The sequence below is a fragment of the Acipenser ruthenus genome, chromosome 4 (assembly GCF_902713425.1).
Source record: "Acipenser ruthenus chromosome 4, fAciRut3.2 maternal haplotype, whole genome shotgun sequence".
Taxonomy (NCBI): domain Eukaryota; kingdom Metazoa; phylum Chordata; class Actinopteri; order Acipenseriformes; family Acipenseridae; genus Acipenser; species Acipenser ruthenus.
In genome coordinates this window covers 77224243-77512600 of record NC_081192.1, presented here as the reverse complement: position 1 = coordinate 77512600, position 288358 = coordinate 77224243, and the positions used below count along the sequence as shown (strand labels likewise).

The 288358-nt window shown below is 37.8% G+C and overlaps 1 protein-coding gene across 7 annotated transcripts; it reads left to right on the top strand.

The window, feature by feature from the left end:
* The first annotated feature begins 108613 nt into the window (after positions 1-108613).
* On the top strand, positions 108614-232699 carry LOC117399235 (cAMP-regulated phosphoprotein 21-like). Of its 7 annotated transcripts, none has more exons than XM_033998287.3 (22): positions 108614-108677; positions 112293-112338; positions 179662-179835; positions 181623-181851; positions 182969-183010; positions 184190-184279; positions 185919-186069; positions 188188-188266; positions 189170-189229; positions 191859-191999; positions 194179-194287; positions 196268-196369; positions 199577-199614; positions 200386-200439; positions 201602-201825; positions 202443-202676; positions 206640-206824; positions 210162-210266; positions 210891-211142; positions 213111-213237; positions 231113-231261; positions 232059-232699. In XM_033998287.3, the coding sequence occupies exons 4-22, from the start codon at positions 181663-181665 to the stop codon at positions 232314-232316; spliced, it is 2589 nt and encodes an 862-aa protein (XP_033854178.3). In that variant the 5' UTR covers positions 108614-108677; positions 112293-112338; positions 179662-179835; positions 181623-181662; the 3' UTR covers positions 232317-232699. The 7 variants fall into 7 exon arrangements, with proteins under 7 accessions (XP_033854178.3, XP_033854177.3, XP_033854179.3 ...); XM_033998286.3 differs by lacking the exon at positions 108614-108677 and adding an exon at positions 108761-108887; XM_059022841.1 differs by lacking the exons at positions 108614-108677; positions 112293-112338 and adding exons at positions 158617-158892; positions 161456-161532.
* Positions 232700-288358: the final 55659 nt, after the last annotated feature.

Sequence of the window (288358 nt, the reverse complement as noted above, 5' to 3'; positions counted from 1 at the left end):
TTCCCCTGCCTCTGCCTACCTGAACCCAGCTGTTTTGACCCTCTTCTATCTCCCTATTGAATCATCAGGGAGTGATGACTCAGGTCACTTTGTTTATATCTTGATAAGGATTAATTATGTTAAAATGGCTTTGGTTTCAGTTTATGCTCCCAAGACTATGATGTCGAGTTCTTGCCCACAATAGTTAAAACTCTGTTAGAATTTCATTATTACTCTTTTATTGTAGGAGGAGCCTTTAATGCAGCGCCTAACCCTGTTTTGCCACTCGCATCCTATCTTCTCTAGCACTAGACAGCTTTATTTTTTATTTAAACCTAGTTGATCTGTGGCACCTTAAGAATAATAACACCGTGTAACAATTTTTTTTTTTTTTTGTTCCTGGGTAGTAAGTGTTATTTCCTAATTGCTTATGCCTCAAAAGTATAGAAAATGGCTATTATTCCCCACAAACTTTGCTTTTGTGACCAGGACAGTGATATTTTGAAATTTACCTATTTTCCAGAACATTCCAGATAGATTCAGTGCTGGGGTACTTGGAGTAACTTCTAGAACTTTCTAGGACTTTCCAGTAATATAAATAGTAGTATAAATACAGGGGCCTTAAGCCCACCAGTTCAGTTTAGTTCCAGCTGCCTAAGTGGATACATATCTGCATTTTTCTGAGATGGCATCAAGGTCATAGGAGACTTCAAAATGGTGGCATTCCTGATGGGTCTCCAAGGCGGTTTTACCAAGTTTCCCTGCTATCTTTGCCTTTGGGACAGCAGGGACACCAAGGCGCACTACCACAGGTGGGACTGGCCACAGCGGACCGAGTTCTCTGTGGGGAGGAACAACGTCAAGTGGGAGCCATTGGTGGACCCCCGGAAGTTGCTGATGCCACCACTGCGCATTATAAAACAATTTGTCAGAGCTCTAGATAAGGAGTCGGCAGCCTTCAAGTACCTTCAAGACTTCTTCCCTAAGCTGTCTGAGGCAAAGGTCAAAGCCGGTGTCTTCGTCGGACCACAGATAAAGAAGATCCTGGAGTGCAATGAATTCCCCAAGAAGCTCACTAGTAAGGAGAAAGTGGCTTGGAACAGCTTTGTCGCAGTGGTTCAGGGCTTCCTGGGCAATCACAAGGCCGAAAACTATGTGGAGCTGGTTGAGACTCTGGTGAAGAACTACGGCACAATGGGCTGTAGGATGTCCCTCAAAGTCCATATCCTTGATGCTCATCTTGATAAATTCAAGGAGAACATGGGAGCGTACTCGGAGGAGCAAGGTGAGCGCTTCCACCAGGATATACTGGACTTTGAACGCCGCTACCAAGGACAGTATAACAAGAACATGATGGGAGACTACATTTGGGGGCTGATTCGTGAAAGTGATTTACAGTATAATCATAAATCTCGAAAAACTACTCGCTTCTAAATCTTTTGTAGTCATTTTTGTATTACTTTAGTATAAATACATGTTAATTTGGATTCATATGTTGTTTTTTTCTGACTTTATGTGAACGAAAAGACACAAATTCGCCCGTTTTCTCATTGGAAATAGGTACATTTCAAAATATCACTGTCCTGGTCACAAAAGCAAAGTTTGTGGGGAATAATAGCCATTTTCTATACTTCTGAGGCATAAGCAATTAGGAAATAACACTTACTACCCAGGAACAAAAATTGTGTTACATAGTGTAATGTTAAAGACTATACCTTTTACTCTGTTAAACATAGGTCTTATTCTAGAATCTATTATATATTTATATCTCCTGCTCTTATTAACTCAATGTTAAGAATTGATATACTGCCCATTCTAATTTTGGACCATTCCCCAGTCTTTTGTAACTTCAGTGCTATCACTGTTCATTCTTGAGCCACTAGGTGGCGCTTCAATGACTCCCTTCTGTCAAATTCTGAGTTTCTTACTCTATTAAATAATGAGCTAGAAGAGCTTTTGCAGTTTAATACTGATAATTGTGATAGTCTGAATACCTTATGGGAAGTTACAAAATGTTTTTTGCGAGGAAACTGTATTGCCTTTTCATCAAATTTAAATTCCAATCGGAACAAACAGGTTACATATCTTGAAAATGAGATACAGATGCTAGAGAGAGAACTAAAGTTACAATTTTCAGATGAAAGAGCAAAGAAGCTGAATGTTCTCAAGGGAGAAGTTAATGCATTGTCTATGACTAGAGCTGAATTTATTATGCACCGTACTAAACAAAAATACTACTCTCAGAGTGAAAAACCAAGCCAGTTACTGGCTCTAAAACTGAAGCACAATGAATCTAGGGCAGCCATTAATACAATTAGGACTGGGGACGGGTCTGTAGTCTCAGATCCAGAGGAAATTAACAACACATTCTGAACATTTTATTCCAACCTTTAAACTTCTGAAACATTAACCGATACACAAGATTGTAAAGCATTTCTTAATAGTTTGGATCAACCTAAAATTACAACAGAAGACAGTCAACTGTTGGATGCCCCTATTACATTGAAAGAGTTGAGAGATTCATTACAGTCCTTACAAAAGGGGAAAGCCAGGTCTTGACGGCCTTCCCCTAGAGTTACTATTGGTAATTTGGGACATGGCTGGGCCATTGATTTTAAAATCCATTAATCATGCTATTCAGTCTGGTACATTTCACAGAGACCAGAAAACAACATTGATTTGTCTCATTAAAAAAGGGAAAGATCCACTTGATTGTTCTAGTTATCATCCTGTTTCCCTCATTAATAGTGAATTAAAACTGTATGCAAGGTTACTAGTCACTAGAATGGAACCTTTTATAGGGATTTTAATCAATTTTGATCAAAAATGATTCATTAAAGGGCGGTTAGCGTCAAACAATTTGTGCAGATTAATACATATAACTCATACCGCAGACATTCTTCCTGAAGCCTATGCAATATTCTCACTTGACGCCGAAAAGGCTTTTGATCAGTTAGTGGGATTATTTATGGCTAGTAGTTAAACACTTTGATTTTAGGTCCAAATTCATTTCTATGGTACAAACCTTATATAATGCTCCTCTGGCTTCTGTCACAACTGGCATCTCCAGCTGGAGAGGGGTTCCCGACAGGGATGCTCACTTTCACCCCTGTTATTTTCTCTGTCTCTGGAACCTCTTGCACAGGCCATTAGGCAAAGTACAGTTATTGTTCCAATTTAAATAAATAGTTCCAAACATCACATATCCTTATGTGCGGATGATATTCTCCTGTACATCTATAATATGTCTGTTTCTATTCCCTACATGCTCAAATTGTTTGGTGATTTTAGAAAACTAGCAGATTATAAAATTAACTGGACTAAATCAACATTGATGCCCTTAAATGAGGCAGCAAAAATCACTAGGTTACCTTCCATTATTTCAATTGATAACTACTGACATACCTGGGCATTAGGATTCACCTCTCAGGTCAGAAGATTGTTAAGGATAACTTTGGCAAAATCATACAAAACATTAGTTGATTTGCATGGGGCAGTTTACAGTTTTCTTTATATGGTAGAACAGCAACAGCAAAAATGAATGTTTTAACTCGTTTTAATTATTTATTCTTTATGCTACTGTGACAGGGTCTAGCTCGTGTCACGTGTTTGGGTAGCCGCTGTTCAAGCAATACAGAGAGACAACTGGGGTGGAGTTAATACACCGGCACAGGCGCGCAGGATTTATTAACAAACAAAAATGAAAGTAAATAAAGGTGGTCATGTGACGTTACCAGCACGGTAACAGAGGACACATACAGCAAGCTATACAAAAATACAAAATAAAACACAGTACAAAAACTGCAAATAAAAGTTGCCACAGAGAGCGAGCGCTAGCCTTATAAAAATGAGGCGTCCCGCACTAGGAACCGGCTACACTACGTAACCCTTGCTATACATCACAGCCGGTATTCATACAACGACTCCTGCTGCTTCATACGGCCTTGGCTGGGCATTGCCTTCACAAGCATCGCTTGCAGTTTCAGGGTTGCGTAGCTGTCGTTCCTGCAGAGCTGACCCTCTCCTCCCGAGTATAAGCCGCTCCCCTCTGGCATGGCATTGCAATCGCCCCGAGCCATCTCCTTTTTGAACTGACGGACACTCGGTCAAAACCCGCCCACCTGCTGATTGAGGACCAGCACAGCCAATCACTTCCCCTCAACCAAGCCTAGCAGGCAGCAAGTATCAATCGAGCGCCCGTCCGTAAACAATAATTCAATCATACAAATCAACTCCAAAAAGACACACAAAAAACAATTTCCACACACCTACCCATGTCTCTTCCTCCAAAGTACTTTCAAAAAGCGCATTCCATGATTTCTAAATTTATCTGGAGAGGTAAACGCTCTAGAATACAACTGACCACACTGCAACGTACCAGATCATCTGGAGGACTAGCTCTCCCTAATTTGAAATTCTATTATTGGACATTCCAGCTCAGGGCAATGAGGACCTGGACCAGGATTCAAGAGTTCCCAGGTGTTCCATAGAAGCAGCTCTAGTTCAATCTCATAGACTTCAAGACCTTCCTTTTACTGGGATTGGTCGTAAAAATCTCAGTCTTAGATTTGGCCCTATTGTAATAATATTGAAAAAAAATAATGCGTGACCCCTTTCAATTTAGTCAATCCTCTCCAATCTGACATAACCACCACTTACTACCTGGTGGCCAACTCTTTGTTTATCCTATCTGGTCGCCAACTCTTTGTTTATCCTATCTGGTCATACAGGGGCATTTACACATTGAAAGATATTTTTGATGAAAATGGCATTTGTACCAGGTCATTAGGGATAAGTACTCTCTCCTGGGTTCTTCCTTCTTATGTATCTAAAGTTTAGATCAGCTATGCTATGCGGGTCTATGGTGTGCCTTGGAATTCACTTTTACTGTGTCATCCTATGGCGGATTGGATCAAACACTCACAAAGTTCTCGGGGCATAGTTTCTCGTATATATAATTCATTATTGAACCAAACATGCCACTCTCTGCCAATTACAAACATTTGGGACTCAGGTGGATGGGACTTACCCCTGTCTGGGAAAGAATATGGTCAAACATATTTTTTGCATCTAAAAATCCAGCTCACCAACTTATACATTTCAAACTCATCCACCGAGCCTATGCAACACCTTACAGACGTTTTAAGATGAAAATTATTCCAAACCCTACTTGTAACATCTGCCAGCTTAACACACCAGGCTCCTTCATGCACATGTTCTGGGATTACCCTGCGATTGCAAACTACTGATCACAAAAAAAACTATTTAAAGTGTTTGATGAAAAATGTTAACAAAGAATACACACTTTGTGTAATTGGGCTGTCCCTCGCTCGACTGATTCATGACATGTACATTATGCTGAATTGTATAAAAGCTGGGAACAGTGTGGTAACATCCCAAACACCTATGATAATGTTGACAAATAATTACATAAAATAGGTTTGTTCAATACAGGTTTAACCCTTTAAACCCTGTGATTTTATTGAATATATACAGTTACTGAATTTATAGTATTCCTGAATAAGTCCAATTTGAAATGAAGCAATACAATTAATATTAAGGCATACAATAGTGACACTACATTGTTGACTACTTTGTGACTACAATTTGGATGTTTAGTTTCTGTGCAACAGATGACAGGTGTTAGAGTGCATATTTGAAAATGCTTTAGAAAACTGAATTTATATTTTGACTAAGATTTAGAACTAACTAACTCTGTTCGGCTATAATGTAAAAAAAAAAAAAAAATCAAAACATTATCCATAAATAAATGTAAAAATAACAACAGACACGTGGAATGTCCCCTTCCTGTACTGGACAGAGCGATCTTTAGCAGAAATTGTTCCGATCTTTGATGCAGCTGGTGTCTTTTTCTGTTGAAGACATTTTAACTACCCCTGGTTGTCTTCAAAATATAGAAAGTCCAATTGGGTTCCATAATCACAGCAATCACCGCAGCATCTTGGGAAAACTGAACGCTAGTGAGCATCCTGACCATGCCATGCCATGAACCATTGGCAGAATTATTATTATTATTTGTTTATTTAGCAGACGCCTTTATCCAAGGCGACTTACAGAGACTAGGGTGTGTGAGCTATGCATCAGCTGCAGAGTCACTTACAATTACGTCTCACCCGAAAGACGGAGCACACGGAGGTTAAGTGACTTGCTCAGGGTCACACAATGAGTCAGTGGCTGAGGTGGGATTTGAACCGGGGACCGTCTGGTTACAAGCCCTTTTCTTTAACCACTGGACCACACAGAATGGTACCAATAGCACAATTTTTACATTCCAATAATGCAATATGGTACAGCATGGTGCACCTTTTGCAATATTTGTTCCATTGGGTTATCTTTGCTACACGATCTTTGCTACACGTATTTCTAAACAGATGTTACAATGGCATCCAAAAGGTTGTTTTTTATTATTATTTTTTTTACATTAATATGTTAGTCCAGGGTTTCTTTTCTCCACCTCCATTTTACAACAGTATTTAGTAAAACTGAAATAAATATAATATTGGGCTATATGCACTGGTCTTGTTTTTCTTACCAAATGAAATAAGTAATTGTAAAAAATGATAACACTCATCCAGTTATTATTGCTGTAAGGCCTAATGTACTTAGTCCTTGTAGTTTTAAAGAAATCACATTTAAACACAGACTGCGTTAGTGTCAGTCTTTTTGGTGCATGGTTAATTTCCCATACAGGCAATTGCATCAAGTCATACAGACTTTGCAAAATACTGCTTACTTAACTTCATTCATGATCTGTATTTTATTCCGCAAATAAAAAGTGCAAATGCGGTCAGGCTGTATAAAACACAGTTTGAAGAGGGTTTTAAGTCACCTTTTAGTTTGAAAGTGTTTAAAAAGAAATGACACTATCAGTGCTTTGCAATCAGTAACAATGTTATGGGCACAACTGAACCTCAATTTTATCATTAAATCACTTGTTGTGGGAGGTATGACTGACAGTATCTCTTAACACTGTGCTGAATGCTGCCTCTGCTTCAGAGGAAATACCAACATTCATATCTCTGACACAACTGTTACTAAATGCTTGTTGCAAGTGATTATTCTTTTTTTCCACTTTATAAGGGCTTTCTTTAATGGGACTTGGTTACCCAGCTGCATTTACTATACAGTGAAACCTGAATTACACCATTACCGAAGGGGCTGAACATTGTGGCTGCTTATCTGTTGCCTCTTTCACTTGCATTGTGGGTACAAACGGAACATTTATTTAAAAAATAAATAATACTGAGAACACCTACAGTATATTATATAAACTGAATCACTGTCAGAAAAGTCTGATTCACCAGAATCAGACGACAGTATTTCTGCCAACATCTAATCGTCTTGCCATCTTGAAATTAATTCTGTAGAGTGGAAATGTTTATATTATTGTGCGCATGTCAATTCCTGTACATAAGCAGTAAGCATATATTATCCTATTATCAAAGATGTATTTTACAAACAGCAAGAACAACAGAATAAATAGTGCTAACTACAAAACGCTAACTATAAGCAAACATATAGGAGGCTGTGTGGTCCAGTGGTTAAAGAAAAGGGCTTGTAACCAGGAGGTCCCCGGTTCACATCCCACCTCAGCCACTGACTCATTGTGTGATCCTCAGCATGTCACTTAACCTCCTTGTGCTCCGTCTTTCAGGTGAGACGTAGTTGTAAGTGACTCTGCAGCTGATGCATTGTTCACACACCCTAGTCTCTGTAAGTTGCCTTGGATAAAGGAGTCTGCTAAATAAACAAACAATAAACAAACATACAATTGCAATGCCATAATAAATGTTTATTCTCAGGATCTTTATAAGCAATAATGTACCCTACTCTCGATTGTTTTTCCACGGAAACCACTCCTGTTAACTCAAGCATATGCTAAGCTGCTCATTCACACCTTTGTCAGTTCAAGATTGAATTACTGTAATGCTCTGTTTGTCTTTTTACATCCTCTTAGAATGCACACCAGGAAACACCAGTGTGATTACCAGAGAGTTACATAACAGTATTTTTGAAAAACGAGCATGTCACTTTTGAGTACTATCTTGCTAATACATGTACATTTAAATAACACCCCTGGACACTGCATTAAAACACTATACTGCTTAAGGTTTGTGATGTATATTTATAATTGTACTTGTAACCCAGAGGAATGTGCTGATCTATTCCACTTTATATTCCAACAGTCTCAAAAATCTGCTATTTACCAACTTTGTTTTAAATTATTACGTGGAACACTTCATGCATAATTCATATGCACCACAAACTTCACAGATTATAAATTATTCATACAAAATACATATTTCATGAAATAGACAATAACATAGTTTTTGTGCTATGCCTCTAGTTTCATATTGCCCTGCCATAGAAATGTGTAGGGTTTGTATTCCAGCAACACATCTAGTTGAAAGTACCCTAATGCAGGTAGTCTTTTCATGTTTTCATAAAAAAACAAAAATCAAATACCAGTTAACATCATGTTCCTAAGGGTTCATATCTATTGCATAGTCTCAGACTCACACATGCATATGTACAAAGCTTAGAAACACCTGCAATAACACTGTTAATAGTTGTGAGATTTAATGAGTCTGCAAAGTGTTTAAATTCCTCTGAAGGAAGCGCCAGTAATTACTGCCTCTCTAGTAATTCCTTCAGGGAAATCAGGGGTAGAAATCTGCAGTTAAGGCTGTTCTACTAATTGGAAAATAATAGAATGCTCAAGTTTCAAACTGCTCCATGCCAAATATCAGTAAACTGTGTGTGGAGGGTCATCCTGGCACTGAGATTTGTAAATGGCACCCTAGCACTGAAGGATGCAATATCATCCTCTTATAATACTGTCTGGCTTTTCTTTTCCAACTTAATGAAACCTGTACAGACTGTACAAATCCTTAACACCATGTTACTTAACTGTGGCACATACCTCAACAAAAAGGTTTCCTTCTAAACTTGAAATATTATGCACACATTGTACTGTTAGGGCTACTGTTCTGCAATTAAGTTACCAGGACTCTGCAATCCCCAGATACCTCAACACAGCAGAAAGGTCAAGGCAACCCAACTGCATTTTTCTAATGTTTAAAGAAAAGTTTTCTTAGCCTGAAAAAAAAGGTTTGTTCTATTCCAGCAGACAACAGTCTTGCAAGCAAGACGTTTGAACCTGCTTTCCCCCCAGGATCTCGTTAAAGTCTGGTGAGAAAGTGGAGTGTGTGGTAACCGATCTGCTCCCTTCATGCCAGTTCAGTATTTATTGATTGCAGCAATTATAGAAAAGAGCCCATTTCAACTGTACGCAGGCAAGACATTCCTTTACAAATGCTTTCATTCCTTCCTCATTTTTTAAAAAGACACAAGCATATGAGCAATACACGGTGTCCCAAAACAGGCATCCTGGGCAATATCACATATTATAATGCTTAGGATATTGTAATGATTAGGATTTTGTGTTGACTATCGACAGCACACATCAAACTTATCCGAATTTGTTCCTCTTTGTCTAAAGACATGTCACACCTGAAACTGCTTTCTGTACGAGTCAAGCCATCAGGCAATAATTACAAGACATGATGGGTGGCGCAGAAGGTTAATTCACTAGCCTCTTGTGCCTTTCATCTCTAGGCCATGGGTTGGAAATCACCCCCGATAACTGTGAAATGAACTTGGTGATTCCAACCTGTGGAAATAAATTCACAACATTATCTTCTTATCAACATTATCTTGTAACAATTGTAAGTCGCCCTAGATAAGGGTAAGAAATAAATAATAATAAATAATAACATCACAAAACCACCACGCTGTTAGGCACAGTTCTGTCAAAGTGTTTTTTTATGTATAAAATACAGTTTGATATTCATAAAACTGTATTTGTTGATGGTAATGTAGAAAATATTTAAGTTGCCACGCTGGGAGCCTCAGTTGCCACTTGCCAGTAGCCGACAGTGGTACTACTATAACGTACCATTGTGTACTTGACAGAGAAGGATGTGTGGTTCAGCTTGATATACAGTGGCTGCATAAGATGTAGAAAATCCCCACTAAAATTCTTTCAGCCATCAAAGTGATATGCAGCTGTAACATATTTTCATATTTTGACACAGCAGTGTATCAAGACAATGCAAACTAATAATCTATTGCAGTACTAGTATTTTGAGTAGCTCTGTGTTACTGTATCAGGACCACTGTTCAATATTTCATCTAAAATAAATTAATTAACTTGCTGGGAGTACTGTGGTTTGCTAGTGGTTCTGCAAGTGTTTCTTCCTAGTAATACACTGGTATTAGGATGGGGGTATGCCATTATTTGTCATAATTTTTAGAAAGGGGAGCTTCAAACTAGTAGAGGATTTCTTTATGTACTTTATAAGATGGGCCACCATGCTTGCAGATAATGATGTCCTGTTGATTTTTCGGTACCCTAGCTAATTAATCCTGGGATTAGAAAGTTTAAAAAAACTACCCCTTTAGATTCCAAGAAGAAGAAGAAGAATGCACATTAATTCTACAAATAGACAGAAATTGCTAAAACCGCAAGCTACAGTGCCTTTTTTTGCTTGCTTAGTACAAGTCAGCATTTAGGAACTAATATCACTGCCAAACTTTTTTTTTCCTTGAACTAAAGAAATGAAGCAACATGTTTTGATTTGGTGTGGCATTGCATTACAGCAGATAACATAGAGTCATGTATGACAGAGAAAGCTGTGAGTTCTATTCAGCAACATGTCATTACCAGTTCTTCTGCAGTCATTTTTGGCCATAAGAAGCATTGTCAAAATAACCTCTGTGTATGTATTGTTGAAAGTCAATGAGATTAATGCGAAAGCCTTGCCACAAAGGAGAACTACTTCAGTTGAACTACATCAACACCCTGACATGGCACCGTCATTGCTTTTCTCATGAAACATCAGTAGTTTATATAGTATTAAATATGGAAGCACCTGCCAGCCAAGGGCTTACTATTAAGGTTCTGATCGCAAATGTGATTCAGACTTGATTTCATACAAGCACCACAACAGATGCTTTTATTTGTCAATCCTAGCATGGACAAGACTGGCGCTCTCCCCCACCGCAAATGATTGATGAAATGTCAACTCTGAGTCAATCATTTTAGTGAAAATGGGCAAACTCACACATCTGGTCTTGAAACAGGGAGAAACAGCTATTGTACATTACAGAATGCATGTCAGAGATGCCATTTGCATGATAAATTAATCATATTGCACATATTTCTCATTTGTTATTCAAAACCTTGCCAACAGAGATATTGGGGCTGATGTAAGGATACGTGCAAAGTGATTTGCGGCTGCAAAACACAGATATTGCTGCCAAAAAACTTGTTTAGCTGCCGTAAAGTGGGACTTTAGCGGTCATTAAAAATGCGGCGTATGTAAAGAATGGTTTTCACCTGGCGTTCTGCACCCGCTATCAAATTTGCACTTTGCGAGCTCCCGAGTGGCGCATCCAGTAAAGGCGCTCCACATGGAGTGCAGGATGCGCTCTATAGCCTGGACGTCGCGAGTTCGAGTTCAGGCTATTACTTTGCCGACGGAGGACGGGAGCTTCCAGGGGGCGGCGCTCGGCCAATTGAGGGAGGAGGGAGGGAGGGCTAGGTCGGTCAGGGTGTCCTCGGCTCACCGCGCACCAGCGACCCCTGTAGTCTGGCCGGGCACCTGCGGGCCTGCCTGTAAGCTGCCCGAGAGCTGCGTTGTCCTCCGACGCTGTAGCTCTTGGGTGGGTGCATGGTGAGTCCGCAGTGTGAAAAAAAGCGGTCGGCCTACGGCACACGCTTCAGGGGACAGCGTATGTTCGTCTTCGATTCAGCGCAGGGGTGGTAGCGGTGAGCTGAGCTAAAAAATAATTGGCAATTCCAAATTGGGAGAAAATAATAAAAATAATTGGCAATGACTAAATTTATAAAACAAAATAATAATAAAAAAATGTGCACTTTGCCATCATTAATCCATTTAAATGGTATTAAAATGTATTCAATGGAAGAAAAGAGCATGGAATTGGGCAGAGATCTGGAATACTAAGCGGGCACAAACATTTTGGACCTCCTCTTACGAGGTTTACCTTATTGAGTAAAGTTTGGTTACTAAAACAAATTCTGTATTTCAGTATTTAATTTGCATTTAATCAAAGCGTATCTTAAGGAAACAGTTTTAAAAATGCACCAAACATTCAAAATTGTTTTATAAAACAAAATAAAAAAACTGTATATACAGAATTTATACAGGAAAATGTTTATGCATTATTTAATATAAGTTTTTAGCAATGGACTCCCTAAAATGTAATTTTCGCATTGTCCCTAATTATAACATAATGGGACACACTTTTCTATGTTTGGAAATAGTGGCTATGGCCTGCGACCCTGGGTGATGACACTATTGAGCAATGCAGAAACCGAAGCTCAAGTTTGCTACAACCATGCCCATGTAGCAACGTGACGTGTCATCAAGAGAACTTTTGGCATCCTGAAGCGTCGGTTTCGCTGCCTGGACCATAGTGGGGGTGCCCTCATGTATGTACCTTAAAAGATCTGTGAAATGTCATACAGCGCCTACTGCTCTCCTTACTCCTAACTCACCTCGCCTCTGGGCTGTAAGTACAGCCGCTATTGCGACCCTCATTATCATGATTGTGGCTCATTTGTGTGTGTTGAGTAATTTGCATTGCTCTTAAGCTTACATTGCATGGCCGCTAGGCAATTTGGATTTTGCAGGCGCAATTGTTTACACTGTGCCTATCCTTACATCAGTCCCATTATCACAGGTTTCAGTGGAAATAGCTGTTTGCCGCAATCAGAAACCTGAACCTAACATCCATTTTGGACTCATGAAGCTATTAAACATATGAAACAAACCTAATTTTATAGTAACTGTTTTCAACATATTTCCTCCAAAACAAATCATTGTAAATATAATTTACCCATTCGTAGAAAATAGTGTTTATGCGATACCCCTCTGGCAATAACACTCTAATGTGCTTCCTTCAAACTTTCAAGGAATTAACTTGATTCTGTTAAAGATCATAGTAAAATAAGAGATCAGAATACCTTCTTGTCAGGTCCATTAAAAATGTTATACTTTCGTAAACTGACTTCCATTTATACTCATGTGTATTTCTGTGTGTGCTGGCAATGTGGGTGTTGCAGTATTGAACCACTGAAAAGAAGATCACTATTGCAGAATGATTTTTTGTGTTCTTTACCTTCTGGGCTTACACTCTGTGAAGACAACTTAGTCCATATGGAGTAATTGGCTCACACACACCTTCTGAACTCAGCATTTTAACCAAGGGTTCTTTGGCAGCTTTCCCAACACTCCATCAATGTACTTAACAATGCACCTGCTGTTTAATGAACCTCTTATCTGTAAACAAACCTCTTTACTTTCATCGCTTCATTTTTGGTTGTGTTTTAACCCTTTTACTATCTTTTACCCCAATTAATGAAAAACACTTAGAAAGCATCTTCAGAGGCAATACCACAACTGCGTTCCCATGCAGCCTTCAGCCACATACATTACTCATGGTCTGACTCACAGCAATACAACATGGAGAGAGGGGACATCATCACTGATCTTGGTTAGACAGCTGCTGTGATCTAATGACTAGACCTTAACACCTACAATTTTATCCTTCGCTGAAATCTGTCAGTTTTTCTTGCTGAGGAATCTTTGGTCTCTAGCTAGAATACACTGACTGTCTCTAAACATTATTGTAAGTTAAATGAACGTATCGTGATAAGACATGCAACAGTGGCCCACATCACAGAAGCTTTCCATACTGGATAACACACACTTGTTTCCACCCTTGACAATGTGGCTAAAGCTGTGTGTTGTAGCTTTGGCACTAACTTTTAGGTCAGTCTGTGTAGGAGTGAAACAGACAAGCAGATAGTTCAGAAACCTATCGTCTCTTTAGTATACATTATGAGCTATACACTATTGCACAATCCCTTAAATTAAATGTCTGAGTTGCTCATTTCTGGTTTCTGGAAACTTTATATTGGGAGGGGCACTTTAGCAGTTTTTCTGGTCCTTTGTTTGGTATGCTTGGAACTGCATTTTGTCCATTATAATTGTAACCCCCCTACCCCCCCAGTACCAAGTACAGTCTTTTTTTAAGCGAGTCCCCACACAGCACAGGCGTTCTGAGGGCGTGTGAGCGTCCTCTGATCTCACAAGCCTAAAGCCAGAATCACTTTTACACCGAGAAATCCAGAGCAGAGGTGGGTAGGCTACCGATCCCGGAGACCAGAGATCAGCCCTGTTTTTATCCATTCTGAATGTGCTCGGTGTCCGGCCAGTAGGGTTCGCTGTTGCATGATAAGGAGAAAGGATCCCGCCGGTTTCTCATCCCCCACCCCGGAAGCGTCAGAACCAATGTGACGCCCCCTTCAGAGTCCCCAGCAAAGTTCTGCCTCTTTGCACAACCCGGACGCGAACAAGCTGTGTGACTCATCCTGCACTCCCAGTGCTTTAACTGGATGAGCCACTCGGGGACCCCTACAATCAGTATTAATAATGTGGCACAGCAGATATTTGATATCTTTCCATATTCTTTATAAATATAAACTGCACGTACAATAATAATGAACACTTCATAAACAGTTAGTACATGTGGCTATTACTGGCTTACTGCTAAGCTTACTTAACACAACTGAAACCATCACTGCACATATTTGCCCTACTTACACTGTCTGGCAGCAATGCAGCAGCTACAATTGCCAAACTGCTTACTGGCGTTCTTGAAAATAACATATGAACCGTCAAATTTCAAACTAGATGTATACAATATTTGCAAGTGTGTTATTACATAATAATAATAATGACATTGTAGTTACCATGTTAGAACAGAAACCATCAGTAATTATTATTATTATTATTATTATTTATTTCTTAGCAGACGCCCTTATCCAGGGCGACTTACAATTGTTACAAGATATCACATTATTTTTACATACAATTACATTTTTTTTTACACATTATTTTTACATACAATTACCCATTTATACAGTTGGGTTTTTTTACTGGAGCAATCTAGGTAAAGTACCTTGCTCAAGGGTACAGCCGCAGTGTACCCCACCGGGGATTGAACCCACGACCCTCCGGTCAAGAGTCCAGAGCCCTAACCACTACTCCACACTGCTGCCCGTAATTACCCAGTAAAGTCTATTCATGTCATATTACGAGCTACTGAACATATATTTTACTCACAAAAGCTTAGAGGAGTTGTACTAACAACAAACCTATCAAACTGTATTTCACTGATAACCATCACCACATTTTCACACTCTCGTTAACTCCATTTCTTCTGCCTGCCTGGTGTTATTTTTATTTATTTTTTTGAACCACCTGCTAGATAGTGATCTCAATATTCACTGGGCTCCGTCAGGGCCTTTGCACTCAAGGTTGCTCAAATAGTGAGTCCTCCTTGGATTGTAGAGCAGACCGTGTGACTACATCTTTAACTACAGAAAGAGAAGTGCAACTAGAGGCACAAGAAGGAGAAACACAGGGGAGACACAGGTCCAGGAATAACATAAGCATGTGTTGAAAATCTGACTTCAAGGCAAAATATACATAGGTGGTGTATAAATCACTAGGTTTCTAGCTCTGTATTGTACTACTGAGTGAATTAGTGCAGTTTTTATTTTATACAAAGTTACTGCAGCAACCAGACCTGGAAATTTGACAAACATTGTCTTCATCAACAGAAAACTATAATGCTTGGTCATATGCATGCTGCAATTTATAATAAAGGACTGATGTACAAAGCTTAATTCTCGATTTTTATGTTTAGTATTTAGTTTGGTATTCATTAAACAGTTGTAGGCTAATGTTGTTTCTTTAATAACAGTATTGAATGTATACAAAAACTTTATTGAATCCTTCTAAACAGAATTTAAATTACTCAATGTGAGCTAAGATTTTATGACTATGTCCCTACTGCAAAGCTATTTTAAGATATAAATGAATCACACCAGAGAGGATATTTAAAATAACATCTGTATGTATATGCAAATATGTAGATTTTATTTTTTTGAAATAGTTTGTGCTTTCCCCTGAGATCAGGCGTTGCTCTTCAGTTATAGTTGTCATAGATATAAGTAACACATGCTAGATTAGATCAAATATTAAGGGAACTGTAAACAAACTATAATTTGAGGCGGCTTACTCTTTAATAAACATAAAAAATCACATTTCTTAAAAATGTTCTCGTTGAAGAAGCAAAACATAACCTAGTATATGGATTTCTCTTCAGCATACTGAAGGTGATTGATATAAACTATGAACTCCCTTACAGTTATATCAATGTATGCTAAATGTCCTGTTAAACCTGTCCATTTTTATATCCAATCTTTATAGTTTTGACACAATTGGAAAGTTTTTTTTTCTCAGATTGATTAGAGTGAACATCCCAATTTTTTTATTTTTGCTCTGTCCATCATAAGTTTTTTTTTTTTTAATAAGAAACATGAAAACCACACATGCACAGTAATGGCATAGTAAGTAATTTTCATTTGTAGAGTGCTGCTACTCAATTTCCTCTTGGACATGCTTTCATTTGCCGAAGGTCCTGATTTATATTGCTGCCTGGCTATTTTTGTTAGTTTGTGACTACATTTTTTTTGACCCACTTCAACAGCAGGGGCTCTGAAACAGAGATCATATCGACTTGTTTCCCTCTCTACATTTCAGCCACTGGTTAGTCCAGGTATGGGGTGCTGATTGTAGTATGCATATATTTAGAGGTGAACTCTACACTAAAACAGAATTTTCCACTAGGATTCTGGGAAGGAGAAGCAGGCTGCTCTTACTCATTGGGCAAGGGCTCATTTGTGGCTGTAAATATGATAGTCAGGGTTCCCTATACTATATACTGTTCATTCCAGGCAAGTATACGTTTTATAATTATCTTTATAACCCTTTGCCCACGGGTTGTTTTGGATTTCGAACTGACCACCTGGTCCTTCCCAATGAGTGTACAGGAACCACACAAACATGTAAGTAAAATTATTTCTTTATTACAGGAAATGTAGGCAATCCAATAAAACTTATTTTATGAGACAATTTACAACCCCCCCTCCCCCCCCCCCCTTTCAACCACCTTGTACATTGTACATGGTGCTTTCAACCACCTTGTACATAGGGCAGCAGTGTGGAGTAGTGGTTAGGGCTCTAGACTCTTGACTGGAGGGTTCAATCCCAGGTGGGGGATACTGCTGCTGTACCCTTGAGCAAGGTACTTTACCTAGAATGCTCCAGTAAAAACCCAACTGTATAAATGAGTAGTTGTATGTAAAATAATAATGTGATATCTGTATAATGTGAAATAATGTATAATGTGATACCTTGTAACAATTGTAAGTCTGGATAAGGGTGTCTGCTAAGAAATAAATAATAATAATAAATACATTATCTCCATACAAAACCTATTCTAAAAACACCTCAAACTGTGCACTAAGTAAAACCACTAAAACCTTCCATAAAATATTTTAACAGGGTACTGTGACTGACTAATGAGGTACAATAATCTGCCATGTATTTGACTGAGATGGGACCAGAGTACGGGCGGATATGTAAAAAGGCGGGTAAATTAATCCTGTTTTAAATACCATTATACACAGCTGTAACAATTACTGTACTATATTTTCATCTTTTATGAGGGAGCTCCCCTAAATCCCTTGTTTAGAAAGATACAGGGTATTAATGCTTGTGACAGCATTAATGCATTCACTGCTGAGTGACAGGCAGGAGATCTAGACGGAGATTCAAATTGATACGCCCCACAGGCAAACAGGATTTATTTACATATTGTAGCGCTGAGCTGCTGGGTTTCTAGGATATAATGAGACAGACAACAGTTGTGGTTCAAAGCAGGAAACTGCTGTATTTGTTATTTTTTTAGCTTTTAGTGTACAATGGCTCTCATTCCTCTCCTGTCACTCGCAAACTCAACCTCTCTTAACTCTCTCTCTCAATTCTTCCACCGCCAGATCCCGCTTCTCTCTTTCAAACTGTCATCTCCACACACACACCCAAGTCCCTTCCTCTTCCTCACTCATTGGTCCAATGCTCCCTATCTCTGATTGCTCGTGTCAGACCTGCTACCACCCCCCTCAGTGACACACTCACACACAGGCAGTCTTTCAGCTCTCAGTCACACAAGCACCAAAACACACAGAGAATGCTAACAGATTTGAACAAGAATAACACAGTTTGCAAACACACATTATTTACAGAGTATTCCCATCCCCTTTCCCAGTTCATAATCAAGTCCATTCCCACATTGTCTTGCAAATCAGCTGCCTCCATGCTACAATATCAACACACTGAACAGCTCACGTGACACTACCAGCAATGGTTGCGCACTGGGCACATACAACACAGTGTACAGAAACTTTGGTAAGATCTACAATCTCTGAACTAACCTTCTCTGATCAATAATAAACTAAGGTTGCTGAAGAGATTGATCATGACGGGTAAACGGGTAGGGCGGATATGTGATAGGCTGATATGTGACAGGCGGATACGCGACGGATTACTGTATATGGTAGTAAATATGGAGCCCTCCATTAAGTAGGCCTTTGGCCTTTTTTTTTTGCTGACACTTCAGTAGGAGCTTCATTAATTAGGAGTTCAAAAACACCTGCATTATTATAGCATGCCATTGATTTTCCGGAAGTGTTTTTGAAGATACAATTTGAAATTCATTTTGAAAATTAGTTTTTTTTTTATCAATTTCACATCAATAAGGTTTACAAGGATTTTATAAATATTACTGTCCCTGGCCATGTGATGTTCTATTATGGGTTTGTCTTTTTCTAATATTTCTGAGTACGAGCCATAACATAGCTTTTACAGAGGTCAGTGTTATTTTCATATTTATTTGTCTCATAGAACCTATGTAGATTACTGAAAATAACATTAAAGTATTATCTGTAGGCGTGCAAAGTGGGTTATAGTGCGCAGGTGTAGAGGTGATGCAGTGCTCCAAATAATGACAAACACAGTATTGGTGATATGATGGTTTCTTTTATTTATAATCCACAGGTCGAAACTGACCAACAGAAAAACAATAATGAAACACAGGCAGTACCAAATGCTGGGTACTGCTCTGTATAAATAATACATAGGGAAGTCCCGAATGAATGAACAAATCCAGAGTCAATAAACACACACAGACAAAACATACACGGTCACCAGACCTTTAGTGAGTGCAGTAGTGCGAGTGGTGAATTATAACAATGGTGCTCTAGTGCAGTGATGTTCCGGGTGGGTGCTGGTCTCTGGCGACAGCTCCGGAACTTTGTGTTTTAGCCTTCTGACAATACAACAAGCAACAGTTAGACAAACAAAGACAAAAACACTCACAGTACACGAGTCCTTCCAGTATCCACAAACATTTACCCAAGCGAAGGAACCGATTACAATTTTCCGTCCCCTTTTTATGTTGTCACACATGACCCCTTAGTAAATGAGTGCAACCACGTCTCCAATCTGTGGCTGCCACATCGTTTACCTTCCGGGTCAATGCGTTCTTGCAACGGAGTCTCGCCTTCATCCAGACTGGCCGACTTCCCGACCCTGGGAAAGAACTGTTAGACCAGCCTGTCAAAAGAACTCGGTTCTCATTACTTAGCGCCCTCACAGGTCGGGAGGGAGATTTACATCCAAGCATCATTGTATTTCTGTCACAGTAGGCTACATACAAAAACAATCCTTTTCGTGTAGTTTAATTAAATAGACAAAAACAATGTAATGCTGCCTACAGTACAAAACATTTCCGTCTAGTAGGTATATGATATTCACAGTACTGTTTGCATACACTAGCCAGTGTCAGGAGTTCAACCCTTACACGCAGGGCAATTCTTTGAGCAGTACTACAGCACCACCTATTGTATGTGTTCATTGATATTGATTGGATAACTTTTAACAGTTCCCTACAGTGGTCCAGTCCCATCAGCAGGGCTCAGGATCAGTTCGAGGAAACAAACACGTGTAGTTTGAGAGATCTATTTACTGGCTTTTTTCTGATTGCCAGCATAAGACAAGTAACACTTAATGTTGTTCCCCAAATATTATAGATATAGAAAGGCTGTCATAACGCATAGTACTTATTGGGCAGGATTTTCAAAAGGTCGTAAATGATAACTCCAGTGTTAATCAAGAAATCGGTATGTAGCATTGATTTTGGCATTTTCAAGCGGTCGTTATGCCTATTTCGTTATTAAATAATCGTTCCTAATGTGATTTACGAAATTATTTTGATTTACGAAATAATGTTAATATCTTAACCAGCAGTGCTTCTTGCGACTATTTCTTTTGTTTGTGTGGGAATTTAAAAGCAGAAGTATTCCTCTCACTGATAACACAATGTCTCGGCGAATATGTGATATTGCAGAGCATTTGGAAGCCCAGCTTATTACTTGGTTACAGTCAACTGGGGATTTTGCAATCCAATTGAACAAAAGTACTGATATTTCAAATTGTGTAAAGCTGTTAGTTTATGTAAGGTATGTATGGCAAGATGACTTTATGGAAGATTTGCTGTGTTGTCAGACTTCACCAACAAATACAACAGGAGTTCAGATATTTAAAGCACTGCATGACTGCGTAGTTGGAAAATACAAATTGGACTGGGCTAACTGCAAAGGAATTACAAGTGATGGTGCAGCGAATATGACAGGTAAAAATAGCAGAGTTGTGAAAAAAATATCAGAGGCAGCTGGTAATGATGTTGTTTGGAATCTCTGTTTTATGCACCACGAAGCTTTGGCGTCCAAGGGTATTTCCCCTGATCTTATAGCAGCACTGAAGGAAGTAGTAAAAATTGTTACTTTCATTAAAGGAAGCTCACTGAACTGCAGGCTTTTTGAAGCATTATGCTCAGAAATGGGAGTATACTCATTTAATGTTTCACACTGAAATACAGTGACTATCACAGGGTAGGGTGCTTACAAGAGTGAACAAACTCAGGAATGAGATTTACATTGTTCTGGTAGAGAAACAGTCTAACTTGGAAAATTTGTTTAACAATGACAGTTGGTTAATAATGTTGTCATATCTAGCTGACATTTTCTCAATTTTAAACAAACTGAAGTTACAAGGAAGAGGCAATGATTTGTTTCGAAACTATGAACAGATACAAGCATTCCAAAAGTCATTAGTACTGTGACAAGCACGACTGCAAAGTAATCGTCCAAGCTACTACATGTTCCCAACACTGTTACAACACACCAAGGAGAACAGCATCAGTAAAGAAAAACTGAATGAAATGAAAGCGACATACAGTTACACCATGTTGCTTTGTCTGACAATTAGTCGCTACTTCCCTGTAGAGGGATTCAAAAATTTTAAGGAAAAGCGCTGGGTTAAAAGATCCTTTTGCTTTCGAAAATCCTGAATCAATAATTGAGCTAAACTTGATGCCTGATCAAGAAAACGAGCTTCTACCTGTGATAGCACACTGAAAACACGACACAAGTAATTAAATTTGTTATCGTTTTGGATCAGTGTTTCAAAGAATGTCCACTGCTAAGTAAAATTAGTGTTCTGTTGTTGCTACCATTCACAACAGCCTACATGGGCGAACTGGGATTTTCGACTTTGACAAGGTTAAAAACCAAAGAAAGAAACCGACTCAACAGCGTACCTGATATGCGGGTAGCACTTTCATCTTGTGATCCAGATTGGAACGAGAATTTTTTTTTTTTTTACTGTATTTTGTATTTAAAATGTTTTACAGGTAACATCAATGTCTAACATCAATGTCTAATTTTAGTTATTACTTTAAGTGAAGTGGTTAAAGCCAGCATGTATTGCTGGCTTTAACCACTTCATATATCTGATGGGATTAAACTGCTTTTCATTTTTCATATATATAACAGAATGCATCGTACAGATGACGTTTACATTTAACAAAAACAATGTTATTTTGATTCTTGCACCCTTGCATTATCCTTTGGACACTGCTGCAGCAAACCACAACTCAACTCCCGCTATTTATTTGAACAATTTTGCACGACTCTCGCTAAGAAGAAGAAAGAAATGTTTAAATGTGTATATTATTATTATTATTATTATTTATTTCTTAGCAGACGCCCTTATCCAGGGCGACTTACAATCGTAAGTAAATACATTTCAAGTGTTACAATACAAGTAATACAATAAGAGCAAGAAATACAGTAACTTTTGTTCAAGCAAAGTACAAGTGTGACAAACCACAATTCAATAATACAGCAGATAATAGTGATAGTTACATCAGGATATGATTAAATAGTGATAGTTACATCAGGATATGATTAGATACAAAGTACTACAGGTTAAACACTTGGCAGATTACAGTATTCTGAAGTACAGGATTAAATGCAGTAAAATAGGGGGCAGATAATAGCAAAATAAAGCACATTTAAATGAAGGGTGATAGTGTCCCAGGATACAAACAGAGGAGTTCTACAGGTGCTGTTTGAAGAGGTGAGTCTTAAGGAGGCGCCGGAATGTGGTCAGGGACTGGGCAGTCCTGACATCTGTAGGAAGGTCATTCCACCACTGTGGAGCAAGGGTGGAGAAGGAGCGGGCTCTGGAGGCAGGGGAGCGTAGCGGAGGTAGAGCTAGTCTTCTAGTGCAGGCGGAGCGGAGAGGTCGAGTGGGGGTGTAGGGAGAGATGAGGGTCTGGAGGTAGCTGGGTGCAGTCTGGTCAAGGCATCTGTAGGCTAGTACAAGAGTCTTGAACTGGATGCGAGCGGTGATCGGGAGCCAGTGGAGCGAGCGGAGTAGTGGAGTAGCGTGGGCGAAGCGAGGCAGAGAGAACACCAGGCGGACAGCAGAGTTCTGGATGAGCTGGAGCGGACGGGTGGCGGATGCAGGGAGGCCAGCCAGGAGGGAGTTGCAGTAGTCTAGGTGGGAGAGTACCAGGGCCTGGACCAGGAGCTAGGTAGCATAGTTGGTGAGGAAGGGTCGGATTCTTCGGATGTTGCTCAGGAAGAATCGGCAAGTGCGTGCCAGAGTGGAGATGTGCTGGGAATAAGAGAGGCAGGGGTCCAGGGTGACTCCAAGGTTCTTAGCTGAGGAAGAGGGAGAGAGTGTGGTAGATTCCAGAGGAACAGAGATAGAGAGATCAGAGGAGGGGGAGGAGGAGGGAAAGAAAAGGAGGTCAGATTTAGAGAGGTTGAGTTTGAGGTGATGCGAGTGCATCCAGGAGGAAATAGCAGACAGACAGGTAGAGATACGGGAGGAGATGGTGGAGTCAGAGGTGGGGAAGGAGAGGAAAATCTGAGCATCATCAGCATAGAAATGGTATGAGAAACCATAGGATGCGATGAGGGGGCCCAGGGAGTGGGTGTAGAGAGAGAACAGGAGAGGACCCAAGACTGACCCTTGGGGGACTCCAGTTAAGAGAGGGTGAGGTGTGGAGGTTGCTCCACGCCAGGTTATCTGGTAAGTGCGGTTGGAGAGGTAGGAGGAGAACCAGGCCAGAGCAGTGCCAGAGATCCCCAGGTCAGCAAGAGATGATAGTAGAATAGAGTGATCAACAGTGTCAAAGGCAGCAGAGAGGTCGAGGAGAATTAGGACAGAGGAGAGAGAGGCAGCTCGGGCACACTTAAGTGAGTTGGTGACAGACAGGAGGGCGGTTTCAGTGGAGTGAGCAGAGCGGAAGCCAGATTGGAGAGGGTCAAGCAGAGAAAAAAGTATCATAAGCATTTTATTGTTAATTAGTTGGGAACACTACAAGCAAAAAATAAGTTCCACTTTAATCAGTCCAAAACTAACTAGTAACATTTAGTAGGGAGTTTGGTTCTGGGCTGCATCCAAGACAGACCACAGGTTTCTCTGCTTGGGAATGTAATAACATGCTATTTTGGTTTATTCACAGCTGACTATGAAAATCCTAACTTTAGCATCGATGATCCTCTATTTCCTAAAAAGAAACTTGCATTTGTGCTCAGCCACTGTCCTACGAATGTGATGTCATTTTTTTCTGAGACCAGAACCAGTCGAGAGTTGGATATTGATCTGAAAAGAAGTAGGCTATATGGGTGCAGACCTCATAATGCTCTCAAGATGCAATACGCAGGATTTTCAAAAAGCAGTGTTATTGTATCAAACTCGTGGTATAGTAACGAGAGCTTTAGTAGCACGTGATTTTCAAGTGGAATGTGTTAATTAAATCAATCTGTTAATGCTTTGAATTTGAGTCGATGAAGTCATTAACGAACGCATTTCTTGTTAAAAAGCTTAATTGTTGCAGGTCACCTACATCACTTCCTGTCTCAACAACTAGATAAGAACTTGTTAATCAAAATGCATGTCAACGAGATCAAGAAAAATGAATGGAAGCATAATTTGCTGTTGTGGAAACTACTAGCGTAGAGGGAGGCGGCTCTCCCACCAGCGAGTAACAGCCAAATGGAAATACAAAATAATGGGAATATATATGTTGTGTATAATTTGTAAACTTAAAAATTGTGCATTTTGTCATGCAGAATGTACATTTATTTAGAACACTTCACATAAGCTGATTTACGATTATCTGGCGTGTGGCTAGAAATCAGACGGCTCGGATTAAAAAAATAATAAATAAATAAAAACCTTCTTTCGGGGGGGGATATTTTGCCACAGGTTACTATATGCAACTCTTTTAATGTGCATTTTGCAATCTTTTTTTGGTTAAAAAGAAAAAAATACCATAAGCCAGCTATATTGGTTGGAATTTATTTTCTTACTTTGATATCTACTTGTGTCTGTATTTTAGTATGTACGATTGCAGGCTATAAATAAATACGGTTGAAGTGCCATTTGTGTTTGTAGTTCTTAGCTATATTATGTATGTATAGCATGTAAAATTATGATAGAACTCCCTACCCAATACACAATTTGTTTATAATTAATTGTTTGGTGAATCGTCTAATCATGCATTTTCTCTGGTACTCTTTGCTCGCCTCTGTGATAAATAAACTGAACATGATTAGAAGTATCCACCGAACACTTACAGTATTATAAGAACATTTTATAACCATACAAACGTGTGAAGGTGAAAGTGTACTTTGTACATAAAGTGTGGGGGGAGACTGACAACATTAAATACGTTTAGGCAAATTCCATCTCGATCACATTCCTCGTGGATCTGTGTGCCCTTCTATGCCTGTTCTTAGTTCTTGTGTGGATTAGACACAGCTGTGGTTCTTTTCATTAACATATTTTCTCTTAGTACATACGACAAAATGTATACTTTGCAAATTGTCGCAATGAAAATGCAAACTGCGGTATGTTTGCGGTGCGACTGGCCCATCTTAGTACATCTACAGGGCAGCAGTGTGGAGTAGTGGTTAGGGCTCTGGACTCTTGACCTGAGGGTCGTGGGTTCAATCCCTGGTAGGTGACACTGCTGCTGTACCCTTGAGCAAGGTACTTTACCTAGATTGCTCCAGTAAAAACCCAACTGTATAAATGGGTAATTGTATGTAAAAAATAAATTGTAAGTCGCCCTGGATAAGGGCGTCTGCTAAGAAATAAATAATAATAATAATAATAATACCCCTAAGTGTTTACACAACGAACTCCTTTCCAATATGTGTAAATCGTTAACAGTACTTCTACCCCATTATTGTTTTGGGTCCTGGGGATAAGTGTTTCTCTTCCACTTGGTCGCAAGAAAAAAAGTTTTAAAAACACTGACCTAGATAATTCAATATTTGTAGTTATGAAAATATTTTAGACTTTTCTATACTTGTGGTTATGAAGATTTATTCACTTGTTTTAACCATTTGTAACCTTACAGAACGTTTGAGAATGAGGTGTTATATACATGCTATACATACATAATATAGCTAAGAACTACAAACACAAATGGCACTTCAACCGTATTTATTTATAGCCTGCAATCGTACATACTAAAATACAGACACAAGTAGATATCAAAGTAAGAAAATAAATTCCAACCAATATAGATGGCTGATTTCTAGCCACACGCCAGATAATCGTAAATCAGCATATGTGAAGTGTTCTAAATAAATGTACATTCTGCATGTCAAAATGCACAATTTTTAAGTTTACAAATTATACACAACAAATATATTCCCATTATTTTTTATTTCCATTTGGCTGCTGCTCGCTGGTGGGAGAGCTGTCTCCCTCTACGCTAGTAGTTTCCATAACAGCGAATTATGCTTCCATTCATTTTTCTTGATCTCGTTAACATGCATTTTGATTAATGAGTTCTTATCTAGTTGTTGAGACAGGAAGTGATGTAGGTGACCTGCGACAATTAAGCTTTTTAACAAGAAATGCGACTCAAATTCAAAGCATTAACGGATTGATTTAATTAACACATTCCGCTTGAAAATCACGTGCTACTAAAGCTCTCGTTACTATACCACGAGTCTGATACAATAACACTGCTTTTTGAAAATCCTGCCCATTGTATCTTGAGAGCATTATGAGGTCTGCACCCATATAGCCTACTTCTTTTCAGATCAATATCCAACTCTCGACTGGTTCTGGTCTCAGAAAAAAATGACATCACGTTCGTAGGACAGTGGCTGAGCACAAATGCAAGTTTCTTTTTAGGAAATAGAGGATCATCGATGCTAAAGTTAGGATTTTCATAGTCAGCTGTGAATAAACCAAAATAGCATGTTATTACATTCCCAAGCAGAGAGACCTGTGGTCTGTCTTGGATGCAGCCCAGAACCAAACTCCCTACTATATGTTACTAGTTAGTTTTGGACTGATTAAAGTGGAACTTATTTTTTGCTTGTAGTGTTCCCAACTAATTAACAATAAAATGCTTATGATACTTTTTTTTTTAAATGTAATTTCTCCCTTCTGAATAGATGTCTACCTTCATGGGTAACCAATACTTCCCTCACTCCAGGAAATCCAAAAAGACCCTGTATTGTATTTTGTGCATTTTAGGTTTGATAAGTATTTTCATATTTTTGTTTCTACTAGTCATATGGAGTGGGTGCTGTGTAGGGAAGTTCAGATTGACACTTTAATGGTAAAATACTGGCCAGAGAGTTAGGTTCAACCCCAGAGCTTGGGTATCTCAAAGCTATGCTCACGTGGTTTCTCTAACTAAGAGAAAGGTCTAATAAAATGGCTTCAAGCTTGACAGGACCCAGCACATGGGTTACAAAAATATAAGCTTCCTGTAACATATAGTGAAACTCAGATTCTGAGAATGAAAGCATATAGCACAGGAATCCAGGTGCTGGGTTAAGAACACTGACACTTTAGAAGCAGTGATACATTCTGCTTCTAGGATGCATTGAGGTGAAACCAAATTAATCTGGAGTAGTTTGGGCTCTTGCTTGCCTAGAAAAGGAAAAGGTCCTGGAAAAAAAGAAAGATATTACAAAAACACAACCGGTCTTATTTTGCAGCTAAGATTAATAAAACAATTGTAGCATTATAAAGCTAGCAAAAAATCAACTTGCAAGCAGGAAGGAGTGGTAGCCTAGTTACAGTTTCACTCTAAGTAGGCTAGTGTCCCTACTGAAAAATGCTGGTAGGTCAAGGAAAATGCTTAAATGAATGGTGGGAATGTCAGACAGCTGTTGTCTGCGGTGCTTTGATCTTTACAAGGTGACGCTCCCATTAGTCCTTGGGATAGCAGATATTTTGAGGTTTATGAACAGCTTTAGCGTTAAACCGGCAATGTTGCCATGTACCAGTAAGGTACAATTAACATTTGCTAAAATGTACAGCCGGTAGAACAAACAAATCAATTCCATGTGGTTGTGGTCTGGAGAGGTCCATGTGTTGTTCAGGAGACAATATAGGCAGGGTTTAACACTGTGGACTTAGAGAGAGTAGAGGTCAGGTTGTCAGTTTGGGTCCAGTTTGAGTTACTTTTTCCCCATCTACAAACAGAAGTGTATTATGAATGCTTTAAAATGTGCTTTGTATAAACCCATCCACGTGTGTCATTCTAGTAATTTGAATCTGGAAGTATTAGGTGTCATGTGTAATAAACAGTCACAGCATCCTTGCACCTGCTTGCCAACTGTAATGGAATATTTTTAATAATTTGTATAAGCACCCTTTTCCTAATATTTATAGTACTGAATAAACACTGAAACATGAACCTGTCCAAACATAAAATATTACATTTATCTACATTTGCTTAGTTTCAGATGTGCCTCATTTCAGGGTGAGTGCATCTTAATCACTTCTTCAGAACATCACCAATGATGCCAACTGTTCCTCAGAATGTAAAATAGTTATGCTCTGCAAAGAATATACAGTTATAAAAGTGCCCTCAATCATTTTTGAATACACTGCGTTTGACCTGCAGTTAATTCAGTTTCGGAATATAAATGACGTAGTTTTTTTTTTTTTTATGACCATTTTTTTGTCATGCGTCTGTTTTTTTCATAGCTGTATTATTCAGTATTTAAACAGGCTGATATTCTCTCAGCACTGCTCTTGGGATTGTTTTAAGTATGCATCATCTACTCTGTTTGAAGCGCTGTGTGTTAGAAAAAAAGCAATACAAAGATAAACTAAATAGACTTGTTATAGATAACCTTGACAGACTACACAACAATTCCTTCATTTAATCAATAAATCAATCTTTATTTTATATAACGCCTTTCATAGTGGACCACCATCACAAAGCACTTTACAAGATAGTGACAAGCAATGCATAATATATTAAATACAGTGAAATACAGGGCATAGTACATTGAATACAAAGCTAGGATGTGAATTCTAAACATTGTGGATGTGTGTGTCATACAAATCATACGAATAAGATGGAGTGAAAATGAATAGAATTGCATTGGTATTTTGGTATGGGCATGGTAAAAGTTAAATGCTGGTTGACATTATTGCGAAAATGTAACAAGTTTCAGAAACTCTGTGTGTTTTTGGGTGTACCATCATTTTCATGGAATAGCACAGAGCCAACGTGATGGTCCCTGTTGTAATGAATTGTCATCTCAGCCCATTGAATTGAATGAAGCTCTGTCGTCGAGAGGTAAGTACAGGTCGCTAGGAGGAGATTCATTATCCTAGCGAAGACTGGAAATTTTACACAGCCAGGACGCAAAACTGCACTCCCTTGTCTGTATTACTCACCAGACGCATCAAATGCAGGACTTGTGAAAAGTACAGTTTAATAACATGAAATAATCTAACTGGAAGTTAGATTACCTCATGTTATTTGCATTAAGTGCTTTTAAATAAACTTTATTTCTATACATATATTTAGATAAATTAGATTGAAGGTTTGATACTATTGATTATCTTTGATCCATAGTACAGTACATTTAAGATGTATTTAGTTATTTCACATTTCTGTATTCAATAAACTGCTGTTATTAATTTAACTTTACTTGTGTCTAGTGTAGGTATTCTTATTAAGTCTTCAATTTCCTCCCAAACTTAAACAACATTTAAGATTGGAAACTACTCACTTGTTCCAACGACATTAATCTCCATTGTTCTCTTAATTGTTATTATTCTGCATGATTGATAACACTTGGTCAGAGGTGTAGAAATAGCTAAAGCTTAACTTTGATGCTAAAATGAATCAAGAAATGACAAAAATAACCCATTACACATGATGCAAAACCAGTATTTATACCGGTGGTTGTTTTTTTTTGTTTGTTTTTTATAATCCCTTTTAATTTATGGGATTTTACCTGTTTCTGGTTATTCCTTTAAGTTGTATGCAGTGAATTATATAACTTACAGAGCCAATGTGATTGCTCCACTTATCTGCACTATAGGCATCTTCATATTGTGCAAATCTCAATGGCAGCAATGACAAAGACACAAGGATGCTGTCAAGTGACCAGTTAATTCCTCTTCTTAATCTAATTGCAGACAAGGGATTTGGTGTGCATTGGTCTGCTGTATCTGTAGTTGGACTTGCATTGGACTCCAGCTGGCATTCTGTTTCTCATCAGGGGTGCAGCCCCCCCAACCCTCCCAACCCCCAACCCAGCCTGTCCTGGCAACCAAGATATGTTGTCATGGTGGAAATCAATTGCTTGTTATTCAGCCCCTGCTCATGAGAAAATTCAATTTGAATAATCATAATTACTTTTTGTGTTGGGTTGAAGAGTTATACACTGCTGTAGGCCTACTTAAAGGAAATCAAAGCCTTTTAAGTGTGTTAGGCTTAGCTTATTTGTAAAAAAAATATGCAGATCAAGTCAGTACAGCAGAACTAAGTGTCCCATGATGGAGCATGTTTGCTGTTGTCAAAAGGAAAGATCCCTGGGTACTGTGTTAGGTTACTGTTGCATTGTGCCTGGGGAATTATTAACCCAATTAATTTTTATATACAGTGCAGAAATAAGCTCTGAAACTGAATACGGTACTTTTTTGGGACAAGAACGCAGATCAAACTGCCGTGTACTGGCTCAAGCCACAATGCTGCATGAAATGTTACAATAAAAAATAAAAGTGAATGCATCCCCCAAGAACTCAGCCACTTGTTTGGTAGGTATTTAAACATAGAGGTACAAGCTTCATGTCCCTTGTGGTGTGGGATTATGGTCCCTTGGTATAGCAGCGATATATATGAGTCAGTTTCAAAAGGTTTAAAATGCTTTGGAGATAGTTATTGTTTCCCATGTACGCACCTGCCTCAAATATTGAATTGTGCTCCTGTTCCCCAGTGAACTGGTTAGGAAGATTGAATTATGTAGTATTCGCTCTCCATGCTTAGAGCTGTCACAAACTATCTCTCTATTGAATTGACATGCCATGATTAGTTTGTGTGGTCTGTTTTGTTTCAGAAAGAATGACAATGGGTGCAACAGGACAGTGGAAGTTAATTATTATCCATGTCTGTTTAATCACATTAGTTACGAGCAATACTTTTCAATTTTCCTTTACATAGGGCAAGAATTTCTGCAAATATTAGTAAGCACAAGATCATAAAAACAGGAGTCCCTTAACAGCAAGTTAATACAATGCTTGATTGAGTATATGTGTGGTTATGTTGCTATATCTACTGTAAAGGGTTTTACTCCCTCAGCCATTCATTAAGACAACGACAATGAAGATAAATGTACCAAAACTTGTCCTATGATAATCTTGCTGTTAATACCTGTCAATGAAGCGTTGAACATCTTAATAAGTATCTAGTCATTATAAGAAGCTGTAAAACATGTCAGATATTTCAGAGTGAAACTCATTTATTGATAAACTCATTTATCCTCAATTCAGAGGAGTCTGTTGAGAAGTAACCACAGTGGTTCAACAATTACATTTTAGCTAGAATAGTTCATAAGCATAACAAAATAATTCTAAGCAGAAACGGTAATAGAAACAGAACACACATTTTGAGGTATTAAACAGGCAAGAAATTAAATATTAGGAAATTAAGATGATATCCCTTTCACTAACTGAAATATGTCAGCTGCTACTGTCATTTACCAGGTTCACTTGTGCAAGGAAAAGCACTCTCTCTCTCTCTCTCTCTCTATATGTATATCAATAGAGAGGCTATATATATATATATGACGCATATAACATCTAAATGCTTTAATGGATAGACCTCAAAATTTGTATACAGCCTGATAATAATGGGGGAACAAAACATGCACAAATGTTTTCATAATAATCCGAACCTCGGACACACTAAAAACCACCCTATGGCTCTGGTTTATTATGGAAAGATGGCCTTTTTAATTGTTAACATATTTTGTCCCATGATTCCCCAATTGAGAATCTTTGTCCTGCATTATGTAGATGATGGGAATAAAACACTCAGCTTTATGCCTGGTCTAACTTGAAAAAGTACAGATTATTATTATTAGAAGTGTTTACCGTACGCAAAACATGATTACCGTGTGCCGTTCTGTTCCCGTCCTATTTAATATTCCCATTTCCGCAGACAAAAATGACCCAAAAATTCCGCCGACTGAATGCTGCCGCAAAGTGGAGAGCATAGGCGTTGGAAGCTGTGTACGATTATTATTATTATTATTATTATTATTATTATTATTATTATTATTAGGCTTCCAAGCCAGAATGGCTGGAAGCCTATTGTTCTTGTAAAGATTATCATTATTATTATTTTCTTTTCTTCCGCCACCAAAATGGACCAAAATCAAAAGTCTCATTTTGAAGCCACTAAACGAGAACCATTACAGCTATTGCCTTCAAACTTCACACCTATGTTGATGACGGTATGTAATTACACATATCACTTTTTGGGGGTGACCGCACGTGACGCGTAGCCGGCATTTTGGATTTTACCCTGCCCTACCTTACATCAATTTAAATGATTTTTAATAGCCTCTCTATTGATATACAGTATATACATAAAAAAATACTTTTTTTGGATGCTTCTCGTGCCCCCCCCCCCCATCCTGTTTCTCTCCCCCCCAAGGGGACACGCCCCCCCTGTTGAGAACCACTGAGTAAATGTGATGGACTAGCCACCACAACACCTCACACCAGCTGTCCATGCACAGTTCACCCTGAGTTGCCATGATCACAAGTTCTTGAAGACCCTGATCAACACGAACCAAAGACTGCTAAACGACAAGCCTGGCCTCCCCCCACCCAAACCAAGCTGCATCATCAACAGTCAAAGCTGCACAACAGCAGAAAACACCAGCGGAGGCCCGGAGTAAACCGCTGATACTCACAACATCGATATACATTGCAACTCCTGAATGTGTCTAAGACTTTTGCACAGCAGTGTGAATGTATATATATATAACACAGAACTTTTCGTTTCATATATATTTTACTATCATCAGTAAAATATATATATTTGTCATTCTACTCACTGAGTGAAGAAACAAAGGAGATAAAAGCATGTGAGTAACAATTAAAAAGAAAGTGCACACACAGTTTATATAATCAATCCGAGATAACTTTGTTAGTTTGGGAAACTGAAACTGAAACTAACAGATAACCCAGGAAAGGAAATTAACATATTTGAGTACTCCATCAAAACAAAAAGAACGTTTTCTAAGGACTTGATATATGGACTGTTTAAATAAAGGCCTTTATTATATTAGTAAAACTGCTCATTAGGTATTAGTAAACTGAGTGAGTGTACAATCTACTTGCAAGGCTCTTTTTATGTTTGGGGTTAGAATTGTACATTTCTTAATTTAAATATCTTGTAATTTTTTATTTATTTATTTATTTTTTCCTTGCTAGCATTTACTAGTATAATTAATACTACAGCAAATCTTTAGTTGCTAAATAAACTTGTTAATTGTTTGAAAGGTACCTATGCATATACAGGGTTTTCAAAATAAGCTGGCGACCGGCGAGATCCACCATCTTAAAGGATATTTGCGCTGGCTACTTTTATTAAAAAATATTACGATTATGTTCAGGTATTGTGCCAAAAAAAAACCTGTTCCTTTTGTTATGAGATATTGGGTGGGTAATGTTATGTATGGAGGCTGTACTTTAAGAAGAAAGGCATGCTGGTCACAAAGGGATAACAGCAAGTCTTTAGTAGTGTTACAAAAGTAATTTATTGTGCAAATCTTGAAGGATAACTATACAGTACAAGTAGGTATAGTGCCAAGTGGTTTCAGAGGGGTACCCAACATACACATCAAAAGTCCAGTAAAGATAAATCCAAATCCAAATACATTAGAGTACACTGTACTGTCCCTGAAGTACCAAGTCCTTAGAGAATGGTTCTGAAACTAGAAAGAACGTCTGAGTGACAGTGACAGTCCCGTGACATTTGTTCTAACTTGCCTGAAAAACACAAGTCAAGCTAGCAGAAACAATTGGGGCAACCTTGACCCCCACCGCTTTTACAGTTGTGCCTATTTGCTTGGTGCTGGCCAAGGTTGCCCCAATTGTTTCTTCAAACTTGGCTTGTGTTTTTGATATCTTCACTTTAAATGGCTTGTCTCTTTTTATAACTTAGTATTCTTTCACATTGAAAATGTGTTTTTGTTTCGGATATCACTTCTTTTTTCACATAATAGATATGTACATATGTGTGTGTATGTGTGTGTGTATGTGTATAAGTAAGTAATGCAAAGTTATAATATTGGACACATTTCCCAGCATTCAAAGTTTGAAGAATGTTTTATTTTTATTTTTATAGGTTTCAAACTTCCATATGCATATTGGTAGTAAAGAAGCATCTACATTTCCAAGATTTTATTGCTAGTTACTAATTTTGACTTCAAAAGTATAAAAGCATAGCAATGGTAAAAAAGAATATACATTTCAGTAAGTGTGTTATTTGCATGCACCCACTGTGTAGTGCCAGGCACTGAGAGGACACACACGTAGTGTCCTGAAGAGAATTCCCGTCCTTTGTGTATGATAATGGAAGATATTTTGTAATTGCGGTTGTGCACATTAATTGCACTCTTGTGACATTGTAAAGAGGCGTTTGAATAGCAGGAGGTGAGATTAGTGTTGCTCAAGCCTCTGATTGAATGTGTGACTGCAAGTGTTCCCTCAGAACATGGTAGCTTTTGCTGTTCCTGAATGTTGGTGATGGCTTGGCTTGACGTACGAAATACAAACAGTCTTTCACCATGGATCCCTTGTGCGTGTTAGTCTGCTTCAAGCTTTTCAACTGAGGGTAGTAAAGACCTGTGAGCCTGCTGTTACAGGGGACGTTTTTTTTTCCTTTAATTTACTGACGCCGTAGCAACTCGGAAGCCAAAAATAACATTATCTAAAATAACACAATAATAGTTTAAAAATTAAATATTGGGTTGAATTTATTATTATTTATCCATTATTTTATTTATATGTTGTCATCTCATCAAACATGTTAAATGTACAAAAAGCCAGATTTAAAAAATAGATCAGCTATTACCATTTAAACATGTGGTATACACATAATCAGAATGATTAAACAAATAATCCATATAATTGTTTATTTTATTTTTGAATGGCGCTAACACACAACCTAACATTACTCTGCTATTAACTTGCTGGGATACAATTTTGTACTTATTATTGGCCCAGTTAAAATTGTATCCGGGCCAGTAAAAACACTACCTCAGTGGCCCAAGGGGCCAGTAGTAAAAAATCTAAATGTAGAGCCCTGCATCATATTTAAAAATCTTGACAAACAGTGCATGTGTCATGAAAAAAAAGCTATTTGTGATGTGTACCTTAAATTAAGCAACTCCTTTGTTATTTACGTTTTCAGTGTGTTATTTTACTGAAAATGAAATATGCGGTTGGTGTTATGTTTCTTTCATTTATTATTATTATTATTATTATTATTATTATTATTATTATTATTATTATTATTGATTTCTTAGCAGACGCCCTTATCCAGGGCGACTTACAGTTGTTACAAAGTATCACATTACACAATATCACATTACAGATAAGAGCATGCAGATAGCACAATGACATTGGGCCAACACTGGTCCAACGTTACAAGTAAGGTTGGACCAATTATATATAATTATTTGTATTTTGCCCTTTATCACCCAGACAGTCCTCAATGCTTGGTAATGCTTTCTGTGTTTGAGTCTTAATCGCTTAAATATGTCATTTTGTTTTTAGATTTTTCATTTATGTTCCTTTATTTTTTAAGTATGTAATATTGCAACATTTGAACTAGTATGATAAAATAACCAAAATAACAAAATCTTCAAATTAATAAATATTGATACTGCCAACGCTATGTAGGAAGTAACTGAGATGAGTGTAAAGACAAAACAATACCCAATTACTCCCCTGTAAATAATGTTAGCAGTGCATGTACTGTACCTTCACACTGCATGGCATTTGCTGCACTGTGTAGTTTGTGTCTCACTTAATGTTGCACTGTAGAAAACTTAGAATTTGGTTAGAATGCTGTGTTTGCTGTATTAAGTTATCTGCCCCACAAGATAAGAGTAGTTGGTACAATACAGTAAATTGTAGAGTATACCATGGCTAGAACTAATTATATGTCAAACGAGTAATTAACTATACAACTATGCATGTAAATGAACAAAAAAGTTGCGTACATCTTTTAAATAATACATTGAATTTATTTGTTTATATATAACAAAGTTAACAAACAAAATAACATTTTGACAGAATAGCACAATATTGTGACCTAATAACCCAAAAACAGAAAAAAACACAATATATCTGAGTAATTTCTTTCAGTGATTCCAACCTGCAAATATATACAAAAAAGATTATATATATATATATATATATATATATATATATATATATATATATATATATATATATATATATATATATATATATATTTATATATATGCAGGGACATATTCATTCCTCATTGTTATTGTTCATATAAAAAAATGCTATATTGAAAAGTTAATTCCCTGCTAGTGTTAATTTGGGTCAGATTGTTTCGTTGTACTACATCAAAATGCAATCTATTCTAGATTGGTTTTGTTACAAAGTAGTGGCAAGCAACATAACTGAATATTCATTTCACATAAAAGGTTATACATAAAGGGTTAACAAGAAGTAGAATACAAATCAGAAAAGGTGAATGCTGTGTCATGTGATTAGACCTGTCTTGTCTTGTCTACAGTGCTGTGGATAAGAATTTCAATATGGCATGGTTTCATTGTATTATATTCATATATAACTAATAGAAGTTTGGCAATAGCAGTCCATTTTTCTGGTATATTTATAAACCCGTTAGTCCATGATATTTTGATATTGATTATTGCTTAAAATATTGCATATAAGCTAAGTTTAAAACACAGCACAATTATTAGCTTTCTAAGTATTCTGGGGTAAATGGCAACGTAACAAATTTAGATCCCCCGCAATCAGAAGACATTACTTATTTATTTTACCCCGTTTTTCTCCCAATTTGAAATAACCAATTGTATTTTAGGCTCAGCTCACTGCTACCACCCCTGGGCTGACACGGGAGCGGTGAAGACAAACACACGCTGTCCTCCGAAATGTGTGCTGTTAGTCGACCGCTTCTTTTCACTCTTTAGGCCGGCCATGCAGCCAACACAGAGCTACTGCATCGGAGGACATCGCAGCTCTGGGCAGCTTACAGGTAAGCCCGCAGGCGCCCGGCCAGTCTGCAGGGGTCTCTGGTGAGTGGTGAGCTGAGGACACCCTGATGGACCTAAGCCCCCCCTTTCTATTGAAGTCTTCCTTTATGGGTGTGTTATATTTATATAACAATCCAATTATTGGATAAAATACTTTAATGCAATACTCACAAGTTGTTTTTTTCAGTCTGTTGTTATTTTGTAGTCTTTTGTCCAAGGCCTTCAAAGAAGGGATGTCCATAATATGCAGTGTCACCTCTTCTGGCATTTCATCCACATCCACTCTGTTCTGCATCTGAGTGGGATTTAGTATTTGATTTAATAACCTGGTGTTATGGTCAAGCTTTACCTCTATGCCCACCCGCATCTTAATGATATGCCTTTCTACAGCTGCAAAAAGCTGCAGAATTTTGAATTTTGTAGAAAAAGCTGCATATTTTGCAGTTATGTAAAACATGAAAAAAAAACACTGTATCATTTTAAATCACTCATACAAAGCACTGTACAGCTAAATTATATAAAGAGAGTGATGTGTTTTAGCCAAGTAGTACAATTGATGACAGATAGCATTTCTTGTCTAAATAAGATCACTGCTCTATCAAACTGTCTACCAAAATAAAGCCTGTCCTTCCTCACCTCTCATAACCATATCATTAAATTAATTGGGCCCTGAGTGTTATTAATTAATTATAACTGACGTGTTCCAGGCAGATCTGTTGTTGAGGTCCTCATAGGAGTGTATAATGGAGGCCTTATCTCTGTGGTGCTCCACGCCTGGGGAGAGTCATTGATAAAACCCTCCTCACTGGAGCTACAGGAGGAAGCAGGACAGGTGGAGGTGGAGGTTGAGTTGGTGGCACTGCAATGGGCTCATCCTCAGATTCAGGGCTTGACCAATATTTTCTGTTTGGTCTGGATATAATAAATGACATTAATAATATACATTTAAATTATGATGTAATGATATGGAACATACAGACCTGACATAAGTAAACAGACATCCAAGTTTGAAAGAACAACCATTTATTCTGGGACCACTGGCAAAATATGAGTGGGGTTAATACTTTGTGGAGCATCCCTTTGCCTTATGCAAGGCAGCAACGTGCTTACACATTGTGTGAATGAGATCAGCAATCCTGGTCTGTGGGTTTGCAGCCCATTCCTGGCACAGAATCTGTATTAGGGAGTCCCAGGAAGTGGGTACAGTGCTGTCAGTGCTCCCAGGAAGTGCTACAGTGCTACAGTCTTTACAGTGCAGATAATACATTTTGACACTCTATCATTAAAATCAATGGCCTTTTTCCATTCATTACTGGGCCAACAACCATAGTATTTTTTCAGTAGTCTATATATAAACATAGAAGTGGGATATGTGTATATTTCCTCCACTATATAGTATTCAAATAAATGAAAGAAGTTATTTACAAGCCGCTAACCAAGATCATGCAAACGTCTCTTAACACAGGGGTTGTACCGACAGACTGGAAAATAGCAAACGTAATACCGATCCACAAAAAGGGAGACAAAACCAAACCAGATAACTACAGACCAATAAGCCTGACTTCTATTATATGTAAACTTATGAAAACTATAATAAGATCCAAAATGGAAAATTACCTATATGGTAACAGTATCCTGGGAGACAGTCAGCATGGTTTTAGGAAAGGGAGATCATGTTTAACTAACCTGCTTGATTTTTTTGAGGATACAACATCGACAATGGATAATTACAGAGCATATGACATGGTTTATTTAGATTTCCAGAAAGCTTTTGATAAAGTCCTGCATAAAAGATACATTTTCAAACTGAATGCAGTATTCAAGGAAATGCATGCACATGGATTAGGGAGTGGTTAACATGTAGAAAACAGAAAGTAATGATTAGAGGAGATTAGAGGAGAAACCTCAAAATGGATCAGTATTAGGTCCTCTTTCTAATCTACATTAATGACTTAGAGTGTCAAACACTGTTGCAGCAGCAAAGGTCATTCAAAATGATCTAGACAGCATTCTGAATTGGGAAGACAAATGGCAAATACCATTTAATAGAGAAAAGTGTAAGGTACTGCATGCAGGCAATAAAAATGTGCATTATAAATACCATATGGGAGAAACTGAAATTGAAGAAGGAATCTATGAAGAATACCTAGTTTATGTTGACTCAGAAATGTCTTCATCTAGACAATGTGGGGAAGCTATAAAATAGGCCAACAAAATGCTTGGATATATAGTGAAAAGTGTTGAATTTAAATCAAGGGAAGTATTTTAAAACTTTACAATGCATTAGTAAGATCTCATATAGAATATTGTGTTCAGTTCTGGACAATTCAGAACAGAAAATAGGAAGCACTTTTTTACACAGAGAATTGTGGTAGTCTGGAACCACAGTTCTCTGTGTAATGTTGTTGAAGCTGACACCCTGGGACCCTTCGAGAAGCTGCTTGATGAGATTCTGGGAACAATAACCTACTAACAACCAAACAAGCAAGATGGGCCTAATGGCCTCCTCTCATTTGTAAACTTTCTTATGTTCTTATGGACTTATATTGAAAACTATAATTACATTACTTACATTCTCTTACCTTTGTGTAGTGGTTCATCATTTTCACCATCTGTAGGTAGATCAGATTGTTGTTCTGCACAAAGTAGTTTTTTTAAAGCTCTACTGTTGGACTCTGGGACAATAAAATACTAACATTCAGATAGTTGTAACTTGTACCAAAGAATGTTCTTAAGTTTTATGACAATTGTGGAGGTAATAAATACTTTACCTGATTCATACAAAATTTGAATTTTGTGTTCCTGCCAGGAATTTGCAGGAGGCACCTTGTTTTGAACTACCTTATTAATCATGTTTCCTGTTTTGTAAGGAGGCCACTTGCACATATCCATCCCCCTGCACCAAAATGCTTGGGACAACTGCCACTTCTTGGTCATTCACAAATTCGAATATTAAAAACATGATTTAAAGTTAAAACAAAACAAAAAAACCCCCACAAAACATGTATGTTTTAGTGATTTAGATGACAAATACATGAAACATTTTTTTGTTAAAAAAAACAGACTAGTGAATGTTCTAACTTTGTGATTCATGCAGTGTAATGCCCATTTATATTTACTGTTTGAAATAACATTAATTGTGTGATGATTCACTGTGAAAAAATAAATAATAATAATAATAATAATAATAATAATAATAATAATAAATAATAAAAAAGAATTGCAAGAACCCAGTAAAAACGAGAGCAATGAAGGACCCTGGAGGAGATTGGGAAGTCTGGATAACTGACTGCGTGCACAAAAGAGACTCTCAAAACCTAAATCCATGTGCTGTTAATAAAACTGTTGAATGTTTTAAAAGAAAACCAGATCAAGTCTTCTTTCATGCAGCTCTATAGCAGCTAATAATACATCCAGTGTGTCTGGAGTTATTAGGTAAGTGTTTATTTATCTTTACTAGAATATGAATGTTATGAGTTAACTACAGGCACTCGCAGCAAACTATTAAACTCCTGAAAACCTGCCCAACTTTGTATTTCCAACGCATTTTCATTGTACACAGAGTTGTTCAGTTTCGGTACATTTTAATTTTCTTTTGTTCCGTAGTTCAATTTCAGTTTGGTTTATTATTATTATTATTATTATTATTATTATTATTATTATTACATTTCTTAGCAGACGCCCTTATCCAGGGCAACTTACAATTTTTACAAGATATCACATTATTTTTACATACAATTACCCATTTATACAGTTAGGTTTTTACTGGAGCAATCTAGGTAAAGTTCCTTGCTCAAGGGTACAGCAGCAGTGTCCCCACCTGGGATTGAACCCACAACCCTCTGGTCAGGAGTCCAGAGCCCTAACCACTACTCCACACTGCTGCCAACAGGTTTGTTTAATTATTTTGGTTTTGGTTTATAACTAAAGTTATTAATATTAATTAGTATTGATTTTATTTCTATTTTGATTGTTAGATTTAACAATTTTAAAATCATATATATGGCTGCTTCCTAATTAGAATCTAGGGTTATTTGATTAATCCAAGAAGGACCCAGCGGTGAATAAATAACCAACATCCAGGTGGTAATATGTAATTACTTCTGAATTATAATTAATAAAATAATTAATTAATTAATAACACTTTGCATTGCAGCATTTTTTTAAATATATATCTTTGTAGCCTACATGGGAAGGGATACAGATTATGAAAACTAAAAAAATGTAATACATTTTATGAAAATGAAATGTTTATAAATATCAGGGGTGGGGGCTAAAACAACTTACCGCAACTGTCTGCTGGTAGAATTTAAGAAAGTTAAAGTGTTTCCTATATGGGGAAATAATACATATTATTTAAACCTATAACTTAATACATTTTATAACATTAAAACCATTATAAATATTGTGGAAAAAAAATACTTACAGTGTAACAAGTTACCACAACTGCCAATCTGAATAAGAAAGAATGTGTGTCCTACACGAGAAAATGTAAACCTTTCTAAATATTTTGCGGGAGTAAAAAAACTTACCCAACGCGTAGTCTGAGAAAGATATTATTTGAGAGAGACAGGTGTCACGCTGAATTTGGTCCCCCATGGAAATTGGTCTCCCCAGACTAATTTTTATACAATAAAAATAAGAATATAGGAGGATTAGTTTTTTTTAGTTTCCAAAAAATAATATGTAACAAAACAAGCCTTGTTGTGGCGAAATATATGTGAGCTTGTGCAGGTGATGAATGTTGGGCTAATTTGTGGGTCCTTTAAAGAGTACAGTAAAATCAGTAGAAAATAAGATCAAATTCAAATAAGAGCAAAATAAAGATTACAGTAAATAATTACATTTAAGAGCGAATTCAACTATGAGCAGTTAAACGTCTAGTAAAGATATTTGCTTATAAGATTAAATTCCATTAAGAGCACGTGGTAAGATAAATGGATAAGAACGATTTCAAATAAGAGCAATTTCAAAAAGAGCAATTTCTTGCTTGTTGGAGCTACAGATCATCAAAATGCAGGTTTTGCACGTCACATGGTATCAATAATTACATTTAAAAAAATCGCAATTTACTCAAAATGCAGTGCTTATTTTAATTATTTTATAAAATGTGTATTGTTGTTAATAATATTTTTGAAGTCTATTGTCTTCGTTAAATTCACAAATTGTTATAAATATTGCTTTTGATTTATTATTACGAAAGACAAGATACCTTTGTAGATTTATTTTGTTCAGAAGCAGCTTCAGCTACTTGCTGCCTATACATTATAAATCTTGTTTTGTTTTTTTCATTCTGTTCATATTCAAATAGCCTAAGCCTTAATTCTGTGTGTTGTAGAAATCCAACATTACAAATGTTATCGGCTATGTATTTAAATATTTTGAGTTATTTGAGACTGAATCAAAATAAATAAATACTAATCAATAATTAATAACTAGAGGGGATGCCTTGGATAAAGGCATCAGCAAAATAAATAATAACAATACAGTAATATGTCATCAAGTTACCCATTACAGTATACAACAAAAGTAATAATATGCAACTAAATTGAGGAACACTGACTTATTTATGAATAGCTTTGGTATCAAAAGATAATAAATGAAATAGAAAGGATAATCTCTGAAAGACAATATTTAAACTATTGTTGATTATGTATGGATGCTTACTGCATTCTTCCATAAATAAATAATTTATTTCTTAGCAGACGCCCTTATCCAGGGCGACTTACAAGATATCACATTATTTTTGCATACAATTACCCATTTATACAGTTGGGTTTTTTACTGGAGCAATCTAGGTAAAGTACCTTGCTCAAGGGTACAGCAGCAGTGTCCCCACCGGGGATTGAACCCATGACCCTCCGGTCAAGAGTCCAGAGCCCTAACCACTACTCCACACTGCTGTATAGTCCAGCTATCTGTGCACTCAACTTTTTTAGAATGCAGACTGCTTACATTCCAGTTTGTTTATAGCCCCCAAAGGCAATTTTTAGTGGGGTGGTCCCAAGGTTTTGCACACTACTCTGTGTAATGTGTGTGATTTAAAGCAGTAGGGGTATATTTCAGATGAGTGAAAGAGAATATTTTGCATCAGAGTATTCATTGATTTTCTTAGCAAATACCAGTTCTTTTTCCAGCCAGTCTTGTATTGCAGGGACCTTGATGATCCTAAAGTACATTTTTCTTCTTGTTGATCTTGCCTTGCTGTGAGCAGGGCTGGAATAAAACTCCTTCATGGCACTAATGGAGTACTTTGTCAGAAACTACAAGCAGACCACTACTAGTTTAACACATGCTTAAACCATGCAAAAGTGTGCCAATGCGCCTCGATGACATTGGTGCCCCCTTGTAAGTGCCACATACTTCAAAACTAATTGAAAACCCTGCATATATGTGTATTATTATTATTATAAATGTAATAATAGGGGAATAGAAAAAGTGAAAAAGAAGGCTCATATAGAAATACAGCACATAACAGCGAATGGGAGATATATAATTAAGAGGCACACACACAAATATAATATTGAAAGCAGTTTATTTTAAATTAACCTCTTACATTTAAATTAAGAGTAAAGGTGGGGAACCTTAATCCCCTGGAGGCACTGATCAGATTAACACCAGATACAATTAAACGCGGCTGCTGAAACCTCCTACTGCATGCAGGGAGAACACCAGGTAAGGGGCTCCTGTTTGCCACACAGGTACGCGCACTCACTCACCGTTTACCATCAGACAGTAAGACCATAAGAAAAAACCCTACATACATTTTTGATTCACTGGTCACTTAATATTTTATGAAAATTTGACAAGACACTTTTTTTTCAGAATTATTTTTATTTTCTCCAGTATTTTTTTTATTTTCTGGTTCAGTTGCTATAATATATACTGAAGTTCACATTTTTTAAAGCACTTTTAGGCATTGTGTGGTAAGACTATATAAAATTAATTTGTAATCATTCTGGCTGAAGACATTTTGCTGGAACGATACAAGCAACTGCTCGTACAGACCACCCAAGTGACCTGCACAGTGACAAAACCCGCAGACCCGTGACAATCATTGTACAACCTGCAAAATAAAACTGATATGGAAGATCACTGTTTGGGCATTATAAAAAACTGAAGTTTGCTATTATCAACATATGATTGTATGTACACTCTATTCATTGATGGGTTCTTAATTCAAGTTGCAAATTATTTAATTTTAAATTAACCAATGTTGTTATTTATTCGAAATGTAATTTGAATAATTTAGGTCAGATTAGTCATTGTTCAACCCCCCCCACGCTCATCCGCAGTTGATTAAACTTGGAACATGTGTCATATGGGACAGAATGCATCACACCGTGAAATGTCAAGACCATCATCCAATAGACAATTATACAGAACACAATAGGATATTAAGCAAGAAAATAAATATTAAGAAAATGTAGATGTTGCAAAGAATGATTTGAACTACAATACATAATTATAACTATGACAGCTGCTTCTGTAATTTTATGTTATTCACTTGAGCACCAATGGAAAAAGGAAGCCAGAAAGATAACTTCTGATGAATTGGGTCTGAGCTAGCTACTCCAAATCAGCTAAAAGCACCTTACTGAGGCTGCAGGAAAATACCAATAAAACTAAGTACTTAAGAAACACTCTAACCTAATCAGAGGCATTCAAAACATCATAAACAGATCAGAGGCAGTAAAAAAAAAAAAAAACCAAACATGTTAATGTCATTTCAAATGACTAGCTTTTTAAACAGTCAGGGGCCATCTATTTTCACAGCAGTCAAACCTGTATTAGAGACCACTCAAGGTACAGTCTAATAGTGGTCTCTTAACACAGGTGGTCTCTTAAAAGAGGGCCCATAACTTATGAATGTTCTATTTGTCTCTGACATACTTTCCTGTAATTATGTATGTCTTACATAAACTGTAAAAGACAGAGGAAGTATGTAATTTAATAACATTAATTTAGATAATGCATTTACAAAACAAATTATTTTGTGAAGGTCACACAAAATGTGTTAAATCCTTTGCAAATTTCAATGCTTGTGTCTGCCTTTCTGGTACACGTTGATGCATTGTATCCTGAAACCAACGCTAGCATAAGCATAAGATCTTTTTCGATTACCGCACACATTGTTTTCATAGTGTTTATTTTGCTTTTAATGGTGTGCCTTTAAGTCTTAAGCCACTACATCCTAATTATGAGAACATTCTGTTAAATTAGCGGGAATGAACAACACAACACAAAGCTGACACATTGGAAGCTACCTAGGTCCCAGGCAAATGCGAGAACGAAAAACAAGTTAAAGTAGCACCTGGGGGAAGTGATTAATGTCATTGCTTGCTCTTATGTTCGAATAATGAAGAAGGTAAAACAGAATCAGCAAGTCAATCAGGACATCAAGGTAAAAAGAAGCGACACTGTTTAGTAATTAACAGCGTTTTCCAAGTTTAATTAAAACATTGAATCGGCTCAAAATACGGTCACGTGAACAAAAATAAAAACCTCAAACTTCAAGCCCTAGTTATTTGTTTCAAAATGCTGTATCTGCGTCTTTCTAGTGCTGAATTTTTCAGCAGTTTTTCTGGCACTTACTGTCTTTACAAGTTTAATAACTTTCATTCTGTCATCTAGGGAGGACCTTTTGTTTCTCCACATTTTCTCTCTTTCTTTACAAGACAGCGCTGTTGTTTTACTGACTACAGGTAAAAGGGTTACCGTACTCCTTTGAATTTAGGACGTATAAAACCATATTTTTCTTATAACAATAACCCTGTGTAAGGGTGCTTAATACAGGTTTGAGTCCATTGCTGGATATGAGAATTGTGGTCGCTGGTTGCATTAGACAGGTGATCGCTAAATAAAGGTGCTCGCATGAGCAGGTTTGAGATTATATATATATATATATATATATATATATATATATATATATATATATATATATATATATATATATAATGTAACAAGACAGGGAAGGGGTTAAAATCCTCCCTGCCAAACACATGTGCAAGTGCCTGTGCTAATTGTGTAATTGTACTGTTAAAATTATCACCTGCACCTGGCAGTTATTGTAAATTAAAGCCAGGTGCAGAGTTTAAAAGAGACAGCCAGTCTGTTCTGGACTGTTGAGTAGAAGGAAGCAGGAAGGTGTACCCTGCTGACAAGCAGTCAAACAAAAGGTACTGTGTGTTACTGTGCTACAGTATGTAAAACATTGTGTTTGTTTGTTAATGGGTAAACAGCTTAGCTGTCCTGTTTATAGTTAGTGTGTTCCTGTATGTTTAGTTAGTGCTGGAGTAGAGCTAGGTGTATATATATATATGTGTGTGTGTGTGTGTGTGTACACACACACACACACACACATATATATATATTGTTACTGAACATATATATATATATATATATATATATATATATATTGTTACTGAACACCCTGTAGTAACACATTACTTTCCTGCTTTGTTGTAGGTATTCTTGCAATGTGTATTTTTTTTTTTTTTAACAAAACTGAGATTGTTTTGATAATTAAAGGTTGGGTGCAATGACATAAGAGAAAAAAAAAATGTGAGTTCAGCTAAACTTTCTATACATGTCCTGAAAGTTTAATTCACATTTGTTACTTAAAGTCACTGTTAACAAATGCAGTAGATGGAGGACAGAAGTGAAAGTGATGTTAACGGTTCACATGTTTTAGCATCTTAAATCTAACAGTTCAGAAATGTTGGTCTTGTGCTTCATTTATATTGGCTTCACAATGTAAAAAAAAAATTGCACTTCTCTCTCTTCCATGGTTTGTTGTAGTCTGTTTTTGGTAGAGTAGCACATGACTTTTTTTGTGTCAGTAGTTAATTAAACAAGAGGTTAAATGATCAATTGTATGTTTTGACTATGCCACCCTCAATAGAGGTGAGGCACCTCTAATCTCCCGCACAGGTATTTAACTGGGCAGAACATCATTGACTGATAGGAAGTATACAAAACAACAAGGAGGCAGATTGCAAAAAAATTGATTGTTTTATTGTTCAGGTTCACAGTAAAAACCAGACAGACCCTGAAGTATGCTGTAAGTTTTTTAGTTATGGTTATTTTTTTTTATACAACAGTGAAAGGATTTACTTGAGGTAACACCACACTTTACATAATAGTACAGTCAATCACACAGTGACACACACAACCTGATAACCTTCACTGTCTATGTAGGCTAGGCCTCGCTGCAAAGGTTCTTAAGTCACTCAGTCGGCTGACACAATTTTAAACATAAACAAAAAACAATACAGACTCTACCATCTTTGTTTCAAGACACAAAGAACAAAAAAAAGGTGCGTTCTCCCAGCTCAGGAACTCCGTACAAAATAGCCAGTCTCTCGTTTCTTCACTGTAGGGTTTTTAAAAGCCGAGCAACAGACACAGAGTGTGTCGGATCTCCGTGGCAACAGATCAGCCGCAGTTTAACATGCAAAACAAGTACAGTAATACCTGTCATATTATGAAAACAAGAACCAGAGGTCTCCTTTTTCAGACTTACTGCACAACTTTCTCCAAACAAATCAATATAATAATTCTTACATATACAGTAAATAATACTTTATTCTTAACTTGTAGCCTACATCAACATCGAAAACATTTTCTCAGGTCGGATGGGGAAAATAATAATAAATAAATAAAGTTGAAGTTTGTTAAGATTGGTAATCTAAATAACACGGAGGCAGAAGATCTTGTGCAGGAATGTCCCGACGAAATCGAGAGACTTCACAGGAATGCATACGAGAACGTGACATAACGTGATCATTTTATCACATTGTTTATTAATAATGTACATGAGAGGTTGTTGGCTATATAATCACGTCACTATACATATTTTCATCAAACAGTAAGAGATAATTATAATGAAATGATGGGATCATGCCCCTTACCTCTGCACCTCTCTCTTCCTGGCAGCCGCTCGAATCCTTGCGATTTTTACTTTTTTTTTTACTAGAAGATGTTGCTGTTCTGCAGGTACCATCCTTATAAATTGATGGTGCTGCATCCTTTATTTAATTTAACTTTTTTAACAGCACCAATAAACATCATTAAATTAAAAAAGCTGACTTCGGTAAAGTGGGTGCTGCAGCTGCTGTTGGGCTTAGCATCCCAATCCCTGGTTCTCCTCACGAACTTCACCCATTGCCGGCATCGTACCGGCTCTTTAGGAAACTCGTGGAGAGATACCAATGGCCCTGCTGTGTTGGATCAGCCATATATTACACACCTATTTACCATGGTATCTCTCCCCTGGGTGTGTTGTGTTTTGGCGAACGGTAATGCAGGAAAGCAGTGGGCGGGATGGCGAGCTTGTCCTGGTGTGACATCACGCATAAATTAGCCGCAGCTTCACGTGAGCTGGACTTTTCATAGAGGTGTCAACTTTTTTGTTTTTTTTTACACTTAGCGTTAAAACCTATACATTAAAACTACACAGATACTTTCATTGACCTACCAACAGTACTATACAAGTGAATTCTGAAAAAAAAACATTGCACCCCACCGTTAATTGGCAGCTGAGACACAGCCATGCACAGTAGCATTTAGAGGTAGTTTTTTTTATATATATATACACTTACAAGTGTGTATTACTATTACCTGTAGAAGCAGGATAGTTAGTGAGAATGTTTTTATAAAAATGTTATGTAAATGCAGTGTTTGAAATGATCGCTAGCTAGTTGTATATGGCGGGTAGGAAAATTAAGCCATTCATAAAAATATCTTCACTTTTAAAACACATATCCATTTTTTTTCCCAATTACATAGAACCTCATTTACACCCCATTCATCTGCGACTTCAATTATTCACGGCTCCCTGACGAGTTTTATCTCTGAAATACAGTACATTATTGCTAATGTAGATTTAATGCCCGTGGTGCACACACACATAATGATGTATGCGTCAGTCTACAACATATCGCATTTAGTGCCAAATTGGACAAGAGTAACCGTGATGATGACAGTGGCAGTAAGAAAAGAGACCCCAAAAACATGTGGAGCAGTCGCCAAGACAGCAGCACTACAGATTAGAGAATGCTTTTCTTGGTATCAACAGCAGAAGTATGCTGATTCTCTAAAATTAGTTATCCTTAGGCAGTTACTTAGTGAAGCCCAGCAAACATATTTTGCCTCACTGAAACAAAAGACTATGACGGACTGTGAGGGCTGCAGTGGTGATGTCAGACCAGTAAATGAAAACCAAAAACACAGGACGTACGGGTGAAACTGAAACGCTACGATGCTCAGCATTTTATTAATAAACAAACAGTTCATACAAAACATACTGGCCAAAGTCAAAATAAACACTATCAAATAACTCTTACTATAAAAAATGAGTACCTTGTTCTCTGGTTGGTAGCATTCGCTCTTACTTCGTTAACTCTCTCTTACACTCTTCCTTAACAAGCCCGGAGTGGGTCTTTATATTCTGTGGCTGGAGCCTTAATTACCCATTAAACAATAATTACCTCAAGGCTCCAGCCATTTTCCCACAAGATTTCTTGGGATTGGGATTTAACCCCATCCACGCCAACTACACGGTATGAGACCGGCTTTTTTGCTGGTCTCAAATAATAATAAGGACGGATGGCTTTGTCCGCCTGCATACAAATATAACAATAATAATACACAAATATAAATAACATACATAAATATGCACAAGGGGTGGGCACCCCATCACACAGACTTTCTCAAGGTTCAAAAGAATGACGACGTGTTAAGCTGCACTATGCCCCCGATACCATGTGCAGCATTGATTAAGTTCAGGCTCAAAAGAGATACTGGGCCTGAATTAATCAATGCTGCACCGTGCTGTTGATAAATGACACTCAACATTCAACAGCTCCTGTTTTCATTTGGAACATAAGTTAGCCTTTTCAGTCCAGGGTCTTTTCTAAACACGTTTTAAATTGTTTAATTTGATCCATTTACACCTCAACCAATTAGGTAGTTGTCCATGATATGAAGCACTCACATAACATAAATAAGAAAGTAACTCTCCCCTCCTTGCGTTCCCTTCATAGGTTAAGGGAACTGAATCTTTACACCTCTTCCCGCAGAGAGTGGGAAGGGTATGACATGGTGTGACAGAAATATGAGTTCTGGTTGTAAATCTCCCTCCTAACCTATGAGGGCACTAAGCAGCGAGGACAGAGTTCTTTTGATGGGCTGGACTGACAGTTCTTTCCCGGGTCGGGGAGTTAGCCAGTCTGGAAGAAGGCGAGTCTCTGTTGCAAGAACGTATTGACCCGGAAGGTAAACAATGTAGCAGCCGCAATTGTAAAGGCAGCTGCATTCGTTTACCAAGGGGTCATGCGTGACAGCATAAAAAGGGGACAGAGACTCGTAATCAGTTCCTTCGCTTGGGTTCAGAGACGCACGGAACTGGAAGGACCGGGAGAGTTCCCAAAAAGAAACAAGGAATATTCGTGAGTTTTGTTTGTAGCACTGTTAGTAATTGTCTTTTGTTTGTAAATTCACTAGATGGCTAACACGTCTCCGGAGCTGTCACCTTGGGCCAGCACTACCCAGAACAACAACACCACAGTCACTGTTATTTGTTATCACCCACCTTGAGCACTACTGCACGCACCCGGACTGGTGATTTGTGTATGTAGTATTGTGGGAGCGGATAACGTGTTATTTGTTTTGTTTACAAATCATTATTATTATTTTCCTGCCGAGCTTTACACCAGGGGTGTATTGCCGGAGGATTATTGTTTGGTCGCCAGACCAGGATTTGTGTAAAAATAAAAAGAACATTTCCAAATTGGATTACAGTTTTCACTTGTGATTGTTTCTGCACTGCATCACCACTGCATCTGGTCTTAATCAGCAGCCACTTTGCCACACATGAGCTAAGTATTCATGTTGATGCTGAATATCTGGGATCCTTTAAGACCCAACTTGACTTGAGTTTTGAGATCAATCAGCTACTAGGTGGGCTGAATGATCTCTCGTTCATACATTTTCTATCTTCTTATGTTCTCCCTCCGCCTCCTCTCTTATAACTATACTTTGTTCTATCTAATCTGTTACAAGGGTCTACTGCCTCATCATGTTTGCCAGGTGGTAGGCTCTCAAACCAAGTGTTTCCATGCTTCCATGTCATATTATCAATACAAATTCATTCTATTTCAAATTCTGTTGTGAGGGTTTGTCCTGAACTACTGACACATTAAGTCTAGAATTTATTCAAATTTTGACCAGAACAGCCTTGCCTATCTTCTGAGAGCTGAGGAGATGATACTCTAACATGGTTTAACTGCAGGCAAGATCCATTATGTAATTTCTCTAACAGCCCACGCTATCCTTATAACGTCAATGTGTGTTGCAATAGGAAAAGATTTTAAGTTCTTGGAGAAATTAAGTTATTTCTGGTTGATACCAATAAGCGTTTTTTCATTGAAATTCTGGTTTATTGCACCTTGGACTAACTTTGAGTTGAAGGGGTTGTAACTTTGAGTTGAAGAGGTTGTAACTTTGAGTTGAAGAGGTTGTAACTTTGAGTTGAAGAGGTTGTAACTTTGAGTTGAAGAGGTTGTAACTTTGAGTTGAAGAGGTTGTAACTTTGAGTTGAAGAGGTTGTAACTTTGAGTTGAAGAGGTTGTAACTTTGAGTTGAAGAGGTTGTAACTTTGAGTTGAAGAGGTTGTAACTTTGAGTTGAAGAGGTTGGTGAAATGAATGTTGAATGTAAAAAGATATCTCCCAGACTTGCTTGCTATGAAAAGTTGTCTAGAAGCTGTAATAACAAATTGGGGTGTGGCAGGGTGGAAGCCTTGCCGGTGTAATGTGTGTGGGGGGAATATTGGGCCTGCAGGGAATATTCCTCCCTGCCAGAATACATGTGAGAATGTAGCTGGAGCTTTAATTGAATGATTGATGGTTAATTAGGCTCCAGCCACATGGTATATAGGAAAGGAGAAATCCTTAGTGTGGGGTTGGGAGTTTTGGTGATTGGATACACTGTGTGTTTTTGTAAATGTGTGCAGACTGTATTAGTGAGGGCTAAATGCCCAGCCTAAGCACTACTGGTGTTTGAATGGTTTGGTTTATTTTGGCCCTCGCTTGCATTTTTGTTGTGACAATTCGCAAAGTATACATTTTGTCGTATGTGCTAAGAGAACATCTGTTAATGAAGGGAGCCGCAATATACTAATTTTAAATATTTGTTGTGTCATTTTAGTGAGACCTCTAACATTGCAAGAGTCATGCAACATTTTTTCGAATAAATAATCTAAGGCAGTTTATCCCATCAGATTCTATAGTGGGGCTCCCACCTTCAGCCCCAAATAAAAATTGTTTCCATCAAAAAGCTTTTCATAATCGTACAGTAGCCCCTCACTAAACCAGACATGTTGGTCCGACATAAGGAGGTGTCGTGTTTAAAAAAAAAAAAAAAAATGTATATAAAATCGCACACACATACATTTATAGTGCTCGGTGTATTTTAAATGTATAAATCATTGCTCTGAAATAACACTAATGTGTTTTGGGTAGGCTACTGTCACAAAGACGGCCGGAGTGGGTGGCGTCAGACCAGTGCCAGGAAATAAAACAACAAGAGAGAGGTGGAGTTTGGTGGAGCTGAGCGAATGGTCTCGCTCAGCATTTAATAAATAAACAGAACAGCAAAATAAAAAGGTTGTAACACAAAACAGGACACGGCACATGAAGCCAAAATAAACAGACAAACAAAACGGACTAACAGACAAACAAGGTGAGTGAAAACAACGGTCATATAAATTACTTTGTTAAGTTTTCTCGTTCTTAATTCTCTCCTCTCCACACCCGTTCTCCACTCACCGAACACACAACCCCGAGTGAGTCAAACGTGCATCTATATATACTGTTGTGCTGGGATTCAATTACTAATTAATTATTCACTTGAATCCCAGCACGTGAATTAATTACGTGCAACCTCGTGCTCGCATATTAAATACTTTAAATGCACGTGAAGTGATGTGCAATCCCATACCTAAATACAATTACACATTTTAAATAACTCGTGCTGCACACACCCATTTATATCCCGTGCAGCCATCTCTATACACCAACATTAACACACCACAAGCAACATACAACACAGAAATGCACACAGGGGCGGAGCACATTGCCACAGCTACACATTACATTATGTCCAAATATTAATCTGTACAATAGGCCTATATACTATGCAGTACATTAGTAAAATCAAATGAATAACTAGTGCACTTTCTTTTTACTTTAGCCTGCAGGCTACTGGTAACACTAAATAAATCATACTGCTGCACTGTACACATTGCTGTACAATGGGAATAAAAACATGTTTTAAATTGAAACTAAATAATTTTAGCATTTTTATTATTTTTAACTTGGCCTACTTCGTAGCCTAGACAATTAACACAAATACATCATGGTGCGACATTGACAAGTTGTGATACTTACAGGAGAACAATCAATTCTCGTTAATATGAATTTTAAGGGACCAGCAAAAATATATGCATTATACCACTAATTCGTATTATCAAGAGTAGCCTATAAGCCAAATGTATACGGTTAGTTTTTATTTAATTTAATCACTGGTGCAGAGCTAAATTATGCACAATTACAAACCACCTACACATTAATAGAATAGGTGTGTTTCCCATTCCTATATGCTCAGAATGAGCTGGAGAGGTTGGCAGCACATGTGTGCAGTCTATTGCTCCCAACATATTGGGGAAAACAGAAATGTCATAGAAATTAGTTTTCAGGGCTTGTAAGTACACCCTGCATTTAGGGAAGTTAGGTATTTGGGTGTTTGCCACAAAATGCATTGAGAGCACAACTGGCAACGCACAGTAAAAAAGCGGACTGGGAAATGCCAGCAACAGCTGCCACAGTCCCCTGAAAGGCCCCAGAGGCAAAATAATGCAGGGTGGATATTAGTTTGACCACTGCGGAGATAGCATGGCTTCTCTGGGTGACAGACTCCAGATCATCTTTTAAATTAGACAGCAGCTCAAGAATATGTGGCTGCCGAGCCTCTACCTATGCTAATTTGGTTTTCATTTAAATCGGAGGATAATGCGGTTACGAAATATCCTTTCTCTTCTCATTCTACAAATCACTCGTTCTAGCTGAAGACAATGTCTCCTTGCTGCAATCACAGCGGCCGTGGTTAGAGGATAGCGTTTTTCATACTGCCTTTATAAGGTTTGCTAATTGCGACTGTTTAAAACATGCTTTCTTAAATTGATGCAATTGTAAATGTTGCAATTGCCGGCAGCTTTAGTACATTTCATTATAATATTTGAGAACCCCCATTTGAATTATCTCCACCCCATTTTTGTGAATTTATGCAAGAACGCCCATAATTACACATTCATCTAAGGCTGAACCGTAAAAAAAGCTGCCGCCGCAAAGCATTCCCTAAAAAGTCGCTGACAGCACTACACTTGTTTAGTACATTTCACCCTAGACTTCCGACACTTTTGCGACTATTGTGACAGATGCAACACATCTAACTCTGAGTCTCTCTCGCTATCCTGTCACATGGGGGCAGTACATCTTTGTTACCAAACATGCTATTGTTAATTTTGGAACAAAAAAGAAAATTGTCATTGAAAGTAATTTAAGTAATTAATTGACTAGCAACAGTATATTTAATCAATGGAGCTGGTTCAACACCCTGGAGAGCGAAGAACACTTAAAATGTTTGTACAGTTGTCCTGCGTTATACCGCCCCCCTTTATAACGCCACCTCGCATACCGCCAGCTATTCTCTCTGAACAAATGTCACCAATATAAAAACAGTGCTATTTTTACCCATTATATCGCCACTCCGCTGTCCACCATACACCAACATCCCAAGCCAAGCAAACGTAAATATAAGCATTGTAGTTTCCCTCATTGTAGCGCCAGCGAAATTATCGTGGCCAGTCAAAACAGTTATGCAGTTCACTTTCTGACTCGCTTTCCTAATTCGTTGTTCACAGAACGCTCATACCAATGACATCAAAACAAAGTAGAAAATGGCGAGTCGACCCTACATTTAACACCAGAGCAAAAGAAAAATATCTGCATGTATGCATCTGAAAATAAGAAAGCAAGACATCACAAATGTTTTCTCGCCTAAGTGAGGCATCCTGTTAATCGAAGGACAGTTGGAGACGTCGTAATGGATAAAAACAAATGGCTTAACTTGATGGAACGGGTCGATTTGTTTAACCTGAAAAAGGCTTGATGCTGTCTAAAATAAGCGACTTAAACCACAGTAAAAAAAAAAAAAAAGTACGGGAAGGTTTGTTTGTTTGTTTACGCTCAAGTTTTGCACACATGAAGGCTGACTAAAGCATCAGTTTTGTAAACAGCAGAATTTGCTTAAAGTGTGTTTGCCTGTACATATTCAACATTTTTTTAACTGCTTAAAGAATGCTGTTGAGCTTAAATTGCTTTGTGAAATAAATAGATGGCATCGTTCAATGGGGGATAATATTCAGCAGGATTACAGTCGTGCCGCAAACATTCAAATGACCAACAGTTTAAAAAATAAATAAATAAATCATATGCTTTGTTTTTATGGAATTGTTGTTTGGGTGATTTGACACTAAATTAGTGTTTTATTTTTTATTTTTAAGTATAAACTGTTCCTCAAAAGTAGCCATGTATGTTTCATACAGATGGGAAAGATGATAAAACATCACTAGTATACCTACTGTTGTGTTAAGAACTAGTACAGTATTTTTCTTTACCCTCACTATAACGCCACCCTTGCTTCTTGCCTGTTTTTGCCCATGTCCCTTACCAGGCGGGATAGAGAGGGTTGACTCTACTTGCAATGTTTCAGCACCACTCACTGAATGTCTGAGTTGTATAGTGCTACAGTTATAAAGGTGGCCTTGATCAGTCTACATACTTGCAACTAGCTGCAAGGACCTCTCCATTAAATGTAGTGCACATAACCAAAAAAGAGACAATTTTCTTACCTCCTTATTGCAATATCAAAATTTCACCCACTACCCCTCTCCATTTTCTTGTGTTGAAATCATTTGGTTATTTTTTATAGTTTTAGGATATATAGATTTTTTTTTTTTTTTTTTTTTTTTTTTTTTTACAGGTTTAACGGTATCTAACTACTTCCTGTGTTTAGTTGTCACAGACCTGCTTGCAGTTGGACCGCTGCAGGGAATCTGAGCTACTTGTACAGGAAGTGATTTTGTATTCGGAAACAGCAGATATTTTTACTTCAATTGCATGCCTTTGAAATCTTTTAAATATTCCAAATTGAATTATATATCCCAAACTCAGAACCAACAGAAGAAAAGGGGGAACAGTGATTATGTTGCTAATGGTAAAAAGATGCATGTAAGGATATGCTTCCAACAATAAGGAACTGTATTTACTTATTAATAGCATCACGCTTCACAATTAATAATAAAAGCTTAATCTGGATAACCTTATGCTGTATCTTATATAACTTATTTCTTGAATTGGAGAAAGACAGGTAATAAATGATTAGCTTTTCTCAATGGATATGTATCTGAACAAGAATTCTTCCAAAAGGGTAAAGAATAGACTTTTAAAGACAGGATGTTACCATGCCTTAACTCGTTTAGAGTTGCTGCATGTTGTTGAGCTCATTCTTAAAGATAATCCCAAATCTAGGCCACTATTATGGCAGCTTGCTACCTGCTCTGCTAAATGATCCACTAGATTTGCCCTCCAGACAGCAAGGCTTATCCCGCTGGAGCTGGGCTGTTTTTCGAGACTTCTTGACCTTTTGGCAAAATGGTTACTTGGAAACTATTTCTTTCCCTGCCAGTATGCTAAAGGCAAAGGATAAAGCATTTACAGCCGCCTTAAATTGCAGAGTAAAATAAAAAAACAGCATATGATTAGGCATAGAAAAATAGCTTCTTTTGAGAGCCTGGTGCAGTGTCTATCTATCTGTGTTGACTGTGCCATCTATGGTTATCCGACCAAACTGTTGTAAGCCTATTTTATTTAATGGACATGGAACTTTGCAGGCTAACTTTCTGTTTGTCTGTTAGTAGCTACAATAACCCACCACAGGGTGTACGGTATAACACATACATTTTGTGTCGTATGTTTTTTTGTTTTTTTTTTGTAGCCCTTTCTGTTGATACTACATTATGTTATCTACACATATATGATTAATCCTGTTCCCTAACTTCTCTCAAAACTGTATTTATCTGGAAGCGACAGCGTGGGAGAAGTACAGAGCAGTAAGGAGAAATTACATCTTTGATTGCTTTAATCAGAAAACACTGCAGCTTAAAGTCTAATAGCTACGTGTCTTTTTCTGATAACAAGCTGAAGCTCAGAGCAGCTGATTCAAATTCGCCGCCATTCTGAGACACAGGGGAAGGGCGGAGCCAGAGGCACAACAGATAAAACAAAAGCCAGGCAGTCTTCCCAGCGACAGCGTGAGAGAAGTACAGTCGTGGAAAAGTACAGAGCAGTCAGAAGCAGTTTGAAAGCAGGTTGACAGCTGCAGAAGCTAAACTAAACTTCCAAAAAAGGAAACAAAAAAAAAACACATGGTCTTCAAGCCAGTAATCTGTGACACCTGCATGATGTGGGAAATCCGAGAAAACCCAGCAGAGCTAAACCAAGTGTGTGTAAAGTGCTGCACGATCCAGGACTTGCTTAAACTAGTAAGTATGCTAGAAATGGAGCTGCAGGAAAAGAGACAGCAACAGGAGCTTGAGGAGCTGGCACACCCACAATTCATTCAATTCATGTAAGTCAGCACCCCTAACAGACTGAAAGCCACCAGGGAGATAGAAAAGGGTCAAAACAGCTGGGTTCAGGTAGGCAGAAGCAGGGAAAAAAAGAAACTTTGTCAAACACAACCACCAGAAATCAACATCCAACAAATTTGAGCCACTTCAAAATGTAGATGATCAAAACCAACATCAAGAGAACGAAAGGAACAACATCCGTGACCCTATAAACAGTGCTGGCCAGGCAGCAAAAAGAAGGGAGGTCATGATTGTTGGGGACTCCATATTGAGAAACACAGCAAGTTCAGTTCGCAGTTTGGACCCCCTTACTATAACAGTGTGCTGCCTTCCAGGAGCCCCGGTCACGCATATCACTGAGAACATGGACAGGCTCCTAGAATGAACAGGAGATGACCCGGTAGTAGTCGTCCACATCGGTACAAACAACATTGGAAGAGACAGGCCAAAATCCCTGCAAAACAAATTCAGAGAGCTAGGAAGGAAATTAAAAGGCAAGACCAAAACTGTGGTATTTTCTGGGACACTGTCGGCACCTTGCAAAGGACAGCTGGAAATACATAATCAAAAAGCATGGCTGAAATAGTGGTGCACACAGGAAGGCTTCACCTTTCTTGAACATTGGAGCACATTCTAAAACAAGAACTATCTATATAGGCCAGATGGACTGCACTTAAACAAAAAGGGAACCAATCTACTCCGAGAAAGGATCCTTGTGGAGGTTCAAAAGCATTTAAACTAGAAAGGAAGGGGGGAGAAAAGTAAAAAAACAGAAGGGAGACCACATCAAAACAAGGGCAACAACTTAGGTAAGACTGCCATTAAATGTATTTATCTAAATATTAGAAGTCTCACAAACAAAATGTTAGAACTTGAAGCTACTGCACTAACAAGTAACTACGATGTGGTAGGTGTTACAGAAACTTGGTTGTCTGAGAGTGATGGAGACGAATATAATATTAGTGGGTATACACTGTATAGGAAAGACAGGCAGGACAGAAGAGGCGGAGGGGCAGCGCTATACATAAGAAATAGTCTTGAAGCCCATGTGTTAAATCTGGATGAAGAAAACAACGCAGAATCAATACGGTTAAGAAAAATGGACAAAAGTTCAAAGGGCATAATAATAGGAGCATGCTATAGACCGCCAAATTCAGACGCCGAGCAAAATAATCTGTTATACAATGACATTAGAAATGTGTGTAGCAAAGGAGAAGCCATACTAATGGTGGATTTCAACTTCCCCCATATAAAATGGGAAAACCCGGTGGGGACCATGACGGACGTAATTGAAATGGTGGAAATGACAAATGACTGCTTCCTAACGCAATTTGTCAAGGCACCGACTAAAGAGGAGGCATGCCTTGATTTAGTCTTTTCAAATAACGAAGACAGAATAACTAAAACAGAGGTCAGAGAACCATTGGCTAACTCAGACCACAACATGGTCTCATTTTAAGTGATTTTTAGTAATGACTAAAGCTAAGGTTTACAGTTTTAGAAAAGCAAACTATGAAGGTATGAAACAGACTAACAGAAGTAGATTGGAGTAAAATAGAGAAAACATCCACAGAAAAAGGATGGCTGTTTTTTAAAAATGTAGTACTAGAGGTGCAAAACAATTACATCCCAAAAGTAGACAAATCTAAATCTAAAACAAAATGGCCAAAATGCTTTATAGATAAATAAAAAATATTCAGCGAAAAAAGGCACTTTACAAAGCGTTTAAAAGGGACCAAAAACAAAGTACACAGAAAGAGTACTTGGAACTGCAAACACAAGTCAAAAAGGAAGTTAGAAAGGCCAAGAGAGAGATAGAAATGACAGGGCTAAAACCAATTCCAAAATGTGTTTCCAATATTATTGGAAAAACATTTACTTTGAGTTTGGGACTGTAACCTTATTTCTTTTTAGTTGCCCGATTATTTTGACTTATTTTAAAAATGACTACTCCAGAGAAGTGACCAAAGCGGTGGCTGAAATGAAGGATATGCTGTCGAATATGGAACCAGATACTCCCTCCCCATCCTCTAAACAACAGGGGGGTGAAATCAAAAAAAGAACTTACCTTCTTGGATATTGTCTTGGCGAAGAAGGAACAACCTTGATTTTCTGATGTCCAGCGTCAGGAGCTGAAAGCCTTCTTGCCAAAGCGGTGGCTGAAATGAAGGATACGCTGGCAGCAGTCTTCGCTAATATTAAAGTTTTGCAGGACAAACTAGCCCAGACAAAGCTGCATTGTGCAGAGATTGACACCAAAATTGCAGCTATATCGGCAGAGATCCCTACGCTGGTTAATACTCCTGTGACGGAGAGCGAATTAATCCGAATCAACAATCTCCCTCTCGACATGTGAGGGCACTGTACAACAGGAACTGCATGCCTCGTACTGAATAGTTGGGCAGTTCATTCCAGGGACAGTTGGAAGCTGACCATTCAGGTACTGTATTGACAAACATATTAAATGCTATTTTAATTGACATGTTTCAGTTTAAATTGCATTTAGACCATGAATTATACTTATTTTGATGCCATTGTTTTGTCCTGAAATAAACAGTACATGGTGACTAGACAGATTTCTGTTTTTATTTCTAATGATTTTGCTTTTTTTAATTTTAATTTTTAAAAAGATTCTGATTGTATTTAGAATCAAAATTTATGACAAAAGCAGAAGAGACTATTGAAATTATGGAAGAAGACAAAAATTGAAACATTTGTTGACCTTAATATTATTATTTATTTCTTAGCAGACACCCTTATCCAGGGTGACTTACAATTATTACAAGATATCACATTATTTGTACATACAATTACATTATTTTTTTACATATTATTTTTACATACAATTACACATTCATATAGTTGGGTTTTTACTGGAGCAATCTAGGTCAAGTACCTTGCTCAAGGGTACAACAGCAGTGTCCCCACCTGGGATCGAACTCACGACCCTCTGGTCAAGAGTCCAGAGCCCTGACCACTACTCCACACTGCTGCCCCAATAAAGTTTGTAATTGTACCTCAACTGAACTTTTGTATTGTATTTGGCATTTTGGAAGATTTACTATATTTGTTGCATGAATTATTTACAGTAATTATGAAAACCACCAAAACATATCGTCTCTACTTACTGTAATTATGCAGAATCCACCAACTTGTCAAAAACAATTGGTAGATCAGCAGTTCAACATTTAAACTAAAACCCTTAATCTACAGTTCAAAGATCAAAGCTCAGTATTGGAAGATGTAAAGTGTAGTGTGGGATGATTGACTGTTTGGCCCAGGATCTTGCCTTCTGGATGTCGGTCAGAGGTCACCAAGGCCGGGTGATGGACCACCGACCCCCAAAAGTGGACCCTGGGCAGAACGCTTCCACCTCTAGGAAAATACGCCACCAGTGCAATTAAATCTAAGAAAATAACCAAATAAATAGAGAAGATATGGTTAAACTGTTTGTCCCAGGATCTCACCTTATGGTCTGGATGGAGCCGCCCTCAGTAGAGGTTAATCGAGGCTGGGTGACGGAGCACCATCGACCCCCCCCCCCCCCCCTCCTCCCCCCCAAAGAGGATCCTTACTATAATTCCCCCAAGAACTGAAATAAACATTAGATAGATACATTTTTTTTACATCTCAGGAGCTCATGTTCTGGTCCGGAAGAGGGGGGTGACCTCTGACATCAGTCAGTAGTCAAGCAAGGCCAGGTGATGGAGGATCAACCCTCTCCAAAAGTGGATCCTTATAAAAAAATACTTTATATAATGGACATCTGGATCTGATCATTTTTAAGGTCTGAAACTGGAGTCCTGATCTACTGCAGACGATGTCCATATTCCAAGCTTTTTGATCAGATGTTGGTTAATGCCAGCTTTTGGTGCGGTTGTAGCTGCTCCGATTCTGAGGGGCCGAGTATTGAGAAGCTGGTAAGTGAGCTCTTGACAGTATGTTCGACAGATGGGCAGAAAACCATTGACGAGTGACTGGTGCTTGGTTATACAAGATGAATAGAGGCACTGAAGAAAGAGATGGATGTCGTGGTGCCAGGTATTTAGTGATCGCAGAATATGGACTTAAGGAAGATGTTTGTTTGTTTGGTAGAAATGAATATGGTTACCCTCTCGCTTGGAGTCTGGTTTTGAAGATCGCAGGTGAAAGGCAAAGCCTTTTGGGAAGATGATTGATGGAGAATTCACCTGCAACTCCACATCGCATGAATCCAAAAAAAGAACATGATAGCATGCTGTAGCGGGGTACCTTGTGTGTATTTTGTATTATTGTGTTGTATTATTGTTTAAATGTACTGTTTTGTGTTTGTTTTTGTTATTGTTGTTTTACAGCATGTATCGAGTTAAAATCCCCCATCCAGCTAAACACATGCGTAAAGTGGCCATCTCCCAAATTAATTAAGTAATTACCAATTGAGGAGGTGGCCACATATATAAAAAGTGAAGCAGCCACTGCAGAGAGGTTGATGAGGGTGGAGAGTAAGAATGAGACGTAAGTGAGTTTAAAATGAAATATACTACAATTGCTAGTTGTGCTAGATTTTGACCAGCACGGTATTTGTGTGCCTTAGTGTTCAAATGTACTGTCTGTTTTGTTTAGGCCAACTTGCCTTTTGTTATGAAAAATTGTTTTGTTTTTGTTTAATTATTTTATTTAATAAATCAGTGCACCAGCATTTACCTCGCAATTCTGCGTGTGTCCTCTTCCTGGTCTACCGTTACGCACAAGCCGTCCGGGTGACACATGCACTCCGATAAAATGTCCTTATATGGTGTGAAGCAACCCTTCCATAGAATCAATATTAATTTAAGATTGTCTGATGTAATGGCCAGGCATTTCCATGTTGGTGGAGGTTCCATTTTCTGAATACCTCAGAGAAGAAGTTTTATACATGGTTGAGACTGGAAAGGTGGGCATGGAGATCTGGCTAGACAGATGTGGAATTGTATCCCTGAAAGAAAGAGCGTCAGCTACAGGATTGAGAAGACCAGGCACATGAACTGCTTTAAAGAGAAAGTTACAAGTTAGGTGGCAGAGCAAGCTATTTATGAGTGGTGGTTTGGACTGTCCTTTATTGATAATGGCTACAGTAGATGGGTTGTCACAGTGGAAGATGAAAGCAGCTGAGACTATAAGATAGAGCTCATGTAGAGTAGAGGAACGTTGTTAAGGAGGGAGATCCCGGAGCTGGAGGGAGATTGGAGCTGGCCAGGCTACTGAAAACCAGGACAAGTTGAACACACCTCCAAATCCTACTGATCATGAGTCTGTGTACAGATGGAACTCAACTGATGAGATGATTTTGTCGAAAAAAAAAGAAATGCTGCTCCAATTCTTTAAAAAAGAGACCCACAGCTTCAAGTCTGCACGACTAGAGCTGGATAGGTTAACAGATTTAGCAATATCCAGCAATCGAGAATGCTTGGCCTGGGGGAATTATTCTGATGGCGTAATTTAAATGACCAAGTAAAGATAGCAAATCCCTTTTGAAGCTAGTTGAACAAATTCGAAATTCGAAAATGTGAATTCTGAGGCGAGCCAGTTTCTCTTGGGGTAAGCGAGCTTCCATGTGCAGCAAAGTTATTGTATTTCTTGCTCTTATTGTATTACTTGTATTGTAACACTTGAAATGTATTTGCTTACGGTTGTAAGTCGCCCTGGATAAGGGCGTCTGCTAAGAAATAAATAATAATAATAATAATAATAAACTATACAATTCAACAAATAAAATTCAGGGGCTTTTTCACAAATGTAGTTGACTCATGATTTAAAAAAAACAAAAAAAAACCAAGTGCCCTGTAACGGGACGGGCTTCTGTGGTCTGGAGCGACACTTCAGTGGCATCCTGGCAAGTAAAAAATCACATCTCTACTCACAGTGCTGATATCTTTATTCCTCACCTCTTTCAGGATGGTCTTTGAGCAGGCGATCAACATCACATCTTAACCATTACACTTTGGAGACTAACTTGTGAATTCTGACAGTACACTCCTGGCTCCTGCTCAGCTTTTGTAAAGTGTAAGCTATTAACAGCAGTAAGCATTGGTAGCGTGGTAAACCTGGCTCTGTACAACTATGGCCAAAAGTTTTGCATCACCTAGAATTTTAGGATTGAGATATAATGAAAAAAACGATATTTAGATATTTTATTTCACATCATGTAATCAAAAAGTACAAAATGAGTCTACCAGAAGCCATAATAGTAGCACATTGTTTTGTTAGATTCATAGAAAATGTCACATTTTTCAGTTTTTGTCAGTTTTTCGTTAAGTATATGGAAAACTACAAAGCACTATTTAATTCAATATGTTAGCGTAACATTATTCAGCAGGTTTCATTCGACTTTATGAAGCAAAATGTGTTAATTCTATAGGGTGATGCCATAAGTGTAGAGTTGGAATGTGAAGGTAGACTAAACTTGGTTAAAGTGTAGACAGGTGTAGACTTGTAGTATTGTGCAGGCACACCCGCACTAACATGCAACCTTGAGCGCATCTTCCAAGGTGGTGGCTCCAAACTCATTCATTTGTGCTTGAAGTGCAGCATCTAGTCGGCAACAAAGCGGTGGAAAGTTTCCCCTTCAGGTGCAGTAATGTCATAGTCTGGAAAAGTACTGCAGCATAAACCTCAAGTTTCTCTTGCGGTTGACAGGGCCAAACATTTAGATAGGTTTGAAGGTCGTAATAAATTGGTTTTAGTCCAAAAATACATTTTGGGGTACAAACGTGACGTTTTGTCCTTGGTAGCTACCCATAATAGGTGTTACTTTTTATTATGTATTGGTAATACATACCGTGACTACTAACTCAGCACATAGACCATGTTTGGCACACAGAAGAGTGTTTCTACATGGAGGTCATATAGCTTACGCTTCATTGGGAATGCACCGGTACATCTGACAGTACATGTAGAAGTCAACTTTTTTGGCTCAGAAGAGGTGCTCGGGAAGAGTGATTTTGGACATTTGCAGTGTGGCATATGCAGCTGTTTGGGCGCATACAGATTATTATACAATGACCAAATACATTCGGAACTGCAAGGTGGGATAGTTTCTGTTTTATTTTTAATGTACTGCTGATGTACCCTTTAACCTTACCATAGAGGACCCAAAACCAGATCCCTGGTTACCAATTAAAAGCCAATTAACTATGAACAGATTTATCACCCAGATACGACAACAGTGACAGCTGTTTTATTGGATAAAGGCAGTAAAAAGTCTCTTTACCATAGTAAGAGCAAAGCAAAGTGTAATAAAGCACAGTGAAATCGCAGTAAAGCATGGGTAAGCATTGTACAGCACAGGGAGGTGAAGTATATATATATATATATATATATAAAAAAACTTAGTTTACCAACTGTATAATTACAGTTCAATGCTAACTGAATGACTGTGAAAACCCAATTACTATTACCCAAATAGGGCTTGGTCAACATAATTTTTATTTGTAATAAATAAAGATTTGATAAGATTTGTAGAATACCTATTCCTAACATTTCTTCTGAGGTAAGAAATGCATATCTCTGTTTTGCATTGGTATCCATCACCCACACACTCCCTTCCCATGAGATGAAATGCAAAATGATCTGCCTAGTTCAGCGTACAAACAGTAATTCATTTAACCCCCCCCCCCCCCCCCCCCCCGACACCTACAGCTACCAAGACTTTTTTCTTAACTCTTTCTATCTAGAATACCACTTATTTAACTGCATTCATTCCAGAACTAATCAACAATAAACTGGCTTCCAAAATACTAATCAGCCACACTAAATTGTCTGGAAACCAATTTTGGCAAAAAGTAGGAAGACACAGTACAGTAGGAAAACACAAGTACAAATTATTTTGTGCTCTATTATTGTTGTCTGGTCTCTTTCTGAGTCCCCAAAATGCATTTTTAAGCACATGGGTTTAGCCCCAACCACTTCCAAGTACAAAGATCTGTACAAATATAACCTCTCTGAGCGCGAGTAAAACCTTTTTTTAGACACATTGCTGAACTTTTCCCAGATAAAAAAAAAGTAAAATTAACAGTGGTTCAAGACAAAACTGGACAAAGGATCAAGCCTCTCTGGCTTAATAAAGAGTAAAGTTGAGAGAGGGTTGTTTCCAACTGTCCCCTTAAAGGCACTCATTTACACAGTGCCATTGTCCTACAGCTTACAGTACCTCTCAGGGGCACTCTGGCTCGACCTTTTATATCTGTGGTAAGTCTAATGAGTGTCAACTGATGGCTGGTAATTTATCAATGTTATCATTTGAGACACCAGGTGGACACACCACAGACGCAATTAGAGGGAGGCTGGAGACTACCTGTCAATCAAGTAGCCCTTCTTCTAGACAGGGAAACAATGGCGCACAAACAAACTGAGGATACACTATACCAATCATGTGCAACACACAAACAAAGCTCTTAAAGGTGGCTTTGGTTTTGAAAGGCACAATATAAGTTCAAAACTGTCATTATTTACAGTGAGTATTTTTACCTACGGCTGAGCCGACAGATGTGTAGGAATGCAAACCCTGTCACACACTCCAAGGCTCCTCTTTATAAGATTATTTCATCATTGCAACATGAGCTGATATCATAAGAAACAACTCAGAAGGTTGTTTCTTAATAGTTTTGTAACAACAACAAAATTGAATCAATATAGCTCATTATTTTTATTAGTGGTAGATTATGAAGGATTTTATAGGAAATTGTCAAGATCCAGGGCAGTCACATTATCGTTATTGTGATAGCGATGCAGGACAAACGGACAGGTGTGGCAAGTACTGTATAACCCACCTGGGGTTGCCTCTCAAACTTTTTGACTGCGGTGTCAGGGGACGGTGCCTAAGTTTCCCGCAGACGCTTCAAATCCAGGCCAGTAATTCGGGGGGTGGTGTCTGGCCTTGTCTTTACCTGCTTTTCTAAAAGTTTTCATGACTGACAGGAATACGTTCTTGTTGGTTTTAAACTCGCTGTCAGCAGAGATGTTAAAATGTCTACTGTTAAAATATCTATTTAGTCCAGTTCAACGTTATAAAACTGAATACTGAGAATGAATACTGAACAGCCCATGCTGTATTTTTTTGTGTGTTTTTTCAATCTTTGTTTTCTTCTATTTCATTTAGTTGTTCCTCATCTACTGTTATGTGTCTACTCTTGACAGTTGCTGGTGCGCTTATTTTTTTTTTCAGGTGGACTGCTGTCTTCACTCAAAAAGTTGGTGTTGTACCAGTTATCTGGAGTTTCATCCCCAAATATATTAAAGGAAATAGGTGGAATGTCACACATTTTTGGCAGTGGTTTTGTAACTAATAACAAATAAAATGGCAGTTTGTCATGGAATTTAGAATGCAGTGGTGCATAGTGAAGCGGCACATTAGTATGCAAGCCATGGTATACGCTATATATACGCACGGCCATGTGATGCTGTTTAACCAATCAGAGGTTGTTATTTTTCCAAGCCATGTTATTCTCATATATATATACAGTGTATATATATATATATATATATATATATATATATATATATATATATATATATATATATATATATAATTAGTGCTGGGACGAACACAGGATTTTCATGTTCATATATTTGCTCATAATTTAAATACTCGTTTGGATATTCATTCGTTTTCAAAAAGTAATGAAAGCCATCATATTGTTATTGCTCAGAACGCAGGCAGAGACAGCATCAGAGAAACTATCAGATGTGAATTATAAAGTGTTTCAGCCTGGAAAAAGAAAAATGTACTAGATATACCACATAAATCTACTAAAACTCTGGCAGGAACGAGAGGCGTTAGTAACTTTAGAGGATGACTGCGTAGATCTCGATCCTAAAATTGTGAAGGAGAAAAGTGAGACAAAGAAAGATTGAAGGACAGTTATCAAGCGAACAGAGAGAGCTGGTGATTCATTTACTGGAGAAACATACAGATGTGTTCTCAGACAGATCCGGTAAAACACATGAAAGAACATAAAATTATCACTCCTCTAGAAAAAAAAAATTATCACTCCTCTAGGAGTCCAACAGTGATTGGTGTAGCCCGGTACTTATGGTTCTGAAACCCTATGGCACTGTCAAGTTCTGCATGGACTTTCAAAAAGTCAACACAATTTCGAAATTCGATATATATCCCATGCCACGGGTGGATGAACTAATTGAAAAATTGGGTAAGGCGCAGTTCATAACCACCCTGCATTTAACCATGGGATATTGGCAGGTCCCTTTGTTGGCTTCTTCCAAAGAAAAGATGCCATTTGTAACACCAGGAGGCTTATACCAGTTTACTGTTCTCCTCCCTAAGCCAAAGATTTGCAACTGGTGACCAGAATTCAAACCAGCAATCTCTCAATCGCATGACTCACCCTAACTTACTGGTAAAGCATCTTAACAAGATTTTAAAATCTGAAAATCAGGACCCCTATTTATAGCTCTATCCTGTAATATGTTTTTTTTTAAAACATTTGTTAATGTGTGAGTAATCAGTTTACTCACCCAGAAGCATGTCATTACAAAAAAGCATGGCCAGGTTCAAAACAGAATTTAAACCATTCTGTTCTTCATTAGACTATCATAACGCTTCATCCTTAGTCCAATGAATCATGTAGTGGGAGGTTGGGTAGAACAACTTGAACCTGAAAATTGATTTAATTGCGCATAGACTGATTTAATGTCTGGAGGAAATGCATTACAGAAAGAAGTTTTTTTTTTTGTTGTTCATTGGAATGATTGGCAGTAATTTCTTAAAACGGCCAGATAGCCTGTTAAATTTCTTTGATATTAATTTAAGCATTACATTGTCTTTAAGTTTTCTGAAAAACCTGAAGGCTATTTACAAGGGATTTTGAAATGATTGCCCATAATGTCAGTTTAAGATCATTTTGGTTGTATTATCTTTAATGCATGAACAGCAGGCCAAAGCAGGGTTGACTGGGATTAGAACAAGTAAGGTGACTTTTGTGTAAGAGTATGTGGTTCTCTGGTATCTTTAACATGTTCCCTTGTCAATTAAGTTTAATTATTTAACCTTTCTTTAACCAGCTCTAGTCAACCGGCGTTGATTTGTCTGGGGTAGTCGTGAGTTGTTTAGGAACGTTTAGAATACACTGTGGAAGCAAAATACACTATCCCCTGCACTATTCAAATGTACAAGAAGTGACATGTGTAGCTGCTTGTAGAGTTTTGATGTTTCCATAATTTCACTGGACAATATTTGCACCTGCTCTGTCAATGGCTCTGCATTATAATTCCCAATTGTACTGAGAAATAACAGCAGACCCATCTTACGCTCTGTATTTAAAATAAACGTATTCAAGTTTTAAATACAAAATTATAGAAATCTGAAACATCACTGTGTAATTATCACAGTGTTTAATGTCTCATTAAAGTTGAATAAATATTATCAAAGATGTATTTAATGTTAAAATGCACATGAACGGGAGTTCCCAGGGGGCGGTGCACAATTGGCTTAGGTTGGCCAGTGTGCCCTCAGCTCACCGCACACCAGCGACCACTGTAGACTGGCCAGGCGCCTACGGGCTTGCCTGTAAGCTGCCCAGAGCTGTGTTGTCCTCCGACGTTGTAGCTCTGGGTTGGCTGCATGGCTTGCCTGCAGAGTGAAAAAGAAGCGGTCGGCTGACGGCACACGTTTTGGAGGACGGCATGTGTTTGTCTTCGCTGTTCCTGAGTCAGTGCTGGGGTGCTAGCGGTGAGCTGAGCCTAAATACAACTGGCCATTTTCAAAAACAAAGTAAAATGTAGAATAAATAAATAAATAAATAAATAAATAAAATGCACATGCACGACCGTCTCTCAATTAAGACTGTATTTTGCATTCTGATAGTTTTTCCTCTGAATCTCACTGCCAGTATTAAACTGTTCGTTTCATCTTTGCACTCTGTTCATTTGGATCTATGGAAAAAACAAACAAATTGTTCACAGTTCTAGAGCATGGTTGATCGAATTTGATATATCAGAGAGAAATATCAATATGTCATCCGCATATAGAGAGATGTGATGTTTGGAGTTTTTTACCTCTATGGAGGTAATATTATTGCTCTGTCTAAATGTCTGTTCAAGGGTGAACTGAGAAGACATAATCAAACCGGTTTGAATGCGAGCAGTAGGGCTGCTATACAGTGTGCGGATCATATCGATAAACGGCTGACCAAATCCAAAGTGCTCAAGAACAGCCCATAGATAATTGCACTCAACTCAATCAAAGGCTTTCTCTGCATCCAGGGAGAAAACCGCACACAACACAGGCTGATCAGAAGCCAAGTCAGTGATATGCAGGAGACGACGCAGGTTATCAGAAGCCAGTCTGACCTTCATAAAGCCTGTTTGGTCATGGTGTATCAAATCCCCAACACAAGATTCTAAGTGTTTAGCTAACACTTCAGCATATAATTTTATGTCAGAATTCAGAAGCGATAGAGGTCTATATGGTGCATTCCAGAGTGCCTTTCCCTTTTTTGAGGAGAAGTGAAATACGAGCGGATTTCTGATCTCTATGAAATGTGTCAATCTTTAGCGAATAGTTAACAGAGTTCAGAAGTAGAGAGCCAACCATATCCCAGACAGCTAGTAACAATTCAGGGGAGATGCCATCTAGACCGGGGGATTTGCGCTTCTGCATGGAGTAAGCAGCCGTTTTCAGCTCTTCTAGTGAAATAGGGGCATTCAAAAGTTCAACCTGCTGCAGAGAGACCCGAGGCAGCTCCAATTTATCTAAAAATTCTGAAATATTATTTGCACTGCCAGTAACCTCCGATTTATACAGACTAGAATAGAATGTTTTCAGGACTTCATTAACCTGCTTTGACTGTGAAATAATAGTACCATTACCAGTACAATCTTTAATCATATTAATGGAGGCCAGATGTTCAGATTGTTTTAATCTCAATGCCAGCAATCTACTAGGCCTTTCTGCATGCTGATAATATAACTGTCTGGACTTCTGAATTTAAAAATGTGCTTTAGTTCTGGTCAAACTTCTAAATTCCTCCTTTGTGCAGCAAAGCTTTGTTTTTAGAAAAACATATTTTTAGTTCTGTTTCTAATTTCAATATTTCCATCTCTAATTGAGAAATGTGTTTATTTCTTGATCTACTAAGATTGGACGCAAAAGAAGTGCAGCTGCTTCTAATAAAACAGCTATCTCCCACATTGAATGAGGGTTAATATCAGGGCTAGAATTTATTTCCATAAATCTTTTAGGCCATCAGACAAATGTTTGACAAAAAATTTCATTTTGCAGAAGGAAAGAGTTAAATCTCCATCTCTTGGCACAGGGTAAACCGGGATAATATTCCATTGAATATAAAACCAGGACGTGATCTGATAATAGAATTGGGAGAATATCACTTAAGTCAATATATTGTGAAATAACAGGAGAAATAAATATGTAATCAATCCTAGAGAATGTTTTGTGTCTGTGAGAAAAGAATGTGAAGTCTTTAACATTTGAATTAATCAAGCACCGAATATCTATTATATTTAAATCATGTGTGAACATCTGAAAGTCTTTAGAGGTCTGAGGTAAAAAATTAGCAGTATTGTAAGTCTATCTCAGGGTCAAAAGGCATATTAAAATCCACACCCCATGATAACTGGAACGTTCAATAAAGTGCTAAGAGTAAATTTAACTTTTTCGAAAAAAAACTGGGGTCAAAAACATGAGGTGCATAGACATTTGCTAAACACAATCTATGGCCATTTAGAAATATTACAACATAGCAAAACCGTCCTTCCTTATCATTGCCTTTAGACTGTACAGTTATATTTGACTTTCTTTTTGTCTACAATTATAACCCCTTTTGATTTCGTTATGAAACAGGAATGACCAATAACAGTATAATGCTTATCTTGAAACTTATTTACAGCACACAGTTTTAGATGTGACTCTTGCAATAGCGCAATATCCCTCCCTTTTCTATTTAAAAAGATGAGACGCAGCGCTTAACTGGGCAGTTCAGTCCGTGGACATTCTAAGACATTATATTATAATTACTCATAATAAGGTAGGTGACATAGACACTGCAGTGAATTCAGTACTAACTCTATCCCACCGTCACCACCACCACCACAACCTGCACCTGCAGTAACAGCAAATATAAATGTTATAGATAAAATGTCAACATGTGCCACAAATCCACCACACATATTACCTTTACACAGTGCATCGCCATCACACAGCAAACGGCACCAAGCAGTAGCAGAAAAGACTCAAACCTGCACCAGAAACAACGAGGAAAAAAACAAACAAATAAATACATAACATGTTGACTGGCATGCTAATAAAGATTTGTTCTTATATGACCCGTTTTAAAAGTTAATACAATTCAACAAAACATGGCTCTTCTTACTCCAATGCACACACCGAATGGAAACAATATATAAGCCTGTAGATTTACGGTTTTGGGTGGTTCGCTGCACCTGCGGTGTATATAAGTTTGTGGAGGAAAATTATGGAATTCTGACAAAATATATTTAACTGAATATGAAGTGCCTTTCAGTCTAAAACAGACAGTGATTACATCAGCTGAAGCCTAACAGTTGAACCCCCAGGCTTCTGGACAATATTACCCCCACCCAAGGCCCTCTAATAAGATCTTGCTCTGTTTTGATCTTATCTTGTACCACTCCCTATCCCCCTGTCCTACTGGACTTTCTGATAAACACCGGCTCTGTTTTGATCTTATCTTGTACCACTCCCTATCCCCCTGTCCTACTGGACTTTCTGATAAACACCGGCTCTGTTTTGATCTTATCTTGTACCACTCCTTATCCCCCTGTCCTACTGGACTTTCTGATAAACACCGGCTCTGTTTTGATCTTATCTTGTACCAGTCCCTATCCCCCTGTCCTACTGGACTTTCTGATAAACACCGGCTCTGTTTTGATCTTATCTTGTACCACTCCTTATCCCCCTGTCCTACTGGACTTTCTGATAAACACCGGCTCTGTTTTGATCTTATCTTGTGCTACTGGCCATCCCATTGTTCTACTGAACTTTCTGGTAACACAGACACCAGTCACACCCTACTTTCCAGCTTGTACAAACTGTATAAATATCAACTGTAAACCCACTTGCGTTTAGACTCTTCCTTTGTATACATTGATTAAAATATCCGGAGCTGACATTAAACCTGAATCCTGAGTCTCTTTGGATAGCGGAGAATAAATCCACTACAAGTTCAATTAAATCAACCTAATTCCATTTTTTAAAACAGCAAAAACTCTAATCAGAAAATAATAAAACGAATTTCATAGGGCCCTAACTGTTAATGTTAATTTGTGATTTTAAAGCTGAAAATCATGATAGAAAGCATGTTAAAAATCTCCATTTTTGTAATGCTAACTGTAAAGTATTGGCAGTGTTACCGCTTTAAGCAATAACCTAGGCAGGTCAAAGGACAGAAGGCTTAGTAAGGTTGTGGGGGGCGGGGGTGGGAGCGGAAGTGAGGGGCGTTTTGGTAACAGAGACATGTTCATGGGTGGTGTAATAAAAACTAAGAGTTCAGTTATTAAACACGTCTGGTGTGAATACTTTACACTAACAATACCGAATACAAATGTTATCCCTTTACAAGAGATTGCTGATGGTCTTAGAAAAAAATGATACATTATACATTGCACCAGTTGGTGCTGTATCTGTTTAGGAATGCAGAATGTATCTGACCTTTTTTGGAAAAATTATTTCCAATTTAAGATTTGTATGTTTTACTGGTAAAATAATTATATAGCAATTTGTTACAAGTTTTAACAGTTCTTTCAAAAGACCTAAATACATTCCTAATTAAAATGATTTTGTTTATTTTTTTTGCCAGGTTCATTAATGTGAGTAAGACCTTCATGGGGTGCCTGGAGTCTTCACTTTAGCATACAGGTTACACAACTGATTAAAGATACCCCGGTGTTAATTGCTTTTTGTGCATTATTTGTTAGATCAAAACTGTATTGATGACTCATATGCTGCGAAGTAATGTAAAAGTAGCCTTTACTTCAGAATAGGGCCTGCAAAAGTCTTTATTAATGACCTATGTGCTTCTAATAAGCTCTTAATTAATGAAAATGAAACCTTCACGTCAGAATAGGGGCTGCAAACCCTTTTATTAATGACCTATATGCTTCTAATAAGCTCTTAATTAATGAATATGAAACCTTCACGTCAGAATAGGGGCTGCAAAACCCTTTATTAATGACCTATATGCTTCTAATAAGCTCTTAATTAATGAAAATGAAACCTTCACATCAGAATAGGGGCTGCAAAACTCTACTGGTGACCAGTCTCCTAATAAGGCCTTTATATATACAATACCTATGTAAAAGGATAGAGCATGTGAGTCACAGACACCCAACTGAGAAATGCAAAACTGTTATGAAACCTCCAGTCACTGAGCCCAGTGTCTGCAGATCACAAGCCCTTATCCCAGCCCCCCTCCCCATATACGTAATATTTCAAACGTACAATGAGAAAACCTCACAAGAACATATTTGTCTTTGCACAGTGCACTAGAATAGCAATCGTATAACGTTACACTAACAATACAACCCACACAAAGGCCAGATGCCTAATCAATAACATTGCAGACACAGCGTACTTGTAACATGACAACACACCCAAATAGGGTAAGGAGTCTTTTGATACTTTCCTCAGTGCTGACTTCTTGTAGTCAGGGCAGCACCATATAGTAAATGTAAAGGGGAAGTATTTATTGATTGTTTATATTTTGCTTGCTTAAAGCACTATTTATTTGATGCACATGCATGTTTGTTGTTGGTTTGTTTTATGATGTTTATGTATTGTGATTCATTGAGTATTTTGTAGTCATTTATTTATTATAAATATTTCATAGTTTTAATAGCAGCACCCACTCACTTGGTTTAGTCAGGGGGAGGGGTATACATGTTCAAGTTTATATATGCTGGCAGTTTTTATCTGTGGTGACCCACAGAGGCTCAGGGATAGCCGGAAGCCCTACTAAGCCTAATGTTTGCTGCTTATATGATCAAGTTAGGTTGTATTTTCTGTTCATCTTACTTTATATGTAAGTTCTTAGTTGTGCATATAGTTGCTTTTTGTTTCTCCTCGTTCTTAATAAAAAAAATCTTGGTTTGCACCAACTCTTCTGTTCTTGCCTGTTTCCCTGTAGAACATCACAAGGCACTGGCTGCAACTTCCACATCTATGCTTTCACTATGCTTTATTACACTGTGCTATTCTTTTACAATGGTAAACTACAGTAGGTATTCTGAACCTGTAGGGTATGTGATCGACTCTTATTAAGTGCTTGCTGCAGGTCCTCCATCTTTTTGATGAAGTACCTGTTGTAGTCTTAAGTGTTAATCAAGTACTCAGTGTTTTTTCACTTTTAAGTTTACACTTTATACTCAGAAGGCTGACATCGTGCTGAGCTTTTGCTAAAATCTATAATTGTAACCAGGCAGGGATATAGACATAAAAAAGTGTGCCACAACACTGAGCCCTCCAATGTTCTTTTTAACATTTACTGAACCATAATATTTAATGCTGCTAGAATACTTTGACACGAAACAGCCTGCCAACTGGGTGAGATAATCATTTATTGGGAAGAAAAGCGTATTCAATTGCCTTTACAATACACCTCAATACAACAGCTGAACTGGCAATTACAGTGGAGATATTTTTAATCACACACTTCTACATCACAGTTGAAATAGCAGTGTCAGTAAAGAATAATAGTCTTGACAAACTTGTGTGCAGCAGGTAAAATAACAGTGACAGTTGGCATTTTTTAAAATGGCCCCAATATCCTGTTTTATCATGATTATGTTTTAGTTTATAGCAGCAGTATTGTCAATTCTTTAATGGCATTTCTCCCTTCAATGTAATATGTAACACTCACTTTACCCTAGCAGTACTTCGAGTCACTTTAATCATCCCATTTTCTATCTATGAAATTCCTGGGCAGATTTAATTGCCTTTTTTTGTAATGTCTTCTGAGGTTTTCTGATTGAAAGCAATGGAGCTGTAACAGCAGCTGTATTTGACTAACACATTAGTATTTTTTACAATGTCGAATCAAAATACAAAGTACATTATGCTGTGCTAGGGTTAAGAAATCATAATAACTGTACCATAGAGTATTAGTCATAGTCCTTTCTGCTTCTGGTCTTAAGAATATAGACTAGAATATTTTCTAGGGGCAATTTGTGCTGATGTTTTTGTTTTGTAATCAATGGGGTATCATTTTAAATAGTAGTCTTAATTGGCTATTTGTTTACAAGCTGCTTTTAAGAGTGCTGGTTTTAGTAATGAAGCATCTACAGATTAGCCTGGAATGATTAATCACAATGCAGTTCTAGAAAGTAGAGCTCACTAAAAAAAGGTATGGAATATTTTAAGGACAATGACCATGCAGGGCCCTGTTTAGCTAGCAAAGCATCCAGTAGAATATTTTTGCAATAAAAAAGGTCAGCAGCTGTTATGCTTTATATACAGTCAAAGACAAAAGTATTTGGGAAGTTAAATAAAATTTGAAAAACCACAAAGAAAGTGATTTCTAATTGTTCTATTGAAAGATATAAATTAGAGATTCAGCTTTATAATAAAACATACAGCTTTGAGTTCTGCAAATGACTTTGGTTTCCTTTAATCCACAACATCTCAAAGGAACTCAAGTCTGGGGACTGAGATGGCCAATCCATAACTGTTCTCTTCCTTTTTTCAGAAATTCCTTTGTAGACTTGCTTAGGATCATTATCCTGCTGGAATACACACTTCCGTCCAATAAGTCTTATAGCACTGGGTAACAAAAGAGAGCGCAAAATGTATTGATATTTTGCAGCATTCATTGATCGTTCTGCAATACAAAGGTCGCCAGTGCCTGAAGAAGAAAAACAAGCCCATACCATCACTCAACCTCCACCATGTTTAACACTGGGCATGATGAACTTTTCTTTAAATTCTTCTCTCTTTCTCCAAACATATTGTTGCTTTCTTGGTGAAAATAGTTATATTTTGAATTTGTCTGGCCATATAATTTGTTTGAAGAAATCATCAGGCTTCTTCAAGTATTCAATATAAAACTCCAATCGCTTTCTTTTGTGTATTGTTTTTTTAACAAAGGTTTCCATCTTGTTTTTCACCCATGGACATTCATCTTGTTAAGGTATCGTTGAAATGTTCGCTTGTGAATTTCTTGACCATCTTCTCTCAATTCTTGTGTCAAATCTTTTGCAGTAATCTGAGGATTTTGCCAGGCTGCTCGAATGATTCTTCCAGATTTTGCAGAATTTTTTCTTGGTCTTCCACACCTGGAGCTAGTTGCAGTACTTCCTTTTCTCATGTGTTTGTCGATAATAGCCCACACAGTGTTTTTCGGTAAACCTTTTTGCTATTTTTCTGGTAGTTTCTCCTTTTTCATTTAGGTGTATCGCTGCCATTTTTAGATTGTTGCTGTACTCTTTAGTGTCAACTATTTTTGTTGCTTTTTTGAAATTTCCAATTTATTTTTCAGCACTTAATGATTCAGCATTAACAACAGGATTAGGTAACCCATTCAAGGTAACCCATTGCAATAATAAGCACTCAGAATAATTGAGAAAAGGGAAACAGTATATATACAGTGCCTTGCATAAGTATTCACCCCCCTTGGACTTTTCCACATTTTGTAGTGTTACAACCTGGAATTAAAATGGATTTAATTGGGATTTTTACCATTTGATTTACACAACATACTTAACACTTTGAAGGTGCAAAATATGTTTTATTGTGACACAAAAGATAATTAAACAAAAAAAGGCGGCAATTACAGCTGTGAGTCTTTTTGGGTAAGTCTCTACCAGCTTTGCACATCTGGATCCTGCAATTTTTGCCCATTCTTCTTGGCAAAATTGCTCAAGCTCTGTCAAGTTGGATGGGGACCGTTGGTGAACAGCAAGGCTTGCCACAGATTCTCAATCGGATTGAGGTCTGGGCTTTGACTGGGCCATTCTAAGACATTCAGGTTCATGTTTTTAAACCACTCCAGTGTAGCTTTGGCTGTGTGTTTAGGGTCATTGTCCTGCTGGAAGGTGAACCTCCGCCCAAGTCCCAGGTCTCTTGCAGACTGAAACAGGTTTTCCTCTAGAATTTCCCTGTATTTGGCTCCATCCATTTTGCCCTCAATCCTGACCAGTTTCCCAGTCCCTGCCGATGAAAAGCATCCCCATAACATGATGCTGCTGCCACCACCATGCGTCACCGTGGGGATGGTGTTCTCAGGGTGATGAGCAGTGTTGGCTTTGCGCCACACATAGCGTTTTGCGCTAAGGCCAACAAGTTCAATTTTGGTCTCATCAGACCAGAGAACCTTTTTCCACATGTTTGCTGTGTCTCCCACATGCCTTTTGGCAAAATCCAAACGGGATTTGATATGGGATTTTTTCAGCAATGGCTTTCTTCTCGCCACTCTTCCATAAAGCCCAGATTTGTGGTGCGTCTGGGTTATAGTTGGACGGTTTCTCCCATCTCAGCTGTGGATCTCTCCAGCTCCTTCAGAGTTACCATTGGCCTCTTGGTTGCTTCTCTGACTAATGCCCTCCTTACCTGGTCACTGAGTTTTGGTGGACGGCCTTCTCTAGGCAGAGTCGCGGTTGTGCCATATTCTTTCCATTTTTTAATAATGGATTTAATGGTGCTCCGGGGGATGTTCAAAGTTTGGGATATTTTTTTATAACCCAACCCTGATTGGTGCTTCTCCAGAACTTTATCCCGGACTTGTTTTGATAGCTCCTTGGTCTTCATAATGCTGTTTGTTTAAATATGCTCTCTAACAAACTCTGGGGCCTTCCAGAAACACATGTATTTAATCTGAGATCATGTGACACTTTAATTGCACAAAGGTGGACTCCATTCAAATAATTGTGACTTCTGAAGGCAATTGGTTGCACCAGAGCTTATTTAGGGGTGTAACAGCAAAGGGGGTGAATACTTATGCAATCAAGACTTTTCAGTTTTTTATTTGTAAATAATTTTGAAAAATATGTAGATTTTTTTCCCCACTTCGACATTATGGACTATTTTGTGTAGATCAGTGACAAAAAATCCTAATTAAATCCATTTTAATTCCAGGTTGTAACACTACAAAATGTGGAAGTGTCCAAGGGGGGTGAATAATTTTGCAAGGCACTGTATATATATATATATATATATATATATATATATATATATATATATATATATATATATATATATATATAATGTCTAGATTAGTAGTCAAATTGTTCTGAATATATGCTCCATCTACAGAGAAAGAACAGTTTTTTTGCATTTTCGTGAGAGTACCAGAAATGCACAGATGACAACATGTTCAGGCCAAAAACATACTCAGCTTCCAGTGCCTCATATCCTAATAGTAGGGCATTCATCATCCCAAGCCTCTCCCACAATATCTTGGATTAGCACACGCTGTAATAACTGTTGCAAGCAGTGCACAGATAGGACTAATCATATTTGCGTGTGCTACTTTATTTGCATTAAAGGCATATCTCTAACCACATTATTAAACATGTCCTTCAGAGATGGTGCAAGTAAAGCACACAATAAGATTCGAATGCTGCCTTATTACCAGATGAGAACCCAAGCCATATCATGAGGCAAACATCAGCATGTGGCTGACTTCCTGCTTTGGATTATTAAACAACAATGGATTTGATACGTTTCTTTGAAGCAAAGATGTGTGAAATTTTACTGCTTATTATCTCTCTCTGTGGTGTTTGTAAAATGATGGTTTCATTAATACTTAAGTATGAATTATTATTACACACACTCACACAGAAATCCAAGCTCAGAATGCACTCAGATGTATCTAAGAGGCTATCTAATCAATTTCAATAGCCAATGCAACTCAATGACAAATAATTTAGAAAAGGAATGTGTAAATGCACAGCATCAATAATCAATAAACGCAATCTATTAAGTTGAAGGTTTACTTTATAACTTTGTTGAAAAATGAATACAATTACAAGATGTACTACAACGTCATTTTCAAACCTTAAACCCAAAGTCTATGTTGTTTTACCTCTTAATTTATGGCCATTTGCATAACAAATATTTATTTCAAACATTTTTGTTTGGCAATATTCTCTGTTTAAGTATTTTTCTGCCTTGTAACATTTTAGCCCTTAAACATTCTATCAGTTTTACAATAGCCAGCTGGTAAATGCCACCTCTGTGGAGTGAAATATGAATGAAACAACTTCTCACCTAACCTGTCTTATAAATTCAATAGGTGTCATTGTTTTGAAAAGGTCTGTATTCATAAGCACTAATTTGTCACCTAGTTACAGTTTGAGGACGCTTCACAGCAGTGTTTATTTTTGGTCTTATCTATGTTATCCCTTTGCAAGGTGAGAATTAATTATGTGTCTTTGTGTTATCAGCTGAACAAAGCCACTGCACTTTATAGGGAAGATCATGATGCAGTACATTAAGCACAAATAGGACCGTTCTTCTCATTCCACAGTTGTCAGTGACAATACATTGCCTCTCTCATCAGTAAGTTGCTTTTCATACGACCAAAAGCTTTTAACAAACAGAAGCAGTAGGTTTACAGTATTAGATGTTTTTTTTTTCATCTTGCTCAGAAATTGTCCCCATTCATTGTATCTGTTTTATTATTATTATTATTATTATTATTATTATTATTATTATTATTATTATTATTATTATTATTATTAGTTTATTTGGCAGGCGCCTTTATCCAAGGTGTTACAGGGCAAGCTTAATATTTAAAACAGTGTAGTTTACATCAAGAGCAAATAATACTACTAAAATACAATATGAACTAGGATGCAACAAGTTAGGATTACAACAAGTTATATCTATAATGAAATACTAGTGCAACAGTGCAAGGACTGTGCGTTAGCTGAGGATCCTGTAACGTGGTGCATAGGTCAGGCAATAGTGCAAGGATCGTGCATTAGCTAAGGATCCTGTAACGTGGTGCATAGGTCAGGCAATAGTGCAAGGATCGTGCATTAGCTAAGGATCCTGTAACGTGGTGCATAGGTCAGGCAATAGTGCAAGGATCGTGCATTAGCTAAGGATCCTGTAACGTGGTGCATAGGTCAGGCAATAGTGCAAGGATCGTGCATTAGCTAAGGATCCTGTAACGTGGTGCATAGGTCAGGCAATAGTGCAAGGATAGTGCATTGGCTGAGGATCCTGTAACGTGCTGCATAGATCAGGTAAGTCCAGTGCATAATAGGAGTGTTAGAGCAAGAGATCACTGCCAGTCAGATTACTGGTATAAACAGCATTTTACTTGTACTTAAATCACAAATACTGAGCAGCAGCAATACATGGGGGTTCATCTATCAAGCTGACACATAATCAACATTTTATAAGCTTATAGTGTTTCCAGTATTTGAGATCCCTGAACAATATTGCTTTTCTGGTATTGATAAAGCCTAAAGTTTTTTTATGAGTCATTGAAAAATGCAGGGCACTTGGTAGAATACAGGTCATAAGTGTGTTACTACGAGGCAATGGTCTGTGCCATGGTGTTACCATGTAGTTACTTCCCATAGAAAAGAATTGTTCACAAGACCATTACATGTGATTATACAGTTATGACACTGTAATTGCGTTGCTATTTATACTCTGTGATCTAAAGTGTTACAGTTTTCTAAATCTAAAGGTGGTTATTTCATTATAAGCCTACTATCCAAAGATGGAGGTAAGGAAGAGGCTCACCAACTGTAGAATACTGTAATACAAAAAAATGTTCAGATCAATATACTAAAATACTAGAAAGGGGAATTTAAATAGACTCATGCAAAATAGTGGTATAGACAGGCGAAGTAGATATCTTCCTTATTGTATCACTTATGTTCTTTATGCCATAAATAAATAGGAATGTATCAAATGCACAGACACTGTGCCATGCTGTTACCATGTAATTACCTCCCATAGAAAAAAAAACAAATGAGGATCCCCTTGAGTTATCAAAACGCAACTTACGCATAATTAAAAAATAAGGAAACTCACATTAAAATGACCAGCCTTCAGCCTTTATTGTCTCCTTATCACAGGACATGCATGGCGTGCTTCGAGGTAGTGCTAATAGGTACCAAATGCCATTTCCTTTACTCAGTTACATTTTTGCTGCCGGCTGGAACCAGGGCTAAAAATAGCCTGGCTCTTCAAATTAATGCTAGTGATAAGTGCTTTCTACACTGCAATGCATCTAGCTCATAATCTTTCTTTCTCTTCTAATGGGTGGCTAACAATGAAAACACAGAACCACAGTCATGTTATATTAACCTAACCGCTACGGCAAATCTTTGCTTCTGAAAGAAGTTACCACTTCACCATTAAAATGTAATTACAATGTTTATACAATTCAAAATAATGTTGGTTTGCATTCAGCTGGAATAAATAGCCTGTCAATTAAAAAAATGCACCAACTGCTATGTACTGTACACTATGCAGGAGAAACCCAGGCAGAGTATCAATTTGTATATTTTGTGTTTTGTCATAGGTAGGTAATGATGAAACTTTCACACCTGGATGAGTTTGTCCTTCACCCAACACAAAAGTTAATCATACAGTGCCGTGAAAAAGTATTTGCCCCCTGTCTGATTTTCTGCATTTTTTGCACATTTTTCACATTGTATTTGGTCAGATTTTTTTGTGGGTTGTAGTAGTATATAGAGTCTGAGAGAAAAAATGACACCAAAGTTTGGTCCCTCTTTCATTTGTTTGGGGTGCAAGGTAATCAAACATGCAATCTTCAGGTATGAAAAAGTTATTGCCCCCTCTAGTTAACTCAACACAATTAAAGGGATAATTAGGGTCAGCTGTTTGAGTACTTTGGTTAACAACCAGGCCTGATTTGGGCCAGCCCTGCCCAATATAAATCTGACTAACTTTGGCCCTTACCATCAGAGTGAAGTTGTCAGCAGACAGGTGCTAGTGGCACATCATGCCACGAACAAAAGAAATTCCTGAAGACCTCCGGAAAAAAGTTGTTGATGCCTATCAGTCTGGAAAGGGTTACAAAGCCATTTCTAAGGCTCTGGGGCTCCACTGAACCACAGTCAGAGCCATATTGTCCAAATGGAGAAAGTTTGGGACAGTAGTGAATCTTCCCAGGAGTGGTCGTCCTGCCAAAATCTCTCCAAGAGAAAGGCGTAAAATCGTCCAGGAAGTCACAAAGAACCCTAGAACACCATCCAGGGATCTGCAGGCCTCTCTCACCTCAGCTAAGGTTAGTGTTCATGACTCCACCATCAGAAAGACACTGGGCAAAAATGGGATTCATGGCAGAGTAGCAAGGCGGAAACCATTGCTCACTAAGAAGAACATGAATGCTCACCTCAAGTTTGCCAAAAAGCTTAGTATTCACTATTCATTTTTAAATGTATTCAAGTTATACTTCAAATAACAAATAATCAGAAAAGCATAACAATGCAGCCAGGGAAACATCTATGCAATTAACAATTTGGTCCAACATTCTGGATAGTTGAGCCCATGAAATGTCTGTAACACGTGCAATGCAGTTATGCAACATCAAATGTGGAGACTTAATTAGAAACACTGGATTTGTCTCTGTGTATGAGGACATTATAACCATGGTAACTGTTGCTAAGGAGCATTTAGAAATGGTATTGCACCTCATTAAAAACAAATAAACAGTTTGCAATGTGGCAATGACAATGGCAACCACAAGAGAGAGAAGCAACATGTAGAATATGTACACAGTACATGAACATATGAACTATATAAGTTTAACGGCAATTCAAATTGAGAGTACATGCTGACTGATTTATTCCTATATAGTAAAATGATAGCCATTAGCATGTCTTAAAAATATGACATCATGTGAAGTGTATTGTTATTTTGGTAGGGTATAATTTGGAATGGTAAATAGCTGATACACTAAATTAAAGGTTATATTGCTGAAAGCTTGGTCTGGAGGGTTTAATAACTTAATAACTGAGTTGCTTGAATACCTGTGTTAGTACATCTTGTAATATGAGTCCACAAAAAATATGGTGTCAGTGTTTGGTGAAAAGAAATATAGGAAAGGTTTTTATGTATTTGTTGCTCCATTTCTCAAGATGATACTGTTGAAATTGTTGTACACATACACATTGTATTTACTCTGGGGTTGCGTATATATGTCGTATCTGAACAGGTCTATCCTACTTCTTTTCAAATGCAATATATAGTGCTGTCTGCTTTCATAGTCACATCTTCTGTCAGTATGAGGTAAAGCTTAGGCAACACTGTGAACGTGTAGTAAAACAGCTTTATAAGCTTGGTTAATTTTGCATCGCATTCTTTTAAATAATTACAAAGCCTACCTGATTGGTGATTTTGCACTTTCCTTAGGTGAAAGACTAATAACTCACATCTTAATTACAGTAATCCCTAAAACCTAAAATGCTTTGTCTGCTGAGTTCATTAATCCCCTTTGAACTGACTTGCTGCGTTATTTCCCTTTGGGCTAATTAGTTCATCGTTTTAATAGCAGATGTGCTGAGATCACTCCACCAGGAGTTTCCTCGATTGGCATAGTGATTTAGCCATATGAAATGGAGTTTAAACCAGTGTTAATGACATGTTTTTTAAAGGAAGGGACTACTTTCAAATTACATTTCAGAATCACACTATCCAAAGTTGTTTCAGATTTAATCAGTCCAATTTGAATGCAAAGGAACTTTGATATGTCTTGTAAGGTTTGATATGTCAAGGAGCCAAATGCATTATTACTTGAAGTCTAAGGCTTCTAGTGATAATATTTTAATTTTAATTTTTTTTTTACTTGATATTACGCTTTTCATTGAGTAAAAAGAAATCTAGGTATAGAGGCCAGTTTCCAATCTTTTTGCTTTATCAAAGCTTAGCTAGTGTGGTTTTAATGACTTTTTAAAAAACATCCAGTTACATATTTCTTCCTGCAGGAATAAATGATAAAAATATATGTCTCACTGAAAATTTTTTTTAAATACTTTGTAGATTTTGTAGAATGAATGTTCCTAATACAGCAGGCCTACAGCAACTATGAGACGGGTTAAGCGGCTTTATCAGAAACCTTGATCGGAAAGGCCACAGTTGTACAATTTAGCAGAAGGAAGAAATCACAGAGGAAAGAGACCAGACCGATACAGCAGAAGTTCTGATGCTTAAGACCACTTAGAACAACTGGCAAGCATAAAGGAAATGATATTGTAAAATTGGCTTATGTAGCTTTTCACTAGTTAAGAACTGAATGAATATTTTACATTTAGTCTATTGAGATACAAATAAAGTATTAAAAAGATTTAAAAAATAAATAAATGGATGATTTCAATTCAAAATGTTTAATTGCAATATTAAAGGGTTATAAGTCACGGCAGGATTTCTTATAGTATTTTACAGCAATGGGGAATCACCTTGGATTGCTTCAACCACTAATCTCATGGTTACCATTCAACCAAAGAGCAAGCTCTCTCAGACTAACCCAAAACAGGCAAGCCAGAATAATCTAAAGGGGCAGGGCTTAATAAGTGGCATTTATTACAGGCATGTGCTCTAGACACGTCTTAGAAGGGATCATTAAATGGTATAGATTGATTAGATTAATTGAGTGCTTCATTTATATCTATTTACATGTCACCCAAAATATTGGCGCCTCAGGGCAGAAGCTGTCCTGGTAATTACCATCTGGGATTTGAATTTATGACCGTTTGAACCTTGGAACTGGCACATCAGGTCTGATTTCCAGTGCAGGCTGTAATCTTGTTGCAGAACATTTTGTACTAACTCTTTGAAACTGACGCTGGGTTTCAGCATTTGGATAATGATTTCTTACACTTCAAAATAATAATACTAAGGGGTAGATGTACTAAAGTATTGCATCTGTTGCAATCGTTGCAAACCACATGCAAACCAGTCGGAAGTGTAGCGTAAAATGTACTAAACAAATGCAATGCTGTTAGTATCATTTTAATGAATGCTTTGCAGCCGCAGTTCTTATTTGCACTTTAGCCTTAAATTAATATGTAATTCTGGGCATTCCTGCAGAAATTCGCAAAAACAGGGTGGAGATAATGCAAATGAAGGATCAAAAATATTGTAATGAGATGTACTAAAGCTGCGGGCAATTGTGACACTTACAATTGCATAATATTAGTGGGTATACACTGTATAGGAAAGACAGGCAGGACAGAAGAGGCGGAGGGGTAGCGCTATACATAAAAATAGCCTTGAAGCACAGGTGTTAAATCTGTTAAATATGTGTCAGAATAATGGACAAAAATTCAAAGGGCATAATAATAGAGGATGCTATACACTGCCACATTCAGACGCCGAGCAAAATAATCTGTTATACAACAACATTAGAAATGCGTGTAGCAAAGGAGAAGCCATACTAATGGGGGATTTCAACTTCCCCCACATAAAATGGGAAAACCCTTTGTGGAGCACGACAGACGAAATTGAAATGGTAGAAAAGACTGCTTCCTAACATAATTTGTCAAGGCACTGACTAGAGGGGAGGCATGCCATGATTTAGTCTTTTCAAATAACGAAGACAGAATAGCTAAAACAGAGATCAGAGAACCATTGGCAAACTCAGGCCACAACCTGGTCTCATTTGAAGTGCTTTTTAAAATCCAAATAGTAATAACTAAAGCTAAGGTTTACAATTTTAGAAAGGCAAACTATGAAGGTATGAAACAGAGACTAACAGAAGTAGACTGGAGTAAAATAGAGAAAACATCCACAGAAAAAGGATGGCTGTTTTATTAAAAATATAGTACTAGAGGCGCAAAACAATTACATCCCAAAAGTAGATAAATCAAAATCTAAAACAAAATGGCCACAATGATTTAATAGATCAATTAAAAAAAAAAAAATTCAGTGAAAAAAGGCACTTTACAGAGCGTTTAAAAGGGACCAAAAACAAAGTACACAGAAAGAGTACTTGGAACTGCATACACAAGTCAAAAAGGAAGTTAGAAAGGCCAAGAGAGAGACAGAAATGAACATTGCTAAGGGGGCTAAAACCAATTCCAATAAGTTTTTCCAATATTATAACAGCAAGAGAACATTCAAAGAGGAGGTAAAATGTCTAGAAGATACAAATGGCAAAATCATAGACGAAGAGAAAAAAATAGCAAATATATTAAATTATTATTTTCACAAGCTTTTACAAAGGCGGATACGGACAACATGCCCCAGTGTCAACTTATTCCTATCCAGTTTTAAATAACTTTAGCATAACAGAGGCAGAAGTGTTAAAGGGGCTAGAAGCTCTTAAAATTAAATCCCAATAGTACTCAAAGAAATGAAGTTATTTACAAACCGCTAACCAAGATCATACAACAGTGTGGCAGGGTGGGTGAGTCGTCTGACATCAGGCCAGAAGCAGGAAGGAAAACTGACACCATGCAAGTACTGCAGTTAAAGGCGCTCGCGCCGTTTTATTTTTAAATAACAAAAAGAAATAAAATATTTTTAACAAAAAGAAACTGTGCTCACAGAGCAAAAATAAAACAGTAAACAAAAATAATCACGAACACAAACTATATAAAACACAGGTCAGTCTGGGCAGATTGCCTTCACTGTTCCTATGCTTAATTTTAGTTTAGTTTTTCTGTCTCGCTGCTCGCTCTCTCCTCTCTAACACCCACCCCCCCCGAGTGCCGAGAGCTGCAGGCTTTTATATTAGTGACCGAGGGATTCATTATTTAATAATCCTCCGGTCACATTCTGCACGGGTTTTCTAATTACTGTGTGGATGGGGCTTCCCATCCACGCTACTTAATACAAAAACAAACCCCACAAATACACTTCTAAATAAATACAAAAATAACAAAACACTCGGCTACTCCGTCAATACATTTTTAAATAAATACAAATAAACACCCGGCGCCTCGCCGTCATAAATACAATAATAAATAATCCATAATACTACGACTACTAATAATAATAATACAAAACAACACAGGAGCGGAGGGGGAAAACTCTGTTCTAAAAATAAACAAACAAAACAATGTACAGGGCACCTCGCCCTGTTACAAACAGGCTCTTGACACAGGGGTTGTACCGACAGACTGGAGAATTGCTAACATAATACCGATCCACAAAAAGGGAAACAAAACTGAACCAGGTAACTACAGACCAATAAGTCTGACTTCTATTATATGTAAACTGATAGAATCTATAATAAGATCCAAAATGGAAAATTACCTATATGGTAACAGTATACTGGGAGACAGTCAGCATGGTTTTAGGAAAGGGAGATCGTGTCTAACTAACCAGCTTGATTTTTTTGAGGATGCAACGTCAACAATGGATAATTGCAAAGCATATGACATGGTTTATTTAGATTTCCAGAAAGATTAATTCTCAAACTGAACGCAGTAGGGATTCAAGGAAATGCATGCACATGGATTAGGGAGTGGTTAACATCTAGAAAACAGAAAGTACTGATTAGAGGAGAAACCTAAAAAATGGAGCGAGGTAACTAGTGGTGTACCACAGGGATCAGTATTAGGTCCTCTGCTATCCCTAATCTACATTAATGACTTAGATTCTGGTATAGTAAGCAAACTTGTTAAATTTGCAGAAAACACAAAAATAGGAGGAGGGGCAACCACCATTGCAGCAGCAAAGGTCATTCAAAATGATCTAGACAGCATTCAGAACTGGGCAGACACATGGCAAATTACATTTAATAGAGAAAAGTGTTACTACATGCAGGCAATAAAAATGTGCATTATAAATACCATATGGGAGATACTGAAATTGAAGAAGGAATCTATGAAAAGACCTAGGAGTTTATGTTGACTCAGAAATGTCTTCATCTAGACAATGTGGGGAAGCTAAAAAAGGCCAACAAGATGCTTGGATGTATTGTGAAAAGTGTTGAATTTAAATCAAAGGAAGTAATGTTAAAACTTTATAATGCATTAGTAAGACCCCATCTAGAATACTGTATTCAGTTCTGGTCACCTCGCTACAAAAAGGATATTGCTGCTCTAGAAAGAGTGCAATGAAGAACAACCAGAATTATTCCAGGTTTAAAAGGCATGTCATATGCAGACAGGCTAAAATAATTGAATCTATTCAGTCTTGAACAAAGAAGACTACACGGTGATCTGATTCAAGTATTCAAAATCCTAAAAGGTATAGAGAATGTCGACCCAGGGGACTTTTTTGACCTGAAAAAAGAAACAAGGACCAGGGGTCACAAATGGAGATTAGACAAAGGGGCATTCAGAACAGAAAATAGGTGGCACTTTTTTACACAGAGAATTGTGGGAGTCTGGAACCCAACTCCCCAGTAATGTTGTTGAAGCTGACACTCTGGGATCCTTCAAGAAGCTTCTTGATGAGATTCTGGGATCAATAAGCTACTAACAACCAAACGAGCAAGATGGGCCGAATGGCCTGCTCTCGTTTGTAAATTTCTTATGTTCTTATGTTCTTAAGTTAAGAACTTTTGAAAACATGTTTTAAACAGTTGCAATAGTTGCTGGCATTTCCCAGTATGCTTTTTAGCTCAATGTATTTTTGAGACGAACACCCAAGTTCCTAATTTTCACTAAAGTTAGGGTGTACTTACAAGCCTTGAAAACAAATTTATATGACATTTCTGGTTTTCCCAGCATGTTGGGAGCAATAGACTGCACACATGTGCCACTAACCCCTCCAGGGTTCAATTCTTGGCCCAATTTTATTTTCTCTTTATATATTACCCTTAGGTGACATTATTTGTAGACATGGAGTTAGTTTCCACTGTTATGCTGATGATACTCAGCTTTACTTGTCCCTCAAACAGGAATATGTATCTGCAGCTAACACTTTGAATACCTGTCTTGCTGACATTAAGAACTGGATGTTTAATAACTTTTTAATGTTAAATTCAGACAAAACAGAAGTGATGATACTGGGGCCTCAGAGAAAACATGAGGATACACATTTTATTGATGTTTTATCTGATGGACTCTGTACAGATTTTGGGGCAGAAGTAAGATACCTGTCACAAATTTCCTTTTTTCATTGAAGAAATATTGTAAGACTGAGAGGTATTCTTTCCAGGCAGGATGCAGAGAGGTTAATCCATGCTGTTATATCCTCTGGGATTGACTGTTGTAATGGTCTTTTCATTGGGACTAACCACAACATTATTTCTCGCCTTCAACTTGTACAAAATGCTGCAGCTAGAACTTTAACTCTGGTCAAGAGGTGAGAGCATATCACCCCGGTGCTGGCATCTTTGCATTGGCTACTGGTTAGTTTTAGAATAGATTTTAAGGTGTTGCTGCTAATTTACAAGGCTTTAAAAGGTCTCGCCCCACCATACCTTAAAGATCTGTCCCCAATCTGCTCCGAGCACTGGATGCTGGCCTACTGTCTGTACCTGTTATTCAGAAAAAAACTTCAGGTGGTAGATCTTTTAGTTATATGGCACCTAAATTATGGATCAACTTGCCCATCACAATTAGAGAAGCCCCTCCAGTCAATGTCTTCAAGTCTAGACTAAAAACCCATTTCTATAGCCTGGCATTTTCATCCAGATGAGCTGATATCCTCTTGCCCCCATATTGTTCCCACTGTTTTTTATTTATTTATTTATTTATTAATAATAATAACAATAATAATAATAATAATAATAATAATAATAATAATAATAATAATAATAATAATTATTATTATTATTATTATTATTATTATTATTATTATTTATCTACATTAAAATCATATTTTTATAATACAGCTTATATATTCTGTTTTGTTTGTATTCTGTTATTTTTTTAATGCTTACTGTTCAGTAATATGTATTGTTTTTGCCTTTGTAAAGCGCTTTGTGGTCACCTGTTGCAAAAGGCGCTATATCAAAATAAAATTGATTGATTGATTCGCAGCATTTATTTACAATATTTGCCAGCAGACCCGGCGCGTATTGGAGAACGGCGATTATTTGAGACCGACGTTTATATTAGATCACTAGCTTCACATGCTTCATGTGGTCATTGAGAAGCCGCTAACACACAACCTTGTAGCAACTCAATTTAAACATTCCAGCAACTTTGTTAAAAGGTTGTGTGGCAGTGGGAACTAAGTAACAGTTTTGTTTTATAACAAAATAACATCGTATTGTACACCCTCAAGTATAAAGCGAAAGTATTATTACAGTCTTTTTATAAGCACTGGTTAACAAGGATACGGTATGCAAAACGTTGGAAAATGAACAAGCAGAAGTACGAATTTGTATTTAAAAACAGAATTAGATCTACCATTGTTAATAATAATAATAATAATAATAATAATAATAATAATAATAATAATACATACAAACTTCTAAAATGTTTTTAAAAATGAACAATAAAAGCAATAAGTATCATCAAAAATAATGTATTGTTTAATTTCAAACTTGTACATTATTAATACAACAAAACATGTTCAAATACACCAAGAGGTTTGCATCTGGCCTACTTTCATCACGCGCTTAAAATTATCAAAACTTTTAATCACATAATAACTGCATTAAACAAATGTGCATTACATGTAGGCCTACATTAAATTATGTTTTCTATTATTATTATTATTATTATTATTATTATTATTATTATTATTATTATTATTATTATTATTATGATGTATTAATCCTGAGAGTCACTTTCATCACTGTCACTTATTAGCAGTTCATTACACTCAGGCACCTCCTCATCTTCCTTAGTTTCAATGGCAATTGGGACAGAGACCCGGCGTTTATTTACAATATTTGCTGGAGATAGGCGATTATTTGAGACTTGGCAATTATTTGAAGTTTTACAGTAATTAAAATAAAATAAAAAACCCTAAAATCATTTAGTTTCAATTTAAAATAATAATTTATTCGCATTGCACACCCATGTGTACAGTGCAGCAGCATGATTTATTTTGAGTTACCAGTAGGCTAAAGAACAAAAAAGTGTGCTGTATTCATTTGATTTTACTACTGTACTGTGTACTGTATAGACCTACTGTACAGATTTATATTTTTACATAATGTAATGTGTAGCCTACCCAAAACACATTAGTGTCATTTCAGCGCAATGATTTATATTTACATCGAGAACTGTAAATGTATGTGTGTGCGATTTTATTGTGTTATTTGACGCCTCCTTATGTTGGACAAACATGTCCGGTTTAGCGAGGGGCTGCTGTATGATTATGAAAAGCTTTTTGGGGGTGAAGGTTGGGGCCCCACTATAGAATCTGATGGGATTAATCTGCCTTTCATTATATATATATATATATATATATATATATATATATATATATATATATATATATAATTTATATATATATATATATATATATATATATATATATATATATATATATATATATATATATATAAACTGTACTAAAATAGGTAAAATGAAGACGAAACTGAATGCATTGTACAGATGATGTTTACATTTACCAAAAACAATGTTGTTTTGATTCCTGCACCCTTGCATGTATAGACATTATCCTTCGGGCACTCTCTGCTGCAGCAAACCACAACTCAACTGCCGCTATTTTATTTGAAAAAATGTCGCACAGCTCCCGCTAGAGATCTCGCTAAGATGACGCAAATAATATTTAAATTAGTATATTGCGGCTCTCTTCATTAACATTTTTTACATACAACAAACGTGCACTTTGAGAATTGCGGTAGATTTGCGCTGCGACTGGCCCATCTTAGTACATCTACCCCTAAGTGTCTTTTTACTTCATTGACTTTGCTTGGACTCCAGCAGTCCAAGATTAAACAAAACTAAAAATACCAGTCCCTATTGACTTTATACACACACTATGCCAATGACATTGAAGATTTAGTTTCAAGAAAACATGTCATTCTGATGAAGAAGAAGAAATAATATGTAAAGAAAAATACAAGTGCAGCCAAGTGAAACAATAGTGGACCTGAATGTTATTGAGTAAGTGATTACAATGCAATTCAAAACTATGTGGAGGTAATATTATAATGATCTATTTTAATGATCGAAACAGTGGCTGCTCTAAATACTACCGCTCACTAACTATATTAATCCAATTGAAGTATTCTCTCAAGGCATTTTTAATAGACCCATTTATAAACAATTCTGTGTACAATAAAATACAGTGAAATGAGGTTTTCAAAAATTCTGTTTTCTACATTTTAGGGCTGTGGTATTAAAGTGTTATTGAGCTGTATTGCTTTTTGTCCATATCACTGTCTGTTTTGATATTCCTTTATTCACACATCATAAGTAAATGAACTAGGGAATTACTTTATTCAAGATTTACTCGAGAGCGTTCGTCATGAGATTTTATTTTCTGTTTGTTTGCAGTTATCCAGTTCATGCTCTTTCTTGCAACAATGCTGTTGCTCTGATTGAAATGGGTGGCATATTGGGGGAACAGAAAACCAGCATTGTTGCAGGAGGGAGCATGATCTGGATACACTGTGATCCTTAAATGATATTTCTTGATCCTTAGAAGACGTTTCTTTTTCCTGGCGAACACTCCAGAGTAAATGTTGCAAACTGTGTTGCCCAATTGTTTTATGACCCATTTTAAAAATGTAAAAAGAGTGTGCAAAATGTTTAAAAATATAACCCTGTGATACAGGCAACATAGGACACAGCAAAGGTAGTGAGGCCCTGACAAAAGGTTGCCTTAAAATAAAAGTGCCAGGCGACAGGGACATTTTAAAAGCAGTGCTATTCTTGTAATAGGTCCACAGGAATCCAAACATTTCAATTATACACCGTGCTCAGCAACCAAAATAATAAACATTAGGCAATGGCATAGTTCCTAAACTTCCGATGGAACAGACATAATCATTCATCCAAGTCATTTTTGTAAATCACGATGAAAATGAAGTCATCTAAGAAGACGTGTAACTTTGGACGTTTGACTAAAATCCCAAGGTGTGTATAATCAGGCAAGCTTTCGCCTTCCCCTGACAGAAAGATTTCCTCTCAAGCGTCTTCCTCTCTCACAGTATGGGTCAGTAAAGTTTGAGATGACTTCCATTCCATCCTTTTAATAAGTTTACATAGAAGACTTGTCTTTGGCATGTTTTATCATGCATCAAGATTTTGTAGCTTACTGGACCCAGGCGAGGCAAGATTTCATAGGGCCCTTGACATTTTGCTAACAGCTTGTGCTGTAAATTAGGCAATACTAGCAACACCTTCTGCCCTGGCTGGTAAGTCCAAGTTCTGGCCTGATGATCATACCACAGCTTCCAAGCTTTTTGTGCTTCAGACATATTTTGTTACATAAGTGTGGAATACTCAGCCAGCATGTCACACATTTGAAGCACATATGAGATGCTATTAGAGCTGCAGGGAGAGTGATTGTCTTCCCATGTCTCCAGCACATCTTGGGGCCCTTGCACAGGTCTTCCAAACAGCAACTTGGAGAAACCCATGGACGTCTGCGGAACCTCCCTGTACGCAAATAAAAGGCACGGCACCAGACATTCCAGTCTTTGCCGGTTTCGTCTACAAATCAGCATGGACTGATTGAAAAGCTCCATTAAACCTGCACTCCTAGGGTTATATTATTTGTTAATTTAGCAGACGCCTTTATCCAAGGCGACTTACAGAGACTAGGGTGTGTGAACTATGCATCAGTTGCAGAGTCACTTACAAGTATGTCTCACCCGAAAGACGGAGCACAAGGAGTCATGTGTATCCCCTTAATCCTTAACAGCTTTTACATCTGTTTCATGAGTGTACAACTATGCCCAACAGTTTTGCATCACCCTAGAATTTTAGGATTGAGACATAATTAAAAACAAAACAAAAAAAAAATTAACATAATTGAGATATTTTATTTAACATCAAAGAAACTACAAAATTGCAAAAGTCTACCGGAAGCCATAATATTTGCAGTGCATTCCATTTTGTTTTAAAACTTCCTAATGTCTCAGTGAGGCGCTGAAAGGTCGAGTTATCCTTTAGATTCCTCCATGCAGCCTTTACACTTGATTCCTGTCAGTTTCGGTTGCATGGTTGACTTTTCCTGATTTCCTGTCCTATCAGACCACAAAAATCAATAGGATTGCGATCCAGTGAATTTTCAGGCCAAAATTGAAGTGACGTGATACTGTTGTCTTCATTTCCTCACTTGTTTGGCTCAATGCAAGAGGCTTCGTCACCTTGAAGCGTCTGCAGTAGAAATCACCGTTGGAAAAAGCATCCCCAGATGATATGAACAGTTTCTGGATGCTTCGTTGTTGGGATGGTACACTCTGGCTTTTATCTTTCTCCTTTGCGCCTTTGAACTCTTAATCCACCTTGGTTTCCAAAACCGCTGAATGGGGACTTGTCAGAGAATTACTTTGGCCCAGTCATCTTTGGTCCAGTCTTTGTATGTGCAACAAAAGTTTAGGTAACATCTGATGTTTTTCTTGCTCAGAAAGGGCTTCTTAGCAGGCCTCCCTGACACCAGACCATTCTCCAAGAGACTCCTTCACTCCAACTTCTTCCTAATGTCACAGTAATGGACACTACTGGCTGTCCTATCTCTTAAACCTAAACCACATAGGGTGAGCAGTGCTGACTTTTGGGCGTCCAGACCTGGGGACAGCTTTACAGCTTCCAGTCTTATATTTCTGGATCATCCTAGATCAGCCCCGATGGCAAAGTTTGCTCTACGGTGGGGCATCAAAGTTGTTTGGGGGAGGCACATTTTGGAAAAGGTCACCCAAGTCAATTAACTCTCATTGACCAATAATTATGTGTTACACTTCACTATGACCACAAATAAATAAATAAATAAATACTATTACCGTGAGTTAGTTAGCAGTTACATATTATATATATATATATATATATATATATATATATATATATATATATATATTACACAGACGTGCTCAAATTTGTTGGTACCCCTCCACAAAAAACGAAGAATGCACAATTTTCTCTGAAATAACTTGAAACTGACAAAAGTAATTGGCATCCACCATTGTTTATTCCATATTTAATAGAAATCAGACTTTGCTTTTGATTTTTTATTCAACATAATATTGTAAATAAGAAAACAAATGAAAATGGCATGGACAAAAATGATGGGACCGTTAACCTAATATTTTGTTGCACAACCTTTAGAGGCAATCACTGCAATCAAACGTTTTCTGTAGCTCTCAATGAGACTTCTGCACCTGGCCCACTCTTCCTGAGCAAACTGCTCCAGCTGTCTCAGGTTTGATGGGTGCCTTCTCCAGACTGCAAGTTTCAGCTCTTTCCATAGATGTTCGATAGGATTCAGATCAGGACTCATAGAAGGCCACTTCAGAATAGTCCAATGTTTTGTTCTTATCCATTCTTGGGTACTTTTAGCTGTGTGTTTTGGGTCATTATCCTGTTGGAGGACCCATGACCTGCGACTGAGACAGAGCTTTCTGACACTGGGCAGTACGTTTCGCTCCAGAATGCCTTGATAGTCTTGAGATTTCATTGTGCCCTGCACAGATTCAAGGCACCCTGTGCCAGGCGCAGCAAAGCAGCCCCAAAACATAACTGAGCCTCCTCCATGTTTCACTGTAGGTATGGTGTTCTTTTCTTAGAAAGCTTCATTTTTTCACCTGTGAACATAGAGCTGATGTGACTTGCCAAAAAGCTCCAGTTTTGACTCATCTGTCCAAAGGACATTCTCCCAGAAGGATTGTGGCTTGTCAATATGCATTTTAGCAAATTCCAGTCTGGCTTTTTTATGTTTTTCTTTCAAAAGTGGAGCCCACTTTCGCTCAAAAAGCGACGGATGGTGCGATCAGAAACTGACGTACCTTCACCTTGGAGTTCAGCTTGTATCTCTTTGGCAGTTATCCTTGGTTCTTTTTCTACCATTCGCACTATCCTTCTGTTCAATCTGGGGTCGATTTTCCTCTTGCGGCCGCGCCCAGGGAGTTTGGCTACAGTTCCATGGACCTTAAACTTCTTAATATTTGCAACTGTTGTCACAGGAACATCAAGCTGCTTGGAGATGGTCTTGTAGCCTTTACCTTTACCATGCTTGTCTATTTTCTTTCTGATCTCCTCAGACAACTCTCTCCTTTGCTTTCTCTGGTCCATGTTCTGTGTGGTGCACACAATGATACCAAACAGCACAGTGACTACTTTTCTCCATTTAAATAGGCTGAATGACTGATTACAAGATTGGAGACATGTGTGATACTAATTAAAGAAACGAATTAGTTTGAAATATCACTATAATCCAATTATTTATTATCTTTTCTAAGGGGTACCAACAAATGTGTCCAGGCCATTTTAGAATATCTTTGTAGAATAAGCAATAATTCATCTCTTTTCACAGCTTCTTTGCTTTATTCTATGACATACCAAAGGCATGCAAGTATACATGATAAAATAGCTTTTAATTTCATCACTTTTCAGGAGGAATGAAGCATTATTTCAATGAGCTGTAAGGGTACCAACAAATTTGAGCACATCTGTGTATATATATATATATATATATATATATGAATATACATTTTCTAGAAATAACACATAGTATAGTTTGATGATTGTGTTTAACTTTACTTTTATTTATGATTTGTCGTAGATTTGTATCTAAATCTGGGATCTGAACTGGGGGGCACTGGCACAGCCCCCTTTGGCGCCAACCCTGTCCTAGATACAGTGCTTTGGCTGGCATAACCTCTGTTGGCTATCTGATGATTGATAAAACCTTTCTTATTCTGTGCAATGATGGCTGAGCGTGTTTCTGAAGAGGGAAGGCTCTTCCCCATGGCTTGCTCTGAAGTTACAAAATCTATGTAAAATCATGCTTATATAGCTTAAATCTACTCGTTACCACTTCAGAATATTTAACATGATTGCATACAATATAATAATAATAAACTTGTGTTTATTTTTACTTTCTCTCTTTTTGTTTTTGTTTATTATTCTTTCTTCAGTTCATTCAAGCCGCAAAGTGTGCGTCACCCAACATTTCACTGGGAGCCACACTTGAACTGCTCAAGAGCCGCGGTTTGGCCACCACTGGTCTAGATCATTGAAGTAAACCCCATGGACTTGTCAGCTGCTCAATGTCAGTTTATAGTTTTGGGATTTTATGAATTAACATATGTAGTAAATGAAACCTAATTGATATTTGAATCTGCCACTGTTTTGATCAATTAAATAAACCCATATACAGTATATGGTAAGATGCAAGGAGGAGCTGTTGCACTGTATTATAGTTATGGGTAATTTATTGGAATTACACCAGGTCTACTGTTTTATAGGTCGATTTAATTACTGAAATCTTCTTATTGATCTTGGCTGGCAATTACAGATTATCCTCCAACAGCTCTTAAGGTTACAACCATAATGGTGCAATATATACTCTGGATTGAGTTGTAAGATGGACTGAGCCTGGAGGATCAATATCTTCAAAGTTTCTTGTAAGTGAGTTTTACACTTGCTTAAATGGTATAATGGTCAATGGAGATGTCTGAATGTAGCTGAATATTAGATAACTAAATATCAGTATCAGTCTCTTGCAATGTCTTCAGAAGAAAAGAGCACAAAACCACCATTTAATTTGGCACAATTAGTACCAGGAGTCAGCAGTCTCAAAACGACAGACCAAGGATTGGATGGGCATAGAGGTTCCTTGCCCCCTAAAATGGTCCCTTCAGGGCAGGCTTGAGGCAATGCTGGTGAGGCAATACTGGCGGGGCAATGTGAACAAGCTGCTATGGCTTCCTCTACTGCCAAATAGAGATTTATTCAGTCTGCAGTGTATTTCATGGGCATTACAATTCACCAGACAATGAAGAGTGAAGAAAAGAAGAATTTAAAGACATTTAGAAAGACTACTAGTCAAAAAGCTTGTCATTCCATTTTGTTTTCTGTAGCCTCAAAATGGGTGGGATTCTGTGTGTATTCCACCGTCAATCAACCTGTCTATCATTTTACTGTATTTGTATTGGCTACATGATACAAGTTTGCGGCTAGCCTCCACCACTCATAATTAGACTTGATCTTGATGTGTCTGTTACCAGGCAGGGTATGGGTCATGTGTGGCTACTCCCTTTCGAAATCCATATGCAGTACGTAGTTGCATATTTTTTCACTGAACGATGAATGCCATCGAAAACATTGTAGATCTTTTAATTCATACGCCATTTTCCTCGCTTTCATTTGAGGAAAAAATAAGAACACAAAATGAAGGTCATCCAAAGCCTAAATTGGACCTGGAAGACCAAAACAAAATAGTCTTTTTAATTGCTCACGGTACGAAAAAGCAAATTGGTTGACTGCGAGTATTCAACAGCAAAAGTTATTCTGCTGGCCTTGTTTGCTTTTTCAAACTAGCTCTTCATCCTCTCAGTGGATTTCTGTGGGCTACAGTGATTTGACAAATCCTCCATGGACTGTAAAAAGACATGCAAAAGCACCCAGTCATGTATTCGCAGAGGTAAAACTTCAGCTTCTTGGGGAAGTCAGAATTGACATTGCATTAGATGAAGGATTGCGTATACAAATTGCTGAACACAACGCTCATGTTAAGAGGAACAGTAATTTGGGAAAGCGACTACTAGATGTAGTCTAGTTACCTATTTAGCAAGACAGGAGTTGCCATTTCAGGGGCACGAAGAAGGTGCTGGATCACTGAATAAAGGGAATTATCAAGAACTAACTGTTATTAGCAAAATATGACATGTTACTGGATATGCACATAAGTGAATCTACTGTGTTTACAGGAGAATCCGCCCCTAACCACCAGCAAGTGTATAAAGGCTCAGTGTGTTATTCTCTCATGTCGCTCCTTTTGTTTCGGCCACCCAGTCAAGCGCTGGGAATCAGAAACGGGAGTCGACCACTTAGAGCCTAGAGGAAGGGCTGCCCTCAGCCATGGATTCCTTGAGGTTTCCCCATAAAAAACTAAAAATATATGAGTAGGGTTTTTTTCCTTACGTGAGTGCTGAGCGGTTCGTATTTAGTTCTGCGGGGTGCATGGTTGGGCTGGAGAGGCTGGGCTCTTTCTCTCAGTGCAGTCATGCGCTGGGGGATGGGCCATGTCGCAGCTGCTCATTTTCATTATCTTTTCAATATTTGAGTGGTAGGTGGCAGTGTGCCACTGTGGGGTGCATTAATTATTCATTATTATTTTTCCATTCATGGTTTGGCGGCCTCATCTTTTGGGGGGAGGTGGCTCATAGCCACTTCCTAGCTGTGGCACTGAGATGCATGTAACTGTTCATGTTTTTTCCAGCCGGCCTCATGCACGTAGCCTTTGTGCACCCACGGACTAAGCCTCCAGCCAAATTTATTATCACTCGGGCCCTGAGCACCCATCACAGTAATCAGGCCCTGAGCGTGCATCACAGTTCACTAAACCATCTGCAATTGGAATCAATAAATCTCACCCTTTGCAGATTCTCCGTGCTGAATTGGTGTCTATTGCCTATACAGGGGAAATTGAAAGAGAAATAGCTGCTGCCCCGTTTTTTGCATGGCAAGTGGATGAAACAACTGATGTCAAGTTGACAATTATCCTGAGATGTGGATGAGACTGTGTGACAGAAAGACAATGATTCTTGGTGGTAAATCTCCCTCCTGACCTGTGAGGGTGCTAAGTAACGGGAGTACCCTGGACTACTTGGCCTGACACTTCATTTCTAGGGTTAAAAGGAAGTCGTTCATTTAGAAAAGGGGCGGAGCTTCAGTACATTAACTCATCGACCCGGAAGGGAAATGATGTGGCAGCCGCGGACTGGAGGAGAAGGGGTCATGAGTGACGATATAAGTAGGGGACGAAGCGACGTAATCTCTTCCTTCGTTTTGGTTATTGGAAAAGAACCCAGAAGGACCTGAGGATTTGTGTATACATATCATAAGAGTTTTGTTTGTTTGTCTAATTGTGTCTCATTATTATTAGACGGCTAACATATTCCGGAGCTGTCGCCAAGGGCCAGCACAAACCCAGAACAGCACTGCACTTGTATCACAAAGAAACTGTATTTGCACCACACGCACTAATTCATGTACTAAACTGACTTGTATATGTGTTTTGTGTGGGTGTATAATAAACAGGACTATTATTTCGGAACAAACCCGGGGATTACAAATTAAGTAATACACGCTGCTGTATTACTTATCATTTATTGTTTACTGCTTGTTTTGCCGTCATGCACTGGACATACAAACCCATTAAACAACTTTGCACCTGGATTATAATTGTCTGTCTGTTCATTTATCACCTGCACACTGTTAACCACTTTGCCACAGACTGGAACTGTATAAGAGAGATTATACAGGTTTTATGATGTGAGTGATGGCCGTGATCCATTTTTTATTGTATTGATCCTGCAATGAATGAGCTGGATTAATTAAACAAACTGGCAGCACAAACGTATGATGGTGCTGCAGGTATAGCTTCCCAACTGAATGGCTTACAGGCAAAAGTTAAGGAAAAGGTGCCCGTGGCTATTTTAATATGCTGTGATGCCCATCGCTTTAACCTGGTGATTAGTCAAGCAGCAAAGTTCATCAAAGAATCAATAATTGTCTTTGCAACATTATACAGATTATCCCATTATAAAGTTGACAACCTTTACACAGACATCACCAACATAAAAATGGAAAATACTTTCCAAATGCTATTTAATGAAGCTGCTGACTTTACTGAGCAGAGAGCTATAGAGTGAGAAGAAAGCGGGGTCATTTGGAGGACGCACAAGCTGATCCAATGCTGAAGTATCGTGGCCGATACTACAACATTCTGGTCAACATGCAGGAGCAACTGTCAATCAGTTTAGGCTTTTAATATAGCATGTTTTAAATTCTTAGATATTGCTGTGGAAAGAAAGTACTGGGGAGCGCTTCACTAACTTAATACATGTTACTGTTTTTTCTCCAGTTTGGCTTGGATTTTGGTGTCTGACCAAATTTCTGTCAGAGCTTCAGTTTCTCGCACTGTCCAAATTTCCACAGTGAAAAATTGGGACTTTTTTATTTCAATTCCCTGACGCCATAGCAACTCTGAAGTCGTTTAAATTAAAGTATATAATAATACAATAATAGTTTAAAAATTATTGCAGATCATAACAACTCATTGTTTTCTTTATATTGTCATCTAGTCAACACGTTAAATGTACAAAAAGCCAGATTTTAAAAAAGACCAGCTATTAGCATTTAAACATATGGGTAACGTTTTATATTGTGTGGCATAAATGATATTTAATAGATATGCAATTGATATTAAATTTATGTTCAATTATTCCTTGTTACTTTCCATTAACACTTAAGTCAGATTAACTGTATTTTCAGTTAAAAACATGTAAATGGGAAATTATTACATATTTTCAAGGGTAACAAAACCAAATTTATTACATATTTTAAAGGGTAACAATATAAATGGACATGATATGCAATTATATTTTCAATCGACATTTGGTTAACATTTAGCAAGAAACCAGCTTTTGCATATCTATTAAATGGTTAAACAAATAATCCATATACTATTTATTTTTGAATGGCGCTACCACAACCTAATACATCACTCTGCTATTAACTTGTAGAGCACACTGATGCAGTTTTGTACTTAATAAAACATTTTAAAAAATACAATAGCAAAACCAGGACGATTTTACTGTATATATATATTAGTGCTCAACAGTTTCCCGTGTGTATCAAGGATGGTCCACCACCCAAAGGACATCCAGCCAATGGCAGGCCAGTGGTTGAAAACGGCTCATTGATGAAAGAGGCCAAAGGAGGCTGACACGAATTGTGCAGAGCAACAGACGGGATACAGTTAGTCAGCTGACAGTCCAGTACAACATTGGTGCCGAAAGACCCATAAAAGAATGCACAACTCGTCGTACCTTGACACGAATGGGGTATGGCAGCCGATTACACTTCTTTCAGCAAAACACAAGAAACTGCGGTTGCAGTGGGATAATTAACGAAAATACTGGACACTGGAGAAATGGAAAAACATTGGCTGGTCTGAATCCCGGTTCCTGCTGTTTCACACTGATGGGAGGACTAGGGTATGGAGAAAATCACATGAGTACATGCATCCATCATGCCGCGTGTCAACATTGCAGGCTGGTGGTGGTGGTATGATGGTGTGGGGTGTGTTTTCATGGCACACATTGGGCCCCTTGATAAAAATGGAGCAACGTTTGAATGCCACAGGATATCTGAACGTCATTGCCAATCAGGTGCATCCCTTCATGGCAGCAGTGTATCCATCTACTAATGGATTTTTTCAGCAGGAAAATGCCCCATGCCACAAGGCTAGGATTTTCCAGGAATGGTTCCACAAACAAGTGAATTCAGCTTACTGCAGTGGGCTGCCCAGTCACCAGATCTCAATCAAATTGAGCATCTGTGGGATGAGATGGAACGAGCTATTCGGAGTAGAGATCCACTACCAGCCAACTTGACACAACTGTGGGAAGCATTGGAGTCAACATGGGCCAGCATCCCCGTGGAACGCTTTTGACACCTTGTAGAGTCCATGCCCCGACGAATTGAGGCTAGCCTATCGGCATGGCACCGATATAAGGGAAAAAACACAATCAACTATTGGCAGTTTTTGTTATTTGTAATGCGTTGCATTAACATATGGCTGTGATTAACAAAGCCCTGGAGTGTGGTATCCCGCTTATAAAACTGACACAATAATACATAGAAAAATAAACATTTTTTTATATTTAAAAAAAAAAAACGAACAATTGTATTGTATATTCTTCCGCTTTGGAGAAAAAATAGTCCATCAGACAGTTAAACTGGAGGTTTTCAACATTGCAATGCGCTAGGCTGCGACGGGGATAACTAACTGCTAAAATAACATTAAAACACGGCTAAAAACTTAGCGACTGTAAATATACTGTATATACTGCTTTTAGCGAAAATGATCGAGAAAAACAAGTAATAAGGCACAATAGTGTAGTAATAAAAAACTATACTCAGACTCTCCATTGTGAGTTTAATACTGTAGCGATCCTGGTTCCCGCAGACAGGCGCATCTCACAGGCGAGGCAATCTTTTGTACAGACCACCAGAATCTTAGATGGAGCATTGTGTGCTTTAAATTGTTGCAGATAAGCAAATTAAAACAGTCACCTTGTTCTTGATTTTTCTTCTATTTCGTTATTAAGGGCTGGAGATCCTGTCTATGTTACTGAGCAGCAAAGAACTTGTATTTTATTAATTTTAATTGCATGTTATTACAATGCCTTAACAGCAAGTATCAAAGTATAGAAATATTTTACTGAATTTTTGAAGTTTAATGATTCCTGAAGTTCTGTAATGTGTCAGAGTTGTACTGAATAGTATTATTTGATGATTTTCAAAGTTTGGTATATGGTACGTTTAATTACAGTATTTCATTTCCTTAACTGTTATTAATACCTGTTCGATTATCCATACAAATCGATTTTGCTAACTATTATCGGTACCAATCAGTTCGGATAATTGACTCTCTACTGTATATATAAGCAATAAAAGCAGGTTTTGTTGTTTAGGAGTCGTCAGGAGCCACTACTTTGGTGTATCAAAGCCATGTGGACTTGCCCACTTCTGTGTGCGTTTTATAAGAAACAAATGATGTTATTTGAAGCAGGAAAGATCGAATCATAGTATCAGTGTGGAGTAGTGGTTAGGGCCCTGGACTCTTGACCGGAGGTTCGTGGGTTCAATCCCAGGTGAGGGACACTGCTGCTGTACCCTTGAGCAAGGTACTTCACCTAGATTGCTCCAGCAAAAACCCAACTGTATAAATGGGTAATTGTATGTAAAAATCATGTGTACATACTCTGTGGTTCTGTCTCGTAAGTAGGCTGCAGTAAAACTGTTGTTGAAGCTGCGGCTTTGAATGCTTCTTTTATGTTTCAAGGAAAATTAAATACATTCAGATTTAAATCAATGTTATTGTTATTTGAGTTACAAGGCTATTTACTTTACTTTGACAGGCAAGTTTAATTAAAAAATATATAAATTCTATTGATTTCATTGATAGTCAATCTTTATTTTCTGAGCAGAGATCCTGAAAACAACTTGTCATCATTGTGTTTTTTGACGTGAGGTAGCAAGGTTTATATTAACATGGCAGTGTGGATGTCTACCTTTTGTATGAATTAGTTAATGATTATGATTTACACCCAATAGCATGTGTTGGTAGGGATGAGCATAATGTGGTTAGATGAAGTTTATCAAAATATTACCAGGAAAACCAGCTCTGTACACATACAGCCAATAATATTTGCATTAACATCCAGATTTTGAGCTCCTGGATATAGTTTCAATACTTAGATGTTAGTTATAATAAATATATGAAAATGTCATGTTTGGTGGCTTATAGATTTTTATGCATTACTTCAAAGACTATTTACAACCCAGATGCCATTAAACCAATGGGACCTCATACATTAATGTTTAATATGTGACATTAATCTTTTTAGGTAGCAGGTAATTATAGTACTGCATGTGCATCTTCTTCATATAATGTCCCGGGGGAGCACTGGTTACAAAAAGAACAAAACTAAATTAAAGTCAAAACTTTAATTCAGTACAATGCTATAGGAATTATGGGACTCCATACAATTCCAGCCTTTCCTTGTGATTGGGTGGTTGACTTGCTTTTACAGATGTTGACTCTGATTTAAGCCATAGAACCAACTACCAAGATGTCCCGATAACAAGGCTTGTGACAAAAAAGAGTGGCTTTATTGTTATTTTAATCAATTAATCAATACTTTATTTATATAGCACCTTTCATACAAAAATATGTAAAAGCACTGTACAGGACAAAACAGAAGAAAATCAGAATACAATACATTTGTATAGAAATTTAAGAAAAACAGAGTTTAGAATTCAGTTTAAAAAGGCTGATATAAAAAACAGAAAACAATCTAAATATAATACATTTGTATAGAGATTAAAGAGAAACGCAGTTTAAAATTCAGTTAAAAAAACCTAATCTGTAAAAGTAAGTTTTTAATTTGGACTTAAAGTCATCAACATGTAGCACTTCTGATATAAGGTGGCAGTGCATTCCACAATCTGGGAGCACAGGGACTGAAAGCTCTCTCTCTCCCCCCAGAAGGCCTGCATCAGCTGATCTTAAATCACGAGAAGCTCCTTTATATAATCTGGTGCTTAAATGTCTAATTTACAGGTTATTTTACCTTTTCAATATTTTTCTTTCCTTCTGTTTCCTGTTTTTATTTTATATATATAAAGCTAGACATTCTGTATGATGGTGCCTTTCAATGAAGCTTCCTAACTGGTGGAAAAATGTATCAGTTTTTAATATAAATGTGAATCATGCTTTGGAGAAAGGTCCACTAACAAAGTTATACAAATTGCAACCCATACATCACCACCAAAATGCCTCAATAAAACATCTGGCTGTACTTTATTCCTTATATTACCAGTATTATTAGGCTTCCAAGCCAGAATGGCTGGGGAAGCCTATTGTTATTGTAAAGATTTTTTTTTTTTTTTTTAAATTAATTAATTAATTTATTTTTTATTTATTTATTACTCTTCCCAAGACTTCAAACTGCTCCTGCTCGAATGCTGTGTAACCAATCAACATCACTCTTGGCAGGTATCATCCCATGTTGAATACAATTCAGATGCTAAACAATTGCACTCCTGCATCAACCAAGATGGCCTGATTCATTTTTTTTTTTTTTTTTTTTAACTTTTTATAATCTTCTTCTTGGGAATCTGTGAAACAATTATCTGAAACTTGGTATATGTCATCAACAACCAAACCTGCTTCAATTTTCTGAATCCTAAGTTCGCCGAAGCACGCCGCAAACATCAAACTGCTTCTGTTTGAAAACCGTTTAACTAACTAACTCTGAACTTGGTAGGCATCATCCTGGGGACAATGAAACGACAGCTCCGGACCCTGAGGTGGTGAATTCAGGAGGGGAGCCCCTGGCCATGAAGGTGGCAGTGGGAGCTCCACTTCTTCCTCTGAAGAAGGAATCAGGAACAGGCATGGTGCAGGGGTTGGGGTTGGCCACTCTGGCCTTGGCTGCGGCGGGGCTGGTCCTCTTCGCAGCAGCTGCGGCTGGGCTGGTTTCTGCTGTGCTCCCCTCAGCAGCCTATTATTATTATTATTATTATTTATTTCTTAGCTGACGCCCTTATCCAGGGCGACTTACAATTGTTACAAGATATCACATTATTTTTACATACAATTACCCGATGGAGAGCAGGCATCCCCAGGCGATGGCGAGCTGGCACCCCCAGGTGATGGTGAGCTGGCATCCCCAGGCGTTGGCGAGCTGGCATCCCCAGGCGATGGCGAGCTGGCACCCCCAGGCGATGGCGAGCTGGCATCCCCAGGCGTTGGCGAGGTGGCATCCCCAGGTGATGGCGCGCTTGCATCCCCAGGCGATGGGGTGCAGGCATCCCGAGGCGATGGAGAGCTGGCATCCCCAGACGATGGAGAGCTGACATCCCCAGACGATGGAGAGCTGGCATCCCCAGGCAATGGCGAACAAACATCTCCAGACGACGGCGAACTGGCATCCCCATGCGATGGCGAGGGTGGCTCGGCAGCCCTAGGCGGTGCAGGTGTGGCAGCTCTAGGCGGTGCTGGCTCAGCAGCAGTGCTGGCTCAGCAGCGGTGGAGGCGGGAGTGGCAGGTAGTCCTCCCATGGCGGTGGAGGTGGAAGCTGCAGGCAGTCTTCCTCTGGTGGTGGAGGTGGTAACAGCAGGCAATCTTCCTCTGCTGGTGGAGGTGAAAACAGCTCCCTCTTGGGCGCTGGATGCTCATGCTCCCCCCGTCTGGGCACTGGACACTTGTGATCCCCTGATCTGGATACACTATGGTGCTTATAGGACAAATCTGCTTTCTCCGGATGCATGCTTACGAGTAAAAGTTGAGAAATGGTCTCGGTTTTATTTCCCAGCAGATTTATGATCTGTGATGTGTGAATAAATATATATCAAAACAATCAAGATTCGGTTGAAACATATATTGGTGCGATACAGACAACACCGGATACAGCAAAAAGTAATGTGTTTCTTGTAAACATTCCGGGGGGGGGGGGATGACCTGAAATGACCTTATCTATTACTCCAGTATGGTTACTAGTGGGGAAGTTGGACACAGCGCTGGCAGGGAACACAGGATGAGAGAGTCTGGTCTTTGAAGCAGAAGCAGCTGTCGTGGCTCGTTCTTGAATGTAAAGCAATAGCTACCCACATGGGCTTTCCTTATGAAGCAATATATTCAGATATATTCAGATGTTGACTAGTGAGTTGTATCAGCAGGTGAAGTTTAACAACTGGGCTTCCTTCAATTCTTGTCAATAGCTCCTACAGCGATGCTCATATTCTGATATGCATAATGTATGAAGTTAGCTTGTGTACTGTATGTAGTATATCCAGTGGTTAGGGGAAATCGGTATGGATCAAGGGATCAGGTAAATATTAGGCACATTTAAATAAGAGTATAATAGCAAAAGAACCATTGTTATAGGTACCAGTACATAAGAACATAACAACATGATTATGTAGAAGCAGTCAAGACACATACATTTTTCTAGACAAAATGGTGTTCCTTTATCTCTCAAACAATGTTCAGATTAATGGGACTCCAACTGCACTAGATGTCTAAGGGTTGGACATTTGACCCTTTTTAATCTACTGAAAGCACATCTTAGTCCGCAGAGACATAGAAAGTATTTAAGGCGCCTGCTCTCAAAAAATACAATACAACAAGGGAATCTTTTTCCCATGCACATAAGCTGTGGTTTCTCAGGCAGTCAGACATGCTTTGTACAGAGCCAGCCCCTCACTAAGAGAGTGGAACAGCTGATTGTCAGTGAGTACATTTCACAACAGGTGTGGGTCTAGCATTGCACCAGGAATCTGGTGCACCCTGATGTCGCAAGTGTGACTTAATCCACACTTTTAAATCTGCAGGGGCCCACATTGTCTTGCTTTCCCCAGTGTAGAAGATCTCAGTGCCCTGGTAAGTGATAAAAATTCAGCTGAAATGTGTGCATGGCCAGGAAGGGCTCAGAGCATTGCCTCACAAGAGAAATTTAGTTCTTCGCAGAACCCTGTGTTGCGTCTGTCATTGTAGCTGACCTCAGAGGGCTGTGTCTTACTATTGGGTGTCACTGGTGGAGCAGAACATTAGCAGATGTGGATTCGGTATTACTGCTGTGCATTCAGACCGGTAAAGTGTTGTAGATAACTCAATAAGGCAACAGGCATGTCTTTATAACCAGACTTAATGGAATCAAGCTTTTACTTATGCTCTGTAAGCATTAGGAAGGATCTGCATGGAATCTGTAAGCAGAGTGGATGTTCTGTACATTGTCTATATTAGGCAGTATTGGGGTCTTAGTGTGAAAGAGAAACTATACATTTTTAACCTTGTTTTGTTAATGTTTAGCTGATTGATTAATTTACTGATTAAGATGATGATCTTTATTGATTGTAGTTTTAATTTTGTGTAGTATGATGTATGATATTGTTGTATAAGACCTGCATTAAGCTGGATAGGCCTGATGATTATGGTAGTTGTTTCTAAAGTTAATATGCAATAGGAAAATAATTTATTTAGTATGTATTGAAATAGTTTGTTTGGTTCTTCTTATCGATTATTTAAACAATTTGGAAGTTACATAACTGCCCACGTTCACATGTGCATGTTAGGGGTTTAGTTAGGGGTTTCTTTAGTGTGTCATTACTTTGTTTTCAAGTTTAAAAAAAAAAAAAGTAGTGGGCATTAGAGTCCTGCATTGGGTCAGGTACCCACGGGTGACCCAAAAAAAGCGGGTCGGGTTCATGTCGGAATGTGAACTTTTTTGCAATTTGCGGTTCGGGTGCGGGTCAAAAAAATGTAATTTTCAGGTCTGAATTTGAATCACCAAAAATGTTTTCTGTCCTTTCAGCATACTCGTCTGTAACCCTTTCCCAAATAACGTATTAGAAGGTAAAGCTGCTGCCACACTGGACGCGAGCGATGCGAGCGAATAATTTAGAAGCCACTGCAGTCAAATGGGAGTATCCACACCAGCAGCGAGCGACGTCGCTTTGAGAACATTTTACATCGCTAAAATAGAACCTGTTTTTTTTTCGGTGTGCGACTGGAATGAAACTGACCAATCAGAAGCAAGGTTAAGACCCTTGAAACACGTCAAACACATGCCTCAAAACAGTCAGACCTCAAAACAAGTTAATCATTTTATGTACCGTACCAGTAGTCGTGGCTTGCAGATGGTGCATTTAGCAGCACCAAGACATTTTCTTTCCGATTATGCAAGTTACATAAAAATAGGTTTATTAATAAGCAAAAATAAACCAGACCATACATGCAGCCTATATATCCAGCATTTAAGTGACATAAAAAAAGGTCCTGCATTCACACAACTTGAACATGTGACCTAATTAAGCTATGGCTTTTTTCTGGTTTGTTTGTTTGCTTTTATGATAAATAATGTTTTGTTTACTAAATTGTTCTGTGGCACAAATCTGTGACAAGAAGGATGTCTTTACATACGCATAAAGTGAACATATGCATAAAGAGATTCACCAAACAAACAAAAATATTATCGAGGTCCTAGTATTCTATACATTGTAAAACAAAGCCAGCAACATGTTTGTATTTTATGTGCAACTGGAATGAAACTGACCAGTCAGAAGCAAGGTTAAGACCCTTGAAACATGTCAAACACATGCCTCAGAACAGTCAAATTCTAGGGCAGCAGTGTGGAGTAGTGGTTAGGGCTCTGGACTCTTGACCAGAGGGTTGTGGGTTCAATCCCAGGTGGGGGACACTGCTGCTGTACCCTTGAGCAAGGTACTTTACCTAGATTGCTCCAGTAAAAACCCAACTGTATAAATTGGTAATTGTATGTAAAAAATGATGTAATTGTATGTAAAAATAATGTGATATCTTGTAACAATTGTAAGTCGCCCTGGATAAGGGCGTCTACTAAATAATAAAATGTGACACATCCCAACATTACCAAGCTCATAGTTTGATTATGAACCATAACTGTTCACCGGACTGTTTTAAAAGGAAAAACTGTGTTCTGTGTATAATTATTCATAAGTAAATTAAGTCAGAGACTGCGCAAACACTCACCAATGATTTGATGCATCAGTCTTCAATAGAGTTTACCATAAAGTAGAAAAATAGATTTGAAGAACGGCATCAGTAGTAATACAAGTTAAGTGGTGACTTGCGCATAATAACACAGATAATAATAATAATAATAATAATAATAATAATAATAATAATAATACAGTAATAAATAGTGATTATGTATGCTTAACAACAACAACTTAATAATAATAATAATGTTGCACTGTAAAACACTGTGGCGATCTTGGTTGCAGGCAGGCAATCCACTCACAGGCGGAGGGCGAGCACGAACCCGGGACCTCTCGCACTAAAGCATAGCGCCGATACCGCTGTACAAATGAGCCATCTCCTTTGCAAGGGGCATATATCGGGCTTATGTCTCTGTGTGTGATTATGTCACCTACTAGCCCTGCTGCTGCCTTCCCCTGTGCACGCTACACTCTCCCCTGTCAGCCTCAAGTCCGCCCCGGACTTGCTTACCAGGCTATAGTCCGACGAGTGCGTACCAGGGTACCTGCATCCCACTCTGACACCATTGTAGCGAACTAGGTTAATGCAGGCAGGTGCATCACACAGGGCAAGGCAATAAACACACAGACGGGGGGCGGACGAGAACCCGGGACCTCTCACACAAAGACATAAGCCCGATATACGCTCCTTGCGAAGGACCCGGCTCTTTTGTACAGCGGTATAAGCGCTATGCCTTCGTGGATTGCCTCGCCCTGTGTGATGCGCCTGCCTGCGTTAACCGAGGTAGCTACAGTACTTAAATAAGTTAATAAAAAGGATCAATGAAGGAATTTGTAAAGAAATTGAGATTGCAGTAAGTTGTATATATAAATGTATAACAATAAAATCATTTTGTTGAAAATATCAGTTCAACTATACTACTATTGTCCAGCTGTCTGTAGTGGATAATAGTTCAAGAGGTAAATGAACGACAGCCACAAAACTGGTACATCTCTGCGAAAGCACAGGTGTAGCTCCATTTCGACTGGTGGCACGAAAGGAATCGGCAGGTATTTTATAGTAAAGTAAGTAGATAGTTAATGTTACAATGTTAAAATATATGCAGACCATAGAGAAAGCTACCACGCTGAATAGCCTATTGTATGAACTCAATCTGTGGAGAATGGCAGAGATGTGTGAATGTGACGCAGGCAGTAGGTTCGGGTTCGGGTCTGGGTCGGGTCCTGTAGTAGCAGTTCCGGGTCGGAAGCAGGTCATACAAATCGGACCCGCGCAGTACTCTAGTAGGCATTGTTAGTATAGGGTTAAGATCCAACATGACTTTTGTAAAAAGTACATTATATTTATTACTCGACGTGTTACATTCAGCTCATTATCAACAGCACATAGATGTTAATATATATATATATATATATATATATATATATATATATATATATATGTGTGTGTGTGTTTGCTGACTGCCATATTTAAGTCTTCTGTACAAGATCTAATTAGAATTTTATTTTTGTTTTTTAGGTACACATTCTGGATCGCATACTATAAAAGAGACATGTAGACAGAGGTGAGGCTTTTTTTCTTGCCTTGTCTTCTGTTTGGCTTCGTTAAATCAGTTGGGATGTGAAAACAAAAATATTCTTTGCAGAATATATTGCTTCATAGCTGGCTATTTCTGTTAACTGATCAATATAATATTGTATAATTAGTGCCTAGATTAAAAGGAAATGAAACAACTGATTATGTTATAATCAAACTGTTGCATTGAAAATGTTAATGTTAAAAAGTCAATTACGTCACAATGCATGTAAATATTCTGCAGAGTAATTAATGTAGGCAGAGCTATAATGAACACCTCCAGATATTAATATAATTGGTACTGTTTTTTAATCCAATTGTTTTATCGGTAATAGGAAAATTGCTGTAAGCTTTTCTGGTTAAGATTGTGTTGCTTTAGGACACATAAGTGTTGTGAGTACTTTTTAAAAGCCTGTTTTAGAATCTCAAAGAAGATTCATTTAATCAATTTACCAGCAAAGCAAGACTTTGCAAATCAGGAATGTCAGTTGTTTGGTTCATTTGGTTAATAGTCGTAAGTACATTCTTAGTAGAGAGCATGTGGCCTTGGGGCATACAACAGTGAAGAACTAATACTAAAGTCAAATTAATGTAAGGTGTATTGTTTAAAAAAATGGGCGTGGTTTGATATTGAGCAATGTCATAAAAATGTGATTGAAACACTTGATGTACTGTACAGTTTCCCATGAGTCTTCTGTATGGAGGGCAGATGGTATTTCTGATTGATTCAATAAAGGGAAAGAGAATTGCTAAAATGAAAATAAGCAACATCCTGTAATACAAGGTGACTGTTGGCAACCCGTTATGATGATCTGTCATCTTACTAACCACTGGGTGACAGGTATTAAAATGGTTGGTTTGCCAGAGATGTTACAGTAGAGGTAAATCAAAAACAACTGATCTGCCTTTTTTTCTGATTTTTTTATTTGTTGTCTGTTCTCTTCGCTTTCTGTCAGACTTGTCAGTTTTACCTTGACTGTTGACCTTGGGATCCAGTAAGCAGAGCTGATGTAGAAAGGCATTGTTTATCTACAGCTTTTAATTGGGTGAAGCCTCTGGAACCTCCATTCCTGCTTCTCTGTAATTTTGAAAGCAATTTTTATGTAAGAAAATCTAAAGCCAGCGATCTTTAGAAAGCCTAACCTAAAATAGAAACCCAAATGATTCAGTGTGCTGCTTCGAAATGCACTGCAACTGACACTGTGCCAAATACTTTCATATTTTTAATAACCTCTGGATAATGTATCAAGTCTTGTGTTAAAATAAATCTTGATAAAAAAAAGTCTTAAAAAAAAAAGACCATTTAGTCAAAGACTAAAGAGACTGTGTATCTTAAATGGGTAGTGGAGCTGAAGCAGCAAGGGTCGAGGCAGAGTGGCATTTTCAGGTTTGAGGACACAGCCGTTGACTCAATTTAAGATACGTTGTGGCTTGTAGCTCAGCTATTATTGGCTGTACGTCTTAAGCAAGTGTCTGGAAACATACTGGACCTGATTTTTATTTGTGATGCAAAGTGCCGTAGCACTACCACTGCTTGTCCTGGGTATTTTTTGGTTTGTAAAAACAGTGTACAGTGTAATGTGTGCAGGGTGTATTTTATGAAAATTCTTTCTAAATGTGTTAATTATGTGTGAGGTGCAACCTGTACCCCAGATATTTCACATAATACAAAGATGGCATCTCCAAAAAAGTAATTTATATAGTTCAACTGTTACTACTTGCATCATGTTAATTAGTTAGTTGCCAGTTTTTGTTAGCACCCTCTTTTGTTTAGGGGGTGCTAAACTGAATTTTTGTCCGCCTGCCATTAGGCAGCCGGTGCACCTGACTGTCACTGGGCGGGCGGTGTAGTCCCCCTACTGGCACTAAATAGGACTATTTGCATCATGCACACGAATGCTTTTCAGGCAGACATGCCTCACATAGACATATCTTAAAAGCTAATAAAAGGTGCTTAGACAGATGTGTGTTTGAAGAGTGTTTGTATAATGCAGGATGGTGGCAACAGATATTATCACAGCTTTGGCTGGTTGGAAATTAAACTGACCACTCTTCCCTTTGTAGAATGGAAAGCATTTCCTCTATATGTTTAATTGTATTGTTTCAGTACTGTGTGTCCGCACAGCCGTACGCACAAGGTTATTAACGATATAACTGTCTGTATATCTTTACGTGTGACTGTATTAAGAGAAGCTTGGGCTACCCTGTAAACGGCTGAGGACCATGACTTTTGTTTTGTTTATTTAGTTGGTAAACAATAAAATGTGCATCTCCTTTATACAGTAATTCTCTTGTTCATAGTATTGATGCATTTCTGCAGCACCAAGCTTACATTTAATGTAGTCTTCCACTGTTTAACAGTTTTCTTCAGTGATCTTGGTGAGCACATAGAGGTAGCAGTCTTCAGAAAAGTACTCTGTTGTTTTTATTTTTATTATGTTTGCAATCCTTCGTTAATTTGCATTTTGCTTTTCACATGTAATTTAAGTTTTATAAGCAGACTTTTTTAAAAAAATCGGCCAGGGTTGGACATTTTTAAGATATAATACTTATTAGATTTGGTGTTCATTTTAAAATTCAAGTGTTGAGCCCTGGAGTGAAAAATAAATGCATTGTAGTTTGCTAGGAAACGGTTGTCCTGTTTGGTGTAAGTGGTTCTGGATTAAAATTCTTTGACTAATACCTATAAATGTTTTGTGTGGAATTGACTTTGCCAGCTGTTTGCCTATGGATTCTATTGCCTCAATACACCTATCAAAGCTGCAGATGTGTAGTCATTTATTTATTTTTTAAATTTATGAGTATAAAAATATATACTAAACATAGCAACCTCATTCACTGCAGGAGATCTTGAATTGATGAAAAAAGATTTTGGATGAATCATGTGTGAAGTCAGTTTGATGAATAGCTGGATGTTTCACATACATTATAAAATGTCAGGCCTTCCTTTGTTCAAGAAATCTCAAAGGAGAAACATTGCTTTGACATATAAAACATGAGAATGACCTAAATAGACTAGGCCTCTCTGAGTGAGATAACCTAAATGTAAACCTACCAACCATTCCGATTTTCCCGGGACAGTCCCCTTTTTAGGGAGCACATCCTGGTGTCCACACAAGTTTAGTAAAACATTTGTCCTGCTTTTGGGTAGGTGTCCCGTCTATGTCCCATTTTTCATGAACGTCTGTGTTTGGCCATAGGCTCAACGGTAATAAGGCATCACCATGATGGACTGAGGTAAATTTAAAGCGCAACCGAGCCATTGTGGGTTCTTTCTGAGCTGCTCTGACTGGGAAGCTCAGTTATTTAATGCACCCACTGTTGCTTAATTACCACTTGTCACCATGACGATCCTGTCCTGCACTCTGTTTCCTGACAGACGGTGTCAGTCAGCTCGCAGGCAGTGGCTGTTGTCTAAAAGCTCTGCGGTGCGAACAAAATTAAGAAGGTGAGCAGAAATAATTATTTTATCAAAAGAACACCCAAAAACGTACCTATGGGGAAAAGGAAGTCAAGTTTTAATGATGACTTGCAAAAAGAATATCCCTTTCTTGAAAAAAAGTCGAAGACGGAAGTATTTTGCAAGCAGTGCAACTCACAATTTTCAGTTGCCCACGGAGGAAAAACTGACATAACAAGTCACATAAAAACCTCTAAGCACCAAAAGCGCTAGCTTTTCACTAAATACATTTTTTAAAAGTCGCCAGGCAAGTGACAACGACCTTATCTTGACAGCAAAGGAGGGCACTTGGGCCTATCATTGTGTTGTTCACTCGCAAAGCTTCAAGTCGATGGATTGCACAACAAAATTAGTGAAGAAAATGTTTTTTCTGATGTGCCCGATAGAACTAACCTTATCAGGTAAGTGAAACAACATACAACTCTCTGCAGATAACACAACAGACATCCATCATTGTTTACTAAGTGTATGAGGTCCGCTGCCATCCCATGCAGGGGTTGTGGGGGAAGGCACACTGCATAAGGATGGCTATTTACAGAACGCATGTGTGTGCTCTCTGTAACATAGTCCTAAGACACTGGGGAAATGGTGAACACAGAACATACTGGTATGACAACACAATGTATACATCCCAATTGTCGTAGAGAGGCCAGCCCTCCCATTAAACATCTCTGTCTGTATTCTGTTGCTCATCCAGTAAGACACTGGAAAACCCTTGGTTGATCCGTGTTATTGGTGCTGCCCTCTTGAACTGTTTCATCACAGTGGACCTCATACACCTCCATTTTGCTGGTGCTGATATCACTTGTGTCATGCATCAGTTTCATGGGTGTTCTGTTTATTAAATGCTCCCCCATTCTCCATGTTACTGTGAATGTGAGTGCCGAGGACCTCATGCACCTCGTGGTCCATGATGATGGATGTTTCTTGTGTTATCTGCAGATTGTTGTCCGTCTTACCTGATGATGGCAGTCTGTGGTTGGTTATGTTATTATTATTATTATTATTATTTATTTCTTAGCAGACACCCTTATCCAGGGCGACTTACAACTGTTACAAGATATCACATTATTTTTACATACAATTCCCCATTTATACAGTTGGGTTTTTACTGGAGCAATCTAGGTAAAGTACCTTGCTCAAGGGTACAGCAGCAGTGGGATTGAACCCACGACCCTCCGGTCAAGAGTCCAGAGCCCTAACCACTACTCCACAATGTTGCCTTGCCCCTTCCACTGCTTGTGGGGGGGGGGGGGGGGGGGTTGTGGAGTTAGAGTTGAATTCTGTCAAATGACATAACCTCATGAAAAAAGATCCCTTTCACGACAAGTGAAATCAAAGTCCATATTTTTTATCATGAGAATACTTATTTTTTCACAAGAACACTTATTTTTTCACAAGAACAAAGTCTTTATTCAGGAGAAGAATTTTTTTTTCATGAGACGAGTACAAAAAAGATTTTAAAAGGAAAAATAAACCCATTTCTGACTCGGATTAGTTTTTTTGAAAAATGGAAAACAAGATGTCCGCCTCATGAATAAAGATCTTTTCCCATGAAAAAAGATTGGCTCCTCAATACAAATAATCTTTTTTTCGTGCATCTAACCTGAAAAGCTGTACTGGGCATGCTCAGAACCCCAAAATTAAAATCTGTATAACTCAAGAACGAATTAATATTTATCTTGTAACGAGTGTTGTTATTGCTTATTTACAATATAAAAAAGAAAACAGTGTTTCAAGTTCATTTAAGTTCTAAATTGTGATTAAAAAATATATCAGCTGTTGAAGAGTTTCACATTCCAAACACAGACCATATGTTACCGTAACCCCCGGTTGGGCTCTTCATATGCAGCCTCCTTGAGTCAATCCTCACCCCTCCTCGAGTTTTTTGTTAGGGTAACTGTTTTTGTACCATTCAATTTTTCTACAATATTGTTAGAAAAGTCAGCCGCGTAGTGCATACCACGCATGTGTGCCTGGGTGCGGACAAGCGGTATCAAACCATCAAAATGCCCAGTGGTGCCGCACCGCACCTGTCTGTTCTGAACTTTACTCTGCAAGTGCGGCTGCTAAATAGAACGATGTGCTCATTGAGAACCTCATTATCATAATTGTGGATCATTATTTGTGTGTGTTGAGTAATTTGCAATGCTCTTAGCTTACATAGGGCGCAGTGCAAAATAATTGCTTGGCCACACTGCATTTTTTCATTTGCCATTATTTGCACTGCGCCTATACTTACATCACCCCCATGATTTCCTGGTGTCATGAATAAAACTTATAAATAAACATCACATTTATGAATTGGAAATTCTGGGTGATAGTGTAGTTCCTCTTCAGAGAAGGGATAGTACCTTATCTGAGTGAAGCAAGTTCCCAGACAATGAAAGCCTTTAGCTATTTTCTGGCTTCCTTTAATGTAGTTACAATGTCGGCAGTGGGCAATCAGAAACAAAGGAACATCAATCAAATAGTGTAGCGAAAGTATGAATAACAGTTATGGGGGGAAAAAACGATTTAATTAGTTTACTTTGGAACATTTTGAAGCTATTGTGTATGGCTGGGATATCTAAGATTCAGACAATATTCTTATAATGAGGTTTATATGCTATGCTTTTGCCTACAATTTATTTATATTTTTTACATAAGGCTTTGAGGAAACTTTTGACATCTTTGTCATCCTTCAGAAATCAGTCTTCACATAAATCTACTCAGGACTCCCCACTATAAGAAATCTGACCTTTGCCTGCTTGAGATTGGATCACAGCATCCATAAATAAGGGGTATAGAACACAAAACAACTGCTTGCTCTCCCTGCTACTAAAAACATCAACCAATCCATTCAAATTCAGCATAGTTCGGTTACAGTTTCTCGATTCTGATTTTTCTTGCTTGGTTTAGTCTTCTTGGCTACTTTTTTTAGCCTTTTAAACCATAATGATGATTTGCTTAAAGTTTACACATGTCTGAAGAGTAAAGGTTTTGTTATGGCTGAATGCTCTGCCTGTGCTACTTGAATAGTGGGAAGTGTTGCATGAAATAAGGGCGGACAAACAGACAGATCAGCACTGTCTTTGGGCTTTATTCTGTGCAACATACTGCATAAAACTGGGACGAAGCAGCAAAGAAAACTAATTTATGCAATGGAAGACATAAACAAGGGGCACATTGTCATTTCGTCACCATTTATTTTGTATGCCTTTAAGTTTAATTTTAGTCCTCTAAGTAAAAATGAAACATGGAAATACCTGTCTTGGTGAGTTAATAATGTATTTTAATTTATTGCGGGAACATGTTTTCTTACTGTGAGAATCATATTTTAAATAGTATTAAATTGAGCTCCAGCAGTTTTCGTAATCCAGTGTTTTGAATGCGCCACATGTATGCATGAATACAGGTGTTCTTGGTATGCATACCAGCACTTGATTTCTAAATTCTTATTATACGGCATATATTCTTTGATTATACTTACTGTATTCTAATATTATTTTATTTTAGAAACAAATAACACAACAAACATTATGAGTCCAATATTAAAGACTTAACAAGAAAGGGCAGTTCATTTTGTTTTCTTTGTAGTTTCTTGCTAGGTTAATACTGTTTAATGTAAAGAGAGTGGTGAGACTATAGAATGAATTGCCAAGCCATGTTGTTGATTCTGAATCATTGGGATCCTTTTGGAACGGACTAGAAGTTCTGGGATCAATCAGCGACTAGGAACCGGACAAGGATTGATGGGCCAAATGTCCTTATCTCGGTAACATTTCTTATGTTCTTATTTTACCAGTAATGTTAACATTCCCTGCTCAGACTGAAGCATAATGCCTGGTCCAGTCCAGCTTTGTACAAACATGAAATTCATTTTTAGCTTATCAATTAAACACTGAGGATTAATGTTCCTCTATAAATTAAAATTATTTTATTGTGATTGTCTCCACATAACATGCACACCACTGTTAGCAGAGCCTGGATCCTTCTGAGAAAAAACAACACCAATTCTTACATGTTTTGTGTCTCTTATGGTTTAAGAAGATGTTTGTGCCTGAGACTTATCATGTTCCTGTGTCTTTTTGTACAACAGGCTTTGCCCACAGTTCAGATCTTGCTAATCTTCTTTCCGAAATGGTTTGATAGAGTACAATGAAAACCTTGGTATGCAAACCAACTCCAAACTAATTCTCTTACTTAAATCCCATAATTCTTAGGATTTTTTTTTCAAGGAATTAAATACAAAAGTGACAGGCTTATTGAAAGTGAATGCATCCCTGCCTAAAACTCAAACATTTCAATGTGCTTCTCTTTGGAGAGTCGCAAGGATCATTGGTATTGGAGTGATAAATCTCATCCTAAACCTAAATAAAATACTTACTGTACAGTCTGTATTGTGATTTTATTTATTTGTCTTTGGGGCATTTTAAAACAAATTTAAAATGCACACTAAAACGCATCAGTTCCCTTATCTCTAGGTTTTAGCTTTAACAGACTTAACAATTTGAAACAGCTTTAAAAAAAGAACGACTAAGATATTTTTGATGAATAGGCCCAATTTTGTTACATTAAAATTACCCCAAAAATATTAGATGTTCTCATTTCTAATGACAGTTAGGTTCAGTTTGCTTATACATACATTTCATTGAGGACAGCCAGATATAACCAAAAATTAAATGCAACTGCTAAAATATAGAAGATACTGACAGTTTAATGGTACGGTTGCGCTAATACATGGGAAGACATTAAAATGCGGTAGACTTGTCAGCTCATTAAGTTTTACCTTTAAATAATCAACAGAAGCTACTGACCTCAAGGTATAAAAACACGTTTTATAAATCCAGTGTGTATCAGGGATAAGATTACCAAAACTAGCCATGTTTTCCTGTTATACACTAAATCACCATAGTGTGTCACAATACTAGATCCACTTTGATGTGTATAGTATAGTATATTGCTTTTGATACATTCATACAAATAACGTTTACCCATAAAGTATTGTTGATGTGGGGGGAGTTCTTCTCAAAACTTGGACTGACATGTCATGAACTTGGGGTTCAAAGAGAAGGCATTTCTCATTTACCAACCTAACTAGTACCTACTGTGCTTCCAGCATATCGATGTGTGTATGTACTAGTTACAATTAATACCACTAATAACATTATGTTTGCTTCCACAAATAACTTAAATAACCAAATAACTTAACACATAACTGCTGTGAGCCTTATATTCAGCTCAGTTGATCATGTGACACACTGCATGGTTTAATTAAAAAGAAGGAAAAGGCTGATGAAGAGAATACCATTAAGTGTCTGATTGTGATGTCACAGTTTCGAACTGCTTTTACACTTGAAGGGAATTCTATGCGGTGCTTCAGGTATTTATTATTTTTTTAAGCAGGTGATGTCAACTGTACCTTGGAAACTTAGTTTTTCTGATAGGAGAATCTGCCCACTAATCAAATACGTAGTCATTAATCCTGATATATACCCCCTTTTTTTCTATGCCCCCTTGTCATGTTTTCATTTGATTTCCCTCCTCCCCTGCCTCCACCTTGCAGCATGCCTTGTCTATGGGGAAAGTGGCCTCAAGTGCCACTTGTCCTGCCTGCTGGCATTAGTTTTAATTTAATTATTTTACTTTATTCATCATAGTTTTGCCAGCGTATGGGGCAGCTAACATGCTCCAATAGACAAGGCCATGGGCCAAATTCAAATACAATGTAATAGTTCGGGCATGTGATCTGTAAATATAATAAAACATTCATTTTTGTTCTAAAGGTGGATGTATACTTTCTGAATATAATGAGAATACAGCACAAAATAAACTCAATGTGGTGTCATGTGCTGTTGATGTCATGTTTTTGCCATGTGTCATGGCATACAGCAGGGAAAATGTTGCTCTGATTGGCTGAAGTATCCTCAGCCGTCTATAACTCCTTGTATTCGGTTACAAAGAGGTCTAATGCTGTATGTAATTCTAACAGTTGTGCCGTGATTCAGACAGTTGACATAAGCTATCATTTGTCACTGCTTTAAACTAAATGGCACTTGGCACACTCCAGAAATGATCTGTTACTGTCTGTTGGCATGAGATGTCAGTGTCTTTGCATTACTGTTAGATTTACTTTTCCACCCATCATTTTTAATTACTCTTTTTTGTTGTTGTTGTTGTTGTTGTGTAGTATGCACTCTTGAGTCCCCTAAGGCTAATATTAGCTAGGCATTTGACTGTCAATGGGACACACTTAACAAGTGGAAAACGCTAATCTTTGCCTTTGGACAAACTAATGTGACACATGGATTACAGAGCAGCATGTCTTGGTGTAGAAAAAATAATCCAGCTGCACACTTAATTCACCAGATGTGTGTTTTAAGGAGGTATTTAAACTGAGAAAATGAGATAAAAAAATATCAACTGGTGGCATTATGTTTTAAATTCAAGGGGAATTTCAATTTCCATTATATTCAAGGTTTAGAATGCATAGCTAAAAGTGAGTAATAACCTGTGCCGGTCTCTAGGTAAGTGTTTTGCATTAATTCAGTACTCCCTAATCACTTCTCTGCTCTTAAGAGGCCTGTAGGCTGTAAGGCTAATTAATGCATTATGATATGAGAACAGACCTCTTGAGTGGAATGCTATGGTTTAAATTCTGAATTCTGATCTCCTGAGTTTGTGTGTGTCTGTCGTCAAGCATAAGTTAAGAGTTTAGTTGCCTCAGCTCAACACTGAGTTATTTACACATTAAACTGTATGTGCATTTCATTTCAGTGTGTCTTGTTCTGCAACCCTCTGTATCATCATGTCTAGTATATCCTGTACAAAACACATACGACATGTACAGTTTTCTGTAATGATTAACATAATAGCACCCTGTTATTTCCCATAATACTTCCAGATTTGTGGGGATATTTTCCTTGGATATATGAGATCATCATCCATGCACAGTAAGAACAAGACAGTTTGCGTCCGTCTGCTGTCACACAGAGCATTACAGTTATGTGCTGCTTCTTATTTCCAGTCGTGATTACTCACACCTGTTTTTCTCCCAGTTTGTGAACTGTGGTATTGCTTGGCATGTCGGAAAATATGGGGGTCTGATCAGTATTTCTGATCTGTCCAAGCTGGTAGTATTTGTTAGAAACGCTGACATTGTAAAAAACTTCTCTTCAAATTCCTCAGGAAGCTAATGACGCTTCTTTGAAAATGGTTGCCTGTATGTCATGGATGATTTGAGATTGTGCAGAAACGTTTTGGTTCATCTTTTCTCGGCAGTAAGTCACGTTGCTGCTTCTGTATTTGAGAAAGTGACGTCTTTGTTTGTCTTTTCTCGGCAGTCAGTCACATTGCAGTCAGAACGGCTGATCGTAGCTAACATTTCAAGCTTTTCACAAACGTAACAAAGCATCATATTGTACTGTACAGAGTAAGTAAATAAATAATAAAAACGTGTCAGTCAGATCTCTTGATGTGGGCCATTTCGTTCTGCTCGGATATGCGGATTCCGAGATCCAGATGGTGAAAAAAAAAATTAAATCTGTGTTTTTTGCTATTTTTTGCAGTTTTTTTTGTCAGTCTCCAGCTCCAAAATGGTTTGGAATTTTTGTTTGACAATTTTAGGGTACAAGGGGACTAACCCAGCATATTGCCTTTTTCTGGTTTGTAAAAAAATATGAATCTGTTCCTGAGTTATATGGATTTGAAATGTTGGTTCTGATCATGCTCAGTACAGCTCTGCAGTTAGATATTTGATCTCAAAAAAGGATATGGAATATGGAATAAAAGCATGTAGCGTCAGCACGGCCACGCAGAAGGAGACCATGGACAATGAACTATACTGATTGATTTGGGGAGGGAAGGAGGATGGGAGAACCTAGGGACCCGTTATTTTTGTAGTTGAATGTGTGTGGTTGCGCTTGTGTGTTACTGCTCGCTCTGTATCTCAATCCACCGGCTCATTCTCCCTGCCTGCCTGCCACTTCTGTGTGTGAGGTGATTACATCACTATAGTGTAGAGGTTAGCACGTTTGCCTAGCATGCCAAAGATCAGTGGATTGAAAACTGGTGACACCTTTTTTTTTGTTATATTACTTATTCTTTTATACTAACATATTTTATTAGTTTTTGTTCATGAGTGCAAACATCCAAAATGCTAACAGTGTATTATATTTTATATTTTAAATATTGTAATGGTTATATAAAATTAAACGTCCTCGCTTGAAAACTATCAACTATTACGTTTTGCTGAGAGAGATGGTACAGCTATGGCCACAACTTTTGCATCACCTACATTTTTTTTTTTTTGGATTGAGACAATTAAAAGAAAAAAAACAAAACAACCTAGATTAACATAGTTTTGATGTTTTATTTAACATCGTGTAATTAAAGAAACTACAGAACTACAGAAAGAAACTAAGATCTCTAAACACTTTGTGTGAATAGGTGAAGAAAAACTAATCATGTGTATTATATATAAACCTGTGACTTGTTTAATCACATTTACAAATACAGCCAGTTTTACTTTTTGTGCTCTATAATAGAATATACAGGCTTTCTAGCTATAAATATATACTCAAAAAGGAAAGAAATTATTTGCAAAAAACTTCTTTAATGCATCAGTTAGGGTTGGTATTAAAACGACAAAAGTAGGGAAATGCCATGTTAGGGTTTTTAACCCTAACTCTGCATTCCCTCCCACCCCCTTATGAGCAGTGGAAGGGGCAAGGCAACACAAGCAACCACAGACAGCCATCATCAGTTAAGAGGAACAACATACAACTCTCTGCAGATAACACAAGAGACATCCATCATCATGGTCCACTAGGTGTATGAGGTCTACTGCCATGCCAGTGTATTGGGGGTGTGTGTGTATATCTGGGCACTGCTTATGCAGGTCTAGTTGGAGACAAATGCATAATAGTGGCACCAACATCACACTGTACCTCTATGAATTCCACTAGTGTGGCATCCACATGTTTGATGTGTATCAATTTGTTGGGTGGGGGGTGGGGATCTGCATGCAGGGCAACATGAGGGGAAGTGTATATGTATGGTCAATCGTGAGACACAGGTGCATGACAGAAGGAGTACCAATAGTGCTGTAATATGAATCTATGTCCTAGCATAACTTTCTGTTGTATGGAATTGCAGATGTTCATTTTCGGTTTTTAACTTTAAAAAAAAAAATCTGTGAATTTTTCAGAATTTATTTTACATATATTAAAATAGGGATAAAATCGGTAATAAATAGTTTTTAATTGAAACATCGGTAAAAATCGGGGGAATATGATGCGAAGCAGTTCTATTTCTGATTAAGTTTAATGTCCTTGGCATGTATGATGAAGCAGAATCTGTGCAAGTCGAGGCCACATTTTCCCATGTTAGCTGGTACTTTGCGAACGTTTGGGCAATCGCTGTGCTGATGGAAATAGTATCTAAAGAAGGTATGAACATGACATCAGCACAAAATAAAAGCCAGGTTTATTCGCCTTGAAATCATAAAAATAAAAGAAAATTGACAGAACTGGGCGGTGCAAGCCATTAGTAGTCAATGCGTTCAATAAGTTTACCAAAGCATCACCATTTTCTGTCAAATATTTACAATTAAGATTGGCAGTGTTTTAGCTGACAGTACCGTCGCACGAAGTCACCAATACATACCTCTCTGCAGTCTGCAATAAACAGTGGCTGTCCAGTAAAGCACAGTGCTCTGACAAACTCATTAACACAGTCATTCTGCGCTCTCTTTTTATTAAAGCTTGTGTAAAAGCTTCATAAATTGATTGCTTGTCTCTAAGTTCACTTTCTTGTTTTAGTTTAATGTGTCGCTTATTTTTCAGTATATTCTATTATTGTCAGCGTGAACATGTACCTCAATGCAGCAGTATTTGCAGCGCTATGCATCCTCTGCCTCATCTGGCCCACTTCTACTATTTTTGCTTTTTGTATACTTCGAAACATTCTTTATCTTTTAAATATTCATAAACTGATTTATGTTTTCTCCCCATTCCTCATCAACTAAAAATGTTATATTTTTGTGCAAGTATTTCAATTTAGTTTTTGATGAAGCTAGTAGTTACCACGCCCAGCAATTGCCACAATAATCAGACTTTGATTGGCCAACATAATCAGGTGATAATGTATTTGTGAAGTGACAGAGAATCACGTTTGAACGTGATTTGGTCTGACATCTAAACATCTGCTGTATCCTAGGATACAGTGTAGGGCTGCTTATTACAATGTCAGAGTCAAAATAAAACAGCATTGTAATCAAAATATTGTGTATTTCCTAGAAAATAGTACTGGGAAAATGATTAAATAATAGACTAAAATCGGGTATAAATCAGTAAAAACCGACATCCTTCTTTAAAAAAAAAATCCTGTAATTTTTCGGTAATATTTGGAATAAAACCGGAAACGCGGAACACTATGTATGAGGTTGTGGCAAAGTGCCCCGCCCCTGTGTGCATTTGTGTGTTTTGTGTATGTATGCGTGTGTATGTTAATGTTGGTGTATAGATTGGTACACGGGATATAAACGGGTCTGTGTTTCACGTGTGTTTAAATTGTATATTTGTATTTAGGCACGGGATTGCACATCACGCACGTGCATTTAAAATATAATATGCGAGCACGGGGTTGCACAGAATTAATTCACGTGCTGGGATTCAAGTGAATAATTCATTAGTAATTGAATCCCAGCACAATAGTATATATAGACGCACATTTCTTGCACTCAGGGTTGGGTGTTCGGAAGAGGAGAACGGGTGAGAGAGAGAGAGGAGAAACTAAATAGTGAAAAGATCGTAAACGTAAAGTGTTTGTTCTCACCGTGTCTGTTTGTCTGTCCGTGCACCGTTTGTTTAGTGTTAGTCCGTTTTGTATGTCTGTTTATTTTGGCGCAAGTGCCGTGTCCTGTTTTTGTGCTGTTTACAACCCTTTTATTTGTTAATAAACGCTGAGTGCAGCCATTGCACTCAGCTCATCACCATCACCGTCTGTCTGTGTATTCCTTTTCTGGTCTGACGCCACCCACTCTGGCCGTCTTTGTGACACGTGGTGTCTTCGTGGGATAGCCGCGCCTCCAAGCGTCAGACCAGGAGGGGTCTGGATTACAAAAAAAAAAAAAAAGTAAGAGCAAGAAGAGGGATGGGGAGAAAGAGCTGCAGGAAGCAGCAGAAGCAGCGGTCACCCCAACCAGCAGTAGCCACCCCACTGCCACCGGGTTCCCCACCGTCCCGAGAAATATGGGACTGGTTGGTGCACCCCGAGGGGAAAATGGAAGGCTGGAGAGACGGCTGCCGGGACCTGGAGGACCTCCTCGGGGGCCTCGAGGACCAAGGCTGGTGCATGGCCTGTGGGGTCCAAGGACACACGGTGGCGATCTGCCCCTTCCAAGGTGAGGAGGAGGAGGAACAGCAGCCCGGGTGTTACTGCTGTGCTGAGCCTGGGCATTCCCGCACCAACTGCCCCTGGTACCCCCTCGGACAGCTACCCCAACGATGCCCCATCTGCGGAGGTGAGCACTTCGTGGCCCACTGCCCTGTCCATCAGGAGAGGGAGGAGCAGGGGTCGCCTCAGTCTCCACCACCAGCAGGGGGAGGTAGACTGCTGCTCCCACCGCCCCAACCACAACTGCAACAGCGGCCAGAGGAGCCAGAGAACCTGTTCCCCTGGTGCACCTGGTGCGGAGAGGTGGATCACCGCTGGAGGGACTGCTCCGAGGTGCCACCGAGCTGGTGCGGGCGATGTGAGGAAGGGGGACATGACTGGTCAGGATGCCCCTATGCCAGCTCGCCAGTGCCCAAGCGGAAGGAGCCTGAACGTCCTACGCCTGAGTGGGAGGAGCCCGAACGTCCTACGCCTGAGTGGGAGGAGCCCGAACGTCCTACGCCTGAGTGGGAGGAGCCCGAACATCCTACGCCTGAGTGGGGGGAGCCCGAACGTCCACAGCCCAAGAGGGGGGAGTCGGTGCGTCCACAGCCCAAAAGGGAGGAGTCGGTGCGTCCACAGCCCAAAAGGGAGGAGTCGGTGCGTCCACAGCCCAAAGGGAGGCAAGTCGGGGCTTCCACAGCTCTGGGACCCAAGCCACCAGCAGAGGGAAAATGCCTGCTGGTTCAGCCCCAAGAGCCGGAAGGGGAGGGGTTACAGGCCCAACCCCCTGGAAATTTTTGGGGAGGAGAGGGGCAGGAGGCTGGTGTCCCCAGCCCAGCCGCCACAGCGGAGGGAGCCAGCGCCGCCAGGAGCAGAGGAGCTGCCTCTGCCTCCGCCACCTCCACCGCTTCCTCCACTAGGAGCAGAGGAGCAGGAGCTGCCTCTGCCTCCACCACCACCAGGAGCAGAGGAGCAGGAGCTGCCTCTGCCTCCACCACCGCCAGGAGCAGAGGAGCAGGAGCTGCCTCTGCCTCCACCACTTCCAGGAGCAGAGGAGCAGGAGCTGCCTCTGCCTCCACCACCGCCAGGAGCAGAGGAGCAGGAGCTGCCTCTGCCTCCACCACTTCCAGGAGCAGAGGAGCAGGAGCTGCCTCTGCCTCCACCACCTCCAGGAGCAGAGGAGCAGGAGCTGCCTCTGCCTCCACCACCTCCAGGAGCAGAGGAGCAGGAGCTGCCTCTGCCTCCACCACCGCCAGGAGCAGAGGAGCAGGAGCTGCCTCTGCCTCCACCACTTCCAGGAGCAGAGGAGCAGGAGCTGCCTCTGCCTCCACCACCGCCAGGAGCAGAGGAGCAGGAGCTGCCTCTGCCTCCACCACCTCCAGGAGCAGAGGAGCAGGAGCTGCCTCTGCCTCCACCACCTCCAGGAGCAGAGGAGCAGGAGCTGCCTCTGCCTCCACCACCTCCAGGAGCAGAGGAGCAGGAGCTGCCTCTGCCTCCACCACCGCCAGGAGCAGAGGAGCAGGAGCTGCCTCTGCCTCCACCACCGCCAGGAGCAGAGGAGCTGGAGCTGCCTCTGCCTCCGCCACCGCCCGGAGCAGAGGAGCAGGAGCTGCCTCTGCTGCCCGTACCTCCGCAGGGAGTACGGTGGCCGGAGCCCCAGAAAGGGGAGCTGCCGGCCACGAAGAAGGGGGAGGAGGTCTGGAGACCACTTTCCCCAGCAGCAGTTTCGCTGCAGGAGTTCTTGTGGCCGGAGCCCCACAGGAGGGAGCTGCCGGCTACGAAGAAGGGGGAGGTCGGGGGACCACCTGCCCCCGCAGCTTTTTCGCTGCAGGACGGGACCAACAGGCTCTCAGCCGTGCCACTACCGGCAGGGGTGCTGACAGCATTGCCAGCCAAGGGCCCACTGAAGCCTCCCTTCCCAGCCCGAGACTTTGTCCTGGACTGCTGGGTTTTTAAGGGGGGAGGTGGCCGTTGAGGCCATGTGTGCTGCGCACAAGGGGGGGTATATGTGGCAAAGTGCCCCGCCCCTGTGTGCATTTGTGTGTTTTGTGTATGTATGCGTGTGTATGTTAATGTTGGTGTCTAGATTGGTACACGGGATAAAAACGGGTCTGTGTTTCACGTGTGTTTAAATTGTATATTTGTATTTAGGCACGGGATTGCACATCACGCACGTGCATTTAAAATATAATATGTGAGCACGGGGTTGCACAGAATTAATTCACGTGCTGGGATTCAAGTGAATAATTCATTAGTAATTGAATCCCAGCACAATAGTATATATAGACGCACATTTCTTGCACTCAGGGTTGGGTGTTCGGAAGAGGAGAACGGGTGAGAGAGAGAGAGGAGAAACTAAATAGTGAAAAGATCGTAAACGTAAAGTGTTTGTTCTCACCGTGTCTGTTTGTCTGTCCGTGCACCGTTTGTTTAGTGTTAGTCCGTTTTGTATGTCTGTTTATTTTGGCGCAAGTGCCGTGTCCTGTTTTTGTGCTGTTTACAACCCTTTTATTTGTTAATAAACGCTGAGTGCAGCCATTGCACTCAGCTCATCACCATCACCGTCTGTCTGTGTATTCCTTTTCTGGTCTGACGCCACCCACTCTGGCCGTCTTTGTGACAGAGGTACACTGTTATGAAACTGTGTTTACATTCCATTAAGCATTTAATACTACGCTAACATTGCTTGGATTATGCATCATACTGCTATGCAATTCAGTTAATGTGGGGCAATATACTGCTAAATACTACAGCTTACTACTGATGCTGATATTGCTATTATGCATGTAGTATATGGAAAAAGGCAAAGGATTTATACGTTTAGATGATTGAAATGCGTCTACCTTTAATTTTAGTCTTTCTATTTCAAAATCTGAGGGTAGATATAGTGCATATTTCAAATACATACTGTATATAAACGAAAAGTAGGCCTAATAGCTGAACGTAAAAATAATTTGTTATTTTACCAATCTTGAAAACCTGCTGTAGTCTGTTAGCATCTGAACTTTACCATTTTTCCTTGCAATGTGGCAGAGCTAAAGATGTGGATATTGGGGACTTTCTGGCAACATGTTGCAGTATGGCCATCTTACTGGTGAAGCTGCCTGTCCATTTTATTGATATCTGTACTATGGTGGTTATCAAATATACTTATGGAGATTGGTTTGTGTTTTTTTTTTTTTCGTTAAAAAAAATGGCTTTCAGCTTTTACCCTTTGGGCTGCTCATAAATGTAATTTAACCACTTTTTTAGTCCATTTGGGAAAATGAAGGGAATCTGTCCTGTGTCTAGGAATCACTTACAATCTTATGCAATTTTCTGTCTCAGTACTGCTCACATTGCATTGATTGCACATGATTCATTATAAAAGTCATCATCGCTGCCCAACAATATCCACAAAAAGTCAATTTCCTCTTTTAAAAGCCCTTTCAACACCATGTCCTGGTCTACCAAAAACACTGTACTGGTTTGTAGTGCTGTTGAATTTGTTGCCCAGTTTGTCACACTTAAACCACTTGTTTACTAAATATCTTGGTATCCCTGAATAGATAATCACCTGCTCTATAAATGTATGCAATTTTTTTAAATGAACAAGCCTCAAAAAAGCAGCGTTACCTCAAACTGTAGGCCTATCTATTTTCTAGGGGAGTTGCTTATTCAATACCTGTCACTATTTTGATATCCTTAAATTGATAACCACCCCCTTTTCAAAAATAGACATACCCCGATTGTTACCCATTCACAACCAACAGATGTTTGTTTTTCTTTTTACCCAAGAAACTTTTTTAAAGCGGGTTTAAAGAGGCAATTGGCTTTATCGTGAGTTCAGAGGATGACCTGTTGTGCGTAGTTACAGTGGTGAGAGAACAGAATTTGGGAGAAAAATTGAGGTTTAAATAATTGGGCATTCAATTTATAAAAAGGCTTTAATATATTGAATTGTTCATACATCTGATCCAGCAACAACATTTTCTACACAGTTTTTTAAATCTGAAAATAGACCTGCAAACCATCTGCAAACAATTCTGTGCAGCAAACTAGGTAGGTCCTAGAGTCATATCTAAAAATGAAACACCAGTTTCTGTTTAGAACAAAAATAACAGAATGTAATTAACACCTCACCATACACATTTTAAATCCTTACTTAATTTTTCCCCCACACAGTATGTGTGAAAATGTAATTAGCATATAAGGACATTTTCAAAGCAATTAGGACACTAAAACTCATCATGCAAACTGTGGTGTGCATCCTCTCACTAATTTTCACTCATCTGACTTAAATGCATTTGTACGAAGTACTGATCAATGCGAGGCCCCTGCCCATCTCTTTCTGCCTTGATAATTCTTCAGACTCCTGACCGTTGTCACCTTGGTCCAACCACAGGTACAAACCTGGAGTGCCACATCTTGTCCCAGAGCTCTCACTACAGATGCACAGTTGGGGTTGTCTGTTGTGCAAATTTCAGCATTACAAGAGCCAATCAAATCATGTGAAAGTCACCATAAGGGTTCTACATTCACTGTGTTTTAAAAGTCATAGAGTACAGCAACTGCAGACATGTTTTGCCCTGTTCGGGGCTCATCAGTGCCGTGTAACTGTATTCTGACTAGTGAAAAGCTCAGGAGAGTAAGGAAAGTACAAGGTATTGTAAGGGGAAATGGTCGCTGTTACTTAGCATGGGAAGGGGGAGTGAGTGAATGAGTGGGGAGAATGTGTGTTGCTGTTTTCAGGGGTTACAGAGCATGGATGTGACTGGTTGATGAGCCGCATAGCAGCGGGAAACAACGGGAGGTTATTAAGGGGGTGCATGAGTCTGGGGACTGAAGACAGTCCAGCGCTGAACTTGAATGAGAAATTGTGGGTGCAACTGAGTGAGCGTGTGAGCTGTGACCAGAAACAATGTGCAGTGAAAGTGCCAAGACTAAAACATAGGGTTATTATTTTGGTGCCGTGAATTCCGGCCCCTGACAGGAATTCTCTGTAGTTTCAAATAAAACAAACATTTTGAGAATTCAACACCATCTTCCTGATTACTACTTTCTAAACATGAAAACGTTACAATATACTAAATTAATGAATTATTATGATATCTTGCAAAATCAGATGAAAGCTTTCAATACAATCGGGATAATACATAATCATTATTTACAAAATCTTGTTCGTCTCGTTACTTGTTAAAAACTGTAACTTTACTGTTATACTACTTGCAAATGTTATAAAATGGAAGGACAATCTCTGTGGCTTGAAAGCTACGGCATCTGCATTTCAAGCTGCATGGGAAGCATGTCTTGGGTTTGATTCCCACAGAGGGCTTATATTGCAAACTTAAAAAAAAAAAAAAAAGTATTTTATTTATGTGTAACAAACACATTTTTAATGTGAAAAAAATGTAGTTAATATGAATGACACTTTCAATGAACATACATACTTTTGCACACATAACTTTAACTTGCATGTATACATCCGTTTCTGTCTCTCCCTTTTGATACAGTATTTGAACTGAAGAAAAGCTGCACTGGCACTTTATAACACAGACATCTTATTCAGCATCGATTTTATAACTAAATAAATATTAGGCCTATTACGTGGTTATCTTTCCTAATGTACTTATTTTTTTGCTCTGAGAGGAGCTGCAGCTTTCTCCAGGAGATGAGACACTTCAGCTTCGCTTCAGCCCCGCTCCGGTAGCTGAACCTGGGGCGAGCCCATTCCCTCTTTCCCTTGCCCGACCTGTTTTTGATAGAAGTTAGAAGAAACAATTGAGGCAACCTTGGTCCCCATCGGTTTTGCAGTTGTGCCTATTTGCTTTGTGCTGGGCAAGATTGCCCCAATGGTTTCTTGAAACGTGGCTTGTGTTTTTGATATCTCCACTTTAAATGGCTGAACACTTTTGATAACTTGCTATTTTTCACATTTCCAATGTGTTTTTGTTTCAGATATATAATACATTAGAATAATTAGCATTGTAATTTAATTGTGCTTACTTATAAATCTTATAAGTAATGTAAAATATATCCACTATATATCTACTACACAATATGGCATTAGGCAGAACTGTCCTTTTCTGCTTGATTGTGGCCCAAGGCTGAATAGTCTTGTAGATTGGTGTAGCTTTGTGGGAACTGTTGCTTAGCAACCATCCACACTGTCTCTGAGTACAGCCAGAACTATTTGTCCACAAACTTCCATTAGAAAAAATGTTGCAGAAAATAAAATAAAAATAAATAAATGCTGCAATGCAGTGAGAATAAATGAAAACATTCAGATCAAAATGCAGTCCATGTCATTATTATTTTTAATGGCACATAATAAGTGTGAGGGTGTAATGAATTGGTATCTTAGCCCATTGAATTGAATGGAAAGGCAAGGGCTGGACATGAACTGCAAACTATACAGTTTAAAGGCAAACATCTTACCATTCAACTAAAGAGCAAGCTCTATAGTCGAGAGGTAAGTACATGTCTTATGCTGATGTCAGTATTACTAACCTATCAGCCGCTCAGAAGAGATCCATTACACTCTGCCCTAATTCAAAGCTCAACCTTGAGCATAAACACAATGTTACAGCTAACTCGAAATCTGTTAAGAGCTGAACACAATTAAAAAGGTCTAATGAATCAAATGATCATATCAGTTAAGGGTCTAGTTAAGTAATTGACAGCTCAGCTGGAATGCAAACCAGCAGACACGGTGGATTCCCAGGACCGGGGTTGAAAACCACTGCTCAAGGGCACCGTCCCATTTCTGACACTATGTGTGACAAGGATGATGTCACTGGCAAGGCTGTTGTACTCAGAACTTGGAGACAGAGAATGCAGGTTTTAAGCACTGGTGTGCACGTTTATTAATAATAATTAATAAAACAAAACACTAAACATTAAACAGAACAAAAACACATTAACAAACAAAACGGCACAAAATGACTATACAAAACACTCACAGACGTGCATAATCAGACAGGACGAGACAGCACGGAACACAGAAAATCCTCCACCTTTCGCCAGCATCAGCATTAACACACTAACTCCTTCTACACCCGTGATCACCTTATTTATACACCTGTGGCCCTAATTAATCATTTAAACATGGATTTAATGGACTGCTCCAGCCACATTCCCACATGTGTTTGCAGGGAGGAATTGAACTCACTCCCTGCCACCCAATACCCCCCCCCCCCCTCCCCACGTCCGCACCCCCATCCCCCCATCCCCCCATCCCCCCCCACCCCACACACATATACACATACCCGTGCCTCACCCTACCACACTGCCACACCAGGCAACAAACAAATCAAGATAGGCACATTGATTCTCTCTTTGTTATTTTAAAGATTGCAAAGGAAAACATGCATTTTTATTATTTATGTGTTATTATTTTTTGGCTACAAAGAAGTCCAGATAAATCAACGTGAGCTTCCAGAAAACGTACAGTGTGCATATACTATTCATTTAAAAGAAATGTATTGGTGTAATGCCATCCATAATAAATGAGCTTCATACTGAAAGAAATAAGCTTTATGTACTATTTTCTTTTTAAAAACAACAATAAGTATAGCTCTGCACTAAGACAAAGGTTTTTTTTTTTTTTAAGTGTTTCAATGTATACAATTAGAAGCTAATTATTTTTCATGAGAGAATTTTAAAGCTTCCATAATTTTACTGGTAATTATCCTGAGACAGTTATTGATAATTAGGGTTGATATTCTTCATTGTGAGCTCATTTTCTTTCTCCATTTCAACATGCCTAGCTGCAATTAAAGATGACAGGAAAAAAATTAGGTACCGTTTGTTCAATGCAGAATAGTATATATGTCAAATTTGAATTTGAATAGGAATCTTTTCAAAACCCTAATATTGTATGTCACTTCCTAGAACTGAGTAGATACCTTCCAGGTCTTTGCAAAGTTTTTTTTTTTTTTTAATCCAGCAGAATTCAGTTCAAAACACAATGACCTTGTTTTTCTCTTGATGGTTTCTACAATGTGTCTTTGATATGCAGTACAGTCTTCACCGCTTAGAACAGGCACGTTTGTGTTAACGTGATTCACCCGCAGTAAGCGATGGATGGTATAAACTCCCACACAATAACCTGACTTTCAAAATGTCCCCCAATCACCAGTACAGTAAACAAAACAAACAAGCGTGCATGCGGTTAAATATTAAGACACTCATTACAGTAATAAAAAAGATGTATTAAAACCTATGAATGTAATAAAAAGTAAGTGCAAAAAAGTAATGCAAGTGCAGAAATGTTCAGTACAGGCAGGCTACATTAATGCAAATCTGGACAATCTTTTTTTGCAAGTATGTATGGCAAACTTTCAGCGTTTTCAAAACAAATCCCAATTCATCTCTATATCCGGATGCTGCTCCATAGCATGCCACAGTGTTACAAGCGCAGCACGCATGCTTACGTCATCGGTGTCTGTTTCAGGCAGTGTCCTGGTCGCCAAGGTCACACAGCTGAGAATTCTTCCTCTGACATCCCCTGTGGTGTTATCTGACTACAGAAACTCCAGCTTTTTTGAAGCAACGTTGTATTGTTTGCTGACTGACAGTTCCAAGCATGCTTAACAAGTGCACAGTATCTAACAGAGACATTTTATTTACACACTGAATTTTTGTGCTGATGCTTATCGCTTTTCTCTTTGCAGCCATGCTTGCTGTTGCAGTGAGTGCTGTTTTCTCAAACTGTAAACCCTACAACCCGTACAGGGATTAAATAACCAATGTACAGGGGTAATCGCTCAGTAACGAGGTGCAAACAGCTGATTGGTCGATTAGTAAGAGCGATTACTACAGTAGTGCATTTGTTATTTAAATCTGTGTGAATGGCACATAACGAGATCCAAACAGCTGAGTTTGCTCAAAATATACGTTGTACTTAACGCAGTAAAACGATGCCTTTGTTATTGAAATCAATGGGAATGGCAAACGCTATTTGTCCAATATAAATATGTAAGTGGCGGTTACTGTTCCAACATCTTCAACAACAAGAGTGACTTTGTTTTCTGATATATTTTTTTCTTACAGTATTTACTTTTGTATACATCAATTTACTTTGAACCAAATATTCTTGGAAATTACATAAAGCCGACAAGCAATTTTTATACCGATAATTTAGTGATTAACTAATCAATGAAACTTGTCGGAAAAGTATTTACATTTTAAGTGGTATCATGTCAGAGGTCAACACGGGAGAGAAGAACATTTCAGTCATACAATATTACAGAAGTTGCTGTATCCTTCACAGTGTGCAGTGATTTTGGAAGACAATTGGTTAGTGTGGTGAGTGGATCCATCCAAACTGGAAGAGTGTTTGCTTTCATAGTTCACAAGCTTCACTTTTTCAACAGCTCATATTTAATTAACTGTTTCAGGTGTTAACGTCATATTTTCACTGACAATGGTACCCTTCTGTTACAGCTGCCATATCAGTCACGCAACTTTTTGGCTTCCAGATCATAAAGACAAAATAAAACAAACACTTTAAACTAAAGTCTTCATATTCTATATCCTTCAATTTAATTTGGTCTTATTATTATCTCAGTCAGGTTCTGTTTTACTTCCACATTTAATTAACCACTCCATATCCATACCAACAGGCTGAATGACTGAGCAAGCTGCACAAATGCATTTTGTTTAAAACAAGCGCAATGTTAACCCAGGTTTTCCTGGACGTTTAAATCTGTGTTTTTGCTACAGTTACGATTTCAATGGAAACTTCAATTTAGCCTTTTTCCATTTGTAGTATCGCTTTAAAGACTTTAGAGCCAATGAATATTGCATTACTGTGCTGTATCCTGGTATTATTCTTCAGATTGAGGGTGCAGATAGCAGGTGTACACATTTATTACAACCACTGAAAACTCATTTTCAGAGTTACAGGCATTTCAGACTTACAAACAACATCCATTCCCAAGGGATTCATAACTCCGAGGTTGTACTGTACTGTGTTGGGCGAAGAGACAGATTTATTTTAAATAAACGTTTAGTTGGTGGGAGTTTATAGCTCTGAAGTGCATCATGCATAGCAGTTTATGGTGCAGGTGGCAGATTAATTTCTTAGGGAGAGACCAAGCAGCACTCAGTCAAAATAAACAGAGAATGTGCATGGGTGCTGAAAACTCAAATGAAAGCCAAACACTCCATGTTTACACCACCATACAGGAACAGGTGTTTTGAAATAGTTCCTCATTTGAATTCTGTGATGCCTGAATAAACATTTGATTTAATTCCTTAAATAACACAGTTTACTTAAAAGTAATTTGCAGTTTAATGTGAGATTTATCCTTTTTCACAGATTGGTCCTGTGATAGGATTATAAACTACCAAAGCCTACAAAATGTTCACGGTTTCAAGTGGAAATAGGTGTGTCTAGTTCAGTGTTGTAGGTTTCTGTGAACCGGCCCACTGTGGCTCTCCTGTTGCACATGTCTTCAAATTTGACTAGTCTAATTCCAGAGTTGTACTTTCTGGTGGTGGCTTTCTGCAAAGTTAACATTCCAAGAATACACAGCAGACACATTGGGTAATGCAGCCACTGTGTTGCGGTTACACCCACTATCATGCTTTTTGCTTCCCATGATTGAAGCTGAATAGTTGTGGGTGAATTTGGGAAAGGAGTACTATAATGATGAATATGTCAACTTCCCTCTCTTTATTTGTGGTTCTGGTAATTAAAATTCAGTTTTAAATTGGTTCACATTTAGGCAAGGGCGTAACTTTCTTTTGAACATTGGGGGGGACAGTTCTTGAAACCAGCTAGCTGTCCTCATGGGGGAAAGATGTGTCTGGAATAGTATTACTAGTATTATAGAGTTATGTAATAAAGAAATTAGTATTATGGAATAGAATTAATATTACGTAATGAAAAAGGTTAAATCATATGCAGATGCCAGGTGTTATGACTTATGAGCCAAACCCATATAGGAACTCTACTAATAAAATATAGTCCAGCAAACATAAAATCATACTTCTGCTATACTATTAAAAGAACATGTTTCAATACACCATTTCAATGTTCTGAAACCCCAAACGTGATCAATGGATATGTTATGGATGTGTTTCAAAACACTACTTTTGTCCAAGTGAACTTGTAAATGATGTATGAAACACCAAATCAGGTGTATGTAAGGAACTGGTGGCTGCCAATATAAGCACTCCATGAAAGAAATTCCTTATGTCCGACTTTTTCCGCTTGGCAGACGTGGACATTGTATTGCAGTCGTTATAACAAAGACCGGGGAAATTATGATTATGAAAACATAGCTAGCTCGCTAAAAATGTATATTAGCCAGATAGCTAACGTTAACTTACCATTTACGTTAACGTTAGCAAGCAAGAGTCCCCACTTTAAATCTTCGACATACTTCTTATTAGTGGGGCTTGCGAAGCAAGAGTCCCCACTTTAAATCTTCTTCTTCTTATTCTTTGGCACGCTACTCAACAGCTAGCTTCTAAAACTAAAGAAAGCAGTGTAATTCCAGTCAGGTGTTGAATATATAATGAGAATAGCACTTTTGAGAAAGCTCTTTGAAAAAGAACTTTAATGCATGAAGAGCATTGTACTGGTAGTTGTGAATCGCAAGGATTCAGGTTGAACCTATGAATAGCAAGTTTGGAAGCAGTGTTAATTATCTTCCTTCACACTCTAACACCTTACTTCATTTTGTTTCTGTCTTGTTAACGTCAACTACACATTTACATCTCCAGGCTCCACAGTATGTGTATATTTTTAGATAGTAATTGCTGCTTGAATAAATTACCGGTACTTGGCTTTCCCAAGAAATGAAAGGGTAAAAACTTCAAAGTACATGTATCATGGTTCCCTGATATTTGTTACGATGGTTTCAATGAGTGGTTCTTATTGCTATTAATCAAATATTGTTTTTTTGTTTGACGCTTTGATATAAACTTTGTTAAGGCTCTGTTCAGTTCTAGTTACAGCCATATTCTACGTAGGCTTGATCAGCCAAAGTTTCTATACAGTATATTAATAAGCACCACCACCACGACCAGCTGTGTATTGTCAGCAAAACAATAGGATTCAAAACAGCAGATTACAAGATGGCTTTTATTCCATAAAAACACGGATCTAGCCTGTGTTACATAAGTCTGTGGCAAACAACCAGAACTGATGAGAAGCTCCTGAATGTGTTTCTTTCTGGATATTCAACAGTTAAAAAAACTTGGCTGTGCAAGTTTCCCTGTCTTTTCTTGCAGTCCTAGCTAATTGCTTTCTAATTTTGTCAACCTCTCCAGCCAAGGCTATAATGGAGAATGTCAGCATTGCCCAGCATCAGAGGTGTAATAAATTGGAAGTGTTACCCTCACACACATACAGACGCATTCCCTCCAGTACCAGTATTCTGTTCTTTCCTGCTTGAATCCCCTGATGTCACTTGGCATATAGCAACAATGTTATTATGACAGTTATATAAGCACGAAAACAATAAGGATTGGGACTGAGAGCTGCACTATTTACATAAAACTGCTGTTTGGAGCATTAAAATGCTGCTAGGCAGCATCTTTACAAACTGCATCTCTTTCATCATATTTTCAGCTTTGGCTTGTACCTTCACATAAGAGTGATGTTTCCTTGCCGTTTTTTTTTTCTCCTCTACAAATAAGATCTACTGTAGATAGAGCACTTTGTTCATAACACATGGGAACACGGTCGGTGGGTTGATGCATTGACAAGTTGTGGCCAGCCTTAGATAACTTCTCCAGAATAATCTGTGGACCCACATGGAAAATAACAGCTTTGTGTTACTAATGTTGTGTATCAACCACAGTCATGCGTTTCATACTGTATTCTACAATAAATGTTAGAAACAGTAGAAATCCTCAATTCTTAACATAAAGGAGATGGTGGTCCATTATTCTTATAGAAAACCCTTGGATTCGGTAGGATTGGGGATTGACGTTTCGGGTTTGTGCACATGTCTGGTTTCCTTATGTTTTAAACTGCATGAAGCAATAAGTATTGTAGGTTAGAAAATATATTAATTTGGTATGTTTACCTATTTTTGGAACGGTTTCACTAACTATACAGTAGAACCTGTCAGATATGATACCCTTTATTAAGCAATGGACCTCTGTGTCATTTACACATGCTGCTACCAACTGAACAGTACAGATTCAAACTGATCAATGCACATTTTATTATTGGTCTAAAACAGGAAATTCAGCTCAGAATGGATTCAGAGGTAAAGAAAAGACGAGTTTCACTTTTTACATGATGTCATTTTACGTAAAACAAACTGCCCAGTTTAACCATGTTCAATAAAAGAAAAGAAGAAAGCAAGGCATTATTTTAATTACTGTACCTTTAAAAACTGAAACAAGATTTTTTTGCCAACCACTAAAGCCAATCTGTGCTTGTTTGCATGCTTTTGTTGTTGTTTTTGTTGTTTTAAAATGCCATTTCTGCCTGGGGGTTAACACACATGATAAAAAAAAAAATACTTTGACATGGACTGAGAAAGCACAGTAAGAAGTGTATTTGTAATCATCTTTTGTAAGTTGCCAAACGCTGTATTAAATGCTTTCTTTTGCAATATTTGTCACAGATTTCCTTTGTACGGTATAGTTGCAGTACCGTATTTTGGTGTTTTAGACACACTGATATTCCTGACATTCTTAATTTATAATGCCCCGACATTAATAAAGCAACTACAATGTACTCCCTCTGATTAAATATATGACATGACAGCTTCTACTGTTGTAACTTAATGTCAAGTATAACAATTACATTAAAATACTGTATGAGTTGAAAAAGATATGGTCGTTGTCCTAGACTATCCATCATAGACCAAGTAAATAAGCAACATTTGAAGGAAGTTGACTAAACTTAACTCGTGAAGCAAACAGAAGTGGGAGTATCAGAGAAATGTTTCCCCATTATATATTTCACAGTGTTGAGAACACTCATCATTTGATAGAAGCAGACACCTGCACTCCTGTCCACGTATTGAAAATCCAGTCCTAGTCATTATCTCACAGAGAGATGATAATTCAAAGCACCTCTCGCTGACAAGTGTTACAGCGTTGGCATTTCCAGTGCTTTTCAACCCGTCTTTTCCGATACGACCCTGCAAACTGGCAAAGTTCATGCGCCCCTAAAGTATCATCCTATTATATGGGTAGGAAATTAAGGTCACCTATAAAAGATGCTTATGAGAAAATCTGCAATGTTTTTTTTTACCCCAAGGGCTGTGTGGGTGGCTGCAATAAAATGAACTGAGACAGTGGCCTAATCGGATCGCTGAGCTTATGTATTGAGCACCGGGATCAGAAAGGCAAAAAAAGAAAAAAGAAAAGAAAAACAAAGAGTGCAGTACTGTGTTTTCAGGCAGGCTCTACTCTTTGGTCTATCATGGGACTGGAAGAGATGTTTTTGTTTTAAAAAAAACATATAAAAATATAACCCCCTATAATGTCTTGCAATAAGCTGGAGGTATTGCTTTTAAAGGTTTATGACTGTTTAAAAGCATTTTTAGCTATTCTGATCCTATGAGATTGGTCTTCATATAGTAACCAGTATTAAAGCCCTCTAGCCTCTTACCAATAAATGGATACACTTCCAAACATTATCTGCACTGTTCCTACGCTGTTGTTTTCTACAGACATATTGCACAAAACTGACTGGAAGGAAGACTGTTAATTGTACTGGATGTGTTTCCTTTACCCTCTTGCATATCTGCCTGTGTATAATTGACATTAGCACAAGTGCATGAGATCATATCCCATGTCAGCGGTGGCCATATCTACCCTTACATTAATGTAGAAATACATCATTTTTATTGTGATATACAATAAAGCACATGTTCATTCATTTTCGGTTCTTTCAAAATAAAGTCCAATGGTACCGTTCAAAATAAACCATTTTTAGTAATACAAAATAAACTGCAAACATATTTCTAACGGAGAAAATAAAACTCAAAGATGTTCTTTATCATTTTTTTGCATAATACTGTTCACAGTATTATTAATTTCAGTTTTATCCAACAGCTTTAATTAGAACATAGTAATTCATGCTTTTCAGCTGGCAAAAAAGTATCTTGAATTAACTGTAATCCTTTTTTAACAACACTTTTTAACGATCAATAAACCATTGTTTCAATATAAAATGTCTAATACAGCACATTATCACACAATAATTAGAAAACAGTTCTATGAAATAATTTTAACAGAAGCATACCTGAGACATTGTTTACAGTGTGCAGCCAGAACAGAGTTAATCAAAAAGTTCCTCATAATGGAGCAGGGCTCCTCAATTTGCCCTGAAATAATGTGGGCATATACCTACAAAACACTTTACATTTAGGGCCCTATGAAATCTGTTTTATTATTTTGAATTTTCGGATTTGTTTTTTCCTGATTTTGGATTTTTCAGTTTTAAAAATCTGTAATATGTTAGTTAGTTTTTTTTTTTTTTTTTAATAACCACAAGTGTGTGATACATTGACAGCAATGATGAAGCTAGAAATGTATGAAAAAATGACAAAAAACCCCTTTCTAAACAGTTTTAATCAAAGTGCTTTCAGAAAAAAGGCACAATGTAATAGAAACAAACTAGGAACATTGTAAATTTAAAAAAAAATCAAAATGTAGTTTTTTTGTAGTTTTTCTTTTCAACACAAGCTGAACTATAACATTTCAAAATAGATTTAATGTTTTCATTAAAAATTAATGACAAACAATGTAAATAAAAGCCTAAATATTTTGATTTATTCTAATTTAATAAAAAGGCACTTAGTAATATCTTCCTGAGAAATTTGGAGAAAAAATGCAGCAACTAGACCCTACATTCTGCAGTAGTCATTACAGTACTATCTGCTCAGAATAACTTATAGGTAGTCGTTTTCCCCCCAAGCGCAGTGCTGTGCTCAGTCCTGGAACCTCTGGACGTGCAAAGTCATAGCGCCGGTACCGCTAGTTAAAAATCTCATAAAATGCTTTATTTTTAAATTCTCAACACAGTTGTATTAAGTCTGCAAGTTCTTCCGTGCGTGCTACAGAGAGACAAAGTTCTTTGGTTTGATAAATGAGTAGGACACAACAAAATATGAAAGCTGAACATTAATTTCAACAAAGAACAATGACAACTTTTTAATGGAAAAAAAATAGTATAGCCTACTTCAATAGGAACATTAGCCTGCTATATTATATTAAACCAAACCAATAAAAATAATAATGATCTGGTTCTCTCTGGCCTTTTTCAATGTATATAATTTAATTAATAGAGAATAAAAATATACTAAGATAACAACTACCTGGTCTAAGTTTAGTTAATTGTTTTTGTAATCTACCAGCAGCTTCAGCTGCATACAAATCACTGATAATAGTGCATAGGGCTTTTTTTATTGTTGTTATTATTTGTCCTGCGGTTGCCTTTAATTAATTTCTCTGCACGTATGACTACTTTGTATATGATGTAGAATACGTGATTGTAAACATCTAACACCAGTGCGTACAATACTCTTTCAAATAAACGTGTTATGATTTTGAATGTGTGCTTCTTAAGGTAGATATTATTGTCATTGCTTGCGCCCTGCCACCTCTTTCTTTACAAATTAAGCACTGCCCAAGCGATAATGGTAGCTAGCAAGTGAAGTGGCACGAGAGACAGCGCTTTTTTACAGTTAATATCACGGTCGTGTATGGTGGCTGAGAGGTGCAAAAATAGTTTTTTCATTGCGTCCCCATGACGTGTGTTTCTTGAAGCCTCTTGTCATACAAACACTGTGCTATTTCAATGTCATTTTTAAAATATATACATATATATTTTGTTTATTTAAACTGATTTTGTGGTAATGTCCTCGGGTGCCTAATTATTTTTTTTTTTTCTCTGAATTCGCGATTCCGTCTGTGTTCTTCGCAACGCGGATTTCATAGGGCTCTATACATTTACATCTGACATAATAAAATAAATATCAAAATACATTTTAAATAAAGAAACAAACATTATTCCTTACATATGGTTATTACATGATAATGTTATTTAAAATAGGAGGTTTTGGGGCTTGCTTTCAAAAATCCTGAGTTGTTTATTTGTAGCTAGAGTTGTTTATCCTATGGACACATAAAACAAAAAAAAAACACACACACCTAAGATATGTATGGTATTTCTGGACTGTTCATTAGCTGCAAGTACCGAAATATGGATTATATTTTGTTATTGATATGTTATTTATCAAAGCAAGTCCCTAGGGGCCAGTGGCTAAAAATAAGATCTGACAGCCCACCTTCCTCCTTTCCTGACCTTTAATTTGCAGATCCTAGTACTAAATAATACTCTAAATAAATCACCCTTTCTTTATGGTAGAGCAGCAGTTGTCATGTAAAACATTTAGAATTGTCCTTAACTAGCTAACCTGTTTGTCAAGTTGACAAACATCTTCATCTGTTTAATAAAAAAAAGAAAATTATCACTTGAAATACACTGCACAGTCAACCCTATCTCTCTTGTATAAGACTGTCTTTGTGGGAAAAAGAGAGCTGCAAATTGAGCTATCACCCAAGGTGCTAGCAAAAAGAGGATATTATACCACAAGAGAGGACAGCAAGTGTACATATATAAATCGTCTTTAATCAAAAGACGATTAAAGAGACCATGTCACCATTCAGACCACTTTCTCACTCTGAATTTGCAGACAATATATACCTTTGTTAAAACCATTAGACAGACTTATAGAGGTTCATTAACTGCATTTAGTTACACTGTAGTTACCATTTTTTGATGTTTACTACATGCACATACCTTACGCATATAGCAATTATGAAAACGGAACTCGATACATCAGCAACGTGTATTCACGAGTTATTTTGCTAATATTAAACAATGCAACAAAAGTACAGTATAGCTACAGTGTAATTAATGTACCCGTGTTTAAAAGTGTATATAGGTCCTTTTTCTCTGTTTCATTGTAAAGTACATATTTTCTTGATCATTTTGTTATTTTTATTTCACAGGGATTTCTTGGAAAAACTTCATTGTATTTCTGGAAGGAGAATCCGCCCACTAATCAACACGGCATATCCAAGCGCCATAAAAACTCTGTGTAGCTTGCATTCATGTCGCTTCTTTTCGTTTGACCTCTGTTACGTGCAGTGAGGAAGGGCTACCCTCAGCCATGGATTCCCTAAGGGTTCCTCCTACCAGCGAGTAGGGGGGTTTTCCTTACATGAGTGCCCAGTGGTTCGTATTTAGTTTCTGCAGGGTGTGTGGCAGGCCGGAGAGCCGGGTTCTCCCTCAGTGCATTTCATGCGCGGGAGGCGGGCCCGTGTTTCAGCTGCTTACTTTTCATTCATCCTTTTCCTATTTTGGGGGGCAGGTGGCATTGCGCCACTGCAGTTATTGCATTAACCATTCATCATTTTCTTTTTTCCAGTCATGGTTTGGCGACCTTGTCTTTTGGGGGCCTTGTCTTCCTATCTGCGGCACTATTGCAGATAGCTGTCAGCACCCACGGACAAGGTCTCCGGCCAAATTCATTATCATCATTAAATCGTCTGTTCAATTGCAATTTAAATCATCCACGTTGCGGATTTTCCGTACTGAACTAATGACAGGGAATGTTCACAAATTGAAATTTAAGTTTAAATTTCCTGCAATTGTTTATTTGCACATAGCTAGATAAGAAAAACTTTTAGCCAAGCTGACAGTGTTGGAACTGAAAGCTCATAGGATGAAATATTTCATCTGTTTACCTTTTCATTTGAGCAGGTTGCATCAGTTGCATGATGGACCATTTAAAGTCTGTTATTTAAATGAAAATAAGATACATGCCAGTGTTGCTCTGTAGCCACACCTGCAGACAGCCTGGCTCTTTTACATAGTGGTTAAGGCGCTTGCTTGCGGTGTGCATGGTCGTTGGTTTACTCCCAGCCTTTGCCCAGTTAGCAAGCAGATTTCATAGTTTCTTTTTAGATTTCATGCTAAATACAGACCACTGTCCCATCAATCAGAAGGTGAACTGAACTTGGTGGAGAAAATGAGGCTCTGCTGAAATGGAAAGTGTGGGCATCACAATAATGATTTGGAACAGAAATGATCATGCTTGATGTGCTGGAATGCACATCACAGACCCGAATTCCAGAAGGTAGCTGTCATTTCAACACACCGTGCCTGCTGTAGTCTTTATAAACTAGAATGTCCAGCTTTGAAGATCAGTCTCGGCATCATGATTTTCACAGTTTCCAGCAGTTAAGCTGTGCGTCTTGATTGACAAAGAAATGACTGAATAGGTAGCCCTAAAGCTGTCAGATCAAGTCAGATCATGACTATCAATGTATTTATTGATAGTCAGTAGGGAATCAATAAATATTTGTCAGAAAACTTTACTCAACAATGTATGAATGTAAGTTATGAACTTACTTTTGCCAAAGACATGACTGAATTTTAACCGTGTATTTATTTATTTATTTACTGGTAGTGTAAGGCATTGGTGTCTAAATCTATTAAATCTCAATGGAAAGGCAAGGACTGGAAACGAACCACAAGCCTTGCGGTTCCAAAATAAACATCTTAATAAAGAGCAAACCCTGTAGTCGAGAGGTAAGTACATGTCTTATCCTGATGGCATTAGCCGCTCAGAGGAGATCCATTGCAGTAAGTTGACTGATGTGTTAGTGGGTACACTATGCTTTATTTTAGTTCAAAGCCTAATTTTCTTTAAGGTTCTGCACATTTACTCTCATATTACTACTGATGAAGCCAATTTAAAAAAAAAATTTCAAAAGGTATTTTAATATAAATATCTGCTTTGCCGCTGTAATAAAACAAAACTTGTAACATGTTTGGAAGCCATACAGTATATAGGTGCTGTTCACTGATCAAATTATTAGGCTATTGATATTGAGATAGTGTGCTGCGTGGTCTGGGCCCGACATATGCAGCAGTTGTAATGACTGATGTGAACTCTAATAGGCCTTCCGATTATCTGAACACATTCCATCCACAGGGAAAAGCCATTTCCAGTCCCCACTGCACTCTGAATTCAGTTTCCAGCACACTAATCTTTCCACAGCACAGACTAATTAATTATCGTCTCCACATCCACACTGCCATCCCTGTCATCAGATCAGATATCAAAGTAGTAATTTCTTTGACCCTGCTTGTGCTTTGTTATTTGTATCATTCAATGTAAGGGGGAAATACAGTGGCATCTCCAGAGTATGACAAAGAAAATAAGCAGTAATCTAAATAACAAGTGCTGAATCCTTGCATAAAGAATATTTAAGTTATTGTATATTGATATAGCTGCATGCAATACTGTAATATAACCATAGTGTAATAAGAATGACTCAGAGCTTTCTATAGTGCAAAAAGTGGTGTTTCTTATAAGTAATATCTCTGATATTTCCTGGTTAGTAAATATAATAAATAAAACAAGGTACGAAAGCTATTTTATGTTTTGTTCTTTATTTCCTTGAACTATTTTAGATAAGAATGTCTGCTTGCCTATTAGAAGTGACTGCCAAATGCTTGTATTTCATAATATTTATTTCCTACCAAAACAGTACACATGTACAACAGCTAGATCTGAAGAAAGGAATCTGCTTAGGAAAGGATCTTCCTTTTCATTCCCTAATGAAATTCTGCATCGTTCTAAAAGATTTTGTTTAAATATTTAAAAATACATTCTTCACCACCCATTAATCTCACATATGTCTACACCATTAGAGACAGTGTGGAACAAATTGACAGATCAATTTACCTATGATGGGTAAATATTCCTTGAATTCAAGAAGAATATGATTCTTAATAACTTCTTCCGAAACAATAGAAAATCATACGTAATAGGCTGTTGACCAGGTGAACTATTTGAAATATTAGAAAATGTAGATGATAGATATTTTTAATCTATGTCTTAGGTATCAAAATGTAGTTTTGTTTTTGTCTTGACCTACCAGAAACATAAGAATATGGCATCCCAACAACTAGGATAGCTGAATCAGTACCCTACAAAAAAGTAACTTGATTGGAGTCATGACTTTTAATATACAGTAACACTTGGGCAATTTCCATTCCATTGAAAAAGAAAAAATAAGTCTCACCTTTTTCTCACACTATTTTAGTAGTACTTTTGGGTTATGTGTGTTTCCATGTAGTTTTCTTTTAGCCAGATAATTCTCCTTAAAAAATGCAAATAACATAATGAATATTAAAATACGGGAGGGTCTATTCCAATTTGGCCTTGCCCGACTACTGTTATCGTACAGCTTTCTTAAACTGGGTTTCCATTAAGTTTTCAGGTTGTGTTGAAGCACTGCAAGTGCAGCATGCGTTATTTGGCCACCAAAAACTGTTGTAATAATAATTAAAAAAAAAAAACATTCCATAAGAAAGCGCTGTGTGCGATCCTTGTATTATTTGCTAAACATTTCTGACTGCATATATATTTATTATAAATCTATTATACATGTACATTTATAATATATATCAGTTTTCCTACAGAACTGTAGCTTCAGCAAATCTGATCCTTATAGCCTATGAACGGAGCTAAAATATCAGCACTTAATTTAATGATATCAAAATGATCCAGTCAAAATGTTTAGTACAGTACATTTCTTCAAATAATGGTAGCAAATCTACAATAGGCTACCCTACTCGTCCGCATTTCCAGCTACATATTATTCTTATCATAATAATAATAACAATAATAATAATACTCTCTCTCGCCAACAGAATGTTGTTGTTCTTGTTGTTATGGAGGATCCAGTATATCGGTAGTCCATACAAGTTCAACACATTTCTCTGTAGATGCTGTAATCCACCAGGACTTTCTGTAACTTTGTTATGAAAGTCTTGTGCAGCAATCTGAGCCCCGTAGTTGTCTTTTTGAACAGATTTGTGGAACCACCAGTGTTTTCATACGTTTTAAACAAGTCTTGCTCAATGCATTTAGTTTACTCTAAAGGTAGTAGTCTCTCAAGCCTGGTGCTGTCGATAACCTGCAGCAATAATACAGCTATGCTAATTTAATACATATTTTTGGTACAAATGTAACTTTTTTCTCCTTAGTAGGTACCCATGATAGATGCTACTTAAGGCGAGTGTACAATGAATTGCATCTTATGCTAAGGGACAGGCTTCATTATTTATTTATAAGGGGTAATTTATTTTATTTGTAGCAGCTTCATTATTTTGTATAACTATGCTTATAAAACAACTGAACTATAAAGCACTGGCAATGGCAATAATCTGAAACGTGGATTAAATGGTGTCACATATGCTTATTTTTTCCTATTTGCTCAAAGAGGCTTGCCAGGGCTACTTCCAGCACATCTCAGATAATACAGGATTGCTTGGTATGGCCTTTAGTTATAGTAGAAAGTTGCATGATGTTGCGTCCCTGTGGCAGGATAGCCGCAGAGGGAAGACTCAGAGACAGAAAATGCAGTATAACCAAAATATTTTAATTGACAAAACACAAAACAAAAGGCACGATGGCCAACCAAAAAGACAAACACAAAACAGGTTTTAAACATAAACTATCCAAAATGAACCACTCACTCTCTCACACAGGTCCACTCACTCTCTCACACAGGTCCACTCACTCTCACAAACACTCACCAACTAACATACCCAACCACTCCCTTTTATACAGGTGCCTGGGCTAATTGGGCAATTCGCACCTCATTAGCCCAGGCACATTCCACACATTCCTCACACAAACTCACTGACTGAACCACACCCCAAACTCACTCATATCCACTCTAAACAATACAAAAAACACAAAACCACCACAGAATAGGCTGCACCCCATCACAGTCCCAAATGGTATTGTCACTGCTGAAGTCTCGTAAACATATGGTACGGGCTATATGAGGGAAGGACAAACTTGCTTCATTTTAGGTCACTAATTGTATTCTGCAGGTGTTCAAATTTGCCATAGTGTCTTGGCCCTTAATGAACAATAGGAAATCATATTGACATTAGGTCTTATGGCATGCTCTCACACCTGTTGGTGATGAAATTTACATTTTAATCTATAATGCATTATTTCTGGTTGTGTGTATAAGGTTTACTGGTATAAATTAGAACAGCTTGTGCTTCTGCCTAAGAAGCCAGGATTAGGCTTCTGGAACAGTACGTACTGATAAATGACATGTAAAGAGCAAGACGTCTGTATTTGATAATAATAGCGCATCTATGCTAGTTCTTATGTTGTCAAGTATATTGTGTTAGATCTTTAATAAGTTCTCAAACTGCAAAGTAGAGAACTAAAACTACCATATGGCACTAGACATCTTTTTTTTTTTAATATGAGTACATGCTGTTTGCTGTCCAATGTTACATACTAATCTAAATGTTGTGTTCCTGGGACCCAAAAGTACAGTGTACGTCTACACTAAGTTTGGTTTTGATATTAGCATATTTTTTTGTCTAATTCTAACCAATTAAAACCTGGTTGTTAATCACGTTTTATCTCACTCTCTTTACTGAATTTTATTCTTTTTTTTCTTACTTCTGATATTCACCTGCAACTGTAACTATGAAAAATGTCCTGGGAAGGATGTTGTCGAGCTGTACTGGAATTTGGCAGGAAACCGGGAGTTAACAGTAACACTGCTACTCTTCCAGGAAAACATGTGTTTTAAGCAGACAGGGTCTTAGGGACATTGAGGAGAGAGGGATAGACCACCTGCAGCCCTGCAAAGTTCTATCCAGGTCCAGATGAGATCACAATTCCAAACTGTAGACTGTAGATTGTAGGCTGTAGGCCAGTTCTCAGTTCTAACCACCAAGCCACATGGCTTCCACAGATACAGTAATCTATCTTTGTGAAGTGGCTGCAATTCTAACATGTGCCTACAGAACTTGCCTGTAATAGTCTTGGCTTGTTGAAAGATGATCATCCGTAAAAATATCCCTGCTCTCTGAGTGTCTCTGGTTAATTATGCAAGCACTTCTTCAGGGGAAAGTGGGTGTTGCTTCATTTGCATCTGGTCTGCCTGTGCTGTTTTCTTTAGTATAGTTTCTTTCTTTCTTAAATCATGCTTGATTTTTTAAAATCATTTTTATCTTTCTGTGTGAAGAATAGCGGTTACACCTTTGAATGTCTGCATTAATTTAATTCTCATTAAAAGCAATAAGGACCAAACAATGTTCTTTTAGGTTCTACTTAAAAAATTAAAAATTACATTTTAGTGTAGGATGTATCGCTGCTTTTGACTTTATATACAAAATAGTCTTTAGAGTACAGTACTTGCAGTTAGCAAAGTGTCTGTTGAATCTGTTGATATATTATTAATCCAAACTGTTTTAGTCTAAAGACCGTCAGCTCAATGTGATTATACTAGTTGTCAATGTGCAATTGAGGTACAGACTGTGACACCAAATGCTCTGGGAGCATCCTCACTTTGAATACCATCTGCTTAATAGAGAATATTATTAAAATCACCCTGCTGGGGGAATGAATATGAATTTTGAAATATGATGGTGACTTTAAGGTTAGGATTAAGTTTAAAGGTTTGGGCTAAAATTTGTATTTAAGTTCACATTTGTGTCTAGATACTCCTGGAAGCGTGGGTGCTCTTGGAGCACATGTCTCCACATCGAATTGACATGTGACACTGCCTCTGCACACAGCTCTTGTGGGTTGGCTGTACATCTGGTTTCTCATACCTCTTGTAGCGATAGTTTCTTTGGTGAGGCATTATCAGCTCATCACATAAAAGCTAGGTTAGAGACTACAATGCGCTTTCAATGAGCTCTGTTCATGAGAGATGTGTGACCTCTGAACGGAAAGCCGCAGGACAGTTCTGTGAACAAACAGCCTGATGCAGCGTTGTACTGTTCAGGAATTTCAGTTAAGCACTGAGTTGTATACGTCATATTAGTGGTGACAGACAAAGCATTTCCCATGTAAATCATATTACATAACCTGGCCTGCTATTTTGAGCTAACATTCTAAGTGGGTACAGAGCACCTCGAGTTTAAACAATTTAGAAAACTGCAGACCTATTCTTTAAAAAAAGAATGTAAAGTGATGAGTTTGTCACTGAACTAAATACTATTTTAAAGACTATGTAGGCTAGATTCTCAAATGTATTTACTCCAAATTGTCATTATCAATTTTTGCTGGATGGAAAATACAAGTAAAAAACAAATAAGATAGAAGGTTCAAATGGATTTTGTACTCTGTACAAGAATGTGTAAAGATTTTTATTGGAATTATTTTACTGGGAGTGACAGTATAAAAAGATGAAGCAGGGGGTCTTAGATGCTGTTAAACAGTAAATTGTCCCTGAGGTGTAGGTTAATGAGTTGGGATTAGCACAATATAAACAGCATTGAAGCATTTATTTCTAGTAAAAGTAATTAGGAACGTATTGCCTGGAATTGATTTTGTCCAGCATGAAGTCCAGTATAGTCAGGTTTGTTTCATGCAAAAGTACTTTTAAACTTTAATTATTAATGGCTGAATGAAGCATAGATCTTACCTGTAGTGTCAGGGTACAGCTGTCAAAAATGGTCCCCCTTCATTTGCCTTTTATCTTCCATATCCAACTTCATTGTACAAGAGATTAAAGTAGTGAGTACCCAGGTGGATATATTAAGAAAGGGTATTTTGTCGAGCTTCTGGAGGGAAAGGCTAGTCCCGTGTTTGAATTTACCAGAAAACTATATCTCAGAAGCTTCTCTGTAGTTCTTTAAAATAGCAGATAATGCTTTCTGTACACCGGAGAGCTGTATTATCCACCTATTTATCCACTAAAAGATTGATGAACTGTGTGTTTAATTAATGAGGTTAAAAACCCATGAAAAAATATTGACTATTATTATTATTATTATTATTATTATTATTATTATCATTTCTTTGTAGACGTCCTTACCCAGGGCGACTTACAGTTGTATACAAAAATACATATCAAGAATTACAGTACAATTAAGATCAAGATTCAAAACACAGTGACTTCAGTCCTAATAAGAGCAAATACAAACACAGTACAATTTGATATCGGGCAGTTCGAGAGCAGATAAGTGTTGATAGATACATCAGGGTTAGAAACGAGTGCTAGTGAAATACAAAGTACTACAGATTGGGTTAAGTGCAGAATTAAATACAGTAAAATAGGGAGCAGATAAGTGCTAGTTAAAGTGCATTAAAGGCAGAGTGCTATGTTGTCCAGAGGGAGAGTTGAGTTTTACAGGTGTTGTCTGTTGAGGTGTGTCTTGAGGATGCACCGGAAGGTGGTCAGGGACTGGGCATTCCTGAGATCCATAGGAAGGTCATTCTAGAACTGAGGGAAAAGGGTGGAGAAGGAACAGGAACAGGCTGTGGAGGCAGGGGAGCATAGAGGAGGTACAGTCTTCTAGTGCAGGCGGAGCGGAGAGTTCGGATGGGGGTGTAGGGAGAGATGAAGGTCTGGAGGTAATTGGGTGTGGTCTGGTCAAGGCATCGGTAGGCAAGTACAAGAGTCTTGAACTGGATGCAAGCATTGATCGGGAGCCAGTGGAGTGAGCGGAGCAGTGGAGTAGTGTGGGAGAAGCGAGGCAGAGAGAACACCACGCGAGCAGTGGAGTTCTGGATGAGCTAGAGCGGTCGGGTGTCGGACGCAGGGAGGGAGTTGCAGTAGTCTAGGCGGGAGAGTACCAGGGCCTGGACGAGGAGTTGCTTGGAGTAGTTGGTGAGGAAGAGTTGGATTCTTTGTTGTTGTTCTGGAAGAAATGGCAGGTGCGTGCTAGAGTGGATATGTGCTGGGAGTAGGAGAGGCAGGGGTCCAGGGTTACTCCGAGGTTCTTGGCTGAGGAGGAGGGAGAGAGCATGGTAGATTCCAGAGGAATGGAGATAGAGAGATCAAAGGAGGAGAAAGATGAGGAGGGGAAGAAAAGGAGGTCAGATTTTGAGAGGTTGAGTTTGAGGTGATGCAAGTGCATCCAGGAGGAGAGAGCAGGCAGACAGTTACAGATACAGGAGGGGATGGTGGGGTCAGAGGGGGGGAAGGAGAGGAAGAGTTGAGCATCATCAGCATATAAATGGCATGAGAAACCATAGGATGCGATGAGGGTCAGAGAGGTAGGAGGAGAATCAGGCCAGAGCAGTGCCGGAGATTCTCAGGTCAGCAAGACAGGATAGGAGAATAGAGTGATCAACAGTGTCAAAGGCAGCAGAGAGATCGAGAGAAACTACCCTTCCTCTCTAAAACCCTCGAGCAGGCAGTACACCGCCAGCTCTCTGCTTTCCTGTCTAACCACTCTCTGCTCGACCCTCTCCAATCTGGTTTCCGCTCTGCTCACTCCACTGAAACTGCTCTCCTGTTTGTCACTAACTCGCTAAACTCTGCCCGTGCCGCCTCTCTTTTACAAGAAACAAATCCTTAAAGAGGGCAGTATTGCATTAGGGTTATTACAGTCAATGACACTGCATTAACCCTTTGAGTAATATGAACGTACCGGTACGTTCGCTGCTCTCTGGTCCCCAGGGAGTAGGAACATACCGGTACGTTCTGCAACTTTAAACTTGAATTACTGAGCCTATAAAACTCCTGATCACATAATATTGTAACACTAGGTTTCTGTAACACCTTTTATTGGTCTCTTGTGCCCTCTGCCAGATACTGACTGAATTACATATAGTAAACCCAGTCAAAAAATGTCAACAGTGTTTGTAAACTGGCGAAAATCGTTAGTAATAATACTGAATTCAGATTCCGATTTAAATTCAAATACATACAATTCTTCCACTGAATCGGATGTCAGCGAGTGTGTCAGTGAAGACATAAGTGAAGAATATTTACCATCAACAGAGCATGGAGCAACGCACAGAGAAGAGGTGGTGCCAAGCTCTGTGCGTTGCTCCATGCTTCAGGGAGTATCATACGCTGTAGCATTAGACACTCCCACTCCCTCCGCCCCCATAACCTGTTTACCCGGATATGATTTATTCATCTCTCTCTCTCTTTGTTAGGACGTGTTGTTGTGGTTGTTCCACCCTGTTGTTTATTGTTTATTACCTACATGTTATTTTTTAGTCAAAACCTTTCCCTATGACTAAATAAAAATATATATATTTATTTGTTTTATTTATTTACGGTAAAAATGATTTGTCTGTATTTCTTCCATATTCATTACATATATACAAACATATAGCTTTCAGCTTGTTTGCAGAAGACAGAAAAAAAAACTCAAACGGTTAATAGGGTGATTAAGGTCATTCAAATACTGTGAATTTCTGCTCTGACCATTAGAAGCCAGCCAAGATTACTGTAGATTTTGATGGCTTTTATGGTATGGTAATTGTATGTAGAATTTTCAATTTTTGAAGTAGAGTGGGGAAATTCATTTTGGTTGTTGAGTGGAGAAATGGAGCACTGCCATTTTGGTTGGTAGGTTTGTTCTTTACATCTTCAAAACTACAGGATGCGCTGTGCATCCCTAATTTAAGATGCATTAACAAATATCTACACTCAATAAAATGTAGCTCTTAGTGCTACTAGAGTTCAGTCACATCAAGTACAGACAAACTACTGATCTTGTTAGAGCAAATAAGCCTTGGTTGCCTTTATTATCCAAACAGGAGCAATATCATTGCAGGTTTAAGAGCTTATTGACAGTATCAGGATGCGAGGGGTGTGGTGATGTGTGTGACATCAGGTTCCAGGAAAGCAGTACACAAAAGGCAGGAATGTGGGGCAAAAACTGTGTGGCTGCGCAGTGTTTTATCAAACAAAATAAAGACTTTTCAAAACACAAAATAAAAGGGCACAAGGGCCAAACAAAAGGGTTTCAAAACACAACACAGGAACAAACAAAACAAATCAAATCAAACAAACAAGTACCTACATATCCACTATTGCAGGTAACACTTACTCTCTGTGTCTCTCCAAACCACTCCACACAGACTTGGCTTTTATAGTCTGTGGCTGGAGCCCAATTAATCAATAATTAACAATTAGCTAATTAAGGCTCCAGCCACATTCTCACATGTATTTTGCAGGGAGCAATTTAACCCCCTCCATGCCAATCAAAAACAAACAACAGCACAATCACAATAATGAAAATAATTATAATGAAAATCATAAAGAAAATAACAGTAAAAATGATAATAATAAAACAAATTATGGGGGGGGGGGCAGGCACCACGTCACTCACAGTAATCGAGAATTCGATTGTCCAAAATAGTTAAAAAAAAAATACACAACTTGTTTCTTCCTGTATTTCCATAAATTAATAAAAAAAATGGCACTGAACAATGTTGCTCATAAGCTTTCCTTACGAGTCAAGAATACAACATGGTGTAATTGAAGCAAATGGAAATCACATTAAACATCATATTGATTGAAACCTCTGATATTTCAGAGCAAAACAAATTGATCTCCCATTGCTTTTGTAGTCGTCACATATTTTTATATCTGTATTTGTTATATCTGTATTTGTTAAGTTGCAATGTCTTAATAATCAGAATTAATTCCATTGATCCACATGAAATGCTCTGGAACACTGTACAACGATGACACTAAATTGCCTCTTTAGAATTAACCCTGGAATTTATGCTGGTTCGTTATAAGCTTTTAGAAGTGTGTCAAAAGCATGCCAAGTTTACATAATTCATGGACAATAACCTCCCCTCACACACAACCTGTTCTTAACTTTATTAGATCTATGTAAATAGATCAGCACTGTTTACTGGTGACCACAATGTTTACCAGAATATTGAAACTAAAGACAGGATACTCAGTACTCTGCTGTGTCATTAGCTATGTGACAAAAATGCTTTCATTGTGCTGCAGATATTGTCAGTCCTTGCAATATAAAGAGTCATGGCTCTCAGCTCCAGTCCACTGGTTCCCTCAGCGGTTCAGGTGTTTTTATTGTATCTTGGTGTACATCAATCAATGTATCTGGTACAGCTTATTAGATGTCTTAGACTTCTTTGTGAAAACTGTCTACTGTTTGCTCTTCTCCTACATCAAAGACAACTCTTCTGTCGTTAGGGGACAATGAGTCATTGTAAAACACCGGAGCATTTACTGTAGTTTAGTGTGTTTGGACAAGCAAAGTATAAGACCAGAGTAAATTATGAATTTCAAGTGTGATGTTGCCACACAGATGAGTTCATTGGAACCATTGAACGAATGCAAAGATGCTTAGGCACCTTCTTCTGTTCGGTTAATTAATTAGCCTACGCAAGGAATCTTTGTTCTACTAAACTCTTTGTAGTGATTTTCAGAGAGCATAGCAGAGTACAACCTTGTTCAAAGGAGGGTGGGTTGGGCTGGATCTATTCATATCATGACACTTACTTCTGTATGCCTTCGTACTACAGCATCATTTATTTATCTAGAACCTCATTGACAAAAGGGTCTTCAATTTACCATTTTGATTGAACAGAAAAACACATACTGTATAGATGACTAACATGAACCACAATATATAACATTAGCTAAAAATTAAAACCTCCCATGATGGGCAAGTATATAGTTTCACTTGTGTATGTGTGTGAGTGGAAAGGGAGAGTTTACAACAAATATATGAAGCACATTTTCAAAGATGTATTCCCATTTGATAGTGATAATGCAAAAAGGAGGAAAGTCTAGCATGGCTAGGAGTCATAAACTATATAATAATTCCGATTAGATATAAAATGCTGTGCGCGATCAGGGACTTCATGTATATATATCTATGTACTCTATGTGCTTTGTTAATGTAGCAGTACAGTACTTATATTGATGTATTGCCATATAAAATACAACATGCAGTAGTGCTGTTTCCCATGTTTAATAGGGTTTCATTGTGCACTGCATTTCTCAACCAAAAACTGAATTTGTTTTTACTGTGCAACATACTGTAACAACTAATACAGATACGGCATCTTCACATGTTTTCTAGCTGTCACAGTCTTTACATTGCAATCTATTCATGTATGTGTGTGTATGTGTATATATATATATATATATATATATATATATATATATATATATATATATATATATATATATATTACAATTCAATAGACATTTTCAGTGGGCAAAACCTGATAAAATCTCAAAATACCTCATTATTATTATTATTATTATTATTATTATTATTATTATTATTATATAGTTTCCAAATAAATAGTTCCATTTCATGGTTTTTCAAAACAGCTACCAAAAATGAGCCATTGTAAAGTGTTATAAGTCATAAACAAACCTTCTACGGCAAAATGGTAAAAACAAAATAATAGTAATTACAAATGAGCCGATATATATTATATATATAACATTTTCATTTTCAAAGCTCTTTATATATGGGCTTATTTGTAATTGTTATTATTTTGTTTTTACCATTTATTAATTTTAGTTTTTACCATTGTTCCGTAGAAGGTTTGTGAATGGATAGCTAGAACTCACCCTCCCAGTTGTTTTACCAAAATGCTGGTATTTAAATGTTGCCCCAGCCAATAGGCTCCAGATGACTTGCTCCAATGCTGTTGTGTCATCATGACCACAAGCATTCTGGCAGCAAGAGGCAGGGTAGCACCTACAGTACTCCTCTCTCTGTCCTTCTCTCTGTCGCTGGGCTGAGCAGATCTGTGTGTGTGTGTGTGTGTGTGTGTGCACGTGTTGTGTATGTGTGCGTGGGTGGAGTGAGCTTGCACTCTGTTCCCTGACAGCAGTAGGGGAGAGAAGGGAGAAATCATGTTCGACAAGACAGGCACATAGCAGCACCTCTCAGCTGTGATACCGGGAGAAGGATCTTGGTCAAGGATACTCTTCATCAAGGTAAAGAACCCAAGCTGGTATTACTGAGGACTAGTTTATTCTATTGTAAGGCCTTGAAAAAAAAAACAAAAAAAAAACAACATGTTTTTTGTTTTCACTGTACTGTATCTACAAGATGTATTTTTCATCTATATGAGCTCATTGAAAGAAAATAACTTGTTAAGTCATATTCTTAAGAGTAAATATAACTTATGTATGCCTTTTTTTAGTTAAATTTAGTTCAGTTTAGGGCATTTTACAGTATATTCCCTAGGCAGTATGTTCAAATAACAGGCTGAACCTTTGTATACTGTATGTCTTGAGATGCTTGTAAACATTTTTATCATAAGGCAATGAAGTATGTACGGTAAGTTCCAAAAGTGTCTTGGTGATACTACTCACAGAACAGTTACAAGAAAAACTGTACTAGAACATTTAAAAATAGGCTACAGATTTTAAATTGTCTTTTGCAGGTTATCTTGTGCTTAAAGGGCTAAGCTTTTGAAAAGCATCACAGTCGTGCCATGAAGTAGCCTAAATAAATGCACATTGATTTTTATCAAGATCAAGATGTCTGTGCAGAAATATATATTTTTGTATGGTGTAAGTCAATCTACTGTCCTAAGTAATATCTAAGCTTCTTGGCATCATAATGCCTGAATCAAATAAATAACATTACTTGCTTAGTTTTCATTTACTGAGAGCTGTAGTATAACTATTTAAATTTCTTAGTTACTACTAAGAAAATTCATGCAGTTCTGTTTTCATGGGATTAAATACATTTTACTTAGGTTCAGTTTGCTTGTGCAGGGAACTAGCTAAATTATTGATACGTGTTATATTTTTGTTAAAAATGTTAAGCCAACTTCCTAAGATATTGAAATTTGGCAATTTTTCCGCAATGGAGAAACAACATTGATTTAGCTGGGCTGCTGAGCTTTTAAAATACAGCCACCAAGTGTTATAAAAAAGAAAAAAAGGGTGGATGGTTGGGAATTGATTCCTCTGTTAACAAACTTAGTGGCACAAATGGTAAGAAAAATAAACATCAATGTGTGTACATTATGTAGTATACAAAGTTGGTCTTGTATGACTTTTGATGTTTTTATATCTGTTAGTTTTGTGTGGCACAGTGCTCCAGGATTTAAAAGCTTGTTACTCTGTTGTTTAGTGTTTCTGCTAGACATCCCAATGAGATTAATAAACCTTCATTTTCTGTGATATAGATTAGCTTAAACATTTTTGACCATCTGTTTCTGTTTTGGTCTCTCACCGTACATCATATAGGGTTAAAAAAATGAACAGCTAAAATGTGGCTTCCCTTTTAGAAACAACAGCTGCAGCCAGGAAACGTCTTTGCAGGCTGCTTTGTATGCTTGTCAACATTCTGAAATCCAAAAGTGTATGTTCCATATTGGTTCCAAATATGGAACATACGCTGTTTGAAATTCCTGGGGGAAATGTGGATTGCAAGACAATAGGCAGTGGTGGGGGGAGAAGAATATGTTGTAGGAAATGCACCATGACTCAGTAAGCGAAGACTATAGTACAGACTGTAAGGCTGACATAGATAGTTGGTTTCAAATCAGTAATACATTGTGGTATATGTTAAAAAGCAGTAGTTATTTCCAATAAAAAATGTAGGAGCAAAAAAATTGTAAATTATTGGCAAAAGCATCAGGCTTTCAGATTAATGGCTCTGTTAACATGTTGATTTAGAAAACTACAGATTGCTACCTGCAAGGATCAAAGGTAGTTGACAGATGGGAAGAGTTTATTTAATTGTAGGACTAATATGTGGTACAAAGATATTTCACTGCCTGACAAAACTTTCTGGTTCAATGCACTGATGTATCTCAAAGTAACGACATACACAGTACGTGGTGCATGTACAGTAAGTCTGTAATTGTCTTTATAGAGGAAACTTTGACTGTACAGCAGAGTGCAGGACAGATTTTCACTGTCAAATTAGAATCTGAATGAGACTATTGAAACGTAGTTTACTCCCTTAAGTACTGGACAGATTTTCACTGTGAAATTAGAATTGGAATGAGACCGTTAAGATGTAGTTTACTCCCTTGAGTACAGGACAGAGTTTCACTGTCAAATTAGAATCGGAATGAGTCCATTGAAACGTAGTTTACTCCCTTAAGTACTGGACAGATTTTCACTGTGAAGTTAGAATTGGAATGAGACAGTTAAAACGTAGTTTACTCCCTTGAGTACAGGACAGATTTTCACTGTCAAATTAGAATCGGAATGAGTCCATTGAAACGTAGTTTACTCCCTTGAGTACAGGACAGATTTTCACTGTCAAGTTAGAATCGGAATGAGTCCATTGAAACGTAGTTTACTCCCTTGGCGTCCTACAGGAAAACGTCTTATGTAGGCACATTTCACCTGCACCATATCTTTGTGTAAAAAAATGTTTCTTTTTTTCCTACACTTGTCAAAAAGTGAGCGAGAAAGACAGCATTTTAAAATGCTTGAATTTTTTTGGCTTTGTTTTTTGTTATACTAATAACTGAGGTTGACAGCCTAACATTTGACAGACTCTTGACATGAATGATTTTGCACATTTCAGCTGAAAGAAGGAAACCATATGCTGCTTGAATTGCTGATGCAAGTTGTTTTTTTTCTCCCTCCCACATCAATACACAGGTAGGGCACAAAAGTGTTGAGAACAACGCTGTTTTAATTTTTTTTTTTTTTTTTAGCACTCTACCCCTATGGTTGAGGCAAAAATACTGCAACAGTGAGTTGTACTGGAACTATTGGTCTCCCTTTAGCTCTGAAATCTCAATTGGGGTTTATTACCCTGACAACTGTGGCATTTGCATTTTTAGGGCGTGCTGCACTCCAGTAGCTTGGCGTCTTTTTTTTTTTTTTTAACACAATAGAGGCAGCGTGTGAAGCAAACGACAGTAAGTAATGGATGAGGAGAATAATTATGAATATATATCAATTTATAAATATGTAAATATTCTATGCAACAAACTTGGAGCTGTTACTGCTGAGGCATGTGATAATTGCCTTCTAAAGAGCAGATCTGACATGCTTAATTGATCCCTGCTCATGGATTGCTAGTAATACAATTCTATCAAAGGCAAGCCTTTTATACTGTACAGCGGTGAATATCATTTGGTGTACAAACCACTGTTCTGTGTTTGAGATATTGGAAGACTATCTTCAACTCATTTGATAATTTGTTAGATGTTATAGATTCTGTAAATTAAATACATTCAATACATAGCTGTTATTTGCGTTCAATTTCTTGTCACGCCTTTTATCCATAGTTGACTTACAAAATGTTCTTTCATTCATGACTAACAAAATTAAATGACCTTTTCTGACATAAATAATTATGTCTGCCAGATTGCAGTGTACAAAGGTCTAGATTTTCAAAACGATTTACTCCAAATTATCATTAGCACATTTGTTTTTCTGTAAGGAAAAAAAAACACCAGTTAAACAAAAACAGCTTAAGACTGCTTTCAGAGTGAGGTAAGTTGCTTTTCATATGTTTACTGTGTAGTTTTGAAAATATAATAGTTTTGTTACAGTATATATTTTGTTTGTTTTAAGCTGTAGTCATTATTGAGTTTATGACTAATGTGAATCTCCTTGTTTATTACTGTGAATCTCCTGATTCAAATCCATGTATCCATGGACCAATTTTTTAAAGAATAAAGTGTGCACTCATTTTATTTTCACATATTGATGTAATTTAGAGGAAGAAAACAGTCTGCATGACATACTGGAATTCTACAGACTGATCAATGCATTTTCTATTATTAAAATGAGCCTTGTAAAGAGGCTGTCTGTCCTCAGAGGCAGATGTGTAACCACATCCCTACAGTACCATTTCTGTAATATAGATACAATTCATGGTCAGGTTATTTCTTGTTGGAAGTAATGTAGGGAATATTTAAAGAAACTAAAATTCAATGATAAATGTTATGTATTGTATTAGATATTTTTTCCCACACCTCATTTGACAGTAGTAGCAATACGTTGAATTGGCTGGGCACAAAGACCTATTAACACAAGTAATTATTGTACCTGGTAAAGTAAATATATATATCATAGTGCCCCAAGCTGTTGTACAGAAACTGGAAAGAACTGATTCCCTACTGCAGTACTCCCAAATTAGAATGGTGGAGCTAATATTAACAATGACACACAGTTACTTTCTCAAAGTCTGTAAACTCGTGTGAACTTTTGGATTGCAGATAAACTAAAGAAGCAGCCTTTAGGTTTGAAATAATGACTTTGCTATGTAATTCAACCTCACCAACTGATTAATAGGTTGATATAGAAATCTGACCCTGTCTCTCATAATACATACTTATATACTATAAGAGCGTCTTCTCATTTCACACTTTGGGTGACAGAACCGCTCAGCTTCAATTCGCTGTCCTCTTGCCCACATAGAGTGCTCACAAGAAAACACTGATAGCATAATAGACCAGGTCAATTAGACTTAGAACACAGGTATTAGGGTAATGGGTCGTAATAATCCAGCTTTAGTTTGAGAGCACAGAGCACTTTTTGAATGCTTGCACTAGGGTAATTACATGTTTAGGCAACTGGTGCCAGCACCTACTGCAGCATATTGTCCCGACATTTTAATGATCTTTAGTACAGCTGCTCAAGAATATTAAAATCTGTAGCAGCTGCTTTTGGACTGGTAGGTTGGCAGCTGACTGTGCGGTAAAGGGCTGTCGGTTGCATCGCAATGCATACTGTATGAATGTGCATTGCCAGTTGCATCACAATGCATACAGTATGAATGTGCATTGCCAGTTGCATCACAATGCGTACTGTATACATGTGCATCGAAAGGACCCTTTTCTTAAGATGGATGTTTCCAAAACCCTGTATTTGTCATTCCTTACTGAATACAACAGTATAAGCTGCCCCAGAGGAAATCGAACATCTATAATTGAATTGATAATGCATCTGCAACTGATCTCTTTTCAAGGGATAATTCAGAGTCCCTGTGATGTTTACAGGCAGAAATGCATGTAGATGCTTAATTTTCACAATCTTGATTATTTATTTATTTTTTTTAAATCTATTTAGATCTGTCACTGATCAGATCAATTGAAAAGACACAGTTGACATAAATTTTTTTTTTTTTAAATGATGAAAGCAAACATATTTTTTGTAATCATAAAAAGTTATATAAAAATAAAGATTGTATCTGTCTTTACAAATGGCCAAGGGTTAACTAAAAGGTGGCTGCAATATTTGTAAGAGTGGTATAAACTGGAGATATAAACATATTGGCCACAGCTGTAAAGCCCCTTGTAGGAAACCACAGTAAGACACAGGGGTCGGACACTGTACTGTGCTGTATTAAAGTGGTACCCTTTAACTGATCACTCAAAGGAGACTTTGCAAGCATATGCACTGGGGGTGTAGCATTACCCCTTCCTGTTCCATTGTTGTATACCTCACTAGCCATACAGCTCTGTGGCAGTTTAATGAGCTACACCCTAGCAGAAGGGAGCATACAGTAACAAAGGTATTTTGTATTACAAAAAAGACAAGAAAACAACAATTTTGGTATGATAATTGATGTAGTCTGGTACCCAGACCTAATGAACCTGCAAATTAATTCATTTATTATAGTGTATTTAAAAACAGGGGAAGCACTGCATACAAGCAATTTTAGCAATAAATAAATAATTTAATGCAACGATTTTAATTCTTCATAAAGGAGACAGACAGTCATCAGGTTTTATTTTTAAAACCTCTCAGAATTAAGATTTAACTACAATTTCTCAAGAGAGCTTCATCAATTGCCAATGACAGTTAAAAAAAAGAAACACACAAAATGATTTAGAAAGAATAAACGAGATGTGAGAAATCTCTAATTTATCACATAACTGTATGTTCACTATGTACTGCAGCCAGTAGCAGCTTATTAGTCAAGTATTTTCTTTTAAATCTAAATGCAGACCACAAACATAACCCGTTCCGCTGCTTAAGAGAGTTTTGTTCTTTATTATAAGACATTGTCTCAGATCTTGGAGTGTTGACAGCATGCTAGTATAAATGATGGTAATGCCATAAATATGAAATTGACACAGAGTGGATAATGTTATGAGAGATGTCAAAATTAACATTTTACTAATGAACACCATCTGTGAGATTCATAAACGAAGTAGAATGTGAAACATGTTTCAGTCATTGCTTTTTTTTCCCAGTTCTTCACATTAATATTCAGGTTTGTTCACAAAGCACCCATCTCCCCATGCATGGCTAGCCAGTGCCATCGTCCTTCACCTCACAAATCACTAAATGTTTTAAACAAGAATAGAGGAGCTACCTAGCCTCTAAGTGCTTCTCAAATTGAACTTGTTAAGATTAATATACACTCCACATGGGGTATTGTTGTACCAGTGGTATTGCAGACAACATTTTAAAATGACCTCCTCTCATTAGCATTGCCATATTCCTTCTTATTCTTATTTGTACAAGCAGCTTCTTTTCAAATCATTTTAGAATCCTGTCCTGGATTTGTTCATGGCAGCTATAAAATGGTTTCTCTCTAAGTGCTTATCTAAATATCATACCCACCCCCCACCCCACACACACACACACATACACACATCCTCCTCACACACATCCAGTTAAGAAATGGACAGTAAATGAAATGAAGTACCCTTTTAATAGCAAAGAATTGACATTTAAACTGGCTGGTTACCTGAACGTTAGAATGGACAAAGTAGCGACACAGCTGAGATTACTTCTGATTCTCCACAATAAGGCATTTTATGGGTTGATTTCCTCCCTCACATTATTCTTAATGAACATTAATGACGCCAGTTTGATTTACTAACCCTTTTTTTATCGATTGGTATATTTAAGTGGCTATATTCCAAGTGATTAGAAGTGTCTCCATTTCACTGGAACTGTACTCAAATATTTTAAAATCAGCACAAAGAACAAGATCATTTTTGCCTAATTGATTAACTTTTGTTGGAATGGCTTTTGTTTACAATAAATGTGATGCTTCTGTTTAGTGTTTTTCAAACTAATATGGTCAGACATTTTATTTCCTAATCTGGATACTTATTACCCAGTTTGTCTATGTACATTTTTTCGACACTATTGGCACAGACCAAGGCTATCTTGCAACTTTACTACCATTACTTTTTGTTGTATGCTGTTGTTATATCACTATTGGGCTGGAGATTTCCCAAAGAAAATAAAAATAGGTGCATGTTATGTACTGAAATATATGTTTATTGTATGTGCAGCTATGTTAACCAAAAATCAGTGATTTAGTCCCATTTATATATATATATATATATATATATATATATATATATATATATATATATATACACACACACACACCTCAACTGCATACTCATCAGGACTTATGGTTGCTCTTCATTTGAGTTGACATTTACAACCTAGACTAAGTTTTATTTCATTTTTTGTATCACGACCCTCCCTTACTATAAAACACTCAATAGCAGAATAGGTAGTAATATTTAAGAAACTTATTTAATAAACAGTTTGACTAGAAATCTTTCTCATGCATCATATTTTATAGGGTGCTTAGAATTACAAGTGCTGTTCTTCCCGAAGTTACGCATGCATGCCCTTGCAAAGGTTCTGAAGTATTCTGGGTCCTGCCATCCTTTCTTCCCATTGACACTTTTTCCACTTTTTGAAATACAGTACAATATAGTAAAACTGTCTTTACAGTCCCCTTATCTTACTGGACAGTAATTGAATATACAAGCATTCAGTGCTCTGTCCAAAGGTGCCAAGTAGCTAATTGGGCACATTACACATCTATCGCTAAAAACATTATTCAAGTATAAAGCACATTAGGTGGTAATACTTTTCATCAACCAGCAGTGACAAGTCATGCAGTTTATCCTGCAGTTTACAGGCATAATTGATTTGTGTAATGTTGCAAATTTTAATAGGATTTTGCACACATGCACCTTTTTATTCCCTTGGGGTTTATATGGCTGAATACTAAAAGCAGCTGGAATGAGCAAATGGCCAATTCCCTATGCAGTTATTGCCGAGAAATAAGGTGAAAGTAAAACGGTAACCTGTGCTGCTTGGTATTCTAAAACTATTCCAAGGGTGACCTTACCGTTTAATGTAGGTTCGGATTTGGTGTTTGAGTTTACATTTGAGACTCAATCGAGTTCAGAGGAATCAACACTTCATAACCTATCCACTTGAATGTGATTACAATCCTCCAACCCAATCCCAGCTCGAAACTGGCCTACATGGAAAATGTTGTAATCAGTTCTTCAGATACTGGAGTTCCGATTAGATGTTGCATGTAAATGCTGTAAATATTTTGTATTTTAATAGTGGCTGTCCTGTACATGATCAAACTACCGGTCTAGTAAAAACCACTGGGAACCATGACATACATTACAAACTACTTTATTAGGAAGTGAAACAGGCACAACATGAAGCAATGTTAGGGACAGTAGCTGCATCATGTGACATACCACACAATCGACTGTGCATCTGACTGTGTGGCTGCTTCCTGATAAAGTGGCCACACCCTGTAAATGCCTTCATTGATCCAGATAAGGTTTTGGGTCACTGAGTAATTTACTCTCTAATTTAGACACTATGCGAGTAAAATGTATTTTGGGTGAGTACAATGCAACATTACCTTGAAATCAAGGTTACCTTGAGTACTTTCAATAAATACAGTAGATATTTTAATGCGAACTTATGGGATATGTATTAACTACAGCCTTGCATTTTAATTGTAATGTTACTTTGAACTACTGTGCAAAAACATGGTCTTACAATAAAAACAAAGACAATTATTCAGATTTGCTTTATTGACCACAAAATATGGCTGTGAAGCAAATAAACACAAAAACATTGTTTTTCTTTTACAATTCCAATGCTGCTGATGGAATATACTTTACAAAAGAACTGCATGCACATACTATATATTTGTAATATTTAAAAAACAAAACCGTGCCAATACTGCACTAATATAAATAAAGAAACACTTATATTTTTATTGATCACTTTGCTATAGCAATATAAATAATCAGACTCTCCAAGCACAGAATATTGTATTTACTATGTAGATTTACCTTCCAAAAAAATTCAGTTGACAGATAGGTAAATTGGTAGGTTAGGTTGAAGGGGACTAGGATGGCACAGAGGAAAATCTAAAGATCAAAATTTTTTATTCACCAGTCACAAACATGCATTGCAAGTGGGGGGGATTCAACTGTATGTTTTTGTTTTTTGTTTGTTAAACAAAAACCCATACTTATTGTTTCTGGCAATTTCCAGGCAAGCTACCGCATGCAGTATATTCCCAACTGACCACTGAGTTGACGGGAACCAACAAAGCTTGATAACATCTGAACTTAAGCTGTGCCGCAGAATTCCTATGTTTATTCTGTATGCATTCAATTTTAATATCATGCGTGATTCCAGTTCTTTCAGTGCGTAAAACACCCAGTATGCAGCTTATCTGGTGAGCTGAATACTCCCATTGTCAGCATAATGCCAGTTCCCTTGCATCTAACACAAATAGCACTGTCTTTAAAGCTCCCTACATTATATAATGAAGAGATATCATCAAATAGCACCTGCTTAACACTGACTGGCAAAAAAATGAGAATAGACCACATTGTGTAGCCCCTGGTCAATTGATCAATTGGAAGCAGTTGTGTCTTGTCTGCCATGACCTGTTTGTTCTTTTCATTGATTGTTTTCATTGACATGTTGACCAATGCAGTCACTGCACTGAGGGGTGACTGTGTTGCATGGGCACCTTCTATAAAGCCCCTTGTGAATTCAAGGACATCCATCTGCTTCCCCCTGATTATGACTGAATAGCTGCACACAACTCTCACTTAGCTTTTATATTCTAGTGCAGAGATTCTCAAACTGCCTTTTAATGGGGTCGCGAATACTTGTGCAATTAAAAAAAAATGTGTTTAAGAAACAGGTACGTTAATTTATTTTTATTGGCACTTTTTACTCCAAATGAGTCCTTGTTTTCTCGTTCTGCCTTTGTCGGAACGTTCTGAACTGGTTACCTAGCAACCATCTAAGGCTTTTTTCCGCTCTTGCATGTCAGCCAATCAGAACTTCTGTACTGGTCTTGCATGTCAGCCAGTCAGCGAAATACACTTCTGTAGTGTTAACTTGACTATATTTGCTGTGAAGGGAGTTCAAAAAGTTTTACTACATTGTAGCGTTTGCCGCTACAGGATAATCCTGCATCAGCTGTTTGCAAGCTCAGTGGCAAATGGCAACATTGTATTAATACAAGAACTAGCAGTACATTGCTGGTTGCATGACAGCACACGGGCTGACAGCCCTGCAGATCTGTTTTTCCTATAGTTATAATGGGTGCATGTTCTGCATGGGAAGGGTGCACACGGGACTTGGGGTGCACCTGGTGGGAGGTGGGGGGGTTTACGAGATGGGACATTGTGACTGGTTGGGGGCTGATTAAATGTTGCAGTTGTGGGCTGGCTGCGGAGTATAAATTTTGGGTGAAATCTGTACTCCACAAGCTAGTTTGGAGATTGGCGGGAGCTTCTGTCCGACTTGAAAACGATAAAGAAATTGTAGTGGTACGAGTCTGTTTTGTTTAACCTTTTTATTTTACTGTGTGTTTGGTGCATACCTCCTTTTGTTTTCTACTCCTCCCTACCCAGTATCTGTCCATGTTCCTTCTTCGCCATAGCAATAATATTTTGTTACAATATTTTAAAATGGAGCGTTTTCTGAAGAAGAGTATTGGAAATGGTACTAGGGGAGTCGAGCGGCACTGCAAGCAAAAGAAGTGCAGACAAGGATCCAATCAGCAGCAAAAAAAACAAGAACCTGAAAGTATGATACAAAATATTTGTAATACGGTTTTACCTGGGTTTGGTTCTGGTTTGCGTGGTGTGTGGTGAAGTGCTGACTAAGGAGAGTTTAAAACCATAAAAAATGTTGCTACACTTCCAGACAAAGCACGGTTCCCTTTCAATTCGAAGACGACCACCAAACATTATGTATGGGATGTTCCTGCCCATTGGGTAGGTATTGCTGAGCTCTTTATATCAGAGTTGCCATAGCCCCTTCCTTGGATGATGCACTTGGTCCCGCCCACCGAGGGTATAAAACTACTATCCAAAGGAAGCCATTTCTCTTTTTCCTTCTGAAGATGGTATGGTAAGACCTATGTGTTTTGCTGAGTGTATTGATAAGAGCTTCTCGAGTCGAGTTGGTTGTATTTCCCTTGCATTCAGGCTGAAAGCTCGCTTGCCGCTTTTCCGGAATCAACGACTTTGATAAGACCAAGTCTTTTATCTTTCTGTCTTTCAGTGGCCTCCTCGCTTGCGTGGTAGGTCGCCTTTTGTATCTGTCTGTCGTGTGTGAGCGACTGCCTGTGCAGTCATCCGTGAATAGTTGTCTTTTCTTCTGGAGAGTACACAGTTCCTCCACTGGGCTAGGCCTTCCGTATCCCCGCTGTTGAGTGACTATTGCAGCTGCGTCTCCTCCACGGGGCTAGGCTTTGCTGCATCCATGCTGTCGAGCAGACCCACTTGGCTGTGTAGGACCTCCCACTGCGGTGGGTTTGGGCCCAAAAAAAAAAAAAAGTGCTGCCCCCTTTACTATCCTCTCCATGTGCTGTCTGCTAACTTGCCCACCGCGGCTTCAGCCTTGTCCCCCTGGTACATGCTACGCGCTGACCAGGTGTGTTGACCATGCCGTTCGGGTAGGCAGTCGGCGTAGCAGCCTCTCTGGTGCTGCGGTACCGCGGCACACGGTCGAACGGTGCTTGTGTCTACACTGCTGCACGGGCATTCAGTGAGCAGTGTTAGGTACTATTAGTGCTACTGGGTGAGTGCATGGCGTTCACACTTACTAGTGCTTGAGCGCAGTGTGAGAGGTGCTTTCTGCACGGCATGCAGAACACCCGGCCCATGTCAGGCACGTCGAGGTTCCACCCGTGCACGGCCTGCAACGCCAACATCCCGCGGGAGGACAAGCATTCCCTCTGCGTGCAATGCTTTCGTATGCAACATGCCACCTTGGCCCTTGAAAAGGAGGTGGCTTGTAACATCTGCGAGGCTTCCAGCCCGGGTGAAGGAAGCTCGTCTGGGGAGGGCCACGAGGGTGTGCTCCGCATCCTCTATGGCCGGACCATCGGCGGCTCTTGGAGCACCAGAGCCCCTGCTCCATGACCTGTCCCAGGAATCCGGTGCATAGGCTGCCCGCAGTCGCTCCCCATCTCTGCAAGCGAGAAGGGTGAAGCGTTCCAAGCAGGCAAGGGAATCTGGACCTTTAGATCCGGATGGCCCAGGTTTTAGAGTTTTTGGCTATTTCATTTCACTGCCGCGATTCCTCCATCGGGACCCAGCTCTGCTGCGCCCCGCTGTTGAGTTGCATACGCCGACTTGTTTCAGCCCGCCTACTCGGTGGGCTGGAAAAACAAAACAAAATCAGTTACCCCAGTTGCTGTGGTGACTGTTATTTTTACCCACACAGCTTGCTGGTGTGTGTGCATGTGTATTTGTTTCTTTATTGCTTTGGTTATGTTGACTTCACGCGGTTAAGGCTAGGCGCCTCTCAGTGCTTTGGCGCCCTTGGTGTTTAGATGCTCCATGCCTCGGTGCTTAGCGCCACAGCATGTCAATAACACCTGTACTTGGTGCAAGTGATCAGGGTGATGAATTACCTGGACGACTGGTTGATCTGCCCCAGTCGCAGGAAAGAGCAGTGGCCCACACAGCGATTTGTATGAAGCATCTGTTGAAGCTGGGTCTCACCCTCAATGATGTCAGAGCCAATTAATACCGGTGTAAAGTACGGTCTACTTGAGTCTCCGGCTGGATTCCCTTACAATGCAAGCCTACCTGTCGGACGACAGAGTAGCTGCCATTGGCAATTGTCTGTCCCTGTTCAACAAGGGTTCACAGTACAATTGGTGTTGTGTTAAAAACTATTGGATCTGATGGCCATGGCTTCATCACCCACCCAACTAGGGTTACTCCACATGCGCCCGATCCAAGTATGGCTCAGTGGCTTCGGCTACACCCCAAGCGCAACAGACAACATTGGCTGACCGTGTCTCGCCTATGCTGGGAAGCTCTACGCTGGTGGAGGCAAGCTTCTCATCTGAGCGAAGGCGTAAGGATAGGAGTGATACAGAACCGTCACTTGGTGATGACAGATGCACCCAACTCTGGTTAGGGGGGCGGTCTGGGCAGGCAGAGGAGTTTGCAGACCCTGGTCGGATCACTGGACGTCCCTGCATATAAATCCATGGAAGCTGAGAGCAGCCCACGAGTGGCCTAAAGCATTTTTGTACGCTTTCCAACCTATACCGCTGCTCCCGGGCTTTTCTCAAAAAAGTCCGGTTAGAGAAAGCATTTGTTCTCCTAGTGGCCCCCAAGTGGCCCAGGAAAGTCTGGTTTTCGACCCTGTGCCAGCTGTTACACAGCCAGCCCTGGGAGATTCTGCTCCGCTCAGATCTCCTCAGTCAGGCGAGAGGCTCCCTTTGGCACCCGGAACCGGGCAGGTTCCAGCTCTGGGTCTGGCCCCTGAAAGGGATCGCTAGTTAGCCCTTGGGCTATCGGATGCAGTCGTGGGTACAACGCAGAGCGCGAGGGCAGACTCCACTAGGTCTTTGTATACCTATAAGTGGAGGTATTCCAAACTTGGTGTCTGGCTAGGAGCCACGACCCCATATCTTGCCCTATGCCAGTCATCTTACAGTTTCTGCAAGAACTGCTTGATGCTGGTAGGTCACCTTCCACCTTGAAGGTGTATTTAGCGGCTACCTCTGCTTGCCATGCCCCGTAGATTCAATGTCTCCGGGTGCACAGTTTTTGGCTACCCGAATGGAGCCTAATATTGTAGTGGAGGCTCTCACGAAAGCCCCGTTTGAGCCTATACACTCCATAGAGTTGAAGTACCTGTCTATGAAGACAGCCTTCCTCTCGGCGATCACCGTCGCTAAGCGGGTCAGTGAGCTGCAGGCGCTGTCTGTGCACAGCTCCTGCATGCGTGTTTGGGAAGATGGCAGCAGGGTGTCTCTGCTTTCCTCCAACCCTGCCCTGCTTTCCTCCCCAAGGTGATTACAGCCTTCCACGTCAATCAGTCTGTGGAACTGGAGTCTTTTCATCCACCTCCGTTTGTTTCAACGGAGGATGAGAGATTAAATTTCCTCTGCCCAGTTCGGGCATTGAGATGCTACGTGGATAGGACAAGAGCTCTGCGTCAATCTGACCAGCTCTTCGTCTGTCACGGGACACAGACCCTAGGACAGCCCCTCTCTAAGCAGAGTCTGTCACATTCGATTGTGGATACAGTCTCGACTGCATTTAATAGTGCTGGCTTGTCCCCACCTGCTAGGGTAACCGCACACTCTATTAGAGGGTTGGTATACATTATCCCATACATAATGGGGCAGCAGTGTGGAGTAGTGGTTAGGGCTCTGGACTCTTGACCGGAGGGTCGTGGGTTCAATCCTAGGTGGGGGACACTGCTGCTGTACCCTTGAGCAAGGTACTTTGCCTAGATTGCTCCAGTAAAAACCCATCTGTATAAATGGGTAATTGTATGTAAAAATAATGTGATATCTTGTAACAATTGTAAGTTGCCCTGGATAAGGGTGTCTGCTAAGAAAATAATAATAATAATAATAATAATAATAATAATAATAATAATAATAATAATAATAATAATAATAATAATAATGTTTGGTGGTCGTCTTCAAATTGAAAGGGAATGTTAGGTTACTTCCGTAACCCTGCTTCCCTGAAAGAGAAGACGACCATCAACCATGAGGTCGCTTTGGTCGCCCTCTCGGGTTCGAACGGAAAAAGAGAAATGGCTTCCTTTGGATAGTAGTTTTATACGCTCGGCGGGCGGGACCAAGTGCATCATCCAAGGAAGGGGCCTATTGGCAGCTCTGATATAAAGAGCTCACCGATATCTACCCAATGGGCAGGAATATCCCATACATAATGTTCGGTGGTCATCTTCTCTTTCAGGGAACCAGGGTTACGGTAAGTAACCTAACGTTCTCTTCAAGGGAAACCTATCGATTCCTTTCAGTGAAAGTTGACAGAGCTAATGGGCCAGACGAAAATACCGAAGTTGGTGGCTACAACTAAAGAGAAGGCTCTCCATGCATCTTTTGCTGTGTCACACTGGATAGCCAAAACTGGTAAACCCCATAATATTTAAGAAACTTTTTTGTCTACCATGCACCAAGCAGGTGATTTCGATTATGATGGGACAAAGTGCTGCAAGCCATCTTGATTCACTTCCCCTGTCTAATGACACTGGTGCCAGGCATATTCACAGTATGACTATTGATGGGTATGAGCAAGTGATCGTCAAGGTAAAGCAAAGTATTTTCTTTTTGCTATTCAATTGGATGAAACGCCTGATGTGTCAGGTGCTGCTCAGATGCTGACCTACATTAGATTTGAAGATGACGGGAAACTCGAAGAGGGATTTCTGTTCTGCTGACCATTGCCTCAGCGTGCAACAGGACGAAAACTCCTTGCTCTTTTGGCTTGGAATGGCAGCGCTGTGTAGGCATTGCAGCGATGGTGCTCGTGCCATGACACAACAAGCCATTTGGACTCACTGCATGATAAACAGGAAAGCCCCCTGTTTCAATAAAAATGCCACACGTTTTGAGACACGGTCTCGATGAAGCTGTTCGCATTGTCAACTTTATCAAGTCTCATCCAACAAATGCCCGCTTGTTTGGAGTTTTGTATGATGAGATTGGAGCAGAGCACTATGAGCTACTTTATCACACAGACGTTCGCTGGCTGTTGTGGGGCAAGGTGCTCAATCATTTGTTTGAGATTGGAGAGGAATTGAGTATTTATTTCTGACAAAAAGCTTGTAGATGCTAAATGGCTTGCTTTGCTAGCTTACATGGCAGATTTCGATCACTTGAATATCCTTAACATGTCACTCCAAGGACGAGGTACATCTGTCCTTACTCTCACTAACAAAATCGAAAACTGGATCAAGAAGCTGGCCTTGTGGTGCGATTGTGTAAATCGTGGCAGTCTGGAAGCATTTTATTTATTAGATAACTTTCTGAATGAGAATGCCTTGCTAAAGAGTGACTTACAATCGCCAGCCTTCTGGAAAGCCTTCAGCTACAGTTTCGAGAGTATTTCCCTGAAGAGGATCGGAAAGCAGAGGGGTGGATTAGAAACCCCTTTATTACTGAAGGGACTGCAAGTGCTAATTTGCCACTTACAGCAGAAGAAGCATTGATGGACCTGTTGAGACACTGAAGCTAAGATTTTCTCAGCAACCTCTTGCTAACTTTTGGATTTCTGTGCGACAAGAATATCCAGAGCTATCATCTGCAGCTCTGACAGCGCTCATGCCCTTCCCATCTATCTACCTTTTGTGAATCAGGTTTTTCTGCACTCACTTTTCTAAAAAACAAGTACAGGACCCGCCTCACTGTTGAAGATGACCTTCGTCTTTACCTCAGCCACAGAGCCCTGTTTCAAGCATTTGTGTTCATCCATGCAAGCTCACCCCTCCCATTAGGTAATGTAATTTTTAAAAAAAGTATTATAATTATTTTTTTATACTGTTGGCTCTAAAAATAAGCAATGGCTATATTTTAGTTTTGTTGATATTGCCTTGTAATGCATGTTTTACTTATCAATACCAACTATTCTGCAGCAATACAGGGAAGTGGGGCTGCAAAGTAATTTTTATTGATAGAAGGGGGTCGCAGTGCTGTGAACTTTGAGAACCGCTGTTCTAGTGGATGACATGACCACATACATTTGATACATTTCGATACATTGCACAACTACATTTTCTCATTTTACTTACTCAGTGTATTTTCTACTCAGCATTTGCTAAGATCTTACAGTAAATGTAAGTGTTTGTATGAAGAAAATAACCCAAGACATGAAGAACAATACACCGCATTGAACCACTGTTCTTTATTTAAGAATGAAGAAATGCAGAATAAATGCAGTACATTTTAGAATGCCGTAATTGCATGGAAGTGATAGCAAGTCCACCTGCCAAACGAGCATCGGTCTGACATCTCCTTCTCATGCTCCTTCTCAGACCCGGACTTGAGGCAGTCGATACCATTCCTTCACAGTGCATCTGCAAGCCTATGTAGGCTCTGTATCTGTGCTTGTTCCACACATGATCAATCAGGAAAATAATTCCTAATGTCAATGATGATTTTAGTTTGGTCCAATTTAACTAAAAAGTGACCCTTAGCCAACTTTGAGTATATTATGTAGCCTCTAAAAGGCTTTCAGGTGGTTCAAATAGTACATCAGATTATAACCATTAACCTGTTCCCCAGCAACACTGTGCCACCAGTAGATATAATAAACAATTCAGTAAGAAATACCACAAAGAACAGAGGTGGCATTTATTACATCCACTGGGGGATATTTTAACCCATACCAGGTTGTTCCTTAAGTTTTAACTGCTTTATTGTGATGTTTAAGCAGCTATTGTACTTGGTTATTAAATATTGTGTTTGCTGTATTATTATTTTATTAAAGAGAATTCCATCATTCCTCTTAAAAGGAAACATGCCCTTAGATTGTATTAGTTGCAAAAGTGTATTCTGAGCGATTTTCTCTGGTAAAAGGAAAATGCTTTCTGCTTCAAAAGTAGGGTTTCTCTACATGAGGGGAATAAGATAGCTATGTATCTATTAGACTGCTGTTTGCTACACTCTGCCAGTCATCCACAATGCTTGATAGGTACAAGCTGACAGAGTTCTTTTGCACTTTGGGTTCTTGCGTTTGATTTGTGCCACGTAAAATTCATCTCTGTGCCGATTCTAATGTCTCTTTTAATAGTCTTGGGTGACTGCATATGGGTCCCAGATAATTTTCCAGTACAGAGCTTACTACTTCATGTAGAAAAGGAGCAGCACATCATTGTGTTAATATTTTGGTAAAGTGGATGTTGAACTGATATAGTTGATTTTTTTTTTTTTTTTTTGCCTGATAGTAGGAGAACTATGGTTCTTCCAGAAAAGTCAACCAGAAAATCAACAGAAAATCTCATTAAGGATATCATGAGCTGTGCCTTCTATCCTCGACACAAAACATTACCCAGTTAAACTTATTAGAAATGATCTGGGATTTTTTGGCGCACAGCTTCCAATCATTCACTGGTATTGGTTCCAATATTGCACAGGGGCTGCCACCAATTTCAACTGCAGTCTACAATCCAGTTTGAAATCAGACATTTCACAAGTTTTCTTGTACGTGTCACATTTTTGTATAATTGTAATTTATAAATAGATTCACCAAGCTCCGATATTTCCCTAACAGTATATTATATTCACAGCCCTCATGGTCTGCCTGTGTATTTTTTTCTGTAATCAGATTTTATGCTTATTTGTTACCTTCAACCATGAGTGTGAGTTGGAGAGACCAAATTCTGCCAGCCTGCAATCCAAACTGGGGCTGACAGTCCCAATTGAAATCGATTTGATATCAGGCTGTTGCTGATGGAGCCTGATTTAAAGCTGCATTCAAGTCAGTCCCAGTGGCAGATGGAAACATGGCAATAGTTTCAAGGAAGTTCACTTGGGAGCCATAAAGGTAGCAGTTCAGGCCCAGCCTCTGCCTGTTACTCTTACAGATACAGCAAAAAACTTAATTACATTACGCATATCTTTATCCCTTGTGGATGAATATTGTCATTGCAGTAATATGTGCTTTAGTCGGGTATTGTTTTGTTTCTCTGGAATATCAGTACATATACCACTAATGGACGTTTAGAAATCTATAGGATGCACCAAGTTACCTGCTGTGAAGATGTCTTTTGGTCTTAGAAACAGAGGGCTGCAGCAACAGTTCCTATGGAGAGTGGGGGAAGTTTTAAAAAATCTGATAAAAAATCTGATAATAAATGTACCAGAATGTTCCTCCCTGTCACCCTAATATAGTTCACTGAAGTATTTCTGCAGCAGTGTTTTCAGCTACTTTAGGAAATACAATCATGCTTCATATTTTACTTATTTCATCTTCTAATGTTTGGTAATGGCTATAACTACAGTATGTGCTTAATAAATAATGTAATGACCTGTAAGAAAATATTCTGCAGATTTTAGGAAGATAAAACTGCACTTCAGCAGTTTAATTGTGCATTTTGCTTAAGTTCAAGTGGTATTTTAAATAAGTTGATTTTTTATTAATAGATATTGCTTTTTAAGAAGTAGAATTTATTAATGTATACTGCTTTTTAAGAAGCAGATTATATGTGGTATAGGTACTTTAAAATGGTTCAATAAATAAACATGTGTGGAAATTGTCATTTTAAAATAAAAAAGCATGTTGACATATCTGTCCCTTGATGCTATTACTTCTTTCCTTTTAGTTCTTTTCAAATTCCATAAAGAAATGGCAAACATGGTTTGTGACTGGTGTGAAATGGAGCTGGCATTAGCCACTGGCAATAAAGTTAGATGGATGCAAGGTTGAACAGGTCAAGATGGGGATTTTTGAGATCCAGTGCCTTATACCGCCAATGAAACTTTGCATGGTTGAAAACACTGCCACTTATATAACAGTTTTGAATTAGAAAAAAATAAACAGGAAAGTTATGAATTCCTGTTATACGTAGATAGCATCTGGATTTTAAACACCCCCGGTACTAGTGTTGGATGATAATGACATTTTCTGTTATAGATTATCAGTTGTAAATGATCACGGAAATCATGATTATTGACTGAATAAATAAAATATATAAAATGTTTTGTGACGTGTCTTGTTATTGCTAACTTGTTTACACAAATTTCTAAATATAGGCTACACAAGTTGCGATAAAATAATATCAGCTGTTGAACCGTTTCAGCAGAAAAAAATTTAAAATGGGAATATGTGGATAATCTAGAGGTTTCTCTGTTTTTGTTTGTCTTTTTTACTGTCTTCTATATTTCTGAAACCTGTTTCTTAGACAGTGTAGAGGTGTCTGTCTGTGTGCTGTGACCTTTCAACTCTCTGGTTTGTTTCTTTTTTAAAGGGGCAGTCCTGTAGCAATCATTTACAATCTTAATGTCTCATTATCATTTTTGAGTGCCTGATCTATTGATTCATTTTGTCAAGGTTTATAATAATACATCTTCAGTATGTCACAGATACGTAGATAGCATACACAGTTGGTTATTTATTTTATTGACGTGAGTAAAATAGTTGACAGACCGCCAAATAATGTGGGGATGAAGGTCACTTGGCACCATGCCAATAGGAAGCACGCTGTGTAAAAGCGCATCGTGCGTACCCAGAGGTGAGGTGTCTGTATGGAATGATTGCATGCTGTTCGAGTCCCTTGAATTGTAAAAAATGACATTTTAAACCTTCAACATGGGTTTGCAAAATGTAAAGCAGGTGTGGATGGGGGGGGGGGGAAGTAGCTTACAGGTCAAACTAAGAATAATAGAATAAAGGTTTACTATTAAAAAAATATATCTTAAAAGGTTAAATTGAAGTGAGTAATCTTCGGTGGACAATGCATCTGTTCATTTTAGATCATTGCGTAGGAGCTGCTATAACTGGAACAGTCGGCTCCAGCCTTCATTAACTGAAAAGTAGAAGCAGCGAGTTTGAGAAAGGTGGTGCTGAATCAAGTTGTGGAAGTGTTAGCTTGAAGCTGGGCATTAGTGTGTTGTGGAAAATCAGGACCAAACTCCTTCAGTCCTTTATTCCTGGGTGCCAATATTTTTTCTTATTCACCCCTTATAGTTGTTGTTTTTTATTTTGTTTTTCAATGCAGAATGAGGGTGGTCTGTCAAACTAACTATAGGACTAGCTTAGAGGTTGGAATTCCGGACTGCTAATGGGGACATGGGACTCTCCTACTCACTGACCACCCGTGAGGATTTTACCCATCAGCTAAAGAAGCATCTAGAAAAGCATCAAGAACCAAAACTGAAAATCCACACCCAAGGTACTGTTTTCATATTTGTTATAGTTTTCAACCGTTACTGGGTAATATGAAGTTGACTGTCTCTATTAGGGATAAACAAGGCAAGCATACTAGGTGTGTGTGTGTTGAACCTAATTGAATTCTCCAGAAGGTAATAAAGCAGAACATTTCTGATTTAATAATGCATGAGTTTTTTTTAAATTAATAATAGGTATTTACTGGATACCACAGAATTACAAATGGATTTGGTCTGTGTCTTGTCACTGTGTGTAGTATCATTAAACTCAGAATGATAGTTGAATATTAATTTGTAAACTCATGTTACAAATATATAAGACATAATAGTGTCGTGCATCCCTATTTATTTGAAGAGGTGTACGTGTGTGTGTGTGTGTGTGTGTGTGTGTGTGTGTGTGTGTCTGGCCAAAAAAAGGCATCCCAAATTTTAGGATTGAGACATAATTTAAAAAAAAACAAAAAACAAAAAAAAACGATATGAATATAATTTAGATATTTTATTTAACATCATGTAATCATGTAAACTACAAAATTGATATTGCAAAAATCTACCGTCTACGGGAAAATATGACATTTCAAAATGTCCCATTTGTCAATTTATGTCAGTTGTTGGAAAACTACAAAGCAGTATGTAATTCGATATGTTAAAGTGACATTAGTCAGTCGGTTTCATTCGACTTTATGAATCAAAATTTGTTAATTCTACAGGGTAATGCAAAACTTTTGGCCATAGCTGTAGATAGGAGAAATGTCCTAAAATAATAAATACTATTTTTAGAGTAACAAGACAGATTCCCTAATAGTACTTCAGGCTCATTTTACTCAGTGTTATAACAAAGAAACAGGAAATTAGCAGTATGGGAGAGTTCCTTGTTTTTTCCCACTATGATTTTTTTTTTTTTTTTTACGTTTTGGAGATATAGACAGTAGCTTGCCATGAGATTTGTAGTTATTTATCAACATGACAAATAAGGCAGTTTATTATTATTATTATTATTATTATTATTATTATTATTATTACATTGTGCCTTGTTTTCTGTCAGCTGTTAGTTATTTACAGAATGTGAGTCTTAAGTTGGATATGTAGCTATTTCACTTTTATTAAATTTGTGCTGCCTGAGAGTTGGTATAAATGCCAGCCTGCACCCTAATTAAATCACATGAATTCGTTTTTAATATTGCAAAGCCGGATATCACATATTAATGAGGCACGTTCTTGAAAATGGAAGACTTTCGGTTGGCTTGAGCTAAAAAATTATTCATGACATTTTAGCTTGTTGTTCATCTCCTGAAAGTATCTAATAATAATAATAATAATAATAATAATAATAATAATAATAATAATAAAGAGAAACAAAGAGAGATGTTTGTGAGTTCTGCCACTCTAATCCATCATCCATCTGGAGCGCACAACCATGATTGCTGTGCTGACTTCAATAGGATTTTGCCAAAGTTTTTCCCTATGTGGCATAGCGACATGAGGGACCAGAGAGCAAGCTTAGCTTTTTAATAATGGAGTGTCAGTTTGATGCCTGGAATATTTTATTTATTTATTTATTGTCGTTTATGGGAATTATAACTTTTTCAATTGAATTACTGCAACTCTGGCCAATGTTCTCTTTTTCTCTATCTGTTGCTGCGCATTCTCTCTCTCTCAGCCCCTCTCTGCCTACATTAGATAGCAAATGTAATTAAGACAATGCGCTCGGGGGAATTATTTCTTTGTACTTTTTTATTTTTATGTATTTTTTTTATTTATTACAATTTTTTAATATGTACCTACCTTTCAGGTCAGCGTGTCTTGTTGACATTTAATTTATTTCCGTGAGGATGTCTGAGCAAGACAAATTGAACCAAGAGGCAGTGGAAGAAGCTGTCAGTTGTGAGCAGGAGAATGAAGCCTATCCGCACTCCCCGGACCGGTGTGTCATTGAAACCGGGAGCCTGGAAGTGGAAGAGAATGAGAGCGAGAGGCAGAAGGAGGAGACGGTGCAGAGCGACAAGGCAGAACTGCAGCAGGTGAGAGAGGTAGAGGGGAGTGACTGAGTATGTGTGCCACGGCTTCTTCTGTGCTAAATGGCTCGGAGTCTGCTGGTGGTGACATGTTACAATGTCTTCGTTTTCGCTGTTATAATTATTGATGTTCCAGTATCAAGACGCAATTGGGGCTGGTAGCACGACCAAGGTAAAATAAAAAAATAAAACAACTAGACATGGTCCAGGAAGTTAAAGTAAATAAATATTAATAAACACATAATCAGAATTATTAAACAACTAATCCATAAGATTGTTTATCTGAATGGCTCTAACACAACCTGATAAATTACTCAGCTGACAACTTGCTGAGCACACTGCTAAAGTTTTGTACTTTAAAAAAGATGTGAATACATTTGCAAACCTGGGACTTGTTAACCTGTTAACCCTAGTTATTTAAAAACATCCATAAAGTAGTCATGGTCAGTTTCTAGACTGGTTTTAAAGTTGGGTGTCCTATATGACATGTGGAATTTAAATGTCATTATATATTGATGCGAGTGAAATAATATAATTCAATTCATGGCTGCTGAACTGCCACCCCTTCTTCTTCTTCTTCTTCTTCTTCTTCTTCTTCTTCTTCTTCTTCTTCTTCTTCTTCTACTAATTTTTCTCTTTATTAGTCTTTTGGAAATCTTCTGTCATCTGTTTCGTTGCTATTTCTTCCTAAGACATGTTCCCACAAATACTGAGTCATCTGTAGTTCTTTTTTGTGTCTGTTTCTGGATATTAAGTTGGGTCAAGGTCAACACGTGGGTTGATATTTATTATTGGGCAATCACAGGAGAACATCACAGGGAAAAAATATTCTTCTAGCAGTAGCTGCCTAAACATAGTTCTGTTATATAAATTAGCCACATAGCACTACATTGTAGGTGTTAAAAGCCATCTTATAGATTATTATTATTATTATTATTATTATTATTATTATTATTATTATTATTATTATTAAGTCCTTTCTTTTTGGTGGGGGTAAAGCTGATGTAATACATTTGGATCTTCTTTGTAGCCTAGGTCCATTCTTACAGTATCTCCAGACTTTACAACATAGTAAATACATGTGCTGTCATTTTCATCCACTGTTTGTTGTTTGCTGTCACAGAAACGAGGGGTAAACCAGGGGCAACAGAAAAAAAGACCCAAGGTAGGGTTACCCTAAAGTGTGTGCATGCTAAGCCAGTGTGGTTAGTGGCGGAAAGGTATGTGAATGCACAAGTTTGACTGTTATACATATCTACAGTATACAGCAGTGTTTGTGTGTGGGTGTGTGTGGGGGTGTTTTAGCTGTTTCATAAATTCACACTGAAGGTAATGTCCCTGCACTAGAATAGTTGACGCTGTGAATTTTATTACAGCAGGACAGGGAAGGGTTTATAAAAGGATAGGCTGGAATACTACAATTGAATAGCATTTGTTGATTATTACATGTTATTCTTCATGGCAATCTTAAACCTTAACACCTTTGATATGTGTTCTACACACTATACTGGATTTGAAATTATGCCGGTTAGTGATGAGCACTTTAAATCCAGATTGCTCCATACAGTAGAATTCAGCTGAAACTTGTACATTTCCCTGATGTCAAAAATAAAGCTATACGGTTCTACAGTTTTTGGCAAATTACTTTGGATTATTTAGAATGCACATACCATACTGCATTGTTTACCTTTATTTTATGTAAGATTTAGAAATAAAACGTAACCATTAGAACAACAACTGGAGTGGTGTCACAGAAAAGTTACTGTGTGTTCAGCCAGTGGACATTGGTAATGTGTATCAATGTAAATAAAAAAATACCAGGATGCAAGTTGCATAAATGACAATACAGCTGCTATGTAGTTCTTCCTTGCTGTTACAGTCATCATGCCCTCCCTATACATGTAAAGAACACGTCCTGTGCTTCTTTCAGTTGTTGCATCGGTTGCTTACTTGATGTTGTTTGCACTTGTTATTCTTCTTTATCTTCAGCTGAGAGTTCTACGCCAAACTCTCCAATGAGGGTTACATTACAAATGTAAATACATTAGCAGTACTTCACCGCACTGCAGAATTTTGATTTATTTGTTCAGGCTTGTGACTGCTCCTTGGCTGTTTTTCTTCCTAAATTCCCAGTGCAACTGTAGTCTAAATTTAGTGAGAGTGCTTTCTTTTATTGAGGCCATGCATCTTGCTTTCCCTGTGGCTGGTATTGCAGTAGCAGTAGCACAGTCTCCCGACGAGGATGTTTTTTGAGTGGCTTTTTTTCATCCTCAAAACCTGACAGCTGCTGTTTAAGACGCTGTACGATCCCAGCGAATGACATAGTTGCTTTTGTTTGTTGCAGTCGGGAGCGAAAGGTAAACTGGTGCGGAGTCTTGCTGTGTGTGAAGAGTCTTCCCTGCCTCCAACCACAGATGGTGCTGAGGATAATCAGGTAAGGCTCCCGTTCCCTGTCCAGCACCAGCAGCACATGGAGCTGGTGCCAAGATGATTCAAGGGCATACAAGGTCTTAAAACCTTTCTGGGTTCCTCCTGTGTTACAACCTTCTGTTCTATCTGTGCCTCTCAATCTGTATGTCTGTTTGTCTGTCCATTTAGCCGTCAACCTGTTTAGCAAGAAATGCAATCAGCAAACAGTTTCCTAATCAAATGGATTGGTAAAAATCGATAATAACAAATAACTTGAGAACAAATTAATATTCAAAAGCATAATTAAAACGTGTATATTATTATTCAAATATATGCATTGAGAAAGCTTGATCATTAAAGCGCAAGAAGTAAGAAAAACCTTTAAATACAAGAGAAGACATGCATGTGTTGGTAACGTAATGCTTACTTAAAATGTGAGGCTTCAAATAGGGCACCAGGAGAATTCATTGATCATTGGATGTTTGATTAAAGCTCAGAAGGTAAAAGTCATGCCGTTCAATAATCAATAGATTGTTGCATCTCTACTTTTATCTCTGTAAAAAGCACATCCACTGGGAAGTTATTTTTTGAATTTCTAGGCTTCTACTGGGTTGTTACAAAAACTGTTAGTGGTTGAGTTGAGAGGGTTAAAAAAAAAAAAAAAACACCTTGACAGACAAAACCTTAATGACAAAGAAAGCCTGATTCTTTAACAAATAACCATCATAGGCACAGTAGTAGCTAGTAGCTGTTTGCTTTTGTTTTGTGCAGACAGTGAAATAAATTAGATTACAGTTTCAGTGGTGCTGTACTTACTCCATCAAGTGAGTCAGAAGCTTAGCATAAAAAAAAAAAACGTTACCTGCTCTTGGTACCCCTCGTTCTACCTGTTAAAGCACACTGCCTCCCCAATCCTATATCCACTCAGAATGTGGTGCAAACATAAAGACGTAGATGTGTAGACCTCTGTGAAAACCAGTAGTCTGTGTTGGGTTGCCAAGGTGTCATAATTGCAGATTGAATACATTGTGATGGGTTGTCACCTGGGTGAAAGAGCGTATTCAAATAGTTCAGACTATAGTTTTACCCAATAACTACCTCAGTCTTACTCTACGGATCCATGGTCAGTATGTGGTCTGACAGCCTGTGCATTAGAATTTCATCTATTGTATACATGGCAATGTATTGCTGGGTAAACATGTTTTTTTCATGTTCAAATATTCTTTAAAAATGTAAATGACTATTCAAATATAAATAATACATTTTCAATTAGCTGAAAAACAAAAGTATAATTCATACCATATTACAGTAAAAAAAAATATCCCTTCGGGGGGGTGAAATAAACCTGGTACCTCATTGAAATGCCTAATAAAGAAAGGAGAGAAAGACTCTTCTGTACAGGAGAATGTACACGTGTGTTGTTTATTTCCAACATCATTTTGTATTGTTTTACTCTTTCAATACAGTCCTTTATAAATTCCGTTATATGAACAAATATGAACGTGGTCATTTTTTTAATACATTTCAAGCTGTGTTTTTCCAAATATTCAAATATTTGTTCCTGCCGTTTGCCAGTGGCGACTGGAAATCCCAGGGTTATACAGCAAGTCAGTTGTTTAGCTGTATTTTTAACCCAGAATCTCATATCTCTTTGGGAATTGCAGGATTCATTTCAACTGCAAATTACCAGCTCGGCAAGCTTTCAGGTAGATGACAAACCCAGTAAAGATGAAGGGGACAGAGAGCAAGAAAAGGACAAAAACAAAGAAAAAGACAAATCCAACGAAAAACCAAAAATCAGAATGTTATCAAAAGGTGAGCTTTAAATAATTTTATTTCCTTAAGAAAAGTAGCAATTCACATGTTAAACATTTGATAGCCTTTGTATAGACTTTCAATAATAATATAGTTCATTGTGTAAGGCTTTCTAATAACATGTACCCACTTTTAGGGTCCTACTGTTTAAATGCAAATTTGTATAATTATTTATCTGGACGTATCATTAAATCCCTGCAACCAAAATATTCTGCTTTAATAAATCCATAACCATTACACTCATTTGCTTGCTCATAAAGAGCTCAAATTAAATTAACTTCATAGCTGGGGGAATGCATTTTTAAAAGTAAAATAACCCTGTGCAAGGCAGAATCAGTCGTGCTGTAGCTCAGTCCAAATAGATGTTGTTCTACATAATTGTACATTGTTCTACATCATTATGTTTTATTAATGAAACTGTTTTTTTTTTTAAAGAAAATAGAATCAGTCCCTTAGTCAATAAACTATTAGTTTCTCCAGAATTTTAGTTCGTCCTCTAAATGCCTTTATGTATAGTTTATATTCACGCAAATTTATGCACATGTATAGTTGTCCGCTTTGTAATGACTATAGACATAATACAGCACTTTGAAACAGGGCTTTATGGGGAATATATGTGTGGGTTTCCAGTTTGAGTGTCTGTTTATGTGGGGGATGTAATAGCACTTGTGACATTTTGTGATGAGAACTATGACCTCTTTAATAAAGCTGTGTTCAATTCATTTTGAGGGGCAAAAAAACACAGTAAGTGTTGAAGCAGTTTTGACATTGACACTTTTTTTTTTTTGTATTATGTTTGTATGAGACGTGATGTTTCCTTGTAGTTCTTTGTCAAAAGCAAATGGGCAATATAAATTCGATACTCAAAACCTGGCCGTTGCCCTGTCCGGGCAGTTTTGTATAGGTCCATGTTTACAAACAAAAGTTTCAACGTAGGCAACACATTTCTATATTTTATACATTACCTGTAATTATAAAACAGAATGCTCGGATGCTGCATGCTGATTGGCTGTTGAGGAAAAAACTTTGCTTCGTGTCTCCAACCCAACTACAGCCGTATGTTAGTGCAACACAACACACGCCCTGTCGTGTGTTATCCCTTACTTATCAAACCTAGTCACATTTTCAACCACCTTTTTTTCACAACTGCTTCTTCAGTTGAACTTTGTTTAGTATATTTCTTATGCCCTCAGCCAGGATATATCTCACTTTTTAATGTATATTTTTAATAAGAGTTTTAAACTTCTAATACGACATTTCAACCCATGGTTTACCATGGTCATTTTACAATGTAATTTTACATACTCATTGTGTAAACTGACAGATTCTAAACTGAAATATAATATTAGTTGAGTCAGTGTTAAAAGGGAATACAATGGACATTATACATAGAGTAGCAAACATCTATTTGTATAACACTCATCTAAGACTAATGATTGGTTTCACCAAAACCAGCGAAGTAGACCACTATATCATGCACTAGCGCTGTTTTATAGCAAAAAGATCAGCAATTGCTGGCTGTGCAGCATCTGTTCACACTTTGGTGTTTAGTTTCAAATTAAATTGGATCAGAAAGGAAAAGATTTGGACATAACCACAAAGGCTAAAATAAATGCTCTATCAGACCAATACGAACATTTTGCTTGGGAAGTGACCAGTGTATAAGCCCTACATGTAAACAGGTTGCTGTTAAAGGGTTTTTTTGGGGGGGGGGGGGGGGGGGGGATCTTGTAGCATTATTACTAGTGTATTATAGTAACTGGTATAGTTACTTTGTTAAAAGGAAAAAATATATATATTACATTAAAAATTAAAATTAAATTATATGTTTATGTAACAGATGCCTTTATCCAAGGCGACTTACAGAGACTAGGGTGTGTGAACTATGCATCAGCTGCAGAGTCAATTACAACTACGTCTCACCCGAAAGACGGAGCACAAGGAGATGAAGTGACTTGCTCAGGGTCACACAATGAGTCAGTGGCTGAGGTGGGATTTGAACCAGGGACCTCCTAGTTACAAGCCCTTTTCTTTCACCACTGGACCACACAAATATATATATATATATTTATATATATGAAATATGTATATGTGAGTAATAAAACCCTTTTGTTTCAGATCACAGCCAGGAGTACACAGACTCCACAGGCATCGACTTACATGAATTCCTTGTAAACACTTTAAAGAATAACCCCAGGTATGATCCATTAAGCTTTTTCCTGTATCTGGTGTCTGAGAAAAATGACCTCCCCATTTTTAATTAAAACAAGAGTAAGACAAAGCCTGAATGTCCTGGAAACTAGAGGCAGTCATTAAAACCTTATACTGAGAAATGGCCATTTATCTCCCAAGATGCACACCTCCTGAAGAAATCATTTATTATATTAAGGGCGACACTCTGGGGCTCGGGAAATGAATGCCACTGTCATCTTCTGTCATGAAAAAACATACTGCATTTTTTGCAGCCCACTGCAGAAACCAGCTTTGACAGATAAGATTGTTAAAATTGTGCAAATTCAGAATGGAATTATACCTACTCCTCATAAGCATTCAGTTATCACAAGTAGATGCATTCAAAAAACACCCAGGACAACCCTGAATGCTCCACCTGGATTTGCCTTCATTCTTTTTATAAATTCTTTAATAGCGAGTTTTTAATGATTCTTGAAAATACTGTTGGATTTAATGAGTCCCCTACAACCCCCTCCTTCCTATCAATTACACATGCCCCATATGCCATGCAGAAAAAACAAAATAAAGGGGCAGTAGTTACCTCTAATCCCTTATCCACTTACTGACTGTTTGTAACCACTGATGTCAATGTTTATTACAATAAAAGAATACAATGATACCTCAGTCAGCTAAATACTACATGCAGTCTACAGAAAAGATTATACCCCACCCCCCTCCAAATTAATGCAAAATTTAAAGACCACATTTTTGGTGATTGTGGATTGTAACACTGTATAATCCTATATATAATCTAATATAATCCTTCTATTATTTGGCCTGTACCTTCTATTAAGATGTACAGCAGTTAGCTGTTGTATGATGATATTACCATATTTTCCAACACATTCCTCTTAATTATTGTTCACAGGGACAGAATGATGCTGTTGAAAATGGAGCAAGAGATCATTGATTTTATTGCAGACAATAAGTAAGAAGCTCATTATTTATTATTTCGATTTTATTGTTTGCTCACCGCATAGAACTGTGTGTTTATGTAGCAGTATCCCAAAAGTTAAGACTTTGCACATATAGAGCTGTTTTAAATGATACATCAATGCATGCCAATTCATTTAAATATATTTTACAATTGCCCGACGCAATGGCAAGCATTTATTTCTTCTTCTTCTTTGTTTTTTTTTTTTTATTATTTTTATTTTTTAATTTGGCAGACTTTTTTGTGGTAATATTCATATGGCCCAGTGAAGCTGGTGTTTATTATGTGATATCTTCATTTATTGACCTTATATAAAATTGAAATCATGTGTAAGCACAGAAGTTAATGCACAGTGCATGAAATCATAACCCCAGCTGCGTTGGCAGCCTGATTGTTAATTCTTAGTGGGTAGCAAAAACAACTAATATGTTTCTCGGCATAATCTTCTAAAAAATGTACAAAGCCATGTCCACATATTAACCCATCATAGCATTAATGTACCATTTAACCATTGTGTACAAAGCAGATTAGTGGTCTATTAAATCCCAAATCTATGCATGTGAGGAAAATACAAACTTAAGAAACGCCATACCATTGGAAAATAGAAACGCCATACCATTTTGAATAAAATGTCATTCCTTGTCATCGTTGTGTACTGCTTCATTCTCCTCTTCATTCAAAATACATCAATGCCTTACATTTTCATGAATCTTCTGAAACCTGTATAATAGACCTGTATTGCATTAGGGCATAATCTTATAAAATTATCATTTTTTATATCGGTTATGAGAGTCCTTATGTGTGGGCACTGGCATTTTCTTCTAGATGCGTTTTATAAGTAATTCTATATTTCTGGTCTTCTCGTTTTGGACAACACTGACTGAAGCTGTTGTTTCAAATGTGGCGGTGCAGATCAGGTGTCCACTACAAAACAGCAACAGCAAGTTAGTAGAGCAGAATCAAATGTAAATGGCAACAGAACTAATATAGTGGATGCAGTTGGCACAAATAAATTAACACCGCCTCCTTTTCTAGCACAAGACTGGACAAATCCATTTGGCATGTACTCGTGTCCTGTATTTTAGATCTGTAAAGGTTGGCAATACTTGTTTTTAAAATGATCAGTTGCCAGGGATCGGAGCAATTAGAATACAGTAGGCTGTGTGGTCCAGTGGTTAAAGAAAAGGGCTTGTAAGCAGAAGGTCCCTGGTTCAAATCCTGTCTCAGTCATTGACTCATTGTGTGACCCTGAGCAAGTCACTTAACCTCCTTGTGCTCCGTCTTTCTTGTGAGACGTAATTGTAAGTGACTCTGCAGCTGATGCATAGTTCACACACCCTAGTCTCTGTAAGTCGCCTTGGATAAAGGTGTCTGCTAAATAAACAAATAATAATAAGTCTCTAACTTTATTTACGGAGGAAGAATAGCCTCCCCGCACACATCACATCACTTTTCAGACCAAGTGGGTTTGAGGCCAAATATTTTGTCTTGTACCATACTCCATAATCATAAAATAAATACCACTCATTACAAAGTCTGTCATGAACTACTGTACTGAATTCAGTAAAGCCTTCTCAGTTTATTTTTTTCTTAATCATACTACTGATACATCACAGTGCACATATGCAGTAAAAGGGAATTATGCAAGTTTGAAATGAAACATTATAATTGGCTACAGTAGCACCTTAAGGATACATTACAATACTGTGTAATTGTAGTCAGCGCTCCAGAGAAGCTATGAATTACGTATGATATTTAAATTTAACGCGTAACAAATACGCATAGCAATTTAGCTGCACAGCTTGAGTTTGCTTGTTATCAAGCTTATTGTACTTTGTTGGTTCCTGGCGTCGCAACGGTCAATTCTGAATGTACTGCATGCGGTAGCTAGAGAATGCCAGGACAGCTAATTGTAGCCTGCCTGGGAATTGCCAATAAGTCTGGGCTTTCAATAAAAAAAAAAAAAACATACAGTTGAATCCACTCACTTGCAATGCGTGTTGTTTGTGACTGGAGAATGAGAGACTGGATTTTGGATTCTGGATTTCTCTGGGCCCTCTTAGCCCCCCTCAACCTATTCTTACCAATTTACCTGTCTGTCAACCAAATCTATATATTAAATACAGTATTCTGTGATTAGATATCCCATAATGCATATCCCATAATTTAGCAATAAGGTATATACATTGTTTATTGAAAATACTCATTACTGCAAGGTAATGTTGCATTTTACTCACCCAAAATATATTTTACTCACAGGTGTCTAAATTGGAGAGTAAATTTCTCAATGACCAAAAACCTTATCTGGAGTGCTGATTGCACCATCAATTGAATGAATATTTAATAGAGCATGAACAATATCCATCCTAAACAGTTTATCAAACGATGACCAATCCATTTCACTTCTCATGTACTGTAAAAACACTGAAGAGGGAGAGAAGTGTCTCTCAAGATTATGCAAATTGTTAAAGCGCATCATCTGTTCTCTGAGTAGCATATTATATTCATCAGGAGCCTAAAGAATGTTGAGCTGCTCCATGAGTTGTGGTTAAGTAGTGTATTTACTTTCATTGCACCAGTTTGTTGGTTTTTTTACCAAAGTGCGTTGTCTTTTCTCTTCCAGCAATCACTACAAGAAGTTTCCACAAATGTCTTCGTACCACAGGATGTTAGTACACAGGGTAGCAGCTTATTTTGGAATGGATCATAACGTCGATCAAACAGGAAAGTCTGTTATTATCAACAAAACAAGCAATACAAGAATGTAAGTAATGACGTTTGGTTTAAACTTTCTCAAAACTTTGACAACGTTTACCCTAATTTCTTATTAGAGATCTTGTGTCTACTTTGTGAATAAGACATCAGTCATGAATAATTAAAGCACCTTATTTCCCAGTTCTTCAATAACATACTGTACGCACTATGTGTGTGTGTATGTGTTTATAACATGAATCTGTCACTCTGTCCTAGTTTAGACAATGACTGCCTCATTTTAAAATGTATTAAACCATCAATTGGTTTAAATAAGCAGGTTGGGTGTTTTAAGTCCTTTCAAATAACAGAACTGCGATGTTGAGCATGGCTTGAAAAGCAAGGTTTACTACTTCTGTGACTTTGGCATGGCCCCTCATAAATTAGACACTGAAGCTGCTGTGCAAAATGTGTGCCATTCTTTCCCAATGCCTAATTAAAGAGTCGACTCGTTTGATGATTCAGGGAGACATCCTTGTACTTTTTATGTCTGACAACATTCTAAAATGTATTGCACTGCTGCACACTGCATTGACTGGATTTGTGATCTGCCAAAAACACACAGTATCTGTCATATTTCCTTTGTTCTGTGCTTATAGAAATACATTTCGGCACCTGCTTTTGACTTGCAAGTTACAGTGCAATTATAAATGGACATTCAGTGATACATCATCACATTTTGGCCAATTTAAACAAGGCACCCCACTCCCAAACCTGTCATTATTATTGTTGATCACATAATCAGTCTTGACCCATCCCTCCATCTATCTTTTTATATATATTTATCACTACCTGTTAGTGTTATTGGAAGTGGAATACCACTAATCTGCAGTGGCTGCCTTTCAACACCTGAAGACAGCTCAATCGTCAAACAAGACAGAGTTTTCAATTTTCTGTTCTGTCTCAAAATCACACCTTTTGGATACCATATTTATGTTTCACTTCTATACAGTATGTGGTTTGAGGTGTTTAACTAACTTGGTATGCAGTCTATGTAAGTTTGATGGGATAAAGGGCACAAACTAGCTGTGACAGTGACATATGTTGGTACTTCCAAGGTTCTTTGCATCTTGTAATTAGGTGCAATTGGAGGTGTGAACCGAATCTATTATTTCCAATAGCCCACAGTAAGTTGCTTTTCTGTGCATCTGTTAAATAGTTGTTATTAGAGCACATGTGGTTTATGGAGATGAGGTTGTTTAATGAAGGATGCATCCACTTATTAAAATAGTCTCCTTGCAGAAAGATACACATTTAAGTAATAACTGCTATGTGTATCAGTGCACCTTTTCTAAGCAGAGGATTCCTTAACATTTACAGTATTTCATTTTTCATGCAGACATATTTACTGTATATTCTACGAAATTGAAATAACTTAATGTTGTACTGTAGTTCTAAACTTTATCCAGCATGTCTGGTAAGTTCTAGCCTTATTTCGCACTTAAGCAGAAACATCGGTTTGTCCTAAAATCAATATGAAAATAGGCTAAGCTTCTGAATACCATTTTATGTTAAAAGGCAATCTATTGAGTTTCAAGTCACCATGCGTGTCCTTCAGAGAATAAAAATAACATTGATCCAAATGTAGGTCACTGTTTTTTTTTTTTATTGCACTGATTTAACTATTTACTTTTTATCAGTATAAGAAAAAAATACAATGGCAATTAATTTTATAATTAATTCTCTGGGACAGAGTAGCAAGGGTGTATATGTTTGGTTTACTGACTGACAAGCAGGTTTAAAATGGGTGGGAATGAGTCTGTAGTGGAAACCTTTTGAGAGCGTACATAATTAAATAGGACATTCAACAACAACAGTAGAAGATGGAACTGCAGAAGAATGTAGTAAACTGGGACCACACATTAACAGTAGTGCAACAGTAAACAAAGCTGCTAATTACTTATTACAATTACTTGGCATAAGGGCGTCTGCTAAGAAATAAATAATAATAATAATAATAATAAATAATAATAAAACAAATGCTGATATTTTCAATAAATCATTAAGTAGAAGTATCATGTATTAGAGATCCCTACACACAACATATTAAGTTATTATGTAAACTTGGAATATTTATTTATTTATTTATTTATTTATTTATTTATTTATTCATTTTTGAATAAGAAATGTTTTAAAATATTCTTAAAGTTTGACAGCATGGCTTTTGTAACAGTCCCCTCCTGTGCCAACAGACCTGAGGAAAGATTTTGTGAGCACATAAAGGATGATAAGAGTGAAGAATCTCAGAAGAGGTTTATCTTGAAACGAGACAACTCCAGTATTGATAAAGAAGACAATCAGGTATTCCTTTTCACAGTGCATGTAGCCAGTAGTAGTGTGCTCTGCTGTCCAGTAAACATGTATTTGCTATCGATATGTTATAAACATATGTGGTTAAAGATTCTGTAGACATGCATGACATGATTTCTGCTGTGACACACTTTGTGCTACGTTTTTCTGTTTGATTTGCAACAGTTGCTGTCTGCGTTGCACCAGACTACTGGTTTATAATTTTTATTGAAGTAAACATTGGTTTATATTCATATTCAACAAAAAAAGTTCCAACCACATTTTCCTGCTGCAGGGCATCACATTCTTTTATCAGGTTGAGTGCAGTTCAGTGTTTTATTGAAGTTGACACTTCTGTTTTAGCTAGCTTGCGTGGCAAGCTATGGCTTGTCCACCTGTTTATTGGCATTAATCTAAGACGCATGGTCTGTGAATCAATTTCCAAAACAGAAGGAAAATCATATCTAATAAACAAACCAGCCACCCTTTCTTCCATTTTCCATAAAAAAAAGGTATTTCACTGCATAAATCCCAAATGTGTATTAGGGTTGCTGATATGTAGACTGCTAAATATTACATTCCAAAAAAAAAAAAAAAAGTGTACATAATTTAGCTTTGTGGTAGACTGATAATAGTTCTCCAAATTACACATATTTTTAACTTTTCTGTGAGATACCTGACCTGTATGTATGTTAGTTACTGCAGATGGGTTAATCCTAGAGTGTATCTAGCCCAATATTGGTTAGTGCTAGAATAACCTAGTAAATTATACTCCATGGTGCTTGAATTAACTGGATAATACTTCAACAGTAGTATATATTTTGTACACTTAAAAGAGGTAACTGTAGGGGCTCCCGAGTAACGCATCCAGTAAAGGCACTCCGCGCGGAGTGCAGGATGCGCTAGCCGGCCGTGGACAGGAGTTCCCAGCCGAGCGCCACCCGGAAGGGGGATGGCTTAGATCGGCCAGGGTGTCCTCGGCTCGCCAGGCACCTTCGTGCCTGCCTGCAAGCGGCTCAGAGCTGTGTGGTCCTCCGACGCTGTAGCTCTGAGGTTGCTGCATGGCAGGGCTGCAAAGTGAAAAGAAGCGGACGGCTGACAGCGCTCGTTTCGGAGGACGCGTGTGTTCATCTTCATTTCTCCCGAGTCAGAACGGGGTTGCAGCGGTGACGTAGGCTTACGAATTGGGCATTTCATATTGAAGAGGAAATGGGGTAAAATACAATTGGCGATTCCAAATAATAATAATAAAAAATAGGTAATTGTATTGTGGAAGCAATTTATTTTACACATTAAAGTAACCGTGTGAATTTAGTGCAGTGCTTTTAAGCTTGGTTAATAGGTCAGTCAGGTCACTGTGTGTGTGAGTATCTGATATTCAACTGCTTGCAAACACAGGAGAATAGAAACATTTTTGATAGTTGCCAAATAGTGGATCTTTAACAGAGGCATCAAATAGAGAAGACTGCTTAAGCTGATATTACTGTTCATTGGTGGGAGGGATTAGAGACAGTGAAACAAATCAATTCCTGAGTCTCCACGGACTCCTGCCTGAATACATTGATTTGCTCTGCAATATATTATTACTCACAATGCTGCTGCTGCCCCTGTCACTTATTTTCTTTTGTGTGGTTCATTAGGGCTTTATCTTAAGTAGGGGTGGATCCAATCCTAAAATACACCACCTGCTATTTCCCTGTTCTGTGGTGACACTCAATTACTTTCAAGCAGCACAGTAAATGTGTGTTTTATAAATGATCATTTAAGGAACGATAACTTCAGGTTTTGGCATCTTTACGCAGTATCATGTTTGTCCTCCCGTGTCTGGAAGTTTGATTGAATAGCGCCACACAAATAGTAAATTAGCGATGTGTGGTTTGATTGAATCCACCCCCTTTAGTTGTGTTTTTGCTTTGTTTTCTTTTTTTGTCTTTGTTTAGTTATTGCTTAAATCAATTGTTACATAACCCGTGTGCATTTTTAATCATGCAGCAAAATAGGATTCATCCATTTAGAGATGACAGAAGGAGTAAATCTATAGAAGAGAGGGAAGAGGAGTATCAGAGAGTGAGGGAGAGAATTTTTGCACAAGATGTAAGTGGATAAATATGTTATTTGTGCTAATAATGGGTTTAAAAAAAAATAATACAATTAACCAGATTTGTAAAAAATAAAAATAAAAAAATAATCCATTAATTAGAGGCTAACACCATAAGGGAAACCTTAACCCTTTCTCCCTTAGAAAAATATGCAATTAAAAGATTTTTACAGAGGCGTAAGTTTTTTAAAAAAATTATAAAATTCTCCAGCATTCTGATCATCTACATTAATAACGCATAAGTATGAAGTATCTGGCTATCTAGACTTCCAAAAAACAATAACAAATAGTCTGACATTAATCTGGACCAGACACGCTTTTTGTTTCAGTGAGCTTCAGTGTATTGAACAGACAGCAGGTGGTGCTAATGTATATACTTATAGTTCATTCTAGGTATACTATTATTATTAATTTCTTAGCAGACACCCTTATCCAGGGCTACTTACAATTATTACAAGATATCACATTATTGTTACATACAATTACATTATTTTTTACACATTATTTTTTTACATACAATTACCCATTTATACAGTTGGGTTTATACTGGAGTTTGTACTGGACTTGGGTTTAATCTAGGTAAAGTTCCTTGCTCAAGGGTACAGCAGCAGTGTCCCCCACCTGGGATTGAACCCCACAACCCTCTGGTCAAGAGTCCAGAGCCCTAACCACTACTCCACACTGCTGCCTTATACCCATGTCATACCACCATCTAGTGACTAATTAGTATAGGAGAGGCTCCACCTGTTGGACATTTAACACAGGTCAGCTCCCACTGCGAAATGAATTCCTATTCCCAGTGCAGCATATAATAAGCAAATGGTACCAGCCGCGGGTAGAAAATTATCTGCAAACTGACGGGCGCTAAATTAAGTATGCTGTCCAAATCATATACAGGGAAATATGTACATCTCTGGCAGTCCATTTCATTACACTGCTCCCAACCCAATACTATTTTCACAGGCTCAAAAAGGGCATTCTGGGCACTATTTTGTAGGAAGCGTAGAGCCAAATTTTCTGAGAGAAAATTGTATCAAATTAGCAAGAAACTACTCATAACAATAATTTCTTGACAGTGTTAAGCCATTACCACCGATTCATTCCTCTCAGAAAATGTACTTTTGCACTTTCGAAACAAGGCCTTCCATTTTTATAATGTAGGTTTACAAAAGCAATAAGAAAGCCAAATAATTCATTTTCTTGACCACTGTATGACCAGGAAGAAGGTCCAAAGCCATAGCATATTTCATATCACCCCAGCTGTTAGAAAAGATACCTGCTTCTTTTAGGAGCTGAGGGCTTCTTTGCAGTGGCTTCAAAAGCAGCAAATGTAAGTTGATTTAAACAGTAAAAAGATACACAATGGCCTCCCGCAGCCTTTAACATCAGCAGAAAAGTGGGAAAGGGTTGAGAGTGGGCAAGCTTCCTTTATGTTGATTGCTTTAGATGTGTTTGTCTAATGTTGCTTAATGCTAGAAAAATAACCACTAAATAACTGGTTTTACATTTTGTACTAAAAGTATTTATACCCGTGGCACACAGTGTGACATACCATGGTGAGAAAGAAACCTAATGCTCATTCAAATGGAGTAGCACCAGAGTAGCATGGAATAAAGAAACACATGAGAGAGTTTGCATTGTACATTTGCAGACAGGCGATGTAATACATATTTTAGTGCAGTTTTGAAGAATAAAGACAACCTACATCAGCAATTAAATGAGTATGTTTTAAACACCTGACATTGTGAACCTAATTCATTACCAGAGTAAGTAAAGAGGGGCACTTCCTCTTGTACCTCGGAGTTGTGGTGAATACTTGCATACCGTGGTACCACTTAACTGCAGATTTTCTCATCAATTCCAATGTGGGGATCTGCTTGAGGCATCAGAAAATAATTGCAAACATTGTGTCAGGGGGACATTTAAAAAATCAATTACAATCCGTGGTTGCAACTGTCATTGTATGCATTTATAGGATAGAGAGGAGGAAGGGAAGGGGGGCAGGGCTAGGTTTAGCATGGGGGCTTTGTGAGTCATGGATGTGTGTTGTATTATGCATGTATTTTTTAACCCAGTGACACAGTGTAACAGTATTTTATTTCTGGTTGAATTGCTGATTTTAGGTTTTATCTACAGCTGTTGATTTCATGTGAGAAATCCATCATTCATTTCACACAAATAATGTTTTGTCATTCATTTTAAAGCCTTACATTTAATATAATGTAATATTCACATATGAATAAATTCAGTAACACAGGGACATTTTTTTTTAATTTACCGGTATTTAAAAAAACAAAACGTTTTATTGGTTACGATTTTTGCTTCATGATTTTATTCATAGTTAAACATATGACACAATGATTGTGTTTTTACAATGCAGTACACTATACTGAATGGCACATGCAGAATACATCTGCGTGCCCCTCAGGGCATTTAACACTTATAAAACATTAATGAAGCCCTGGCCTGGTTTAAGAAACCGAGCTCTGTGTTCATCAAAAGTAATTTTAAGAAAGAAGCAGTGAGTCCCATACTGGAATCATGAGCATGCAGCGGAAAAAATAAATATATTCAAGAGCAAGGAGCATGAATATTGTATTGTTTTTACCATCTTCATTGGCTTTTTGTCATGTTTACAATTACAAGTATATTTTATGTTTTTTTCCTGTATTTTTAAACATGCATTATTTTACAGATATTCTTGTTGTTTCCCAGGTCCCTTCGAAACCCTGCCACATGATTTCCTACTGATTAACCCAGGGTGTAGCACGCAGCATGTTATGGTTCCAATAGAGCAATTCAATATTAAAATCATTCCCAGTGATCAAAATTAAAATACATTACAGTACATTAAATTACCAATAATTCTGTGTTCACTTTGTCATTTTCATGCTCATTGCTGTGATCTTAATGAAAAAAAAAATTACAAACACATTGGGCCTCGTTTTAAAATTAGCCCCCACTTTTTACTGAAATTAATGAAAACAGTTTAATGTTTAACTTAAAAATGTTTCTCTGTTGTTTTTTTTTAATTATTATTATTTTATTGTTTTAAGTAATACAAGTTCAATTGTTGCCTCAGGCAAAAATTATAATTTCAAAACAAATTCTGATCCATTTTCACAAACTTCATATTGAGTCTTGTTCTCAAATAAAGCAAGTAGAAGCGACTCCTTGTTAAAAGTTTTTATTTTATTTTTCAGTCAGTTTGTTCCCAGGAAAACCTTTATGTGGAAACCAGGTAAATTTGACATTTTATGTATTAACCATTCCGTCCCCAAAACTGTATGTGTGTGTGGTGTTTGTGGATTCCTCTTCATTCATATCTAGTGGAGCACACTAACGATTTCTGAGTCAGCTAGACACTTGGCAAACAGATTTGTCTTGTCTTGTGGTACAGGATGGGCTGGGCATGCACCAGCAACCATGCACTCCGCAAGCAAGCATCTTAAACATTGAACAGAAGAGCCAGGCTCGTTTGAACAAGAAGTATATCAGAACCTGTTATGGCAGTGCATCCCACAGAGGGCCAGAAGGCTTTTATACAAGCGTGGGAGATGGTTGTCTCCAAGTACACAAGATGCATCTTCTATTTATTGCTATTATACAACAAATACTTCAGACTTTTTTAAGCTCTTCTATTTTAATAAAAAAAGGGAATGGCATAGATATTCCTCTTTTTGTATAGTGCCAGCTAATTCTTTGCAGGCTATTACTGGTAAATAAATCAAGACTGGTTAAAAACAGCTGACACAGTCACATGGTAAGTATGTCACAGAGTAAAATTAAACAGACAATGTACAGTAGGTTGGAGATTTCTGCCTACCTATGAGGGTACAAATATGCTAAAACCTAATTTCACTTTTCTTTTTACAAATGTTACATTTTTACTTCTGTATAAAAGTAAAGAAGTCATGAGAGAAAAAAACGTTTTCTACAGGACATAGTTTAATGTAAATGCAAAGGTTTATACAGTGTTAACTGTTGCCCTATAATGTTTGTGTTTCCACAGGATTTTGGAAGACTGTATATTTAATGATACGCAGAAGAAAAGGCAGCTATTCAAGTAGGTATTTTCTTTCTGATAGGTTGTATTTATATATTGAAACCCCCTATAAACTCCATAGATCTGCTGCTTTTAGATGTGTAAGCCACAACACAGATTTTGGAAGCTGCCTTCTAAGCAGTCTTCGTTTACCAGAAATAAAATCCTAACTGGCTGTTCATAATCATTTTTACATTCAGAATTCTGTAGCATAAATATTTTATCAAAAAAAAAGGTGACTATAAAATATGATGTACAGCTATGGGCAAAAGTTTTGCATCACCCTATACAATTAACTAACTGCTGAATAATGTTACATTAGCATATTGAATTACATACCGCTTCGTAGTTTTCTATATACATAACGAAAACCAGACATAAATTGAAAAATGTGACATTTTGAAATCTAACATGATATACGATACTACTAGTATAGCTTCCGGTAGACTTTTGGAATATCATTTTTGTAGTTTCTTTGATTACATGATGTTAAATAAAAAATCTAAATTATGTGCATATAGTTTTTTTTTTATTATTATGTCTCAATCCTAAGATTCTAGGTGATGCAAAACTGTTGGCCATATAAGTAGAACATAAAGGCTGTCTAGAATACATGGGCTACCAAGTAAAAAATATACAGGTATGGTAATAGAAAATACCCAGAGGACAAAGGTAAAAAGTTTTAATGATTGTAGAAATAGTTTTAAAGCACTGGTTAGGTGCTGTGAAGAAAAAAACAAGTTACAGTTGGCTCAAGGAGCTGCATTATGAGGAAAGGAAATGTTCTGTTTCCTACCGGTAAAGAGCAGGCTTCAAGGAGACCACCTGGAAATCGGGTTAACGTTAGTAGATTCACACAGCAAGGAGTTCAAAAGCAGGTGAACACATAAAACAAAATTCAGAGAAAACTACAAAGAGTGTAATAAACATGGTACGTGTTCCATTAAAACAATGAGTATATTGAGGTTCAAAAGAGAGATACAGAATAGCAGCTATAAGGAGAAAGCAAGAAAGTAGATCTAAAGAAAATCAATCAAAAAGGGCAGTTATTTGGCCAATAGCCAACGAAGTCTTGTTCTTTTTCTTTATTGATGCCCCCTTACAGATGTAGGGTGCCTTTGAAAGCTATGTGTACAGAAATAACTAACATGGTTAATGTGGGAATTGTGTCTTAATGCTTCAGGGGCAATCGGGATGGAATGGGAAAGTCTGGCAGTCGTCAGAGTAGCACAGAAACAGACGTCAAGTGGAAGGACCAGCGCCCCTGGAGCAGCACAGACTCGGACAGCTCCAACCGGAACTTGAAGCCCGCCGTGACGAAGACCGCCAGCATAGGGGGGATAACAGTCCTAACGAGAGGGGACAGCTCGGCCAGTAGCCGGAGTACTGGCAAACTCTCGAAAACAGGTAGCTAGTAATCCATCAGTTCTCAAGCTCCTCTGGGTTCTTTTATAATGTATATCAGTAGCCTAAAGCCTAGGGAGGTGTCATGAAAATGCTCCTTCATCCATGATAACTAGCACGTGATCTCAAAATAAGAGGCTGGAAGTAATATTTCTATGTATTAGAGTTGTACACATGTGGTCTTATTCATATTGGTATTGTATCAATTTATTTTAAACTGTAATGGAGTGCTTCTAGTTATAGGTTATATAAGTAGTTACTAACATTTCAATGTTTACATTTAAATGTTAAACAGAATCGATCATCCCTAATCTTAAGAGTATTTAGCAGAAGCCATTAAATATTAAATAACACTATACAGTTACTATTGTATACAAAGTAAGGTTAAAATCTGTATTTCATATGCATATTTCTGACAACGTTCTAACTTTTAACATGTATAACATTTAAACATTTAAAGTCTAAACTATTTACTTAGATGAACATTTTTGTAAGATGGTCATTCTGTGCTAAGTGAGCTGGGGAGAATACCTTGAGTGATGTGATACGGAGATGCTTTGTTCCCTGTCTGAAGCTTCATGGATGGAAGAGTTTTCATTGAAACCCCTCTTGTTCCACAGGCTCAGAGTCTTCCAGCAGTGGTGGATCCTCAGGCTCACTGTCCAGAGTTCACCAGTCACTGCAGAGCACATCGCTCCTCATGTCCGCTCCGGTCAGTTCTGCGGGCAGTGTGTCCTACCCTGATGGGTCTGGGCTTAGTGGGCAGGTGCCTCCCAACAGCCCCAGCTACATACTGGTCCCCTTGGAGGCTACAGGCATCCCACCGGGCAGCATCCTCCTCAATCCTCACACAGGTGAGTATCTGGATTGATCCCCACTGACTGTGTAGTCAAATCAGCTGTATGTATAAGTTACTGCATGTGATCTCAATCACATGCAATCACATGCATGTGATCACAAAATCTCATAACCGACACCCACTGACTTTTTGTGTTGAAATGATAACATATCAATAAAGTCTTTCAAACAAGGTGAAAGGTCAAGGGTTTCTGTAGGGAAGGACTGGAGACAGAGGTAAATATGCTCTTCATTATTTTTAAAATATTACCGTTTAACTCACTAGTGCAGCCTGGCACAGTTGTGTAGCTCATAACCAACCGCTAGCAAAACATGGAAATAAAAATATTTATGAAATGTACATGTATTTAATATAAATTTACTTTATCCTCATTGTTATTACATTGAAATCGGAAAACAATGGCTGCCTGTTTGTTGTAAATGGATAAAGTAGTGAAATTTCTCACAACCGACACCTTACAATTTTTCTCATAACCGACACTTCAAAAACAAGAAAAATGTTGGTTATGAGAAGTTAGTGTCGGTTATGATTTTTATATTATTTACTTGTATACTTCAAATCATTTTTTGGGGTGTCGCACATTAATAACACTAAAATCCCATTATATAGATATAGTTAAGGTTACAATCAGTTTTATATTCTCTTCTGGAGCCATATTTTCTCTCAGAGCTGATAGTTAAGATATTAATAAGATGTCATTGTATATAGCAAGGCTGAGCTGTGTATTTGTGAGAAGTTTAGAAGATACAGGAAAGAAGAAAAAATTATATTGAGAGACAAAATAAGTACCTAGCAAAGGAAAGGGAAAGTAAAAAGAAATACATACCAGTAAGTGAAGTGTCAGATACGGTACAGAGAGGTAGAAGAAAGAATTGGAAAAAGGCTTTTCATAAAAAACAGAAGACAGACCGACAACTAAAAGAACTGACCGCTGTCACTCCACAATCAACACCACCACATCCTGTAAATCAGGGTAAGAGTGCAGAAAGGCCTTCTGTATCTGGAGCAGGCCAGGTCCAAACACATGAATCACCGTGCACCTCTAGAAAGTCTTGGGAAGGGAAGACAGATAGAAGAGAATACTTCCAAAGAAGAAAGACCATAAAGACCACAGAAAAAGCAAAGTTCCTTGAGGAAAAGCTGGAAAGACAAACTGAAAAATACAAATTCTGATGTAGACTTGCTTGTGTGTTTCGGATCATTGTCTTGCTGCATGACCCAACTGCGCTTCAGCTCAGGGACGGATGGCCTGACATTCTCCTGTAGAATTCTCTGATACAGAGCAGAATTCATGGTTCCTTCAATAATGGCAAGGCATCCAGGTCCTGATGCAGCAAAGCATCCCCAAACCATGTCACTACCACCACCACGCTTGACCGTTGGTATGAGGTTCTTACTGTGGAATGCAGTGTTTGGTTTTCGCCAGACATAACGGGGCCCATGTCGGCCAAGAAGTTCCACTTTTGACTCATCTGTCCATAGAACATTGTTCCAGAACTCTTGAGGATCATCCAGGTGCTTTTTGGCAAACTTGAGACAAGCATTTATGTTCTTCTTAGTGAGTAATGGTTTCCACCATGCTACTCTGCTATGAATCCCATTTTTGCCCAGTGTCTTTCTGATGGTGGAGTCATGAACACTGACCTTAGCTGAGGCGAGAGAGGCCTGCAGATCCCTGGATGTTGTTCTAGGGTTCTGTGTGACTTCCTGGACAATTTTATGCCTTGCTCTTGGAGAGATTTTGGCAGGACAGCCACTCCTGGGAAGATTCACTACTGTCCCAAACTTTCTCCATTTGGACAATATGGCTCTGACTGTGGTTTGGTGGAGCCCCAGAGCCTTAGCAATGGCTTTGTAACCCTTTCCAGACTGATAGGCATCAACAACTTTTTTCCAGAGCTCTTCAGGAATTTCTTTTGTTTGTGGCATGATGTGCCTCTAGAACCTGTGTGCTGACAACTTCACTCTGATGGTAAGGGCCAAAGTTAGTCAGATTTATATTGGGCAGGGCTGGCCCAAATCAGGCCTGGTTGTTAACCAAAGTACTCAAACAGCTGACCCTAATTATCCCTTTAATTGGGTTGAGTTAACTAGGGGGGGCAATAACTTTTTTACACCTGAAGATTACATGTTTGATTACCTTGCACACCAAACAAATGAAAGAAGCACCAAACTTTGGGGTCATTTCTTCTCTCAGACTCCCTCTATATACTACTACAACCCACAAAAAAATCTGACCAAATACAATGTGAAAAATGTGCAAAAATGCAGAAAATAAGACAGGGGGCAAATACTTTTTCACGGCACTGTATATAGTTTTTAAATGTATTTAAATAAAGGGCTCAAAGGGTACCATGTCAACTGGAATATGATATAGAAGGACTGCCTGCAGTCTGTAACACTTTCTTCTGATGTTTTAATGAATTGCACCCAAGGATTTAGCTATAAGATGAAGTGCTGAGAAAGAAACTCATAACCAACACAGAGCTTTCATAACCGACACCCCAAACTCATAACCAACATTGTAATTTAAATTAGAATTTAAAGAAATATGAAATATAAGTTTAAAAATGCTATAGTTGTTTTCTATTTGCAAAACACTCCACATCTGTCTAAGTACTGTTTGCTTAGGATTTATTTTTTCTTCAGGAAAAAAACTTTTATGAAAATGTTATTTAACAGAGTGTTGGTTATGAGGTAGAAATTTATATAATTTAAATTAAAAACAATAAGTTTGTAATTATTGGGTGAAATATACATAACAAAAAAATTACAATTTTAGAAATACCACTTTTATAAACCTATCTAACAACAATGTTCAGTTTTAACAAGTTTTCTATTGGGTGTCGGTTATGAGATTTTGAGGGGTTCATGACAGAAAATTAAGAAAAAAATACAAAAAAATGAAAAATATTAACTGTGCCAATAGTAGGAAACAAAACTTCGAAGATTGCTGATTGAGTACAGGTTTAAAAAAACACATAACAGCAATGATTTTATATCAACTTTTTATCAGTCCAAGTTACATAGTTATTTGAAAATTCCCCCACTATGTTTTCTAGGTAATAAGTTAGTTAAATGGATCTTTTATAACTGGTTATATGTATATGAATGGTGTAATTATATATGTTATAACACTCTTATAACATGCTATAGAAAAGCACTATTTCAAATGTGCATTTCCATTCAGTGTAATTATTAATTTCAATCAAAACTACATATCATAATTAATCATGAATGTATACATGATATATGACCAATACATAAAATTGTTATTATTTACATTGCTACAAGTGCTAAAAAAGAACAGGCAATATTTTGGAATTTCAATGCACTATGGACTAACCACTAAACCAAAGCTGAGTCATTTATTCCATTCACCTTAACATATATGATTTACAACATGCTTATAGTATTTCTATTCAGTTGATCACCCTAAAGTATTTTCAGTTTATAGCTACTGGGTCCAGCTGTCTCTTAGATAGCATTACTGCCGTGATGCCCCTGAAAATACTTGAGCAGTGAGAACATCCCATTTTACATTGGCTTCAAATGATACTGTAGGTATATTAAATAAAACAGCAAACATCTGATGTCAATGTAAGGGGATTCAAACCCACATTAGCCCTGCACCTAGTCCCGGGTTCACATCTTCTCTTGTTTGGGTATGCTGTTAAAATGTCCAGGTGATCTGAACTGATCACACTTAACACAGCACAAGTAAGTTACACTTCAGTCTGTAGGTTAACTAATATGAGTTATTCTTTCAGATACAAGGGAGTAACACTTTATTTAATCATTAAACTCCTGGCATCTGATCATTTAAATAATATACTTAACTGAAGGTAGTTCTAGTGTTCTAGTGTAGGGCTAGTGTGAGTTTCAAGCTGTGTACATAGCAATATTTTTGTTGTTGTTGTTTGTTTTAATAAGAGAAGAATGTGTGAATTTGTTTCAGGTCAACCATTTGTTAACCCTGATGGAACACCTGCTATCTACAACCCTCCCAGCGTCCATCAGTCAATGAGAAGCCAGCTTTTAGGACAGTCTCAACAGCAAAATGCACCTGCATCCCAGCAACAACCACCTCAACAGCAGCCACAGCAATCACAGCAGCAAATTGGAAGTCACATGGTATCACAAGTAAGCTTGCACATTTAACTGATGTTCAAGGGGAAAAAACACCTGCGATATACATACTGATCCAATCAGAAATAGATCAAAATACAGTTATTTAAATTATTAAAAGAAGGGGACTGATTGTGTGTGAGTCATTTTTATATTTGAAAGTAAATAAAATGCCAAGTTTGGTTCTCCTAACTGAATATTTAAATGGTGGTTGTGTTTAATTCTGACACCACTTCCTGAAGTCATCCTCGTTATATCTGAATATTCCAAAGTAGCCTATATGAAAGGATACTATAGTACAGGGGTCAGCAACCTCAACGTAACCAGGGGCCGCTTTGGCGGCCCATGAAACGACTTGTGGGCCGCCACTGACAAAAATGAACAATTTTTAACTGAATTATCAGGTTGTAATACCTACACAATACCAACGAACTTACAGAAACACACCGGGCAAAGCATGGAGTACAATTATACTGTATTTATTTAAAAAAAAATCTTTGAACAAAGACATTACCGCTATACCGCTGCTATCGTCTTTTCAGTCAACAATATAAAACCACACCGAATTCACAATGTAAAACCACACAGAATTCAAACAGTGCTAACACTAATCTGTCCAACAGCAAAGATAAATAACTATTTAAATGGGTTTCATTAACATTTACTAGCTGCCTATTACTTCTGTCTTTCTCAAAGAAAAAATAAACTCCAATGAAAAATAAGTGTACAAATAGTATTTTGAAGGTACGTGGATTCCCACCAAAAGCAGCCATAACACACAAATGCAGCTTTAATCTATTTCCATTTAACATTACATCTGGTTATTAAATTGTACATTTTGCTCCCAGCAAAAAAAACATTTCTCTTAACAAATTAAAACAATTTATTTAATTTGACCAACTTCACCTCTGTCGTTCCGCTGGCTCAGCACTTCACAGTTACTGCATAAGCATTGATTACGTCCTTCCACGTGACGTTGGCTGCGTGCCTTGGAACTGCTGCCTAGCAACCATTGACAGACTGGGCGCGTTAAGTAAGTGAGCCGCTCAGAGTGAGAGCGCTCAGAAAGCACACTGAGCAGATTTAAATGACTTAACGCTCTGCTCCACGAGAGCGCTGAGCGACTTTTAAAAATGGCGAATAATAATTATTTGCTTGTTTGTGTTTCTGAGGTGATGGTAGATGAAATGACCCCATGTGAAGTTTCAGAGTGAGAGCGCTCAGAAAGCACACTGAGCAGATTTAAATGACTTAACGCTCTGCTCCACGAGAGCGCTGAGCGACTTTTAAAAATGGCGAATAATAATTATTTGCTTGTTTGTGTTTCTGAGGTGATGGTAGATGAAATGACCCCATGTGAAGTTACTGTCCCCTGCTGTACCTAGCTGAGTTCGGCGCTCTGTTTGGACTGAACCTCATATCTGGCTGTGTTTAATACCGACAATACAGACGTTAATAATGAATAATATTAATACTACAAGCCTAATAATAATAATACATCAATAACTGTAAAACAGCTCTACATTTAAAAAAAATGAAATTAAATGATACAAATTCGAAAACAACAATTTTTACTATCTTATTTAGCCAATTAATACATAACTTGAAACGAAACCAGTTCATCGTTCTTGACAAACGTATTTGTCAATCCTGCCTGTGATCTCCACTTGTTTCCTGCAGGTGGCCATTCCGTCCGCTCACTCTGATCCCTGATGAAAAATGCTCAGCAGCGCTCTGAGCGGCTCAGCGGGACCTGAGCGAGTCGTTAAGTTGATTCTTTTACTGAGTCGCTCTGAGCCGCTCACTTACTTAACGCACCCACTGTGTACAGTGTGAGAAAATCACTCCAGCAACAACAACACAGAAGCTGGCTGCGCAAGTGCCGAGGCGACGGATCTAATTAATGTTTTTTTAAATGTAATACATTCATAAAGAAACTGAGAGGGGCCGCCACCAAACCTCAAATGGGTCGCCACTTGCCAACCCCTGTATAGTATACTATAAAGTATACCAAAACAATGCTCCAGTACACTATTTCTATTTAGCTGAGAATGATACAGGGTTTTCTGTAGAACTGTGATGTTTTTTCTGATATGGTAGGTTCATAAATGCCTAGTTAGAGGTGCTGTCTAAAGTAGCCAGATATTTGGTTAAAAAAGCTCAATAATTAGGTTCTAACATTAGGTTCTGATGATGGGGTAGCAGTTAACACATTGGTTAGCTCCAGTATGTGCCTGTCTCCTGCTGTAGTTCTTGTGTTGCATGTTGTCCTAAATTAGTATAATTCCTGCCAATTACATATAATACATATTTTATGTTTTGTATTCTGATGACAAACCAATGTTTATATTTGTAATTTCACAGTTTAAGTATTAAGACCAATTTCAATAGATGTAGATTAAGCAGTCTTTAAATATTCATGAATAACTCATTGTGTACACAGTGGATGTCTTTATTCAAACTTGTACATAGGAATTTTCTTTTAAAATGTTTTTTTGTTAAATGACATGTATGTGCATACCCACCTTAAAACCTTAATAATCTAGATACATTTATTTATTGATATGTTAACTATGTGAATACAAACCATTCCAAACAAGCAATTCAATTCAATGTATAACTCACTTAGATCTTTCCTAAGAACAGAAGAAAATATTGTGAACGAGAAGAGGTCGCCCTGAACATCAATGTGACTTGTCAGTCTTTAGCACACATTAAAATAGACTTTTTTTTATTTGCTTTATTCTGTTGTTTGTTTCATGTATTCTTATATCCACTGTTTACAAGCAAGCAAATTAAACTAAACTGATTTAACCTTTGCTTAAACCACTGTAGCTGCAGCTGTCTGTTGCAGATAAAAAAATTCCTGGTCACAATATCTGGACAGTGAAGTGGATAATGGTGGACCTGCTTTATAAGCTTAATTTGCAAAGCGACCACCACCCATCCTCGAAATCAGAACTGCTGTGTTAGCTGTGTGTATAGAGCCTTATTAGAAACGTAGATGCCAGAGATGCAGTACACCACGCTATTCTGTGTCCACTGAACTGTTGAATCCTGCTCTTGCCTGGGCTCATTGTTATGCTGAATTCTAAATGCTTCCTTTCATATGCACAAAGAAAGAGACAAGACAAGTTTGGTTAAAATAGAACCACGTTCTTTCAAAACTGCAGGTACAAAGAATAACTCCAAGCTTTGCCTCTTGCAGCTTACTAGGTACCCATACAACTCATTTCAATTACTATTATTTTGCTGGTCTTTTCCCTTTATAAACAATACCAACAATACTAACATGGGCATGCATGTCTTTTTCCTTCTGTGACTGACATTGCCAAATGACTTCTCTTCTCAGTCTATGCAGGCAGTGCAGCCTTCTTCTCAGTCTGTCCAGTATCCACCCATCTCTTACCCACCTCAGCACCTCTTGCCAGTCTCACCAACACAGCAGTTCCCTGTGGTACATCTGTTTTAATTCTTTCAAACTTCAGCCTTTGTTTCTGCACTGCTTGCTTGAGTGATTTACATGTATACTTGTAGCAGTATTCTCTGAACATCATATATGTGGTATAAAGTAGTACATACAGTAGAAGTCCAAACTTCATTGGAGTTTTCAGTTGCACACTGTATATTTCAACCTCCGCTATGCATGTATAATATACGTTAATGTATATACAGTGATCCTGCTTTATTTTGCTGTCTGACTTAGACATCAAAGAAATGTGAAATATTGAAAACAGTGAATTAGTGAAGGGCCCTTATTATACAGGAAAACGAAACAATTTACTGTCAATTTGATCTAACAGTGAATTAACCAAATTAGTGAATGATAAAATGGTGAAACATTGAGGGAGCACTGTATATATACAGTCATTATGCTATGTCATTAAGCTATGAGACAGTGATAAAAAAAATTGAAAATATTATTTGATTATGCTGGATGTTCTCAAAAGCAGCGGGTGATTGTGGAAGATGCTGATTTACTGTAGTGTATTTTTTTGCTAGTGTTGGTAATTTAGTTTCTCAATCTATCCCCCTCTCCAGCTTTCTCCTCCAATGCGTATTGTCGCTGTTTGTTTTGCAGCGAGATGACATGGCCTCTCAGTTTGGCCAGATGAGTCTGAGCCGGCAGTCATCTGGTGAAGCTCCCGAGCCTCCTCCCTCTGGTTCTGTCTACCCCCCTCCCCTCCTGCCCCAGCCCCCTCAGCAGCCAGGCTACATCATGGCCTCCCCCAGTCAGCAGATCCCACCTGGGGGCTTCACTGGCTCCGGTCCCCCCATGTCTCAACAAGTGCTGCAGCCACCACAGGGATATGTACAGCAGCCACCAGCCCAGGTACGGACAGGAGGCTCATGAATCTTATTTCACAAAACATGAAAACCAAGAGCTTATTTTATAGTATAATGTTTTGTAGCACTGGTAAATAAATATTTGTTGTTGTTGTTTTTTTTAATTTTTTTTATTTATTAATACTTTTTTTTTCATTGAAATATAAAACATGAATCCAAAACAGAACTGAAATAGCAGAAAAGGTAACACTACATGTCACATTGCATAACAGTGTGAATGAAACCTGAAAACAAAAATATCAAAATAAGTAAATATAGGCCTACAGTAGTGCTATTGTTTAAAAGAGTCATCTTAGTCTTGTATAAATTGCACTGATTGGAATTCCCTTTGCCTACATTATATATATATATATATATATATATATATATATATATATATATATATATATATATCGTATCAGAAGCCTATAAGTACCTCCACTGTTTGCTTTCAAAAACACTTTCCCTTGACAAAGGTATGTTAAACATATCGAAACGCTCCTTTGATAATATAAGTGAAGCAGTGTGGAGTAGTGGTTAGGGCTTTAGATTCTTGACCAGAGGGTCGTGGGTTCAATCCCTGGTAAGGAACACTGCTGCTGTACCCTTGAGCAAGGTACTTTACCTAGATTGCTCCAGTAAAAACCCAACTGTATAAATGGGTAACTGTATGTAAAAAAATAAATAAATAAATAAAATTGTAAGTCGCCCTGGATAAGGGCGTCTACTAAGAAATAAATAATATATATATATATATATATATATATATATATATATATATATAGGTAGACAGATATTACACACAGAAATACAAAAACAAGTGATTTTCAGAGTGTAATAAAGTAGGTAATTTTATGCACATATACTGTGACAATTCCTTTGGGGAAATAACAATATTAAGAATACAGTGACTCTTGCATGTTTTTGGTATCTGTCTTTTAAATGAGGGCAGCACAAAATTCCCCTACAGTATTTTTTATGTTTATTTATTTATTGTTGCTATTACGTGGCTGCATATTTTTGTTTTGGTTTTGTTTATGCTTTGCAATTTACATTTATTGAAATGCTGTTAGTAGTCGAGTTGCTAATCATGCAAGCTCTCCCGGGTATGAAAGTAAAGTCACTGTAGTCTCTCCACAGGTAACTATTAATCATGTTTAATTGACTTGAACATGTAGGACATGGCGGATCAGTGATTCACTGTCTTCCTGAACACAGTCTGTGTCTTCTAGTTCCTCGCTAACTCCCTTTCTAGTCTCAGGGGGGTGTATAAGCAGAATATTTAATGAGATTGCTGTCACCATATATGAAGCACAGCTCATTTGGACATTACTTTTCGTTATCTGCGCTTTCACAAAAAAATAAAAATGTTTTTTTATTTGCAGGTAACAGCCAATTATAAAAGTGTATTCTATATTTGAAACAATGTGCAGTGCTGATCAAAAGCTTTTTAAAAACAAGGCTTCACTGAGTTTAAATGTCTCATTATTTCTGCTGCAGAACTGTGGAAAGAAAGCCTATTATAGTTCTACCAGTTTTACTTTCCTAATATATTTTGATAGATTGCACTAATGGTGCCTCTGGAATCTGCCACAGATCATTAAAAAGGTTCATTTTTAAGATGCCTCGCATAAAATTGAGGCTGTTATAATTGCTGTACAGAATTTTTTACAATTGAACTAGACATGCTAAAAAACAGCTAAAAAGCATCCTCCTGTCTCAGTTATTCGTGACTTATAAGGAAAAGAGTGCTGCTTGTGCAATATGGCTTTGTTGATAGATTCTGGTAAAGATGTAAAAAAATATTTTTGGAGTCGTTTTTATATATTGGCAAAGACAATGTTTTTTCACAGTGTGGACACCTGCCTTCAGTGGCAGCAGCAACTACCTGCTTGCCTGTAAATTCTTAATTGTTCTGATATTTTCCAGTGTTCCAGTGTATTTTCCACTTGCAATTCCATTTTACCATTCACAGATGCCAGTGTATTATTATCCATCTGGTCAGTACCCTACCTCAGCAAGTCAGCAGTACAGGCCTGTCGCCCCTGTTCAGTATAATGCACAGAGAAATCAGCAAATACCACAGGCTTCTCAGCAAACAGGTAAAAAAAACTTTTTTTTTTTAAACAAATGGAACAAAAGCAAAGTTCATAAAATAGTTTTATGTAACCTTCACATGGTTTGAAATATGTATTATTTTTATAACATAACATGCAAGGTGTGAGCTGGCTAAAATGAGTACCTGACAGTTTACATAACAAGATAAACTAAACTCCAGTGTCTACTTTCAGTATCAGAATCCAATATGCAAGCTTGACTAACGGTTCCAAGCCGCAGTCCACTAATTTATTGTACTAACATGTGAATGTAATGTGGGATGGTGTGGTACAGTATAGTGTGCATACAGAGCTCTCCTGTTCCCGTCGCTGGCTTTAGCAGCATGAAAGGGGGCCGTTGCACTGTAAGAGATTGATTATCAGGTCTCACAGTGAACCGGTCTCTTTCCTTGCTGTTTTCTGCTCTTCAGGAGGACCAAAGAAGCTCAACAGTATGAAATGGTATTCGTCATAAACATGTTTTCTTTTAAATTGGTTTCTGTATCTTAATGGTTGTTGTTGTTGATAAAAAAAAAAAAAAAGTATGATTTTGAGTACTGTAAATTTGTGTTTTTATTAGTTCGCTTTGTACTGTGTCAATAATTGCTGTGTGGTAATTTCCATTAATCAAAAGGTTAACCAATTTTTCATGTGTTGGTGCTGCTAGACTTTGTTTATTGAATCCAAATAAGCATTTGCGTGTTTGAATATGGCGATGGATGTCTGTTGTCTTTACCCCCTCCCATGTAATATTTTAAAGTCTGTGTCTTGAAAATAAAAAAAAAAGAAGAGAAACAGAATATTGTATATCTGTCTCTCCAGGTTTGTGTTTCTTTGTAACCATGGTAAACTGATATATTGAGTGTCATATTTGATTGCTGACAGTACAATAGCAATATTTTCTCAAAGGACCCTCATGGATAAGACTTGACTTCATATTATTAGCAGTTCACGGAACAGGAGCAAGGGCTGCGAGAAATAAGCCCTGGGACTTGAAAGGAACTATGTGCTTGTGACTTTAAGTTTCTCCTTGGCTCGTGGAGAGCCGCCCTGACGGAGATGAAACAGAAGTGATTGGCCTCCAAGGCTGGGAAGCAAGCGTTACTTTCCCCCAAGAAGAAAATTAATAGAAGGATAGAGGATACATTTGAGAAGACTAGAATTCGCCCTGACTAACAAGGAACGCCTACGCTTCGGGAGATTGACGCAGCCAGACCTCCGAGACAGAGCCATGCAGGGTGACAGGAATTCTGAAAGACAGAAGGAAATGAACATGTAAAGGGGCCAGAGTGGAACACTGGCATAGATAAAAGCAAGTTGTTAGTAAAGAATACAGGGTTTCCCTCTGTCTCAGGGAGAGCCGCCCTCTCAGAGGTGAGACCGGACCGATCAGCCTCCAAGGCTGGGGAGCATGCATGTTGGCCCCAAGGGGAACAAGTGATAGAAAACACAGATTTAAGAAAATTGCAGGGTTGCCCCCTGACTCAGGGAGAACCGCCATCTCAGAGGTGAGACTGGACCGATCAGCCTCCAAGGCTGGGGAGCATGTATGCTGCCCCCCAGGGGCAACCTGGAATGATAGAAAGATTGTTAAGATTTGGCCGGGGGTCCCCTCTGGCTCTCGGAGAACCTTCCTCTCGGAGGTCAAGGCCAGCTCGGCTTGGCCTAAGGTTGGGAAGTGACGTCACTTGCCCCCAAAAGAGGACCCTGGCTCCCCGCATCTGTGCCAGCAATGCAAAACATATTTTACAAAGAATACAAATAATGGTTAGTAAAGAAACATAGGTTAATAAGAGACAATCAATACTGGAGGATTTTTTTTTTTTTATTATTAATTATTATTACTAACGACTAATTTCACCCGCTCAGCAGAGGGAAAAAAAAAAACCTTTTTGATTGGGTCCTGGCAGAGAAATGGCCCCCACTCTGGGCATACTAGCAATATTCTGTTTGGCTGAATAGATATCAGTGAGTGATTGATATCTGAAAAGGTACTGGTTAACGCTTACTTTGGCTGTTTTAATTTGCTGCGCCTATACAAAGGAATGGGAGGGGGTTCGATTTGAGAGTCCCCAGGGGGGAAGAACTGCTTCTCTTTGCATGAATGACAAATGATAGAATGACTTCCTGGTTGAAGAGGGAAAGGGATACCTGATTTTGCTTGCAGAAGGTAGTGAAGCGGACGTGATGAGATTGCAAAATTGATGAATTTAGTTGAATATCAGATCGTTGAATTGGTAGGTTATCTTATTATTTGTTTATTTAGCAGACACCTTTATCCAAGGTGACTTAGAGACTAGGGTGTGTGAACTATGCATCAGCTGCAGAGTCACTTACAACTATGTCTCACCCGAAAGACGGAGCACAAGGAGGTTAAGTGACTTACTCAGGGTCACACAATGAGTCAGTAGCTGAGGTGGGATTTTAACAAGGAAGAACAAATGAAATCCTGGGGAAAAAGAATAGATACCACACCAAAATAGAAAATAAAAATACATATATTTAAAATAACTGACCATCAAAATCTCTTCACTCTTCGGACAAGGGAGACCTCTAGCGGTAGAAACCGGCAACCGCTCGACTTGCGACAGTGAGCTTGATTTGTGACAGTGAGCTTGTAGCTTGCGACTTCACTTAAGAGTGTGAGGCTGCTGCTGAAGGAGACAAAGAATGTTGCTGAATGAATTGCCTGGTCGAGCAGCAGCAGATTGCATGGAGAATATCATAAGATAGAATGAGGTGACATGAGCGTGAAAAAAAAAAAATAATAATTGGCAGCTGCAGTGCCAGGCGAGCGCAGCGAAAGCAAGGATAGGACAATCAATATCATGGTTCAATCATGCAATCCCATGATTCAAGCGCGTATCCCTACAGTTGTCATTATTGGAGCCCACTCAGGAGGTGTGGGTAACAAAGCATTGCCGCTCCATAATTAATGTAGACAGAACGTACACAGTCGTGAGCGTAAGGGGTGCGGCGGGCCCGAGCCCCGTTGTGTTCTCAAGCACTGCCATTGAGTTCTGCTGCAGCTTGCAACACATATTGTAAACAAGACAAAAATAATTGTGTGACAAAATAAAATAGCACATTTAACACCACTGATTTTCTAGAGATACAGTACGTTCAGCCTCCTGTGTTGCTTAATACACGAAACCCTTGATTAAAGTAACTTTGTTCAACTTTTTTTCATTGTATTACGTGCAAATACTGTTCAGAAACATCAAGCGTTCACATCCTGCGGTCTTCGTCGGCGTGGAATCATCAAGACGAGGCTGAAGTTGGCTTCTTATTTGCCGTTTCTTATTCAGACTTTGATCTGCTCCAAACAGAATGATTGGCTTCGTATTTGAGGGGTTAAATAACATGGGACTGCTCATTTCTCTGTGGATATTTATAGAGGGGCAGATCCTAAACAATATTCATTTCTCTTTTGTTCAGCCCAAAACTGAGTCATAACAGCTGGTGAACATGGCACACATGCCAATGTATGTATTATAGTTGAATAAGCAACAGTAAGGGGTTAAAAGTCGTTGTCGAGCTGTGCTACAGGATTTAATGTAGGCTTCAGTTTTTTCTGGTTTTATTCTGAAATGTATTTAGCACATCCCCGGCAGTTTAATTTTCTGTCAGATTCATTCAGTCATTCATAATAACTTCAAATTGAGAATTATACCTGTTGTAAAAGGGTGGACCACTAGTTATGAAGGCTAGAATGTATATAGAGGTGTGTGTATCTGTATATGTATGTTTGTATGTATATGTGTGTGTGGCTGTTTGTTCAGGGGTAGGGGGCCTGCAAGTGTATGCTTGCCTAGGGCCCAGTGATGGGTTAATCCAGCCCTGAGTACACACAAAAACACAGAGCGAGTAGGATAGGACAAACAATCTGGATGGAGCGCAGACATTTTTAAGAACACGGTGATCAGGCGATCAGCGCGCATGTGTCAAGACAGCAAAGGCTATAAATATGAGCAGCACAACTTCGTCTCTTCTCAGTCTTGCATGGTGTGTTACTTTACGGAAAAAGACAGAAAATAAAATAAAATTCACAAGTCTAATTATCTTTGTCTAACTTCGTCTAACTTTAAATTAATGTTATTTGTCTTATTTGTTCATCTTCAGCAGTACTGTAACTTAAGCTCAGTAATATCTTGCTGTGTTCGGCAGTTTTTCTTTTTTTTGTTAATTTACCGACCACTACTGACTGTATGGGGTAATCTGTTGTTTAATATGCCGTACAGTATATTTGTATTATTTTGATATTATTTATATAATATTTTATAGAATTTTTTTTTAATCTTGTTTATAACCGTGTTAGTTGTTTTTAAATTACAATTTATTTTACTGTTTGTAGCTGATCAGTCTTTTATTAGGTCTATATAAATCTACTGCAGGTTCCTGAAAAAGAAAAAAAAAATCTACTTCATTGTTATTTACACAGTTTTTTTTTTTTTTCCTTTGGCCTTAATTGTGACTTCCATTTAAGGTCTTATTTTTCCTGTTCTTGGTCTTTGAACATGGGATTGATTTAGATTCAGGGCAACTTAAATTTAAATAATAAAGTAATCGAAAATTTTGCCACAATAAGACATCACAGAGCAAACTTTTGTATCGCTTCCAACAAGAAACAGATCCACTGGACAGTGCTTCTACCACTGAGCTAATGTAATTTCTCACAACATAAAAGGAAAAGCACTTCCATTTTTTTGCGAATATTGTAAGTGGCACTAGGACTTTTCATTTGGTGTACATGGATTTTTCACAGCTTATTATTTTGTCCCAACTTTACCTTATCACTCTATTGAACCAGGTAGACGATATATATAGTTTATCCTGCAGTGAGCCAAGTTGACAAACCTAATGTACAGTTAATTACTTAGGGGCTATTGGTGGTCTAAGCTATCAGGTTCTTCACTCTCATGTCTGCAGAGACTGGCAGCTAGATGGAATGCCAACATTTGTTTTAGCAGGCAAAGGTCTCTCTGACACACAAAGCACATTGATGAATCTGACAGCACGAATCTGAAGAAAAAAAAAGTCAATGCAGGAATTGTTAATGGGTTTGAGTGATTCAGATCTGTACATAATTGGGAGAAATGCACTTTATAAAGTTAAATGGCTCTGGGGCTGAAAAAGATGAGCTAGGCTAAAATTAGATTAGAACCCAGCAGAGATAAATCATTTTGGCACTGAAGGTGATAAAAAAACTATTCAGGGTGTTTTTCAGCTGCTTGCTGCTTCCTTTTCGTCATTTGAGAAGCTGTTGTATGCACCAATTCATTCTATTCGAAGGTCTTTTTAGTTTCAGATATAATTGAGGTGGATGTTGTAGTTGCTGTATTTTGTCAGTGGTCATTTTAAATCAGTGACATTTCAGAGTTCTCGTGTAATATAGTCCAACAACACAAGACCTGGCATACCAGAAGTACAGTACAGTAAACGCCTTTCTTTGCAATTTGATCCATTTTGAGTTGGAAAGATACTCTGGTGTAAATAATCTTATTGCAACAATATTTTCAGTAAAACAAACCCTGTCTTAAATTCTGATTATTAAGATCGTGGCAGACTTTATTGCTAGAAAACTTCAACTTTGGTTGTGTCTAGTAGCTGCACATTAGGACAATATTTGACTGCCTGTGAAACCTCCCGAGCCTAATTCTAACAGCTTCACAACAGAGTCTTGCACAGGGATTCTGATTTACTGTGGACTCTCCTTTACTGCTGTGTGTTTTCTTGCCAAAAAAAAAAGAAAGAAAGAAGAAAAGCACATAGTGTAAAGGATTATGGGAACAATAATGACATTCTGTTATTTATTTTTTTACCTTGTGACTGTAAGTTATCAAATTAAACTGAAATAATTAATATTTCAATTAAGTCATAGTTAATTTTACTAGACGATAAACATTCAGAATTCTAATAAGCCTTGTCATTTATTCACAACATGAGTTCACTACACAAGATCATCGCTTTTATTGTATATTCCTTTATAGAAAAGTACATTTTCCTTTCTTGAATGACCTTTTGCTTTTCATTCTTGGATATTTCAGTAAATCTAAATAGTTTTGTTTTTAACTTGCTCTTTCCTGAAGTTGTTTCCATAGTTTTCGTACAGATGAAATGTTTTATGGTACTTCCATTTCATAAAGCACTGAAATCAAAAATTGTGCATGGTGTCTTATACAATACTTAATGTCATTAAAGCCAATCAGAACACTGATCGCCATTTGTTTATTACTCAGCAACAACACCAATACAACCCAGCCAAATATTACAGTACGTACCTTCTGTTATGCAGGTAAACTCAAGTATGATACCCTTCTGCAACCAAGTGCTGATCTGATTAGAAATGTTGTGATTTTGTAGCATGGGCCATGAAGGATAAACCATGGTTAAAAGCAAAACAAGAACATGACGCAAAAAAAAAAAAAAAAAAAAATGTGCATCTTAATTATTTTCACTTCAGGGCTTTAAAGGGAATCTAATAATATGGCTGTAAATTATTTCCCAAGATGGGGATATCTTACCTTTGAGAATGCAGTATACCATATGAAGCTTATTAGAAAACAAAGCAGCTGGGGGCTTCCTAGTACAGAACAATACAATATACAAAAAAAAGAATGCACATCCTCCTGTTTGATTTATGTCTGTGATCTTTGTGTCAGACTGAGTTATCAAAACGTTTTTTTTTTTGGTGCCCGCCACTGGTGTACAGATACATTCTATTGTCACTCTAACAGAATATCAAATCTAAAATAGAACTCTTTGCTTAGCAAAGAGCTTCCATAATTCACACCCACACTATGCAATCCATCAAACAGATAATCACAACACTGCAGCTGCAGGGTAAAATATGAACACGTTCAATGGTGTCGGCAGTTTTTCTCCAGTTTTGTCAAGATTCCCCTTGAAAATTTGGGAACGTGCGAGTAGAATTGTCTGAAGCAGCCTACTAAGATTGTTTATTTAGGTCATTTGTGGTTCTTATCAGTTGTGAGAAAAGTCTCTGTGTCTCTTTGGTCTACATGGAAATGGTTAACAATTGTCCAACTACTGAAGAAAATACACAATAATATTAAATTATACAGGACTATTTGATTTCTGTGATATTTACTAAGGTGTTGTTGATTTTGTTAATGATTAAGAAAATAGTGTCCTCTGCCACCTACATTATTTTTGATTGTGATATGGCTGCATTGTTGTGATTTTGTTGATTTATTATCCTGTCCCATTGACTAGAATGCACTGATGTCACAGCTTTGCTAAATGCAGTTTAATGTTGAGAGGAGGGAGACAGTGACAGATGAGAGAAAACTTAACACATGTTATTGTTAGATAAAGACTTACAGATATTCAGAGGTACGATATCAGCTGGGAGAATAAAATAAACCCAAATAATATTATATTGATCTGTTTTTTGCCCAATGTAAATGGCAGTTGTCTAACATTCATCATTAAAAAAAAAAAATCCATATTATTGCTTGCAACTAAAATTAAAATGATCTCAGTTTTCTTTGTATTAGTCATGTCTTCTATCAAATGCCTTGCATGTGTTTGCCTTCTGGCTGTACAGGCAAACCTAATACTGAGTCTGTTTCAAGTGCCTTTGAATTGCCACAATAAATCACAGTTGTCACTTAAAGCAATTGTATAATTCTCCTCTACAATGCAGTATCTTTATGTTTGTATAGGTTTGACTGCCCTAGGCCATTATATTAGTGTACCAGTTATCATTATCTTGCAATGAAAACTGGTATTGCTTAACATCCGTTTTAAGCAAAGATAGTGGTTGTAGGCTGGGTTTATTCCGGGTTTAGTAAGCTTTTGCTCACTGCAACTTATCAGAACGGACTTCTGCTTTATGAACCAGCAAAGTATCCAGAGAGCTAAAGGTTTGCCAACAAATGTACATATTGCCCATTGCCTCCTCACTTACATCATGGCATTCACATACATTTAGTGGCAGACCTATACCTATAAAAAGAAAAAAAAGTTAATTTGATGAAGTAACCTATTTTTCAAAGTAGATGTTGTATGGTTTTAATATCATATGCTTCAAGTTTAACCTGATTAAACTCAAGTTAATTCAGACTAATTAGCACATCTTTATATAGAAATAATACCCAGTAGACATACACTGAATTTGTACATTTTGTGCTAAAAGGAAAAATGTACAAAAAAAAGTGTGTTTAGTCTAATGAATTTTAAAGAACCCGAGAGAAAAGAATGTAATAAACTTTATCTCTCTTTACTATCCCTATAAGTTTTTTTTTTTTTTTAACACTTGTCATACAGGAATTCTTATTGAATAGAAAGTCGTGCTGTTTATTTTTCTTGCATAGGATGTAAAGTGAGATAATCATAGCATTTCTTACACCCAGCTGTACCCAGTAAGGCTATCATTTCATCAAGGGATTCGAGTGATTGCCAAAAAAAAAAGGTCGTCTGTGTTGGGGAATGTTGCTTAATTATTTTCAATTCATTCCCATGGAAATAATTATAATTTCATATAAACAGACAGGTTTCAACCCTTATTAATATAATAAATTAACAATAATAATAATAACAATAATAATAATAATAATAATAATAATAATAATAATAATAATAATAATTACATAGTCTGAAATTGTTTCTGAAATCCCTGCTTTTGTGGTTTCAGAGGTTTGGCCCCAGCAGCTTATGTAGCACTATTAAGTCGTACGGCAGACAGAGGTAGTGCGTAATCAATCTATCATCGCTGAGAAGGGTGCACCGCGAGCTGTCATTACGACTAGACAGGGCAGTAAATAAGTCTGTTCTCAAAACAGGGGATGCTATTTTGAATTTATTGCAGCCTTCTGCCTTTGGAGCTTGTTAACTATTGATGAACGATGTAGCTGCAATAGTGCTGTGAGATGTAGTACTAAAAGGTGCAATATCTTTCTTTAATTGAAAATAACTGCATTTTAAACATATGCATGTTACAGTAAAAACATACAGTTATTTACAAAAATAATACATTTTGTAAATGTAATTTAATGTCAGTATTATTATTTATTTATTTATTTATTTTTCTTTATTTGGCAGACACCTTCATTCAAGGCATTTACAGGTGTTACAGGACAGTACAGGGTTACAATGCAGGATTCATATTTAAATACAGTATAGTTAATACTACAATAATACTACTGAAATACAATACGCATAGGATGCAAAAAGTTAAGATTACAACAAGTTATATCCTCAATGACATATTAGTAGTGCAATAGCTCAAGGATAGTGCATTAGCTGAGGATCCAGTAATGTGGCGCGTAGGTCAGTCACGTCCAGAGCATAGTAGGAGGGGTAGATCAAGAGATCTACAAGTGCAGTCTAAACAGGTGGGTTTTGAGGAGGCAGCAAGAGACAGAGCAGTCCTGAAGTTCTCCAGTAGCTGGTTCCATCACAGAAGGGTTAGGAAAGAGAAGGAGTGGGCATGGCAGGATGGAGAGTGGAGAGAAAGCATGACCGGTCAGCCCATAGAGGAGGAGCGTAGAGGGTGAGAGGAAGTGTAGGCAGGAGGGGGCAATGTGGTGAAGAGAGCAGTAGGGTGTTGAATTGAATGCAAGCAGAGATAGGTAGCCAGTGGAGGGTGTGAAGCAGAGGGGTAGCATGAGAGTAGCAAGGTTGGAAGAATACAAGATGAGCAGCATCATGTTGAATGAGGAGAAGTGGTCCAATAGACGAAGCAGGGAGACCAGTAAGGAGAGAGTTACAATAGTCTAGTCTGGAGAGTACAAGAGCTTGGACCAGGAGTTGGCTGGAATGAATAGTGAAAAAAAGACGGAATCGGTAGATGTTGCTGAGAAAGAAGTGGCAAGTGTGTGTCAGGGAAGGGGGGAGAGGGAGGAGTCAAGAGTAACACCTAGGTTTTTAGCAGAAGGAGATGGAGAGAGAGAGTGATAGTCAAGGGATACTGAGATGGAGAGGTCAGAGGAGGGAGAGGATGCAGAGAGGTCAGATTTAGAGAGGTTGAGTTTGAGGTGGTGAGAATGCTTCCAAGTTGAGATAGCCAAGAGGCATTCTGAGGTGGGAGGAGATGTGGGAGAATAGAGGGAAAGGAGAGGAAGATCTGGTCATCATCAGCGTAAAGGCAGTAGGAGAAGCCAAAAGAGTAATGCATAAATGTAAGCCATCGAGCATTGTTTATAAATATTACACAAACTGCATTAAAAGTATAGGACTCCCACTAATCTAAATCCCTGTAATCCGAATTGATTTATAATCTGAAAGATGCTATTGGAATGTAAATCATGATGATGGCAGCTGTAGAAACCCAACTTTTTAATTCTGCGATTTAAACATTGGCAGTTGTCTCTGTGTTTTATTCATGGGGTTATTACTGATTTCTTTTAATTAAATATAAGTATCCAAAAGACTATGAATAGCTCTTTGCTCCTTGTGATCATTCATTTGCAATAAAAAATATTATTTTCAATTTAAATACATTGAATATCAATAGGAAGGCATTTTTAAGTGAAAAAAACATGCAGCTGAAATGAATAAGAGATATTTTAGAAACTAGACAATTCCTCTGGTAAGGATCTCTCATGCCCCCCTCCAAGTACAGCAAATAAGTAATTAAAGTAAAACCTTGTATACAAAGCAGAATACAGTGGCTTACGAGGGTCGAAAGCTTCCAAGCGGTCTGCCATTAGCCATTAGACAAACAACCAGTCCCAACCAATTTATCCTTATCCTCACTCAGGGAGGCTATGGGATGTTGAAATTAAATCAGCAGAGATTTTCCAGTAAGAGCAGTGGTTGGTTCACACACACACTCACACTGGAGTAACTGTGGAAACCTTTTTCTGTGTTTACTGGTGTTTTCCTGTGGCTTCTCAGGGATGTAGTGGTGACGTCATAACATCCATGTATACAGTACCTAACTTGTATACAGGCTGCTTTGGGTACAAGTGAGTTGTGAACAATCCCTGAGCAGCCATTACAAAATGACATGTAAAATGTCTGTGCGAGGGAACCTTTTGCTATTGTAAGTAGAATACCATGGGGCATATTTTCAAAGCTTTAACATCTATTTTCTTAAAAGGAGGAACAACTAGAACCAAACAGTAGAGTTATGTACTGTATTTCAGGGTCTCTTAAGCACTCTGAAGTTGTTTGTTTCTTATTTTGGTACATTAACGTAGAATTTTTTGCCTTTGAAAATAGTAATTAAGAGGTCATTAAAGACTAGTAAATGCTCTGAAGTGTGCCACAATGCCACTTTATGGATCTATTAAAATATTTGTTTCTTTTTAAATAATAAAAAAATGGTATAATGATGAAAAACTAGAGATTTCTCACAAGATATCCAAAATAGTAGCATCTGTACATAAGAACATAAGAACATAAGAAAGTTTACAAACAAGAGGAAGTCATTCGGCCCATCTTGCTCGTTGGTCTTTGTTTCTTTTTTCAGGTCGAAAAAGTCCCCTGGGTCGACATTGTCAATACCTTTTAGAATTTTGAATGCTTGAATCAGATCACTGCGTAGTCTGATTCAAGCAGATTTAATTAAATTGTAATGGCTTTCTTAGCGTTTCCTTGGGTTGCATATTCAGTTTCAGAAACAAGGCTCTTACACTTCTGATGGCTAACAAATTAGTTTAGATTTAAAAGGGTTATACCAGAAAAAGGCAGAAGTCTTGAAATGTGCCTCAGACCTTTCTTTGTTGATAACAGATTGCTGCAATCTTTATCATGTGTGCAAGCTTGCAGCCCCCATACTAGTTGTATATCCTTGTTTGGCTAGTTGTTTATTTCTATGAACTACCTGTTGGATTAATTTGAAAACATACAAGACTGTTATAAAACATAGTTCCCCAAAAACACCGAAAAGTATTATCTATGAGAATAATCATTTCTTGATTGTATTTGTGTGATTTGCTATGAGACAAACACACTTTTTTGCCATTGGTACATTGGCAGACACTATGAAATGACAAGGGCTCAATACTCAGACTTGATTAAGTACCGGTGTACAATACCCTCTTGAGAAGTCATGTACAGTAATGTAACACCATCGGGCGCAAAATGTATTGTAATCATAAGTCAACAACCTTCCTTGTGTCTCAGAAAACATCGGGACAGGGAAAATCAATTCATAAGAGATGGTCTTCATAACATTTTGATTAACTTGTTTTGACAAGTCACTAGACACAGCTGTCACTAAGGTTGAGTTTTATATATATTCATTTCTGTTCTATTTACTGTGCTTGAGCGATGAAATTATTTACTGGTGTTCTGTATGGTATGTCAACTGATTTAACTAACTGTATTGCTTACAGCAGCAGCTTTTAAACTGATGAGGAGGGGCTTTGTGTAACTTCAGGGGGAGGGGTGATTCATATTTAGGTTGGAAAATCGATTTGGACGTTCAGAAATGTGTTACTGCTTATTCAATTCAGTATCAGTACATGTGAATAAGACCTCAGATCGTTATTTCAATAGCAACCGCTAGCTGTGCCATCTTTCTAGTTTAATGCCTCAAAACTTCTTGAAAAGTAACAGAAGGAACAAAAATGAAAACAAGCAAATATGATTAAGTGTAGTTTTAAGTTTCATTTGCATACTAATGGGTGAAGACATCAACAGCTTTAGCACATGCTCGCCTGAAGCCACCTAAATTTAGGGGGTGAGGGGGTGGAAACCTAAACTCAAAGGGAAAGGTGGTCTTGTGGCTTGTAGATTACATTTTTAAACATCTATTTAACAATATCACTGTTGCATCTGTGTTATATGTAAAGTTCTTATGCTAGAAGCCTTCATAAATTTATAATATTGTAAAATATAAAATATCTGTGTCATAAAATTTATTTAATCCTATTATCCCATTCCCTTTTAATTGTTTCTTACGATGCACCTAATTAGCAGCATGTATGCAGAAGATTTCTGTCATAGATTTTCTTTTTAACTTTTCGTTAAGTGCAGAACCCGTTGTATACCTAATTAGTTGTGGGAGTTTTATATTCAAAACTAATTTAATTAATTTAATGTAGAAAATAGTCTTTTTCTGGCTTTTGACCAATGTATGCTTTTTACATCGATCCATTGATTTTAGTAATACAAGAAATGGGGATAGTACAATAATAACAGCAAACCTAGTTAAATATATTTGAAAGTGCTTTCAGTTCACACAAGCGTATATAAAGATGTGTAAATCCATCATCAACATGCTAAATAGTTAGGCAAAACTTAATTTAATTTCATACATCATTTAATAGTGGTACAACAGCTGTGATCATTGCATAACCTGGGAACTGGCATCAGACATTGTTCTAGAGTTTCATTCTGTAACAAGATACCAGCTGTAGATTTTGAATGCTCTCACTATCCTGTGATGTTTGCTGGCACCCATCTAAGGAGATGGACACTGCACACAGTAACATAAATACTGTCTGTAAGTTAGAGGTTTCTGGATGTTGCAAGTTTGTTTCACCCTCTCTATAACCCTTTTATGTCCAGGCTTGGAGGCCTCAGGTTTCTAGTAACAGGTGTATATATGCTTCTTGCAGCTAATTCAGTTGCGTAAGTTCTTGGGAGAACTTCCGAGAATTCCAGGCGACTGGGTTACTGGCAGCATTGTAGACCCAAGTACAATTACATTTGGGAATGGCTGATCCAATAGGTGTTGCAGTTAGCATTGGAGTTTTCAAATTGCATGGCCTTTTCTGGATAGGTTTGGGTATTTTAAGGTGCAATGGCTGATGTGCTTTTGTGTCATACATCTGCTGTTCTGCTGTTCCGAGCAGTTTATTGGTATGAAATTGAAGTGTGGAATTTCTTTTATAAGCTGTGTTCAGTTACAGATGTTCTGAACTTTCTGAATGTAACTTGGAGTGGGCAGAGAGCCAGCGAGCGGGAACTGCTGTTTCAAATATGTTTAAAAATAATGTGCTACCTTTAACCAATAGTGTCAGAGTTAGAGAGAGTTTTAAAAACCATAGGCAATAGAAATCCTGGTTTGTAGCCTTCACCTTTTGTATTTCTACCACATTGCACAGCCGCAAAAGATTTAGAAGCCATCAGCAAAGGTGATAATCCCACCCTCACACCTCGAATCCTTGTTTAAATTCATACCCTACATTCCTGGTGCCACCCCACCAACCATCAGTCCTGCAAAGTCATCCGAGGGTCTGAGTTACTGAAACAAAACCAAAGGGTTGCTGCTCAAGAAACACTCGAGAAATGCGTTCCAGCAAACCTATCCTGGGATCTGCTTCCATATTCACTTTTTAGCCCAATACAAACTGAAAATGTAGGCCATACTGTAGTAACCTACTTAGAAGGGTATACATGTTTCAAGGGTATGCCTTGCTTATGGGGAGGGGCGCCAGGTGTGACATCAAAGTTCTATATTAAAGTAAAGCGTGATGGTGAAACTTTTGCCCCCATTTCTGTGTTATAGTGGGATCTATAAATTATTGTGTGCTGACTTGGAAAAGCAGGGGCAATCATTTATATAGAGAGGAAAATGTGCTGTGTCTTTTCAAGTGCAGCTTTGCTGCTTTAATTACATGATAAATCATATTAAGTGAGCAACAATGAAGTCTTTCGCATTGTACGGATATTGTTTTCTGGTATCACCTATTATTTTATGGCCGTCCAGGAGCATGAAGGTTAAAAACATGTGATTCAGACACAATTCAAGGGAGCACGCGAATGTTAATTGGTGGTTATTGTTGTCTAGGTTTTGCTGCAAAGCATACATTGGGCTTCACAAAGATACTTTGTCTGCAAGATTAATTGAGATGCCTTTCATCTAAATGCAGTGTGAGCTCCGAGGAGGAATAATTAGCTTATTCTTTATCCCAAAATTGCCCCCTTTGCAGTACGCATGAAAAGATGAATTGCTCTATACTCTTGCATTGGGAGCTTGGCATGTGCTAGGGGAAAGAGTGCTAGCTTTTTCCATTGGTAGATGTTGTCACAGCATGCTTAACAAACACTGCAGCTTCTACTTAATTCATCAACTGGTCATTTTCTTGAAAGAAAAGTAATACATTTATTTGAAGTCTTTGTTTATGATTTTAAACAATTTTAGTTGGTACCATTGATCGGGAAATGTTTACTTTTAATTGTTAAAGGAGAAATCCCTTGTTACAATAATCTTTGTAGACCACAGTATCATTCATGTTATAAAAAGCAAAGACTAGTGTATGACAGTGAACAGTGAGCAGTGAGTGGTCTGTGGGCTTTTAACTGTACATCTGCAGTAACTGATTGTATTGACTGCTGAACTATGTTTCTGAATTATAATTTGGATGCAATTCTAAGATGTCAAATGGGGGGAGAGCAGATTTATGGATGTGTGAGACAATACTTTGTAAGGAACTTTGATGAAACACCACACATGGTCCAGAATAGTATTAAGAACGACTTGATTAATTTCTATCGATTTCTGTCTCATACATTTACTCAGAATGCCATGAAATATGTATATATTCCAGTATGAAATACTAATTGGGATGTGGGGGAAGAGGGAGAGCCTATAAAGGTTTGATGTAGACCAGCAATGAATGATGTTGAAAACCACTACTTTACATTAAGTGTGTATCGCTTTACCAGATGTTGGTATTTTATTGCGATTTAAAGATATTATGTAATGACTGTTAGAGAGTAATGTACTGTACAGTATATAACTATACTGTATACATTTCAACTATATGTGAATGAATATACAAATGGCTTTGATAATCGCTATTATTGCATGTACCAAAGTTTAAAAAGGAACAAAAGTCACTGGATTACTTCATACCATGATGTCTATCAATGAAGAGGTACACAGTACAGGAATTGGTAAAAGAAATAAATAAATAAATAGACACACTTCTGTTAACACTGTCAATTGGGTATATAGAGCCACCAGGGGTAGCCAGGATTGCACCTATTCAACTTGGTGTTTAAATAGTTATATTCTCCATAATGGCACATTTAGCTTGTTCTCCACATGGTGTTTACTTTTGAAACTATTAAAATCGACTTCTACTTCATGTGGGTTCTATAGGTAATCACTTTTCTCTTCGTATGTGATATTACCACTGGTTATGAAGTGCTACATGTTGAAATTAAATTCAAATGCATCTATATTAAATGGCTTTGTTTTGATGACATGAATAATGAAATTATCATCCAAAAACTGAATATAAGAAAGCTGAATAACAAGCTGAAGAGATGGTTGTAAATATTGAATCTGTACTGTGTTATGCAGCCAAGCCGTGAAATGTGGAAGTAGAGCCATACCACCGAGACTTTTCTGAAGCATTTATTTATCTTCACACTTATTCCTTCAGATGTATACTGTATATCATTTTTTTCAAGTTTGCCTTATTTAAAAAAAAAAAAAAAAAATGAGTGGAGCATAAATTATACACATTGAGGCCCTGGAACACATGGAGGGCCATATTGAAATTTGAAATTAAAAACAACTGACAAAAAAAAGATGTGATGAGAACCATGGCGATGTCCTGAGATATCGCCATGGCTATGACATCACATAGTCCCTTGCAATGAATAGGAAGAAGTTGTTATGATCCCTGTATACAGTGGCTGATCTAATGCTGCCCGCTGTGTCGCTGACATTCCATTGCATTTTATTGTTTTTAGTGAGGTTAATGATGTCAATTAATTTGCCTATGAGAGCAAACACTAATATAGTAGTGTTACAGGGCCATGATAATCTGATCCACCATTATGTAGGTCTGAGGCTTCAAATTCTGGCCCTCAAGAGCCTTTGCAGTACTTCTAATAAGCACTTAATTGGTCCAATTAAGTAACTTAGGGTACAGTTGGAGCAAAAACCAGGAAGGACACCGGCCCTCCATGACCAGGATTGGAGACCCCTGCATTAAGGGGTTGGCTCGTTCTTTCTGCGAAAAGTCTGCCTAATTTGCAAACTTCTTCAGTATTTGATATGCAATTTACCTTTTCGTTTGCACATAATTCTTATTGTCTATAGCATTTAGAGGATTGGCTCATTTAGATTAAATGAAAGATCTTAGTAAATCACTTCATAGCTACAACAATGAGGAATAAGCACTCAGGATAGTTCACATTTATCTTTCTTTTTTTTTTTAATTTGTACAAATCACTGGCAATACCTTATATTGACCCATTTAATAAAATCACTTTAAAATGGAAAAATATTAAGGCAGGGAATCATAACTTATTCTCTTTTAATTGTTATTGGTGTCAGTTAAAGAGGGATAAATGAACTGACAAGCTTTTATATTTGCTATACACTTCAAAAAATTACACTGTAATTACCATTGTCTCACAATTATATGACTGAATGAATCAAATAATGGGAGCATGTTCTTAACAATATTTATATTATTAACTATCCTGTTCTCGTACATGTGCCAAACTTTGTTTTTTTTTCTATTTCACCTGTTTTTATGTTCTCAAGGTTACATTTAAAATCATAATTCATTTATGGTCTTGTTAATAACTTACTGATATCTGCATGGTCTAGACCAGCGGTAGGCCATTGCAGGCCAGGTTTAAACTAGTCATGCTAATTACGTTATTGGGCGGGTAAATTCTTATTCATTAAATGTCATATATGTTAACAGAAAATGTAATAAAATGTCACAATGCTGAATAGCAAATCTAGATCACAATGTTCCAGCCTACCTGCCCAAATATTGTAGCATCTGCACCATATGGACACATTGCAGTGGCTGCTTGTACTCTCATAACTCCAAGCAGTTAGTGCAAGGGCTTTTCGTTGGTTCACTTCCTCTTCATCTTTGGATGGCTCAAAACACTTTTTTTTTATGTTTCACAAGTTTTGTTTAAAGCACTATGGAAGTACAATATTTTATGGCATTGCAAACCAATATTTATGATGCTTTCATAGGCTACCAGACTGTTCTACCCAATCAGCAAGGATTCCAGGGCCTTATGGGAATGCAGCAACCTCCACAGAATCAGAGCTTGATGTCCAGTCAACAAGGGAATCAAGTGCAAGGCATGCTGGTCCAATACCCAGCCATGTCGTCTTATCAGGTGGGTTCTCTAAGCCTATTGCTCTGCAGTCAATCTAAACGGGTCAGTATAAACCAATACAGCTTAACACATTTTCGTGAGAATGCTGTTTTGTTAAAAGTAAGTATCAGCTTGGTTTACGTGGCTGAAGTGAACGTAGCTTTTCATTCTGTTGACATAATTTTGACGTTCTCATCCACTTATCGTACTTACTACATGCTCTTAATGGACTTTACTCGAATAAGCAAATATTTTTACAATAAGTTTACTGCTCTTAGTTGAACTCGCTCTTTAAAGTAATTATTTACTGTATTCTTTATGTTGCTCTTATTTGAATTTGATCTTATTTTCTACTGATTTTACTGTACTTTATAACTGCTCTTATCTGTAATGTGATATTCTGTAATGTGATATTTTGTAACAATTGTAAGTTTCCCTGGATAAGGACGTCTGCTAAGAAATCAATAATAATAATAATAATAATAATAATAATAATAATAATAATAATAATAATAATAATAATAATTTGATCTTGTTATTTTACAAGCTTGGTTGTTGGACATACTGAGTATTGATACAGATGTAATAATTGTTTTGATCTCGTACCATATTTTAGAAATCATTAACAATATCTTACCTTAATATGACGTTTGCTATCATTGTGAAAAAAAAAAAATACTATATATATATAGTATTTAAGAAATAGCAATAAGACACACTCAGAATATATATCATTTATGAAAATGTAATCTGGTTCTGCTTAAAAGACAGATTTGTAGTTACAGAATGTGCTTTACATTATATTTGTTTTCTTAAAGGTGCCAATGACCCAGGGTTCTCAAGGAATGCCACAACAATCATACCAACAAACAATCATGTTGCCCAGTCAATCAGGTCAAGGGACACATCCAGCCAATGGAATTCCTGTATATTGCAATGTTGTGCCTCCTTCCCCACCTAGCAACCTAAGGCTGGTCGCCCCTCACTGTCCCTCCAACAACGTGCCCGTGGTCTCTGCTAACTGCAGGACAACCTGTACAAGTATTAACAACACAGGTTGGCAGGTAAAATACTGACACTGGCAAAATAGAACTGGAAGAAAATATATTTTCAATGCATTGTTGGATATATAAATCATGGCCTTTTAAAACAACTGAATAAAAAAATATTCAGTTGAAAAACTAAGGTGTTAAACTTAAAAGTGTTGGTATTCTGTATAAATAAATGAATAAATAAATAAAATAATGTTTGGTAAATGGTGCATATTTTAGTCATGTCTGCTAAGAATGCCTTTGTAGTTTAGCTAGGTGACAAGCATTCACTGAGTTAAGACTTCTTCCTTATCACTGATCACCACTGTGTAGATTGTAATAAACCTGAATCGGATTAGTTTTGTACTTTGTGTTGAGTTTGTGGAGCTAAAAGTATTTAAAATATATATATATATATAATAAAAATATCACATTGTACCAAAGCTGTAATGGATTTAAGAATTGATGTATGGAAGGAATAATTTATATACACTATAGAGGTTTTTTTTTTTATTGATATATGATGTATTGTAGTGTTCAACGACAATAAACTACTTGGCCTCATGGAGAAAGGTCACATTTCTAATCCCCTGTGTCGTCTTTCTCTTTAGTAATTTGTATAGCTGGTAAGGGGGTAAAGTGGACATGTCCCTAAAAATGTGTGAAAAGAAATACAGTACTGTAAAACATGAACATTTCACGAGCAATAAATGTTTGGTAATTTCGCGTTTATTAAAAATCTGCAAAATTTATGTGCCGTGAAATATATTATTCATACATGTGCTGTACATTAAAAGAAAAAGAAGAGCAAACATTTATTGCAGCAAAAATGGGCCTTGAAGGACATTGGCAAAATTAAGTTCCCACAAAAAAATCCTGTTTTACAGTAATTCAAACTGACATATATATATATATATATATATATATATATATATATATATATATATATATATATATATATATATATATATATATATATATATATATATATATACAGACATGCTCAAATTTGTTGGTACCCTTACAGCTCATTGAAATAATGCTTCATTCCTCCTGAAAAGTGATGAAATTAAAAGCTATTTTATCATGTATACTTGCACGCCTTTGGTATGTCATAGAATAAAGCAAAGAAGCCGTGAAAAGAGATGAATTATTGCTTATTCTACAAAGATATTCTAAAATGGCCTGGACCATTTGTTGGTACCCCTCAGAAAAGATAATAAATAATTGGATTATAGTGATATTTCAAACTAATTAGTTTCTTTAATTAGTATCACACATGTCTCCAATCTTGTAATCAGTCATTCAGCCTATTTAAATGGAGAAAAGTAGTCACTGTGCTGTTTGGTATCATTGTGTGCACCACACTGAACATGGACCAGAGAAAGCAAAGGAGAGAGTTGTCTGAGGAGATCAGAAAGAAAATATTAGACAAGCATGATAATGGTAAAGGCTTCAAGACCATCTCCAAGCAGCTTGATGTTCCTGTGACAACAGTTGCAGATATTATTAAGAAGTTTAAGGTCCATGGAACTGTAGCCAACCTCCCTGGGCGCGGCCGCAAGAGGAAAATCGACCACACATTGAACAGAAGGATAGTGCGAATGGTAGAAAAAGAACCAAGGATAACTGCCAAAGAGATACAAGCTGAACTCCAAGGTGAAGGTACGTCAGTTTCTAATCGCACCATCCGTTGCTTTTTGAGCGAAAGTGGGCTCCATGGAAGAAGACCCAGGAGGACTCCACTTTTGAAAGAAAAACATAAAAAAAGCCAGACTGGAATTTGCTAAAATGTATATTGACAAGCCACAATCCTTCTGGGAGAATGTCCTTTGCACAGATGAGTCAAAACTGGAGCTTTTTGGCAAGTCACATCAGCTCTATGTTCACAGATGAAAAAATGAAGCTTTCAAAGAAAAGAACACCATACCTACAGTGAAACATGGAGGAGGCTCGGTTATGTTTTGGGGCTGCTTTGCTGTGCTTGGCACAGGGTGCCTTGAATCTGTGCAGGGCACAATGAAATCTCAAGACTATCAAGGCATTCTGGAGCGAAACGTACTGCCCATTGTCAGAAAGCTCTGTCTCAGTCGCAGGTCATGGGTCCTCCAACAGAATAATGTTTTGTTCTTATCCATGAATGGATAAGAACAAAACATTGGTCTATTCTGAAGTGGCCTTCTATGAGTCCTGATCTGAATCCTATCGAACATCTATGGAAAGAGCTGAAACTTGCAGTCTGGAGAAGGCACCCATCAAACCTGAGACAGCTGGAGCAGTTTGCTCAGGAAGAGTGGGCCAAACTACCTGTTAACAGGTGCAGAAGTCTCATTGAGAGCTACAGAAAACGTTTGATTGCAGTGATTGCCTCTAAAGGTTGTGCAACAAAATATTAGGTTAGCGGTCCCATCATTTTTGTCCATGTCATTTTCATTTGTTTTCTTATTTACAATATTATGTTGAATAAAAAATCAAAAGCAAAGTCTGATTTCTATTAAATATGGAATAAACAATGGTGGATGCCAATTACTTTTGTCAGTTTCAAGTTATTTCAGAGAAAATTGTGCATTCTTCGTTTTTTGTGGAGGGGTACCAACAAATTTGAGCACGTCTGTATATAAATATATAGTCCAAACTGTGCTATTCTGATGCAATGCGTACTGATAGCAGCTGTAGAAAAAAACAACAACATTTGTATTAACAAGGTTATTTCTGTAAGTATCAACTTGACAAGGTATTTTTATTATGAGTCAGATTATGATAAGTACTAATCAGAACAGTCAAAGAGAACAATGAAAGAGAATAATGTCAAAACTAGCTATGTGACAAAAAAAGGCCAATTGCACAAATGCACACACCTTTACAGGCATGTTTCTGACATATGTTGTGAAACCCTAAAAAGTTTGCAATAACTCATATTTTAGAGTTCTTTATTATGCATAGATATTATAAAATGTTTTGCATGAACAATAAAATAACTGCAATCCACAAAAGTTATATTCAGAAAAAAAAGTATAACAGTAATTAGAAAACGATTCAGTATCATCAGCCAATCAGCTTCCAGCTATAGCTGGCATTAATACACAACTGATGCCCATTGGAACTTCATCACATCACCTGTGAATCAAATTTAAAATCAATCCCCCAAAGTACTGGCTTTTTCTTTTTGACTTGCTGTATTATTAAGTGTAGTTCACATCTATTGGACAGTAAATACTAAACAAAGACACAATTGGTCCTTATTGATTTTATTAGCCACCGAAACCAGCTAATCAATACGTTGCATCAACTAAAGCAACCAATGCTGTACCTGCAACTTTCAATTCAACCAATCACAGCCTGTCGGCTCGACTGGAGCGCATACACAGCATATTTCAACAACAACAAACCAAGACGCGGACAGTTCAGTAATATTGCTCCATTCATATATCTGGCACTGTCCAGATAAACTATAAGCAGCTCTGGCAAGAAAAAAAGTTATTTGTTTAATTCCCGCTCATCATCTAGGCATTGACCAATCAGAGAACAGCTTCAATGCACGTGGTCCAGCAGGGTGAAGCAGTATCCAAAATGACAGAGGAAGCAATAATACTTACTGTTGAAAAAATATCCAGAGCTTTCCTATAATAGATTTTACCATGGTATTTTACCATGGTACTGTGCTACCATAGTATTTTTGATGTAGTGTACTATAGTGCTTGTTGACAGAACCATAGTACTTACCATACTTTTATCATGGTACGGCACTGCTACCATAGTACCATACCACACCAGGGTATTTTGACAGCACCATGGTAACAAACCATATTACTACCATAGCACTTTTACCATGGTACAGTACTACAGTAAAATATGGTACTGCACTAGACACTACTATTACTGGTCCTTTAACCCTCTAATCAAACAAAAAAGAAAGGGGATTAGTGGAGAATCCATAGAGGGGGTTGGATGGGAATTACTAAACAGGATTCCATGGATATAGAATGGACATTGGTCTCCCCCTTATTCCAGGGTCAACAGTTACTAATCATTACATTTCCTAGTGGACACAAATTGACAAGAAGTAAAGTACATTTTGGTCAACACCCATAGTACCTTACCAGAGTATTATCATAGTACAGTGGGTTTCTAGTATTGCATCTCTTATAGAAAGGCACTTTTGCAGCTACAAAGCATTTATTTCTTTATTTCTGTTTAATAACTTGGACATAGATCTCCATGTATAAAACATAGAACATAGTCATGTTTAACAGATGCACTGTTCTGTAATAATTTTGCTCATTATAGAAAGGCCTTGTTTTCAAAACTGCTAATGACCTGTGAGTCTCGCTTCGACTGCCAAAAAGCACTTTTCATGCCCAGCACCGCTCTGCTACAAGCAGGTAAAGAAGAGGTCACCAAATTAGTTATTTTCCTTCAGTAAAGATTACACTTTATTGTCTTATATTCAAACATAACACTTCTTCTGCTATAATAAAACATTTACACTTCTGTTTGAATTATTCTAGAATACCTGTGTTTAGCTTAAAGACTACTCTCAGATCAAGCTTACTTCTTTTCTAAATAAGAAACTTGACTGTGAATCCATTAAACTATAGGCTTGTTAATATTGAGAAATATATCAGCATTATTAAGACTTCTGTTGTTATTACTATTTCTATTACACTAAAGCCCCAACCGGGCAAAACACTTGTTAGTTCAAATATGATGTTTCTATTTAATTCAAACATGTGATTTCTCTTCAGAGAGTTTATTTCATTCTGTTCCTTATTAGATCAAAATACTTTTTAAAACCTCTGTGCTTAGTTGCAATAAAATTTAATAGTTGCAACATAGCTTTTTTAGTTTTAAACGTTATTCTGTCTATAAAGGGTTACTTTTTCTTTTTGTTAACTTGCAATACGCGCGTGATAGTCTTTATAAATTTAAAGATAGGAAAATACCCTATTTTTAAATCTGACTAGCTTCCAAGAGTTTATACACTCTAATAACAAAGGCAAACATACAAGCTTTTTTCCTAACATTAGATACTTGTTCAGTTTTCTTACTTCAAATCCTTGTAACCTGTTCATAATTTGCTGCAATATTATTTATGCTGGTTTTATATTCTTTAAAACACAATACAATTATTACAATATTCTGACTGTGTCAGTTAGTACTGAACTTCTCTCATTTTTAACTGAAATATGTTCTTTCAACAATAATAACTGTATTTGTATAACAGTTTAACTTTACTTACTTACTATAGTACTATAGTAGAACCACAAGCCTATTTTAGTTCAATTGTTTCTGGCATATTAACTGTGTTCCATAGCGTTTGCCATTCTGTTCTCACTGGATCAGAATATTTGAGGTTCTGAGTCTAATTTAAAAAGATGCTTTTGCCTGATAAGGGAGGTTTGGAACTTTCAGCAGGTCGGCCTGACCTTACACATTCACTAATAATATTGTTCTAATGTTATACTAGAATAAACAGGAATATGGAATCCTACAATATTCTCATAGACTAATACAGAGTACAGTATAAAACATTTTTTCTGAATAGTGTGTTTTAACAATTTGTTTAATATTTATACTGACTTTATATTCTTTTAAAATACATTACAGTCATTACAATATTTGTTGCAGTTTCACAAATGTTCAATTTGTATCCCAAAGATCAGCCTGCTTTCAGTTTCTGTTCTCAGTGAGTCTGTCAAAACCACCACAGGTGTGGGTGACAGTCTTTAAAAACCCGATACCTGCAAAAACTTCAATCTTGTTAGCTGGGCTTTCATCTCTACATTCTCATTCCCTTCGTCAGTGGGAAGACTTCAAATAAATTAAGATGTTTCTATCAAAGAGCCATACATCTCTGCCTCATACACCTTTCACTCAAAAAAGCTGCTTGCACCTTGTACAAGAGAAGACAGGTTTTAGGGTCACACAGCTGTATCAGTTAAGGAAAGTATAGGCAGTTTGTTATATAGGGTAAGTGTACCTATTAAGTTGTTCTGTATTTTAGTTGAAAAATCTGTATAATTAGTACTTTTAGAAGAGAAATTGCTAACTAAAACAATAGGTTCAATAGTTACACAAATATCACAGACCCCTCCCCTCCCAGATTTGGTTGTCTTAATAGGGACACTTACCTAAAGTTAGTAAACTGTTACAGCTGGTGATTTGCTCAGAAGAACTAAGCATCTGATAAATGGCAATTGCATAATTGAAATTACCTTTGTTCACTGAATTATTTTGTACTTTAAAACTGTCACCTTCAAAGGTTGAGAAGACATGAACAGGTGAGTTTGATTGACTTGAATGGATGGCGATTGGTAGAAGTGTGATTAGCAGGTCTCAACTTGATGAATAGGGGTTATATACAACTATTTGAAATGCATTTGGAAGTGCATGATCAAGTATTTGAATTTGTATTTAGTTTTGGTAGTGGAAGCAATAGGCATAGGAAGTCATTTAAATTTGCATTTAATTGCATTTGACCCCAAGTCTTATTAAAGTACTTCATTGGATGTCTCGCTGTTGCTGGGTCTTAATATTTTTGATGCATTGCTGAGTTTCTGCAGCATATATGCCTTTATTTTGGCAGTAGATCGGTCAGGAAACATTTGCTGCACCTCAGCTGAAATTGAAATAATTTACCATTAATTCCATGTTATGGTATATTTCTAACATGACTTGTACCTGCCCTTGTATAATTAGTTTATATGAAGTTTTAATGAGAAGGCCAATGGGCCTTTTAGGTTTCCTAAATCAGAGCTGGGCCAATGGCCCCAGATCCGACTTAATATTTTTTAGACCAGTAGAATAATGACCTGGTCAAGATCCTTCCCTTTTCCAGTACACAATGTTGTAAACAGAACACATGATCAGTGTGCAGTAAGCAATCCAATCCACCATTATATACGCATGTATTGTAAAATATACATACCAATGATGGACAGCACCTTTTCTCTTGGCATAGTGACCTTGCCCTTCTTTTCACCTCGTGACACTTTCCCGCCAGCACCAGTGAGTTGTGCCATGTCTTCTGAACTATACAGGCCATGCAGAATATCATTGGTATACTTCGCAGCTGACATTTCTGAGCACTTCTTTAGATCTGCAAAAACAATAGGATAAAGATAAACAGTCAGCAAAAAAAACACCACAAATAACATGATTAAGAACTGACTAAGAACTAATTAAAACTATTCTTGGTATGATGAAATACCTGATGGGATATGAAAATATCTTCAAAATTGTATCTTTTTAAATATTTCATAGCAGTACTTGATAAAGATACATATTTAATACCTCTGTGATTTAGCAAGAACAAACATACAGAATGCTAAATTGTAAATTAAACTAATAAGGCTTGGATTTGCACTGACTAGATAACTTGCTACTCTACTCTAATTTGTACCTTTTATAACTTGTAGAGCTTGTCGTAGAGATTAATTTTCCATTTTCAATCTGGACACCTCACTATACTCACTGTCTTCACTTCTTTCACCAGCATGTACCTTGTGTTCAAAGTGTTAAATAGCTTCATAAGACATAAATATATATAAATCATGGACCACAAAGTGTCCCACTGAACAGTGCAGCATCCAGACCTCAGTGTGGAGGTTCTACTGCCCACAGTGTCATATCAAAGAGAGAGACATACAGCAGCATGGCTTGAAGGCTATACTGAATCTATATTGGAAATAAAACATGCAATACCCTAGCATGCTGTTCTAACTTGGCATGTATATTGTATAATATTAGTTTATTGTAAAATATCTGCATAAAGCCAAAAATCTAGTACCTTATTTCTTTCTTTCAGCTTCTATAAGATGGCTTGAGGGTCAGATGAGCTCTTCACAACCTTCGTTGCAAAAGTTAGCATCACTTAACATTTAATCACATTTAAGCAAATGTTTAAATAAATAAATAAATAAATACTTAAATAAATAAATAAATAAAAACTCCTTCAAAATCACAAGCACATGTACATGCTTAATAAAATCAGTCCTGGAATTAAAATTGATTTAATTAGGATTTTTTGTCACTGATCTACACAAAATAGTCCATAATGTCGAAGTGGGGAAAGAAATCTACAAATTTTTCAAAATTATTTACAAATAAAAAACTGAAAAGTCTTGATTGCATAAGTATTCACCCCCTTTGCTGTGACACCCCTAAATAAGCTCTGGTGCAACCAATTGCCTTCAGAAGTCACATAATTAGTTGAATGGAGTCCACCTGTGTGCAATTAAAGTGTCACATGATCTCAGATTAAATACACCTGTTTCTGGAGTTTGTCCCAGAGTTTGTTAGAGAGCATATCTAAACAAACAGCATCATGAAGACCAAGGAGCTATCAAAACAAGTCCGGGATAAAGTTCTGGAGAAGCACCAATCTGGGTTGGGTTATAAAAAAATATCCCAAACTTTGAACATCCCCCGGAGCACCGTTAAATCCATTATTAAAAAATGGGAAGAATATGGCACAACCGCGACTCTGCCTAGAGAAGGCCGTCCACCAAAACTCAGTGACCAGGTAAGGAGGGCATTAGTCAGAGAAGCAACCAAGAGGCCAATGGTAACTCTGAAGGAGCTGGAGAGATCCACAGCTGAGATGGGAGAAACCGTCCATGGGACAACTATAACCCGGACGCTCCACAAAGCTGGACTTTATGGAAGAGTGGCGAGAAGAAAGCCATTGCTGAAAAAAACCCATATCAAATCCCGTTTGGATTTTGTGGGAGACACAGCAAACATGTGGAAAAAGGTTCTCTGGTCTGATGAGACCAAAATTGAACTTTTTGGCCTTAGCGCAAAATGTTATGTGTGGCGCAAAGCCAACACTGCTCATCACCCTGAGAACACCATCCCCACGGTGACGCATGGTGGTGGCAGCATCATGTTATAGGGATGCTTTTCATCGGCAGGGACTGGGAAACTGGTCAGGATTGAGGGCAAAATGGATGGAGCCAAATACAGGGAAATTCTAGAGGAAAACCTGTTTCAGTCTGCAAGAGACCTGGGACTTGGGCGGAGGTTCACCTTCCAGCAGGACAATGACCCTAAACACACAGCCAAAGCTACACTGGAGTGGTTTAAAAACATGAACCTGAATGTCTTAGAATGGCCCAGTCAAAGCCCAGACCTCAATCCGATTGAGAATCTGTGGCAAGCCTTGAAAATTGCTGTTCACCAACGGTCCCCATCCAACTTGACAGAGCTTGAGCAATTTTGCCAAGAAGAATGGGCAAAAATTGCAGGATCCAGATGTGCAAAGCTGGTAGAGACTTACCCAAAAAGACTCACAGCTGTAATTGCCGCCTTTTTTGTTTAATTATCTTTTGTGTCACAATAAAACATATTTTGCACCTTCAAAGTGTTAAGTATGTTGTGTAAATCAAATGGTAAAAATCCCAATTAAAAACATTTTAATTCCAGGTTGTAACACTACAAAATGTGGAAAAGTCCAAGGGGGGTGAATACTTATGCAAGGCACTGTATATATATATATATATATATATATATATATATATATATATATATATATATATATATATATTTATTTCACAGGGCGGGAATTAGGGCTGCGAGAGGAAGGGAGTGTTTTGCAACTTAGGATTCGAGGCTCGGCCTCTAGAGCAGGGGAGAGAGAGAGAAAAGGACGGGCCAAACTCCAATCAAGAGAGCTTTCCCTATGGAGTCGAGGCTGGCCCTTTGAAAACAGAGTCCTCTTTGACTGCGGGGCGGGGCAAAGCATATGTATTTCTGTGACTGCAGGGCGGGGCAGAGCGGATGTGTTTCTGTGACTGCAGGGCGGGGCAGAGCGGATGTGTTTCTGTGACTGCAGGGCGGGGCAGAGCGGATGTGTTTCTGTGACTGCAGGGCGGGGCAGAGCGGATGTGTTTCTGTGACTGCAGGGCGGGGCAGAGCGGATGTGTTTCTGTGACTGCAGGGCGGGGCAGAGCGGATGTGTTTCTGTGACTGCAGGGCGGGGCAGAGCGGATGTGTTTCTGTGACTGCAGGGCGGGGCAGAGCGGATGTGTTTCTGTGACTGCAGGGCGGGGCAGAGCGGATGTGTTTCTGTGACTGCAGGGCGGGGCAGAGCGGATGTGTTTCTGTGACTGCGGGGCGGGGTAGAGCGGATGTGTTTCTGTGACTGCGGGGCGGGGTAGAGCGGATGTGTTTCTGTGACTGCAGGGCGGGGCAGAGCTTGTGTGGGTCTATGACCGCGGGGCGGTGCAGAACGTATGTGTGTCTGTTACCGCAGGGCGAAGTCCTGGTTCATGCCCCCTGAATTTCACAAAACTTAACATATATCAGATGTTCGTATTTGCTACAAATGACAAAAATAACTAGCACTTTACCGCCTCACCAGAATTTGAGCGACAGTTTAAAAAGATCACAAATAAAAAAGAGCTCTGTGTGATATGTGAGATTAATATATAACAAAAAAACACAGAATCAACACAGCAGCTCTTGAGCCTCTATTTAAAAGTTTTAGACAGCAAAAAGTAAACAAACTAGATTATGGGTGTGCTTCAGAGCGTGAATTTTTATTTTTATTTAGGTTTCGAACAACCTTAAACGGTTTGAAAATGGAAGTCATCAGCGAGAACATAAAAGTTATGGTTTTCTCAATGATTGAAAACACTTTGGGTAATGTTTTACAAGATCTTCAATCTGACAGTGAGGATGAAAATGTAAGCCAGTCGCTCGTGGAAAATGTAATACTGATAGTGCTATTATTAACTATGAGCAGTATTTTTTACATGAGTTTTCAAGTCTTAAGTCTTTAAACGTCTTTTCACACTGAGCACGTCGCGTCAAAGTGTCCAGTGTATTTCGACGCCGTCAAGTTGCTTTCACATCAAAGGCGTTCAAATAATTAGAATGCAAGTAAACTGCATTTGCAGCGTGATGTATTTCCATGGTTTTATATTTCTTACTGCATGCCCACTATTTGTTTTTTGCTCTTTTTTTTCAAGAAAACTGGTCCCCCAAGCTCTTCCATCAGTTTTTAACTACATCTGAAAGTCACAAGAAAGTAAAACAAGCAACAGTATAGTACTTTACTTGCGGTTCGCTAAAGCACTTTAACCAGAACAGAACCTTTAATGTGTTGCATATTTTTAATATGTAGGCTACGGTTGAAGTTCTTAATCATAAAAAACTAAACTTTATACAACTATTCAGTTTAAAGATACAGTTTGTGTTTGAAACACAGGGCTCTATACTCATGCCGTTCTCCACAAATAAGTAGTAAGCATTTTGATAAGTGGACATTTATGTATTTACTGTCTGTCCTAAAAAATTAAATAATGTAAAATAAACATAAATTTAAAGATTATACACATTATATTTATATGTGTATTCATTTCATTCATATGGAGGTATTTTTTTAACACATCGGGTCTCATTTTGTGTTGCTGTGTTTTCTTGTTTTCTTTGCTGTAGCTATATTTGTTTCCATTATCTTCAAGGAAACTTTTCATTTCAGCAATATCTACTGTTTTAAATCGCTCATTTTCATTAGGCCAATCTCTGTTTGTGTTAATGAAATACAGTAAGGCCAACCTGTAAAGGGCTTGGTTGTTTAGCCTCCTACTTATCAAAGTCAGGAGCCGTTACTGCTACTAGACTATATGAGAATGGATCTGATGGCACATAAAATCAATGTCACTGTGTGTGTATATATAACTATATAAATATATAACTTAAAGTTTTGAACGTACAAAAAACAAAAACTTAGCCATGTTGTTGATGTTTGTTGTCATGCCGACGAGGGGGTGTGAGCTGGAATGTGATTGGTTAGAGAGACAGATTTATGCCAGATGCGCACAGAAAAATATTTTTGACGCCATCGGTTTTACGTGACACGTCCAGTGTGAATGCCTCCATAGGATGTATAGTATTCTAAAAAATTAAGTTTATGCTGGATGTGAGCAGTGTGAAAAGACCTTAATACTGATGTAATTTCTACTGCTGCTCTGCAGTTTGAGTTTTTTTGTGTGTGTGTGTGTGCGGTGATACTGTTTAAAAAAAAAAAAACAAAGCTGGTCAGTGCTAATTGGTGTTGAGCAAGGCTAGTGTGTAGACGGCTCCTCCCCTTTCTCACCTTCAGTCTTTTCAAAATGTAAAACCCGAAATTAAAATATGAGGAATATCATTTTTTTTCTCAAAAAACATTAAAATGACAAATATAGAAATAAATAATAAAAATAGTTTTAGTATATACCCAAATCAATATTACAAGCATGAGTAGTATTGATTGCAGTAGTCATAGTACTAAAGGACTGAATTGCATAGGATAGGATAGGATAGGATAGGATAGTATTGGATAAAGGTGTCTGCTAGATGTCTACAACAACAACAACAACAACAACAACAACAAGAACAAGAACAAGAACAAGAACAACAATAATAATTAGTAGTCGTAGCATGTTACACTCCTGGGGGGCTAGACAGGTTGTGACAGAATGTGAGGTGGGTTTCATAAACATTTGTTTTGAGACCTTTCGAAGGACACAAGGATGATGGCTTTTCTTTACTATTGATAGTTTTATTTCTGAAATAATAAACAAACAAACATGTTATTTTGTCTTTCTGTCCACAGCCACACAGTTTCTAATTGACACTTAGATCTGCTGCATTAGAACATTATTTAAAGACAAACATTAAAGGACTGCGTATTGCAGTTATTATCTGCATCTTGTAGTCCAAAACCGACAAGTAACTTTAACTACAGTGAAACAATCGCTAATGATGTTACACACACATTAATACAATTCAGTAACTCAATTAGTAGTCGTAGTAGTAATTATAGAAGTAGGAGTATGACTTATTTAGTCATACACATTTGTTTGTTTGTGTTTAGGTTGCAACCCAGTGGTTGAAAAAGCTATTCTTGAAATGTTTGCTCAAAGAAACTTGGGAGAGGCATACTAGAATTCCTGGATATGTGGAAACTGTTGTACCTCTGTATACTAACAGTGACTTCAGAATGCATTTCAGAATGTCACAATCCAGTTTTAATGCATTATGTAATCATATATCAAAAGAGATCACAAACCATCTAGTTGGTCGATCTTCAGTTCCTGTTGAAAAACAACTAATGATAGATGTGTGGTTGTTAGGAAATCCAGAGTCATTCAGGTAACGTAACATAACAAATAATAGAAGTGGGGGGGGGGGTCAGCGCTCCCTGCTGACCCCGCAGCCCTACATCCCTGATTACTTTACCATGAAATGTTGAACTTTCACCTACAGGTGTTTTCGTTACTGTATTATTTTGTAAAGTGCAATGTCCAATGTTAGTAATAATACTTAATCTGTTGTTATTTATTTTTACCTATGGACATTCTAAAATATTAATTTAGTTACATGAGAATTGAACCCGGTTAAGACTAACGTGTTATTACAGTATTACATTTATTACATAACTGACAAATTAATTTTAATTGTATAGGTCGATTACCGATCTTTGCCAGAAGTTGATTGGCCAGAAGGGGACCGAGTTAAAAAAATAAATAAATAGACGGTTTTAAGGATGTTGCAGGTTTTCTGGGAGTAATTGGAATAATTGATGGTACACACATCCTCATCAAGGCCCCACAAGAATACCCTGAAGCATACAGTATGTGAACAGGAAAGGGTTTCATTCAGTGCACCTTCAAGCAGTGTGCGACCACAATATGATGCTTACCAATTGCTACAGTGGTTATCCTGATTGAGTACATGATGTTAAGGTCTACAGAAATTCTGATCTTTGCAGTATGATCCTTGAAAACACTTGCAATGTAATGCCTAATGATAGCCATCTAATAGGTGATCCAGCATACCCTGTTCAGCCATGGCTAATGGTGCCCTTTAAAGAAAATGGTCATCTGACACGTGCGCAGAATAATTTTAATACAACACTGTCACCAGAAGTGTAATTGAATGAGCATTTGCTAAAGGGATGGTTCAGGCACCTGAAATATTTAGACATGAATAGAATTGTCCGGATCCCAATGTGCCTTTGCAATAAGGAAGACCTAGAATCCATTATTAATACTGAGCAAGAAGGCCCTGCTGACCTTTGGCAACCGGGTAATGATGAAGCAGAAAGAGCAATGCCAGCTGCAGCAACAAAACACAATCATATTGCTTACCTCATTGTCCAGGAACAGTGAAATATAATAAATGGAGGGGAAATATGGGTGCAAGATTAATATAGCAAAACACTCAGCAAAATGGGCTAAGAAATAATGATTACAGCAATGCTTTTCATATTAGTTTTAATAATTATAATAATTGCTTTCTGATACTAGTAATGCTTTTTAAAAACAATTAAAGTAAATATATTTTAGCTGCAATCTTATTAGTGTTAAGTCAGTACACTGTAAAAAAAAAAAGTCCAGTTTTTTTGTGTTTCAAACTGGACATTTTCAAATTGTCCCTGTTTGAACACCAATTCTGTTGTTCCCTTTCAATTCAAAGACATCCACCAACAACATTACGTACCGGTATGGGATATGCCTGCCTATTGGTAGGTATTTTCTGAGATGTCTATACCAGAGCTGCCGATAGGCCCCTTCCACAAATGCACACATTTGTGGAAATTTAGCAGTGTCGCTGTAAACATTAAAAACTACTGTATGATTATTTTAGCAGCCACATTAACCCTTACAAAATCCTTTAATATCTCTATAATGTCCTTGTACATACTCTGTTTATAAGAATCACCAATATAAGAATCAACCGCATATAATGATCAAAACAAATGGGACAAAATCATTCCTATACTAACCAATGTAAAATACTCAATTGTATTGTACTCAATTGTATTGTAAGAATCAAGCAATCTGCTTAGAAGAAGCATTTCAGGGCAAACTGACTACATGTAATATGGTACGTGATCAAGTGCAATGACGTGTACAGCAAATAAAGCTGTTTTTGAATTTGATCACATCTCTCGTGATTAGGCACGTACGCAGCGTGGGTAGTGTAATGATGCAGGAAACACTGCGTTGTTTGTAATCAAACGTGACTGCACCATTGGATTGTGCAGGTATGTTTTTTTGTGTTCTCTGTTAGTGAACATTTGTTTCAATAAAGTGAATACATACTGAGTTCAGCAGTGTTATTGTTTATATGCCTGTAGAAGGAGTGGGATTGCGGCACGGTGAGGAGGAGGAGGAGGAGGAGGGGGGGGGGGGGGGTGATTAATGAAAAACTGAGATTTTGCATCACAACAGAAAATAAGCAAGCCATTGCACCTAACACCGCACAGCAGTTAAACTAGGCACCCTCATGTGACAATCGCTTCTCAAGTATATTGTAGTAAAATAGGATTCTGCAGTCTTGAGTAAATATAATCGTGATCATATAACAAGCTGCTTACCCACAAGGACATGTTTTGATGTATTGTCCTCAGTGATTGAGCACCATTGACATCTTTATACTGTATTTAAACTCCTGATGGCATGCTTTTGCTAATTGTAATGCGACAGAGACAGAGTGGCCGAGGACAGTGTAAATGATCAGGCTGGAGTCTTGATTTACAGTTTTAAACCGGTGTTGGTTTTATTTTTCTTACACTGCGGTGGTGAAACAACTGCTAATAAAACAAACTAAATAAACCTAGCTCTCAGCTGGAGCACTAAGTAAACAATACTTTGTGCGGCACAAACACTAGATCTCTTACTCGCGTTTTGGTTTCTTTCTTTCTTTCTTTCTTTCTTTTTCTTTCTTTCTTTCTTTCTTGTCTATACCCCCATCACAAAGCTGTCGGCTAAGCCCTTTTTATTGAGGTGCCATTACTTTAAACAAGCAGACAGTTAACCAATTGACCATTATCCTTAATTCATTAAGGAAAAGGGCAGCAGTGTGGAGTAGTGGTTACGGCTCTGGACTCTTGACCGGAGGGTCGTGGGTTCAATCCCAGGTGGGAGACACTGCTGCTGTACCCTTGAACAAGGTACTTTGAATGGAGCAATATTACTGAACTGTCCACGTCTCGCTTTATTGTTGTTGAAAGATGCTGTGTCTGTGCTCCAGTCGAGCTGACAGTGATTGGCTGTCGGCAGTTGCAGGTACAGTATTGGCTGCTTTCGTCGGTGCAAAGTATTGATTGGCTGGTTTTGGTGGATAATGAAATTAATTTGGACCTATTGTGTTTTGTTTAGTATTTACTGTCCAATAGTGAACTACACTTAAAAATACAGCAAGTCAAAAAGAAAAAGCCAGCACATGCGCAGATTGATTTTTAATTTGATTCACAGTTGGTGCTGAGACATTCCAGCGGGCATCTACCGCTAGAACTGGAAGCTGACAGTACTGAATCAATTTAGAATCTGAAACTAAGGGGGCACTGGACCTAAATTGGACGGGCCAGGCCCCCTAAGGCCCGCCCATAACGCCAGGCCTGCCACCATTGCAAAGAGCTTTACAAGATGCAGTAACTTCAAGAAAATCCAGAATACTTTAAATACAGAGAAATGCATAATACAATACAGTGAAAAATGCATAATACATTAAGTACAGTGGAAAGTGCATAATACATGATAGTAACATAATACATGAAATAGTAGCAGCAACTAGTAGCAGATATCAGGCTTAAAGAGCATGGAAAGCAAGAGAGAACAGGTGGGTCTTGAAAGTTGATTTAAAGCAAGCAACGGTGGGAGCATTCTCCAACTGCAATTGAGTATTGGGAATGCGGTTTAGAAGCATGCCTGCATAGTTTTTGGTGCCATTGTTAGTTAATAGTAATCCTTTTAAATTGGTGCAGTGGTATTTTCATCCCCAATTTGACTTCACAGAGGAATGCAGAGAAATCTGTTATGTTGATTGTAGGAGTTCACACATTGATCTGTGATTAGGACACCGGGTGGGGGTGGGGGGAGTTGGGGGGTCAAAGGAATTTTGCGTGACCAGAATGCAGGGAACACAAAGCCAGCTCCATGGATGGAGTTTCAAAGCAGCCAGCTCATCAAAGCAAACATGGGGATTCAGGATGAAAGCAGCTGCAAGTACATGGCTAGAATGAGGATCAAACACCTTTTGGAGGGGATTTTGATGGGAAAGCAAACCGATAATATAACTAAGCAGCATTGCGTTGAACAAAATAGAGGTGTCTGTGTGATTGGCATGCAGAGGATGAAGGTAACCTGCAGTAGCAATCAGCATTTCAGATCTAAAGCTCAATGGGGGTAATGGAAAACATAGACTACAGCAATCTGCCGGAGTCAAAAGTGCTAAAATTCACAAATCATGGAAATTAGTTCAATGGCATAAGTAGATAATAGACATTGGAAGATTTTTTTTAACATGGAGTTAGGGTTTCAGAGCTTTGAGAAGAACTTCAGATGATCGATTTTTATAAGAGCTGGTGGCGGGGGAATGGTATGTATTAACAAGTAGAATCTAATTATTTTAAAGGCTCTATGGATATCAGTTGTCAGTATGTAGGACAAGCTCCTCTAGGCCAGCTTACAGGTCAAAGATGTGATGACTAGAGTATTGGCACCTGTCAGGATTGTCATGTTGAACTACTTTAATGTGTAACTGCTGCTTCTAAAATGTGCATACAGGTTTACCACAGATTTATTAGATTTTTCCTTTGATAGAGGATTTTAATGACGTCGCCTCTATTCTATTAGCAGTTGATCCATTCATATTTTTTTTTTGTATTGTATTTGTTTTTTTGTATTTGTATTGATGATATTAACCCTGTTGCCTATTCACTTGTGGGTCAATTTTATCTAAACTGTGGTGGATCTAATCGCCACCATAATTCATTTTAGACTGCCCTTCATTTTACATTTTTACAGTAATACACTAGAGAGACAGGTTTGTGAAGATAGGCCTAGCCCAAGTAGGTTGCCACTGTTTGATACTTTTTGATCAATTACTCAACTACCACTCTAACACTTACCACTTGACTACAAAGCTTGACTTTGAACCGGGAGGTCAGCAGTTCACGTCCATCCCTTTTTTTCCTTTCAATTCAAAGGGATAAGATGCCAATTCATTACCTAAACCATGATTGATGTTTCTTTGGTATAAGTTAATACATTCTGTGTTTCTTATTATAAGATACAACATCTTGTCTAGTTTAGTAAGAGGACCATAAAGTTGGTTGCTCAAACCTGCATCCTATTTAAGCTTTGATTTCTTGCACAAAAATCTAAATTGTCCTTTTTATAGTCACACATTTATTGTACTTATAGGTCCCACATTTGCTTCACAATCCATGTTCAGGTTGGGTAGAGGAGTGAAACAATGCTTTTCCACATGGAGAATTTGCATAGCTTGAGTCACCATGGGGGGTATTATTATTGGGCAAAAACCCTAACGTTCAAGCTTTATGTAATGGACATAGCTGCTGGCAAACTGGGTTCATTAAAATGCAGTTGGGTTCATTTAACCAAGAAAACAAATTTGCATTTTGTTTCCAAGGATACCCCACGAGCAATCTGCAGCTTTACAATCAAATGGTCGAAAAAGTGTACACTATAGGCAATTTAATACATACAGAGATATAATGACATGGGATTAGCAGTGTTCATACTGGAGCAGGACTAATCCCCTGGGACAATAAAGTCCAAAATGTATTCAGAAAAATATGCCAATATGTTGTGCTGCAAGACATGGCATGATAATTATTGGGACTAGGTTTCAGGGTACTGCAAGGCATTCTAATTATTATTGTTCTATAATTTATACATTTATAAATAACCTTTCAGTAATAATGCACATAAGTGGCAAATTAATTAATGTTTGCTTTTAAAATAGCTATTAACTTTGCTCCATGTGTTTATTGCATGCATTTGTATTTTCTTTAAAATTATTTTCCCATCTAAAAGGTAATTGGATTGGGCCTAGTTGAATCCTTTTTTGCTGTTGTTTTTCAATCACATCCAGCACACAACAGAGAAAGGCGGTTAGAGGTGTATTAACAAATACTTTCAAAATCATTTTCTTACTGTACATTTGATGGTTGCACTTAGTGTGCTTGCCCAATTCCTTTTCTGTTTTATATACAACACATAGCTTGTCACAACCAGTAGAGCACATTACTGTTTCCGTATACTGCACATATGTGATGATCTTTTCTAAAAAACAGTTAACTTGTTATTTTGTTTGGTGCTTGGTAGCTTTCAAATTAGGATCATGGCATCCTTGTTGGCGTCTTTTAAAAAGTACCAAGTAACAAAAACTATTTTTTTCATTTTATTGGCTTTGCTGTGGTTTATTGTGGAATAACATACAGGTTAATTATTGGTTTTAATTCTGGAAACTAAAACAATGAATCCAAAGAGAACTGGGAGAAAGAAATGGGATTAAAGTAAATGCATGAATATAAGCAAAATAAACAATCAGTCCCTTTTCACACATTAACTCTAGCTTTTGTGAAATCCTTCAAAAACTCCAGTGACGGCTTGCGTTGACGACTCCTGCTCTGTACCATCTGGGACCATCTGTCTGTTTGTGATCCTGCTGCCCTGGCAGGGGAATTGAAGTGATACTACAGCCAGGCATGTGCTGTGAGCGACCTTTCATTGCACCCAGGAGAGTTCTGGTAGTTCTGGTAACCTGGGGAATTTAAGAAGTTTATTAATTTGAGGAACTGTGTTGAATCTTTTCCATTGTTGTCCCTTTTCAGGTCCTTGCTACTGTATACCTTTTTCCATTAACAAAAACTTGTCTCATTCTGAATGCTATAAAAATATGTGGAGGAAAAAAATGTCATTCACTGTAAGATTTCAAACCTCATTAAAATGTATTTAAAAATATCCTCGGAAGGTATTAGGAATAATCAGACACCAACACAACCTTTCAATTCTCTCCCCTGATTCACATTCCCACAAATATTCAATGTGCCATAACATTACCTTGAATAGGTGCCAGCCTATCTTGAGTACAGAGTCAGTCATTTCTGAAAGGAGACAACCACCAATGAAATTAAATGAATAATTTATTGAATTGACAGATAAACATGCCCGTAACTGATTACATTGTTGTTTGAATTTGCCCCATGGCCTTGCCCATTGGAGCTTGTTGGCCACTCCTATGCTGGTAAAACTATGATGAATGAAATATATGAATTAGATGAAAACTAATGCCAGCAGGCAGGACAAATGGCACTTGAAGCCACCTTCCACCAAAAAGGACAAGGCCTCCTAGCCTTGGCCGCATCGCAGAATTAAACCGCCTGGCGCTCAGGTAAGGAAAACCCCCCTGCTCGTTCACAAGCTGAGGAAACCTTAGCCCTTTCTCCAGGCCCCAAAAATAAAACCTCTTTTTACAATTAGCACCAATGTGTTTTGTGCAGTTAATGTGTCATTAACATTTTTGTATACACAGTGCATAAGCTCCTGGGGTTCATCTCCCCGATGCCTTGATTAAATGTGGAGAACGTTCTGTAAGCTGCTGATGTAGCAGCGCCGATTCTAAAATAATGTCCAGGGTAGTTGCCTGTAGGAAATCCAGCACAGAGTAAATACAGCACAGAGAAGAGATAGACAATATAGTGAATTAATCAAGTCCTGGAAACCATTGTTCCCTCTGGGGTAAAGAAAAAAGGATTGTATGGACTGCAGCAAGACGCATCGATAGATAGCTAGAAAAAGGACAAATAATATGATTAGTATATTATAAATAAACATGGACCCCCTTTCTTTCCCGATCAGTTTAAAAAAAAAAAAGTTTATAATACTTTAAAAATGTAAAAAATACACAAACGGAGATTGAAGTTTGAGGTCTCTGATGCGGAGGTCCGAGGGTGGATCAATAGACTTATTCGGGGGGATTTTTGCCACATCAGAGGAACCCACGGTAGCAGAGACGAATGTCGTTTCCAGAAGGACATCCGTGAATGGGAAGAAGTATCTGGAGCACAGTGTTGACAAGGGACTCCAGGACTCCTTTGTGATAGACAGTTTGGAAGATGAAGGTTGGGAGAAGATCTTTGAATATCCAGCAGCGACATTGTATCAGAGGTAGTGAGTTAAAGGGGAAACATTAACTACGACTTGCGAAGGTGATATTGTCGACCTGATCAGTAATGGTGTATTGTAGAGACATGATTGCATTGAGTAAGCGACAGTAAGCGATTCTATAGTTTTCTATGGAATTTTTCAGTCGTTGAACTGTGATCACCGAAAGTGATATTGTAACCTGATAAGTAATGGTGTATGTGAAGAGAGACACAAATTACATTGAGTAAAGCAAATGTCAAATTGTATAGTAGAATTTTTAGTATGCGACCTGACTCACAGTATGAGTACAAAATCTGATAACAATTGCTACCCAAATAATAGGATGCTTGGGTGCTTTTGTAAACGAATAGGCCTTTAGGTTGGACGCTGAATCACAAATGTGTGTCTCTAAAATAGGTGATTGATTCAGTACTTGATGAAGTCCTTGAACATTGGGCATGAAACTGGTATAGGGTCTCCTGCTGGAGAGCTGGAGCGAGCCCCACTCGGTGAGGCTCGCTGATAGGCTGGAGAGCTGTTAAATATTCTCGGTAGGTGCACGAGCTTCAAAGGGAATTGAAATAAGAGGGCTACTCTTACATCCGTATGTAAGCATGCTGAGAAATAGAATAGTCCCAGATGCGAAGAGTTACCACTTTGAAATGGTTCGTTGATCTTGAAGATTGGTGAGTGAGTGAGTGATGGATACGTTCCAATTTATCTGAGTTGTCGTTTAGAGAAAGCAGGCATAATAATTTGAGGTGGCAAAGCAGCTTTGTAAATAAACATGTTGCACAAGTCTTCTTTGTAACTTAACTGATGTACCACAGGGTACAAGATCCTGTTCAGAAATAATTTTCAACCCAGTCTCTCGTAATGTATTTTCAAGTATTGTAAGTGAATCCATTTCGATCCCGAGAAATTTGAAACAAGTAGTGCTTTCACTGTAGTATGCAGCAAGATGAGACGAGATATGAATGTCCTGCTGTGAGAAATAATGCAAATTAAGAAATTGAAATGCCCCGGGTACCCCCACCCCTGGCTGTATTTGGTTTATTTGGTATAGTTTGGGTTATGCAGCATGGCTGATTTAAAATGTATGTTTGTATGTGTGCACGGGGAAGTCACAATCACTTCACGTGCAGACTGTGCCAGGGCCAGATTGAATGATTAGCAATCAAGTCCTGGCATAGCTGCTTAAGAGTCATGGTTTTCTCACTCGAGGTTGGTGTGTTCGCAGTATTATTGTCTGTCTCTTCCTGGTCTGATGTCACTACAAGCCATCCTGTTCACAGGGAGACTGTCGGTGACCCATTGACCAGGGTGGTTTGGTAAAACATATCAAAACACCATGCCAGTGTAATACAAAATTAAGCACTGAAAATGACTGCTGCCTTTCGCTCCACACGGTAGCGCTTGTAGTGTTGAGAACAGCAGCAACCTCCAGCAGCAATATATTTCTCAATGCACGGCATAGTATTCTGTGAAACATTTAAGCCCTGTTCACACTTGTATTGGTACGATACTAGTAGAGTTTGTTTCAGTATAGAATATACCGGTATGAAACCACTTTCTGTCCTAACTCACTTTTCAATACCGGTACAGTACTGATACAGTTGCGATATACCTGTCCACATTCATGTATGTTTAAATCGACAGTGTTTGGGTTCTGAACTCGTTTCCATGACGTTAGAAATGGATCTGCTGTTATGTAATACAGCATGTTTTGCTGTCCTGTCCATGTACAGTGTTTTGATGTTCAATCATTATTAAGAGATGCTTTTTGATATTCCCTCACAAGAGATTTTATTTTAGAGCGGCACTGCTCTGCAGTACACTTTATCTCATAGTCATCATCACTAATTTTGTGGAGATTATTTTGTCACTTATTTTGGTATTGTTTGGTGTAGCCATGATAAAGATACTGCAGCTCACTGTAAAATGTAAACCTGTTTAAAGTATTTAAACTGTAAAGTAAGATGCGCACGTGCTTCAGAATTGTTTATATATATATATATATATATATATATATATATATATATATATATATATATATATATATATACCGTATTACTTCAATTTGGCGCCGTGGCATTTATTTTAAATTGATCAAAATGACTGCGGCCCTTAAACGAGGGCGGCCTTTATTAATAATACTATGCTTTACAAACGCTGCAGTATTTTATTAAATGATTTAAGGCATTTTAGAAACGGCGCCATGAGAGGCTCCGATCTGCAGCACTATACTCGTGTGTTTTTGGGGCTTGAATACAGTACATTTACTGACAGTTAACTAGAGCCTATTAGGTGGGAGTTGGGAGGTCAGGGTAGTACTGTACCAGCGAATCAGAAGTGTGTATTGGTTGCTATGGGGCGGGACAAGAAGAGGAGAGAGAACGGTAGTTGAGTGTGATACAGTTGTTTTTCTTAATGAAAAATATTACCTCTGAATATCGGTTTGATTTCTGTTTTTTTTCTCTCACTGTAATTTACCTGCTTGTTTGTAATTTCTCTATAAGAGAAACCGAAACTAAATATTCTCATAGATAGTAAGCAATTTTTTTTTTGTTTTTTTTTTATATAATTGTACAGGACTAAGTAAAATTACAATTGAATAAAAAACAAAACAACTAAACCCCCTACAAGAAGATATCTTCAGCCAGCTTTCTGATAGCCCTTGTTTTGTCCCCTGCTGGGTTGGCACTGAACTCAGCTGGAAAATAAGGGAAGTGAAGGACTGCTGTGCTGTAAGTAGATCATCTTGGATTGTCTGTCGGGACTGTACTATACAATAACATTTGCTTACTAAGGTGGGTGTACATTAGTTTGTTTTACATGCTGGATTGAGGTTGCAGTCTCTTCGGGGGCGTCACATGTACATAGGCAAAGTTGCACATTTCTTTCTTTATTTTTTGAGCAGGGGTAGAAAAAAATACCTTTACGTTTCTTTATTGAGAGCAGCGTTTATTCGAGGGTGGTGTCTAATATTAGAAAGCTGATATCTGAGTGAGGTGTTAATTCTAGGGCGGCATTAATTCGAAGTAATACAGTAATACGGTGCGTGTATGTGTGTGTGTGTGTGTGTATGTATGTATATATGTACTTGTATGTATTTATATACTTTGTCATTGTTTATTATACAGCTCTTTTCCTTACATTATAATTGTAGTGATTCAAAATGGGTTCTTTTTGTTAAAATTCTGATGCCACCTTTGAATGTAAACATCAATCTCTCTTTCCTACTTTCACCTGAAGGAGAGACCTTGAGGTCTCGAAAGCTTGTGATTAATTATTATTTAGTTAGTCCAATAAAAGGCATCACATCTCCTTCTCTTTGTCTATCATCTCTGGACTAATACGGCAACCATTTCATCTATCAGAAAATATATAGAAATTACACAACCCGGAGGGAGGCATTAATCAAAGTGTCTGTCCATTAAGATTTGAATACAAGATACAGTAGATGCACACAATGTGGAATCAAAAGAGAAGTATCATTTTTTGCAGTTCATTTTTTGTTTCTAATTGTAAGCTATTATCATGCAGTGTTTGGCTGTTATTCTTTTTTTTATGCCACACACACACACACGCACACACACACACAAATGAGCTTAGCTGCAGTCTTTACAGAAGGATCACAATAACTATGAAATTGGTTAGAAAAGTAATGATTATAATAATAGCCATCATTATAAAGCACAGCATAACTGTCAATCAACCAGCTTCATATTAAATATGTCTCTCTGGTCAATTAAATGACAAGACAAGATACAGTGTCTTGAGGTTGCAGCTGATAATAGGTGCCTGCAGTGAATCCGCATTGTCAGCGTACTGTGGGGATGGGGAAATAAGCACTGACTGCTGCCATTCCAAAATGCTGGACAGGAAGTTTAGTATTAGGGGAGGTTGGGGTACGCAGCATGAGCTTAGTACGGATCTCAGCCCATAGGATCTCAGCCCATAATGAGATTCTCATGGAGGGGTACATGAATGCTGTTTTTTCTTTGTAATAGCTGCCTGCTATTTTGGCTTAAGACTTGATACTGGAAGTACTTCTGTACCTGTTATTGTAATGAACACCTGACTAATGCAGAGCCTACCTGTTTTAAGAGTTAATATTTGATATTAAGCTAATTAGCATATATACACCCAAGTAGCGGATAGAGTTGTCATGAAGTCATTTCATGGGAGATTTGACAGTACTGGGGTTCATCCATTTTCTTATACTCTTTGTAATAATATTGTTTTTCCAAAATAAAGTTTCTTTGATACTGAAGTGTTCCCCGTTGGCAAACCCTCCTGAGACCTTCCAGACCACATTGCTCAGGTACAAAAATATTTTATTGCCCGACTTTCTATGGAATGTGGATGTTATAACAGCATACTTATAGATAGCTGCCACCCTGGTTAAACTGTGCTGCTATCATAGTCCAAATTAAGCCCGCAAAAAACACTTGTCAATCACAACCTGCATTATGTGCTATTGGCATTCCCCAACCCAATCGCTCCCACAGACACACACATTTGTGTGTGTTTTAAGAAAAGGTATATATGGTGGCAGGGTGGGATACAACTGCAAGATTGCACCTTACTAAACCAAACGAGCAAGATGGGCTGAATGGCCTCCTCTCGTTTGTAAACTTTCTTATGTTCTTATGTTCTTATGTACTAAAGTTCTTCACGCTATGTGCAGGACAGCTTGACCTGTTTTGACTTATAACAAGGACAGGTCACACAATCACCATGGTGAACCCACAACACAGCAGGCAGGCAGCATGTGACGGTGTGATCTGAGAAATCTTAAAATATAAAAGACGATGTGACAAAGACATTCTCTTTATTATTGTCTGTTTCAAATAAATAATGTAGGGGCTCCTGAGTGGCGCATCCAGTAAAAGCACTTGCGTAGAGTGCAGGATGCGCCCTATAGTCTGGACGTCGTGAGTTCGAGTCCAGGCTATTCCTTTGCCGACCGAGGACGGGAGTTCCCAGGGGGCAGCGCTCAATTGGCCGAGCGCCGCCCGGGGGGAGGGAGGGTTAGGTCGGCCAGGGTGTTCTCGGCTCACCGCGCACCAGCGACCCCTGTAGTCTGGCCGGGCGCCTGCGGGCTTGCCTGTAAGCTGCCAGAGAGCTGCGTTGTCCTCCGACGCTGTAGCTCTTAGGTGGCTGCATGGTGAGTCCGCAGTGTGAAAAAAAGTTTGGCATTCAGAATGTTTTGGGAATATTTTTAAAAAGTAATTAAAAATAAAAAATCAAAAAGTCTTGATTGCATAAGTCTTCACACCCTTTGTCATAGCAAACCCAAATTAGCTCAGGTACAACAAATTGCCTTAAAAAGGCACATAATAAGTTAAATAGAGACCACCTGTGTCCAATCATAGTAGTTCAACTGATTCGAATACTCCTAGATGAAGAATCAAGCTGTTTCTGTTGTATGAAGTGAATTTGAAGCAAATGGCAAAACATGCCTGTAACAGGGTGAGGAGCCCTGTACAGTTATTTTTTTTATTTATTTTTAGAACGGGGTCTCCCCCTCCGCCCCTGTGTCTCATTGTGTTATTTTGTATTTGTTTTATGATTTTATGTATTTATATGACGGTGAAGTGCTGCTGGTTTTGTCATTGTTTTGTGTTTATTTTAAAACGTGTTCTGGCAGAGGCGAGATTGGTGCTCAGGAATAATTAAAAACCTTGTGCAGAAGGTGACCATCTCCCGAGCTGAATTAGTTGTGTAATTGTTGCTAATCGGGAGATGGTCACTGTGAGGCCTAAGATTACTTTAAAAGAACTACAGCGGTCTCTGGCTGAGATTGTTGAACAGTCAACATTTTCCCCAATTTCAAGAGTACTCCACAAACATGGCCTGTATCCCATGGGTGGCAAGAAGGAAGCCACTGCTGAAAAAAAGCCGCGTAGCTTTTGCAAAGAAACACTTAGGGGACACTGCACACATGTGGGAGAAGGTTTTGTGGTCTGATGAGACCAAAGTGGAACTTTTTGGTCTCAATGCTAAGCGATATGTGTGGCGTGAACCAAACACAGCACATCACCCTGCTAACACCATCCCTACAGTAAAGCATGGTGGTGGCAGCATTATGTTTTGGGGATGCTTTGCAGCAGCGGGGACAGGGAGGCTTGTGAAGATTGAGGGAAAGATGGATGGTGCAAAGTACAGGCAGATCCTGGAGGAAAACCTGTTCCAGTCTGCCAGAGACCTGGGACTGGGGAGAAGATTCACCTTTCAGCAGGACAATGATCCTAAGCACAAAGCAAAAGCAACAATGGAGTGGCTCAGCAAGAAGAAATGTCCTCGAGTGGCCTAGTCAAAGCCCAGAGCTGAATCCTATAGAAAATCTGTGGCAAGACTTGAAGACTGCAGTAGACAGATGATCCCCAGCCAACTTGAAAGAACTTGAGCTATTCTGCCAAGAAGAATGAGCAAAAACTGCACCATCCTGCTGTGCTAAGTTGGTAGACACTTATCCAAAACGACTCATTGCTGTTATTGCTGCAAAAGGGGCTTGCACCAAGTATTGACTCGGGGGGGGGGGGGGGGGGGGGAGACTTATGCAATCAAAACTTTTTGGTTTTTTTATTTTTAATTACTTTTTGAATATTTCTATAATTGTTCTTTCATGTTGAAAGTGTAGATGATGTTGTGTAGATCAGTGAAACAAACTCCTCTTTAATGCATTTTGAATTGTATTTTTTAGGCAGTAGAATGTGAAAAATGTTCAAGGGTGTGAAGACTTTTTCAAGGCACTGTATTTAGTTTATATGCATTATATACAATTTAAAACATATGCATACAAGATATATATATTTGTAATATTTGATTATTAATATTACCATATGTTTGAGGGTCTGTTTCCAAACACAAAAATCATGTAATAAATTGCTGACAAACAATTATGGATTTGCAGCATTTGACTGATCATTTATGTTCAGAACCCTCCTTCCATGTGAACTGTGACACACAATACATACAGTATAGTTGTGAATACACTAGGGTAGCTGCATTTGAACAAAAAAAAATAACGATATTAAACACAAAAAAATAAGTTTTACTTGACGATAAGAGCTGACAGTTCCGAAAAATACGGGAAATTGTCATGTAAGACCACCATTGTGCCCTTACCTGACCCATGTTTTGACAAGGCTTCCCAGCACACACTGCTTAACAGATACAGTAGGTGGTTTCACTTCAGACAACATGTGTAGTCACCAGTGGGTTGCTGAGGATTCAAAAGTTATCTTAAACAGCCTTTTAATAATCTTATTTTCTCCTTTTAATAATCTTATTACTAGTGAACCCCTAAAGAGACATGGTGTAAATTAAAAAGGGAGGCTACTATCTTGTTAGCACGAGATATTATATTATGTTGTGCACACAAGATAGTAGCCTCCTATTTTAATTTTTACACCATGTACCTTTAGAGGTTGCGTACATTACTATGCCACACATATATCACATTTCTTTTCCACCATATCAAACACAAAATAAAAATAAAAAAAAGAAAAATGCTGAAATGGTTATGACAGTTGTAAATATTTGTATACTTGGACAAGTACACAATAAATAACTTGTTCCACTCCAGATGTGTTAATATTCCAACTATTCTAAGTAGCTTTTCCAATTCAAATATAATTCTATGACAACATGAAAACAACCACGGTTGTTCTGATTTTAGACCTCACCTGACCTGCTCAGTGGTAACTACACATGTTGTCTGAAGTGAACCCACCAACTGTACCAGTTAAGCAGTGTGTGCTGGAAAGCCTTGTCAGAACATGGGTCAGGTAAGTGTTAGTCTTAAAGTTGTCAGCTACAACCTTTGTCAATTATAACTTCAAAACTCAATGTTATTATTATTATTATTATTATTATTATTATTTGTATTATTTATTTCTTAGCAGACGCCCTTATCCAGGGCGACTTACAATCGTAAGCAAATACATTTCAAGTGTTACAATACAAGTAATACAATAAGAGCAAGAAATACAATAATATAAGAGGAAGAAACATTTGTAGATCTCCTTATTAGTCTCAACCATGTTTGAATAATATATGAATGTGTCATTTCTGCTTCTGCTGGTTTACTTCAGAAGATTAGATTCATATATAAATAGCTGGATTTGACATGCGTGAAGTTTTGAACAAATGTGGCAAGTTATTAGTGGAGTAATTCCACCTGAACCAATCTGAATAAAATGTTTAAAAGCGAATCATTTTCTGCCTCAGATGAAAAATGGATATCAGCTGTTGTTTAAATTTGAAACCCACTGAGCCTAAAATGTTCCTTTCACCCTTCATTATATTGTTATTTTAAAACCAATAAAAAGGGGATTATGTGTAAACAGTAATCCATTAAAAAGCTGATCCTCTCCCCTAATGCAATTTCAAATGTTTTAGCAATTCATAGTGGGCTTTCTTGCTGAAACGAGTCCTGGAGATAGGATAAAGACAGTGCTTAAATAAATATGTTTGTCTTATTTGTTCTTCTGAAAATATGATAGACAGATAAAAACGAGTACTATATTACATCCTTTACTATATTACTAAAAAGAAAAAATGCAAGTACCTCTGTGTACAGGCATGATCACAAGGTAATTAAAAGATATTTTTTAGAAATTAATAAACATGATCATTCACACCTTGCTGTGCATAATTTTAATTTTAATTTGCACCTAACCTAACTTGGTTCATATTCATTAAATATTTTCTAACAAATATCCCTATTCAATAAACAGAGGTACACATTGTATTTTTTATTGTGTGTGTGTGTGTGTGTGTGTGTGTGTGTGTGTGTGTGTGTGTGTGTGTGTGTGTGTGTGTGTGTGTGTGTGGGTGTGATGCTAATAAACTAATAATAATTAAGTGATGCATGCAGTGTTAATGTTTCAGTATATACAATGAGGACACACAGGTGGTACAAAACATATTTAAAAAGTTAAAAGGTTATTCATATAAAAAATAAAATATTAAAATCTGATTCCTTGATAATCTACATCATAGATTAATCTACATCATGCAACAGATAAAACATTTTAACACTAGTACTGCCACGGCAGTCATTTTGACGGTTTCAGGTTCTCACATTTAAATTACTCTGCATGTCTGAAAGTTATATGGTTTGTCCGTTTATGAATTTTCCTAAATATTTGTATTAAATGCACTGACTGCATTTGAAAGGCAGGATCGCGAAAATAAGGAAGTTATAATCCTGCCCAAGCAGTCATTTTGACTGCCTTTTACAATACATGTTTTTATTTTGAATATAACCTACAATATTCAATTTTTTTATATACAAGCCTGTTGTTATCTCTACCCCCACTGAGCTTACCTCTGCAGTGCCAGCCGCTTTGCCTGTATCATCTCCTGCAGCAGCTGCAGGTGTGCCTGCCATGCCAACCGCTTCACCCACAGCAGTACCAAGGACAGCGACTCCAGCTGCATCGCCAGCACGAACAGGCAGGCATTCAGGAGACTGGGAAGGATGACACTATTTGGGAAATTATAAATCCCAGTGTTGACGCTGTGGGAAGACGGGCTGCACAAAATCGATATGTGAATGCTACACCACATTCAATGCTGTACTGTAGCAGAGGCACATAGGATACAAAATGATGATTCCTGGGCAATTGCATGATTCATTGCAATCATGTTTGATCGTGGAGCGAACATACCACTGACAATTGTTTCACTTCACTGCAATTGGCAAAAAAGTTGAAGAAAAAAACAACAGCCTGGTTGGAACAGTGAACAAAGCAAGAAGAGATCTTCCACCATCGGCACAAAACCTGCAACCACAGCTGTACTGTGCTACGCTAACTGTTTACAAGTGCAAGCCGAGAATGAATGTAATTATTCTCAGCTCCCTTCATACGTCAGTTGCCATCGGGACTGTTGACAAGAAAAAAACAGAGACTGTGGATTTCTACAATGACACAAAGTACGGAGTAGACATTTTAGACCAGATGTCAGATCAGTACTCAGTGAAAGCCAGTTTTCGCCGGTAGACAGTTGCGGTATTTTACAATGTACTGGAACCGGCAGCCATCAATTATTTAGTTTTGTACAAGGAATCCACCGGGGAAAATATCAGTAAGAGAGATTTCATCTTGAATCTAGCCACAGAGCTTTGGTAGAAACATTTCGGTCAGAAAACTGCAAAGCAGCAGGCAAATGCAGCTCAACCTGGATTCAGTGCTGCACCCAGTGACACATGCAAGAGAAAACAATGCCAGGTAGCTAAATGCAATACAAATAAAACTTCTGATATCTGTGCCCAGTGTGAAAGAGCAGTGTATGGTAAATGCACAGGAAAAGTTGAGAAGCGTTGCATCTGTGAGGATTTTGCTGCTGAGGATGCTACTTTGAAGTCCATTTCCCTGAAAGCTCATTCACATTACAAAATGAGAACTGAGTTATTTTCTTTTTTATGTTACTTAAAAAAAAAAACTAATTACAGTTTTGTATGTACACATACCTGTTTACACACTAGCTTCTTTTGAAATTGCAATTTTATTATAGTTTTTCATTTTTTGAAGTCGTGCTTTATTTGTGGTAAGTTAGAAAATAAACCCTTTTATATTTAATTGTTCATTTACATACGTCTGTGCAGATGTTTGATATCATGTGCTTGAATAAAACTTTTGAGTTGTATCCGATAGTTTGTCTTTCATTTATCGAGGAAGTTGTTTAAAATGTAACCATCATAATGACTGCCGGTGGCAGTTCTAGGTATGAGTATAACCGCAGCGTTTCTACTGTTAAAGGAACTGCCTCTTTTTTTTAACTTTCATGTGTGGATGCCGGTCAGAATGTGGGGACCAACTGTCAGAGCTGTTACCTCTTTAGTGAGAAACCACGTGATTTAAACAGAGCTAGCATCATGTGAGTTATTGCACTTGCAGTATCTATACAGTATGATACTGCCCCAATGTATCTATATCAGCCGTGAATTTGATTTGACCTTCCTGCTTTGATTTGACCTTCTTGCTCATATAAAGCTTTACTTCCTTTATCCAGGGGTTCTAACCATAGGCAGCAGAAGGCCTAGCCCCCCCCATTTGTTTGTGCTGCTTGTGCTGATAGTGCTTCGAGTGATCTGAAACTAGGGAACCGATCGATTGGGCCTGTGCAGGTGCAGTTGGATAATTATCCCAAAAGTTTGTTTGGCAAGCAAAATTGATCATTCTCATCTTCATTGTTCGATCGGTATCCCTTTATTGAGTACAGTATACCTGCCGATGTTGTATTTTGCTATCCCTGTGGAATTTCTTATTGCTCTTCTGAATACAAGGATAACACTTTTACAGAAAAGGGGGTGCGAGATTGGAAAAAGATCAATGAAAAGCTGAACAGTCATTCCAACTGTAAGGGTCACTTGGAATGTATGAGTAAGTAGAAAAATTACCAGGTAGCAAGTAAATTGGGCTTAGTTGTATGTCATCTCTCAAACTCTCACAAGATGACTGTTCAGGAAAACAGAGAATGCGCTCGAAAAAATTACTGATTTGTTGCTCTATCTTTCACGCCAGGGACTGGCCTTTGGGGTCATGATGAAAAGCAAACGTCAGAGAACAGAGTGAATTTTCTTAAGTTATGCACCCTTTTTGCAAAATATGACTTACGATTTCAACGGCAACTGTACGGTACGTTTAACTTGATAAGCCATGAAGTTTAAAATGAGCTCCTCTACATTGCGGGTGACCTGGTGAGGAAGCAAACAGCAGAGGAAGTGTGGAATGTGGGATTTTATTGCCCGATTGCTGATGAAGGGCGGTCTTTTAAACAAGAGCAACTTTCGATCTGTGTTCGTTATGTAGGCACTGATTTTTTTTTTTTTTTTTTGCATTTTGGTGTCACTGTATTGTTTTTTCTCCATGCCGGGGCACCATGGACTTCTCTGCGATGTACTGCGTACACTAGGCGTAAAGCCTGTTGAATTGACAAGCCAGATTGATACGTGTTGGGTGTGTAGGTGGAGAAATGTCAATGCATGCAAGTCTAATTTGAAGGTTATCATCCAATGCTTAAATGAGCTCTCTCAGTCTGGAAGTAATCGTAATTTTGAGGCAAGTGATTTGTTGCACCAAGTGGTGCCTGTAACTTTTTTTGCCAGTTGTCAGTGCTGTCCATCTAAACATTGAATCAGATATTACAAGAAACATTGATCCTGCAGAGATTGTGGAACTGTACACAGTTGGTTTAATGTGGGGCTTTAATAACTCAATACTGTGAATACTGCGATAAATGCATTGCGTGTTTAAATAGAAGCATATAATTTGGATCAGCAACAGTAGCTATATTTTTTAAGTTTTACTCAACCGCCCCAAAGAATATTTTCTCTATGCTTCTAACACCACATAGACTGTACGGTTTTTATTTTCACAGCCTGAATAACAGATTATGAATCTTTGTCAGTCTGTGCCTGAGGGGAAGATTCTCTCACTGTATGAATTGAAAATGGGGGTCTCAAGTCTCAGAAAAAATGTCATCTCAAGTGAAGATTATTAGCATAGAATTAATCAGATGCCTATATTTCCCACGCATTCTTCCTTCCAGCTTCATCAATTGGTATTACAGCAGCTAACTACCACTCCCAGGTGGAATGCTGGCTGCTCAGTCACTTTGATGACGACATTGCCTGGGGTTACAGACACATATTAGAAGTTCGGGTCTAATGAACACCTCATTGAATGGAAATATTTCATTAAGCCCATAACTGACAAGAACACATAACACCTTATCTGCAATATTCAGTATATCATCTTATCATCTTGGGCAAGACTACTACTAACTGACACAGTGGCTCTCAAAATAATTAAGTCTAACCAATTTTATTTTCACTTTGTTCTCATTAACTGGTGAAATCTGTCATACTGACTCGACCTCTTCATCGTAAATTGATAAAAATGACAGCGTCTAAAGAAACAGATCCTGTAAGCTAGCTGCCATTTGCAGAGGTTTCTTGCACTTGTTTGTCTCCTGTTCACACCCATAACCCCCCCCCCCCCCCGCCTTTGCTGTCAAGCACATTTCAAAATAAAGCAAATTGCAGACTCTAATGATGATGGGCTATTCTTTCACTGCAGAGTAGTCATCGAATTGAGATTGCATTCTTGATCCATACACCTCCCAGTCACCAACATACACACTGTCTTATTGCTGTGCACACTAATTGCATACCAGGTATTTGCAAGAGTGCTAACCATTTCATTGTTTACTATACAAGCGTTATTACTGGTCCCCTATTTATTGTGTTGAATGCCTTTTGGTTCTTTGTATGCTTTTTATTGTTATTTTGGTTTGTACAGATTTTTCAACACTACAGATCTTACTACATCCTGTACAGTAGGTCTGATTACAGCCAGACCATTGTGGGACAGTGAAATCACTCTCTTGTTCTGCACTGGAGCTGGAGCGACACGACTGATATCTTTACTTGCAATCCTTTTATGTGTTTTTTCATTATTAATTAATTCATTGAATAACTCCTTTGTCGTGTGAGTGCATTACCCTATGCCTCCAAACCGGTAATTATTACTAAAAGCAAAAACATGATATTATTATTATTATTATAATGGAATGTCGGGATTAAAAAAATAAATAAAAATCAATCCCTAACTCCTGGGATTGGGAAGTGTCTGGAATTGGATTCCCTACTCCAGACCTGTTGAGTGTGTTCATATCATACAGCGAGTGCACATCAACAAGCTTTAATGGTCTTACAGCTGATTAACACCAACAGACTACTGCACTTTTTTGTTGTTGCCTGATATAAATATCCCCTTTTTACTTTCAACAAATTATCTTTTGGAAATATTCACTTCAAAATAATGTGCTTATTCTGGCTAGATTCGATAAATCGAGTAAAAATCTGTTTACTCTCTACACATCTGCATTTGTTTGAAGAAATGCATGACTTTTGTTGACAATTGCTTTTTTTATTTTGTTTGGAACCTTAGTTTTGTTTTTCAGAAGCATAACCTGTTTTTGGACTCTTATTTTGGACTCGTTTTGGCATACTTATTGGAATAATTTTACATAGCATTTTTAGTTGGTGCATTTGCACTGCTAACTAATAACATTTTATTTTGTTAGTTTTTAACAGCAGTTTTCCATTTACAGTACTTAATCTAGAAATTAGAAAATACCATTATTTTTTAGGTATATTGTGACTACGGGTCAACGTAAATCGCTGAGAATTTACATATATTTCCTGGGTTGGTTATGGAATAAAATTAGGATTTTGCGGACCTGTTTAAACATTAAATAAATCTAAGTAGATAATATTTCAGAGCACTATAAAAGCCTAAAAATAGTGATACTTGCTTCCTTACTAAAACGGAGTGCTGTCGTTTGTTAAAGACAAGCATGCAACATCCCCCAGCTGTTGCTGCCGACATTCTCTGTCTCTGTGGTGTGAAGACTTGCCCATACATTGTACATTGTAAAATATCGTTGTCAGTAAACAAGAAAGTTAACCGCTTTGGAGTATAATTTTAAATGGTATTTGATTAAGGACGGTTTTAGTCTTCTTGGAGATAAAGCATTCTCGGCATTGCGAACGCTAATTTTAACAATTGGAGGAGTCGTCATTATTATGCAAGGTAAGTCAGAGACACCAAAAAAACAAAACAAAACAAAACAAAAGGGCGTAGACTAACAGGGCTTTTATAGGTTGATTATTATGTTATTAATTAATGGGTGGATTCTCCTATCCAGAAATACAAGTTTCCAAAGATTGGTGCTTTTCTGTGCATTTGAATACACGTATTCACCTGTTTCTTCAGTGAACTTGGGGCTGTTTATTATTTAAACTGATTTCTTAATATTAAATCATGCATAATTAATAAACATGATGTCTTGTTATCTTGTTAGTTTGTTATTTTTCTGTTTTCTGACTTCAACAATTGTCATTATGTTGCATGACTTGCTCATTGATTATTATAAGTAGTAGTTCTAGTCATAGTAGCTGTTGTAGTAATTGTAGTCGTTGTAATACTCATTTTCTTAATTTGAAAGCTGACATTTACGCACAACCAGGCATTTCTAGCTGTGGAGGTTTACTTATGATGTAAAAGTTTTGAACCTCAAACTTTATAAAAGTTTATTATTATTATTATTATTATTATTATTATTATTATTTATTTATTTCTTAGCAGACTCCCTTATCCAGGGCGACTTACAATCGTAAGCAAATACATTTCTGTTGTTCAATAATTCAACATTTTAAATGGATATTTTCTAGCAGTGCCAATCAATAAATAGCATTAAGGTTAAGTGACTTCCAGATGAACCAGCAGAAAAGTCTAGTCTTTACTGATTTGTAACAACAGGACATCTGGTCACCGGCAGAGATTCCAGAACACCTATTGCTTCCACACGCGTTTTCTCCTTTATAGAAGCTTCTGCTGCAAACAGCGGCAATGCTGGGCCTCACATTGTTTATTCGGCTGAAGAACTCAAAATATACAAATGTCCTACAGAGAATTCCTGCAGATACCCTGGAGAGTACAGCTAATATTTAGTCATTTTGAGAACCATGTGATTCCTATGGTTGATTTACAGATTATCAAACATGCAATGATGTCTGCGATGGGCTACTGTATGAGGTGAATTCTAATTTAGTCAGTTATATATATATATATATATATATATATATATATATATATATATATATATATATATTGTAACCGGCCGGCACTCACGGTCGTTCGTTGCCCCTTTAAAAGCAGGACCCAGGACACAAGAAATGGATTTTTAAGCGCTTACGCGCTAATTTTAATACACACAAAAATAAATAAACAAAACGAAACATAACACCTAGCTCCGTTTTGAGCACTAACTAAACATTTCATGCAGGTCCCTGACTAGCTCGCAGGACGGCTAAGCCGTTTACCTGTCATACAACACTGGAAACCACAGTTTAATTCAACCCTTTGACTGCTCGGAAGCAGAGCACCTCTCTTCTGCTTCCTTCTAGTTCTACTCAGCAGCCGCGTGCAGACAAGCTGCACGTCTCAAATACCCCGCGCCTGGCATTAATTTACAATAAATATCAGGTGCGGGTGATAATTACACAATAAACAAATTACCAAAATAATAAAACAATTAAACAAAATGTGCATACGCACATGTTTTCTTCAGGGAGGATACTAACCCCCTCCCTGATGTGTTACAATATATATATATATATATATATATATATATATATATATATATATATATATATATATATATATATATATATATAACTGTAACAGAAACAGAAACAGAAACCCGAGATGGAATTGGGTTCCTGTAACTCACTGAAGAGGCCCATGTATTATTTTTTATAATTCATGGATATCCTTGTGCTGCTAGGTTCAGCAGTACATTTGGATTTTTTTAAACGTCGTGTTTCAGTGCTGTACAGACGTTCTGTATCGTTATCCGTTAGTGGATGATAATGTAGGTAGTATGTTTTATAATAACCTACTGTATACTGCCCTGCCAAACTATTTAAAATACCTGTAACTATATACTGTAGATGTACAGTATTTCATGGAGGCTAATAATTTGCGTTTTTTCCAGGGATGTTTCCTGGATGATTAGTCAGATAGATTATTTGTTTTATTAGTTTTAATAAGCTATTTTTTAAATATATAAAAGAGCAAGCAGCTCTGCGCATTACTGGCCCCTTAAATAGTGTTTTGGTGATGACTATGAGTCCAGGAGTTGCTCTTTTGTTCTAGTTTCCTAACTTTATTTTGCTGGCAATAAAGATAGTATGGCTGATTTAGCCTACAGCTATGGCCAAACATTTTGCATCACCTACAATTTTAGGATTTAGCTAATTATATATATATATATATATATATATATATATATATATATATATATATATATATATATATATATATATATATATATAACCCTGTTATAACACAGTTGTCGGGTCCACAATTGGAGACCGCATTATTTGTGTTTTGCCTTATAATGAATTTTGCCATTTTTTGTTCCCGAAATGATTTACAATGGCCAAATTAATATTGTAGCATACCATGGGAAATGAAGGAAGGAGACACACACAATTTGCACGACGTACTCGAATCCACAGTTTATTGGGATGATTATTCCTGGCCCCTGTCAGCCTGGGCCACACCAAAAACAAGAAACAGTCTTGCACATTCAGACAGCAGATCTGACCGTGTTGATGTGGGCTTTCATGTCCTGGCCTACCCGGACATATATCAATCCCGGCTGACACAAGCTTACCGCTTCCCTGCTTACACACACACACTCACACACAGGGTCCGTAGACCAGTCGTCTAATAGTATAAATCCTGGGTCTTTACAAAATATACAGTATAATAGAAACTGCTATTCCACCAGTTTAAAGTTTAAAGAGTAAAGTTTACTCTTATTTAAATTGTATATTTTTTATAATAAATGTTGTAAACTGTAACTAAATAAGACAGAATCCAAGGACGTTTATACACACGTGTATTGTTTCATATTTGTTTTGTAATGTTAACGGACAGTTTGTTTTTACTTTTAGAAAAATACAATGCAAGCACGGGAGCTTTATAAGTACTATATGTCCCAGTTTCAACTTAAATGGGTTTAAATCTGGGGGAAATGGGAGCCACAACCTTACCGTGTTATAACTGATTCCGCACTATAACAGGACGCGTTATAACAGGGTAGCACTATATATATATGTACATAATTTAGATCTTATATCTGACATCATGTAATCAAGAAACTACAAAATGATATCGCAAAAGTCTACCGAAAAGTCATACTACTTGTACAGTATTTCATGTTAGATTAGGAAATGTCACAGTTTTTTGTCAGTTACCCTGTTGAAGGCTTTGCAGCCGAAACGTTGCTTTCTTTCTCAATACATTTTGTAAACGTTTAGGAGTATGTTTGAGTGTGCGGCTTCCCTTTTTTTTCTTAGTTTTTTGTTAAGTACAATGTATATGGAAAACTACAATGCAGTCTGTAATGCAATATGTTAACGTTACATTATGCAGCACGTTTGATTCGAGTTTGCAAAATTTATTCATTCTTGAGGGTGATGCAAAACTTTTGACCATAGCTGTACATTACATATATCGATGGAGGTTAAATAGAACTGCACAGCAGCTCCTGAACTCATAGCCAACGCTCCTCAACGCAGATTTAAGATATATATAGGTGAAAAGCATTGAAATCTGATCCTGAATTTAGCCTGTTGATAAATTATCTGGTTTCCCTGTTATTTTATAAACTATATCTGTAATGCATATCTTTTGTATCGTTAGTCCATACTTTGTAATTCTTTTATTCTCGCAGGTTACTGAATACTTGTCATTTTGGTATTTTCAGTTTGCAATATTTTATGGTTCCACAGTAGATGCAAGTTGCTATATAATAAGACTCCCTATTGTTGATTACTGTTCTTTCGCAAAGCCTTACAGCAGCAGGTACTGACACAGGATATACAAGGTCTGATCCCAGACTGTGCTACAAATAAGCTTTATACAGCCCACTGTTCTCTGCTTAGCTGTTACTAGCTCTGCCATTTTGGATTCTGATACAGCAGGTGAGACCTGGTTAAAAGCACAGCTCTTTTGTGCAATATTACAGACACTCACTTGCTGAATGCATTGTCATGTCATTCGAGTGTACACCCTGAGGATCTGTTGGATGACACAAGCCACAAATTGTAGGATAAAACAATAGCTCTAGTTTATCATGCAGTCCCAAGTTCAAATTCAAAACAACTGTTCAATTGCTCTGGCCAGAGATGTAGTAGCACAATCTCTGACCATTTTTTTTTTGTCAGTTTGTTAGTTTTTACTTTTAAATACCAGGTTAGTTCTTCTACAAACAAAAAAAAAGAGATGAAAAGAAATCAGCAAATAATAAGAAATAACATAAAATAGAATCATAGACAGTGTGAGTTTTTAAGTGGAAGATATTTTCCAGTATAGTGGTGTTATTTTGTTAATTCTGAATGGGCTAGCTGCTATTAGCTGTGCTATAGGTTGTTGCTCTCTTGTCTTCTTTTCTTGGAGTGTTTTGGTAGTATATACGACTGATACGCATGGTTACAGTTTGAATTCATGGTCATTTTGGTTAAAGTGCAATGAGCATGAAGTGGACTTTTTTATACAGTTGGGTTTTTACTGGAGCAATCTGTGTGGAGTAGTGGTTAGGGCTCTGGACTCTTGACCAGAGGGTCATGGGTTCAATCCCAGGTGGGGACACTGCTGCTGTACCCTTGAGCAAGGCACTTTACCTAGATTGCTCCAGTAAAAACCCAACTGTATAAATGGGTAATTGTATGTAAAAAAAAAGTGTAAAAAAAAATAATGCAATTGTATGTAAAAATAATGTGATATCTTGTAACAATTGTAAGTCGCCCTGGATAAGGGCGTCTGCTAAGAAATAAATAATAATAATAATAATCTAGGTAAAGTACTATGCTAAAGGGTACAGCAGCAGTATCCCCCACCTGGGATTGAACTCACGACCCTCCGTCAAAATACGTTAAACACAAGGAAAGAGGAACAAGTGACAGTGCCGCTAATTCCAATAAGAGATTTTAAATTACTTGATTAAGGAATCATACATCAATGCATGAACCATGTATACTACTTTACTATACTGTTTTTTACCATAATATTGCAATACTACCTTAAACCATCTGCTCAGGGCAGACTACCAGTATAATGGCATGTTGATGTGTAGCAGCCACGCTTCGTAATCGTCTTGGTGTTTGATCTGCTACACTTTGACTCTCCAACACAGATCAACTTCAAAAAGGTCTGTATGACTTGACTTTGATATTTAAAAGCAGCAACAAACTAAGCCAGTTAGGTTTCACAGATTTTCCACCATGCTGTTTGTCTTGACAGGCTCCCAAATTTATATATAAAAAAATTAACTAAAGTGCAGTTACAGTTACAATAATATGATCAAAACAGCCAAACCAAAATGATCAGAAATGTGCACCTCGTTGAATCCTCATTACTGAAACCTAATGAATTTGAGATGTGTTTCTGTTCAGACAATATATTAAGGGCTTAGTTAGTTGTTTTTGGATGCACACACAACAATATTTCATCATAGCTTTGTGGACTTTCAGCTGACATTCAACCTTGGTATAACTAAAAACACATGATACGCACAAGGCAACTGACTTACTTATAAACCATTTATATGTTTATACACTCTCAGTTTGTTATGGGCACCATGGAAACAGACTTTTCACACAACATAATTAAACCAGAATAAGTGTCAAGCACTGTTACCATTGTATCAGTAATATAACCTTTGCAGAACAAGTTACTAAGGAAAAACAACATTTGATAAAGATGAAAAAGGTGATATGAGTGGGATATCTGACACCAGGCTTTTAGATTTGCTTGCATATCATTTGTTCATCAGAACCTCACAAACAACTCCATATCATAGTTCATGGGAAACCCAAATTCAGTCTGTGGTCCTCCAGGTTTTATAGGTATCTTTAAATAATTAACTGATTATGTTATAGCTAAGTTTCTGAATAGCACTACCAAATATCTTAATATTGAGACGAATAGAGATACAGATTATTGATGACATTGTTTTTTCTTTGGCAAGAAGCATGCAATCCATCCATTCTCCCTCTAAAAAGAATAAAGAAGAATACTGTAGCTTCTTTGAATGGTTGATTGACAAGGTTCTTGTGATTTCAAGCTTAATTTGTACCTCGTAGCAGTGCTAGGTTTGTCTGAGGTTACATAACCTACATTTGAATGCTATTTTTAACCATAGCCCCCCCCCAATTCCCTAGCTACCTATTAGATGTGCACTGTGCCAAGCGGTCCAATGAATAATTCATTACTCTGAGGAAACAGAGTTGGGCTCCTCTGACATTTGAAAAAACAATGACTGTTCCTGGCATTTTCAAAAGCCTGATTGCAAATCTCAGACGCTAGGTGTAGGGGGATGCTCTACCATTATTGGTTATTGTTCATTATTGGCACCTTGTTTGTTGGGATGAAAATTATCATTATTATTATTATTATTATTTATTTCTTAGCAGACGCCCTTATCCAGGGCGACTTACAATCGTAAGCAAATACATTTCAAATCATTCCAGTTAGTAAAAAAGAGATATGTAACAAAAGATCTCAAGAAGGTCATTAAAATTTATAACTGATCTACAGTATATTTTAGTAGGAACAAAATAAATATTAAAAATGAGAAGAGGCCGCTCAGCTTATTGAAATGACTTGTCCCTCGCTAGCACACCATTTTCCCATCTAATAACCTACTTTCTCTTGTAAGAGGCCAGTAAGAAAACCCTGTTTTTGTTTCTCTAGCTATAAGAATATATGGACTCACTGCCTGTGTTCATATCCTTACATCTGGTAGGAAGCACAAAACTATATTCTGTATATAACGTTTTTCACTATAAAAGTACTGTGGGGTTCCTACATATATGCCTTTGTAATTAATCTTGTCAGAGGTTAGACACGTTGCCAACTGTTCAACTAAAATTCAACCTACATAAATGCAGATCAGGAGTAAAAAGGGCTCCAAAGCAAAGAATGTGAATCACAAATTCATTAAAGAGCTGCTGTCACTAAGCGTATGTGTAAATTAGGTTTAAACCCCATATCCCTCAAGGTATGATTTGCACCTTGGTGATACTGATATGCTTCCCTTCCAGCCTACCAAACTACAAACCAGTTCAGATGGGACTAGCTATGTTATCTTTCAAGGTACAGCTGTGCTGGCGTGCAAGCTGAAAAGAGACAAGAAGGTTATGCCAGGCTGAAAATCTGAAAAGAAAAATGGATTGGCAGTTCTGGCTGTATGCCATCTTCACAAATATAGAATGAAATACAAATGTAATAAATGTAAATATTTTGACAAGAAGTATTTTTCAATGACTTCAAATGTTGGAATGGTCTTTGATTCATATACTTACAGTATCTTGTTTTTGGTGTGTGGACTCCACCCGTGATTGATTAAATGTTAATGATCTCTTCAGGGCAGCAGTGTGGAGTAGTGGTTAGGGCTCTGGACTCTTGACCGAGGGTCGTGGGTTCAATCCCAGGTGGGGGACATTGCTGCTGTACCCTTGAGCAAGGTACTTTACCTAGATTGCTCCAGTAAAACCCAACTGCATAAATGGGTAAATGTATGTAAAAATAATGTGATATTGTGTAACAATTGTAAGTCGCCCTGGATAAGGGCGTCGGCTAAGAAATAAATAATAATAATGGTCACATTATAAGGTTTGTGTATACTAATTATCCTTGAATGGAACATTAAGCTTACAGAAGTGTGAGTGGCTAATTAGAGAAAAGAAAAAAAATCAGCAAATAATAAGAAATAAAATAGAATCATAGACAGTGTGAGGTTTTAAGTGGAAGATATTTTCCAGTATAGTGGTGTTATTTTGTTAATTCTGAATGGGTTATCTGCTATTAGCTGTGCTATTGGTTGTTGCTCTCTAGTCTTCTTTTTTTGGAGTGTTTTTATAGCATATACGACTGATATGAATGGTTACAGATTGAATTCATGGTCATTTTGGTTAAAGTGCAATGAGACTGAAGTGGACTTTTATGGTAGAGGTGCTGAAAGCCATTGAACAAAACTGTAACCCCTGTATACAATGGAAGCCAATATTCTTTTTTGGGACATTTTCAATAAGCATTTTACTGTTCACACTCACGTCTATTGCTTTCCAACTACTTTCAATTCCCGAGATTGCAACCTCATAAAATATCCTTCCACTATTGTGGCAGTCAGGGCTGATTTGGTCTATTATTGTGTGTGTTCCAAGGCAATGTAAAAAGACGCAGTGCACTGCACACACAGATCATAAGATTCACAAAACTAGCAGGGTTTGCCATTGGACCCCTGTACTTCAAGCCCCCCACCACCCCAAGTTCCCACACCCCTGTTATACAGTACTACTAACTCACCTGCTTCTATTTGCATCCAAAGCGAATAGAAGATAGTGAACTGCGTCTGTGCACGTTACCCAAGAGTACCTGATATTTACCAAGAAAACTGGGAAAATGTATATGTGCATCACTTTTTAACGGTTATATTAATTATTTTTTTATTTTTTTATTAATACAATTATACATTTCCCAGAAACTGTATATATATAAAATACAAACATGTAAAAATAAAGAGCTTTGGTTATAAAACAGAGCTGTAAAACAAGCTAAGCAATGCTTTAAAAAAAAAGTGTATATAATGGGAAATACAGAAAGGCTCTTCAGTTGCTTAGGAACACCTTGTACTGAAACTTTTTTTTTTTTTTAAAACACTTCTTTGATTTGCTGGCACAGCAGAGATATGTCATTAAGTTCCAGTCTCTATCACCTTTCCTGCTAATTAAACTTGAAATGTGTTCTTTGGAAATGCCATTGCATTACTTTCTGAGCATGACTCAAATGCTGCCTGTCCTAATTTGGGACTACCCTATAGATAGATAAGATACTCTTATTGTCCAGTTTTGTACTGCGTGTACTAATGCTTCTCATTGAAATTGTCAGCAAGACTGCTTATTCTATTAAGCTTTTTTAAATATTGCTAAGCCACAAAAAGTATATTAAAAAAAAGCAATAAGATGATAATAAATAAAAACAAAACAGCAGTCTGAGATCAGTATAGTAATCCCCTTGTTAGGCAAATGCCTCTAAAAGATTCATCATTAAGCCTCTAATTAAGTCTTATCCTTGCTATTTTTATTTTACGAATCAATAAAAATGTCAGACTTCCAGCTACTGTAGCAACGGTATTTGTCAGATAACACACAAATCCTGACCTACTCTCAAGGATGCCCCTTGGTTGCTTTAATTCATATCAGTATTTCTTGAAAGTCTTCTTCTCTTGTCAGTTGAGAACTTGCATTATAATTGGTGTTATTATTCTAACCACACTGGCACGGTGTGAGAACACTTGTAAGTGTTTACCTTAGCTGTTTAGTTTACAGCTAAGGTAAACACTTACAAACTACAAACTTTTCAGCTAGAGCTATCATCAGTGTACCGATTAATAACTGTATTTGGTGGTATTTTTATAGTTATATATTTTTCAGTTAGGAAGGGGTAGTGGGGTAGACATGTCAAAAGGTGTCTACAAAAGAACAAATCAATCTGAAATGAAAGAAAAAATGGAACCTTGAGAAACTGAACCAACCAACAAAAGACCAACACTACTCGAAGATCACATTCAAAAGATGAATGTTGAAATTTTCTTGAAAGGGATTATAGCATACAAAACAAATGCTGTAATTGTGGTGCCTGAAATATCCAAAAATAATGCATCTATCATCACCCCTATACCACAGCATATCAACAAACAAAATCTGTGGTTCCCTTTCAATTCGAAGACGACCAATAACAACATTACGTATGGGATATGTCTGGATATTTCTGAGCTCTCTATACCAGAGCTGCCGATAGGCCCCTTCCTGGGATGACGCCCTCGGTCCCGCCTACCAAGGGATTAAAAAAGTCATACAGTGGAAGCCATTTCTCTTTTTGCCTCTCAAGATGGTAAGGTAAGACCCTCTGTGGTATCTGAGCATTTTTTGAAAAAAGAGCTTGAGTCTACTGCAGTACCCTTGCCTTTCAGGCACCGCTGCTTCATCAGCCCCCGGGTGCTTCGGTACCTCTAACACTCACAGAGCTCCTCGCAGGAGATCCCCTGCGCTCAGGCTTCTGTGCCAAAACCTCGCAGTCACTCCAGAGCACAATACAACACAGTGTACGAAAACTTTGGTGGGATCTACAATCTGTAATCTCTGTTCAACAATAAACTAACATTGCTGAAGAGATTAATTGTGGCGGATAAACGTATAGGGCGGATATGTGACAGGCGGATACACGACGGATTACTGTACTATGTAAATACACGGTAGAGACACAATATAAAGTGTTACCGTTCTCTTCTTCTATTGAATATTGTTTGACTAGCTCAACAAGTGTAAACTCACTTTCTTCAAACATGTTTCCCACTGGACACACACACAAGAATGTATTACAAAAAGAGAGAATGCCATTTAAAATATATTGGGGTCAAAACCAATTTATTTCTATGCCGAGACCAATACTTAAATGAACTGCAGCCCACGCTCAGATATTGTATGGGGTGTTTTTTCTGATAAAAAAAGAATATATATATATATATATATATATATGAAACTTTATTGCAGTGGGACTGTGGCAAAAGTTCTAAGCCTGGTATTAATAAAATAGGATCAAAGAAGAAACAGGTAGTTATTTTCTTCTGTTTTAATCAGATAGCAATACTCCGACTGTGCTGGTGTAAGAATTTGTATCATTAGGTTTTGTTCCCTCGAGATTCTTGCAGCTTAAACATCAGATATTACATAGTGAAGGTAAAAAAGGAACATATTTCCATGACTTCTTCATGCAGGTGTTGTAGGTTATGAATGGAATCGAGGTGTTCTGCATAGTATTTGAAGATGGGGTACATTTTGAATGCATTAATGACACCCCTGTTTTTCATTAAAAAAAAAAAAAAGTTTAGTTACTACCTGAAAATAAAACATGTCTCTCTCATTAATTCCTTTTTTACAATGTTTATTTTTATAGCAAAGAAAAATAATTGGTTATCTACTTGTACTACACTCTTCTTTGCTTTACATTACTTTACCACTGTTATAATTGCAATACATCAGTGCCTTTAAAAAAAGGTTTCAAACTTGAAATGCCAAAGATTTAATATGGTCTAGATTTAGAGCCCCTTTCTTAGCTGGTGCTGCCATCTGCTGTCTTTTCCAAGGTACAGCATCTATCTTCTGTAAGCCTTTTGGGGGGATAATTCACATTTACTTCATTGTATCATTAACACCACTTTTTCTTAATGGAGTAAAACACCTGTTAAAGATAAAAACTTTGAAATAAACAACTCTGTAATTGAATTAAAGGGCTTTTAATTTGTATTAAATGGTTGGTTTCAAGTTTTGTAACTTTAACTGATGATTTTCTCTGTACTTGTGAATTTCACCTTTTTGTCTTCAGGAAGAGTACCTAACTTGTTAAAAAAAAAAAAAAAAAAGGTCTAGCCCCAAGGATAGTGAGCTCCAGTGAGTGTCCTCAGATCCCAGGACCTACCGGCCTCTGGGGGACTAGCCCTATAGGTGTCTGCTTTAGCTCACCAGGTTCCTGGCTAGTAGAGGGGAAACAGTCCCTGTTGGTTTTGCCTCCCTAAACTGTGAAATCCAGTAGTAAAAGTATCAAAATAAGCCATCAATCTTTAGACCCCTGATGATAATTTTTGATTCTGAAGATTGCGTTTGTTTATTCATTTGAACTTTATGAATGTATGGCTACAGGTCAGTTAATCAGGTCTTTTTTTTGTTTTTATTTACTCACATACCAATACAATTAAGTACCTTTCACCTGCCCTTTTGTCTTTTTATTCTCAAAAGAGCAAGTAGCTTCAAATGACATCTTATGGTATTTTTTTTTATTTTTCCCTTTGTTGATAGTTGCAATCATTGTGGGTGGCTCTTATTGAAGTTACTGAGATATTGCGTTGTTATTTTTTCTTTTTAGTTTTTGATAAATCTGTGTTATGGTGGTTTGACTAAGAGTTCAGAAGCTGCTCTTCAGTTATTGGAAGGAATAATAGCTTTGTCGATGTGGTCATTAAACTACCCAAGGCTGGTGAACAAAGTGTTATCAGAAAACACATTCTTACTTGTACAAGTCCCAGAAGCTTATTAACTTAAATTAGACCTGAACATTTTTGTTGTTTGACAGGCAGAGCATTGTTTATTTTTCTCTCTTTAGTATGTGGGGAACAATTAATCTCTTGAACAATTTATTCTTATTCCCAACTGAACAAAACTTAACGAGGAAGTGAAAGGTATATAAATATACACCATGCAGACTTCTGGCTGCCCCTGCAAGCCCCAACCCCCAGAATCACAAGGGAGTAAAGCGGAATATATAAAGTTATGATACAGAAGCCAGAATGCATTAACAACAGTTTCAATATACAACTTTAAAAGAGCACGACATCAGAGTTATCTTAAAAAGGAAGTTGACTGACATGTCATTGTGTTATTTTATTTAAAATATTTGCTAAATATCTCAGGATCTGTGAATATAGATACTTGTCTCATCTTCAAATACATGCAAAACAGTTTATTGAGCAAGCCATCTCACAAGTGCTATCATGGTACCTAATATAATAATTTAATACTAATATAGAAAGGCTGGGTGAGGTGTTTGAATTGCATTTTACACCCAAAAATCTGTTTTCGGTATGTTGATTGCTAAGACCAGTACTTCATTCAGAGGTGATGTATATCTGTCGTTGACATGCTATGTAAAATGTAATATTTATGAAAGGCCAACAGGTAGCGCTGTTTACCTTTTTACATATTTCTGTGCAAGGTTCAGCTTTCTTCATTATTATTATTATTATTATTATTTATTTCTTAGCAGACGCCCTTATCCAGGGCGACTTACAATCGTAAGCAAAAACATTTCAAGCGTTACAATACAAGTAATACCTGCTCAAAATAAGTCTAGTCTAGGTATGGATGGTGGTAAAAAAAAAAAAAAGACATATGTAATTCTGAATAAATGTTATCACATTTCTAATTGTATTTACTGTCTTTACCTTCGTCACATTTTGAGCATCATACAGGCTGATTAGCTCAGTATTTAATTACCCCTAGGGAGGTTAGTGACCACTTACATTGTCATATCGAAAGTAGGTGTCCACATTACAAAACTCCCAATCTCACAATCAATTCCATTCAGTTCCACAAGGAGTCCAAAACACAGAACCCGTTCAGCTAAATAACCCCACAATTAGACACATTATTAGAAGGTCTTTCCCTCCCAATGACTGCTACAGTATATATGAAGTCAGTTGTGTAATACATTTGTAAACAAACATTTAGTAATACATTTAGATAAAGCTTTATACAACAGAAGCTAGGTTTTGTAAAACACTGCATCAGATCCCCATACCCTACTAATGTAATACTATTGCAACGACCTTGGGAATCACTAGCAAACACTTATATTAGATACCAGGCCTGATTTACACTATTAAATGGCAAGCTGAATCAGTTTCTCAATCACATATTCAATTTTTGTAACAGTTAAGTTAGGGAGGTGTTCTGTGACATAGTATGTATGAAGAATACTATAGTAAACAAAACGGGCTTTGTGCGGAACAGACATTTATTTAATATTATTTATACCCCTTGTGAGGGTCTGGACAATGGTGTTTGGGTCCTGAATGCTAGAAAATAATAATAATAATAATAATAATAATAATAATAATAATAATAATAATAATCCCTATGACTTGTACAGTCAATAAACAGAGATTTTAGTAATAACTAGAATGGAAGTTTCTGGAGAAACTTTGTCTGCGTTGTAAAACACGACAGGTCAAGGTCGTTTCTGGATATGGCATACTTGGTTTTCTATACAGGTTATATAGTAAACATGACTATCTGCAGTGTTTAAGGAGCACTATACTGTCAAATCTGCAGTTACAAGATTTGGCCACCAGAGGGCAGACAGAGAAAGTTAGAATGTGGCATTTTTCTGGGCACTGCGCCTACATTTCAAATCGGATCACTACAAAATTTAATACCAACCAAATTCAAACATATTGGAAGAGCTGAACGAAGGAATCTAGTTGATTGGTTGAAAACCGTAGGAGTAGGAGCTGTCCAGTTTTTAGCTGTCATTCTTGAAACAGCCAAATGTCCATATCTGGCTCTGGGAAGGTCGTAGGTCAACGAAACTTGCGTAGAGTGATAGAGAACCAATGGATTTCTATACATGTTCAATTGTTACTATGACCCTATCTTGCTCATAAAAGGAGTTATAAGCTGTGTAATTTTTGGGGGTCATGAGCTTTTACCCCCAAATCCAACAGTCCGATCACCACCAAAAGTAATAACTTCTCAAATGAAATAGAGTGCAGTACTTGTGCAAAGTTTTGAGTTGATCAGTTTAAAGCTCTAGGAGGAGATGCGTGCAGACAGAGAAAGTTGGAATGTGGCATTTTTGTGGGCACTGCGCCCACATTTCAAATCCGATCACCATAAAAATTAATAGCAACTGAATTCAAACATATTGGAAGAGCTGAGCGCAGAAATCGAGTTGATCGGATGAAAACTGTAGAAGTAGGAGCTGTCCAGTTTTTAGCTGTCATTCTTGAAAGAAAAATGTCCATATCTAGCTCTGGGAAGGTCACAGGTCAACGAATCCTGCGTTGACTTTTAGGGAACCAATGGGTTTCTATACATGTTCAGTTGTAACTATGACCCTATCTTGCTCCTAAAAGGAGTTATAAGCTGTTTAATTTTTGTGGGTCATGACCTGTTACCCCCAAATCCACCAGTCTGATCGCCACCAAAAGTAATAGCAGCTCAAGTGAGATAGAGTGCAGTAGTTGTGCAAAGTTTTGAGTTGATCAGTTCAAAGCTGTAGGAGGAGATGCGTGCGGAATTTTGTTGGAAACTGGAATAATAATAATAAAGAAACCGAGAGAAAACAAGGTCTGCGTTTTACAACGCAGACAATAAAGAAACCGAGAGAAAACAACAAGCACTCACACTCTCTCTAACACACACATGCAAGATATGGGCGGAGCCAGCACCGCCTACCCTTAAAGGTACAGGAACCATTTTGCCCTTCACGAGGTTCTTGTCTCACTTGATGTGGGAAAGGCTTTTGACCGCATGGAGTGGGACTACCTCTTTCCTGCTCTGGATTTGGCCCGAATTTCATCTAATGGATCAAGTTGTTGTATACATCCCCACTGCCTCAATACGCCCAAATAATGCTCAGTCTAAGTACTTTTCACTGTGCCGTGGAACGAGACAGAGCTGTCCCCTCTCTCCTCTGCTTTTTGCTATTGCCATTGAGCCTCTTTCCATCTCTCTACATAGTAGTGGTGATTTTCACAGGATGTTTCGGGGTGGACAAGAGCTCACTTTATTCTGATGACCTTCTCCTTTATGTCTCTGACCTTCTCCTTTATGTCTCAGATCCTGCTTCATCCCTACCACATATTCTCATGGAGCAGTTTGGCAAATTTTTGGGATATAAACTAAATTTGAACAATAGTGAACTCTTCTCTGTTAATTATGTTGTGCAGCACTGTTCATTTGAGTTTCTCCTTCAAAATTAAACATGAAAAATGTACTTATTTAGGGGATTTCAGCGACTCGCTCGTACTAGAGCATACCAAACAGGATTTTTCACTTGCTGGTCGCATTAATTCTGTTGAGATGTATACACTTCCTATATTTCTCTACCTCTTTCAATGTATTCTGGTTTGCATCACTAAAGCCTTTTTAATACCCTAGACCAGAGTATTTTTTTCTTTATTTGGGATAAAAAGCTCCCTCGTATCCGCAGATAATTTTTTCAGAACTGCAGGGGGCATTGCATTACCCAGCTTTCAGTTTTACTACAGGTCGGCCAACATTCGCATTATGTTATACTAGTTGCAGTCACACCCGTGGCTCTTGTCAGTCTATATCACTTTTCCCCTCTCTGTATTTAAACTCCATACTAACCCTCTGGTTTGTCACTCCCTCTGGATTTGGATACAATTTAGAAGGCATTTTGGTCTACAGTCCAGCTGTATGTCTGCACCAATTGATGCAAATCATCTGTTTCCACCCTCACTAGGAGACTGCCTTTTTTACCTGGTACAGGAACAGTGCTAAATCCCTGAAGGATATGTATATGGACAACAACTTTGCATCATTTGAACAGCTTTCTCCAAAATTGTATTTACCTTGTGCGCATTTGTTCCACTACATACAGATTCGGCATTTTGTCTGTAGCAGGGTTGCACTATTTCCCAAATTTCCCTCCTAAAACTCATATTGGCTCTGCTGGAATACAACCCTAACTGTAAGGGCATGATCTCAAAGATCTACAACACCATTCTAGCCTGAAGCTGCCCCTCACTGTCTATACGCTTTCCTTCGTATTTTCAGGGTTCATAAGAAATGAAAACATGGGTCCCTTGTCTCGAAAGTCTTGGAATCGTCTTGTGAACTCATTTTCAAGCTGTCCCATATAGTTGCATGTATCCCCAGTGTTCACTCGATGCTCCTCTGAATGGGTTTTCACAGTGGGGAAGTAATGAAGGGTAGACATTTCGATATCTTGTCTGAAAACCGATAACTTAGCACAGAAACCTTTCCAGTCTTCATACAGCTTAAGTACGGCTGTCTCTTTTCCTTGTAGCTTAGTATTCAGGTCGTTTAAGTGTGATGTGATGTCTGTCAGAAACATAAGTTTTGTTAGCCACTTGTCATCAGTAAGGTCTGCATATTGTTGACTAGTTTCTTCTCCAAGAAAGAGCTTGATGGGTTCAAGACAAGCAACAAATCGCTTGAGCACATTACCTGACTCAACCAGCATACCTTACTGTGCAGCACTAAATCTCCATATGCAGAATACATATCATTCAGAAGTTCATGGAATCTCCTGTGTGTCAAAGAAGAGCGGGCAATCAAAAAGTTGACAATTTTCACAACTGTTGTCATTACCTTGTTTAAATCAGAAAACGAAATCTTAGTGCACAGGCTCTCCTGGTGAATGATGCAATGGAAACTCATAAGAGAACGTCCGATCTCAGTTTCTTTAAGTTCTATAAATCCAGCTGTTTTACCCACCATAGCAGGTGCGCCATCAGTGGTAACAGCAAACACTTTATGATGGTCGACTTGTTGTTGTGTGAAAAAGTCTTTGACATCATTAAGTATGTTTGAAATAAATCATGTTAGAAATCACGTTAAAAATCCCCATTTCGGTAAATACGAAAAAATAAACAGTACTTTGTTTATCCCTTTACAAGAGATTGCTGACAGCCTTAGAAAAAAAAGATACATTATACATTGCACCAGTTGGTGCTGTATCTGTTTAGGAATTAAGATTGTATATTTTACTGGGAAAATAATTATATAGCAATTTGTTACAAGTTTTAACAGTTCTTTCAAAAACCCCAAATAAATTCCTAATTAATAGGATTTTGTCTGTTTCTTTTTTACTTCAACTTTTTTTTTTGTCTCAGGTTCATTTAATGTGAGTAAGAGCTTCATGGGGTGCCTGGGGTCTTCACTTCAGTGCACAGGTTGCACACCTGATTAAAGATGCCCTGGTGATAATTGCTTTTTGTGCATTATTTGTTAAATCAAAACTGTATTAATGACATATGCTGCTAATAAGTTCTTAAGTAATGTAAAATAAGCATTTACTTCAGAATAGGGGCTGCAAAAGTCTTTAGTAATGACTTACATGCTTCTAATAAGCTCTTAATTAATGAAAATGAAACCTTCACTTAAGAATAGGGGCTGCAAAACTCTTTACTAGTGACCAACAGCCTCTTAATAAGCCTTTTATTGGAAACAAAGTCCAACTCTGGGATAGAGTGCTATCCATGCATGGTCCACTTTGTTTTGCTGCTTTATTACCAAGGTATTAATCATATACAAGCAGCTAGTAGGACCTAATATGGCTAAGAACAGTCTTCACTTCAGTATAAGGCATGCAAATCCTTTATTAATGTCCAGTAACCTGTTAGTAAGGCATGTTTGAGAATAAGCACAATACGTACCTAACAAGGATATACATGTATTATGTGCTAATTAGTCACAAATACGTACATAATAAATGCCTAATATGTAGTGCTTAAAATAAAGTTTTAAAATAAGTTTTGTCCGAGATGGACAGCTAGTGTTAACAGAGAAGCAATATAGCTGTGACGTTTTCAGTCTGAAAGAGTTTGAACGCCTAAGTTTAACATTCAAAGTGACTTAGGGTATTGAGAGTAACAAATTGTAATGTTGTTGAAGTTGACACCCTGGGGTCCTTCAAGAAGCTGCTTGATGAGATTCTGGGATCATTAAGCTACTGACAACCAAATGAGCAAGATGGGCCGAATGGCCTCCTCTCATTTGTAAACTGTATGTTCTATGTACTTAATTAAAACTTTTAATTAGAACAGTGGTTTTGTGTTAGATCCTGAAAAAACAATGAGGTTGTTGACAGTTAGGTTTGTGTGAGCCATAATAACCGTGGCTGTAGTAATCCCATTGTGGCGCTGGTACACTAGTTTAATATTAGACACACCAGTGTATTAGTCGGTCCCCACTTTTAAGGGCCCCGCAAAAATGCCTAGAAAATCTACTTATACAGTGTTTTATACGGTACTTCCTGAATGAAGCAACTATTCTCACAAAGTATCACTTACAATTTCTGACTTATACCCAATGCTCAGCTGACACACCAAAACACCCTTGTGCTTTGATGAGACTGTGTTGCAATACATTGCATGAAAACAACACCAGACACCCAAAAGTGAATGGATCTAATGATTTATTTAGTTAGTACCAACACACCAATGCAAATACTGTCTGCACAGATTTCACAGCAACAAACTGCCACCCAAATGTGTTCTCAATCAAATGGCTGTTCTGAGGATTCCAAATGAAATTTTGTGGCTCAATGAATATGAAAAGATTTGGATTCAGCGTGCAAAGGCTTTTCAGACTCTCAAGAACGTCTCCAGTTTCCACTAAAAAGAAGTTGCCTCACCAACACAGGATTCAGAAAGTGCATGGCCGAACCTTTCACATGCCCTTGCCTATACTGGGAACACTACATAAACTTCCATCACTGAACCATTGTCTCTCATTTAAGGAACACTCCACAGTATTGGCATAAACAAGGAAGTGATGTGGATGCTATGACTAGAGCACACAGACCAGCGATGTGGTTTCTCACATTGAGCCCCGCAGAATGGACCTGGACTGACCTTGGAAAATACATCAAAGAGGTGAATGGACAGCAGTTCAAAAACTTACCCATAAGTGAACTTCTTGCATGAGATCCTGTTAGTGCATCCAGTTTCATAAATAACAATTTTCATGCAATCTTTGGTTTCATCACATCTGCAAATGGCCCTCTGGGGAAAGTTACACATTATTTCTGGCGCAGAGAGTACCAGGACCATAGCTCCATGCTCCTTTGGGTGGGAGGTTCACTAGTTATTGGAGTTTCGCCCAAGCCACAGATCGAGCAGTTTATTAGACAACATGTCAACTGCACCATTCCAAGTGACCTGATAGCAACTTGTGATAAAAAGACAAAGAATCGATGCTGTAAATTTCCCTTCCAATCAGAAAGGGTGCCATGTTACACCATGGTGCCGAGGTGATTGCAGGGAGGTGTTGGGCAGTACAAAGGGGACGCAGCTGCATGAGTATAGCCCCTTGCGCAGAAAACCTAACCAACGGCCGGAGTTTTGTTTGTCTGTTTTGTTACGTCTGTGTTTTGTCTCTATTGCAGAGGAGTAAGGAGGAGATCGGGAGCTGCAGCCACGGAACCAGCTCACATCACGACTCACAGACTCACTGCCAGCACAGCACAACACGGACACACACACCACATACACCCGACTCGCACTGCACAGTTTCATGCACGGAGGATTGTGGTTAAAGGAATGTTGGTTTTGTTTGGGACTGCAACCCTCCGTATTTGGATTCCTATACCATTGCTGGTATAAGGGGCGACTGATTTATTATTTGTGTCCTTTTAAATAAATACAGACATTTTGGCATTGCAAGTACTGTCTGGAGATTCTATTTGTACACCCTACCACTTGCACCTTATCACACACCTATGGTCAGAGACTGTGTCTTGAAATGGCAGCAACATAAATGCAACAAGTACTGTCTGAGGTCAAGGAAAACCAAGAACAGCGTGGTGTAAGTTTGTCGCTTTGGATTTCCCAGATCATAACAATCAATCATGGTAATCATGTTCATTTAAAATGAAAATAAATCTAATATTTGTATACTGTAAAACTTTAAATAAATGCCCCAGCGTTTATTTACAATATTTGCCAGTAGCCCCAGTGCCTATTGGAGACCGGTGACTATTTGAGACTCTGCGTTTATTACGTAAGATCACTAATATCTGCAAATACTTCAGATGCAAGCGTGAAAAATCTGCTTGCACACAACCTTATAGAAATGACTTAAGTAAATTATTACATTCTAGCAACGTCATTAAAGGTTGTGTCAGTGGGTAGTAACAGTTTGTATTG

Excerpts from the sequence above, each read along its gene's own strand:
- LOC117399235 (XM_033998287.3), top strand. The coding sequence starts at position 181,663 with ATGTCTGAGCAAGACAAATTGAACCAAGAGGCAGTGGAAGAAGCTGTC. Across the intron at positions 202,677-206,639 it reads CCTCCTCAATCCTCACACAG|GTCAACCATTTGTTAACCCT; the intron begins GTGAGTATCTGG and ends AATTTGTTTCAG. Across the intron at positions 210,267-210,890 it reads CAACACAGCAGTTCCCTGTG|CGAGATGACATGGCCTCTCA; the intron begins GTACATCTGTTT and ends TTTGTTTTGCAG.